We start from the raw sequence: 288,358 nt of genomic DNA on the forward strand, positions 1-288,358 counted from the left end.
CTTCCGCTCAAGACTGACTGACCAAAACTTGGAAAACCAGCTTCGAGTAGCATCATCATCACTGCCAGCTGACATCAGATGCCTAGCCAAAGAGAAACAGTTCCAACCATCACATTAGGTGAGTCTGACGTGCGTAGAAATGCAGCAATCATGACGCTTAGTAACACAGTAGTTATAGACTTTTTTCCCGTCTTTATTTTGCATCCCTATGTATGTGTTCATAATAGTATGGCCCTCGGAGGATTTTATAAAAATTTAAATGGCCCTTGATATGAAAAAAGTTCCCCACTCGTGCTCTAAACCCTGCACATGCACAGCCACATCTGTGGAACCAGCTGCCAGTTTGGGAGGCAGAGCCTTCAGTTATCGGGCCCCTCTCTGTGGAACCAGCAGCCAGTTTGGGAGGCAGAGCCTTCAGTTATCAGGCCCCTCTCTGTGGAACCAGCAGCCAGTTTGGGAGGCAGAGCCTTCAGTTATCGGGCCCCTCTCTGTGGAACCAGCAGCCAGTTTGGGAGGCAGAGCCTTCAGTTATCAGGCCCCTCTCTGTGGAATTAGCTGCCAGTTTGGGAGGCAGAGCCTTCGGTTATCAGGCCCCTCTCTGTGGAATTAGCTGCCAGTTTGGGAGGCACAGCCTTCGGTTATCAGGCCCCTCTCTGTGGAACCAGCTGCCAGTTTGGGAGGCAGAGCCTTCGGTTATCAGACCCCTCTCTGTGGAACCAGCTGCCAGTTTGGGATGCAGAGCCTTCAGTTGTCAGGCCCCTCTCTGTGGAACCAGCTGCCAGTTTGGGAGGCAGAGCCTTCAGTTATCAGGCCCCTCTCTGTGGAACCAGCTGCCAGTTTGGGATGCAGAGCCTTCAGTTGTCAGGCCCCTCTCTGTGGAACCAGCTGCCAGTTTGGGAGGCAGAGCCTTCAGTGATCAGGCCCCTCTCTGTGGAACCAGCTGCCAGTTTGGGAGGCAGAGCCTTCAGTTATCAGGCCCCTCTCTGTGGAAGCAGCTGCCAGTTTGGGAGGGAGAGCCTTCAGTTATCAGGCCCCTCTCTGTGGAAGCAGCTGCCAGTTTGGGAGGCAGAGCCTTCAGTTATCAGGCCCCTCTCTGTGGAACTAGCTGCCAGTTTGGGAGGCAGAGCCTTCAGTTATCAGGCCCCTCTCTGTGGAACCAGCTGCCAGTTTGGGAGGCAGAGCCTTCAGTTATCAGGCCCCTCTCTGTGGAATTAGCTGGCAGTTTGGGAGGCAGAGCCTTCAGTTATCAGGCCCCTCTCTGTGGAACCAGCTGCCAGTTTGGGAGGCAGAGCCTTCAGTTATCAGGAGGGTTGCCAATCGTCCCTTGAAAAACAAAATCGTCCCGTATTTAGAAACAAAAGCACCTGTCCCTTATTACTGTGAGAATCTAAAAATAGGCAGTATCATGCCAATGGAAATTAATAACAGGGGGCTTTATATGAAAATGTACGGTAAACTTTTTCCCAGGCCCTGTCCTGCTCGGTGACTGAACAGTGCCCTGACAGCATATTCACACACGAGAATACGCTCATCCCATTGGTCGAGGAGTTACTGAGAAGATAGCGGAAGACAACAAAGCACTATGCATGGCAGTTACGCAGACGCCGACACTACTTTAAGCAGTGGGAGACAAAGTACTCAACTCCAATACTTGAGTCAAAGTATTGATACTCATGGTCAAATCTACTCAACTACAAGTAAAAGTCACTCAAAATCTTAGTTTTAAAAGTACAAACTACATTTTCTAATATCAATACATTGCTGTATTGTTTTCTGAATTATTTTACAGAACCATGTAACTCTGAAACCACTTAATGATGAACAGACATGTAGACTTTTTGCACCACTCTGCTACAAAAAAACAATAGCACGGCAACTATGAGCTTTTACTCAAACTGGGGGAAAAACATTTTTTCATTCATTCGTCTTAAAGTATTGGTGAAATAAAGACACAGGTCCAGGTTAAAAAAAACAACAAACTTCTCCTTTAAGAGAGATGCTTATTTCATTCAGTTAATTTTGTTATTTACTATTAAAGTGAATTCCTGAAAAATAATTTGTTTTCCATGTGTTCATGTCACTCAAAAAATATGCATCTAATTCAATTCAGGTTCGAGTGAAATAGTTAAAAAATTGTTTCACTCACAAAAAAAAGGGGCTAAAAAATTCACCAGGCCAGGAATGGGGAAGGCAATCGGTTTCGGCCGGCCCTTCTAATGAGGTGTCTCTTATTTATTTTTTCAGCGAGTTGGCAACTCTAGTTATCAGGCCCCTCTCTGTGGAACCAGGATGGACAATTGTTTTTTTTGGAGAAGTTTCAGTGCAATCTTTTGGTTTCCTTACCTTAGAAACCTTTTTGGCTCTGTATGAACTGGACTTATTTGGAATTTAATTCATTAGATTTGATTGGATTACAATTAATCATAAGTGGTTTGAGATTAACTGTTTCTTCAAAGTGCCTTGAGATGACATTTGTTGTGATGTGGCACTACATAAATCAAAGTGGATTTAATTCAATTGAAATATATAATGGTTTCCTTGCCAGAGCAAAGTCACTCTCTGCCTCAGGGTCAGTTTATAACTGAGCTCCTCTGTTCATTGTGTTGGCAGCCAGTCCAGTTGAATGTCCACTTGTCCGTCCACTTGTCCACTGTGAGGCCCAGAGAGTAAGAACTGCCATATTCAACTCGGCTGATTTTCTCTTACACTTCCCAGACAAACAGGCAAGTGGAAACATGCATGAGCTGCTTTAAGTCTCCTTTGTTTTGGACTGAGGTTCTGCTTATCAACTAACGGCCTCCTAAGTTTTTATATTGCATCTTTAAAATGACCGGAACAACCACGGATGAAATTTTGGGTGAGGTAGAACAATCTTTTTTTTGCTTAGAAATGTGGAAGCCATGACAAGAGCTGGTTGAGTCCTCTAAAGCAGCGGTCCCCAAACGTTTATGTCAGACAATATTTACACGGACCGGCCTTTAAGGTGTGCCGCATAAATACAACAAAGTAAAATGATACGACCAACACAAAAACTGTGGTATTTTGTAAATGTAGTAATAAACGTGAATCCACTGTGTACTTCTATGTAACTTTATTAGCAGCGTTCTCCTGACATGCGCCAACAACATAATATAACAACAAATTTTAAGTAGGTCTCCTGGTGTTGTCTGTTAAATGCAGCTTTCTTTTTCTTAGTGGTCATAGGCTCTTCTTCTGTCTCCTCACTGGGCCTTTTCCCCTTTGCAAAGACGTCTGCTTTTTTACTCATTTTGCGAGCTTGTGGGTTTAATATTAGCGTTAATGTATCACGTGACCGAGACAAGCATCTTGACACGTGTCAAGAGTGAGTCATAGGCGGATGTAACGGAGAGAATTTGGTTATTTTTCAAAATAAAACACTTGTTCAGACTCGGATAATAAATAAAACGGAAATAATGTAAGTTATTTATTCTTTCTGTGCGGCCAGACGACCGGTCCGTGGCCCGGAGGTTGGGGACCGCTGCTCTAAAGGAGAGGAGCTTCAATGCTTCCTTTATTATTTCCTTCTGGAAACACTGGACTATCCTTTTATGAAAGGAGATGAGGTCACACCATCCTTTGAGTCCTTGTGGCCATAACTTTCCAAGTGTGAGAAGCCATTAACAACAGATTTCCCTGGGGTAACTGTTTCTTTTCGCCTTTAAATTGCTAACCTTGATCAGCTGAAACACTCAGTGTGTTTAAGTCCAGGTTGAAGACACACCTATTTTCAGCTGCATTTAAATAAATCTCCAAATCTGAAGCTTGAGTTTCAAAACTTAATCACATTTTAACTTCTGATTTTATCTATTGTTCTTATTTCTTTCATTTTTGTTTAAAATGTAAATCATGCTTTTTATTTCTACTGTTTTAATGTATCTGTAAAGCACTTTGAATCACCTTGTTGTTGGATTGTGCTGTACAAATAAACCTGCCTTGCCTTGATAATGAATTAATAACTTCTATCTTAATATATGAATAAGATGTGTGTGTATATATCCCTGACTTCATGTGTTTTTAAATCAAGGTTAAGCAAAGAGTTTCAGAAAAGACATATAGAGCTAATTATTTTGACTATTCGTGTGATATCTGCGTTGCTATACGTGTAGCTGCTCATGGGTTTCAGGGGAAAAAACATCCGTTTTTAAACGATATCTGAACTGCCAATGCACATATTTTCCACTAAAACCTTCTGCAGCCTAAGCTCAGTCACCAATCAGGTTGGAGCATACGTGGGCGGAGGATAAAACGTGAAGCTTAAACATGGAAATCTCAAACCAACACTTCTATGTTATTTATTTGTTTTCTATGCAAAAACATGCAAATTTAATGTTAATGCTGTTCTCTATGTAAGCACGTGTGTCCTTGTTTCTGTATGGGAAGCCTGGTGGCCTTAATGTAATTTTCCTCCAGATGTGCGTGTCACTGATCGGCGAAGACAACACTCACGTCGGGCGTCGTGTTTTATTCCAGCAACACGACAGAACATAGGTTTAGTATATGAGCAGTGAAGCGGTCGCCTTTAGATGTACACCATGAAATTTTTATTATTTACAACCCACAATGAGACTATATTAATGAATCACCACTTGGTGAGTTATGCACAGACGTTTTCTTATAAATCAGTCCAATTTCTAATAATAATCAACAGTTTCAAGGGGAAAAAAAGGGCTCGTGAATGTCAGATAGCAAAGAATTTCCAAACTGATTTATTAGAGGTGGCGTTCCTCTTTGGAACGAGCCGCTTTAATGGCTTTTTTTTCCTCTCACAGCAGTCTGAAATGAGGTTTCAGACTGAATAGACTGTGGCTGACTGTGGCTCCACCCACATTATACTCCAACTCTGTGCAGTGTTTCAGATTTTTCAGGTCAGTTTTATTTCTGACGCCACACAGTGTGTCATCAGTTATCTGAAACAGAAAGAGGCTGGAAAAAATCTAAATCTTACCAAGTATATTTTTCTCATTGAGTATCTCATTACACTTGATATAAGACACAATTGCCTAACTAGTACCATTTCAGCCAGATATAGGGACTTGTTTTAATACAATACATCTTGAATATCTTGTTAAGTGAAAAAGTCTTGAAAACATCTTGTTTTGAGTCATATTTAGCATGAAACAAGATTTTTTTTCTTTTGAAGAGGTTTTTAAGTTTATTTCAAGATCACTTTTAACTCAAAAGTCCTAAATATCACATTTTATTTCAAGAAAGCAGATTTTCACTAGTTCCATTGGCAGATTATTTTGCTTATTTCAAGCAAAAACGTCTCGTATTTGTTGGTTTTTTTTTACTTATTTTTGGAGGGGCATTTTTTCCAGTGTAATTGCTGGAGAGGAGGAGCAGTTTTCCCCCTTTTCCTCCCCATCTCCAGCTCGCCCCACTTCAAATAACTCAACCAGATCGGCCGTCTTAACACGGGGCAACTTTCATGAGCCTCGGTGGCTTTATTCAAATGGCATTCATTTACAGTCTCGTAACGGGAAAAATTAAACCAATAACTCACACGCAGACGCTCATGTGGAAATCAACAAATGCAAATGGATAGCCGAGATGCAGCACAGCACTGCATATACATCACATGTCAAACGAAATTCAGCCTTCAAAGTTTTTATTCGGAGCGGTTTCCTCCCAGAGAGAGGGAGAGCTTTGCAGCTGGGACCTGGAAGGATCCTAAAGCTCCTTTTGGATCACTAATCTGAAAAGCCTTTTACCGCCCTGGTGCCCACGAGCAGCATCAGCCTCTCTGGGAAATAAGTGAGAAGTGAAGCAAAAAGGTTGGCATTTTTTAATTTACCACCTCTGTCTCAGATGTTTTGGAATGTAATTCAAGGGCCGCCTCCCTGACCTTTTTGATTTTTACTGTTAAAGTCCTACAGACTCCGGCAGGCACTCCCAGTTATCCCAGTTATCCCCAGTGACGGACGGGCAGTGTTTCATCCAAGAGATTAAACTAACTCTGGAGTCGTGTGAAATCCACCGACAAGCTTCTTGTCCCTGTAGCTCTGATTAAATTAAATAAAATCCCCCAAACTGGACTGTTATTAGCTATATATTGCATTGCTGCTCTTCTTTTAATTAAACTAATCACATTGGGCCTCATGCAAGAACATTTTTGTATTTTTATTCTAAATTTCTCTTACTTTTTTCGTACGAAGGTCTCGTACGAACACGCCACGTCAGATTCAACAAACGCTCTTAACTTGAGAAAAAGTGTGTAAACGACCTGCGTAAATGATGAATGCCACCCGTGCATATTTAAGTGCACGAGGATAGTAAATTTGCATACTCCACGCCCAAAATTGTACCATAAGGCTGTGCTTCCTCGCTCCTGTGCCAGGAAGTGTTGAGTGTTGAGTCATGAAAACGGCATCAAGGCGCAAAAAGAACAACTTTACGGGCTCTGAGATTGAAGTTCTGCTTTCAGAGATCCAAAAAAGGAAAATCTGTCATTTCTAGCAGTGTCAGCAGTGGAATTACATGACCTGCTAAAGCGAAGAAATGGGAAGCAATTACGAGTGCTGTTAATTTTGTGTCACCTGTTCGTAATATCACCAAAATAAAAAAGATGACCAAGGGGAGCGCACGACTCACGGAGGACTGGGACACCCCCGATCTGTCTCCAATCTCGCTCTGAAAGGTTCCAGTGGCCAAAAATCCAAGGGTGGTGAGGACCTGACATGTGGTGGAATTGGGTTTGATCGGCGTGTTTTTCTCTGGAGTTGTGGTTCTAGCAATCTGCATATTTGCAGCAGCACAGTCCTTGGCAATCTAAATCGCGATGTCAGCCATTTGTCTGTCTACACGGTCTCGGAACACATGCTCTCTTCCAAGAGCCTGACGCGCATCCAAAAGTAACAAGTCAGCCGCTGTTTACACTTCCCATTGACCTTGTTATATACAGAGTCAAATTAACCTTCAATTTGTGCATAATTTAAGTCAAACAGAATAATGTCAGCATCATTATGGGGTATAATGTATATATTTATTTATGTTTGCTTCAAAGTAATTAAATATACAATCCATTAGTCAAGCAAACTTGATTCGAATAACATCGGACTACTTTATGAAACTCCTACGACAGGTCTGAATCACTCGTAAATTCTGTTCGTACCTGAAAGAAAACGTAAAATACGAAAAGATTAGTGAATGCGCAAATTCTCTTAAATCACTGGTACGGACGACTTAAGAACAAATCCGTGCGTACAAACGGTTGTGGCATGAGGCCCAATGTCTTTGTAGAAGCTTTTGAAACTAATATCAGTATCATGATGAATGTGACTGGAACACACATATTTTATATTTTTGCATAAGTAAACGAATAAAAAGCATTATTAGTTTTATATTTTCCCTTGAAAGGGAATGGGAATTTCTCAGTAAAATCTGTATTGATTGTTTGTAAAGCCTCTCTCAGCCTTTCGCACCAACTAAAAAGCCTTCACGTGGGTGTTTTTTGTTGTTGAAGAGGAGGAGAAAAAGGTTTGGCAGCGCTGCAGACGCTTTAAAGACTCCAACAACACGCTTCTGCTCGCTGTGTTGGGAGGCTGTGGGGAACATCACCACCCCTGACACCAATCCCCTCCGGATTATGCAGCAGGAGGTCTTTTATGTTGCAAAACTTCCCGCTTTGAGAGAATCTTCAGCATGGGGTCTACATCACATGTGTTTCCAGATGTTTACACTAACCACTTCTGCATAAGTATAACAACCTTTAACTCGCTGGCACCAAAAACCTTCATGATTCAGCGCAAACTTACAAGATCACTGCTTTTAATGAGGTTATTTCTACATTTTCTACACATTTATGTAGGAGTGAGCGGTCTGTGAATGCTCTCAGTAATCCAGGCACACAAAACTTTGACTAACAGAGATGGGACCAAGTCACACATTTGCAAGTCTCAAGTAAGTCTCAAGTCTTAGCTTTCAAGTCTCAAGTAAGTCTCAAGTCTTAGCTTTCAAGTCTCAAGTAAGTCTCAAGTCTTAGCTTTCAAGTCTCAAGTAAGTCTCAAGTCTTTGCTTTCAAGTCTCAAGTCTTAGCTTTCAAGTCTCAAGTAAGTCTCAAGTCTTAGCTTTCAAGTCTTAGCTTTCAAGTCTCAAGTAAGTCTCAAGTCTTAGCTTTCAAGTCTCAAGTAAGTCCCAAGTCTTAGCTTTCAAGTCTCAAGTAAGTCCCAAGTCTTAGCTTTCAAGTCTCAAGTAAGTCTCAAGTCTTAGCTTTCAAGTCTCAAGTAAGTCTCAAGTCTTAGCTTTCAAGTCTCAAGTCTTTGCTTTCAAGTCTCAAGTCTTAGCTTTCAAGTCTTAGCTTTCAAGTCTCAAGTAAGTCTCAAGTCTTAGCTTTCAAGTCTTAGCTTTCAAGTCTCAAGTAAGTCTCAAGTCTTAGCTTTCAAGTCTCAAGTAAGTCCCAAGTCTTAGCTTTCAAGTCTCAAGTAAGTCTCAAGTCTTAGCTTTCAAATCTCAAGTAAGTCTCAAGTCTTAGCTTTCAAGTCTCAAGTAAGTCTCAAGTCTTAGCTTTCAAGTCTCAAGTAAGTCCCAAGTCTTAGCTTTTAAGTCTCAAGTAAGTCCCAAGTCTTAGCTTTTAAGTCTCAAGTCTTAGCTTTCAAGTCTCAAGTAAGTCTCAAGTCTTAGCTTTCAAATCTCAAGTAAGTCTCAAGTCTTAGCTTTCAAGTCTCAAGTAAGTCCCAAGTCTTAGCTTTTAAGTCTCAAGTAAGTCCCAAGTCTTAGCTTTTAAGTCTCAAGTCTTAGCTTTCAAGTCTCAAGTAAGTCTCAAGTCTTAGCTTTCAAGTTTCAAGTAAGTCTCAAGTCTTAGCTTTCAAGTCTCAAGTAAGTCCCAAGTAATTTTTTTTTGGGCAAGTCAAGTCAAGTCGAAGTCAAGTCACCTTATTATTGCAATTTTACCCGCAGAATCTGATCTTAATAAAGTGAAAAGACAAGATATAAGTAACTGTCAGTAAACATCATTGGCCAATGTGTCCAAACTGTCCACTCCGTATCATATCAAGCTAACGTTATCTAGCTACCAACTAGGCTAACAGAATAATATTTGCTAATTTGACGAGCACTTACTGGTCAGAATGGATCTTCAAATGACGAACAAAGTTCGAAGTTGTCGTCTGGCTGGCTGAGATGTTGATGCCGCATGTCTTGCACTGTGCTGTTCGTCTTTTACCGTCAAAATGGTAATTACAAAAGCCGAAGACAATGACTCTCAGCGCCCCTCGCGCTGCCATGTTGATCCTGCGCTCCTACCGGTTAATCGATATTATTTTTTAAATTTATTTATTAATTTTACATTCAAACTGAAAACATGAACTGAATAACACTCAAGTCATTCAAGTCATCGTGTCTCAAGTCAAGTCAAGTTTCGAGTCTTTAACTTCCAAGTCCGAGTCGAGTCTCTCTCAAGTCTTTTATTTTTTGTCAAGTCAAGTCACAAGTCATCAAAACAGCGAGTCGACTCGAGTCCAAGTCACAGTTACTCGAGTCCCGATCTCTGCTAACTGAAACTGCTTAGTCAAAGTTAGGAAAAGATCTTTGACATGATTAAATATCACAAAAACAAAGCGTAGCAACAGTCCAGATGTTTTCTGCATCCCTGTGCAAAATCGCTTCAAATCAAATAACTGATTCTCTCTTTCACCACTCAATTATTTCATTTTTCCAGGTTGGCAACAACGGTATTTCCTCTTATTATCTATTTGATAATTTTCTCTCATTTCAGTCAGTGTTTCATCCACGTCCTGTTTACTTTTAAATCCTCTCGCTCCTTTCTGTTGCGTTTTGCTTCCTGTGTTTTCTGCCCACCTGTTCTGCGGTCAGTTGATTACCTCATCAGGTTTTTCCTGCCACCAACAGCAGATTGTGATCAGTTATTACTCACTCTGTGTATTTACTCGCCAGCTTCTGTTTCTTTGCCAGACTGTCTAAGCTTTCCAACCTTTTATACCCATGCAAATACCTAAATAAATGTCTGGAGGGAAGGTCATATTGTTCGATTAGCTGTTTAAAGGATTTGACCGTCTTCTATAGTACAAATACCCTTTTCAGACCATAAAAGAAATGAATTGTCTTCAAGGCCAGGAGGAAACTCTGGGTTTAAAATGAATGGGGCTGGAAGAGACCAAAACTGTTGAGGAGAAATGAGTTCATACTGTGGAGTCTTATAGATAATCTGGAGTTCATTTCTACTGTGGATCTTTGAAGCAATGCAATGATGAGAGGTGAAAGAATTTGCTTGACATTTAGGTGATATTGCACAGGAGTGATCTCATTCTTGTTGTATAATGTGGTACTTGACACCACTTCCTGCATAAGAATGATTGTAGAATTTCATTTGTAGATGGATGATGTGGGAAAGGAAGGAAATTAAGGGCCAAGCTGCTGCTCATACTGACCTTAAAGATCGGGTTGAGTTCAAACAGGCATGCTGTCGGTAAACCAGGACATACATCAGTGGTCATTAGGATAGTAATAGCCAATTAGGTGGTAACCATTGATAATAACTAGGGCTGGGCGAGTTAACTCATTATTATCGCCTTAACGTGTCAGTAATTTAACGCCGATAAATATTTTATTGCGCATCAACTCATTTTTTTCTTTCTCTCTTTTTTTATATATTATTTTTTGGGACTTTTGTGCCTTTAATGAAAGTTCAGAGAGACAGGAAGCAGGGGAAAGAGAGAGGGGGAACAACACGCAGCACAGGGCTGTCCGATGCGGGACTCGAACCGTGGCCAGCTGCAGCGAGGACTATAGCCTCTGTACTTGGGGCGCCTGCTCAGCCCACTACGTCACGGACCACCCCTGTTTTATTATTTATTTTATTATTGTAAAAGTCTGTTGCTCACAGGCTTTTATTTTGTAAAAGTCTGTTACAAAAATAACAGACTTTTACGAAATAAAAAGTCTGTTATTTTGCGGAACCGGAAAAGAAAGTAATCGTTGCCCAGCCCTAATAATAACAGAGGCCTGTAGGAAGTAAAGAAACAACAGGCAGGCAGCACAGAGCCGAACACGTTGAGTGGGAGGTAAAAAGGAATCAAACAGAAAACATGCATTTTTTTTGCACTGGATAAGAAGCTTGTGGCTCACAGAACTGCCAGCGAACAAGCTGCAGAAAGAGTTAGCAGTGAGATAAACTCTGATGGCCGCTGGTGAAGTGTGTAAGAAGACAGGTGGTAAACAAGAGCTCGCCAAGGCAGCAGGGAAACAGGTGTTCAGAGAGCGGCATCGTCTTTATTCACATTTGCATCTTATAAATATTGATAAATTGATAGTTTCCTCCATCTGGTGTGTGTTCGGGGCTGTTGCATCAGTCCATGGATGTTAGCTTCATTCCTGAAGGTGTTGAACAATCTGCATGCTGGTTTGGCTGCCTAACGCGGTGACTAAGTGACGGCGAGAAGTCGCTGCACTGACTCGCTCAATGCATTTAGACAGCGGGCGGAACTTCACTGAAAAATGCTCTTTTTCTGAGAGGTTTCTCTTTGTCGCTCCGAAGCAGAAGAAAAGGAGGAGTGAGAACGCCAGTCAAGTATTTTCACAGGGACAATTCCGTCACCAAAATAGTTTAATTAGTGCACGAGGTTAGATGAGACGTGGAGAAGAAAGCAGCCTCTTTATGCAACCTCCAGCTATGCCTCTGATGTGTGATCTGCACAGCTGGAGTCGTCACGCCTTCCTTCAACTGTCCTGTTCATCGCTCGTCTTTTCTCCTTCTTCTTTGATGTTTTTTATTTTTTTATTTTTTTGGGGGGGGGGATTGAAAAGCCTTTTTTTCAGCTGACAACATCAGCCTGGTTGTATCTTTACAGGCTCAGAGTTGAATATCTGTAACATTTTCTTACCCCCTGCTGCGTCCTGTGTAGAGCCTGGCTCGGGCCGGATTTTTCTGTCCGAGCCCGGCCCTCAACCGACAGAAAAGTTCTCAAATCCGACCCGAGCCCGAGATTAATTAAAATATTTGTGTCCGAGCCCGCCGGAAACCCGAGACCAGTGACCAACGCAAAACGGCGCACCCTAATCAGTAAATACACATTGGTGACAGCGCACCATTATCCACCATAATCCATTATACACACTTAAAACTGCAGGGTTATTTTTGGGTATTTGTAATAACCACACATGCTGGGTTAAGTGCATCATTTTGTATGTGACTCATAAATGGGTTGCAATAGGGTAAAATGGCAACCCTTTTTTGTTGGGTTGGTGATGAAGCAAAAAAATCTGATTTAAATTTCAAGACAAGCCGATCCGCCATCTTTTTGGACAACCGTCAATGTGGAGGTAAGTTGAAAATGTGCTTCACTTTGAAATCTAAAGTTATTTGATAGTTATTACTAGTTATTTCCTTATTTTAGCGCATCAATCTGCTCAGGTACAACTAGCTAGACTCTCTGGCCCTCATTTATCAAACTTGCGTAAGACGAAAAACGTGCGTAGGTCGTGTGTACGTTCTTTTCTGCGCAACGGTTGGCATTTATCAAATCCATCGTGAGCGCAAGAAAGATGAAATCGCCACGACAGGTCTGAGGCCGTGTACGCACTTTTCCATTTTGACTTGCGGTGACTGCAATACAGCAGCGTCACTAGTGCGTGCTCAGGAGTCGCAACAAATCCCTTGGTTAAAATGACAGACTTATCACTTTAAAGAAGGCCCATGTTTTATTTGACTTCAACATAAATATAAACATAAACGCAAATTAAATAAATTAAACAAGTACAACTCCGTAATTGGAAGAGTGATGGCTCATTATTCAACCGTGCACCCTCACACCGAACAAGAGAGGCGCTTTAACACTGCGCATACGCGCACGCGTGCCACTGTGGAGAGGTTAGGGCTCCTAAAGCTGGATCTGTCTCTCGGCTACGGGGGGAACCCTATCCGCCCGAAAAGGTATGCAATATTATTATTGCATGCGGGGATCTCCATAACATTGCCCAAAAAAATGGAGTGCCATTTCCAGATGTACATCCAGAGGACCACGTACCCAGAGATCCCTACCACCAGCCTGCACAGCCAAGAGCGCTCAGGAGGAGAGAGGAACTTATTCAGCGATTCTGACTTTTGGTAAGCATTCTGTTATTCAAGGAAAAAAGAAAGGAGAACAACGATTTCTTTCAGCATTTATTCTGTGACTTCAGTGTTTCATTTATGTCTTTCAATGTACTGTCGATAGATTGCATGGTGTGTGTTAAAGCCATCATCCACTTCACGATCTCTGTTTGTCTTTCTAGGAAGGAAGAGGCAGAGGCTTCGGATGTTGACAGGCCGCGTATTCGTTGCGCGGGTCAGGTTGCCCGGATGCCACTTCGGATTCATCTGTGAATGAAAAATATTAGTTTGATTAGGAACCTCATTTGTGTTGAAAATTAAAGCAACTGTTTTATTTAAACGTCTTGGGTGTGCAGTCATTCTTACCATTCTCGAGCTCTGACATGGGCGCATCAGTGTCAAGTTTCCCTGGCACGCCTGATGAGGACGTAACTCCGATCACGCCAGCCACCCTCTCCTCCAAGGCACTCAAATCCAAACCTGGATTCCCCCCCCCCCCCCCCCCTGTTTGTGACATGCTGCGTCGGAGAGCTGCGACCTTCTTTTTTGGCCAATTTCATATCGGACCACTTCTTCCTGATCTTACTGGAGAAAAAGTAAAACATCGCTCAATTTTAGATTTAATTTAATCTGGAGTTTATCACATTTTATTGACCATCACAGTAGGGGAAAATACATACCTCGTCCGGTCTGCGATTTACATCGCCAACGCTGTTGACAGCCGTCCCAGCTGTCAACGCTGTTGGCAGCGTTTCTTTGCCGCCTTTCGTCTATCCATGTCGCAAATTCTAGAGGTGCGGCCTCTCAGCCCCCTTTTGTAGAAGGCGTGGTTAGGATCATTACGATGGATTTCAGCCACCGGATTTATCAACAGCCGCTCGGTCTTACGATGGGATTGGTGTGGTACGCATGTTCTGTAAATCTCACTTGAGCCTCTGCGTACGACGAGTTCTCCGCTCATATCAACGATGCTTTCTACGACGGCTTGATAAATGAGGGCCACTGTCATTTTAGATTATTTTACCAACTATTTATATGGTTCGTGACATTCAGATAATCATTCATGGACACTTACATTAGCTGGCTCTGCGCACCGATTTCTTGGCTAACCAACTGGTACAGACAGCTAATGTAAAATATATTATGTCAATAAATGTTGTGATTTAATTGTATGATGAATTACCAATGTGAAAAAGTCAGCCAATGCATTTCTATGAATGCTCACGGTCACAGAAGCAGGTAGCTAGGACAGCGGGAAAATTATTAGCCTACCATACTGTCTGCACCGTTTCCCCATAGCACTAGAACTATGCGAACGTTAGCTTGAGATGAGCATCAATACGCCAGTCAGTGTCTATTTCCAAGCAATATACCTACATATGTGGCGGTTAAAATAAGACCCATGGCATTAAAAACGAGAAATTTGGGAGCTTTGGAAGTCTATAAATCGCTGAATAAATACAGGTGTAAATGACTGGCCCAGGCGAGCTAGCGGCTAACAACTAGCCAACCTGAGGTAAAATACACAGGGCTAGAAGTAGCTATCTAGCTAACATAGAACAACATGCAATGTTGACAACTAACAAATGACACAACTATTTAACAAGCCTAAATTGCTCAAAATTTCGCTGGTAGACCAAGGAGGGTCTTGGAGTTGAAAACGAGACAATTTTGAACTTTGTAAGTGAAACCATAATGTATTAGCGAACTCGTTTTGATTAAATGCCAGTTAGCCCGCTCTTTTTTTTTTTTTCAATAAACTTTATTGAAAAAGATGGTACATACAAACAATTATACATTGAACAGCAGACATGTGCTTCAATATTTATGTATCTATGTATCAACAAAAATAAATAAATGATAAATAATTTTTTTTTAGTTAACTTTTATATTTTGCAAGCTAAGTTTTTTATTCATAAACAAAAATGGCAGAAAAATCATTCTTTCTTTAATGTTTTTATGTTAGAAATGTCCGCTCTTTTCAAGTCTCTTAAGTTTGTAAATAATAAGAAAAATGAAAGACTTTTGAATGTTCTTTAATGTATTCCTCTAGTTTTGTGTTTTGTTTATTGTTTGTTTTTTCTTTTAGTTGATTTAATTTAGCCTAACCTAATCTAAATTGTCCTTTACATTGTTTAAAAAAAAAAAAGAATTGTTAGCCCGCTCATGGCATAACGGGTTTAATGAATAGAACACTCCAGAAAGCGTTTCCACACAGTGGATTTCCCCCTCTCATTTTCCACGACTTTCAGTTCTCCAGAAGCTATTTTTCTTTTAATGTCCTCCATAGCGCTTCCAGCCAACTGAGCTCGGCTGCACTGATCGCACGTGTTTAATGTAAAGTTGTTCGAATGTTCGATATGCGTGCGTGCGCACCGAGCATGCACAGACCACAGATGCACACAGATGCATGCTGCACGGCATGAGGCACGAATAGCCTACCAACATTTTCATTTATGCATATTCAATTATTTGTTTATCACAAAAACTGACGTTTGCAATGAACTGAAACCTGTCCTCTGGCTGTTTATAATTTTCACGATGTCTGCTTGCTTTCGAGCCCGACCCGAGTCCGACAAGACATTCTAATTTTTTGTCCGAGTCCGGCCCGGCCCGTCGGGCTTCGGTCGGGTTGCCATACTCTAGTCCTGTGAGCCGAGTTCCAGCCTCGTTTTGGCGTTGATGAAGGTAGTCCGGCTCGTTGGCTGGGGTTTAAAAAATAAAGCGTTTTGCTTCTCAAAACAATATGCGTTCAAAAGAGTAATACATTTGTCTGACTTTTTCTGGATGAACGATTTTGTGATGCAAATGTATTACTCTTTTGAACGCATATTGTTTTGAGAAGCAAAACGCTTTATTTTTTAAACCCCAGCCAACTAGCCGGACTACCTTCGTCAAGTTTCTAAAAGTAGAATGGGAGGCAGAGCCTTCAGTTATCAGGCCCCTCTCTTATGGAATAAGCTGCCAATAAATGTCCGGGAAGCAGACACCCTTTCCACTTTTAAGACCAGGCTTAAAACTTGGCCCTATTTTCTCTCCCTTCGTATCACTGCCTGCTGCCGCCTGCCGACAGCCGCACCTGTTACGGTGTTTGCTGCTCGGTCTGCACTTCGGTCTGCACAGCAGGCAGTGATACGAAGGGAGAGAAAATAGCGCCAAGCGATTGTGAGGTCTGACTTTTTCTGGATGAACAATTTTGTGATGCAAATGTATTACTCTTTTGAACGCATATTGTTTTGAGAAGCAAATTGCTTTATTTTCTAAACCCCAGCCAACTAGCCGGACTACCTTCATAAACGCCAAAACGAGGCTGGAACTCGGCTCACAGGACGCAGCAGGGGGTAAGAAAATGTTCATAAATGATATTGCTAATATGGGATGTCATACAGCTTCATGTCAAAAGAGGCGAACTATCCCTTTAAGCCCTCACTTCCAAAAGGCTTTCGCACATTAATCTTTTCAAAATCTCTAACACGAACTCTGCTGCTGCGCCTCTAAAATGATCCGCAACTTGCTGCAGCTTCATTGTGTTTAAGAAAATAAATCAGCCTCGTGATAAAAGCAAAAGAGGTAATTAAACGAGCTAATAGACCTTATTAGTCATTCATCAGCTGCAACTGCATTCAAACTTTCCCCCGGAGGCAACGGTGATCCTCTCGAACAGGAAAAGTCTTTGAAACAGGTAGCGGCGGCGGCCTCTTGAATACTAAACAGCCCCGACTGCGTGGTTGTTTTGCTGCTCATCCGCGTGAATCATTTGACAACAGAGTCGGCACTTTTCATGGCTGGCTAATTCATCACAATGCCTTCAAGGGAGGCAGACGAGGGGGTGCTGCGGGGAGAATGTCACGGGTATTTGAGAAAGGTTAGACGGAGAGCGGAGCGTGTTGCCATCATACACGCCATTCATCATCGCTTTTATACCACACGGTCACACAGAGGCTCTGCAGAGGTGCGTTCAGCTCTGTGTCGATGTGTGTAGCCGAGGTGTCGGGGTGGCTTGGCCTGCTGGGTGCACGTGCAACAGCTGTATGTGAACCTTTGTGCGTAGGCTCGGTGTTTGTGTGGAAAACAGCAGCTTTGCTTTGTCTGTTTTCATGACAAGCGAGATCTCGTTTGTTGCACATTGGGCTCAGTCTTCCGGAATTTCAAACAATTCCTTATGAATTGCTGAGGACTTCCAGTGTGACGATGTAGGAGAAAGTCGCACGGAAGAGGTCTCCTGGCTGAACTGTTAATATATCCCACTACTATTTCTCCGGATCCCCTCTTGGCCCTATTTGGTTCCCCCCTGCAGCCTCTTGCATCTAAAGTCATGCAAATTGTTCTTGCATTTGCCACTTTGCTGGCCAGGCGACTCATACTTCTCAATTGGAAACACCCTCAACCTCCGTCTCACAGCAGGTGGGTGAAAGAGGTGCTACTGTCCATTAAAGCTCAGATTTTCCCTCAATGGTTCCTCAGGTCCTTTTGAAGACTTGGAGACCTCTCTTAAACTATATTGAATCTTTGACATCTCTGCCTGACTGCGACGACTGAGCCCCCCCAATATATTTATTTATTTATATTTGATTTATTTTCTTTTTTCATTGTTTTTTTAATTATTATTATGATTTTTAACATTTTTATTTAAATTTACTATCTTACTTTGTCATTTTCCATGTTCATGTGATTGTTGTATGTGTATTGTACTGTTTATATGTTGATATTGAATTCTTAGAACTGTTCTCCGTTGCTTGGGGTGGGATTGTGGGAGGGATTAAAAAAAAACTGGGGGCAAATGATAGAATGGAAGGCTTCTCTGTTGCGCTGTACTGCTACATTTCTACCTGTGAAATTGCTTCCAATAAAGAAAGTCTATAAAAAAAAAAAATGCCAACATGTCCTCTGGGGAAAAGGGGTCGGAGTTAGTGCACGAAACAAGCGCATCTCATCACAGAAGAAGTCCACGAAATTAATCCTTTCTTCTTCCAGTAGATGCTCCGTTGGTGAAGCTTTAATAAACAGCAAATGTGTCCAAGATGACGAGGAAATAAAGTAGATTTACTTGTTTTTTTTTTTTTTTTAAATCTTTACTCTGGCTTCCATTCAGTCACAGAATAGATTTTAAAAGCCTGCTGATGGTTTACATCTGTGATCTGTTCAGAGAATATAAACCCAGCAGAGCTCTTAGATCCAAGGACTCAGGTCAGCTGGTCCAGTCCAGAGTCCAGACTAAACATGGAGAAGCAGCATTTAGCTGTTATGCTGCAAACAAGTGGAACAAACTGCCAGTGGAGATTAAACTTTCACCAAATGGAGACATTTTTAAATCCAGGTTAAAGACATTTCTGTTCTCATGTGTCTATGCATGAAATCTGCACGATATCTTTGAACTTATCTGGACTGTTGCTTGTTTTTAAATTCATTTAAATGATTTTGTTTCTCTTTATATGTATTTTTAATGCTTCTTCCACTCCCTGCTGCAATGCTTTTATTTTATGTGAAGCACTTTGAATTGTTTTGTACATGAAATGTGCTACAAATAAATCTGATTTGATTTGATTTGGTTGGTTCATTTCTTTCTCCCTTGATCACCTAAAGTGGGATGGAGCAGAAACGGGATCAGCACAATCAAGCTGGGCAGTTTCATACCGAATCAAATTAATTCCAAAATAACCAAAGTTTACTCCCGACTCTCGTGTTGGAGGACTGCAATTAGACAAACAGATGGAGAATTTGCATATCTCCGGGTTGGTGAGTGCCCTTCTGTTTAATATAATGAGACTAATTCTTTTCAAGTCAGGTGTGAGGAAGTATAATCTCATCCTTAACACCTGCGAGAATAACGAGCTGGTGAGTGCGAGCCTGTACACGTGTAGCGATCACGGAGCAGGTGAGACTCAGGAGCTTTTATGGGGAGCCCTCTCAGATAGAATCAGCATGCTGACTGTTTGTGGGGTAAAATGGCTCCAGGACTTCCTTCGAAGGCTCGTTTGGAGTGAGCTCAAAGATCATGACTAATGAGAAACTGCTGACAACAGCCGTGAAAGAGATGGAAAACAATGATTAAAGTCGCTCCGATCGTTATGTGAGAGAACATCTTTAATTCAGGCTCAGAAACCTTTGAAGGACCCTTTTTGTTTATTCTGTGTTACACAGCCATTAAATGCAAAAAGCAATCATTTTAATAGTCATCCAACAACAAAAAAACAACAAATAACTTGTTCTTTTAAACTGGTCCAACTATCTTTGCTTCTCCTTTTTAATGGTCTGGAGTCATTTTGATGTTGAGTAATAGCAATAAGCTGTTTTTACTTGTTTCATCTATTTTCTTTAAAGTCGTTCTGCATTTGTTTTTAGGGACCTGAAGTGTTCTGTAAGGAGGTTCACACAAAGGTCAGTCCATGTAAGTGGGTTCACCTCTACGTCTGTTTGGGTACAACACTTTGAGTGTCCTTTGGGATTCACCGAACTCCTCTTATCAAGATGAATGTGAATGATTTTGCTTTGTGTGGGACCGTTGTTTCGCCACAATTTCCCATTGGGGACAATGCAGTCCGTCTTCTCTTATTTGTACATTTAAATAACACAAGATATTTATCCACAACATATCATGATCACATTCTGTCAGTTTTATGCACAACATCAGAATATGTCAGAAAAGTTCTGATCATATGTCGGGCTGCAGCGATACACGAATCTCACGATCCGATATTCAGCCAACGATACGATTCGATAAACTTGCATCATTTTCTGGGAAAAAAAGGGACGGTGTGATTTGACATGAATCGTCGCTGATTGGATCGGTGGTCCGACCTTTGAACCTGAAGGACAACACCGCCAGACAAACAGAAACAAACGTGAGAGCTGTGCACTTTAGACAACATTTTTATGAACTAATTTATCACTGTTTTGTATAATGTGACGCCCTGGCATCGTATTGTATTACCTTAATGTTCTGTGTTTCACTGTGTGTCACTAATTGTAACATATGACTTTTCAATAAAGTTTGCTTTTTAAAAATAAAAAAAAAAATCGATACTTTATTGGAAAACAAAATATCAATATTATATCGCAGTATCAATAAAATTGCTCAGACCTAATCACATCTTTTATTTTATTTTTGGGGGGCTTTTATACCTTTAATAGCAAGCATGAAAATGGGTCAGGGATTAAAAAGGTGAGAAGAGCGCGCGCGTGGCCCAGGGGGCGGGGTATGACGAGCTTTGTTCACCAACACTGTTTCACTGATCTGCAGGTGCCAAACACACACACACACACACACACACACACACACACACACACACACACACACACACACACACACACACACACACACACCACGTGCATCTTGTGCTGTCCATATTTTATTTAAAAGCTGGTGGTGTACTGTGTCTTTTCTGCCTGTGCTATCTAACAGACCTACACCTACCTCTGCAAAGTCATTCACAATGGGATTACTCAGTGTAGAAAAGGGATAAGCTGTACAACATAGTGGGCTATTTACAAAAAGGTATATCATTGCTGCCTGTGCTATGGACCTACCCCACCTACCTCTGCATTTGCAATGCGGTTTACAACCGGCACTGCCACCTTCCCTTGCAACTGCTGCCTGATTAGATCTGGGCCCTGAGTTGCCTGGCTCGGCCCTGCTTGTTCTGGGATCAAACTATGCAAACTATGTGTTGAAGCAATAGTTTCCAGCTTCTTTTTGTGGATGTCGGTCTGCACATGAGCCATCAAGGCACGGCTGTCCTTATTGGCATAGTTGATCTCCTTCTGGCAGAGGACACACCTGGCCAGTCCCGGTTTGTTTATTTTCTGGAAAACATCCCCTATGTTGAAGGACACCTCCTGGCCCTTCACGCAAACCTTTCCCTCAAGTTTGACCCAAGCCCATCTCCAGCTGCACTTGATCCCTGAGTCTATCTGCTTCACAGCTGCAGCATCCTCCTCTGTTAATACACTCATCCTGCAAGAATGTTTTGTGTTAGTTCAAATGGAACATCAGTATTAACTGTAAACAGGGTTCGAAATTAACTTTTTTCCCCACCACCCAAAATGACAAGAAAATATTAATGTTACTTGCCAAACACAAAATGGCTAGTACGTTTTCTTTTCTACCAGCCACACTAAGCTTAAATTTACCACCATTGGGCCAGTGTTAAAAGAAGAGCTGGTTTCTGTAACATGGTTACCCAGATGTCAGAACAGTAATTGGTCGTAAGTAAATGTCACTCTTAGGCTATGTTCACACGTAGCCGGGTATTTTTAAAACCGAATGTTCCCCCCCCTCCATTTATAAAATAATCTGTATCCACATTACCTTGTTTTCGAAAACAACACCTTCCACACATAACCGAACATCTGCGTTTTCACCTGTCTTGACAACCCAAATGCTGTTTTGCGCCCTCGTCAGCTAAATAATAAAGTGTGCACGCAACTTTTTTGAGCACACTGACAGGTGATCGCATGACAGTGGACTGCCCCTCGATATGAGGACGTAATAATTCCGACAGCGACAGGAGTGAGGACCGGGACATGCGAAATTGTCACGCCATTCCTCTGGGAGTACGACTTGGGCGTGTAAAATCAAGGCAGTAAACAGCGCCTGCACAATAATAACCACCACAGTTCTCAAGGCATCCATGCTTCTTCAGTTAGCAAAGGTCGCACTTTAGACTTTAAAGCAGATTTGTTGTTGTTTTGGCACATATTGTGACGTTCGAAAACGCAAAACTCCGGTTATCTCTGTCTGCACGCAGCTGCATAAACGGAGTTTTCAAAAATCTTCACTTTGCCCGGAGTTTTTAAAAACATTCGTTTACGATGCGTTTTTTATGCGTTTTCATGTGGATGACAGGTCCAAACGTAGAAAAATATAATCGTTTTAGCAGACACCCGGCTACGTGTGGATGGGGTCTAAATTTAGATTAGTTGTGTGGTGTCATAACACTAGCACTTTTGAGAGCAAATAGAATGGCCAATCACTGTTTCTCACATTTGGGTAGAACTAACCACTGGACTACCAGATATCATTTCACCCTGGTGTTTAATTTAGAGCGAGACGGGCGGTGTTCGCTATTTTTAGGCGGCTTGAAACCATTACATTTCAATGAATCAATAAATAACATTACTGGCGACCAGTGTTTCTGTTACGTAGCGTTAAAAACAAGCTTGACACCAACTGTATTAACAATATCGAGCAAACAGGAGCTAATCGTTTCTACCGGAGCTTTAGCTAGCTCTCACGGTGTTCAAGACAAGTTGTAGCGAACAGTGACTAGTTCTTAACCCATGTCAAGAGAGCGCCTCAGTTGAAAAAAAAACAATAAAACAATCTCTGCTATTTTTTAAAACCATCCAGCGTGAACAAGGAATTTCTCCATTCAACACCACTGAGCTTAGTTTCCATATCACTCGTCTCGCAAAAGCAGGCTAGCAGGTAACAACTAGTATTTATCATCTGCAGCCGTCATGAGCCAGATAACGTGTTATGCCCTAAACTTGATTTTCAGCACGCATGTTAGAATAACATTTATGTACACATGTTTGCCACAGTAAGCGACTTACCTCAACACGTAACAGCAACACAACCGTGCGACTTTTCCATTTAGCAGCTTTCACCCTAAAACGCGTTGTTCAGATCCAGAGCCATCAGTGTTGCGGATTATTCCATCAGTCAGTTTAGATCCAGCGGGAAATGAGGTTGCCATGTCAATCAATAAAAATGTGACTTTGCTGTCTGAATCAGTGAATTATTCGTAAGCGAGGACTGGCAACCAGGAGTGGGTTGTACCAGCTGATCAGAACACCAATAGAAAAGAAGCGCTAGTTATTAATAGCTATTAATCTCGATTGGCTGTAACCATTTGTGGATGTACCCCCCCCCCCCCAAAAAAAAACTCTTCGGATCAACACGATTCACACAAGTCACCTATTTTGGGACCAAAACGGCGAATTTCACCGAAAGGTGAGGGATTTTCATGCCTGTAATAGACAGGACAGTTCAAGAGAGACAGGAAGCAGGGGGCAGAGAGAGGGGGAAAGACACGCAGCACAGGCCGCCCAATGTGGGACTCGAACCGGGGCCAGCTGCAGCGAGGACTATAGCCTCTTGTACATGGGGCGCCTGCTCAACCCACTACGCCACAGATGGATGCCCCGTCTACAGAGGCTGAAGCCCCGGATTCCAGTCCCAGCTCCTGGACCTTCTGCTGCATGTCAGCCCCCCCCCCCCCTTTGGGAACTGAGGACACTGATTGTTGAAGTTTTTCTGGGTCCATTCTTACTGAATCCAGGATTTCAGCTGCTCAACAGTCCCTGGTTGTTGCTGTCTGGTTCTCCTCTTCATGATGCTCCGTACATGTTCAGCAGGGGACAGATGTGGACAGATGTGGACTGCAGGCAGGCCGGTGGAGCTCACACACTCTGTGTGAAGCTGCTGGAAGTCCTGCAGAATGAGGTCTGGCGTTGTCCTGCTGAAATAACCACGGGCCTCCCGGGAAAAGACGTCACCTGGATGGCAGCATCTGTCTCTCCAGAACTCCAACATCCAGCTCTGCATCAGTGGCACCTTCACACAGATGAAGTTGAGTCAGTTTTTCCCAGAAGCAGCTGAAACGTGGACTCATCTGCCCACAGAACACGTGTCCACTGTCTTTCTGTCCATCTGAGATGAGCTGGTGTCCAGAGAACTGGGCCGTGTTCCTGCACAGAGCTGATATATGGCTTCCTCCTCTTGTGGTGCAGCTTCAGCTCACATTTCTGGATGCAGAGGTGGACCGTGTTGAGTTGAAATGGTTCTCCCAGCTCCTTTACTTCCTGTATGGATCATGGTGGCGTGATGACGGTTTCTCCTGCAATGCTGCCTGAGGGTCATCCAGCAGGGCTTTCTGTCCTTGGCCTTTAAACACTGAGATTTCCCTGAATCTCTTCAGAATTTCCTGCTCTGTAGATGTTAAAAGAAGTTTTTTGCGGTCTATTATTGAAAAATATATATTTTTTTGACACAGTTTGGCACAAAGTGGTGAGATATGACCAAAACTATGCCTGTGTTGGATGTTTACTTTTATACCCAATCCTGTCAGTTTGTTTACATTATCTAAACACATTCAAACTGATCAGTCAAAGATCAATCCCTTTGAAATGACACCCTCTTCACAGTTGAAGCTTCATTTAAATGAGCATCGTGCTCATTTACCCGATGCCAGACACAGCGTCACGGTCCACGGTTTTTGTGTATCGATCTCGTGTCCTTTGAGTTCTTTTGAGTCTCTTCTCTGGTTTAATTATCTCTCAGTGCCTCGGTTTTCACTCCATTGTTGTGTTCTTTGTTGGCGTTTTCTTTAGGCTCTTCCCCTTGAATTCTCTTTTAGTTTTCAGTCCTCAGGGATTAGATTCTTGCTTCTTCTTGTCACTACCTGAATATGTGCTCGGTTGCTTTGGTTCTGTTCACCTGGTCTCTCTCACACTTGTCTCCATCTCTAGTAGTTTCTCATTAGCTCCACACAGTATATTCGCTCCTTTCTTAAGCCTCCCCAGATCGTCACCGTGACTTTCACCATTGATCTTCTCCGTAGATCCGTTCCTCTTCCATTTGGTTGTTCTATTATTTTAGTCTTAGTTTTCCAAGTTTGGGATCATAACCTCCATAGGCATCCTACCGGTTATAGTGGTCCCCAACAGGGGCCCTAACAGACACAGCTTTTGCATTTTAAACATTTGCGCACACCGTTGTGAGACTTTTTTTTTAGACGACTCAACTTGTAAAGTTGTGCTAAGAAGGCTAACGTTGGGCATTGTTGTCGTGTTCGGAGGTGGAAATCTGAAGATTGGGCATCGCAGAGCACGCCGCTCCAACCAACATTCTGTTACTTGATATGAGTTAGCACAAAATGATTCGAGGCTAAGCTCCCTCTATCCGACTTTGGGTAAATTATCAAAAAGGGAACAGTGGCAGTTTATTCAGGAAGTATTTTTCCATCAATAAATCGCAATATATGAAAAAGGGCCAAGATCTCTTCTTAATTCATCCATATTTCTCACAGAGAAATCTCTAAATTCTATAAAAACCTTCTGCGTTTAACTCGACTGATAAACACAATATGCCACTTTTATTTATTTTGAATATCTACATGGTCTAACGCAGCGGTCCCCAACACCCCGGGCCGCACAGAAAGAATAAATAACTTACATTATTTCCGTTTTATTTATTATCCGAGTCTGAACAAATGTTTTATTTTGAAAAATGACCGAATTCTCTCCGTAACATCCGCCTATGACTCACTCTTGACAAGTGTCAAGATGCTTGTCTCGGTCACGTGATAAATTAACGCTAATATTAAACCCACAAGCTAGCAAAATGAGTAAAAAACAGACGTCTTTGCAAAGGGGAAAAGGCCCAGTGAGGAGACAGAAGAAGAGCCTATGACCACTATGAAAAAGAAAGCTGCATTTAACAGACAACATCAGGAGACCTACTTACAATATGTTGTTATATTATGTTGTTGGCGCATGTCAGGAGGACGCTGCTAATAAAGTTACATAGAAGTACACAGTGGATTCACGTTTATTACTATATTTACAAAATACCACAGTTTTTGTGTTGGTTGTATCATTTTACTTTGTTGTATTTATCTGGCCCACCTTAAAGGCCGGTCCGTGTAAATATTGTCTGACAAAAATGTTTGGGGACCGCTGGGTTATATCTCAAGGTTTTCATACACGGTTCAGGGTTACTTACGGAAGCCCAGAGTGGACGTGGAACGTATAAACTTTTTTCTGCTGGTTTTCTCGAGATAACGATTTAATTTACCGATGGTTTTCGAGGCCACTTTTTCTCCCCAGTCCGCCCCTGTTTATATGTGTTTATATGTATTTCTGCCAAAGCTGTACCCATTTTTACCCCCCTTTCATTGAAAACTGAATAAAGTAGCCTATGAATCAAACATGGAATGTGGAGCGTTTGTGAAAATGCACAAAGCAAATCCCGCTGGCGTGACAAGCATTTCGTTTTCTCGAGATAACGAGTTATTTATCTCGTTATCTCGAGAAAACGATAACGGCACCTCTCGTGCATCATTCGGTAACCATGGAGACGGCCTGGTCCCCTCATCTGGTCACAGATGAAGTCGACTCCATCAGCAGGATCACTGAGGTGTAAACGCCTGTCGAGCTGCAGTCGAGCCGGCCGTCTCCTTAAAGGACGCGGGCTGATATGAAAGTTATCTCTACAAGACAAACAAACAAAACACATAAAACACATATAAACAGGGGCGGACTGGGGAGAAAAAGTGGCCTAGAAAACCATCCGTAAATTATCTCGTTATCTCGAGAAAACCAAAAAAAGTTTATACGCACCACGTCCGCTCTGGGCCTCCGTAGTTACTCGCCGACTTCCTTCTGTTTCACTTCTTTTCCCTCAGTGGCGTCCTGTTTAAAACGATCACTAATTACCATATTTTGGTCTTGTGCCCGTCACCTCTTTGGACTTTTTTTTTTAATTATTATTATTTTTGGGGGCTTTTCTGCCTTTTAATGGACAAGACAGTTCAAGAGAGACAGGAAGCGGGGGGCGGAGAGAGGGGGAAAGACATGCAGCAAAGGGCCGTCCGATGCGGGCCTCGAACCGGGGCCAGCTGCAGCGGGCCGTCTGCTTAACCCACTACACCACCGACCACCCCATCTCTTTGGACTTTTGTCTGTTTAAAGCTATGGTAGGTAATCCTAGAGAGCTAGCAAGAGAGCTAACAAGATTCGAAAGTGTCCCCTCCTCTAAGCTCCACCCCCCCCTCCCCATTCCGTCAGTGCTTCATCCAAAGCCGGTAGAACCGCATGCGCACACGGAGCAGGGAGCCGACAGAGGGGGGCGTAGGCAGAAAGCAGAGGCATCTGATTGGTTTGTCGTAGGCGCAACAGTCTGACCAATCCGAGATCAGCGGGACGCTGATCTCGGATTGGTCAGCTTTTTCTCAGTCCTGCAGCTGCCACAGAGGTCTGATTATTTTCGTCCCTTTTTCTAAATACATCTTGTATAGATTTCTCTCAGGACAGACGGACCATTTCACCCAGTATTACAAAATGTGTTTCTGAACAGGATTACCAACCATGCCTTTAACTGAAACAACCTTTCATTTATTCTCTCGTGTTGCATCTCGTTGCTTCAGAGGGTTGGCTAAATGCTCCTGAGAGACTTTAATTGCCAACAGCAAAATGTAGTTCCTGTCCATGTGTCCCTACTTAAGGATTACAGATGTTGCTTTGTTTACAGTGAGAAAGCAACGCCATGTGTGGAATGATAGTGAATATTGTGCACTCTTTGATGTTTTTATATCACATCTTGAAGTGTTTTGCTTCATGCTTCAGAGTTATTAAAAGCATAACCTGTTAGTTTTTAGAATTTTGCCGTATGACGCGTTTCCTTCCCAACTTTAGCAAAGTCATGTAGCAAATAAAAAGCTCCCACAACTCTCTTTGTTGTTCAAACTGCCACAACGTGCTCAGGTTTAAGCTTTAATGACTTAACCGTCGTTAGAATATTATAAACTGAGAATTTTGGATGGGGTAAAAACGTCAATTTATTAGATAAAAGGCGACGGAGGGAAGCCTGGAAAGAATCGAGGCCTGTTGATCGGCAGATAACGGCTCTCGAAGTCCATCTCGAGAACTAATCTTTGTTCCTCAAATCAAACATAAAAGGCAATTCCCCGTGTTAATGAGCTCAATCGCTCTTCCTAAAAGCCTCAATAATTCATTTGCTCCGAGTTCGTCAGACATCCATAATGAATAACATCCACAGTGAATTATTTACACAGTCCTCCTCCGTGGGACAACGCACCGACCGACAGCGACTTACTCAGTGCGTTTGATTGGCTGCTGTGTGTGTGAGTGAGTATATGCATGTGAGTGGGTGTACATATGTGGATCTCATGCCAGCATTTGGCTTCATAATGGGCTCGCAGCTAAGAAGCACTGGTGACATCCTGTCTGAAGAACAGAACCAGGCCTAATTACAGCAGACAGCGTGTGCTGCCAGCTCCCCCATCAGCACAAAGTGGGGACGTGCACGCTGAAAAATGGCTTGTGGAAATGTTGGAAATTCCACACGAGTTGCAAGAATCTGCTAAAGTCTGCACTGGAAAAAATCAAAGTCTTACCAAGAATGTTTGTCTCATTTCTAGTCAAAATATCTCATTACACTTAATATCAGACACGACTGCCTAACAAGTACCATTTCAGCCAGATATAGGGACTTGTTTGAAGACAATACATCTAGAATGTCTTGTTAAATGAAAAAGTCTTGAAAACAAATAGTTTTGAGTCGGATTTCATATGAAACAAGCTTTTTTTTGACATTTGAAGAGGTTTTTAAGCTAATTTCAAGGTCACTTTTATCTCAAAAGTCCCAAATATCACATCTTATTTCAACAAATCTTGACAAGCCGATTTTCACTGGTTCCAATGGCAGATTTTTTTTTTTGCTTATTTCAAGCAAAAACGTCTTTCTTACTTATTTTTGGAGGCGCATTTTTTTCTAGTGTGCGTTGCATTATGGGCTAAAGGTGGAAGTTTGTGAAATGCTGGCAGTGCAGTGACTCCTCTCCTGGCTGAAGAACAGAGTATTTGCCAATTCTGTAAACTCTGCCCCCCCACAGACTGAGTCAATAAATCTGCCTGTCGCAGTTTGCTGCGTTCAGTTCTGGGGCACAAGCATCAAAATTCAGTGGCCATGGAATTACAGGCGACGCTCACTTTCCTCTGTTCACTAACAGGTGATTTTCTTAGTTGTGTTTGAACTGAAGAAGACCTCAGATTCAGGTGGTGTATGAACACTGCACGCGGCTACAGGAATGAGTGTGATCGCTTGTGTTTGTTTGCAGTTTTTTCCTCCTCTGGAGCTCATGAAACTGAACCTCTCAGCTGTGACTCGAACACTCAACTCTTTGAGCGTCTCTCGGCTGATCTGAAGGTAAACTGTGAATGTTTTTCCTGTCAGAGGAGTGTGGATAACGCAGCTCTGCTGAAAAACAGCATTTGTCACGTCTGGTTGCCACTCTGTTAGGCAGGAATAAACAAAGTGTTGTACCTGATTTACCCCATAAGGTGGCAGGAGAGTGTGGAGAACTGCCCCCTCTGCCGTGGAGCACTCAGCAGACGGCTGCACTGCTGATGCACACGAGGAATCTGGCCAAGCTGCTGCACCAACACCAGCTGAGAGGTAGGAGGATGGGCCAGAGACACCATAGTGGCTGATTCCAGTCAGTCTGGGTCAGGTTTACTAAGATGTCCTTTTTAAAAAAACAAAACAAAACACATATTTATCTGTTTTTCATGTTAATATAACAACATCCAACAATTTAAACATCCAAAACATATGGCAGTAAAGAAAATAATAATTAAATTATTAAAAAAGATGCAATAAAACTGCAGTAATTAGACAGCAGATTACTGTGCAATAAATATGAAATAATGAAAATAATAAAAAATAAATAAGTTAATAAACACATATTAATAATAATAATAATAATAATAAATAAAAGTATTCAAAGGGACGTTTTTTTGGTTGTTTTTTTTAAACATATATTTATCGGTTTTTCATGTTAATGTAACAACATCCAAAACATATGGCAGTAAAGAAAATAATAATTAAATGATTAAAAAAGATACAATAAACCGCAGTAATTAGACAGCAAATGACTGTGCAATAAATATGAAATAATGAAAATAATAAAACTGAATAAGTAAATAAACACATATGTAAATAAAAATAATAATAAATAAATAAAAAGTATTCAAAATGTAGGTTACAGCTTGCACTCCTTACAACAAATTAAATAATTTTCTCCCTCCCTCAACAGTTCCAGAAATATCCTCCAAATATCATAAAATTCAGAAGCCCTCTTTCTAACAATATAGGTCAGTTTCTCAAGAGCTTAACAAACTCCCTGTTAACTTATTTAACCAGTGGGGTAAAAGAGGGGCAACCAGCATTCTTCCAGTATAATACAATACAGCGTTTGGCCTGCAATAAACAAAGGTCGACCATTTTTCTTTCCTTACAAGATAAAGAACAGTCATCTGGATGAATGCCTAAAATACATACCTTAGGGCATAAAGGTGTAATGTGAGAGATATACTTTAACACTGAGCAAGATGTCCTTTGTTAATCGCTCCCCTGATGAACAGTTGCTTAATGACCTGCCGAGAAAGTCGACACAGACACAATATGGTGTGTTTTCCTGCCGGAAAGTCACTCCTGACATCCACAAAGCCGGCCTGATCGCTAATAGAAGAAGCTTTTTTTTTTTTTTTTTTAAACATCACTGATGGATTCTTGGAGCATCCCAACAGTCTCTGGTGCAGGAGTGTTGGAAAGTATCTCTCGATTCTGAGAGATTCTGCATTCTGCTTTCACAGCTGGGAGCAACATTTCAGCCCAGCTGACCTCCAGTAGCTGCTGCTCCGATCGTGTTTACCTCCACAGGTGTGCAGATAATCTGAACTAGAAAGAGGTGTTCCTGCGAAACAGCCGTGAGAATGCTGAAAAGCTGAACGTGGATAGCTGACCACGCTAAAAAAGCTGAAAATAGGGAAAATTTAGCAGAACAAACGGTTGCTGAAGTCTTGGTTGAAGGAGTTTGAAGTTGAAATGACAATCGTGGAATGATTTAAACCTATTGGAAAAAACTGCAGAAGTCTTAGTTGAAGAAGCTGAAGAGTTAAAAATAAGATGTATATTTGTATATGTTATATATATATGAAGGGTTGAAGGGAATTTGAAGGTTAAAAGACAAGAGTGGAATGATTTCAAGCTATTGGAAGAACTTAAGAATTGATTAAAAAGTTGAAAAAAATGCAGAAGTCTCAGAAGTAAAAGGTGAAGGCTTAAAAACTACAGAAGGAGAACGAAAATAAGTGAAACATTTGAGTAATTTTGAAAGACTTAAATAGAATGGACATGCCGGCTTAATTGGAACCTTAAATTGAAGTGAAGTGCAGAAGTGACAGCTGAAGAGCATTTCAACAGAGATGAACAGTTCTCATGAGAAAAGCCAGAACACTGATATTAAATAGAAAACGGAGAAAGACACAGAGAAGGAAGAAAGAAATGGTTTAATTCAAAGCAGCTAATTTGAACAATGGGCTGGAATGAAATGGGCTCACAATTTACTTTAAGGTTGAACTAATGAAGACACCTGAAGATGCCAAAGTAGCAAAATAAATGTTTAATTTTAATATAAAACACTGTTGCTGAATGAAGGAAATGAAGGGTTAGGGTTTGATGAGGCAGAAAACTACACTAAGTCATTTGCTGAAGTTCCAAAAGGCCTGAAAGGTATTCTTTAAAGGAGCTGGAGCTGAATGAAGGCACAAAAAATACAGAAAAGCAACATGCAAAAAGCATTGGCGGTTGGAAGGTACTGCCGTTATTCAGAGGCTTCTAATGCAAAAGGTAAAGTTCTGAAGGCTATGAAAGTCACATTGGCTGAAAGAGGATAAATCTGCCTACGTTTTAATGCTAAAATTATTTCTGTGGCTTAAAGATTCAGGTGACAGGTTAAAAACTTTCTGTATTCTTCCACTCTGTCAGTAGGAGCCTCCACTGTGCACACGCACATTCCGTGTCATTGGAATGCATCGTAAACTTTTACTAACTTTTTAAACTGTGATAGTTCAAAATTGGCTGAATATTTTAAAAAGCTGCTTCATTCATGTTCAACAGCATTCTCACAATAACTATCAATTTCACCATCTCAGACTAATGTGCAAACGTAACAAAAAGAGAAAATGGGTCTTACGGCTTTCATAAATCGGAAAGAATGATGTAAACTGGAGGTCTCGATTCCTCCGAGCATGACATGCCATCATCTCCTCGAGTCTTTGGAGATGTGCCTAAACGATGACGTCATGTTTAAAGTCATCAGATAATTCCTGTCATTCCTCCTCATGGACTTTTTTACTTGCTCTGAGATCCAATCTTTATTAATGAAAATGAATTAATTACATATAGGCAGAGGAAGGCAGAGGCCTTCCACTTCGATTAAAAAGGAGCAGCTCCCTCCGTTCCCCCGCCGCCAAACGCCAGAAGGCTGTGGATAAAAGTCCGGGGCAAAGCCTGCTGGGAGAGAGTTGTTCTGACCGAGTTTACTGATCGGGAAAGGAAGATAATTTTCCAAACGATCTGACGGTCATTCGTGAATTATTCATGGCGTGGCCCCAGAGGAGGTGACGGCAAAAAAACTCCAGTTCCACTTATGATGCAAATCGCTGCCGTGAACCAGTGAAGAATACCAAGTGGTGAAAAATTCAATTCAACATCTACAAAATAAAATGTGCGTGTTTTGTCCAATTACAACACGGATTTGATGCCGTGCACGTGCTGCCGCTTCAACCCCACGTGCTCCCAGAGAAAACACTTTGAGTGTACGTATTTACAGTCTGATTAGCATTATTAATGAACCGGTTCGAATGAGCTTGCTGTGATTATTAAAGTAAACACTGCTGATGATTGCCAAAAGAGGCTGTAACAGCAATAACCAGAGGTGGGTAGAGTAGCCAAAAAGTGTACTCAAGTAAAAGTACTGTTACTTCAGAATAATATGACTCAAGTAAAAGTAAAAAGTAGTCATCCAAATAATTACTTGAGTAAGAGTAAAGAAGTGCTTTGTGAAAAAACTACTCAAGTACTGAGTAACTGTTGAGTAACGTCTGATTTATTTGTTAATACAAGCATTCAATCAGACAGACAAAAATACTAAATAATCATCTTTAGGCAAATTAGAGTTCATCCAATTGATAAAATAAATTAAAATTAATTACAAAATAGCTTAAATTAAAATAATCCAGATAAATTCAAGTACTTCAATAAAAAATGAGAGCGACTTAGGAAATGTTTAAAACATATGTAACCTAAAAAACAAACATTCATCTATCCATGGGGGAAAAAAACGAATTTAGGAAACTTAGCGCTACATGTTTCCTCAAGTTAGATGTTGAGTTTCTGCTGAAATGTGCGTTTGTTTTGGTTGACACAGAAGACACATAATGTAGCTGCTGTTTCTCACTCTTTGTAAGGTAAACATGCTTTCAGTATGAGGCCTCGTCTGCGTCTTCATTTCCCACCGTTGATTCTGACATTTTTCATCTGTTTCTTTGTTTGTTTGCTACGACTGTAAACTGTAAAGCTAACCCGTCCCGCCGCTGAGATTGAGTATGGTCACGTGACCAGACTGCACGGCTACGTTTGATTGGTGGAACACAGTCAGGTGGTAGAGCCTTTGGCGGAAGTCTCTCTCTCTGTCAGAATAAAACATTAAAATGAGGCGTACGCGGGGGGATAAAAATAATGAGGCGTAGAATACCAAAGAGGTAAGAAGAAAAGTAACCAGCTCATTGTAGCCTAATGTAGCGGAGTAAGAGGACAGTTTCTGCTGCACAAATCTACTCAAGTAAAAGTAAAAAGTATAGTGATTTAAAACTACTCCTAGAAGTATAATTTTTTTCAAAAATTTACTCAAGTAAATGTAACTCGTTACTACCCACCTCTGGTCCTCTCGGACAGAAGTAAACTGCTGCCACGACAACCATCATTTCAGCACAATCTGAGTTCAAAGAGAGCGTTTCAACACATTTAGTGGATTTAAACTGAAGCGTCAGGGCTGACAGAGACACCAGGAACACGTTGCTAAGTTTGAATGCTTTACTGCTTTAATGCTTTACGGCTATTTACCGGCGTTCATCAAATATTCATTGACTTGTAGAATGCCAGAATGCTGAGCCAAAGCAATGCCTTGAGGCTGACGTGCCCAGTAATGGGGGGCTGGCATGTGTCACGGTCGACAACAAGCGCTACTGCAAACCTCTGTGCAATTCTGTGAGTGTTTCATCTACGACTCTGCAAACATTTCTCTTTTTTAAGCGTGATTATGTGCCAGAGGAGGAGTGAGGTAAGTCGTGTGATTCGATTTTTCTTTTTACAGGGTTTCGATTTTGGTTTCCTGAGGAGGAGTCGCTTGTTTGATGAATGCAGCGAGCAAACGGGATTCAGATGGAACAGCCAGTACGTAGGAGGAAACAAACTGGCCGTGTGCAACGGTGAGAGCGGAGGTCAAACCCATTCAACCATCCTCGATGCAGTTGTGTTTTATTAAGTGAAACACTGGAGCTCGCTGTGAAATGTTAAAGGGATAGTTCGCCTCTTTTAACATGAAGCTGTATGACTTCCCATATTAGCAATATCATTTATGAACATTGACTTACCCCCTGCTGCGTCCTGTGAGCCGAGTTCCAGGCTGTGTTCAAAACCACATACTACATACTACATACTTCCATACTGCATACTCATCGATCAGACAGTATGCAGAGCGTTTACCCACAATGCATTTCACTCCTGCCCGAGCCGAAATCAGCCGGCCTGAAGCTGATTTCGCTTAAGCTCTAAACTCTGTAAACTTTAGCAACATTTGAAACATTTTCAGGTGAGAAAGTAGTCGTTTAGACCCCCAAGGTGTTGAAAATCTGACAAAATACCGGCTATTTACAATTTTGTTCCGAAGAATTTGGCGCTGCTAAAGCTAGCCGCAGTGAGCAACGCACTTCCGGTTATTTTCACAAAATAAAATACCCGTTGCCTTTTATCATAGGGAAAGCCATTACGATACAATTGGTGCTTTTGTTTTGAAAACAGGAAGTGAACCTACCCTTGTTGTAGCTGAATTGAAACTGCCGTTTTGACAGGAAATGACGATCGGAGACGTCACCTTACGTTGCATCTTGGGTAGTTTGAGTATGAGTAGTAACCTCATGATGCATACCCAACATTTCGGAGAATCTAGTATGCATCCGGGAACTTCTCGCTTACTCAAACTCGCATACTAACTCAGAAAGTTAGTAGGAGTAGTAGGAGAAGTATGCGGTTTCGAACACAGTCTGGAACTAGACTCACAGGACGCAGCAGGGGGTAAGAAAATGTTCATAAATAATATTGCTAGTATGGGATGTCATACAGCTTCGTGTCAAAAGAAGCGAACTATCCCTTTAAGGAGTTAAATTTCCCCATCTCCTTTTTTCAGAAGCAACTATTCAAGTTTCAGGAGCAAGTTCTGCATATTTTCCAAAAGATCAGGACTGTCTTACAACCAAGAGCAACAGCCAGCTGATGAACGCCACCATGGAAGCTTTCAGCACTGAGCTGAGGACTCAGGGGGTTGTTGGAGACAGACGGCAGTACTGTCTCGTGTGTGGATGACCGCGGCGTGGACGGTGAAGTGTAAAAAGAAGCTTTAACCAAAGACAAAGCTTCTCCTCTGGCAACAAAGATTAAAAAACATGTTCCTGGACCTTGACTGTGCTATCTTTTTGAGTTTTTTAACCCGTCAGGTAAGATGTGCTCTTTTAGAAGTGACGCCTACCTTCTCGTACCCCCACCGTGTCAGTGGTCGCAGGTCTCTGGGATCTCTGGATCTTTGCCACCTTAGTGCAAAGAATAAAAATCAAATCAGTGCCCGGGGACGGAGCCAGAGAGCACTTTCTGGATACAGCCTGAATTAACTAGAGGTGCTCTTTGGACGGGACAGTCAAAGGCTTCAATATATATCATAAAAAAACAATCTAAAGCACTCTCATGCTGAATGTGAGTCCTTAATTCTATGAATTCAACCAGGAAAAGGTGTAACAAACCATCCATCAAGATTTCTGATCAAAGTAATCGGCAAGTATTAAAAGTTAGGCAGAGTAATGAAATAAACTGCTCAAATAAACCGTTTCTTTTTGGACATTTTCAGACGATTATAAAGCAAGAAAACTGTCAAAGATGTTGGATGTCGGAGAAAAAAGGCAGTTCAGACATTTATCTGTTGATCTCAGATGGTTTCCAGGGAACATTTTAAAATGTAACGTGTGTAAAATGGTGAGAAGATGGTCCTCAGATCTCCATCAGCTAGGCAAAGCATCCAGAAATACTGGTTCAGCTTCTCTTGTACTCTTGGGGAGTGTTTGCTCCTGTGGATTCTGTCTTTATTTATTTAGTTATAATCAGTCTCTCAGGATTAGTTTTTTTCCAACTCTTCAGTTGCCTTTTCTACTTTCACCATGTCGCCACCTGACGCCACATTACTCATCTGCTTTCACTCATCCAATCATCCCTCCAGTACAGATGCTCCTTGGTTTGGAGCAGGGGTCTCAAACTGATTCGTGAAAGGGCCGGTGTGTCTGCAGGTTTAGGTTCCAACCTTTGTTTTTGTTTCATTCAATCAACCGAACTGGTGAAGACCTTGGCTTTGTTCGAAACTGCATACTGCATACTACATACTTGCATACTGCATACTTCCATACTGCATACTCATTGATCAGACAGTATGCAGAGCGTTTACCCACAATGCATTTCGCTCCTGCCCGAGCCGAAATCAGCTGGCCTGAAGCTGATTTGCTTAGGCTCTAAACTCTGTAAACTTTAGCAACATTTGAAACATTTTCAGGTGAGAAAGTAGTCGTTTAGATCCCCAACGTGTTGAAAACCTGACAAAATACCGGCTATTTACAATTTTGTTCCCACGAATTCGGTGCTACTAAAGCTAGCCGTAGTGAGCAACGCACTTCCGGTTATTTTCACAAAATAAAATACCTGTTACCTTTTATCATAGGGAAAGCCATTATGATACAATTGGTGCTTTTGTTTTGAAAACAGGAAGTGAACCTACCCTCGTTGTAGCTAGCTTGAAACTGCCGTTTTGACAGGAAATGACGATCGGCGACGTCACGTTCCGTTGCATCTTCGGTAGTTTGAGTATGAGTAGTAACCTCATGATGCACACCCAACATTTCGGCTCCACCTTCACCACAGAAACTGATAAGAGGCTGCATCCCTGTATGTGCATCGGCCAAAGGAAGAGACTAACTGCTGTCCATCCGACTTCATGTCCACTGTTTTAGGAGCAGCCACCCTAACCCTCTGCTGCTTCGCTTTCACAAACGCACCCAGGTGAGGCGAAGCTCCCCGAGGTCAGAGTTGGAAAGTCAATTAGGTAGCCGCTGACATTTTGCATCATTCTGTCACGAGTCCCTCTAATCAGTGAGAAAACGACTGAAGGAATGACCCTCTGATGTCCGCTGACAGACCGTCTACTCATCAGTTAAAGGAATGACCATCTGCGGACAGAGATTAAGGCTTATTAATCGTGCTGTAACAGATCCCCCATTAGACGGCAAAAGATTAAACATTCCCTCTTTTCAGTATCCCCTCAAACGTCCTTGTATTGTCTGAACCCAACAATGGGGAAAATAAATCCTGGACAATAGTGATTTTAATTAGTTGTGACAGTTCCTGCCCTGAACCTTTGTCCTAAACTGACGTTATTCCTTAACACCAAGGCCTGGAACGGCCATAATCCAAAATAGATACAAAAACGATGATGAATGCGACTAAAATTAAACATAAAAGTTCAAATTTAAAATTAAAACTAAAGTTTTAGTGAAAATAATCAAATAAAATTAGGAAAATCCATTCTTCTGCTTTAAGTTTAAATTGAATTAATCTAAGCTTGTGTTTATGTAGCTATTTATTCAGTTTAATTTGTTGTTTTAATTAGAATTGATCAGAAATAATTAGCAATACATCATTTGGAAGGAATAAATGGATCAATACGATGTAAAGGAGGGTAGTACAGATGTAAATAAAAAAACAACTTTAACACAAACTTAAATGAATGTAGATTAAAGTTAAAGCAGAAACAAATATTTTTCACATTTTATTTGGTTATTTTTGCATAATTTAACTTCTTTTAGTCGCATTGATCATCATTTACATATATTTTCTTATTTATTAAATCTCCCCAGAACAGCACAAAGTGCAACGCAGCATATTTGTGGCCATGACTTTAAAATCATACCAATAAAAAACTCTTATCTGTGCTGATTTCTATGGTCATGAAAGGTATTTAAACTGTCTTTTTATTCGGGCTCAACAGGTCAGTGCTTCATGTGAAATAAAAATGAATTATTTTACGTGCAGTCGTGTTTCAACATGCAGCTCTCTGCTCTGACTCAGCACAGGCTGCAGTAATAGTGCTCTTTGTACACTAGGGGGCAGTATAAAATCACTTTTCTGTGCTTCGAGTGCAGTATTTGCCATGTCTTGCATCTATTTGAGTTAGTTTTGTTCAGATAAATCTCATTTTAGAATCAATAATGCTCATTTAAAAAGCCAGTTGGAGACTGAAGATTTCAATAACAGTCGACAAGTTTTAGAACTGAAATCTCTGTCAAAATGGAAATTTAATGCAATTGTTGAAAGTAAAAATCAAAGTTGAAACTAATCCTGTCTGATGAAAGCTACATTTTACCTTTGATTACAAGACATTTTTAGTGTGGGATCCTGTCTGCTCCCTCCTGTGTTTTAACAGCACGTCTGTTTCCAATGAGACAAACAATGAACCAAAGTAACCTTCGTGAATCATCATCCTAATGCTGCTCGTTTTCCTGGCTGCCGTTCAGTCTCTGCAAATGAATAAAGGAAAAAAATTTAATAAAAAGACTACAAAGGGTCCTCTCCAAAGTGATTTAACGGTCTGTTCTGTCACTGAAAGTTAGTATTTCCCGTTTTCCTGACATGTTACGTCTCCTTCTGATGGGATATGACATTCTGTGTCCTAAAACAAGAGACTTGGTTATGATGCAGAAACTCACCGACTGAAGCAACCGTATTTCTGAGCAGAGTGTGTCTCTCAGATGCTCGAGTTCTCCTTCTTTATGCATCTCCAGCTCCTTCCTCAGCCTGGTGAGACGATTGAAACAGGTGGAAGAACACTCATCATCACTGTATGTGGTTCTGAAGCTAATGAATAACTGAATTAAACTATTTGTAGTAGCATTCGGTGGCAGATTTCCCCAAAAGTTTGATCTTTTTGGTGAAAACTGGTGCAACTTATACCCCGTCCTGACGTACAGCAACGCGAGCGATTAAAAAGTGATTAGAATGCGTACTTTTCAATCAGCCTGTCCTGACATGTCTCTCCGTCCAGCGATGTCGCCAACCCTTTAAAAAAAAAAAAAAATAAATAAATAAATCGCTCGCACTGTCTCTATTTGGACGACATTTTGCGGCGGCGTCCCGCCCCTAAACACTTCGTATTGGTTGAAATGAACACACTGCTTCCTGTTGACAAGCTAGTTAGCAACAGGTCAGCATCACTCAGGGAATAATGGACGAGGAGAAGCTGATCTTTACCGCGGAACAGCACCCGATGGTTTATGACCCCAAACACCCGTACCACAAAGATCTGAACCGAAGGGAGGCCGCATGGCCGGTAGAACTCAGTGTTTCAAGTAAGTACTGTAGACTTTTATAACTAACTATAATAAAGACTTTTATATTTGCTAGGCTAGCTATAATTTTCCCCATGGTCCCCTGTCCCGTATCTAAAGCCTCGTTTCCACTGTCAGTACGGTTCAGGTCACTTCGTATCGGTACGGTACGGGTCGGTTAAGAACGGTACGGTACGGGCCGGGTCTCTTTGGGGTCAGCTTGCGTTCCCACTGTACAAAGGGGACCCTCAGGGGTGGGCGGAGTGCGTGCCGAAGCGCAAATAGCAAATAACAGCAATAACATCCATAATTTGGAACCACCTCCAGTGTTTTCGGTCCACGCCGCTCCTTTTGTTGTGGTCCTTGATCCGCCGGTAATCGCTCCGAAGTAATCGTCGGTTCAGAGCGGTTCGCTTGTTTCCACTACCACCAAAGCGTACCGGTCCCATGGAACCCGTTACCATGTCTGTAACCCTTCTGCTTGGGGTACCGAGCACACCGGACCGGTTCCAGGCTCTGCTCTCCGTTGTTGGTGAGGAGGCTGTGCAGCGGGAGCTCGATGGCGCTGTGCCAAACCAAAAAGTTTTCCAGCTGATTGCCCAACAGGTCTCAGAGTGGTTTTTAAATCTACATTTAAAGGGATAGTTCGCCTCTTTTGACATGAAGCTGTATGACATCCCAAATTAGCAACATCATTTATGAACATTTTCTTACCCCCTGCTGCATTCTGTGAGCCGAGTTCCAGCCTCGTTTTGGCGTTGACGAAGGTAGTCCGGCTCGTTGGCTGGAGCTTAAAAAATAAAGCGTTTGGCTTCTCAAAACAATATGCGTTCAAAAGAGTGATACATGTGCATCACAAAATCGTTCTCCAGGAAAAAGTCAGACCTCACAATCGCTCGGCCCTATTTTCTCTCCCTTCTTTTCACTACGGGCTGTGTAAACTGTGCAGACCGAGCAGTCTCTGAGGTCTGACTTTTTCTGGATGAACGATTTTGTGATGCAAATGTATTACTCTTTTGAACGCATATTGTTTTGAGAAGCAATTATTAGCACTATTATTTTCGGGACCCTTGCAAACTAGCCGGACTACCTTCGTCAACGTCAAAACTCTTCTGGAACTCGGCTCACAGGACGCAGCAGGGGGTAAGAAAATGTTCATAAATGATGTTGCTAATATGGGATGTCATACAGCTTCATGTCAAAAGAGGCGAACTATCCCTTTAACAGAGCAGTCCAACCTTTTCTGGAACATCTCAGAGCGCAGAATCAATGGACAGCGATGAACCAAGTGAACATGCACAATAAAATCACATCTTAAGTCGCTTGTTGCTGGTATGAGACGGACGCAGCAACAACCAAAACAACAGTTCAGTTAAAGAGACGGCTTCAATTACGCTAAATGCACACGTTACTCCGGTTATTACTGAATCAGTGCGGAGCGAACGCATGGACTGATTAGAGGTTCAGACTGGTATTTGGCTCATCTTTAATCCAACTCCAGTTTGTAATAGGACCACCTGGCGTCTGATGCTCTGAAATGACGGGGTTCGCTGTATGTTTTGGCTTCTGAGAAAAGCCCAGCTGCTGCTCACCACGGCTTTTAACACCACACACACACACACACCTCTGACCCTTAAAGCCTTTATGTTTGTGTTTCAGCAACAGCCTCTTACTGTTCTGCAGTAATGGCGTCATATTCCAGCACATATCAGTCCCACTTCCTCCCTTTTCTTAAAGCAGTCTGCTCCTGAGGCGGCACACCGTAATTTCATTAACATACAATGAAATCGTGTTACTCGGTCCAGTTTGTCTCTGCAGAAATTGGACTTGGGTCCACAGCTCCTGATGTCTGGTCTGTGATTGAACCGTTACGGCAGCTGTGTGAAGGATCCATACCGAGAGCCGGGCCAAGTGAAGAAAAGACGCCTCTTTCTTCTTTTTATTGGAAGATAATGAAACAATAAAGCAGCCAAACTTAAATCACATTTTCACAGGTTGCGTTTTAAACTTTAAACAGTTTTGTTTTTCTTCTTTTAAGGTGGGCTGCACTCAGTTTCAAACTCTGTTATAATGTCTTAAATGGCGTTTTTTTTTTTTTTTTAAATATTAAGAAGGTTTTTTATTAGATTTTCCGAAGAGCGGAGACGTTTCTAAATGAGCCCTCACATATACTTTAACAGTAATATGTCACACATGGAAAAAAACTACATAAAGCTGTCAAATCATCAATCCCGCCCAAACACGAGGAATCCCTCCGCCGTGCGGCTGGTGAACGCTCCACGGCGGCGGCCACCCCGTTTTGCACACTGAACACTTTTTAAACGACTGTAGCACTCATTCAAATTGACATGCATTCAATTTCCAACAATCAATAAGGCCGAGAGTTAAATATGCGTTTTAAAGAGATGCTGTAGTGGCCGGGGGACAGGATTGATGGTCTCTCCTCAGAATGGATGATCATAAGAGCGACTGTGAGGGGGGGGCTCTCTCTTCCAAAGCCACATCCTCAGCATTTCCTGAGGCTAATAAGCCCAGAGGTAATGAAGGCCGAGTATGCTTAATGAGGCTGATGGATGAACAGGACATGCTTACCCACTGGCAGGATTTATGGTGACGCTAAGACGGCGTCTTACGGAGAAGTGAGAAGTGAGAGTTTGGAAAACACGTAATAATCATCTAATATGAACTATTAACCAGAAAGAGCTGTTCCTGCGAAACAGCAGTGAGAATGCTTATAAGCTGAATGGCGATAGCTGACCATGCTAAAAAAGCTGAAAATAGTTAAATTTTAGCAGTAAAAACTGTTGCTAAGGTATTGGTTGAAGGGATTTTGTGATTTTTTTTTTTTTTTTTGGTGTACTACCAAACTTAACATTGGAGTTAGTCAGAGAATTTGAGAGGTTGATCTCGGTTTGAGGCTCATAGCTGAAATTCTGTAAATGTGAGCTCTTTAGTAGTTACTTTGGCTGAAAGAGGCCAATTTTTCCTACATTTTAAAGTATAATTTGTTTCTGTAAGTTAAACTTTATGAAAGTTAGAGGAATTTGTTTGAAAAAACTGAAAAATTTGAAACTTATCAGCACGCTCATTCATAAAAATCAAGACGGAGCAAAATGTTCATGTTTTTGAAACTGTCATATTTCAAAATTGGCTGAAGATTTGAAAAAGCTGAAACAATTGGTAATAGCTGAATGTCTTGTGACCCGTTTAAAGTTTGAATGGTGTCTCTAGCTGAAAGCATGCAGAAATAATTGGAAAGAGGAAGATGATTTGGAAGAGCTGAAAGCAGTTTCCATTCATTTGAATGACGGGAAAATTTGAATTAAAGTTGAATATCTTAAAAAGTATAAAAGTTAAAAACACCAAAAAATATAGCAGGAAAGAGCTGAATGTTTTGATACCAAAACTGTAGAAATAGCTGAAAGTATGCAGGAGCAGTTAGGTGCCGAAAACTGGCGGAATAATAATAAAGAGAAACAGGAACTTAATTGTGAGAATGCTTTAAAGGGATAGTTTGCCTCTTTTGACATGAAGCTGTATGACATTCGATACTAGCAATATCATTTATGAACATTTTCTTACCCCCTGCTGCGTCCTGTGAGCCGAGTTCCAGCCGAGTTTTGGTGTTGATGAAGGTAGCACTTTGTGATTTTTATCTGTGAAGGGTGCTATTTAAATAAAAGTTCTTCTTCTTCTTCTAGTCCGGCTAGTTGGCTGGGGTTTAAAAAAATAAAGCGTTTTGCTTCTCAGAACAATGAGTTCAAAAGAGTAATACATTTGCATCACAAAAATCGTTGTCCAGGAAAAAGTCAGACCTCACAATCGCTTGGCGCTATTTTTGCCTCCCTTCACATCAATGCGTACAGCCACCTAGCGATAGCCGCACCTGTTACGGTGTTTGCTGCTCGGAAGCAGGGGACTGCTCGGTCTGCACTTCGGTCTGCAGTTTACATTGGATGCATTGATATCAAGGGAGGCAAAAATAGCGCCAAGCGATTGTGAGGTCTAACTTTTTCCTGGACAATGATTTTGTGATGCAAATGTATTACTCTTTTGAACACATATTGTTTTGAGAAGCAAAACGCTTTATTTTTGTGGCCCCAGCCAACTAGCCGGACTACCTTCGTCAACGCCAAAACGAGGCTGGAACTCGGCTCACAGGACGCAGCAGGGGGTAAGAAAATGTTCATAAATGACATTGCTAGTATCGAATGTCATACAGCTTCATGTCAAAAGAGGCGAACTATCCCTTTAAGGCAAAGCACTCTCACAATGAGAGGAAAACGGTCCTGAAGTCTTACTTAAACCACCAAAAGGGCTTAAAAATCTACCCTACAAGTGTGTAGGTTTGGTCATTCCTTCATATCCAAAGCAGCTCGGAGAAGAAATAATCCCCAGCAGTGACATCGGCAGCAACAATGACCCCGCTTTCCTGGATCACTATTGATTTCCAGCCTTTTCATTCAATAATGGAAGTCTCTTTGTGTGGAAACCAGCTCACTTAGAAACCTGCTTTGATTAGAAGACATCATCAAATCTTTCTGACATCCACAATTTACCGTGACGAGCCGACAGCGGAGCCGCCTGTCGTTTCCAGTTTGTGTCCTTCGTTTTGTTTGGATTAAGAAATTTTAAAGAGGATTAAAGAAAACGTGTTGAATCGGGAATGTTTTCCGTGTGTTTGGCAGCGGCACGTTCATCCTACTGCTCCAGATAAATAATCCATCTCTGCAGTTATTACAGGTCCAGTTCTGCCTCCATGCAAAAAACAAATAGACCCCTCTCACGCTCCCAGGTACATTTGATTACTCTTACCTTCTCAGTCGACATAGCTTGCACCTTCTGACTCCTCGCCGGTTCGTCAACAAACGTGAAACGTGAAAGCGAAAGGGTGTTGTATTTACGACAGTGTAACCGTACATTACCTCCAAGCCTGTAGGGGGAGCTCCATAATGGGCTTTTTGAGAAGTTACATTGTATTGCTTTAAGGTGTCTACATGAACTTAATAACTCAGTCTTCCTTTCAGTGCCATGTAACCCCACTGACTGCTGTTTGTGCAGTTTGAACCTGAAAGTCAACTGTAGGAGATTTAAAACTTGTCAGGGTTACATCACAGATGCAGACACCATCCTTCTCTTGTTTTAACCCGTTTTTTTCATGCTTGGACTTGGAATGCTTGATTTTTTTTTAACTATAACCACATAAAAACCCATACATCCTTCAAGCTTTTCCAAGCTATAAGAAGGTGATTGTCGTCACAGTTATTCGCGAATACTTCATCATTCAAGACTCATTAAATTGTGATGGTCTGTGGGTTAGTCTGGTGTTTGCTTCACTTTTTACTTCCTCAGTTTGTTCAGTGCTCTTAGTTAGCCACCTTGACTCAGTCAGCACTTGCTTCATATTACTCGTTACCTCCCTGAGGATATATCCTCCTGGTTTTCCTTTGCTCCTGAGCTTCAGTCAGTCAGTCTTCCTTTGTTTGTCTTACTTCTGTTGGTTTGTTTTGCTTATCCTGCCGCTGCAGCGCCCTTTAATAAAGCCAATGCAGGCCTCCTCCCTCTGCCGGTCCTGCGTTTTTTGGTCCTAACCTCAGTGAAACCTGCACCCAGATGCAGGTTTCCCATTTATCTGGATAATTCGGATTAATCTAAATCACTTGTAACTTGGGTTCTGCTCACTTTGCAGTGGATAAATATGCTGTTTTTAAGACACACAACATGAGTAATCCACTGAATTATTAGCCCTCTTTTTTTTAAGGTATTTCCCCAAGTCCTCCAAATAATCAGTTTATGCACAAAAGTTGTTTTTTTTCCAATTAAAACATTATCTATGATTCAAATAAAGTCAAAACAGTGTGTTTTGTGTCTTGATTGGTGTAACTGCTTAGCTCTACGCACCTCATTCAACTTCCCTATATCAATCACATCAGCCTGGGATTGGTTTGTTTTTTTTCTACTTGTTGACTAAATGGATTACACTGCAGATGCATTTCAAAGCTTCAATTAAGCCAATTGGTCCTAATGATCTGTTATATACACCTCCAGAGTCGGACTCCGGCCAAGAGGATAAAGAGGTGGAGCCCGATGAGGAGAGCTGGGATGACGGGTCCATTCAGCACTTCTCACAGTATGATTCACATCAAGCCCTCGTAAATAACACCTTTTATGCAACAGGCCTGGGAACAGTTGGGCTTCACTGTTTGTTTCTACAGTGCTTTTTTTAAAAAGAGTTAAACATCGGCAGAGTGACTGCAGCTATTATTGCTACAACTGAAACAGGGTTTTTTAGATATAAATATACAAAAGAAAACCACAGAGAGCTGGGGGAGGAGGGCAGTGCTTTTGTTTGACAAGTTCAGAAGAGTTAAAGAACTGCTGAATCACCTCCAGCTGTTTACCCCCCCCCCCCCGCTACATTTCCAGTACTCGCAGTGGTCTCATAAGAATCATCCTCTGACATGATGTAACTGATAGTAATTATTTGGTACTTTCTGCTGCTTGTTTTTATTAAAACTAGGGCTGGGCAACGATTAAAAGATTAATCTAATTAATCACATGATTTCTCTGATTAATCACGATTAATCGCATTTGTACGCAAAATCCAAAAATGAATTCAAAAGTAGTGTATAGCCTTTAGCATTTAGTTTTATCTTAAATGTGCTGCCATATGAATGAAAGTGCCATAACATTTGTTGTGCAAACACACTTTTAACATCAGCATCTTTCTGTAGTTTTTATGTAGAAGCCTCGCTCCACTGTCTGTTTCCTTGAATGACTTGCTGCTATCAGTTGTGTTTTTTGCCTTTAAGTGATATTTTAGACTGGAACTACTACGCTGAGAAGACAATTCAACTTGGCAGAGTTTACAGATGACTTTGGTTCTGTCGACTCCGCCGTCTGGAAGAACTTTAAAATGAAAATGGCCGAGTAAAAGTTCCGTACCTTTCTCCATGTTTGGTGGATCCGCCGATTACTTTCTTTTCCGGTTCCACAGCAGACAGCAACAGACTTTTACAAAATAAAGTAAAATAAAATAAATTAAAAAAATAATAAAAAAGGGGTGGTTTGTGGCGTAGTGGGTTGAGCAGGCGCCCCATGTACAAAAGGCTATAGTCCTCCCTGCAGCTGGCCCCGGTTCGAGTCCCGCATCGGACGGCCCTGTGCTGCGTGTCGTTCCCCCTCTCTCTGCCCCCTGCTTCCTGTCTCTCTGAACTTTCCTACCCATTAAAGGCACAAAAGCCCCCAAAAATAAAAATAAATAAAATAAAAAACCTGCGTTAATGCACAATAAAATATTTATCGGCGTTAAGTAATTAACCAGTTAACGCGATAATAACGAGTTAACTCGTCCAGCCCTAGTTAAAATACACAAACCTTCCTCTGCTACCAAGCAGTCACAGCAACCCAAACTCACCTCAGACAGGTGCCGTCAGTGAGGTGCTTCTGGCTGACAAACTGGCTCTCCGATCTCAGAGATTCTGTCAATGCTTGAGCCTCCCTCATCTGCTCCTCCAAGTCTGCAGTTAAGAGAAGTAAATCGGACATGAAATGACTTCCTTCGAGCAAGATGTGCAGCAGTGTAGGTGCACTGTTGCTGAGTTAGCTGAGACTTCATAACCTTGGCATGATCTCACTGTAAGGCCCTTATTTTCCCCACTTCATACTGCCTGTGTGAAGCTTATTCACACATCTGTTGTGCCTTAAAACTCATGTAATTATCACTAAAGGTGAACACCCAAGATGGTATTGAACTTTCCAACAACTGTCTGAGACATCAGATCCACAAAAATGTAGTTTTCTGTGCTTAAATTTGCATTTTTACTGAGACTACGTACAGTAGTAGTATTCTGTATGTGTGGGCCAAGAAAAAAAAACTCATGGCATGTCGCACGTCTCAATGAATCGATATGCAATCTTTTATTGGATTGTATTGAGCTTGTATTCTTTATTAATAAGATTATTTTATTCAATATTAGTATTACTAAGGGCCTGAGCATTTATTCTGTTTTTGAGCAATTGTTTCCAATACAAATGTATTGAATTCCCCTATTTAAATCTTTAAATGCCGTTTTCTCAAAATGAGTTCTTCTTTTTTTTTTCCAGTATCAATATCTCAGCCTATGGAGCACCTACTGACACCAAACTTTCCAGTTATACACTTAGCAGTATTCTGAAGATATTTACAGAAGGATTTGTTGACGAATCATTCCTGGCCTGATTTATGTGACATTATAATAAAAAAAAAAATATGGCGAAAATCCATGTTTTTTAGGCTATGGACAGTATATTTTGATTTCCTAGGAAATGAAAGCAGATATCCTGAAATCCCTCTGTAATTTTCTTTTCATTTTGTGTGTAAACAAAATGAAAAAAGAATTTTGCACCTGGCTTTATCATATGTTCAGATCTAGCTTCCGGAAATATATGATAATTTGCATAATTAAACATCCAAATTTATAAAACTTGTAATACATTTTTTTTTTCATACTTGTATAAATAATCAACTGAGGAAGTTTCATGGTGATATCTATTATTTTAAAATATTACCCTATTCACCTGTAGTGTCTCGCCTGAAATCTGCATTTTTACTGAGACTGCGTACAGTATTCTGTATGTGTGAGCCAAGAAAAAGAAACTCGTGGCATCAGTCAGCTTCTTTCCAATCATGAAGTCAGAGAATCAACATCTGGACTCAAGATTTAAGCATCTTGGCAGCTCATTTAAATTTGCTGCAGTAATATGAAGCCGTGGGAACAAATGGGGTTAGAAAGCCATCCCGATGTGGAGGTGCGTGAGATTAAGACCTTTCTGTGTGTTCCCCAGGCCCTGAAGCTCGAGCAGGAGGTTCCTCTTCTCCTCCTCCACCGAGCTCACGTGGCTGCTCCTCCTGCTCATCGACTCCATGTCTGATGGTGCGGGAGAAAAACAGACAAATGATCTCAGCTTTATACCGAATTCATCATTAAACCGCTCAACAAAAGAGACGTTTGTCTCCGAAAGGTGACGAGAAAACAGTTTTTAAATTGGTGTTTAGAGCTTTATTCTCAATCTAATTAAACTCCTTTAAATCAAATCATACATGGACTGCGTGTAGGATAAACTTTGATCAATACGTCTGTAAATTCTGAATTAGATTAAATAAATCAGGAATATGTCTTATTTTACAGTCCTCAGAAACAAGTTTCTCTTGATAACTCTGCAGGATTGTATACAAAGTGTGGAACTAAACAAGTTTAAGTTGTATCTGCAGGTTATTCCTTCATCCCTTCAGGTTTAACCTTTAAATCAGCATCACCCTAACTCCACCTTATAAGACTTGAGAGGCTTTCGTTGACTGTATCTGGCAGCTAAAGACAGAGTTTGACCCACTGAGGATGCTTCTCCAACACCTTCCAGCTCCTGTTGTTTCACCTCATATCCGAGTCAACTATATAATCCACAACTGTTTCATTTCAGTCCAATTTTCCACCCATTTTCAAGACTGGCGGTTCCCAACATGGGGTCCCTGCAAATATCCCAGCTGATGTGTAAACTTTTCACTGCACAGATTGTTGTCATTAATACATTTTTAAATGAAAAATGTATGTTTTTAAAAATAAATAATAATAATAATAATAAAAAAACCTTGAGAAAATGACAGTTTTCAGTGGACAAATGACTGATTTCCCCACACGTTACTTTTCTGATGGTGGATTTATTCAATTCACGGTTTCTTCATAACCCTCCCGGACCTGCTTAGTTTTCATTCATATTAGACCTGTAAGGCCTGTTTTTAAGACTCTACGGCACCTGTGAGCTTCAGTGTCTGTCTCCCTCTTTCCAACTCTATGTTCTCACATATGGGCTCGCTGTATATTAATACAGCCGAATCCCCAATGAAGCTCCTCCCATTCACATAATTTCCCGTTTCTGTCGTCAAACGTCTGCAAAGTGGCTCATTCAGACTAAGTGCCAGCCTTCTGTCATACCTGGATCAGTTTTTCTTAAAAAAATGAGACTTATCGTTCTGAAAAGACAAAAGTTTTGGAGACTAAAAAAAGTTTTGGAGACTATTCTGAGTGAGCGCGACCGCTTTCCAGCAGGGAATTGGGTTAGGGTCATTGAAATGGGTGTAAAAATGGGGCCGAATGACTCTGGGCTTTGTGGGAAACAGGCCGTAAACATGCACGAGTATCATGCACCAAACACTAACTGCTTCGAGTACATCACACAGCAAGAAATAATTATGTCGGGATGAGTAGTCAGGGCCACATGCACATTATACGACCTCTGTCTGGTCTGACAACAGGACAAAACGTGTTTTATGACCTTTGTGTAATGAGTCCACCTCCCTCTCCAAGGCCAGGAGCTCCGTGTGCGTTTGGCTCTCGAACAGTGTCGCTCTGTTCCCCCGAAGACTGAAGTCACTGTTGAACCTTGAGATGTCTTGAAGGAAGTTTTCCTCTTCTTCTTTCGACTCCCTCCTTAACTTGGCCTGGAATGAAAAGAAGACTCGTGAGAAACGCTCCAAACAATAACTGCGACACACCTGCTTGTGATGTTTCACTTTCAAGGATCATTTTCATGTCTTTTCCTTTGATACGCCTGATCTTTTCCATGCAGATATGCTTCAAAATGTACACAATTGTCTTTGGCAGCACTTTAAATAGATGCAGGAGCTATTAAGTCAGTAAACTGGCTGACAAAACCGAATATTACATGCGTTTTCTTTGTGATCACCTCCAGTTTGACCGCGATTAAACAACAGAAATAACACGTATATCTTTAAATTAAATCAACTGGTTGTTGCAGCTCTGCTGCTTAGAGTTTAAATCATTTTAAAAGCTCTAAACATTGCGGGAAACAGACAGTTATTCTGACCATAAACTGTGGAACGACCTCCCATTTCACATCAGACAAGCCCCTTCACTGCCCATTTTTAAAAGCAGTCTTAAAACCCATTTTTATTCCCTGGCTTTTAACCCAGCATGAGACTCTGTTTCTGTTATTGTTTTAATTCTTTTAATATTGTTATTGTTTATTATTGTTTTAATATTGTTATTTTTTGTTTTTTTTACATTGTTCTTATGTTTTATGCCTTATATTTCGTGTTGTTACTCATGTACAGCACTTTGTTACAGCCACGGCTGTTTTAAAGGGCTTTATAAATAAAGTTGAGTTGAGAGTTGAGTTGACACACAGCTGGACCGGTCGGGCAGCTTATTCAGAACATTTTCACACATGATCACCGGAGAATATCTGGAGATATCTGGTCCCAATTTTCTCTGCATGAGAGTCAACAGGCCATTAATCCCCACAACAATACCAGATTATTAGGATTTTGTGTTAATATCACATCTATTTTGTGTTGCGGTCAAGTGTTTTTTTTTGTCTCGTCTCCATGCCATGTCTCGTCATTTCCGGTTTTATTTTGAAATATTAAATCTCTCACTCGTTTCAGGTCACTTGCCCTTCCTCTCGTGCTCCAGTCTGATTATCGTAAGAATCATTCCACCTGTTCCCTGTTATCCCTGTGTGCATAAGAGTCTGAGGCTATGTTCGAAACCGCATACTTCTCCTACTACTCATACTAACTTTTTGAGTTAGTATGCGAGTTTGAGTAAGCGAGAAGTTCCCGGATGCATACTAGATTGGCCGAAATGTTGGGTATGCATCATGAGGTTACTACTCATACTCAAACAACCCAAGATGCAGCGTAACGTGACGTCGCCGATCGTCATGTACTGTCAAAACGGCAGTTTCAAGCTAGCTACAACGAGGGTAGGTTCACTTCCTGTTTTCAAAACAAAAGCACCAATTGTATCGTAATGGCTTTCCCTATGATAAAAGGCAACGGGTATTTTATTTTGTGAAAATAACCGGAAGTGCGTTGCTCACTACGGCTAGCTTTAGTAGCGCCAAATTCGTGGGAACAAAATTGTAAATAGCCGGTATTTTGTCAGATTTTCAACACGTTGGGGATCTAAACGACTACTTTCTCGCCTGAAAATGTTTCAAATGTTGCTAAAGTTTACAGAGTTTAGAGCTTAAAGGGATATCAGCTTCAGGCCGGCTGATTTCGGCTCGGGCAGGAGCGAAATGCATTGTGGGTAAACGGTCTGCATACTGTCTGATCAATGAGTATGTAGTATGCAGTATGTAGTATGCAGTATGTAGTATGCAGTATGTAGTATGCAGTATGTAGTATGTAGTATGTAGTATGCAGTATGCAGTATGTAGTATGTAGTATGTAGTATGCAGTATGTAGTATGTAGTATGCAGTATGTAGTATGCAGTATGCAGTATGTAGTATGCAGTATGTAGTATGTAGTATGTAGTATGCAGTATCGAACACAGCCCAAGTCTCCCCTTGTCTTGTGCCAGTGTGTCGTATCTGTCCGTCTCATGTGCATCACTCTCGCCTTTTTCCAAGCCTGACCGCAGCCACGTTCCAAGTTTCCATCCATCCATCATCTTCCGCTGGTCCGGGGATCAGGTCACGGGGGCAGCAGCTTGAGCAAAGAGACCCAGACGTCCCTGTCCCCGGCCACTTCCTCCAGCTCTTCTGGGGGGACCCCGAGGCGTTCCCAGGCCAGCCGAGAAACATAGTCTCTCCAACGTGTCCTGGGTCTTCCCCGGGGCCTCCTCCCAGTGGGACGGGCCCAGAACACCTCACCAGGGAGGCGTCCAGGAGGCATTCTCACCAGATGCCCGAGCCACCTCCTCTGACTCCTCTCGATGCGGAGGAGCAGCGGTTCTACTCCGAGCCCCTCCCGGATGACCGAGCTTCTCACCCTATCTCTAAGGGAGAGCCCAGACACCCTGCGGAGGAAACTCATTTCGGACGCTTGTGTTCGCAATCTCATTCTTTCGGGTCACTACCCACAGCTCGTGACCATAGGTGAGGGTAGGAACATAGACTGACCGGTAAATCGAGAGCTTCGCCTTCTGGCTCAGCTCCTTCTTCACCACGACGGGCCGGTGCAGAGCCCGCATCACTGCAGACGCCGCACCAATCCGTCTGTCAATCTCCCGCTCCATTCGTCCCTCACTCGTGAACAAGACCCCGAGATACTTGAACTCCTCCACTTGGGGAAGGATCTCATTCCCGACCCGGAGAGAGCATTCCACCCTTTTCCGTTCCAAGTTTGCCTTTCGTTATTTCCTCGTCAAGAGATTTTTTTTTGTTCTTGTTAAAGTTTGATAAAGTAGTCCTGTTAAAGTTACAGCGTAAGTCTTTTCATAGCATTCTTGTTTTTTCCTGCCAGTTGGAGTGAGTTTTGTTTTATAAATTTTCATAGAGTAGTGCCTCCGTTTTTTAGGAGAGGCTATTTGTTTTTCCTCCGTAGCAGGAGTGACATTTAGTTAAAGTTTGATAGACCTTTTGTTTGTTCCTCCGCACAGTGGAGTGATTTTGATTTTCCTGATAAGTTTTCATAGATATACTTCTCTCATTTTGGGAGAAATGTGTGTGTATATATATATATATATATATATTATCAATATTTCTGTGGGAGCTATTTGTAAAGTTAGTTTTTGTTTTTTGGTTCTAGTTGTAAATTTAATTTGCTAATTATGAGTAACTTTATTTGATTAATTTCAATGCTTTATTTAGATTAGATTTTTTGCTAATATTCCTTGTTAGTTATTTGTTCAGAATATTTTTCACCTGGAATACCAGCATGCACCTGGGTTGGCCAATGGTTTTTACTTGATTGTATTGGCCATTTGTCCATTTAAAAACAAATGAACCTTAAACCACATCCCCATGGTGCATCAGTGGCCTTTTGATTTTGTTTGGTTTAAGTTTAATTTGTTTTTAATGGACAAATGGTCACTACAATTTCTATAGCCTGTTTTGTTTCTCTCTCTGGAGAGACTTGAGAACTTCTGCTCCTAAAATAAAAGCTTTTGGATACAACATCCTCCATTCCCTGAGTGTGACAATTTTGGCATATTTGCAATACTGTATGATCAAATGAGTGGAGGGAAGCACGAAGGCCTTCAGCAAGCAAAATTCTCAAAGAGTTTAACTTCTGAATTCACACCCTGATTTTCCCTGAGTTATTACAAGCGAAGCCGCTGGCTAAAAACTGCATCCCGGGTGTATATTTCAGACATTTACATTCTCACACGGAGGCCCCCATGTTGGATATAACCAGGATGATCAAACTTCAAACCCACCAGTTGTTCCCCGAGGAGACTCTTCTGACGGAGGAGCTCCCCAGTTTGCTTCAACATCTGGTCCTCGCGCCTCTCAGCCAGATCGCGCTGCAGCATCAGCGCGGACAAGAGCTGAGCCTGGAGCACAAACACACGATCAGGGAATCGGGGCGCGTAATCTGACAGGACATGTTCAGCGACATTAATGAGGTTTAAACATGTGAAGGAGGCGGTGGGCAGCCTGCACCATCACTCACGGCGTATATCTCACAATCCTGGCATGCCACAGATTAGCCCGTCTATGTGGGAACTCAGCTGCAGCTTCTCGTAAAAAACGAAGCAGTACTTCTCGTTGTCTTTTCTGGTTTTTACTGATACAAAAAAAGACTATGGCTGTGTTCGAAACCGCATACTTCTCATACTACTCCTACTACTCATACTGACTTTTTTCCGAATGCATACTAGATTCGCTGAAATGTTGGGTATGCATCATGAGGTTACTACTCATACTCAAACTACCCAAGATGCAACGTAACGTGATGTCGCCGATCGTCATTTCCTGTCAAAACGGCAGTTTCAAGCTAGCTACAACGAGGGTAGGTTCACTTCCTGTTTTCAAAACAAAAGCACCAATTGTATGGTAATGGCTTTCCCTATGATAAAAGGCAACGGGTATTTTATTTTGTGAAAATAACCGGAAGTGCGTTGCTCACTACGGCTAGCTTAAGTAGCGCCGAATTCGTGGGAACAAGAATTGTAAATAGCCGGTATTTTGTCAGGTTCAACACGTTGGGGATCTAAACGACTACTTTCGCACCTGAAAATGTTTCAAATGTTGCTAAAGTTTACAGAGTTTAGAGCTTAAGTGAAATCAGCTTCAGGCCGGTTGATTTCGGCTCGGGCAGGAGCGAGATGCATTGTGGGTAAACACCCTGCATACTGTCTGATCAATCAGTATGCAGTATGCAAGTATGTAGTATGTGGTTTTGAACACAGCCGATCACAGGACAATAAAACAACGACAAAATTTCAACTCGAGATAGAAACTTTTTTTTTTCTAACTGAACTTTTTCTTCTTCTTCTACTATTCGAACCTTGACCTATTCTCAACTGACATATAAACAAAGAAACGCCCCCTTGTGGTCTAAACATGTAACACCACATACAAGAATAAATTAAATCAGGTTTAGAAATAACTGTTCTTTTAATATTATCTATAGAATATTTAAACTAAATCTGAATGTAAATAATAATGATTAAATATACAACAGTCTATACTTTTTTTATATTTGTACATATACATATATGTACTTATATGTACATACTGTATATGTACATATATGTACTTTGTACATGTATTTTTACATTTTATTTTATTATTATTATTATATTTTTTGTTTTTATGGCACCAAACAGACCAGGCCAAATTCCTTGTGATGTAAAAATTAATTGGCAATAAAACCTTTTCTGATTCTGATATCTATTCTCATAATATTTATTGACTTTGAAAAAGTCCTTATTTAGTTCTCACCTACGCTTTTTACTTTGTGTAATTATACAGCAGCGCCCCTCAAGAAAGAAAAGTGGCAAATAATATAGGAGGGTAATGCCTCGCCTCAAGCTCAACTTCCTGTAGAGTTTTCAGGTTTCCTACTCAAGCTTTTTAAGGAAGAAACGAGTTTATTGGTTCCCGTGCGGCAGTGGAGAAGTGCAGTGAGTTTTCTGGGAGCACAATCAGCATCCAAGTTTTCTAAACACTGTAATTACGTTAAAGACAGCTCTCATAAACTGTGAGAGGCTGAGCTGTAAACACCCTGCGCAGTAAACACATCATGCATAATATCTGAGATGTAAACAGTTTCCATATTCCATCCTCAGGAGCTGGAACGGAAATCTTTGTTGGGTGGAGATAACACACAAATGTTTAGGCACATTCAGCATATTTTTTAATTAGAATAAGTCATTTTTGCTGTTTTTAACCGGATGTTCACTTTTAACAGGGCCAGGATGGAAGTTAGCAGAACGTCTGAAGGGGTCAAAGAGCCGGGGTCGGACAGCGTCTCTCACACATGCTGAGAGGTTTCACTAATGTTATCCGGTGGAAATTAGCCATTGATTTTACCGTGGCACACCCGATCGATTGGCTGATGAAATTAATCGTGGAGATTGAGTGCTTTAAATCATAAAGAAAATCAGCTCATCAATATGCCAATACGCTCCTATTTATCTCCTGCGAAATGCCACTAATGCTCCATGCTGCCTCGCCGTCTTATTCTATTTATATATCACAGTTTTTTGTAAAAGTAATCCATCGGGTGATGGGGCAAAATCATCCATTTCCCCTCCTGACACCACAGACAAAAACGCTAAAATAAAAAAAGCAGTTTTTTGATCACACAGTTTCTTATGTAAAATGTTCAGGAACACACTTATCTACATTTATACTGAACATTGCAAAAAACACCTGCATAGTTACTTCCATCTTCTCTGAAATGTAATGAAATTGGTTAAAGCCGTCTTGAAACATCTCGAATCAATTTAAATCATCAAAGTATATCACAAAAGTGTTTCTAGAGAGGGGATCTGCCTAATTAATGTAAGGATTAAAGCTAATCTAGCCTGTTACATTATGTCTTTTTTTTATTTAATTAGTGGTAAGGAATTAAATAAAGTATAAACTTTAAGCCTCACCTTTTTATCAAGTTCCTCTCTTGTCTCATCATACTTTTCAGTGGCACTCTTGATCCTCTCATTGCATCTGATGATGGCGACTTTGACTGAAATGAAGGGAACTGATCAATAACCTGCAAAGTACTACAGAAAAGCTGGTCAACCTGCCAAAAAAAATAGGCTCAAGGCATACATTTCCCTCTGGCTTTGAGGAATAAGAGAGTTTGTGTTATGCTCATACAGAAAAATCTGTGTTATCTCAACATCTAGTTGAAGACAAGGAGCTGTTAGCTTATGCAATTAGTAAGTTTCAGGGAGAACATCATACCATCTTTGAGTTTCTGTGTCTGTCCGGTTAGCTGCTGTTCAGTTAGAAGGACTTGTTGAAAAAGAGAGTCTAAACTCATCTTCACCCAATAACTTATTTTATAAATAACGTACTATGAACGGGGATTTATTAAACTGAGTACAACTAGTAGCTAGTTAGTGGGCTGAAAACTAGCTATCTGTGTGACGCTGCATCGTCCAAAAATGTCCCGCCCTCTGCCGGTTTGTCCGTTTATATGGAAAATTATATTGCTGATAAGTTTAAACTGTTTATTTCAGCTTTAATTACAAAAAAACAGAAAGTAAAAACATTAACAGTTGAAGTTTGTCAAACAAAAAAATTCAAATTAAAAGATATTTGATCGAATGCAGCGAACTAGCTGTTTATATCCCGGATGTGAGGTTACAGAATTTCAAAATAGAACAAGCTAAGGGTTAGAAGTTAGCAACCCGCTAACTGTTTTGAAGCAATTGTTTATAAAGGTACAAACCATCGTGTAAATTATGACAAAGTGTAGGCGGAATATTTAAAATGGCGTTTACTCGGTTCAAGCCACCGCTTTATTATGCAGGTGCGAGTTAGCTGCCTGCGGTCACCATCGATATACACACGGTGCCGCACTGGAGCGATACGTCAACGCCGCCGCCATATTGGTAAGGGAGAAGCCTCGCTTTTTAATCCGTAATGTCGATAAAAGCAAGTGTATATAATCAGTTTGAAACATGATAACCTTCGTAATTTTAAAGAGATTTACAATTTGTTTAGTTTGCTACAAAAGCCAGACATGCTTTTATTATAGAGGACACCAGAATAGGAGTAGTCATTCTTAAATACTTTACCTTTATATTTGGCTATTTCACAGGAATAGTTTATAATATTTACACTTAGGTAAGTAACACGTTTCAAAGTTTATTTTCTTTTACGATTTGTGTTTTTTTTTAATTTATATTTTGTAACTAAATCAAAATTTTGAAAATACATAAATGTTTTATTATATACAAAATTGTCCTTTTATTTGCAGGGCTGGCTAGAGTTGCTGCGTGATGGACCTAATTTAGATTATGATAAACACGAGTACTAAATGTGTACAGACATATTTAGCTTAAGTATGAACACAAACTAAAGCGACAGATATGATTTCTTCACTCGCAAGATCCAGTGAAAGGTTCAAATATTAATTTTCACATTAGAGGACTGGAGCACCAGTCATGGGGATTGGCAAAACAGTTTCTCATTGAAATGATGTCAAAAAACATTTTAGTAGTCTGAGTGCAAGCAGTAAACTTCATATCTTAAACTCAGTGGGTTGAACCCACTTTCGGTAGTCCTAAGCAATATGTCAGGCCCGGGTTACTCAGTGGATCAGAGATGGCATGTATGGTGTCAAAAAGTCTTGAGGCTCCCCTTATTTCTTTTTTTTTTTTTTTACTGCCAAGCAGCCAAGCTTTCATGTAATCTTTTAAAGTGGTCTTCAGTAAAAGTTCCCCACTCTTTCTGAAGGTCTTTCAAAGTTTTTCTTTGGGCATTTGCTACTTTTTCACTCATTTTCAGTCCAGTCCTTGAACCTGACTATATCCAGCCACTCAACACTGACCTATGAATCATTCAAGCATAAAAAAAGAGCTGTTAGCTGAAAACTTGGCATATCTCAGCATGGTGTGCAGTGTGTCCTTAAAACATTTGAGGAAACTGGACGAGTGGAGGACAAAAGAAGAAGTGTCAGGCCTAAAGAACTATCTACAGCAGATGAACAGGATCTGAAAGTGATGTCCTTAAGAAAGAGGAAAACATCCAGCAAAGACCTGACACAGGAGCTGAGAGATGCATCTGGACCTTCAGCTGATCCATCTGCTGTTGGCCCGAGCCTCATCAGAAATGGGCTCCATGGAAGGGTGGCTGTCAAGAAGCCGTTCTTAAGGAAGGGAAACAGGGAGAAAAGGCTGAGCTGTGCCAAAGGACACAAGAAGTGGACTGAAAATCAGTGGCAGCAGGTCTGATGGAGGGATGAATCCTCCCCAGAGCCCGGAGCTCAACATTACTGAAGCAGTGTGGGATCATGTTGGCAGAGAACGGAACAAAAGGCAGCCCACATCCAAAGAAGAGCTTTGGGATGTCCTTCAAGAAGCCTGGAGAACTATTCCTGAAGACTCCTTAAAGAAAGGACAGAAAGCTGGTCTGAGAGGGTTCAGGCTGTGTTGGAGGAGAAAGGAGCTCAGAGCAGATATTCACCTTAAAGCTGCTCATGACTGAACAAACTCTGTTTTTTCCTTTAATATTGCAGTTCCATTTATATTTTATGCACGTTTCTCCTCTAGACTTTTGCAGATGACCTCATGTGTAACACTAGGTATCAATATTTATATTTATTGGTAGCACAAACCACATCGGATTGCAAAACAAAGCATGATAAAGAATGTATGCAACGTCAGTACAACAGATCACCCAAGTCGAGTGTTGAGTGTTATGAAGTGCTGTAATAGCACAGTCAGCTTTCTCCAAACTAATCCCACTGCGTACATTCGTCACGCCGCTCCAGACTCTGAGCAGTTTTCTTTAACCACCGCCGGGACGGAGCAGCTTCTGATCCGGTGCCACAAAGCACATTACAGTGTGAAATGTCAAATGACCATAAGACTACATCATTCTGACATTCATTTGCAAAAATTAATATCACATATTGATTGAGGCTTTTCATAAATCACCAGACCGAGCCTTTCCCGCTGACTGGCAAGGCTCCCTTTGGAGACTTTAGAACAGCCGAGTCATCAGATTGAAAGCAGACAATTATCCCAAATCGTAGCCTGCGCCTGTTCCCATTTTCCGTCTCTCTTCCCGTCATGTTCTCTGTGAAAATGGCCGCCTGTGGCCTACCTGTTTAACAAAAAACTGAAAGTACCCCAGCATGACTGACACATCTGTTTCTAGCACGTTCCTTATCAATGAGGGCTTCTTCTTCTTCCCGTCCCTGAGCGCACCATCCTCTGCCTCTCCCTGCATGTCTGAGGGTTGATTTACTGGCCACCAGCATCCTGGATTGATTCGGCCCAGTCTTTAATGCAGAGAGGCTCATTGACACGGCCCCGGGTCCCATGAATCTAAGCAAGTGGATTAGCTTCTGAATGGACCATATTGGCAATCGATGGGTTGAAGGGCGGAGTCGCAGGCTGCATCATCCCTGTTGTTATAATTATGATGTGACTATGTGGCGATAAACTGATCACACAGGGTTTACCTCCAGCATGTTGTGCGGAGCAGGAAAACATGCAGCGTTCTACATGGTTTCACATCACCGCTCTTAAAGGGATAGTTCGCCTCTTTTGACATGAAGCTGTATGACATCCCATACTAGCAACATCATTTATGAACATTTTCTTACCCCCTGCTGCGTCCTGTGAGCCGAGTTCCAGCCGAGTTTTGGTGTTGACGAAGGTAGTCCGGCTAGTTGGGGCACCTGGGAGGGCTAATGTTTTTTTTACCAGGGCAAGAGAGGCGGCAAAGGCCATTGTTCTTTGTTCGTTTGCTTGTTTGGAGCAAGAAACCTAAAGAAACCTAATTTTTTGCCTGGACAATGGACTCATTTTTCCTGCGTAAATTAACTCCCTAGGCGTCTCAGTGGCTGTTTGATTTAATTTAGTTTATTATGGTTTTGACAGTTTTTAGTTTTAATCATTGACACAAGGGGACGAACAGCCATTACACTTCTCAGAACAATACGCGTTCAAAAGAGTTATACATTTGCATCACAAAATCGTTCTCCAGGAAAAAGTCAGACCTCACAATCGCTTGGCCCTATTTTCTCTCCCTTCATATCACTGCCTGCTGTGTAGACCGTGCAGACCGAAGTGCAGACCGAGCAGTCCCCTGCTTCCGAGCAGCAAACACCGTAAGAGCTCGGCAGGCGGCAGCACGCAGTGATACAAGGGAGAGAAAATAGGGCCAAGCGATTGTGAGGTCTGACTTTTCCTGGAGAACGATTTTGTGATGCAAATGTATTTCTCTTTTGAACGCATATTGTTTTGAGAAGCAAAACGCTTTATTTTTTAAACCGCAGCCAACTAGCCAGACTACCTTCATCAACACCAAAACGAGGCTGGAACTCGGCTCACAGGACGCAGCAGGGGGGAAGAAAATGTTCATAAATGATATTGCTAATATGGAATGTCATACAGCGCCATGTCAAAAGAGGCGAACTATCCCTTTAACAGTGACCTTTATTTTACGATCGCCAACAGATGGCGGCAGTCTCACAGTGTCCACTCTCTGTTGACTTGAGGGCAGGCTTCAGTATCAAACATGCTTTCAGCAGATATTGTGTTTTATACCTTTAATATGTGCAGTCTGGCCTCTTTAAAGCTGTCTGCTCGTGTTATTTAGACCCACTAAAAGGGATTAACAAGACAGGAAACTGGGAAGAGCCACACACACGCTCGGAAATGTGATGGAAAGGCTCCGTGGAGTGTTGGGTTTGCATGCAGCTGAAACACGAGTGACTCTACCCCACGTGTTGCTGTATCCATCATGTCATAAACAGGCTCTGGGGGTCGCGCACTTTGCCCCTGCAGCCCACACACACCAAGAGCTGCGGGATTTCAACATTTCTTTAATCCCTTTCATTCACGCAGCATCGCTCATTTGCATATTAATCGTCCAAAACAAGAGTTTTCTTTTCATTTTTAACTCGTGAGTAATTTTCATGTTAAGATTATAACCCTAAGCTCTGTGGTCATGCTATCCCTCATTGAAATCCTATTCATTCATTTGTGTTTTAATTTTATGTGTATCTATTTATAGTTACCTGTTACTAAAACCTTATTATTCTTCTTATTATTATTATTTTTGGTCCAGTTGGGGTGGGGGGTGTTCTGTGTGTTTAAAAAAAAAGAAAAAGATCAATCTTATGTAACCTTACCGATAAGTCATTGTCACTACTTTTGTTTCTTTTTCTCAATAAAAAGATTAATAAATTAATAAATAAAAAGATTATAACCCTGAAAAAAAAAAGAAAAGATGATTCACTTTCTGTGAATTTGAAATCAATTAATAGCGATTGTGTTTGCTGTGATGGGAAGCTCTGTGGTCGCACATTTAGCTCTGTGATAAGATACTGTATTTTAAAGCGGGGTGGGAGGGGGGTGGTTGGGGGGAGGCTGGCGCTCTCCCCCCTGCTGAATGCGCCAGACAGCAGTGGGACTCCAGTTGGCTGTGCGCGCTCAGACGCACAGACGCAGCGAGCATCCCACTGGCTGGACTTGGAGGACACTCTCCCGTTTCTCGCTTCCACCGCTGCTCTTGATTCCTTGTCTTTTTTTTTTTTATGTGTCCTGGAGGTGTGAGGACCACCCGGAAGAAGCGCTTCATTTGTGCACAACCCCCCCCCCCCCACTCACCCGTTGCCAGAAGTCGGGACTGGCCACTTTTCTTTTTCTTTTGCGGAGGGGGATATTATTTTTCGCATGAGGCGAACTGGATTTGCTCTCTTCAGCGGAGCGCGCGCTGCATCTTTTCAATGGATTTCTATACAGTGGAAGTACCCCGGGAAGTAAACTACTGTTAAGTCGCCCCCTTCACTCCGCGAATTCCGTTCCAACAAGGGTGGTTTTTTTTGTGTTGCGCACGTAGAGGAAAAAAAAACGATGATCTTCGCGGTGTTTTATGTTCTTCTGTCTCTTTTGGGTGAGTTTAACTTGAAATGGCAACAACAAAAAAAAAGCAGATCGGGTCGCTTGATGCTGAATTATTCCTCCTTGGATGAAGGATTCTGATAGAAAGGGTGCGTCTATCCCAGAGTCTGGGGAAACTGCTCCAAACGGATACAAAGTAGCCTCGTGAAATAAACTTACTGAATGGATCAAGTAAATGAGAAGTAACCGACACATGCTTTCAATGATGTTACATGAAAGATAACCTATTGACGTGTTGTGGCGCTGGTTACTCTATAAAAGCTCTATTTTAATCCCCGAAAGCAGCTTATTTACAGCCTATAAGTGGTCAAACCACAGATAAAATGAAAAGGAGATCTATTTTTTTTCTTTAACTTTACTGTAAATTCTGTCTCCAGATGTGTTGTCTTACGCGGAGGAGAACCTGCGCGTCGGGACCAGCCGGCTGGACTGCGTGAGGGCCAGCGAGCAGTGTCTGAGGGAGCAGGCGTGCAGCACCAAGTACCGCACGATGAGGCAGTGCGTGGCCGGCGGCAAGGAGAGCAACTTCAGCATGGTGGCCGGCCTGGAGGCCAAGGACGAATGCCGCAGCGCCATGGAGGCGCTCAAACAGAGCCCGCTGTACAACTGCCGGTGCAAAAGGGGCATGAAGAAGGAGAAGAACTGCCTGCGCATCTACTGGGGCAACTACCAGACGCTACAAGGTCGGGGGTGGCACACTTTTACTCTCTTTAGTTTACTAGTTGTAGTAGTTTAGTAGGTACACAGTAAAGAATTTTACAGTGCAACTACTGTTAATATATGGCAGTAGGAGAGCTACAAATACTGTTTTATGCTGTTAAATTATTGTTAAATGACTGATTTAACTGTTAACTTACTTGTGAGGGATGAATATTCAACAGTATTTTACAATTATTACAAAACACAGTCGGATACTGTTGTAAATCCACCGTAAATAAACAGCAACTCGTTACAGTGTGCTGATTTAAAATGTCACTCTGTTTGCTGCTCTTTGAAAACACCCCCGCATCTGTATCCAGTGTGGAATGGACGATCTATAATCTATATTTGAGAGATGATTAGTGGCTCCAGCTCCTCCCTTCAGCTGAATGAAGAGGGGGGGGGGGGGCGCACCACCCCTCCTCATGCATCCATCCATCTCTGTGACCCTCCATTTAAACCATAGACATACCAAAGTAGCACGCAGCCAACACAACGCCGAGGTACTTCTTGACCCCTGGAATCGCTTCCCTCGGAGCTAATGGGGCGTGAAGCCCCTCAGCGTTGGCCGGGCCCCGTCTCAAAGTGTCCTTCGGTCCTTAAACTCGTTTCCAGCGAGTCCCTTTCCAGTTGTGCAACACAGCTGACCAGGCCTGCCTAACCAAGCGTGTGGCTGTGTGCCAGCACGGATATCGACTGACCCAAATAACCCAAATAACCCCGTGGCACAAGCAGGCCAAAGTGAGGCATGAAAAAGATGATAAACAAAGCTCAGAAATAGGGGTACAGTATGAGTCCTTTTTTGTCCCCTGAGGTACAATCTATACTAATGTACCCCCTAGGGTTAATTATTTGAGCTAAAGGTACCTATATGTACCTTTTTGAGGGTCCAAAAGGTACATATATGTACTCAAGTGGTAAAAGGTACACATATGTACCTTTTTTTATACATCCTGGGGTACAATGGACAGTCTGTGTTAGGCTACTTCAGTATAAGGGTACAAAATTGCCACCGGAGGTACAAGATTGGTCTCTGTAAGGTACAAAACTATACCTTCTGAGGGTACTGCCCCAGTGACAAGCCATCGTACCCCTAAAGGTACAAATGTATTTTCTGAGAGTGCAAAGCGCTTTCTGTAACTTATTCATCTGACGCGCTTGTCTTTTGTCACAGGTAACGACTTCCTGGAGGATTCTCCGTATGAGCCGGAGAACAGCCGTCTGTCGGACATTTTCCGCCTGGCTCCCATCATAGGTAAGAGTGAGAAAAAGCCTTTCTCTCCATCCCCTTCGGTGTCTCACTTGCTCACCTGTCTCCAGATTAGATGAACACCAAGGTGTGCATGCTCTCACTGGAAGCTCATCTTTTTATTTTATCCTCCTCGTTCCGTCTCTTTCCCAACGTTCTCACCCAGCATGCAGGTTGGAACAGACCTCGCATGGGGAGCTATAGTTCTGAGTCTCACAGAAGCAGTGGATGAAAAGCTTCAGATGCTGATGTTTTCTGGGGGGTGGGGGGGGGGGGGTCCCTTGTTATCTGTAGCTTCCTGTTGTGGCTGTTTCGCTCCACTTGTTGAAGGGAGTGTGAGTGGTTCTGAGAGCATGACAAGCATTTTTTCTGCTGAGCTTTGAGTGTGGGAGAGATGCTGCGTCAGGCCTCTAGATGGCGATGTTATTCCCTTGTTCGCAGCCACTCAGACGTGTGACTGTGGTCAGTTTGTGACTGTTGTGTGTATTCGAGACGATGAGGTGCACTGATTGTGGAGCAGTGTTGTAGCTGCTTATGTTTTCAGTAATAAAACGGAGATTTTCAGAGAGAAAGGGCTGATATTTTTAAAAGAAAACAACCATTTATCGCTTCTTCCTGTGTCTTTTTTGCCTCAAAATGGAGTGAAATGCCCGAAATCAGTGTCCCTACTTCAGAGGGGTGAGATCAAAATGTGGAAACACAAAGTCTTGGACTTTTGTGATTAAAAAAAAGCAGCTTTACGCTACGTTTTGCAGAGGTTTGTGGCTGTTAATGTGCCCGTCATGTCCCAGCGAGGACGATACACTCGCTGACGATCTGAGCTGAACCATCTGCGGCACAAGTTCTTAGTTCACCTCAAGGTCAGGTGGCATCGCTCTGCAGTGGAAGCTGCGAGTTCTCAGAGTGGAAACAGACGGATTTATAGGATTGTCCCTGGCAGACTCTGCATATTTGATGTCCAAATCCCTTTTTTTTTTTTTACACTGATTTAAGAGATTGGTTGTTCATATTTTTCTGCAAGAAACAGCAATAAGTTAAAAATGAGCCATTCTTTGGCCCTAGATTTATTCTAGGGCCCCCGACGTGTTTTTTTCAGTGCTGGTCCATGCAGTACATTCATTTAAAGCCAGAACAATGTCGATATGCAAGGATTGTGCAAAGAAAAGAGAGTTTCTGATCATTAGAGGAGAATCCACAGAGCAGAGGAAGGGGACGGAGGGCTGAGAGGTGGAGGCCGCAGGGGTGAAGGTTAATCAGTGAAGAGCAGGGGGAGTCTTAGAGGAGAGGGGAGGGGGGAGGCAGGGACACACAAAGCCTCGTTTACTGTTTCTGTGGAAATGAAAGGGCAAGGTGACGGGAGAATGATGGAGGCAGAGATGATTAGAGCCTGTTTTTGATCCCTCATACGGCTTTTTTTCCTCGCTGAATTGATAAGATGACAGGAAATTTGGCACAAAAAGAGCCGTAAAAATCACGCGTTGTTTTAAAGTGGACAGTGTTCTGTCAGTGTTCTGCATTTTTAAATCTCCTGCTGTTGGATTTCATTTCTCAGGGACTTTTATATCAGCTGGCGTTTCTAAGATAAACACGTTTTCTGTCTCTTACTGTCAGTTTCAGGCTGATTTATCTTTCTGAGACACTCTGTGATCTGTGGTGAGCTCCTGTTTCAGGACGCTCTCTTTGCATGTTTATCTCAGTGAGGCACTTTGATTTAGTCATCCCAGACTATAGGAACAATAGATGATCCTGTAATCCCATAATCGACCCCTCATCTCTGACTGATGCCACTAATCTGCGGCGACACTCGAACACAGCCCCCTGAACACCTGCTCACATACACATATGGAGCCATCTTAGCCCTGAAATGCACTTATTTGCAAGTGAAACTGCGCTGACATTTGCCGTTTACAGAATAATTATAATAAGTAAGTTATTTATGGAATTTAAGATTCAAACCAAAGGTCACTTTAACCTTTTAATGTGTCGCTCTACTGCTTGGTAAAGCACATTTTTCGGTGATTATACTGTGTCATAGTCAACATTTGTGGAAGTAAACCCCCGTAAACCAACTCTGCTACTTGGTTTGAGTATGTTATGTCTTTGGTTTTTCATATTTGGATTATTTTACCATGAAGTGCTTGTTAAAAACCATTTATTCTCATTATTAGTTTGAAAAAAAAAATGCAAAGAATTGTTTTCCTGTGTTTTTCTTTTCAGTTCAGATGTTAAAGTGTTAACAAAGTGTGGTTCAGAGAGCTCATGTGGGCTGTTTAGAGAATGATTGCAAAACTTTATCCCATCCCGTCTCTACATTGTCGTTTAGTTCTCACAAATCAGTGGAAGTGGCCGCGAATAACACATATTTAATCCAACATGTATAAAACATCGACATGGTGTTCGGTTTAGATTCGAAGACATCTCTTGTGCCAGATTATGTAATCTGACATTTTAGTGAATAGATGTGCACACAGCAGCACCGCTGGGTTTACTTAGCTAATTATTTTCAGATCTTTACCTGAGGCAGAGTGCATTTAGCTCTGGGGAGTCCTGTGAGTCACAGTCATGTGTGAGCAACTCGCTTCTCTCCGCTGAAAAATGAGCAATTACTCTGAGCGTGGCCGGTGACTCCTCAGTTTCTGAGAGCATGAAAAACCGTAAACATTTCGGCAGAAAAGAATCGTGTCGACTCACCTCTGGGAACAATGTCAGCAGTGTGGCCCCTCGAAAGGTTCGAGGTGTTCGTCAGATGTCAGAAAGCAATAAAGATTAAATGTTTTTCTTGTTTGATTTTGCAGTCTTTCACAAAGTTTGTCCTGAGCAGCTTCTTTTTTTAGGCTGGTAGAAATGTTGCAGGGACCGGTTTCTGTCATTTAGTAAGTCACATGTGATGCCTGTAAGCAATACTCACTGGGTGGAAGGATTTAATTGATCATAATTAATCATATACGCCTGTGTTTTGTCATGATGTGCTCGAAATATTTAGATTGCATTTCTGAGTTTGCTCCCCCATTAAAACATGCCTTTTTTCAGGGTTTTGGATGCTTTAGGGGTTCACTGAAACTAAAAACTAAAAAAGTGGATTTGTTAACTTTCTACTGAGCGCACATAACATACATGACCTGTAGTGACATAATACATTTATAAATGTATTGTGAGCTGGTAAGAACTTTTCTTCGAGCGTCCACTTGAATATGAGGAAACTTTGAGTGGTCACCATGGAGACGCTAGGGGGCGCTGTAGCTACTTGTGGTCTACTTTCTGAAATCTTGATTTGTGAATTCTATAATCACTCATCTTAAAAATGAGGGCATGGATTAAATAAAACAAAGAAACTATCATGTGATCTGACCAATCAATGCAGCACATTTTGAACTTTTGACCTTTACCTTCACTTCCTGGGAACAAAATTTTAGCAAAGTTATCGAATCGCAATTTAAAAAGATGGCGTTTCCCCTGTGGTGACTCAAATAAAACCTGGATAGGAGAGTCTATGGCTGTGTTCGAAACGGCATACTACATACTACATACTACATACTCATCGATCAGATAGTATGCAGAGCGTTTACCCACAATGCATTTCGCTCCTGCCCGAGCCGAAATCAGCCGGCCTGATGCTGATTTCGCTTAAGCTCTAAACTCTGTAAACTTTAGCAACATTTGAAACATTTTCAGGCGAGAAAGTAGTCGTTTAGATCCCCAACGAGTTGAAAATCTGACAAAATACCGGCTATTTACAATTTTGTTCCCACGAATTCGGCGCTACTAAAGCTAGCCGCAGTGAGCAACGCACTTCCGGTTATTTTCACAAAATAAAATACCTACCCTCGTTGTAGCTAGCGTGAAACTGCCGTTTTGACAGGAAATGACGATCGGCGACGTCACGTTACGTTGCATCTTGGGTAGTTTGAGTACAAGTAGTAACCTCATGATGCATACCCAACATTTCGGCGAATCGAGTACGCATTCGGGAACTTCTCGCATACTCAAACTGGCATACTAACTCAAAAAGTTAGTAAGAGAAGTAGGAGAAGTATGCGGTTTCGAACACAAGCCATTGTGAGCATTATAGGGCCTCAACTTCTGAAAAAGGTGTTAATCTCATCGCTAGAAGTCGCTGACTACGACTAAGAAAAGGCCGAGAGTGGAGATGAGGTGGTGGACCCGACCGAGCGTCCTGCTGAGTCATGCTAATGTCATGGAAAGAAGAACAAAGACGTTTCAGAATTGTGTCAAATCATCTTTATTCTTTAAGATTAGTTTTCACATGTCTGTCTGGTGTGTCTCACATTAATGGGGAGACCTTAGATTTCAGAGCATCATCATTTACAAGTCGTGTATTCTCAAGAAAATTGTCTGATGCCACCGCTGTCAGCAACCCATTTGGATTAAAAACTCCAAGTCTGCCAGTGCCTCTGACGATACGATATATTAATGGCTGTGTTAGACTGTTGAAAGCAGTTTGCCTTGAAAAGTTTCCTCAAGTCTCACCTCAATCAATCCCTGATAACCTCTCAGTAGAACAAGCTAATCTTATGTTTGCTACATTGCTACAGATATTGTGGAAATAGGCGAGTATAGCCTAAGACGCAAACCAAAAAAATTCAAAGAATATTTTGGTTCTTACAAAATAACGATGTAACAAATATAATACAAATAAAGGCTGTTTGTCGTCTGTGTAGAAAGCAGCCGTCTCAAGCTGCAACAACCACAAATCCACAGAAATCACATGTTAGCTTGCCTGTTAGCCAAGTTAATGTTGGGTGACTCACCAACATATATGCAGCCCATCAATGTTATCCAAGGAAAAGGTTTCAGGAACATATGATGGACCCGAAGCCATGATGTAAAATTTCAAGTCGCACACGTTCAAATGCATCCAGAGAATTAGATTTTTTTGGAAAAGGTGACGACCGCAGTGTGAACTGTACTCTGAACCAAACAGTGGAGGTGTGGGTCAGCTCTTACAATGCAGTAAGTAGAGCTTAATTTTGACATTCATGGCTTTGGACTAACCGTGACAATGTTTGAGATGTTAAGGGACCATATTTTACTAATTTTCCAGCTTCCAGATTGTACTCTGGGGATCTCCTGGAATACGTTTTCGTGCTTTAAATCTAAGAACCCATTCTTAGTCTAATACCAATTAATTATGCGCCACTTTATTGCGGCTCCTGTTGCTTTAAGGCGCCGTTCGTGAGGAGCCCAGCCTGCTCTGATTGATCAGCCAATTGGTCAGAAATGGCAGCATGTGAAGCACACTTTGTTAGGGGTTTGGTAAACAAGCCCCCAGGCCGGCATTACAGAAATATAGTTGATGGTGATGTCATCAAGTTAAAAGAGAAATAAGCCTGAACTACAAACAAGGTGTCTTTGGGGGCAGATTTATCAAAAAAATACCTTTTATTTGTACAGAGAGAACACAATACAACCTCTAACAATCTGAATCTGGACAGATTTTTCTGACTGTATGTGCTAGATTTTCAGCAGATGCACAAACATTGATCCTTTTATTTTATTGTCCATCAGTAAACAAGACGGTAGACGTCTCACGGAGCAGGAAAACATGGTTTTCTGACGCACGGCATGGTTTTATGTAAGCTCGGAGAGAGGAGGGAGCTGAGTTTAGACGAAATGGTGACGCTTCTATCACCAGTTGGCCATGTTCATGAGTCAGTGATCCATGAGGACGAGAGCAACACAGAGACAGAGAATATTATTCTGAGATTCAAATGGACTGCCAATTACCTCCACACCATTTGGCTCAGGGTGCTGGAAAATCACAGAGGCCGAGCCTGCGTAGTTTACTTTCACTGAATTCCTGGACAATAGCTGCTCCAGGTACAGGTCCACATCTTTTTAAAAATCATTTCTACTCTTTATTTCTTTATTTGTTCACTTCTTCTTCTTTACTGTCTTCTTTCGACATGTATAAATACTGTGTCTAAAATTGTCAGGGCACCGAACGCAGTGACTTACAGATGATTTATTCATCCATTTATTCATTTATAGCTCACAGGCATTAAGTTTTAAAAACATTTTAATTTGATGCCAGCAACACATCTTTTAAAACTCGGGAAAGGGGCGTGTTTACAGCATCGCTCCATCAGCTCCGTTTGGAGTCTGCTGTAGTTTTTATATGGAAAATGCTTTATTATAGAGGATTTAATGTGCTCAATTAGCAGTTTTTAGCCTCATTTGTTGTCATTTTAATCTTTTAATGCACCGAATGCTTTGAGTGGGTAACAGGTTTGGACTGCAAATGAACTCCTTTGTTGCAGTCATCCTGCAGAATGTGGTTTGTTTTGCTGAAATAAGCAATGACTTCCCTTGAATGGCTGCATTTATTGCTCCAAAACCTTAACATTGGAACCAGCATCAATGATGCACTTACAGATGTGCGCTAATGCACACCTAAACCGTCACACGTGCTGGATTTTGAACTGTTTTTGGAAAACAAACCGGGTGGTCTCTTTCCTCTTTCACCATTAAAGGGATAGTTCGCCTCTTTTGACATGAAGCTGTATGACATCCCATAGCAGCAATATCATTTATGAACATTTTCTTACCCCCTGCTGCGTCCTGTGAGCCGAGTTCCAGCCTTGTTTTGGTGTTGACGAAGGTAGTCCGGCTAGTTGGCTGGGGTATTACAGAGTAATACATTTGCGTCACAAAATCGTTCTCCAGGAAAAAGTCAGACCTCACAATTGCTTGGCGCTATTTTCTCTCCCTTCGTATCACTGCCTGCTGCCGCCTGCCGACAGCCGCGCCTGTTACGGTGTTTGCTGCTCGGAAGCAGGCGACTGCTCGGTCTGCACTTCGGTCTGCACGGTCTACACAGCAGGCAGTGATACGAAGTGAGAGAAAATAGGGCCAAGCGATTGTGAGGTCTGACTTTTTCCTGGAGAACGATTTTGTGATGCAAATGTATTACTCTTTTGAACGCATATTGTTTTGAGAAGCAAAATGCTTTATTTTTTTAAACCCCAGCCAACTAGCCTGACTACCTTCATAAACGCCAAAACGAGGCTGGAACTCGGCTCACAGGACGCAGCAGGGGGGAAGAAAATGTTCATAAATAATATTGCTAATATGGGATGTCATACAGCTTCATGTCAAAAGATGCAAACTATCCCTTTAAGGATGCAGCGTCCATTGTGTAAAGAAAGAATTTAACATTTTCATAAGTCAGAGCACGTTATCCTCCATCCATCTTAAAGAAACTTTTGATTGGAGAAGACAACCACGTCTCTGGATCTTGTTTTGGATGCAGAGATGAACTGCGCACCCTTTACAGTGATTTAAACACCCCATCTTTACCTCTGAGAGCCTCTCTGGGACACCTTTGTTTCTCTTTTTGTACACCATACATTACCTAAATTACCAGTTAACTTTCTGAAAGGTGAGATGTCCCACTTGGTGTGTGTCATCACATTCAAAACAAACCAAAAACAGTAAGATTTCTCAGTTCAAATGATCTGAAAAGCAGCATTCTGGTTTATTTCTGTTTTGTGCATTTTTTGGTGGAAATACAGTTGCATTGGAGCCGATGAGTTTGACAGCCTCGCATATAGACACGATGATTAAAGCCTGTTTTATTACTGCAAGACCACTGTGGTTTTTACACAAATGTGATGAGTGGTGAGAGGAATGTTGCACGGAGCAAAAAGCGGCATGGACTCTAATCGGCCGTTGGGCAGGCAGCCAAAAGCGACTTAAAGTAAATGCAGCTGCTGCGCGTTAAATGATGGGATGGCAGTGGCTGAATAGATCGGGACATCAGATTCCAAGCGGCGCAACTTATGAATAAAGATGAGTTTATACAACTATCACTTTCACTCTGGCCCACGGACTGACCTTTTTTGCAGTTCTTTGCCAGTTTTGAAGTGTTAATAAAACATTATTAAACCACAGCTAAAGTAAAGTCAGGTGGAACCTTTTCCTCCTGTGTTTTTCCTGCTTTAATGTCAAAGGCATCAGGAAGTGTTCCCTGAATTCAACTGAAGGTTTGGGGGTCTATTCATTTCCAATCTGTTCACGTTCCACAGGCAGCGCTATATTAATCTGAAACTGTCCTCGGCTTGTAACGATCCACTCCCTTTTGTTTTGTACTGATGTCTGGCTTAAACTCTCCCCTTAAGCTCCGTCCCCCCCCCCCCTTTTCTGGCTGGTACAACAGCTCTCTGTAAAGCACCCACTCACCACTCGTAAGCCCCAATCCACCACAGCTCAGCACTGTATCTCTTCAGCGTGTCAACACGTCAGACACATCTCGTCATCCTCCCTCCTACTAAACTGCTGAAGTCAACCTTGAAGCAGAGTTGCAGTGATGTCTGCATATGTGTTTGTGTGTTTTGCGAGTGTGAAAACATCTGTAAAGTGTGTGGCCGGGGCTGTCAAGCCAAGGCGGCGCTTCGAATCCCCCCGCGCTGACGTGCAGGGCTGAGAGGCTGTCAGCGCTACTCCACCACCGGCTAGAGGAAGTCACTCTCATTATGGGCTGCCCATGGTTAGAGATAAGAGTGTCCAGCACTATCCGTCTCCCAGCTTGTGTTTGTGTGTCGGCCAGTGATCTTACAGGAGGTAGAAACATCATTTATCGTTCTGCATCCTTTGGAGACTCCGAGTATCCTGCATGTTCTCCAAACTCAACTTTTTATTTGCTGGTTGACTGAGCACATATATCCCCCCCCCCCCTCTGCTTTTCCTGCGTGATGCTTAAATGGTGAAATCTGTTTGTACGTGGGAGTTTGTTTGGTCGTAAACAGCGTTACGCAGTTTGGCACCGAGCAGATTTCAGTGTTTTTAAGCTGTTGAAGGAGCAATAGACTGAATAGTATTATGTAATCCTCCAAAGACACCCTAACTCACATGAGTCTTAACAGTGAGAGACGAGGAGAGAACAAATCATCAGTTACAGCAAACTGGGCTGGCTTTTTCAGCCATGTGTTGGGATTTAGAAGTGAAACCGTAAGATCTATCATGTTTAAAACTGACTGACAAATAAAGTGATAGATTAATTGACCGTGCGACACTATGGTTCATCTCAAACCTAAAAGCCTTACACACCATTGAGTATTGTAAGCTCGGGTTTGATGTCTGCTTTGTCCTCCTGCCTTCTCAAACTTTGGAATATGCTCATTTATAAATCCATTCTTGGCCCGCTCCCAACTGTCTGCAGACGCTTTATCCTTCGCAAAAATACAAGCAAGTTATTGCTTTTATCTATCTCCGCTGTCCGCCCTGAATTAGAGGATTAATTCCTCCGTCTTCTTGGAATCAGCTGCAGCATCACCTGAAGGAGCATATCGGAGGCAGATTTTTCTGGCTGTCAACGTTATTATTGTTTTTATAGCTCTTCTGTAGGATATCTTATATGATATCTATTCTTTTGTGTTATTTCAGCTGACCTAAGCTGCTGCTTTTCTGCACAAGGACGCTCTTAGAAAGGAGATTTGAAGTCTCCAGAGTTTCTATTTCCTGGTTAGATAAAGATTAATGGGTTATATCTCTTTTACTTCAGGTTGTGTGCAGTACTTATGAGTATTTGGTGTCTTGCTTTTAGTAGACAGCTTTCAGAGTTGCCCTTTGGGTTTTTGAACGCTCAAACGACCTGAGGAGCCGGTGGTGACGATGTTCTCGTATCACCTGCGTCTGAACAAACAAAATCAAACAGCACGTGAACACGCCACAAAGACAACTTCCATCTGCCTGCCGAGATGTACAACCTGTGCCTGGTGTACATTAAAGAATAAGAGAAAGTGGAAGAGGGCAACCGACCAAACAAACAAAAATGCAAACATAGCAGAGTGTGCGTTGTGTTTGAGATGGTTTCTTTAGAGTCGTGATCATCAGTTGGTCTTCAGTTTCTTCACTCCACATGGTCACGTTGGTGTGTTGTCCGGGACATCTTCAGTTAGCTGTTAGCTTTCTGCTGTCATGTGGCACAGTCAGTGGGGTTACATGGCACTGAAAGGATCGGATTATTGGCTAAATTACAATAAGATTAAGTTATTAAGTTCATGTAGACACCTTAATCTGACTAAAAATTGGATCGGATCGAGTTACTCGCAATCGGATTAAGACCCCGAGATAACTCGGTTGAAAGTCAAATTAAACCTGCTTGTAGACGGTGAAGCACGTGGTGAATTGGACTTAGCGTTCTGCGCATGCTCGAGATGTTTTCCCGAAGACGGAAGAGACGATATTACTGTTGTTGTCGCCGTCAGAAAGAAACAAACAACGTGATGGAGAATGCTCCGTTGGGCATCGAGTTTGTGCAACAAGCAGCTCATCACAGAAATGTAGAGGGACGTAGCTTCATCTTGCTCTGTGTTCTCCATCTTTCTCCAATGCCTGAGTTTGTTGTTGTTGTTGGTGGTGAAGAGGTCAACAGGAAGTGGCTCTATTAGCAATGGTTGGAATGGGTACAGCGCCACCTATCATACCGGGGTATGACACGCTTTGTGCCTCTGATCCCATTCATTCACCGCCATATATCCAAGGAGAATTACCCTTGCTCAAATAAGGAGCATAAACCAACTATAATCGAATTAATCTCATCATGTAGACCCACTGAGTGTTGCAACCCAGCTGGTTTTGGATTGTATTAAACATCCACAAACCCACTCGGGTTTCTATGACTTTCTATGAAACTTTTTAGATGGAGCAAACTTTGCACTTATGGCGGCCTCGTTCTGAGAGGCTTTTAGCTTTAGCTTGTCTGTCACTTTGACTGCTTTCTATAGTACTAAGTATAAGACACTGACAACTTCACACAAGCCCACATAAAAAAAAAGAAATGTCCCTTTTAAGAAAAAAAGCCGTCCTCGAGCTGAAAATAAGACTTTGTGTTTTTCAAGTAACGCGCAGTGCAGCTAATTATGTGAAGAGCCTCATAGTCACGCACTACTGAACTCATTGCCATGTTTATAAAACCCTTTGCATCATTTCCCAACAAAAAAAACTCCTTCACTTTGTAGGCCAGATGACTCAGTTCCCTGGAGCTGGTCTCATTTAAGCTGCTAAAAGAGGTTCATGTCAAAGAGGTTCTACTCCTTTACAAATAAACAACATTTCCATGAACTTTGTTGATTATTTTATTCATTTTTATGTTTTTTTTAAGTCTGAACGGAATCACATTTGGGTCAACGGGTTCAGCAGATGAGAGTTTCGCTATCTTACCCAAGAACACTTCAACATGGAGGTAAAATGGAGAATTTGCAGATAAAAGCAGCGACCTTGCGATTGAAGGACCACCGCTCCACCTCCTGAGCTACATCTGCCCCCCCCGTGTATCAACACCCTGTAGATGTTTTTCATTCAAATTTCAAAAGGACTTAATTCACTTTTGTAAAAGATTAGATTTTTTTTAAAAACACCCTTAACAGCAACATTAATCTGGCACATTGGATACTGATGCTGAAATACACAATTTCCCTGCTTTTAGCCACCATAATAAAAAAGAACTCTCTCTGCATTCATGTGTGATACCAAAGACTCCTCAAAATAACCTCATAATAACCCCAAGCCTCAAGCAGCACCAAATAACCAGAGGTGGGTACAGTAGCCAAAAATTGTACTCAAGTAAAAGTGCTGTTAATTTAGAATAATATGAAAAAACTACTCAAGTACTGAGTAACTGTTGAGTAACGTCTGATTTATTTGTTAACACAAGCATTCAATCAGACAGACAAAAATACTAAATAATCATCCATCCATTTTCTATACCGCTGAATCCGTCGGTCGGGTCACGGGGGGGGGGCTGGAGCCTATCCCAGCGGTCAATGGGCGAGAGGCAGGGTACATCCTGGACAGGTACTAAATAATCATCTTTAGGCAAATTAGAGTTCATCCAATTAATAAAATAAATTAAAATTAATTACAAAATAGCTTAAATTAAAATAATCCAGGTAAATTCAAGAACTTCAATAAAAAATAAAAGAGACTTAGGAAATGTTTAAAACATATGTAACCCATATGTAACCTAAAAAACAAACATTCACCTATCCATGGCGGGAAAAAAACTAATTTAGGAAACTTAGCGCTACATGTTTCCTCAAGTTAGATGTTGAGTTTCTGCTGAAATGTGCGTTTGTTTTGGTTGACACAGAAGACACATAATGTAGCTGCTGTTTCTCACTCTTTGTAAGGTAAACATGCTTTCAGTATGAGGCCTCGTCTGCGTCTTCATTTCCCACCGTTGATTCTGACATTTTTCATCCGTTTCTTTGTTTGTTTGCTACGACTGTAAACTGTAAAGCTAACCCGTCCCGCCGCTGAGATTGAGTATGGTCACGTGATGAAACTGCACGGCTACGTCTGATTGGTGAAACAGAGTCAGGTGGTAGAGCCTTTGGTGGAAGTCTCTCTCTCTGTCAGAATAAAACATTAAAATGAGGCGGACGCGGGGGGATAAAAATAATGAGGCGTAGAATACCAAAGAGGTAAGAAGAAAAGTAACCAGCTCATTGTAGCCTAATGTAGCGGAGTAAGAGGACAGTTTCTGCTGCACAAATCTACTCAAGTAAAAGTAAAAAGTATAGAGATTTAAAACTACTCCGAGAAGTACAATTTTTTTCAAAAACATACTCAAGTAAATGTGACTCGTTACTACCCACCTCTGCAAATAACTGTTAGGATTTCAACAAGAATCCAACATTCAGAACAAAAGGAAAGCTTAATCAAGGCAAACTATGAACCAAAAGGCAAAAACTCACCTCCCGAACGAACATTAAGAAGAGAAATAAGAAGTAGCAGCCACCTGTACAAACTGGACAAGTCACATCACAGTCATCACGAGTGTTGAATGTGTGTGTTTGGTTGGCGAAGAGGGAGATGAACGATTCCTACCGGGTTGCAAAAGCTTCATCTTAAGTCTTTAGCATCGCTGCGCTGTCCAAGAAGCCATCCACATCGAGCTATTAGCTGCCACACCAACTGTAGCTCAGTACCTGCACGCTACGACGAACAGGCAGTACTCAGAAAACCCAGCAACGTGTGACGCCATCGCAGCGTGAAAGTGCCGAACATTCAGACTTACAGCCTCTTTAAACACCCAGACGCCAGATAAAACGTGCCTGGGTGACAAATAAATACAAAGTGGACTTGAGACCCGTTAAGTCATGTGAGCAGTCTGAAGATAAAATGGTCCATCAAGTGTTTCTACAGTTAAACCAGCTGTGCACGCTGTAAAAGATCTGAACGTTCCATGGTGCATTTCAGCACATTGAATTATAGTTGTTATGGAGGACATAAACTAAAGGTCAGATGAAGTTGTGTCTGGTAGAGAAGGAGCTGAATAGTTCAGGCTTTTGTTCCACCTCTGGGACGGCCTGTAAAGGTTTCTGTAGGTTTCTGTTCTGTCTGTGGTTTACTTACATCATGTTTCTCTGGTTTCACCGCCCCGTGCTGTCGTCATTCCTCATTTCTCTGGTTCCTTTATGCTCACAGATTTCATCCTCCCATCTCCGCACGAGCAGTTTGTTTTGTTAAAGACTCCCAAATCCAGTGCTGACATTATCGTCCCTGAGCCTTGAAGCCTGATCAATACAGCGCCGTGTTAGATTGGAAACTTGAGGCCGTGTCTACAAGAATCTATCGATTGCTCTCTTTTTTTCCTTTCCCTTCTGCTCAAGCTCTTCCGTTCAGACCCGGATCAAAGGCTTTATCCTTAAGGTGTACGGTTCCAGGGCGAGCTCCGCTCTCGTGTTCTGGATGGACAGCCTGCTGGGGATTTGTGTTTTCACTGACCTTGTCTCATCTCTGCACAGTTGAAAAGTATACAGTCATGTGTATGAGTTTGAAGCTTAGTCAAATGTAAAGTTTGGGTTGAAAGCCAAGACTTAAGGTAAATCTCTACATTGTGGAATAAAAAGATTATTCTGAATCTGAGGGAGCTGTCGGATTTCGCAGCAGAATTATACACCACGGGTGAAACGAGGCAAGGTCAGAGGAACACCTTTATATTCCAAGTCTCACTGACTGAAAAGCTTTCAACCTGTCCTTTTAAAATTTTCCCTCCCCATGCAGTCACATGTCAGGTGGCCACTTATTTTTCCACGCTGTTTCAAAAATGATAGAGCCAGCTGAGAGCTGTTGGCAGAATCATTCAAACAGCAGCCATGTCATCAGGTTGCCAGTCCAAGTGCAGGCAGCCTCACCATGGGCCAAGAAATTCATTTAGTTAAAGGTGACCAGATTTGAGTCCCTCCAAGAGGCTTTAGATTGGATGTGAAGTGGAGGGGTGATTCATCATAGTTAATAAACGCAGCTGACAGCTCGAATCAGCAGGAGGGAGCGTGTGCCAGGTCTGCCTCCTGCCACTGCTTTATACTGCATGCAAATATGGACAATTAACTTTTCATATACAGACACCCACGCAGATAGTTATATACGAATTTATGTGCTCATGCAGCCAAGCAGGGCTCACAGGTATAAAAAAAAATGTTACAAAAATATACAGCGAAAGGCCACGAAAGGTACGAAAAAACCCAGTTGCAGCTTTTGTCACATTCACTGGCTTCTGTTTTGTCATGAAGCGACCAGACTGTCCTCTTTCCAAAAAGCCCCCATGGGGTGTTGGCTCATGCAGGCCAAAACAACCTATGACATTCAGGGAATATTTAATCTCTTGTGGCTGAGGAAGCAACTGCGTGTTAGAGGTGAGCAGGGCATCCTTTAGGGTGAGGGGCGCCTTGTAAAAAGAATGTATTTTAGTCCAAATCGTGGTGGTTCTCGACTCCTAACAAACTGATGTTATTGTGTAAACCCAACCAGAAACTTTAAAAGTAAAGTGCTGACATGTTCCTTACTGAAAGTAACTCAAATGTGGTTTCAGTCATGTGTGCCACAGCTGAAAGTGAACAGCAACATTTAGCTATACCTCCAAATAGATTTATTCTATTTATTATTAACAACAAGACAAGTTAATCACAGCATATTTGTTACCACATAGCACAGGAAAAAGTGCAATTTAATAGGTTTTGTTTGACGTTATTCTTCACTTTACTTTAGTTGTTCTGTTTTTCAGTGAAATAGCATAGCTTCCATCTTTTACGAACTCTCTAAAGCGCTCTAAAGTGCTCTAAAGTGGTCATCGGGGGTGTTTGGGAGGAGGTGAGATGTGCGATACATGACAAGGGAAGTGAGATTTAAAAATGAAGTGGAAAAGGGACTGATTGGCTTGGAGAAAGCAAAACCATTGGACTAAAGCGGTGACATTATAATTAATGAGGAGGGTTTGGACAGCGTGGGAAAAAGGGGAAAGGCGAGAGATAAAGAGCGAATGAACCGTATCAGATCTTCATCTGTATCAGCTTTCATAATTCACAGTGATGTTTCAGCAGATTATTCACCAATTCTTTGCAGTCTTTTCAGTGTTCTCTCCTTCTTATAAAGTCAAAATGATTTCCCGACTTTGGATTTGATGGTGGATGGTTTGTCCATCTTATTCGAGCCAGGGTTCCACATGAAGATCTCATGTTCAAGGCTAAAACCTGGTTCTGATTTCGATCCTTTAATCTTTAACCCTAATCCCTGATAGGGGACATTTTTGTCTACTTTCTTCTCCAATTTCACACTGGAAATAGTGATACTCATCATATTTGGTCCAGTTGTGCATTTTTGACTACTTTTTCGAATTTCAAACACACATCATATACAATGCAATTTATCATTGCGTAGAAGAAAAAAATTAAGGAGTTTTTTGTTTTTAAATCAGGCATAACAAAAAAATTAAAAATCCCTAAAAATCAATGTTGTTGCTGATCATTGACATATCCCAGACCATAATTATCCCTACTCAATAATTCCACTTTGCATTCCATATTTTGAAAATATAGCAGTTTTTGTGGGGTTTTTTTATACAGAAATTGGAGTTTACGTCATATAAACCAGTATTTAAAGGGTTAAATTTTTGAAAATAATTGAAAACTTGGTAGTTATGATCAGAACTGAAGTGGAATAAAAGATCTACGAAAAAAAAAGCGGAAACAATATTTGATGTTTTTAGGTCGTTTTAAAAGGGGACAAAAATGTCCCCTTTCAGAAATGAAGTTGTGTTTTAAATCAGGTATGAGGGTTAAACTCCTAACTTAATAGAATTTCGTTGTATCAGGTTTGGATTCCAGACGCTTTCAGGATCCTTAGGTTACCCAGTCCCAGATATGCAACAGAAAATGGATGGGATAGTTTTTTTTTAGCGATTTATTTTAGACCAAACCATGATCCTCTCCTAACCCTAACAAAACAGAGAAAAACACTGTTATAAGCTGACACATCACCTGATCGACGCTCCCAGGCTGCTCTGCACGGAGGTTTGAATCCTCTTCTTTCTAAATGAAAGCATGTGGTTAAACTTAATGTTTAAGCTAACAATGAAGAGAAGAGTATTTAAGCAGTGCAGTTAATAACAGTGTAACAAGTGTTATAATCAGCCGGCTGAAGCTTGACTGACCACTAGCAGCTGCGCTAAAGCCGCAGCCTTGTGTTAAGCTGCCGCTTTAAGCCCTCAGCTGCACACAGTCAACTCGCAGGATTAACTTTCTTCTGCTCCAGCTGTCAGGGCTTTCACTTGTTCACTCGTCTTAATAGAATTTCATACTTTGCCGAAGCCAACCAGACTGCATCAGCGATGCTGTTTCATTCCTTTATGGAAGCTGGATTTGTAAAGTCATATTTAAGACGTCTCTTTCTCTTATTTCCCCCCCAAATCTTTACCAATAATTTAGTTTAAATGTGAAAGAGGCCGCTCTGATCCTCTGACACCAAAGGTCTGAGGTGAGATTTGCTGTAATAATAAAGCAAGAATTGTCTTTAACCTGATATAATATTAGGGCTGCAACTAACGACTATTTTAATAGTGGACTAGTCACCGATTATTGAAACGATTAGTCGACTAATCGGATAATTATTTGTTTTTTTCTTAAATTTAGCATGAAATTGCTTTAATTATGTGGCAAATGATAATAAACACAAGAAAGATGGGTACTTCAATGAAAAATGCATCTTTTATTCAACTTTGCTGCTGATTCATACAAAAAGTAAATAAAAATGTCCTAAATCTAAAACCAATTAGGCGCAGTGCTCGGTCAGAATAGACATAAATCCATAAATAAATAAACCTCTGTCCATTTTTTAAGGACTGGCAAATGTGTTTTCTATGGAATGGAATTCATTGTCGACTATTTCTATTATCGATTTTTGTCGACAATGTCGACGAATCGTTGATATACATACAAATACATCGGGTTTTAAGCTAAAATGTTGTGTAATTTTTAATTGCAGGACCATAAATGGAAATTCTGTGATTTGTCAAATTGTATTAAATCACAATCTGACCCATATTGAGCCAAAACACTAAGATAGGGAACAGCTAAATGGTGGATTTTGACATATATAGGCAGACCTGAAGTAAAAGTGCTTGTATTTTCAATTTAGCCGAAAGGATGCCTACAAAGATGGACCTCATGGGTTCATGTTGAGTCTGTCCTTTGCTTGATGTAAGATTTCTTCTCCTGCTTGACTGCCAGAAGCCATCTTGTTCCCAGTTTTCTGTATTTTGGACAAAGATAAACCACTCTTTGTTCTTACAACTAAGTCCAACCAGGTCCCTAAATATAAGTGTTTTTGATTTGATGAAAAAGCAAGTCAGGATTGCCTCATCACATCACATCGCTGCTGTTTATCAGCTCCCAGCTGCAGGATTCTCTCTTTCTATGCATCTAAAGCCAAAATAGAGGGCCAAAAAAATAGCTTTAATTTGCAGAGCAATAAAAATGATTAAGGCTGGGCGAGTTAACTCGTTATAATCACGTTTACGCATTGATTATTTAACGCCAATAAATATTTTATCGCGCATTAACGCAGGTTTTTTTTTTTAAAACAATTTTATTTTTTCGAACATTTAAAAAATCAAAATTTTTGGAGGGCTCTTGTGCCTTTAATGGATAGGAAAGTTCAGAGAGACAGGAAAAGAAAGTAATCGGCGGATCCACCAAACATGGAGAAGGGTACGGAACTTTTACTCGGCCATTTTCATTTTAAAGTTCTTCCAGACGGCGGAGTCGACAGAACCAAAGTCATCTGTAAACACTGCCAAGTTGAATTGTCTTCTCAATGTAGTAGTTCCAGTCTAAAATATTACTTAAAAGCAAAACACACAACTGATAGCAGCAAGTCATTCAAGGAAACAGACAGTGGAGCGAGGCTTCTACATAAAAACTACAGAAAGATGCTGATGTTAAAGCTGCGGTCGGCAACTTTTTTTTAGTCATATTAGCTTGAACTGTCATGGGATTCTGGAAGTAGAATATTAAATAGGCTGTTTAGGAAAAATAACGAAATCTGTAGCTCCCTCTGAAGCCTGTAATCGTCACTGGCGGATCTAGAGGCGGGGCCAGAGGGGCCGAGGCCCCGCCTCTAATTTGATTGGCCCCTGAAGTGCCCCTGTCCTGTCAATCACCTGGCGAGAAAAACAAGTGGGGAATTAAATGATCACTGCTGCAGTTCCACCCCCAAACTGTGGGTGGCAGTGCGCTGGTTGTGTCAATACAACTGAATAGAAGAAGAAAAGTACTAAATCTCAAATGGTGCACTTTACTTCAGTGTTCATATTATAGTGTGCATGGCGTATTAATTACTTGAATTCGAGCTGGAAGCTTAAGAAGGTGACTTTGTTATTTTGTGGGTCAAATCTTCTTGTTTGTTGTTAAGTTTAGGTTTATATTAAACTAAACTGTGACTACATAAAACGGTTGGCTTCTAAACTTGTTATCCACTGCACTTGTGTCATAAGTAGCTATTTTGTTGGTAGGATAGCAATAGCTTTGACCTGCTTGTTCAACGCTTAACATTAAGATATGTGATTTTGTGTTTTGTGTAATATCAAGATTTTGGCAGAGATAGCAGCAGACAGCATGAAAAGAAAGTCAAAGGGAATTGAGCAGTTGTATACATGGTTTTTGCTACCTTGTTAGGACTAGCGACTATAAACAAACCTAAGAAGGAAAAGCTGCTATAAATATGTTTTGTTGTTGATGAAAGTACTAAAAGTGCAAAAACATTTGTTTACTGACAGGTTAGGGTTAGGGATTGTTTTGGTCAGGGCACAGTTCAGCATTCACTAATTTTAAATGCTAGTAAAATGCATTGGAGTCAATGGAAGGTGCTCACAAATATAGTAAGGTGTGTGTGTGTGTGTGTGTGTGTGTGTGTGTGTGTGTGTGTGGGAGGGAGGGAGGGAGAGTGAGATTGAATATGTTGTTGTATATACAGTTAAAAGCTGTTATGTTTTATGTTTTGTGTGTTTTATGTACCCTTAATGCACACTGAATTAAATCAATACTATGTAACATTTCTACCTTAAAATAACAGCTTGAAAAAAATTGTGCGGCTAGAATGAGTTTTAGTATTACGATTGTCCTGTCTCCTATGCCCTTCGGGGGTCTGAGTTAGAAAAACTGCGCTATGTAACTTTGCTGGACCGGCCCAGGAGCTGAGCGGAAGTACTTCGACTTGCTTTCTGGCACACCTACCGCAAAAACAAATAGACCCCTCTCACGCTTCCAGGTACATTTGATTACTCTTACCTTCTCGGTCGACATAGCTTGCACCTTCTGACTCCTCGCCGGTTCGTCAACAAACATGAAACGTGAAGCGAAAGGGTGTTGTATTTACGACAGTGTAACCGTACATTACCTCCAAGCCTGTAGGGGGAGCTCCATAGTGGGCTTTTTGAGAAGTTACATTGTATCGCTTTAAAAAAAAGAATTATTAGAAACGTTACTGATTCATGATTTTTTTTATTTCAGTTTCAAAAGGGATACTGAATTATTCCTTTTTGTTTTTGGAAAGTAGAATAGAAGTAGATGTTCTTTACTGTCAGTATACTGTAGAAGAGTAAGTTTAAAAAAAATTGCAATATGTAGGTATGATGTATTACAGTATGCAATACACTAAACAAAATATCCAAATCAGGTTGGTAGCCTATTTACCATGAGGCTATGATTGGTAAATTAATTGAGTAAGACTATGATCTTTTCTCACCACCCACTGGATAATGTGTGTATTGCCTTGTCGCCAATTGATGTTTATTTAAGCAGCGTCATCACTGGATATCAGATGGTGGTGACACTGTTGGCCCCTGAAGGTTACATTTGGCCCCATTGTGGCCCCTGTTTCAGAAAAATCCTAGAACCGCCACTGGTAATCGTGCTTGCAAAAACTGAGCGCTCCCGGCTGTTTTTAACCAATCACGTTAGGGTGGAGGAATCCTACCTGTCAATCACAGCTTGTGCACACGCTGCTGAGCGTGAGTCTGCCCCAGGCTTGTGTGCGCTCACACTGGTGTGAACTCACGTGCACAACCTCGTCCACAGAGGGGGAGGGGTTTGGGGGGCGATTCGGAGCTTGTTAGAGGTTGGGGGAGGGACCTGAAAGTTGTATCAGTTCGAATTTTCCGACTTTAGACTCAGAATTTTGAAAACCTGCCGACTGCAGCTTTAAAAGTGTGTTTGCACAAAACAAATGTTATGGCACTTTCATTCATATGGCAGCACATTTAAAATAAAACTAAATGCTAAAAGATATACACTACTTTGAATTCATTTTTGGATTTTGCGTACAAATACGATTAATCGTGATTAATCAGGGAAATCATGTGATTAATTAGATTAAACATTTTAATCGTTGCCCAGCCCTAAAAATGATTTTAGCCGCGTTTTTAGTTACCATCGTGGCTTTACCCTCTGCAGTGATCATGCACGGCTAAATTTAGTTGGAAAACTCACACTGTTGGGATTTCTCCTCCAGGGAATCTAACTTTCTCATTGTAATTTCTCTAAAGAATGATTTTTTTTCTCTTCCTGCGCTCCACTTTTCCAGGCTGGTTGATTGGAATTCACACTTTGTCCCCCCGTGATCGTGTTTGTCAACAGCCACAGTGTGTCTGATTAAAGCAGTGTCTCTAACTAACAAACGGCTTTCTTAGGAGAATTATCGCTTCACCCTGTTTTCTCTCCCTTCTCTCCCTTTGTGCCTCTCCTTTTGATCACGGAGCAGTTGCATCCCTGAAAAGCAAACAAAGCCTTAAACAGATACACACAACCAAGAAAAAACCCGCTGGCACCCACAAATACACAAACAGCAACCAGCCGAGCTCTCCTTCTGTGCCAGTCTTTAGTCTCAGAGATGTTAAATGAGGGCATTGATACATAAATTTGCATTTGTTTCATCCACAGCCGTCCTTCTAACTAAAAATCTATAACCGCGTGCCCCTAATTTACCAGGATACTTCTATTCTCGGCTTGTTTCGTGAGCGGATAGCGTGACTGTTTGATCGATTGGCTTGTTTGGACTCTCTCCTAACACATAAGTGGGCTAAACAGGGATCTATCTCCTCTATTTGCCAGCTGGTAATTTAGGTAAACAACAAGCAAACTGCTCCCAGTTGCGGCCGGGCAAAGGTTTTAAATATTTTTAATTTAAATTTTTATTTATTTATTTTGTTTTATTTTTTAATTTTAATTTTAATTTATAATTCTTAGATTGTTTTTAAAGTGTTTATAATTGTATAAACATTTGTATTGCTTTATTATGTCTTGCTACTGGATGCTTGAATTTCCTTCGGGATCAATAAAGTATCTATCTACCTATCTGTTTCACCTGTGCTGGGCAGGTACGGGGGATCTTCTGTGATTAAACAGCTTTGAGCTTCTCCTCGTTATATCTGCTGCAGATTCGAACTATACTCCCTCAGTGATGACCCAGGCAACACTTCCTCTTTCTTTACTCTCCCCTGTGACACGCTGAACTGTCTCACATCTTTTCTTTCTGTGAAGCCTTGGATCATAAGACAACCTTGCTCCTATGTGCTCCTTCTGCCTCTGCCACCTTTGCCTCCCTAGAAAGCCCCCCAGAATGTGACTTTTGCCCACCACCACCACCATGATCTGAATGCTTTCTTTCCCCCCTTTTGCCGTGAGCCTTGACTTCCCTGTGATCTTTTGTGAACCCCGATGAGCCCCGGTGGATGTTGGTTGGTGGTCCTGAATGAAGCGAATCTCTTGCAGAGGGTGGGGAACCGTGGAGCAGCTCTGCCACTTTGGCCCCAGGCAGGGCTGGCGTCGAGGGCAGGCTATCCCAGGGCCGAGGGAGCCCCTCCTCCACGGAGCTTCAGGATCCCAGTAGAAACAGGAGAGCTCATCCCAATTGGGCCATACTGGGTAAAGAAACTGAGCTGTGTTTTTTACTGTGATGACTGCATGATTGATAGCTCCAGTTAAGGTAGAAGAAATGTATTGCTCTAGTTCTCTATGATCAAAGATCTGGCTGATGAGTTATTTGTCATCAAATGAGATTTTAAATTTCAGAACAAAAAGCTAATTTTAGGTCTAACTAGTTTGCTCCTCATGTAGAAATTAGGGCTGGGCGAGTTAACTCGTTATTATCGCGTTAACTCACTAATTATTTAACGCAGATAAATATTTTATCGCGCATTAACGCAGGTTTTATTATTTATTTTATGATTGTAAAAGTCTGTTGCTCCCAGGCTTTTATTTTGTAAAAGTCTGTTGCTGTCTGCTGCAGAACCGGAAAAGAAAGTAATTGGCGGATCCACCAAACATGGAGACGGGTACGGAACTTTTACTCGGCCATTTTCATTTTAAAGTTCTTCCAGACGGCGGAGTCGACAGAACCAAAGTCATCTGTAAACACAGCCAAGTTGAATTGTCTTCTCAGCGTAGTAGTTCCAGTCTAAAATATCACTTAAAGGCAAAACACACAACTGATAGCAGCAAGTCATTCAAGGAAACAGACAGTGGAGCGAGGCTTCTACATAAAAACTACAGAAAGATGCTGATGTTAAAAGTGTGTTTGCACAACAAATGTTATGGCACTTTCATTCATATGGCAGCACATTTAAAATAAAACTAAATGCTAAAAGCTATACACTACTTTTGGATTCATTTTTGGATTTTGCGTACAAATGCGATTAATCGTGATTAATTAGATTAAAAATTTTAATCTTTGCCCAGCCCTAGTAGAAATAGTTGAAATTAAGCCTGAGTGTACACCAACGTGTGCTCTGATTCATTAAATAACGAAGTTATCAAGTATAATCTGTCTGTTTAAGCACACGCAACCACATGTTTGAGCTGTTTGCTGCAGCTGGTTCATGTAACATGGTGACACGTGAACCAAAGCAACAAACCACACTGTTCAGGCTGTTATTTTCACATTAAATTTAAAGGTGCAATATAATTTATTGCATCTGACTCTAAGAATTAGCTTCGCACTGGACAAAATCCCACTCACACCTGTTAACATCTGGCAGTTGTCTGCGATGGGAAGGAGCTCAGTTGGTTTTTAGCCCGGCGTCTTCTTGAAACTGTTGAGTCCACATCAACGGTGGGCAGGCTCATCTTTACCTTTGGCACAGTATTCGAGGCTGCAAAGAGCTGGCAAAATAGATTGAATTTATGTATTTAGTTTACCCACCACAGTGTCTCACGTTCGAGGCTCTGAAACAGACGACACCAACCTGTAGATGAAAAGAGACTCAATGGATCAATTTTAATGTTCCGAACACCGGCTGACGGCCCACTCTGAGTCCAGCTGTGTGATTTCATTTCCTCAGAAGTGGTGTTTATCCCAAACTGTGGTCCACCGCAGCCTGTGGGGTGCATATTAACTCTCAAATGTTTCCTCTGACGAGCCACAAAGTCATCTGAACTGCTTTCAACCGCAGGACTGGAGTTCGACACCCACACACGACAACTGTTTCTTTCTCTTCTTTCACTACTAGTTTCACTAAAAGACTTGTCACTTCCTGGTTGGGTTCAGGCAATAAGATCACCTGCTTAGGGTTAAAGAATGGACATCATTTTCAGGGATGTTTGTGGAGAAAAGGTGATGGTTGTGGAGGTGTAGTGATGTTGCCCTTCTACAGATTTGCTCAGCTCTTAAAGGCCTCAGTATGCTTCTCCGTCTCTATCCGTCAATCCGTCTCCGCAGTCACGGAGAGGCTCTCCGTCCTTTCGAAGTTCTCCGTCGGGATGTCGGATATGCAAGGCAGTTCCCCTCCCGATCAGTAGGCGTCGCTACGCCAGACGACCCAATCTCGCGACATCTATTGTGAATGTCGTTGATTGATTGTTCACCTTCCGTCTCCGTTCCACTCCTCACAGTGAATGATGGCGACCGAGAGAGAAAGACTGTTGTTGGAGTTGGAGCTCGTTGATGTTGAAATGCAAATAATTTTGACCAAATGTTGACCGGCACACAGTAAACTCTTTCAAAAATGGCGGTGTTGTTGTTGTGAGAGGAAGGAGCTAAATGTCACAACGGTGGGTGGGTTGGTAGGACACGGATGCGGACTCAGAGGTGTAAGTTAAAAAGACTGGGTTTTATTCACAAAAAAAAAACAAAGTTAAACAAAAAACGCGGCTGAGCCGGATAACGAGATTAAACTGTGGAATAAATACATGAATATTATTGAGAAACAAAACAAAACAAAAGACTTGACATGAAAGACACTTAACTTTAAGGCCGTAGCTTTTCGTGGCAAAGGAGAGGTGATATCGGGGAAAAGATCTCACCAAAAGACCGGGGAGCCTGGAAACTAAATAGGGAACTGGGAGTGATTGGTGACTGAGTGCAGCTGGGGCCAATGAACAGGTGATGTGAGTGAACTAATGAGCAAACAGAAACAGTGGGGAAGACAATGGCAAACGAAATACAAGACATGGGCTGTGTTCGAAACCGCATACTTCTCCTACTACTCCTACTAACTTTTTGAGTTAGTATGCGAGTTTGAGTAAGCGAGAAGTTCCCGGATGCATACCAGATTCTCCGAAATGTTGGGTATGCATCATGAGGTTACTACTCATACTCAAACTACCCAAGATGCAACGTAACGTGAGGTCGCCGATCGTCATTTCCTGTCAAAACGGCAGTTTCAAGCTAGCTACAACGAGGATAGGTTCCCTTCCTGTTTTCAAAACAAAAGCACCAATTGTATCGTAATGGCTTTCCCTATGATAAAAGGCAACGGGTATTTTATTTTGTGAAAATAACCGGAAGTGCATTGCTCGCTACGGCTAGCTTCAGTAGCGCCGAATTCGTGGGAACAAAATTGTAAATTTTGGCAGGTTTCCAACACGTTGGGGATCTAAACGACTACTTTCTCGACTGAAAAGGTTTCAAATGTTGCTGAAGTTTACAGAGTTTAGAGCTTAAGCGAAATCAGCTTTCAGGCCGGCTGATTTTAGGTTTGGGCAGGAGCGAAATGCATTGTGGGTAAATGTTCTGCATACTGTCTGATCGATGAGTATGCAGTATGGAAGTATGTAGTTTGTAATTATGTAGTATGCGGTTTCGAACACAGCCATGAACTCAAAAACCAAAACATGACAACCAAAAACATAAAACATAAAACTAAAAAGAGATGGAGAGCGTCTCCAGGAGGGTCTCCGTAGGCGAACCTAAATCAGCCTAACGCTGACTTTACCCTCCTAGTAGCTGAGAAAGTCTGTCAAAGTTCTCGATGATGTTTTCTGTCCGACCGCTGTGTCAGCAGCAGAGGATTTAACTCGTCCTTCAGAAGAAGAATTTCCGCAGCAGATGTGCTTCTCTGTTGAAAAACCCAGGAGGAGAGCTGGATGGATGGAATGTGGAGGAGGCACGGGATAAGTGTGGAGCCGAAGGAAGCAGAGGATATGTCATATTTTGATATTCCCACTGTGCCGTTTTGCCTTATGAATTTCCATTTTAGAGGGCAGTCACTGTCTGTGACTGCTACATTAGTTTTATAGCCAAAAACAGCTTATTGCAGGCTGCCGTGATGGGAGGGAAATATTTCATTTCACATCACGGCCTGCTGAAAAGTCAACCTGCTACGTCTTTGTGAATGAATGATCATTATTTTGCAATTCGATGCATTTTGAGGTTAATATACACTCATAGGCACAGGCATGTGGAGTACTGATAAACTGTCAGGTTGGACCGCCAAGGCGTGAACATGTCTCACGTGTATCTGTTTGCACGTACGACCAGCCAGAACCAGACGTGCACGCTCACTGGCGAGCACGTTTTTCTGCTGCAAGTCTTGCTGAAAGGGGGATTAGATGAGTGGCTCCGTGAGGCTGAAACATGAACGCTGTGTTCTGACTCGAACATGCATCTTCTCTCCCCTTTTTTCTCGCTTGGATTGATTCTTTCAGTCCACCTGTTTTTAGGCTTTGTTTTTCCATGAAGAGAACACATTTGTGAGGATATTTGACTGAACAGGGTGACTCTTCCATGATACAAAGGGCATGACGTAGAAAGCCTCTAACAGATAGGCTGGTGTTCATGCCCGTAAATATGAACAACACTGATGAGGAGGAGCTTTGAATGTTGGGATGAATCAGAGTCTAACCTTGAAATCACGCTAACATTCTAATATTAGATGCAAACAAGCACCGATGTCTTTGTTTCGGAGCTCTTTGCTCAAACCTGCCAAATGCATTTGGCTGTTAACAGCTTACATTATCGCACACCCAGATACGAAAACCCTGTTAAAAGGGAGTGTGGAAGAATCTGCCGTCTCTTTCTAAGAAGAAAACTAAAGGTTTAATAGGTGTAATTAATTATCTCGGACACGTGTGTCATGTGTATTAGACTGTGTCGTTATTTATTTAACAAGAACTTAGCCAAACTGCACCAGCAGGGTGTGAGAAAGGAAGAACTGCTGTCATAAGAATTAAGAGGGAAGGTCATGAGGTCAGAAACTGCAAAATTCTGACCTTTTAATGGCCGAACACTTTTGCTCAGATTGTGTCAAGTTTCACAAAGAAAACTCTATAATTTAACAGTTTTGTCCCACAAACATGCAGTCATATAAAACACAAAGTACACTTTCTTTAATTTGACATTTTACACATAATTTATTTAACAAAAGCTAAGTCCGTCCTTACGGCTTTCATGGAAATTGTGGAAATGAGAAGCAGCCAGGGGCTGCTAGTCAAATACAACTGATTAATTTATCATCAGTAAGTGTGAGCACCTCTATTGAAGAAGGAAATGCCAAAGAGCTACATCTCAGACTCTGCAGGCCTCAATTAGCATGTTAAAGGTTAAAGGTCATGACAGCAGAGTTAGAAAAAGACTGAACAAGACGAATTCCCAATTTAGCTGCTTGTTCACACATTTTCTTTTTCTTTTGTCAGAGGGCTAAACGAGTTAGAAACTATGACTGAAAATCATTTCCAGACAGTCGCTCAGCTCTAATAAAATCTGGATTTTTATAACCAAAGCCTCATTGGAAAAAGTCACCACTCAAGTAACTGAAAGACAACATCTGTGTGGTGAATCCAGCTGTGCTTACATGTACCACAGAGAGAGTTAGAAGCAGCAGAATGTCTCAAAGGTTGTCAAGTGATTCCCACCCTGTTTACTTTTACTAGGACAAGGACTGTGGTCCAATCAAATGGCCAGAATTCCACCCGAATTCCATTCTCAAGTGGAAAACATTCAGGACAGCTGTCAATCTTCCCAGGAAGTGGATGTTCCAGCAAGGTCACTCCAAGGTCAGAAACCCAAGAGCTACATCTCAGACTCCGCAGGCCTCAGTTAGCAGGTTAAAGGTTAAAGGTCACCCCAAGGTCAGAAACCCAAGAGCTACATCTCAGACTCTGCAGGCCTCAGTTAGAATGTTAAAGGTTAAAGGTCACCCCAAGGTCAGAAACCCAAGAGCTACATCTCAGACTCTACAGGCCTCAGTTAGCATGTTAAAGGTTAAAGTTCATGGCAGCACAGTAAGAAACAGACAGAACAGGTATGGCTTGTTTGGAAGGGTTGCAGGAGAAAGCCTCTTATCTGTAAAAAGAACATGGCAGCACAGCTTAGGTTTGCAAAGCTGCATCTGAACAAACCACAAGACTTCTGGAACAACGTCCTTTGGACAGACCAGACCAAAGTGGAGATGTTTGCTCATAATGCACAGCAGCACGTTTGGAGGAAACCAAACACAGCACATCAGCACGAACACCTCACACCAGCTGTCAAGCACGGTGGTGGAGGGCTGATGATCTGGGCTTGTTCTGCAGCCACAGGACCTGGGCACCTTGCAGTCATTGAGTCCACCATGAACTCCTCTGGATGTCAAAGTTTTCTAGAGTCAGATATGAGGCCGTCTGTCCGACAGCTGAAGCTGGGCTGAAACTGGCTCATCAACAGGACAATGATCCCAAACACAGCAGCAGATCTACAGCAGAATGTGTGAAGAAGAAGACTAAAGAAGACGATTACTTCAACTTATTGCTGCTAAAGGAGGTTCTAAAAGCTGCTGAATTATAATTATAATCTAATTATTAACACGCTCCTTATGTATTTTTCTTTACTTTTGGCTAAATTGATCATAATAATGTAATACGTCATGTTTTTGTCCACCTGAGGTTGTATTTACCTTATTTCACCACCTGATCGGGACCAGATAAACCCCCTTTTTAACCGAACAAGAGCGTACTTTATTTTTCACATTAATGTTTGTATAGATAAGCAAAGCTGAATGTGTTGTGAGCCTGAATATACAGCAGTTACACAGTCCTCTGGACCTATTACTCGCTCTGTAATTCTGCCCTAAGACTCAAAAGGAATCTGCCGTTCCACATGTGTGCAAAATCTCTTCTGTGGTTTCAGGATAATCTCTTGAGAAGTTAAGTGCAAATCATGTTGAGGGTGACGTTATTGTGCGGTTCTTTCAGTGTGTAACTCTAAGTTCCACATCTTTTAGATGTCGTGTCTTCCACTCCTAAATGCTCCCACTGGATTTTGTGGGTTTGTGCACGAGTGGGAGGGTGTGTGTTTATACGTTTGCACCCTGAGGGATGCTCACGTTCAGATTAATTAAAAACTTCAGTCCTTCTGTGCTGTGATAGGAAAACGGATGCCTCTGAGGGCTCAACTGTAAACATTGTTTCTCCTAAATAGTCTTTTAAAGAGATTCATCTCAGGTGATAATTGCACATTTACGATGCCATCATGAGGACCTGAGACAGAGCTGGATTTTATACAGGGCTGGGCGAGTTAACTCGTTATTATCGCGTAAACTCGTCAATTATTTAACGTCGATAAATATTTTATCGCGCATTAACGCAGTTTAAAAAAAAACAGACAGGAAGCAGGGGGCAGAGAGAGGGGGAACAACACGCAGCACAGGGCTGTCCGATGCGGGACTCGAACCGGGTTTTTATTTTGGCTTTTATTTTGTAAAAGTCTGTTCCTCACAGGCTTTTATTTTGTAAAAGTCTGTTGCTCACAGGCTTTTATTTTGTAAAAGTCTGCTGCTGTCTGCTGCGGAACCGGAAAAGAAAGTAATCGGCGGATCCACCAAACATGGAGAAGGGTACGGAACTTTTACTCGGCCATTTTCATTTTAAAGTTCTTCCAGACGGCGGAGTCGACAGAACCAAAGTCATCTGTAAACACTGCCAAGTTGAATTGTCTTCTCAGCGTAGTAGTTCCAGTCTAAAATATCACTTAAAGGCAAAACACACAACTGATAGCAGCAAGTCATTCAAGGAAACAGACAGTGGAGCGAGGCTTCTACATAAAAACTACAGAAAGATGCTGATGTTAAAAGTGTGTTTGCACAACTAATGTTATGGCACTTTCATTCATATGGCAGCACATTTAAAATAAAACTAAATGCTAAAAGCTATACACTACTTTTGAATTCATTTTTGGATTTTGTGTACAAATGCGATTAATCGCGATTAATCAGGGAAATCATGTGATTAATTAGATTAAACATTTTAATCGTTGCCCAGCCCTAATTTTATACAAATTCATGAGGTGCGGTTGCTTCGAGACGACAGCGAAACAAGGACAAAATGGGCACCAAACATCAGAATTCACCATGTTTCTACTTTAACAGAGAGACCCTAAACCAAGGGCACATCATCGACTTTCTAACTTTTTCTGTGGAGGTTTTATCCTTTCATCATTCGACTCAGAAAAGTAGAGATTGATGGATGAAAAATAGATTTACAAACAGTAAAAAAAGAAAGAAAAAAAATAGGCATCAGCGTTGTTCATTTTCATAAAAAATACATTAAACATAAATATTGCTCCGGGAAGCCCAGCTGGGCACGTTTCCCTAGAGAGAGACCAGCCGCTCTGCTATCAAACATCAAAGATGATCACAGATGAGGATGTCTTTAATGTCACGATGACGCCTGTCATTTAACTGGATGCGAGCTCACTGAAGACTCTGACAAACAAACCAGATGGCGGTTAGAATCAATGCGATCAGAGAAAAGTCTTTTTTTTCCCCCTTTTAAACCTGCTCCATCAAAACAAAATCTGTCATGTGGACAATAGCTCCGTGTCAGCTGGAAAGCAGCATCATCCTGGGCTCTTTTTTTTTTTTTTGTCCTTTTTCAGGAGCAACAAAGTGGGTTTTTTTTTAAGCCAAGTTCAACTTTTCAGTGAAAGGATAAGAAGTGGTTTCCTTCATGAAAAGAGTTGGGCTGAGTTCTGCAGTTCCTTGGCAACTAACAGTTTGACCAAACGGCAAGAGTGAAAGTGGGAAAAAAAGGTAAAATGTGGGGTGTCAAAGAGTCATTGTCGACTTTGAGTCTCACAGTTTCAGCTCTTTAAATCAAATGTGACAAGTAACTTTGGAGGAAGTGGCTGCTAAAAGTGCATCACCAGGTAAATGCATCGATTTCTTCATACGTTTTCTGGAAAACGGGAAATAGTTGCAGCGATTTTTTTGAAACACTTGCAAATATAAAAAAATTTAAAAAGAGTTTTAAAGTGAATATGTGCTCTGAGCTCCTTTCTCCTCCAACACAGCCTGAACCCTCTCAGACGAGCTTCCTGTCCTTTCTTTAAGGAGTCTTCAGGAATAGTTCTCCAGGCTTCTTGAAGGACATCCCAAAGCTCTTCTTTGGATGTGGGCTGCCTTTTGTTCCGTTCTCTGCCAACATGATCCCACACTGCTTCAGTAATGTTGAGCTACGGGCTCTGGGGAGGATTCATCCCTCCATCAGACCTGCTGCCACTGATTTTCAGCCCACTTCTTGTGTCCTTTGGCACAGCTCAGCCTTTTCTCCCTGTTTCCCTTCCTTAAGAACGGCTTCCTGACAGCCACCCTTCCATGGAGCCCATTTCTGATGAGGCTTGGGCCAACAGCAGATGGATCAGCTGAAGGTCCAGATGCATCTCTCAGCTCCTGTGTCAGGTCTTTGCTGGATTTTTTCCTCTTTCTTAAGGACATCACTTTCAGATCCTGTTCATCTGCTGTAGATAGTTCTTTAAGCCTGGTTTATAGTCGGTAACGCAAGACGCAAAGCAATACGCAAGAAGAAACGCAAGCCCTTGCGCGGTTGCAAGCCCCCCCTTGCGTGCTTGCGTGTGTCACCTCAATTTTCTAAACTTCACGCAAGACGCAAGCCTACTACTTGAAAACAGCATACTCATCGATCAGACAGTATGCAGAGCGTTTACACACAGTGCACTTCACTCCTGCCCGAGCCGAAATCAGCCAGCCTGAAAAGCTGATTTCCCTTAAGCTATAAACTCTGTAAATATATAACTTTAGCAACATTTGAAACATTTTCAGGCGAGAAAGTAGTCGTTTAGATCCCCAACGTGTTGAAAATCTGACAAAATACCGGCTATTTACAAGAAGAAGAAGCATGAATCCACTCGAAGAGGTCCTGGCGGTGAATTTGCTTTCATCATAGTAGGCTTGTCATTGAAAAAACCCGCTACTCCACCTACTGTCCTGGCGGTGAATCGCCACGCAGCACACGCAAGCGCCGGCAAAGCTAAATGAAGCATAAACGTCTCGAGCCATTAACATACGCGCAAGACGCAAGCGCAAGGGCAGTTAAAAGAAGTATAACTCAGCCTTTAGGCCTGACACTTCTTCTTTTGTCCTCCACTTGTCCAGTTTCCTCAAATGTTTTAAGGACACACTGCACACCATGCTGAGATATGCCAAGTTTTCAGCTAACAGCTCTTTGGGAATCACCTTGTTGCTGCAGAAATCCTGTTTTCTGTCTTTCAGACTGTGTTATCTTTGCTGTTTTTCACAGATGCAGCTAAAGAAATGGGAACAAATGATGTGTCTCTGTAACAGTCTGCTGGCAACAAAGTGCCTAAAGATCCAGTTTAAAATGGCTTCTTTGCTAAGTTGTCTGTTCTGTGTGGACACAACACTGGTTCATCCCTTGAGTTAGGAGCCTTTTATCTGCCTGAATGGTTCATAGGTCAGAATCAAAGTGGCTTAACAAAGAAAAAACACATTCCTGGACTCAAAATGGGTGAAAAAAGCAGCAAATGTCCAAAGAAAAACTCTAAAAGACCTTCAGAAAGCTGGAGAACTATTGATCAGCACCACTTTAAAAGATTACAAGCAAAATATAAAGAAATTAGGTGTAGTTCAAGACTTTAGCACAATAATGTTACTATATTTGTCAGTTCCTTTTGACTTTTACCTGTATTTGAGTCATTTATTGCTGAAATAGACAGAAAAAGGGCAGAGAATAGCGTGAGCACATCTTAGGTAAAAAAAAAGTCATTGCAAGAGAAACTTTTCTCTGTCACCGTCATCTCTTAGCTTTGTCAGCTCAGGAGAGTCCATCAGTGGAAAGCTGTTTTTTAGATGAGAAATTATCTTTAAACGAGAAAGCCTCAAATCTCCTCCGAAACCGAATGAGTCACGACTGTCTGACAGAGAGAGCTTTTTTAAAAATCACCATTCTTAGTCAGAGGAGCTTATCCTGTCCGGGACTGTTGGCAACTCTCACAGCCCGTAATATAAATGCAGCTGATTAATTAGAAACAAATCTCTGAGGTTCACGTATTGTTTTAGAGCATTTTTTTTAGAGGAACCTCCTTTATTGCATCTCCTAAGTAAAATAAAACTAATGCAAACACATCAAGCATCACTCAGAGAGCGACAGTGAAATATTAAATTTCATGGTGTGAGGTCTGCAGCATTAGTCATGAGCCGTGAGTCACCATGCACGCAAACCATGTGGTTGATATCTAATTCACGACATTGGCAGATCTGTTTTCTCTAAGGAGATGAACGAGCCTGAATCCAAATTTCTGAACATAATTTAAATGAGGCCGTATCCTGCTTTTTTTTGGGATCTTTCCCTTCCCTTAAATGTGTTTTATAGCAGTTATAAAATGTAAAAATATGTAAAAAAAAGGCCACAGCGCAGGGAGTTATTTTCTCCCTCAGAGGACGTTGTTCCTAAATGCCTCATTTGTAGTCCAGGCCTTTCCTCCTTTACTTAATTATCAGGAAACATATTCAGCTTGAAGCAAAGGAAATATTATGATGTTTTCTCCAAAGTTTTATAATGTGTGTGAACATGTTAGTTTGGACAAAATCGTATGAAATCGAAGCTCTCAAACCCAAACGAACACACCAGATGATGGTCAGGGATTGAAATACTCCTTAAAGCGCTTAAAGCGTGTCGCTCTGCTCTAATAAAATCCATATTAGACAAAAATCACCATTCAGATACCTCAAAGACGAGGTCTGTGCAGTGAATTCAGCTGAACTGACAGAATGTCTTTAAAGTCTATACTAGGACAAGGACAGTGGTCCAATTAAATGGCACACTGGTGTGTTCATGTTCAGCTCGTGGGCCTGACACTCCCCACCAGTTAGTCAGAAGCCTTCAGATGAGAGGCGAAAAAAATATCTTTCTATTCCAACGCTTTATTACCATGAAGAGGATGGCTGCAAATCTACACCAATACGCATCAGTTTTTAATCAAAATTACTCACATGACTGCATTTTTATGTCCAAAACACAAGTTGCCTGTTGCGAGTAAAACCTAAAAACCAGGGCTGGGCGAGTTAACTCGTTATTATCGCGTTAACTCGTCAATTATTTAACGTCGATAAATATTTTATTGTGCATTAATGCGGTTTATTTATTTATTTTTTGGGGGTGCTTTTGTGCCTTTAATGGATAGGAAAGTTCAGAGAGACAGGAAGCAGGGGGCAGAGAGAGGGGGAACAACATGCAGCACAGGGACGTCTGATGCAGGACTCGAACCAGCGGGCCAGCTGCAGCGAGGACTATAGCCTCTGTACATGGGGCGCCTACTCAACCCACTACGCCACGGACCACCCCTGTTTTATTATTTATTTTATTATTGTAAAAGTCTGTTGCTCACAGGCTTTTATTTTGTAAAAGTCTATTGCTGTCTGCTGCTGAACCGGAAAAGAAAGTAATCGGCGGATCCACCAAACACGGAGAAGGGTACGGAACTTTTACTCAGCCATTTTCATTTGAAAGTTCTTCCAGACGGCGGAGTCGACAGAACCAAAGTCATCTGTAAACACTGCCAAGTTGAATTGTCTTCTCACCGTAGTAGTTCCAGTCTAAAATATCACTTAAAGGCAAAACACACAACTGATAGCAGCAAGTCATTCAAGGAAACAGACAGTGGAGCGAGGCTTCTACATAAAAACTACAGAAAGATGCTGATGTTAAAAGTGTGTTTGCACAACAAATGTTATGGCACTTTCATTCATATGGCAGCACATTTAAAATAAAACTAAATGCTAAAAGCTATACACTACTTTTGATTCATTTTTGGATTCTGCGTACAAATGCGATTAATCGTGATTAATCAGGGAAATCATGTGATTAATTAGATTAAAGATTTTAATCGTTGCCCAGCCCTAGTAAAAACCCACTTAAATAATGAGCAATTCATCAGGCGGGATCCAGAGCAGGAAGATAAATACGACTGATGGACTGTGAGAATGATACATATTTAAAGTTCATTATGCAAAAGAACAAAGCAGAGCGGGGTCAGTTTCTGTATTCCTGTCGCTCACCTCCTCCTTCGCTATTTGTTCCAGCGCCGCAGCACAGGTCACTGAGCGTGTCGCGAGCCTCGAGGTAAACCAGACAGGACCGAGATGCCCACAGCTACTCTGGCGCGTTACTGGCACTGACCGCAAACAAAACACCTCACCAAATGTCACGCTGTCCATTTTCCCCTCTCCATCCACGCTCTGATTCAAAGATGCACACATGTACACTTTGTGCTCAGGCGTGCTTAAAAAAAAAAAAAGGGGGAAAACAACGTGATACCAGCTTAAAATATCACATAAAATAAACATTATGAGAATTAGAGCTGGCGTGATCGTACCACCCGAAGGGGAAGGAGAGTGATGTGTGCGCGCATGTATCGGTGCCTCGATTATTCATACAGTGAGACAGACACGGTGTGAATGCTTTTAAGGTCAGAGAACACAACAGAAAAACATCTTAGCTTAGTCGAATTAGCTTTCCCGGAAGTCTAAAACGCATCATTTTAAACTAAAAGGTCAAAGTAGAGGTCACACCAGGTCAGAATACAAACCCTGGGGTGACCGAGCCTTTTCCGTCGCTGCCCCCAGGCTCTGGAATAAGCTCCCCGTCCAGCTGCGTCTTATTTCTGACCTGGGCCTCTTCAAATCTAGGCTAAAAACCTACTTATTTAGGATTGCGTTTAATAGTAGTATGATGACACTTTTATCTTATTTTATTTCTTTTTTTCTTTTTTTCTTTTTTAATTTTTTAATTTTTTTATGTTTTTTTGTTTTTATGTTTTTATTTTTATATTATTTTATCTCTTATATTTTATTTAAAAAAAAGATTATTATTATTTTTTTTTGTTATTATTATTTTTTTATTATTTTTTTTATTATTATTATTTTTTTTATCTTATTTTATCTTAATTCGATTTTGTTTTATTTTATTGCTTTCACTGTTCTTTTATTGTTTTTATTTGTTTTTACTTATTCTTCTCTTTATTTATTACCTGCTGTAAAGCACTTTGGTACACAGTAAGGATTGTCTGAAAAGGGCTGTAGAAATAAAATACATTTACATTTACATTTAAAAGGAGGCTGGATGGTCCTGCTGCTTTGGTGGATTTAAAGAAAGCGTCAAACCGAGGCGAAGATGAGAGAAAAATCAGCTGTGATGAAGGCAAACAGACAACCTGCAGTCCCTGCCCATGTCCCTCTTTGTGTCTGTGTCCATAACGTGAGCGTTCTGCTGTGGTCGCTCACAACTTGTACTTCATCCATTATTCACAGCTTCGCATTGACTGCGAGCGGGGCACTTATCACTGTCCAGCCAGAGGGAGGGAGAGGTGAAAGGGACGTGATGTGCAGTTGGGCCGAGACTGCCAACTCGTCTGCAGTTGTTGTGTGAGCGCGAAGTAGAGCTCGTCCTGAGCCAGGTGTCCTGATGGGTGATTCACAATGCTCTGCTGTCACGCCTGTGGAGCATATCGGCTTAAATCACCGGTGATGACACACTCGTTCCCACCGGAGTGCTGCCTCTGCTCCATTTTGTGGAGTGAAAAACGAGCAGGGGCACCTCCTTCCCACTGACTCCGGTACATAGTGTCAGTGGAAAGCCTGTGGCGGCTCAGAGCCCGGCGGGCTCTTTGACGTGGCACCGCGGAGCCGTGCACACGCCACACGTGCATGCTCCTCAGGACGAACCCGAGGACTTTGGATTCAGCAAACGTGGGATTTTTGGCAGGAAGTTAGGCAGGTGTTTGTGTTCATGCCACTTCAACTTAAAGGGATAGTTTGCCTATTTTGACATGAAGCTGTCAGACATCCCATATTAGTTTAAGCAATATCATTTATGAACATTTTCTTACCCCCTGCTGCGTCCTGTGAGCCGAGTTCCAGCCTCGTTTTGGCGTTGACGAAGGTAGTCCGGCTAGTTGGCTGGGGTTTCAAAAATAAAGCGTCTTGCTTCTCAAAACAATATGCGTTCAAAAGAGTAATACATTTGCATCACAAAATCGTTCTCCAGGAATAAGTCACACCTCACAATCGCTTGGCCCTATTTTCTCTCCCTTCGTATCACTGCCTGCTGTGTAAACCGTGCAGACCGAAGTGCAGACTGAGCAGTCCCCTGCTTCCGAGCAGCAAACACCGTAACAGGCGCGGCTGTCGGCAGGCGGCAGCACGCAGTGATACGAAGGGAGAGAAAATAGTGAAAATTTATTAAGTGAAAATAAACTTACAAAATAATTAAATAATCATGAAAATTCAAGTTTTTATTCAAATTTGCATATTGATGATGCATTCACTTAATAAATTATGATACATTGCTCTCCCCTACACAAAAGTATATGGTAGTAGTAAAAAGTATCGGTATTGGTAGGAGCTAAACCGGAAAAGTGATTCCGGAAATAATGTTGTTAGCCGAGGAATCACAACCCTTGCGGTCTTCGCGAGTCTCCTTTGCCTCGACGGATAGATAGGAATGTTGGCCGACGCACGCAAGCGACGGAGAGCGTCTCTGGGAGGGGTCTCCGTCGCTCTCCTCCACTTGTCCAAAAACATTAGTTAAATTATGAATATGTAAAAATGATGTCACTAAAATATGTGGCATGTGCCCTTTAAATCACGAGAAGGTGAACAAAGCCTTTGTTTCTTGAATATAACATAAGGTTCTGAAGCTTACTTTTATTGTTCTTAAATTCAAGAAGGTGAACAAAAACCAAATAAATCGGAAATTTCTATTAAACATCTTAACCTACAGTTTGTCATGGAACTGCAGAACACTTGGAACATGGAACACTTCAGCATGTGGCGGTAGTTTTGATTTCAGGATACAGAAGTCGGTCTCCAACAGGTACGTAGTGCTAAATGGAAGAAAAACCTGAAACCAGGTGTTTTACCAGTCTTGATTGTCCAAAACGTCATCGGCGCATCATCCAGAGGTGGGAACAAGTCACAAGTAAGTATCTCAAGTCTTTCCAATTGATCCTCGAGTCACGTCCCGAGTAAAGACATATGAGTCCCAAGTCCAGGACAAATAATCCAGGACCACAAAAAAAGCCCCCATTATTAAGCTAGCAAGCTAGAAAACGTACTTACCCATTATGCTAACGTTAACTACCGACTAATCCCGGTGACAGCCTTGACTAGCTGTTCTTTATATAGCTTCAGAGCTCAGAAGCTGTTGCCTCCCCGTCTCTAATTTTCAGCCCTCACGTCTTCCATTCTGCAGTTCGCTTCTTGGTAATTTGTGTAAGCAAACAAAGCTTCGGTATCATTTCTCCCATCTGGGACCCATTTAAGTGATGTCACGGTAAATCTTCGTGTATCTCTTCTGTGGCTGTGTTCAAAACCGCATACTACATACTTCCATACTGCATACTCATCAATCAGACAGTATGTAGAGCGTTTACTCACAATGCATTTCGCTCCTGCCCGTGCCGAAGTCAGCCGGCCTGAGCTTTCCTTAGGATCCTTAGAATGAGCTGTTTAGTGGGGGTGTGGCCTTACTTACGCCCATGGTGCCATGCGCAATTGTTTTGGGAATCACTATGGCACTGCAGCACTATGCTGTAAAACTAGCGAAACCTGTTGAAATGAGCTTACTTTGATAATATGACGAACTAGTTAGTGAACAACTCTCCTAACACAGTCAAACATCAAGCAAGACACAGCAAAAAAGGCGTGCGTGAAATAGGGGTGGGCGATATGTATCGTTTGCGAAATTATCGTGAATGTGGTTTTGACGATGAGTAATTTTGCAATATCGAGATCGAGAGCTTTTTAACTGCAGCAACTTTAAGATACACTATTGGAGCTGGAATTACCGCGGCTGCTGGCACCAGACTTGCCCTTCAATTGATCCCCGTTAAAGAATTGAAAGAGTCCTGTATTGTTATTTTTTGTCACTACCGGCTCCCCGAGTCGGGAGTGGGTAATTTGCGCGCCTGCTGCCTTCCTTGGATGTGGTAGCCGTTTCTCAGGCTCCCTTTCCGGAGGGAGAAGTAACCTGAGAAACGGCTCGCGGTTATCTAGAGTCACCAAAGCGGCCGTGGCACCCCGAGAGGCACCCCGCATGGGTTTTGGGTCTGATAAATGCACGCATCCCCGAAGGTCAGCGCTCGTTTTGCATGTATTAGCTCTAGAATTGCCACAGTTATCCAAGTAACGGTAGAGCGATCAAAGGAACCATAACTGATTTAATGAGCCATTCGCAGTTTCACTGTACCAGCCGTGTGTGCTTAGACTTGCATGCTTGTGTTCATTTTATTGTGATCTTAATGCAAGTTTAAATTTTTTTTTTAAAATATCGTCAAAATATCTTTATCGTGAAAATCCTAAAAAATATTGAGATATTATTTTTTGCCCATATCGCCCACCCCTAGCGTGAAAGGGAAAGCAGGAGTGAGGATTTTGACATTCTCATCTGATTGCTCTGGTTTGCAAAGATGCACGTAGCGCTAGCGCTGGAACCATGAATGAATCATTATCCTGATGAAATGCACTGAATTTGCGGATTCATTGTTCTTCAGGAAGCTTGAAGTAGGGGGTTTTGGTCTAAAATGAGTAAGCTAACCATCTCATGGGCATGCAAACACCTCCAACAGCCCAGTTGGCAGAGATAAGTGCTTGCAGATGCTATTAGCTGCATAGCTAACGATACAAACCCTTTCCTGTGGTAACAAGCTATATAACTATACTGTACATACAGGAAAGCAACGCAATTATAGAGCGTTAAATTACTTACTCTCGGGAATGAGATCCTTCCCCAAGTGAGGGACGAATGGAGCAGGAGATTGACAGGCGGATCGGTGCGGCGTCTGCAGTGATGTGGGCTCTGCACCGGCCCGTCTTGGTGAAAAAGGAGCTGAGCCGGTCAATCTATGTTCCTACCCTCACCTATGGTCACGAGCTGTGGGTAGTGACCGAAAGAACGAGATCGCGAATACAAACGTCCGAAATGAGTTTCCTCCGCAGGGTGTCTGGGCTCTCCCTTGGGCTCGGTATTAGCCCAAGTTCTGGAAACATTCGTCGGTGAAATGTTTGGCGCACACATACACAAATCTCTTCGGTTCTGTCGTCACTTTCCCAGAAAAAACTAAATCTGTCCACTGGCTCTTTAGAGGTTCTGATGCAGGAGCTCTAAACGGATTTTTAACATCCATGTACAACGCAATGAGCTGGCCAAAGAGCTGTGGGTGGGGAAAGGCAGTTTTGGCATAGCCATGTATGGGCTCTGGGAGGAAACAACCTCCACGTCATAAGAGGCGAACTCATATTAATGTTAAACAACCTTAAAAAGTGAAAATTTCATGCCATGGCTCCTTTAAGTCAAAAGGCTCGAGTCTAAGTGAAGTCGCAAGTCACTAATGTTAAAGTCCGAATTTAGTTCAAAGTCCTTCATGACTCTGTCAAGTCAGAAGTCGTTCGAATTAGACTCGAGTCCACACCTCAGGCCTCATCACAGCCGAGGTATTCAACGTCTCTGAGGCTCAAAATGCACAGGACCAAAACTCAGGATTCCTTTCATAACCACACATCTGGTGCCCAGAGATGCCGACACAGTACAAACAGACTGTTTTATCTCCAGTTGACATTGTTTTTGCTCTCGGTGTGAAATTGTTCCAGCTCTGTGCTCCAGCGTGCCCGTTTCTGGCCTCTTTGCGCTGCACTTTGTTCCCTCTGTAGACGTACTCATCAGTAATTCTTTTACATCCTTCATTTCCAGCACACACACAGCTAACATGTTCAGACCTAATTCTTACAACCTGTGTGGAGTGAAGGTCTCGTGCATCCCCCCTTTTTGGAGGGTTGGGTAACCCAGTGGGAACAACTGCTTTTTTATGATGTAGGAACTGTGAGATTATATCAATACTATTAATTTTGCGATGTGTGTGTGGCAGTGTGAATACAAGCTTAGACGGATGTTGCTACCATATAAGGCCCGTTTCTTGTTATGCTGACTTTTATGCCACAAGACCTTGAATAACTGATAACGCAAATACTGAAAAAAATATAATCAGAAGGCAGGAGAAGATCGCCAGATCCCACTTAGCAGCAGGTGTGATCTTCAGAAGCTTCTGCAATAAACCAACTAGGGATGCAGCGATACCACTTTTTTTTAAACCGATACGATACCGATACTTGGATCTGAGTACTTGCCGATACTTCTACCACAAAAAAAATGTTAGGTTTCGGTCTCACTAGCCTAACCACACTGTTCCTGATTTGCTCGGCATCTCCCCGAGCCGCCAATCTAAAAAAAATATAACAAAAATGACAAGCCACCCTTTAATCGCAGTCTTCATGCAATAAATTGGTATCAGTTCATGGTATCGGTTAACTTTAGCAAGTACGAGTATATTAGAATAGCATCGTCCCGATACCAGTATCGGTATTGGTACATCCCTTAAAACAATTAAACCTTGGACTGACCTTTACGCTCACACTTCGATCAACGAACTCGGGGAAGCCAGCTGTAATCGGGGCTTCAACAGAACAAACGACCTGTGTAGTCATTTAATAAACTGTTCCTGTAACTCAATTCTACGTCTGTGTCCATATGTCATCTAAAACTAAGTCTTTACCAGATCCACCAGGAAGTTTGATGTTTATTTTGACTAAAAGCATCAGCCGGCTACATTCTGATGTAGATGACGGGTGAATACTGATTCGTGTGCGTAGGTGTCTGCAGGTTTACTTTGCCAGTATCTGTGCTACATGCAAGCTGTGCTCGCTCAGATGTGTGTGCACTCTGCCAGCGACTTGTTTTGGAATTACCCCACGGTGTACGTTACGGGAAATCAAGTTATTGAGTTTTAGAGAGTTGAAGCGAGAGTTGGATTTTCTGTGCAGCTTTGTGGATGTGTGTGTGTGGCTCTGAGTTACAGAAAGACAGACAGAGCCAGCCAGCCAGCGTAGGCTGTGTGCTTAAACTCTAGAGATTTTACATGCAAAAAGCGCTGCTGCTGCATCTTAACTTGGGGAAGTGAAGGTTGAAATGTACTCAGTGCAAATGCGCTTACAACTGGAAAGGAAACCAATTTAATTTACAACTCAAAAGTAATGTATTCTTAGACTCAACCACACTCCATCTTCAGATGTTTGACTTGTTTTCATGACCACAGATTTGCATGTGGGACTAACCAGACCACAGTATGATAATTTAATCCATCTGCATCTATTTAGCTGACTCACAGAATTAGTTTCTCATGTGCACACCTAAACATGCAATAAACAGTAGAGCCGCTCTGTGATCCCTGAGCTCATAAAAGCAGCATTTCTATGATGGTAAACCATTCCAGTTGGGCTCTATCCTTCTGGTTTTCAGTAATGGAAACGAGGGGAGGGAGAGATTTAAACTGCTCGGGCCGTGAGTAAATGAATGTGAAAGTATACATTAGTGCAGCAGTTCATTTGCTGGACATGAGCAGATTTGTTCCCGATGGAGCCTGAAGTCGTTTTCTAACTTTCAAAGCCTTTAAACTTTCGGATTAAGGTGAAATGTGCATGAAAGTAGTAAATTTCAACGTCGTTCATCCTCTTCAGTCAGCTGTTTACATTATGTGCTTCGTTAAGTAGTTAAATGACTCAGGTTAAGACAAATTTGTGTTGCCTCACGAGACCTTGGATTCAGAAATGTTCACTCCCAGCTCACCATACTCTGATGCTTGGCTGATTCGGCCCCACTGGAGTCCCCACTAACAAAGAATTAAGTTTTCATTTTGAAGTTATTGATCAGTGTCTTCATCTGGCTGAGTGAGGAGTTTTTAACCTTCAATGTCCTGCACTACCATTTTATTGAGCAGTTTATTCAGTGACCAGTCTGTATTTTATCAAAAATGTGAAAGTAAACCTCCGTAATGCTCTCCTGCCTCCAATGACAGATGATTATGGTAAAAAAAAAAGAAAATGGGACCTCTAGTTTTTGTTTTCGTGTCAAAATGGCTCCCACTAATGTGACGGAGTCAGTGTCGTTCTCCACCCCTATTTAAGTCGTTTTTATTTCTAATCCTAACTAATTGAAGCCAGACAGGAAACGATAAACATGTCTCAGTGAAGTATTGTCTAATTAATCGAATGTAACTCAGGCTGGGCGAGTTAACTCGTTAATTATTTAACGCCAATAAATATTTTATCGTGCATTAACGCATGCTTTTTTTGTTTTAAATGGGGGGCTTTTGTGCCTTTAATGGATAGGAAAGTTCAAAGAGACAGGAAGCAGGGAGCAGAGAAAGGGGGAACGACACACAGCACAGGGCCGTCCGATGTGGGACTTGCCAGCTGCAGCGAGGACTATAGCCTCTTGTGCATGGGGCACCTGCTCAACCCACTACGCCACGGACCACCCCTGTTTTATTATTTATTTTACTATTGTAAAAGTCTGTTGCTCACAAAAGAAAGTAATCGGCGGATCCACCAAACATGGAGAAGGGTACGGAACTTTTACTCGGCCATTTTCATTTTAAAGTTCTTCCAGACGGCGGAGTCGACAGAACCAAAGTCATCTGTAAACACTGCCAAGTTGAATTGTCTTCTCAGCGTAGTAGTTCCAGTCTAAAATATCACTTAAAGGCAAAACACACAACTGATAGCAGCAAGTCATTCAAGGAAACAGACAGTGGAGCGAGGCTTCTACAGAAAAACTACAGAAAGATGCTGATGTTAAAAGTGTGTTTGCACGACAAATGTTATGGCACTTTCATTCATATGGCAGCACATTTAAAATAAAACTAAATGCTAAAAGCTATACACTACTTTTGGATTCATTTTTGGATTTTGCGTACAAATGCGATTAATCGTGATTAATTAGATTAAACTTTTAATCGTTGCCCAGCCCTAAATGTAACCCATCTAGATGTTGAATTCCCATTGGTTGAAATTCTTAAGGAAACACTGACAGGATCGTATTTAAGGTATGAACAAACTACCGATTAGGTTGTTTTATTTGGAGGGCGCGTTCCAAATTTAAGAGGTGGAGAACTACAACCTTAGGATCCGTTATCAGCTTTGCTTCGATTCGAATCCTGCGTTAGATCCTTGTTACACTTTAGTTTAACATGTTTTTGTCACGATTGATAGTTAAATGAGGCGCCAAAAGAGAAGAAAAAACTTTTATTCAACATAGACAGAAACTGAAGGATGGAAACCCGTGAACAGATGATGCAAACATGCAGTCAGAAAACAGACGGTTCATACAAGTATCTGGGAAAGGATAAAGAAGGTATACATTTATAATTACTGAGAGAAGAGGTCACAGATGAGGTGAGGCTAAACATTTATTTCTTTACTCCATTTTGTTTCATCAAAGAACCCTAAAAACAGAAATACGCGATCACTAAGAGTCGGTGGTTTGGATTAAAATGATTAAAATACATTCTTCTTTCCAACAACATGGGTCATGGCACACGCCTACTTTCTCCAACAAAGCTTTCCAACATTCGTGGGGGTAACCGAGTTTCTACATTGGCTGAATATTAGCTCAGATTTCTGTTGCAGATGTTCAGGCCCGTCAGCTGAAGGCTTGACACCCTGCATGACAGTAATGGACTGCCTGCGTATGACAGAGTGACGCTAATGAGTTTCGATTAAACGATTCTGTCACAGTCTCATTTACGTTTCTGCTCAGGTATTTTCTATCTCCTGCAGTTGTTCGGAGGCAAGTCTTACTTTAAAAGGGATTATTATGAATACTGAAGAGTAGATTTAGAAAAAAAAACATCACACTTAATCTTGTTTCCCCTCTACTCTAAAAACATAAGACTCGTACTGTTGCCTGTGAGCTTTCCTGTTTCACTCTTTTTCCCTTTTCCAGTCGCCTCCAGATTATTCGCCCAATCTTCTCCTTCTGTCCTCGCCTCACCTTTGCTGTCTTTCCTTCCTTTTCATTCTTTTTTTACTCCCTTTCCTCTCCCCTTAATCCTCCCCTCTCCTCCTCGCTGCTTTGTGCCATGTCGTGGTTGGGATTATGCGCTCGAGCTGCCAGTTACGCTGGGCTCGCCCGCGCTCCGCTCCCTGGCCTACAGTGTGTTTACAAAAGAGTTTGATGAAGGTCTGAAAGTATTTCTCATTACCGTTAGGCTCTGGAAGCATAATGAAGAAAGGGATTTAGTTGCTAAGTATGTGTTAGTGGGACCTCTGTTAATGTGCCGACCGGGTAAAGAGACGTATGTTGTCCTACAAATCACAGATTGGAAGCTTTATTTTTAGTCCAGAGTTCGATGTTTTTCATGCTGCGTTACACTAAAAGTCTGAGTCATCTGAAACAAGATAGCTGTTGATAAAGTTGAAGAGAAGCTGTAACTCCCCTGCGTGTCTTTAGGGGCTTTGTTTGGAAAGCCTCAATTTGTAAACCATAAATCAAGATGAGGAGAACAGATGCGATTCGGCCTGCCTGGCTGTGGCTGCAGCTAATCTCATTGTCTACCGAGAAGATCACAGCAGCATCGTACAACACCTATATACGATACGGGTGAAGTTAATCACAGTTAGCCAGCGTGAAAAGTCTCAGAGGAGCAATTAAAGTTTGAGTCCCGACATCATTTTGTTTGTCTGATACGTACGAATAACATCCGTTTAACGAGGACTCGTACAGTTGAAGGCGTCGAGTCGCACCATCCTCCGACCTGATAAAGAGCCCAGGGCCTCCGTCACAGACATGTTAGGGAAATAAAGCAGCAGGTGGAAGTTAAAGGGAATGAGTTTAATCATTTAATGATAATTTAGGGCAGTATTTCACGGAAAGTAACCACACCTCTGTGGAGGCACTATCAGCTTAACTCAAAGCTAAACTTGGGCTTTGTTCGAAACCGCATACAACATACTACATACTACATACAACATACTACATACTACCGTAAATCCTCTAATATTGGCCTGTATTCCATTACTGGCCGGGATTCTAATATTGGCCGGTCTCGCTGTCGGAGGAGGTAAATACTGGCCGGACTCTTATACAGGCCGGGTCTATAATTAGAACCAACGATTTCTCTGGGCAGCCTCAACATTATACCGGTACTTGTGATCGTAACATACAAGACTTGCAGCTCAATGCGCTTTACAGTCAGATTACCGGTAACTGGTAGTCCGTTTTGCTCAAATAGATATAGAGGCCTGTCTCTAATTCTGGCCTCCTTCCAATAATGGCCGGGACCAAGATGCACGTGAGTGAATAAAGGCCCCGGCCTATATTAGAGGATTTACGGTACATACTTGCAAACTACATACTTTCATACTGCATACTCATCGATCAGACAGTATGCAGAGCGTTTACCCACAATGCATTTCGCTCCTGCCCGAGCCGAAATCAGCCGGCCTGAAGCTGATTTTGCTTAAAGTGATGGTTCGGAGTAGATTCACCCTAGGGTCATTTGAACCGTGACATCCAGTCAAGTAGCCCACCCGAAGTTTTTTCGATCTTGGCTGAACATTAGCTGAGTTACTGAGTTATCCCAAATAGCTTAGTACAAGCGCTAATGGAACCTGGCAGTATCTCCAAAATTACCACACTAAAATCACATGCCATGACACCAAACTTCTACAGTAGTACAAATATGGTCTGTACTCACAAAACGATGCATTTGGAAGTTTGTACATAGTCCAGGAGTTTATTATTATCAACACAAGCCTGATAGCTTCTCTGCTGCTAAAGCTGCGTCGACGTCACTTCCTTGATCTGGGAGCTTCAAAGTAAGATGAGGGTTGATCTACTACTGTAGACAACAAAGTCTATGCTATAGTCTACATGAATTTTTATGAATTTTTATGTTGTAGAGTTGTGAATTTATTTTATCAATGGAGAAATTGAGCAGCCTTGCTTTGTTGTCTACAGTAGTGGTGTCATGGCATGTGATTTTAGTGTGGTAATTTTGGAGATACTGCCGGGGTCCATTAGCGCTTGTACTAAGCTATTCGGGATAACTCAGTAACTCAGCTGATGTTCAGCCAAGATCGAAAAAACTTTGGGTGGGCTACTTGGCTGGATTCAAATGACCCTCGGGTGAATCTACTCCGAACTATCACTTTAAGCTCTAAACTCTGTAAACTTTACCAACGTTTTGAAAATCTGACAAAATACCGGCTATTTACAATTTTGTTCCAACGAATTCGGCGCTACTAAAGCTAGCCGCAGTGAGCAACGCACTTCCGGTTATTTTCACAAAATAAAATACGATACAATTGGTGCTTTTGTTTTGAAAACAGGAAGTGAACCTACCCTCGTTATAGCTAGCTTGAAAATGCCGTTTTGACAGGAAATGACGATCGGCGACGTCATGTTACGTTGCATCTTGGGTAGTTTGAGTATGAGTAGTAACCTCATGATGCATACCCAACATTTCGGCCAATCTAGTATGCATCCGGGAACTTCTCGCTTACTCAAACTCGCATACTAAATTAAAAAGTTAGTATGAGTAGTATGAGTTGTAGGAGAAGTATGCGGTTTCAAACACAGCCAAGGTCTATATGCAACGCTGCTTTAGTTAAGATGAAGTAAATGCTTAAATGTGTAAATATCAGAGCTGTGAACTGACTTAAGTATAAAGAAACGTGATTAATCACATGATTTTAACATAGTAAATGGTTGATCCCATATTATTTTTTCTACTCTGATTAACAGCTTTATGGAAATGCTTCTTAGATTTATTCTTGCAACAATTCAAACGTTCCTTTATAGTAAATATATATGTGAAATTAATTTATATAACTACAGAATACATCCTGATTAGAAGGTTTTATTTAGATATAAAATTAGAAATAAGTTCATATTTCTGACATCAACCTTTTCGAATTTTAGGAAACGTCTCTAATTTGGGAAACTATTAATTTTCTTATAATATATTTAATTCAGGAAATTTTGTCTTGTGATGAAAAAATTCTTGTTTTTTAACACCATAGTTATCTTTATTGAACAACTTTCTTTATTCTAAAATCATATTTGTCCATTTTACAGAACTTTAATCTTTCGATACCAAATGTATACATTTTTGGGAACTTTCTAGCATCTTATTTATTGATCAGGGTGATCAGTATTTAGTCGTTATTCATTCAGTTATAGCTGTATTTGTGTTTTGTTTGATAATAAAGTGGCATTTTAAAGTCCTTTTTTATTTTTCAACTTTACTTAATCATGTTTAGTCTGATCCACAGACAGGAAACAAAGTCTCTCTAATGCAGCTGGATATATTCATTGGTACAGACGCCATGTTTTCCTCACTCAATCTGAACTTGGATCACAGATTTGTCAGAAGAATAGAAAACAAGGCGGATATTAAGGGAAACATGGAGCGATTCTGCAGAGGTCACAGTTTTTTTTCTCATCTTACACCTCTACGGAAGACTTTTACGATAATGCTGCAATGATGAAAATATGCAAACGGAGACACAAATAATACCGTGAGGTCCTCACACCTCAGCAAAACGAGCGCCGGGCTGAGCCTGGGAACATTACTGTGGATCCAGCGCAGCAGAAAACGAGGGGGGGGGACTTGGCAGACGGCTCATGGACGCTTCTCCTGATGTGGAAGCAGCCAAATGAAGGTTGTAATTGCGTAATGAGAAGCAGAAAAAGACGGAAAAGCAGTGGAAGAGCAAGTTAGACAACAATCTGCAGGGTGAGACGGCGTCCTGCGTGACCTCCCGTCAACCCCCCGCCGCTCCAATTATCGGCCGTTTTGATTGGTCTCGCAGAGAGGGAAGCCAATTAGAGGAGCATCTCTGCACGGAGGCTTTGACACCATAAACTGAGTGCTTTGTGCACACTTTTTAAACATATACTAAATAAATGTTAAGGAAAACAGACTCGTCTGTGCTGCTGAAGGTATTCCCAGAGGTATTGATTAAGGAAGGAAGGATTTCTGAGTAGATCAAAGGTTTGAAGGCTCATAAATCTGATAAAATCTGATCTGAGAGTGTAGCAACATTTCCGTGGGTTGTGTCACGATGACAGGTTGCTTTAAACCATATGGTGCTGTACATGAGGACAGGAGGGACACACACAGAGAGATGAAGCTAACTCAACATACTGTACATACAAAATGTCACACTGAATGGTGGTGAGTACTTCTTGGAAACTCTGGGACTCCTTCCCTGACACTGAAATCTGCTGCTCAGGGTCTTTTTACTGCTTTAAAGGACCTTTTTATTGACTACCGTCTGTGTTCTTGTTGTTTTCTCTCTGCCAGCTGATTGATTTGATTTACCTCAGGGATTTTCTGAGGATGTGTAAGAATTCACAGTGCGTCATGGTTAGGGCTGGGTATCGTGGCCAATTTCCTGAATCGATTAATCACGATTCAAATCGATTAGATTCAATTCAATCTGCTCTTAAATAATACTGTTTTACAAAATACAAATGTATTTTATTTTATCTATTATTTTCACCATAAACAACAGGTTTTAAGTGCAAACTTGTGAATTGGACAGTTTAAACTACAGCTGTAAACACAACTGTCTCAAAAGTGCCATTTAAAATTCTAAAGGAATTGCAAGTGAAAGTGTGCTTGAACTACAACATCCCATCACTGCAAATTGCATTAAGGCATTGTTTCTTAACACATTGAATACCGGCGGTGTTTACGGAATTATGTCGTAGAATCCCAGCGTTCTAAACCATTTTTTGACGTTTTTTGTACAGTCACAGCATATTATGTGATAGGGCCACTGAAACATGTTATGGCTCGTTTGAAAGCTGAGACTTTAAACTCTTTGTGGGTCAAAACTGCGTGTCTCTAGGTGCCGCCATTAGCGAGCTATCCTTAGCTAAACCAAGGCGGGTATCCACCAAAATCAACAACAAACTGAGATATCGGGGCTTTTGTGAAACGTGCGCTCTTTCAGCCTGTCGCACTTTAGATACTTACATATCCGGGTCAGAGGATTTGCGTCGTGTCGCATGTTGCAAAGCTAACCTGTTCATAAGACCGCCTCCTTAGACTTGTCGCGTGTCTTCTTCTCCTTCTTGTTGTTTGTTTATGTTACTTTACCGTCACCCTCTGGAAACCGACACGTGCGATTGGACAAAATGCGGAAATGCACAACAATCAATGCAGCGTTATCAAAATTGTTCTTGAGTTGACGCAAAGCCATTGGCGTAATGATCAAAATGTCCAGATGATGACACCAGTTTTTGACTGCCATCTATGTCAGTTCTGTTCATCACATAATTACAAAAATCACACAGAATGTGCATTAGAATGTATAGATTCAGAATCCATAAAAAAAAACGTAAAAACGTATTTTTACCATTTGGGAGCCAACGCATGGGCAGTAAAAACGTAGTTTTACGTGACTTGGGAGTCAATGTGTTAATGTGCAAAAATGATAATAATAATAATAATAATAAAAATAATGGTAACAAAACTAAAAGTAAACTTAAACTATCTAAAGTCAAGTCCTGTTATTGTGACTTTTTTCTCACTTGGTAATTGTGAGATTCTTGTGCAGGAAAAGGAGCTCATTGACATGATCTGGGGTCATGCAACTCCTTTTTGCAGTGACAATATCACCCACAGTTGAAAACACCCTCTCTCACTCAATACTGGTCCCTGGGACACAAAGGTATCGCTGCGCCAGGCGAGCCAACAGTGGATACGTACTCATCAGTCAGATGTTTACAGTGCGGAGAATCGGCTGGTAATGTTAGTGATTCCCTTGGTTTCTTTTGTTTTGCCCCGGATGGCTTGTTGGCGGAAGCTAATGTTAGCGTAGTGTGATACTTTGTCAAGTGGTTTGAGGTTTGGAGTATTTCGACAATAACTGACCTCCGCTTGGCAGATCTTGCAAACCACTCTGGTTTTATCCAACTCTTTGTCCTTTGTTGTTTTAAAGTAATACTATGTAACATTTCTACCTTAAAATAACAGCTTGAAAAAAATTGTGCGGCGAGAAATAGTTTTAATATTACGATTGGCCTGTCTCCTATGCTCTTCGGGGGTCTGAGTTGGAAAAACTGCGCTATGTAACTTTGCTGGAGCGGCCCGGGAGCTGAGCGGAAGTACTTCGACTTGCTTTCTGGCACACCTACCGCAAAAACAAATAGACCCCTCTCACGCTCCCAGGTACATTTGATTACTCTTACCTTCTCGGTCGACATAGCTTGCACCTTCTGACTCCTCGCCGGTTCGTCAACAAACGTGAAAGCGAAAGTGTGTTGTATTTACGACAGTGTAACCGTACATTACCTCCAAGCCTGTAGGGGGAGCTCCATAATGGGCTTTTTGAGAAGTTACATTTTATTGCTTTAAATCTGAAATGGTTCCAGACCTCAGGCTTAAATTGGAGCGGCTTGCTGAGCGGAGTTTTACCTGCGTCGGCCATCTTGCAAGCTTGCGCGCTTAAATGACAAGCGGACGTAAACGCGCCACTGTTGCATCACGCACGAGACTCCTGTGGTTAAAGCCGCCGTCGGCAACTTTTTTTTAGTCATATTAGCTTGAACTGTCATGGGATTCTGGAAGTAGAATATTAAATAGGCTGTTTAGGAAAAATCCCGAATTCTGTAGCTCCCTCTGAAGCCTGTAATCGTGCTTGCAAAAATCGAGCGCTCCCGGCTGTTTTTAACCAATCATGTTAGGTTTATTATTTATCTATTATCTGAGCAGAACAGTCACCAACCATGTCTTCCATGCTGAGCGTGAGTCTTCCCCCAGCTTGTGTGCACGCACACTGGTGTGTACTCACGTGCACAACCTCGTCCACAGAGGACAGAGGGGGAGGGACCTGAAAGTTGTATCAGTTCGAATTTTCCGACTTTAGACTCGGAATTTTGAAAACCTGCCGACGGCAGCTTTAACTTCTTGGGGAAGAAAAAAAATTCAAAAAATTTCGCCCTACAAATCGCTTTTGCAAAATTTAAAATGAAATCGATCCAAAATCGATTGAATCGATTTTTATACCCAGCCCTAGTCATGGTTATGATTTCTCTGAATGTATCGTGATGGGTGAACCGTCTGCTCAACGATTGATCCCATAACAGCTCCTGTTGCTTTTTTTTTTTTCTTTTCTGCTTAATTGTGACACCGGTGCAGATATTGGGGAGTGAGAGGAGTCTATTTTTGAAAGGAAGTTAAAAGCAAGAAATTGAGGTAGGGAGTGTGTTATTGCTTTCTTGCCTGCCTCTTGCTGGTATAATCTGTTTAGGCGCTGAAACTTCGATCTAATCAGCCAGCTGATTGACGGACGGAGAGGAGCTCGTTTACGTCTGGCCAGAAAAAGAAAAGTGAATCCAGAGAGAACATCTTAAAGACGGATACAAACACATTAAACAAGCTAATGTGTATTCACAGACACATTAATGTGCACACAAGCAGTCAATGTAACTCACTCGCGCAGCCTGACTTAAATATCAATTTCAGGTGGGATTGCAGTGGATTTCCCACAGTCACCGTGGAGGGAATCATCATCTGCAACCTGCAGGAAAAGAGATGGTCTGTTTAGCACTATTTGTCTTAAATGTGCTCTCCATTAAGTTAAGCAAAGAGGCACTTCAAGGCTTATTTGTTTATTTTTTTCTATAAAAATGTGTTTATTTCACTTACTCTGGGTAATAGTTTGAATATAAATGTCTACAATCTTAATTAATTTTTCCCAGATTGAACTTTAGTCTTTTGAAAATATGAAAAAATAAGTTTTTGTCAGTATTTTCCAGGTACGATGTTGTTTTCTAAAAGATAAAAACCTGTATTTCTAAAATTTATCTGACCAAACAAGCTGGGTGCCTTTCACAGATGACATAGAAATCTCAGTCATGGCCACCATGATACCACCTCTTGGTTTATCTGTATTTCAAGGCATCATATTTTGTGTTTTTAACCTTTAACGTCTTGATTTTTGAACCACGTGTTCAAATGTTTAAATGTGTTATATATGTAACAACAGAAGTTTAAAGCTTCAAGAAAACCCTGTTTTATTGTATGTTTTTGTAAGGATTCGAGTTTAATTAAGGTCAAGAGGAGGCGAGGACGGCTTTATTAAAACAGCTAAAAGTGCTGCTGAGGCATAATAATCAAAAAATAAAGCAAAAAGGAAACAAAAGAGGGAACAACGCCAAAACTGACTGGCTGAATAAGTAATAATAAGGAAATAACTGAGAACCAGAGGAAATCAAAAACAACAATCTGGCAAACGAACAGAGGAAAACCGGGAGAATATAAACTGAAGGGGTGATGAAGGGATTAACAGCGGCTGTTAGAAAACTAAAGTAAAGCTAACTAATAAAGTAATAAAGCCATTAAAGAAGTGGGTACCAGTGTAAGTGAGAAAGGGAGGTATTCTTCTTATACAGATGACTACCTACCTTCTTTTTACAACCTGGCTGTTAAAGAGATGGCAGGTTTGGCTTCACTTTTCAGATCTGGAGTCCATAAAAACCTTGATTATACAAAACTGAATCGATGCGGTGAAAATGGCAATGTTTGGTTCTTAAGAACTGATGTTTGATTTTTTATTATAAAAGAAACAAAAAATACAAAGGAGCCTAAATATAATGTTGCTTATTCTTGATGTTTAGGGGGGGATAACGGCACAGGATAGTTTACGTCTTCTTTGGGCAGAAAAGTTGTTGTGAATCTAAGTTTCTCACCATTTTGGCTTTGAAGAGTTTGATAATACCCGATATTTATGAGCTACATAAGTTTTTGACAGCAAACACAGTTAGAATGCAACATAGATGTTATATGATGCACAAAATGAAAGAGAAATCTGGTAATCTGAGGCTGTGTTCGAAACCGCATACTACTCCCACTACTCATACTAACTTTTTGAGTTAGTATGCGAGTTTGAGTAAGTGAGAAGTTCCCGGATGCATACTAGATTCGCCGAAATGTTGGGTATGCATCATGAGGTTACTCATACTCAAACTACCCAAGATGCAATGTAACGTGACGTCACCGATCGTCATTTCTTGTCAAAACGGCAGTTTCAAGCTAGCTACAACGAGGGTAGGTTCACTTCCTGTTTTCAAAACAAAAGCACCAATTGTATCATAATGGCTTTTCCTATGATAAAAGGCAACGGGTATTTTATTTTGTGAAAATAACCGGAAGTGCGTTGCTCACTACGGCTAGCTTTAGTAGCGCCGAATTCGTGGGAACAAAATTGTAAATAGCCGGTATTTTGTCAGGTTTTTAACACGTTGGGGATCTAAACGACTACTTTCTCGCCTGAAAATGTTTCAAATGTTGCTAAAGTTTACAGAGTTTAGAGCTTAAGCGAAATCAGCTTCAGGCCGGCTGATTTCGGCTCGGGTAGGAGCGAAATGCGAAATGTGGGTAAACGCTCTGCATACTGTCTGATTGATGAGTATGCAGTATGGAAGTATGCAGTATGGAAGTATGCAGTATGGAAGTATGCAGTATGCGGTTTCAAGGGAACCGAGGAATGTGGAGGAACCCTGCTCATGATGCAGCCCTTTCAAAGTCCTTTTTAGTTCCTTTTCCTGGATCATTTACGCACTTCCTGTCATGTGCAACACGTGTAAAAACTCAGCTTTTTGCATTTATTAAGTGTTTATCATTAAGTCATGTCAGGAAATCCTCTTTTTTTCATCTGATAGTGAATCCTGAGTCATTCATCACTCTGTGATAATGTTTTAATTCCTGTGGGGAGGAACATTTGTCCCTCCTGCACATCATCGGCTCATCTAACGGTAAAAGTAGCCAACAAAGAGATGTTTGGGAAACATCTCAGAAAATGTTTGGATTTCTCATATCATCTGCAGCATGATTCCCCGGTGGCGGAACAACCCACCCAGTTTGACGTGGACAGACGAGCCCCTCCTCCCCTCACGCTCTTATCTGAACTGTTGTTTTCTGAAGAAATACTTCACATCACACACTTTCCCCCTGAATTACAACCACATGTAGCATATCTCGCCCTTTAACCGGCTGCATTTGACTCCTCTTATCGTTTAGCAGAAATAAAACCTTTCATTTTATCGCCCCTCAGCTCTTATTTGCTCTTCTTTCACTCGTCTGTCACACAGATCGTTGCAGGGTCAGAGCAGTAGTCATTTTCAAAGTATCCCTGCTGCTTTTTCCCACTATTTTAGTTACTTTCTGAAGGCTTATCCAAGTAAAAGTGCTTTCTAACTTAGCCACGAGCATTATTCCAGGATTCCCAGGAGAAGTCCAGCAGAAGAACTATATTTTGGTGAATTAGACGGCAGGTTCATGAGCCTCCATTGAGCGTGATGCAGCTTATTGTGCATGTTTTTCAGTATTAGGGGCTCACCTTCTTAAAGGGTTCATCTTAAGCTAAACTAGAACTCTCCCAAACCTTTTTCTGGTGCTTAAACTCGGCACAGAGGCGTCACAGGGGACTTAAACTTCAGTTTGGTGTGAGAGTTGAACCTTATTTCATCTAAAAACATGTTGTTTTCAGAGCTGCACGCTGGACCACGCAGTCATCAATTTCTTTTGTTTTCCCTCAAGTTATGAACATTATTAAGAAGAGGCTTTTGGGAAGGAGGGGGAAGTGGATGATACACTGCTCACTGCTTTGACTCAGGCTGTGTTCGACACCGCATACTACATACTGCATACTCATCGATCAGACAGTATGCAGAGCGTTTACCCACAATGCATTACGCTCCTGCCCGAGCCGAAATCAGCCGGCCTGAAGCTGATTTCACTTAAGCTCTAAACTCTGTAAACTTTAGCAACATTTGAAACATTTTCAGGCGAGAAAGTAGTCGTTTAGATCCCCAACGTGTTGAAAATCTGACAAAATACCGGCTATTTACAATTTTGTTCCCACGAATTACTACTAAAGCTAGCCGTAGTGAGCAACGCACTTCCGGTTATTTTCACAAAATAAAATACCCGTTGCCTTTTATCATAGGGAAAGCCATTACGATACAATTGGTGCTTTTGTTTTGAAAACAGGAAGTGAACCTACCCTTGTTGTAGCTAGCTTGAAACTGCCGTTTTGACAGGAAATGACGATCGGTGACGTCACGTTACGTTGCATCTTGGGTAGTTTGAGTATGAGTAGTAACCTCATGATGCATACCCAACATTTCGGCCAATCTAGTATGCATCCGGGAACTTCTCGCTTACTCAAACTCGCATAGTAAGTTTTATGGTTTATGTTTTTGGTTGTCATGTTTTGGTTTTTGAGTTCATGGCTGTGTTCGAAACCGCATACTACATAATTACAAACTACATACTTGCATACTGCATACTCATCGATCAGACAGTATGCAGAACATTTACCCACCATGCATTTCGCTCCTGTCCGAGGCGAAATCAGCCGGCCTGAAGCTGATTTCGCTTAAGCTCTAAACTCTGTAAACTTTAGCAACATTTGAAACATTTTCAGGCCAGAAAGTAGTCGTTTAGATCCCCAACGAGTTGAAAATCTGACTAAATACCGGCTATTTACAATTTTGTTCCCACGAATTTAGCGCTACTAAAGCTAGCCGCAGTGAGCAACGCACTTCCGGTTATTTTCACAAAATAAAATACCCGTTGCCTTTTATCATAGGGAAAGCCATTACGATACAATTGGTGCTTTTGTTTTGAAAACAGGAAGTGAACCGACCCTCGTTGTAGCTAGCTTGAAACTGCCGTTTTGACAGGAAATGACGATCGGCGACGTCACGTTACGTTGCATCTTGGGTAGTTTGAGTATGAGTAGTAACCTCATGATGCATACCCAACATTTCTGGGAATCTAGTATGCATCCGGGAAAAAAGTCAGTATGAGTAGTAGGAGAAGTATGCGGTTTCGAACACAGCCTCTGGGTGCATTATCTTTGCCCAGGATGCAGCTATCATGGCAATCTTTGGGTTCAGTGTATGAAATGTAAGGAAAAGATGGCAGAAATGTAGTTGCTGATTAATAGGCTGTAGATTGTCATGCAGGCCTGTGCATTTGCGTACCAAATGTCACCCTGATTATGGTTGTATGAGAGGGAAACACCTCTGCATTTTCCCCTGGAAGCACGGTCCAGACTGATGGATTTCACTGCACATCTGCTAGCGTTGAGCTCCCGGCTGCAGCGAGCATCCATATCCATTCACCAGAGCCAAATGAGTGGAATTAAACTTTGTTTCACTCGAGATGGAGAGCTCTGGTGGCAGGAATGGTGCCAGTTAATTCTGATGTACTGTGTGTGATGTGAGTGGAGGAATGTTGATGGAGGCCACAGCTAAGCTCTGCAGTCATTCATCCTTCCAGCCTGCCTGCCTGCCTGCTAAGCCCCTGTATTCATCTGAAGCTGTTTACATCCAGCAAAGTCAGGTCTTTTCTGCTCAGCATCACCATCGACAGTCTGTCCTCTGGCTCACCGACAGGCCAGATAAGCTTCTGAGACCCAGACATACATGCACAGGCCCACACAGAGATGCTGCCTGACAAATGCTCGACCGTAGCAGTGCATAACTCATGACTAAAGAGCATAAAATTCTGTACGAGCTGCCAGTGCTGACCTGCATATTAACAACTGAGGTACAAGAGGCACGAAAATACAGCGAGATTAGTTTAGATCAGTTAAAATAAGCAAAACACATGATGCGAATGGCTACGTTCGGTGCTAAATTAGAGCATTTTTACACCTTTTTACATGTTGAAGTGTTAAAAACTAACAAAACATCTCTGCCTGCCAGTGAAAGGACGCGGGGGGGGGTTTCCCATCAGAAATAAAGTTAGAAATGTCGCCAACGTTTACTCCAACAATGACTCAATAGCTCGATTCTGCTGAAGTACAAAGATATGAGCAAAAATCTGGCAATTGAGGAAGTAAATGTACCCCGTGTGTTGGAAAATAAAGGCACAAGAAGAAAGACACCAGAAAAATGAGCAAAACGTTTACAAATGACAACCTAAAACCGTGACAGAATCAAATTATTTACACCATTTACATCATCCAGCATGTTGCACCACAACGCTTCTCCTAAATCCTTCATAATACTCCTAAAACAACACTCAGCTGTGTGTTGATGAGGCTGTGTAACAATAATCTGAGTCGTTCATTGGTGTCAAAGTCTATAATAGGAGCAAAAATATATATATTTCATTATTTAATTAATTGATCATCAGTTACTTATTTACATAGTATACATAGTGTATATATTTAGCCTGTATATATTCTGTGTATATTATGTACATATGATTTATTCTGTATATATAACAGCTCACCTTTGCACTTCTGGTTGGATGCTAGCTGCATTTCATTGGCTTGTACCTGTACTTGCTCTTTGACAATAAAGTTGAATCTAATCTAATCTAATCTAATCTAATCTAAAAATCTGAGTCTTACTAGAAAGAGCAAAGAAGATCTTTAAGTGTGATTTATGCTGTTGCTCCATCTTTTAAAGAACAAAGAGTAGCAGGATGAGCTTAAAAGTAGTTTAAAAACTCTTTCCTACACCCTCAGCAGCAAAAGTGAGTCTGTTTTCCTTCTCTTCCACTTAGCCCGAGCATTCAGTCTCAGCTGAAACTTTAGCCTGTTCTTGTGTTTTTTTCTAAGTGCTAATGCAGCCATATTTATAGCCTAATGCTCAGGGGATGCAGACGAGGCCTCTGGCAGTGGTAAAACAGCAGTTGTACATTTTCATAGGTTATTAGGCATCGATTTTCCCCCGGATTAAGAGGCGTCGTGATGCTAAGCAGTAGAAATTGGAAATGTGTCCCAATATGCTGTTATCAGCTGGCTAGAGGAAACTAAACAGAGTCGAAGCAATGCCCCAGATATATTAAAGAGCAGACACTCTGTGCATATATACGTGCAAAAAAAGGAAATGTAGGAAATTTATCTGCTGTTTTAAAGGCACACGCTTCCAAAAACATCAAAAACGGCGAGCTTAAAGCCAAAAGTGAGACAGAACGGGGTATATATCCAAGAATCAGACAAATTAGGAGGCTGAGGCTTCTTAAAAAAAAAAAGAAAATTGCATCTAATCAGCATATGGGCAGCCTCTCCAATTAGCTCTCCTTATTATTCCAATCTGTCAGATGGAAGAGAGCACAGCAGAGAGAAATCAAACATCCCCAGGCCAAGCACATTTAACATATCCTCTCAGGATGGCAGGCAGGCAGGCAGGCGAGCAGCCTGGGAAATTAAACGGAGAGATTTCCAGCGAGAAACACGTCCCCCCACCTGCAGCCATCACACGGCAACCGTGGAAATTTGGACGGAAACCGTTTGGCGTGTGCTTGTTTTATCTGCCCCTGCTAAACGCTGAAACATATCCACACCCTGGAAGACGGCCAAGAAAATAATGGAGTCTGAGAGGCGATTTTTATCCTTTTTTTCTCTTCTACTTTTACAACAGTCCACTTGGAAAGCACTTGGGTGGGATGACTTGCATTTGTCTGCAGGAAACTATCAAAAATGATAAGGATTGCACTTTAGTTATAGTCGGTGCTATAATTCTGCTTGGAGTGTCCCTTAAACCTCTGAGAAAAACTTAAGATTTTAGTCTTTTCAGCCTTTTTTTTCAGGTCTCCCTAAAAAGTCAGTTAGAGTCAAGTATATAATCCACAACTGTTTCATTTCAGTCCAATTTTCCACCCATTTTCGAGACTGGCGGTTCCCAACGTGGGGTCCCTGCCCCCCTACCAGAGGCACCAAATATCCCAGCTGATGTGTAAACTTTTCACTGCACAGTTTGTTGTCATTAATTATGAAAAATGAAATGCACACATACTCTGAATGATGGAATATATACGTATGCTGCTGAAATCAACTAAAAAAACTTGAGAAAATGACAGTTTTCAGTGGACAAATGACTGATTTCCCCACACGTTACTTTTCTGATGGTGTATTTACTCATTTCACGACACTTTTGTGTCATAACCCTCCCGGACCTGCTTAGTTTTCATTCATATTAGACCTGTAAGAGAAACGATTACAGGTCACCACAGAACTTCAATCCATACACCTAAAAACTACCAACTTGGCCAGAAATCTGGGTGTAGTGATGGACTCAGACCTAAACTTGGAAAAACACATTAAGGCAATAACAAAGTCAGCCTACTATCACCTTAAGAATATATCAAAGTTAAAAGATCTGATGTGTCAGCAGGACCTGGAAAAACTAGTCCATGCATTCATCTTCAGTCGGCTTGATTACTGTAACAGCATCTTTACAGGTCTACCTAAAAAGTCAGTCAGACACCTGCAGCTCATTCAGAACTCTGCTGCTCGAGTCCTCACTGAGACCAAAGAAGTGGAGCACATCAGTCCAGCTCTGAGGTCTTTACACCGGCTGCCTGTCCATCAGAGGATAGACATTAAAGTTCTGATGCTGCTCTATAAAGCTCTGAATGGTCCAGGACCAGAATGCATCAGTGAGCTCCTGACCCAGTATGAACCTTCCAGACCCCTCAGCTCATCTGGATCCGGTCTTCTATCAGTTCCCAGAGTCAGAACCAGACATGGAGGAGCTGCATTCAGCTTCTATGCTCCACATGTCTGGAACTAACTCCCAGAAAGCCTCAGATCAGCTGAAACACTCAGTCTGTTTAAGTCCAGGCTGAAGACACACCTATTTTCAGCTGCATTTGAATAAAGCTCCAAATCTGAAGCTCGAGTTTCAAAACTTAATCACATTTTAACTCCTGATTTTATCTGTTGTTCTTGTTTCTTTGTTTAAAATTTAAATCATGCTTTTTATTTCTGTTTTAATGTCTCTGTAAAGCACTTTGACTCACCTTGCTGTTGGATTGTGCTGTACAGATTAAAGAAATAGCACTAAAATACTGTTTGAGTTCCACACCTCTTTTGTGAGTTGTGGTAAAAATGGCCGACGAACCAAGAAGTACACGTTACCAAAACCATTTTAACTACTGATTTTATTTTTGTGTTTAAAATTTAAATAATGTACCTGTAAAGCACTTTAAATGCAGTATACAAATAAACCTGCCTTGCCTTTAAAAGGTGCAAAAGGAGCAGGAGATGCTCTGCAGCCTGGATGAGCAGCATTTTCTGCTGTATTCAGTATAATATAATTAGCATACAACACAAAGTTATTTCTCTACCACTGGTTTTATTTAAATATGACTGACCGTAAAGAAGTGTTTTATAGTGTACACAAAGCACACAGTCCGAGGTTCACCCCCCCCCCCCATACAAAGATAGTGGTAGCTCATGTTTGTTCAGCCCAGTCTCACCAGAAAAAACACATAACAGAAAATGACCATGACCAGAAAATAGTTTCAAAAGTTTTATTTTCCATTTCCCACAATTTGTTTAACAGGCACCATGAAGCCAAACTGAAAGAAAAAAAAGAAAGAAAAAAAACGTTGAATCATACAAAAATAAAGTACAAAACTGTTCCCGGTTTAAATTCACTCTGGGTAAACGACGTTGCATTTTCCATCACTTTCAACAAGATTAGTCCATTTTTATAGCACGTTTAAAATGCAGGATGTTGAGCAGAGCACAGAAGACATCTTGGACAGACTGTAGCATGCTGCAGTTGTGTGGGTCACCAGCCTGAAAGGAATTCACTCTTTTTGGGAAATTGAACACAAAGGAGCTTCGGCTAAACTAAGGTTTTCTTTTAATAGCTAAAGTTTCTTTAGCATTAAATCCCCCAAAGTTTAATTGTATAGCTCTTTCCTCGCTCTTAACGTGGCAGGAGGTAGGGTAAAAGATAAAACAAAAAAAAGCCCCAGATACTTCAGTATATAAAAAGCTATAGAATTCAATGAGGAAACAAAGTGCTGGACAAAATGGTCTACAGCGATGAAAAGCCATGTGAAGAAGATCTGTTTGATCCCAGAAGGGGAGTTAAAGTGGTCACAATACACAGAAATCTTAAATAAAGATGCCCAATTATGCAATGTAAGATTCTTTAGCTGTATTTTAACATGGTAACGTGGTTTGTTAAGGACCAAAACTTATGGCTACATCGTTTTGAAGATGCTAACATACAACAGAACTACGGTTAGCAAAGAAACACGTGGCCATTTTTCTTGAGGGAGCAGCCAGCCATGTGATGGTCGTGAATCAGGGAGACGTTTAGTGGTCATATCCGTCACGATATGATCCAGAACGGTCACCATATCCGCCCTGTCCCCGGTTGTCTCTGTAGCCTCCGCCTGAAGAATATCCTCCGCTCCTGTCGCCGCCACCACCGTAGCTTCTGTCGCTGCCGTAGCTCCTGTCGCCATAGCCTCCGTCGCTGTAGCCGCCATCACCTCGGGAGAAGCCTCGCCCGCCTCTGCCTCGACCTCCACTGAATCGGCTGCCGCCTCGTTGTCCTGAAAATCCTCCGCCGGGGCGACCGCCTTTTCCAGCCTCATCCACTCTGATAGCCCGGCCATCGAGGGTCTTTCCATTCATGGCGTCCAACGCGTCTTTTGCGTCTTCCGCGTTGTCGTATTTCACGAAGCCAAATCCACGAGATCTGCCAGTTTCTTTGTCTCGGATAACGTCAACTTTTTCGATGGCTCCGTACTCACCGAAGGCGGCAGCCAAAGAGTCTTCGTTGGTGTCGAAGCTCAAACCTCCAATGAACAATTTGCCCTCGTCCGACATTTTAAATGTTGCTTTTTTTTCTGATGTTGGAGAGAGTTCAGGAGAGTGTTGCACCGTGTCGCAACGCAGGTCGAATGAAATAAAGAATCACACTTTATGGAAAGCCTTGTCACTTCCTGGTTTGGGTTTAGACAACATCGATTGGTTGTTTTCACTCAACGTCACATTCCTGCGTCGCGAGAGCGGGAAAAATAGTTGGAGGACCGGAAGAGCTGAGGATCTGCTGTCTGAAAAAATGCCTGTTTTTTTGTGTGGTTTACGGTTAATCTAATCGTTCTAACCGAGAAAAAACAAAGGGTTTTAACCGAGTACCGAAGATAGTCGTTCACAAAGGTGAGAAATGTAAAAAGCTCACAGAACAACGCCGTAAAAAAAAAGTGGATTTTACACCTACGTTTGTGGTCAGGAGGAGTAGAGACTGCTAATGCCTGCAACGGCCACTTCATCAGACCTTTTTTTTTTTTTTTTTTTTTTTTAAATATGTCCGAACAGAAACAAGGAAACGTTTCCTGTTTTTTTAAATTCACATATTCACACCTGCTCATATAGTACAAATTGAAAGAAAATAAATTATTGTAGTGTGGGCTTTCTCTTATCGAAACATAAACATTGAAAGATCTTAGATGCACTTATCTTGTATCTTAGAAGATTTAAAAAAAAAGGATAATAAATAATAAAAAGCAAGGAGAAAAGAAAAGGTAAGGCCATTCTAAACAGTTACAAGGGGTTAGGACAGGTTAAGATTTGCTCTAAGTGTGTATAATTTATCTCCATGGGGATTATTTATATGTTTCAGACATTTTTGTAACGAGGATATATCATTTTTTAATGCAAGCCATGGAGGTGGGGATTTGGCATATCGACACTTGTGAATATAATATTTAGTAATGATGATGAGGTTATTTACCAAGAACTCTGTTTTTTTGGTTTTTTTTATCTTTGAGGATTACACCTACTTGGATGTTTTGAAAAGACCAGAAATCAGTGTTTATGGAACTGGACGATGATAAGTCATGGAGAGATTTCCACAGATTTTGGACAGTCTCACATTCATTAAATAGATGTTCTGTTGTTTCCAGATTTGTTTTGCAATTATAACAGTTTTCTACAACAAATTTTAAATCTTTTTAAAAATTCATTTGAGAGATAGATGATGTTTATATTTTTTAAATGAACTTCTTTACATTTTGGGGGAACTGGGAATTTGAAGTATTTGGTCCGAATAGTTGATTTTTCATATTTGTTATAATCTCTAAGAATGAATGAGTTTTTTTTACTATACCTGGGTATAAGGTGTTTACTGAATACTGTCTTAAAAATTTATTGTTACATTTTTCACTTACTAGGTCCAAATCATCTGACTTTATTTTATGTAAATTTGGAGTTGGAGTGTTTAAGATATTGTTCTTTATTGATTGGATAAGGACTTGTGGGATATTCTGTATGACTTTCCTGTAAGTCTCACTGGAGCAACTCATGCTATATTTATTAGCATTAAAATCATTCAATTCAAGTACGTTTCCATTATCATCCATTATGTGTCTTCTAATATGGACCTCATTGGGACTTTTTAGGCTCCTTGTGCTTTGGGTGACGTTGAAGTTTGACGTCAACGGCCTCGATTGTCGGCAAATCTTTAGGTTCTGTCGAAAAGTCACTCATCTTCATGAGATACGGTCCCGGTCAGGTCCAACATATTTGTTGATTAATTGTTTGTAACTTTGTCTAGAAACTGGCTCTAAATCCGTACAACACGGACTCTCTGCAACGGTTTCCTCCATAGACGTATTCTCCTTTTTTACTTCCTGTCCTCCATCTGAACTCATCATAATCAGGTATTTCTGCTCCTGTTGGTTTAGGCACAAAGGTGAGAGAAAATCGGGATTTTCCATCTTCTTTACGTAGTTTTGGTGGGACTCTGAGGCCCTCTGATCGGAGTTTGCTCCTCGATTCGGGCCTCAGACTTAAAGGAGACTGAGCTCGTTGCTCCTAAACTTTGGACTGAGCAATATGGATGTTTTTTAAAAACTTCTTAAAACACCATCTGTTTAAATTAGCTTTCATTTAACTGAATTGTGACATATGTTCTTGAAAAGTTTCTATATAAGATAAGTTTCACTTACTTACAAAGTAAAAACTCAAAAAACTCAAGCTGAACCTGTGTTACAGCTTCAGAGGAATGTAACACATAAGATCGGGTGGTTTTAAGCATATCAAATGAGCCCATTTCAACTTCCTTTTTCCCACAGTTTCAGTAAAAAGAAATGTGCAGCCAGACAGAATGTGTTGCGTTTAATGACACCATGGAATAGTTGTCGTTTTGCGTTATGTGGTTACTTCAAGGCTCGGCAACAAACGCCTCATGGTTCATTGTTTGGGGACCGCTTTATAACGTGGGAATGCAGTTACTTTGGAAGAATGAGCACATACAAAGAGGCATAAACATGTGAAAATACAAATAATTCAATAAAATACACATTTAACGAGACACCAAACAAGAGCAATCCAAACATTTTGATTGATTTTCACATTTATGAAATTAGATTAAATCTCTATAGTACAATATATTCTTTATGGGGTTTCTTTTCAATTAAATTAAACTTATTTTCTTCTCTTTATTAGCAGTATTCCCATTGGCTTATTGATGCCTGCATGGCAGCAATTTCCTGCTTTAAACTCAGAAATCCTCTCTCTGCAAAGACTCCAGTGGGTGATGCTGCTCGGACGAACATGTGGAAGGAAACATCTGTGTACGCTGAAGGTTGATGCTCAGCCTGGCCTAACTTTGTGGTTCGGGGTGAAAAAATATACATTAAAAAATGTCATAAATATTTAAAAAAAAATAGAAAAATAGGTGCTTAAAAGCAGTACGCATGTTCCAGATTTAGGCTACGGCTACACGGAAACGAAACAAGGTTTTTTTTGAAAACGGGTACGAAAATTCTTGCGACCACACGGCAACGCGCTGCTGTAAAGACTCAGGTCCAGACGAAAACGGATGAAAACGATGAAACGATGCAGTACACACGCCACTGTGTCACGCCACGCTGTGAGACAATAGAGAAGTGTTAAAATTGGCTCACAGCGTCAACGTGTGACTGACGCAAAAACGTTTTAGCTGTAACAATGGAAACGAAACGAGGCCGTTTTCAAACTTTCCCACTCTGGAACCCGTTTTCAAAAACTATCGTTTTGGGGTAGTGGGAACGCCGGCTCCGTGTGGCCGCGACAGCGAAACGATAAGAAAAAGTATCGTTTACAGTGAAAAACTTTTCGTGTAGCCGCAGCCTTAATCTCTCTGTTATATATGTAAACATTCAAAACTCCTCCTTAATTTTCTTATTATTTTACAGTTTTATTAGTTTCATATTTGACCCATCTTAACTGCTGTCGGACTCACAAAGCCCTCATTTATCCTCCGTGTCCCAATGATTTTTTTCCATAGTTACGGCGTATTTTCTCCATGGAAACCGGGGACGAGGCGTGAGAAAAAGTCTCATTGGAGCAGCTTTGTTTTTGTTAGATCAGATCAAAGTGATGCTAATTTATATCAATTCTGTGTAGCTTCCTGCTGTACGCGATACTGTAGGCAGACGAGGATGCGTGTGCACGAGCGTGTAATGTATTAAATCAGGTTAGATTAGCTTATGATGCTGAAGATGTAGTGAAATGGAAGAGCTTGAATGAATTCAAATCTATCTACAGAGTGTGTGTGTGTGTGTGTGTGTGTGTGTGTGTGTGTGTGTGTGTGTGTGTGTGTGCTGTATTTGTATGTTTGACCCAGATCTGCATGTGTATGTCAAGGTCGAACCACGTCCACCAAAATTAGACGGTCAATAAGGAGTGAAACGGTCAGTTTTAGCCTGGAGGCTGCACATCACATCATTATCAGAGATGTTTACTGGCACAAAAACAACGCGTCTGATCCACACTCGGTTTGTGAAACCTTTGTCTGTTTCCTCCGCTGCATCTTTAGTCGTTTAACCTGCGATTTTATTTCACGTTCGGCTCAAATAAATATTGTTTCCAAGTGTCGGCACCTCAATATCAACCTTATTGAATAATAAATTGCTCCCTCTGTGAAACGCTTTGGAGTTAATAGACTTTGAATGAATAAATAAAGCGAAAACTTGACGCTGAGTTTGGGAACTGGCAGCTTTTTAGTGATTATTATAGGCCAAGTGAATGAGTTCTTTTGTATGCTGAAATTGCTGTTGAGCGAACTGGTTGCTTTGCGTTTTAATTAATGCACTTGGGTCTTTAATATGGATGTTGGTTGACGCATATTGTGCTGGCAGCAGTTTAGAGAGAATTTGTTCTCCCCTCCAACATTGTCTCCTTTAATTGAATAAATAAAGCTGTTTCTTTCTCAAATACAGTCGTTATCGGGGGCAACCTTGGTTAAAAAAAGTTACTTTTTGATTATTATTCTTGTCTTATAGTAGTTTGAAAAGAAGGGGATGTGATAGAGCTCTTTCAAAGGGATGTTTCGACAGTACTTTTGTTCGTTTACGTGTCTTTTTTCCTTTGTCCTTCACAGCGGCTGACTTGCAGATCACCGTTTTTTTTTTGTAATTGCCGGCTCCCGTCAACCCTCCTTCTGCACTAAAGTTCACCGCAGAGCGCTTCTTCTTTTGTTCCCCCCGTAGCCGCCGTGTTCACCTGGCCGCTGAAACACATCAAAAACCCAGCGGGTGATCGTGCAGCTGTCAGCCACCGCCTCCATTTCCTTTGCTCCCCCCCCCATCTGCCTCTGAGCCACGAAATAGACACAAACGGGAGAGCGGATCCAGCTCGAAACCTTCAGATGGATTGAAATCTTATTTCACCGCTGGAAACAGCTGTCTGAGCAACAAGAGCACATCTCGCTTTAGTAGTTTTGGGGGGGAACATGGTTTAAGTGTGACCCAGAAGTGCAGCCATAAGTCAGATGTTTCAGCTGCTTGTCACATTTCATTTAGACCAGTGGTTCCCAAACTTTTTACAGCCACGTTCCCCTTCAGACATCTGACCTCCAGCCATGTTCCCCCTACTCCTGCACACAGAAAAAACCTGTCTGTAAGCCCCCCACCATCACCACACACACAGCATACAACACACCAGAAATCACTTAAAGTATTTCCATATTATTTTATTCTTCACCAAATAGATCCATTTCTACCAGCATTTTCAGTGAGCAACACCGGTTCACTTTTGAAAAAATGAATCTACCAAACATTTCTACATTTCTAGAACATATTCAGATATTCAGCTATAAATCACTTGAAACTGAAGAACAAACTCACCACAGCTTTAATGAGAAGGGTGAGCCTGACAGGACGCGCATAAGTCTGCAATATTGGGCTGAATTTCAGAAAGTCTATGGCTGTGTTCGAAGCCGCCTACTACATACTACATACTGCATACTGCATACTATATACTGCATACTGCATACTATATACTACATACTGCATACTACATACTGCATACTGCATACTATATACTGCATACTGCATACTATATACTACATACTGCATACTACATACTTGCATACGGCATACTCATCGATCAGACAGTATGCAGAGCGTTTACCCACAATGCATTTCGCTCCTGGTCGCGTCGAAATCAGCCGGCCTGAAGCTGATTTCGCTTAAAGCTGCCGTCGGCAACTTTTTTTTAGTCATATTAGCTTGAACTGTCATGGGATTCTGGAAGTAGAATATTAAATAGGCTGTTTAGGAAAAATCCTGAATTCTGTAGCTCCCTCTGAAGCCTGTAATCGTGCTTACAAAAATCGAGCGCTCCCGGCTGTTTTTAACCAATCAGGTTAGGTTTATTATTTATCTATTATCTGAGCAGAACAGTCACCAACCACGTCTTCCATGCTGAGCGAGTCTGCCCCCAGCTTGTGTGCGCGCACACTGGTGTGAACTCACGTGCACAACCTCGTCCACAGAGGGGGAGGGACCTGAAAGTTCGAATTTTCTGACTTTAGACTCGGAATTTTGAAAACCTGCCGACGGCAGCTTTAAGCTCTAAACTCTGTAAACTTTAGCAACATTTGAAACATTTTCAGTCGAGAAAGTAGTCGTTTAGATCCCCAACGTGTTGAAAATCTGACTAAATACCGGCTATTTACAATTTTGTTCCCACGAATTCGGCACTACTAAAGCTAGCCGTAGTGAGCAACGCACTTCCGGTTATTTTCACAAAATAAAATACCCGTTGCCTTTTATCATAGGGAAAGCCATTACGATACAATTGGTGCTTTTGTTTTGAAAACAGGAAGTGAACCTACCCTCGTTGTAGCTAGCTTGAAACTGCCGTTTTGACAGGAAATGACGATCTGCGACGTCAAGTTACGTTGCATCTTGGGTAGTTTGAGTATGAGTAGTAACCTCATGATGCATACCCAACATTTCGGAAAATCTAGTATGCATCCGAGAACTTAAAAAAAGTTAAAGTTAGTTGGAGTAGTGGGAGTAGTATGAGAAGTAGGCGGTTTCGAACACATCGCTCTTAAATCATCGCTCTCCATTTTGTTTTCATAATAATTTAGGGCTGAGAATCCACTCTCACACAAGAACGTGGTGGCACATTTTCGCCTTTTTGACGAGGTTGTTTCTCTGTCCGTCGCTGCGTGCTTTTCCGCATCAGGAGACTCTGCATCCAACTCCTCGCCGCTGTCCGTGGCTATGCTGTCAGCTTGGCCAGCCACGGGTGCAACGCAAGCATCCCGGTCAAAGGTTGGAGGTGAAGAATAACGTGGGTTGTTGTAGCTGGAAAGTGCACCTTTGACTGTGGGCTGACTTGTGGTAGCAGGAGATATCAGTAGTGCAATTAATTCACAATAGTTAGTATATTTATGGTTAAGTTATAGTTAACGTAACCCACTAGAGCAGTGTTTCCCAAACGGGGGTACGTGTACCCCTAGTGGTACGCAGAGGTACTGTAGGGGGTACACGGCACACAGGGAGTTTTTTTTTTTTAACAAAGGAAGATTATTTTGATTAAGTATTTATACTATTTTGGTTGATTATTTATATTTCAAGAAAATGTTTTTATTCTTATGTTGAATTAATCTGAGGTTAAAAATAAAAGAGAGAGAAAGCCTGAGAATTTTATGTTCAAGTTAAGGATATTAAATAAAATGATTTTCATGTAATAACCACTGTGTTGCTCTACTTTTGGAGAATCATCGCACGCGTTGTATGTGTGAGGGGGTACTCGTGGTGTGACAAGAAGGCTCAGGGGCTACTCAGGCCAAAAAAGGTTGGGAAACACTGCACAAGAGGATAGCCTATCTATGCATGGCAGTATCTTGTGTTTTTGGCACTGTGAACAGATACTCCAGTATGTCTATTTATACACCATTTTAAAAATGTAATCAGGCCCTTTCCAAACCATGTTTTTATGCATTTGTTTCGCGTACCCCCTACATCACGTTGCGTACCCCTGGGGGTACGCGTACCACAGTTTGGGAACCACTGATTTAGACTATCAGCTCCAATTAAACTTTCTTCCTCACGCTTCAAACGGCGTCATTTCTTTGTCTTTTCTTCCCCGGACCATGCAGCTCGTTAACATGCACGCCCGGCCACCATTTCAGCGCCCTCTCCTGTAAACTTTTACGGCACGCTGCAGTAAATCTCCCTGCGGTTTGCTTCCTGCGCAGGGCGGGGGTTACACGCGTGGCTGCAACAGGTCATCGCCAGGAACTCTTTGTGGTCACGCATAAGTAGTTTTAGTGTGTTTTCTCAGGTTGAAGACGACTTCTTTTGCTCTGATCTTTGTGGTCTCTGCGCTCGCCGCCTTGCTGAGTCAGAATAAAACATTAACTTGAAGCTACAATCGTTTGGTTCTTCCATTTCTGTTTGGTTGGATTCACTCGGAGAGAAATAAATCCGGCTCCCCCGAGGAAACCGTCAGACAGCCCATTTCCTTTTGCTCCGCAGGTCTGCCGGGCCATATCTCAAAAGGATCGAGGAATGGATTACCCAACAACTTGAACACCTGATGAATGGCCGCTCGAGCGAAACAACCGAGGGGGGGGAGCGTGCCTTCTCCCACCGGCTCTCTGCTTCCCCCTGCGTTGTTTATCTTCTCCATCATCTTTACAACCTGGGAACATCCACACTCGTTCACTGACATCTGGTGTGCGTCCAGAAGATGGAGGGTTTTGGGGTCCTAATGCTGACAGAGGGAATGGGTTGCTCTGCTGATAATTCGGATTACAAGTGAAGGTAAACATCTTTGGGAGCAGCGGTTTGTCTGAGAGGGAGTTAGGAGGTTGCCTCCAAGCAGAGGTGGGTAGAGTAGCCAAAAATTGTACTTAAGTAAAAGTACTGTTACTTCAGGATGATATGACTCAAGTAAAAGTAAAAAGTAGTCATCCAAATAATTAATTGAGTAAGAGTAAAAAAGTGCTTGGTGAAAAAACTACTCAGGTACTGAGTAACTGTTGAGTAACGTCTGTTTTATTTGTTAACACAAGCATTCAATCAGACAGACAAAAATACTAAATAATCATCTTTAGGCAAATTAGAGTTCATCCAATTGATAAAATAAATTAAAATTAATTAATTCATTACAAAATAGCTTAAATTAAAATAATCCAGGTAAAAAATAAGAGATTTAGGGAATGTTTAAAACATATGTAACCCATATGTAACCTAAAAAACAAACATTCATCTATCCATGGGGGAAAAAAACGAATTTAGGAAACTTACCGCTATATGTTTCCTCAAGTTAGATGTTGAGTTTCTGCTGAAATGTGCGTTTGTTTTGGTTGACACAGAAGACACATAATGTAGCTGCTGTTTCTCACTCTTTGTAAGGTAAACATGCTTTCAGTATGAGGCCTCGTCTGCGTCTTCATTTCCCACCGTTGATTCTGACATTTTTCATCTGTTTCTTTGTTTGTTTGCTACGACTGTAAACTGTAAAGCTAACCCGTCCCGCCGCTGAGATTGAGTATGGTCACGTGACCAGACTGCACGGCTACGTTTGATTGGTGAAACACAGTCAGGTGGTAGAGCCTTTGGCGGAAGTCTCTCTCTCTGTCAGAATAAAACATTAAAATGAGGCGTACGCGGGGGGATAAAAATAATGAGGCGTAGAATACCAAAGAGGTAAGAAGAAAAGTAACCAGCTCATTGTAGCCTAATGTAGCGGAGTAAGAGGACAGTTTCTGCTGCACACATCTACTCAAGTAAAAGTAAAAAGTATAGAGATTTAAAACTACTCCGAGAAGTATCATTTTTTTCAAAAACATACTCAAGTAAATGTAACTCCTTACTACCCACCTCTGGTAACCACTTTATATTTTGTAATCTTAAAAACAGAGGTGGGACCAAGTCATTGTTTTGCAAGTCACATATTGGTCTCAAGTCTTTTCCCTCAAGTCCCAAGTCCTACCGTTTCAGTTTCAAGTCCTTTCGAGTCCTTTTAACAGCAGAGAAATAATATTTACACAGATCATGTATGCTTTTAAGATCTGTATTTATTTATCAAATCTTTTTTTCTGCAAGAACATTGTTCAAAGAGGACAGTTTCTTCTTCACAAATCTACTCAAGTAAAAGTAAAAAGTATAGAGATTTAAAACTACTCCTAGAAGTATAATTTTTTCAAAAACATACTCAAATAAATGTAACTCCTTACTACCCACCTCTGGCTGTAAGGCACGGTGTGGGTCATTTGTTTTACTCCTCACCGAGTAAAAAAAGAGGAGATTAAAAAACCGACAGCTTCTCTTCTGCTCATGAAGGATTTAGTCGAAAGCAAGGATAAAAGCGGCCCAACGGAAAAAGATTCAACTAAAAGCTTGTGAACAGAAAGAAGAGCGGAGGTTTCGATGCCCACAGAAAGCAGCGCGCCACAGAGACGCTTTGTTATCTGGAGTGTTTCTGGCAGGTCGGAGGTCACAGAGCGATCGCTCAGGAGTTGTTATTCAAACACTGTCAGAGGACGAGGATCTGCTCCCGCCGCTGATGGATGAGATAACAAGATGTACGACCGTGTGTGGTAACGCTGCCTCGTCTTCTTTCAAACAGATAAGGATCTACAGTGATGCTGCCCGTGTGTTTGTCGAAGCTCAGATCTGTGGAGCGTCACTTGCTGCCCCGCGGCCCCGGCTGCATTTTCACTAACAAGAAACCAATTACAGGAGTTTTGAGTTCATACAAAGGAGGGGAATTTCCTCAGTTATCCTTCGCTCAAGCGTTTCTTTTTCCTCCTTTCCGTCCCTTGAACTGCAGCTGTCTTTGTAAGCTCTATTCAAAGCTTTATTCTGCTTTATTTCAACCTGAGCTTCACCTGTTTCACTCGGAACATTTCTGCCACGATGCAGCACAAGTGGAGCAGAGTTTTGTCTAATGATGAAAAGAAATATGCAGTAAGACGATCAGCACTGGACTGCGTAATCTAGATTTAACTTTGAGCGGGTTAAGGTTAGATCCGTCCCAGCTGAGCTCCTCCTCCCCACATCCACAGACCACATGCTGTATTTGTCAGGCTTCATATCTGTTTTGTAGATCTACACGGGTCCAACCACATCCGTATCCCTGACTCTTTCTATCAGGCTCATATCCTCAGTATTAATTAATAAACTGTAAAAATGTCCATTTTTTTCTTTTCTCAGAGACGGTCAAATCAAATCACATTTATTTGTAGAACATTTCATGTACAGAACAATTCAAAGTGCTTCACATAAAATAAAAACATTGCAGAAGGGAGTGGAAGAAGCATTAAAAATACATAAAAGAATATAAAGAGAAACACATAAAATCATTTAAATGAATTTAAAAACAAGCAACAGTCCAGATAAGTTCAAAGATATCGTGCAGATTTCATGCATAGACGCACGAGAAAAGAAATGTTTTTAACCTGGATTTAAAAATGTCTCCATTTGGTGAAAGTTTAATCTCCACTGGCAGTTTGTTCCATTTGTTTGCAGCATAACAGCTAAATGCTGCTTCTCCATGTTTAGTCTGGACTCTGGACTGGACCAGCTGACCTGAGTCCTTGGATCTAAGAGCTCTGCTGGCTTTATATTCTCTGAACAGATCACAGATGTAAACCATCAGCAGGCTTTTAAAATGTATTCTGTGACTGACTGGAAGCCAGAGTAAAGATTTTAAAGCTGCTGTGATGTGTTCAGATCTCTTAGTCCGGGTTAAAACTCCAGCAGCAGCGTTCTGGATGAGCTGCAGATGTTTAATGCTCTTTTTGGGAAGTCCAGTTAAAAGAGCGTTACAGTGATGGAGTCTACTGGAGATGAATGCATGGATGAGTTTCTCCTGGTCTGTTTGGGAGAGGAAACCTTTAATTCTGTTGATGTTTCTGAGGTGGTAAAAAGCTGCCTTGGTGACAGCTTTGATGTGGATAAAGAGGCTCCCTCCGATTCTCTGATCCATGAAGCCTGAGGTTGTTCGGGTCGGTCAAACTCTTGTAGAGCTGTTGCTGACTGAGGTTAACAATGTTTTTCAGGAGGTAATTTCTAAAAAAACGGCCTCTGGCTTGAGGGATTAAAGACTAATATCCTTAATTAGTTTTCCAGATTGAGTTGGCTGTAGTTGTGTGCCTGCATTTTTCTGGGAAATGAAGGTTTATTTTTATTATTACTCATTTTAGTTTAGCTTTTTTTGGAGGGGGGGTTGTTTTTAAATAAACGACATTATTCACATGGCTGAACTGTTTCCTTGCATCAAATCAGTTGTTCGTGGCTTATTTTCTTTAAAATTCTTCTAGTTTTTTTGCATGATTCATAATCTAACTGATGGACAAAGACTCAGTGGGGTTACATGGCACTGAAAGGGTCGGATTATTGGCTAAATTACAATAAGAATGAGTTGCTTCACCGTCTACAAGCAGGTTTATTTTGACTTTCAACCGAGTTATCTCGGTGTCTTAATCCGATCGCGAGTAACTCGATTCGATCCAATTTCTTGTCAGATTAAGGTGTCTACATGCACTTAATAACTCAATCTTATTGTAATTTAGCCAATTATCTGATCCTTTCAGTGCCATGTAACCCCACTGAGTGAAAGGATCGGATTATTGGCTAAATTACAATAAGAATGAGTTATTAACTTCATATAGACACCTTAATCTGACTAAGCATTGGATCGGATCAGATTAAGACCCTGAGATAACTGGGTTGAAAGTCACTCTAAACCTGTTTGTAGACGCTGAAGCACGTGGTGAATTAGACTTTGCGTTCTGAGCATGCTCCAGATGTTTTCCCGGGGTCGTGACCCGGAAGTCAAAGGAGACGATATTACTGTTGTTGTCGCCGTCAGAAAGAAACAAACAACGCGATGGAGAATGCTCCGTTGGGCATCGAGTTTGTGCAACAAGCAGCTCATCACAGACCAAATGTAGAGGGACGTAGCTCCATCTTGCTCTGCGTTCTCCATCTTTCTCCAATGCCTGAGTTTGTTGTTGTTGTTGGTGGTGAAGAGGTCAACAGGAAGTGGCTCTATTAGCAATAGTTGGAATGGGTACAGCGCCACCTATCATACCGGGGTATGGCACGCTTTGTGCCTCTGATCCCATTCATTCACCGCCATATATCCAAGGAGAATTACCCTTGCTCAACTCAGTCTTATTGTAATTTAGCCAATTATCTGATCCTTTCAGGGCCATGTGACCCCACTGAGTGATAACTCAATAGATCAGAGGTCTTCAACAGGGGGTCCACGACCCCCAGGGGGTCCACGGAGGTACTGCAGGGGGGTCGCGAAATCTTTGGTTGATTAGACGATTTTTTTTAAATTAAAAAAAAATTGATTTATTTTTTTTTTTTTTCAAACAGTTTATCTCACAAATTGTGTGCAAACGTGTGCCATCCACAGATGGTTTGAGGATTCATTCTCCCATCTACATGCATGTTTAAAGTTAAAATCTGTGGATTATTTGAATAGCTCAGTGTTGTATGCAAGATGTTTGTTTAGAAATGGCAGTGGCACGGCCACCCTGTACCTTGCACATGTTTAAAATAAAAACATGAATATATTAACCTGTGTATTATTTGAATAGCTTAGTATTGAATGTACAATAACAGAGTAGCTATGTTCATACACGGCACTAGGCCCCGTTAAATATAAAACACAATTGTATGCCATATAAATAGTAGGGGGGTCCCTGCTCCAACTCTCCATCAGTTTGGGGGTCCCTGGCCTGAAAAACGTTGAAGACCCCTGCAATAGATTATGGATTGTGACCTGGGTGCACTGTCACCTACATCAGCTCAGTCCTCGGCTATCATAACTGTTTACTCTGTTTGTGTCCTCTTCATGGCTCGGTGGTGTTATCCATCTCAGAGAAGTGGCAGGTTGAAGGACGGTGGTTTGGCTTGGTGTGTGCAGATGAGTAACATCTGTTTGAATAAGAAGAAGAGTCCAATCCTAACGGTGTTTGTGCAGCTCTCCACCGTCTGAACAGGATTGTGATGGAGAATATTTCACACTATCACCCCCAGACATAGGCTACCTTTGGAAACCGCATACTGCATACTACATACTTGCAAACTGCATACTTCCATACTGCATACTACATACGGCATACTTCCATACTGCATACTACATACTTGCAAACTGCATACTTCCATACTGCATACTGATCGATCAGACAGTATGCAGTGTTTACCCACAATGCATTTCGCTCCTGCCCGAGCCGAAATCAGCCGGCCTGAAGCTGATTTCGCTTAAGCTCTAAACTCTGTAAACTTTAGCAACATTTGAAACATTTTCAGGCGAGAAAGTAGTCGTTTAGATCCCCAACGTGTTGAAAACCTGACAAAATACCGGCTATTTACAATTTTGTTCCCACGAATTCAGCGCTACTAAAGCTAGCCGCAGTGAGCAACGCACTTCAGGTTATTTTCACAAAATAAAATACCCGTTGCCTTTTATCATAGGGAAAGCCATTACGATATAATTGGTGCTTTTGTTTTGAAAACAGGAAGTGAACCTACCCTCGTTGTAGCTAGCTTGAAACTGACGTTTTGACAGGAAATGACGATCGGCGACGTCACGTTACGTTGCATCTTGGGTTGTTTGAGTATGAGTAGTAATCTCATGATGCATACCCAACATTTCGGAGAATTTGGTATGCATCCGGGAACTTCTCGCTTACTCAAACTTGCATACTAACTCAAAAAGTTAGTATGAGTAGTAGGAGAAGTATGCAGTTTCGAACACAGACGTAGCTTTTAGTTCTTCAACACTCGTCACTTAAGTTTCCCTCCCTGTTTGAAACTCTGTTATCTGCTCATAAACATTTCATTACAGCCAAGAACCGAAGCATCAGAGAAGTTTCCAACATTTGTAAAGACTGAGCTGCTCCCCCTGTCTTTATTTATTTATTCACTGGACATAAAATCCGTCACATGAAAGGTCATAGGTCATTTCAAGCCTGCAAGAACCATAGAAATTCTATATTTGAGTGTGTTTTCAGGTTGAATTAGCCCAAACCTTTGATTTAGTCACCATCCCTCCCTGTTTTTAAGCTCCATACTTTTGCTTTCTATGCTTCCCAGCTCTTCTCTCAGCTGTTGCCTGTTCCTGTAGTCTTTTTGCAGTTATTTTTTCCTCCCTGAGTTGGTGATGAGTGTTCGTTTGAAGAGCTCTGGCTGCCGTCGGCCCACACCCGGCTCCTCCACCCTGTTTCAGCCATCATTTAAGCAGTGTTGGGAATCAAAGACGATTCAAGAAACTTGGACTTAATTCTGTATTTGATATGCAACCAGTTCAAAGATGCTGGGATCATGCTAGCATCATTGTTCCATCAGCTGCAGATGAGACAGGAAACAGGAAGTGGTGGGTACCGCTGAAATATGACATAAATCCAACAGTAACTTTATTCGTGCTAACTTACATCTGTTTAATTGCTTTAAACCAAATTTAAATCCATATCAGATGGGTATTATGATGGAATATAAATGGTTTTAGATTGATGATGAGCTACATTTATTCTGGAGTTTAAGGGAGCAAGAAAAAACAACCAACTGAGAGAGTTAAAAACCATCCAGCGCTTCGCATCTGGGGGGAACAAGACGTTGTGCATGGCAAATAAAACAGGCCCCAAAATAAGACCTTGAGGTACTCTACGAGGAGGAGACATAAATAACTTAAAGGGATAGTTCGCCTCTTTTGACATGAAGCTGTATGACATCCCATACGACATATGTGCCAAATGTATTACTGTACTCTTTTGAACGCATATTGTTTTGAGAAGCAAAACGCTTTATTGTTTAAACCCCAGCCAACTAGCTGGACTACCTTCGTCAACACCAAAACGAGGCTGGAACTCTGCTCACAGGACGCAGCAGGAGGTAAGAAAATGTTCATAAATGATGTTGCTAATATGGGATGTCATACAGCTTCATGTCAAAAGAGGGGAACTATCCCTTTAAAGGTCGACCTAGTCCATTAGTTTACTTGAAGTAAAATTCAATAATCGTGCAGTTGAATCTCAGATTTGAAGCCATAAAGTCCAGAAACGGTACATCTCAAACAGTGTTTGACTCAAACTTTCTGTTTTCATCTCCCGCACCGATTAGAGGCAACTCGAATGATCTCACTTGGCTTGACTCAGCAAACCTTCTCCAGAGCCTAAACAAAGGTTTAGGACTCTTTTTAACAGACTTGCTCTGGAATTGGACTCTGACATGTAGAAACTAGCAGTGGGGTCCCTTTAACTTGTGACTCTTGATCTATTTTGACTAAAATAAACGGACATAAAACAAAAGGAAACGATCTGAGGTGAAGGGCTGTGGTGCGACGCTGACGAAGTTTGATTTACGCAGTTCATCTGGAGGCGAACCGGCTTGTGGGTGTGTGTGAATCTAAGTAACTTGATCAATTATTAACTTTTTTCAGTGGAGCGGCTCCATGTGTCCCTGATTAATACAGACGCAGCACTCGCTGCACTTTCTCTCATCAACATAAGAAAGGAGAAGCAAGACCGGCAGCAGGAAATCAGCTCAGATATCATAGAGAAGCAGCAGGAAAGTTCATAAGGATCGAGGCTGGCGAGAGCAAACCGCCGAGGAGCAGTTAGCAAGAGAGAGAGACAGGAAGACAAACAGAAAGAGAGACGGCGTGTAAGAGGGAGAATTAACAGCCGGCAGAGGTGACGGCTCCATCGGTGCCTCTCAGGCGGAAACTGAGTGGACTCTGCTGCGTTGAGTCCTGCTTAATAGTCTCCAGCGCTGTTCTGAAGGTCCTGATTAGTGCGAATCACGGAGACCGACTCGGGGTGAAATGTGCGTTGATGAATACAAATCTGCAAAGTGGCCTCGGCCCTGAGCGGGATCTGTTGAGCGAGTGAATCCGGCAGGCAGGTAATCAGGCTGCTGCGGGTTTATCAGGGATGCTCGGCGTTTCTTTCCAGGGGAAATGTGGTCAGTCGGTGCTGGTGCACGAGCCTTCTGCAGCACAGGGCTGCTCGTTAAAGTGATGGTTCGGAGTAAATTCACCCTAGGGTCATTTGAACCGTGACAGCCAGCCAAGTAGCCCACCCAAAATTTTTTTGATCTTGGCTGAACATCAGCTGAGTTACTGAGTTATCCCGAATAGCTTAGTACAAGCGCTAATGGACCCCGGCAGTATCTCCAAAATTACCACACTAAAATCACATGCCATGACACCAAACTTCTACAGTAGTACAAATATGGTCTGTACTCACAAAACGATGCATTTGGAAGTTTGTACATAGTCCAGGAGTTTATTATTATCAACACAAGCCTGATAGCTTTTCTGCTGCTAAAGCTGCGTCGACGTCACTTCTGGGAGCTTCAAAGTAAGATGAGGGTTGATCTACTACTGTAGACAACAAAGTATATGCTATATTCTACATAAATTTTTATGTTGTAGAGTTGTGAAATTATTTTATCAATGGAGAAATTGAGCAGCCTTGCTACTTGGTTTCTTTTGGACATTTGCTGCTTTTTCACTCTTTTCCCGGTCCGTGCACCTGAGCATTTTCAGAGGAATGTGTTCTTTCTTTGTTTAAGCCACAACTCTGACCTATGAACCATTCAGGCAGGAAAAAGGCTCCTAACTCAAGGGATGAACCAGTGTTGTGTCCACACATAACAAGAGAGATAAGGAGATTTGAGGCTTTCTCGTTTAAAGATAATTTCTCATCTAAAAACAGCTTTCCACTGATGGACTCTCCTGATCTGACAAAGCTAAAAGATGACGGTGACAGAGAAAAGTTTCTCTTGCTATGACTTTTTTTTTACCTAAGATTTGCTCACGCTATTCTCTGCCCTTTTTCTGTCTATTTCAGCAATAAATGACTCAAATACAGGTAAAAGTCAAAAGGAACTGACAAATATAGTAACATTATTGTGCTAAAGTCTTGAACTACACTTAATTTCTTTATATTTTGCTTGTAAGGAGAAAGATTTGCTTGTAATCTTTTCAAGTAGTCCTGATCAATAGTTCTCCAGCTTTCTGAAGGTCTTTTCTTTGGACATTTGCTGCTTTTCCCACTCATTTTCAGTCCAGGAATGTGTTTTTTCTTTGTTAAGCCACTTAACTCTGACTTATAAACCATTCAGGCAGGAAAAAGGCTCCTAACTCAAGGGATGAACCAGTGTTGTGTCCACACAGAACAGACAACTTAGCAAAGAAGCCATTTTAAACTGGACCTTTAGGCACTTTGTTCCCAGCAGCCTGTCACAGAGACACATCATTTGTTCCCATTTCTTTAGCTGCATCTGTGAAAAACAGCAAAGATAACACAGTCTGACAGACAGAAAACAGGATTTCTGCAGCAACAAGGTGATTCCCAAAGAGCTGTTAGCTGAAAACTTGGCATATCTCAACATGGTGTGCAGTGTGTCCTTAAAACATTTTAGGAAACGGGACAAGTGGAGGACAAAAGAAGAAGTGTCAGGCCTAAAGAACTATCTACAGCAGATGAACAGGATCTGAAAGTGATGTCCTTAAGAAAGAGGAAAAAATCCAGCAAAGACCTGACACAGGAGCAGAGAACGGAACAAAAGGCAGCCCACATCCAAAGAAGAGCTTTGGGATGTCCTTCAAGAAGCCTGGAGAACTGTTCCTGAAGACTCCTTAAAGAAAGGACAGAAAGCTCGTCTGAGAGGGTTCAGGCTGTGTTGGAGGAGAAAGGAGCTCAGACCAGATATTCACTTTAAAACTCTGTTTTTACCTTATAAACTCTATTTACTTTCATGTTTGCACATATTTCCCCATTTCCAACGTTTAAACATCTGGTCTATTTCTCCTCTTTTAAATAACATTCTTAGATGTTCCAAAATCCAAAGGTCATTTCAAGCTAATTTATAGCTTGATATAGCTACGATCGTTGACATTTTTCTTTCTTAACATCAGGAATTGAAACGAAGGAAACCTGAAACTTTGCCACAAGGTTTGAATCATCTCTGACATGAATTACAGAAACATCAGAGGTGTTCTGGAGCTAAATAACACAAAGTTGGTGATTATTCAGATTCTTTGGTGATGCCGATAATCCATGGTGGGAGTTTAACTGCACTTCCTTCCTTTTGCCGTCCTCTTCTAATCTTCTCTTTAAACTCGAGCACTTTGCATCGCTCAAAGAAAAAACGAAGTGACCAGCGATGGACGCTCGGGGCGTAATGAGTGAATGTGCACAAGTCTATTAGAGCGGATTAGTTCATGCTGCCCCAGAGGCTCGTTCAGCCTGAAGCTAATGTCCTGTGTTTATCTCCTGAACATGACCCCGAGAGCACGGGGAGCTCTCCTACACTCTCTCTGTTCCACAAACGCATCCTCTGCACACTTTGCAGCCTCCTTTTGTAACGAGCTTCTCGGAACAAAACTCATAATAATAGCGATAAAGATAAACCCGAAGCTCAGCGAGAGTGAGAAGCTGCAAATTATTCTTTATTTGTAAGACCTACTTTTCACAAAGCCGTGTCTTGTGTTGCCATAATTAACGAGCTCTGCTTGTTTGCGCTTGAACTAATATCCATTTTAGTTTAGTTTTTTCCAGCTGGACACTCGCTGCTCATATTTTTTACATAATTTATTCCCTGACACAGTTGAGAGAATGATTTGCTTCAGCTGCATCTTTCTCTGCTTAAAGCATCTGAACAAGTCTGCTTATTTCCTCACTGAAGAGGCTCCCCCGATCCAAACCAGAAAATGACATCTAATCGATACTCCAGATTCATAACCGATGGCCATCAAAGCTCAAAATACGTGGCTTTTTTTAATGGAGCGAGTTTAAATAAAAGCTTCCGTTGTTTGGGACGACCGTGCCTCAGGCGGGGCATCAGCCAACGGTTACCGTCACACCGCGGCGCCCGCTGTGTCGATCGATTTTATGGATCATGTGAGGAATATGGGATTGATCCAAGAGAAATGGCTGTTGGGTGTAATGAAAGTTCGCCTCCTGATAAGTCTAGTTGCAGCTGACCAGAGATAGGGACTTGAGTCACTGTGACTTGGACTTGAGTCGCTGTTTTGATGACTTGTGACTTGAAAGCTAAGACTTTAGACTTACTTGAGACTTGAAAGCTAAGACTTGAGACTTACTTGAGACTTGAAAGCTAAAACTTGAGACTTAGTTGAGACTTGAAAGCTAAGACTTGGGACTTACTTGAGACTTGAAAGCTAAGACTTGGGACTTACTTGAGACTTTAAAGCTAAGACTTGGGACTTACTTGAGACTTGAAAGCTAAGACTTGAGACTTACTTGAGACTTGAAAGCTAAGACTTGGGACTTACTTGAGACTTGAAAGCTAAGACTTGAGACTTACTTGAGACTTGAAAGCTAAGACTTGGGACTTACTTGAGACTTGAAAGCTAAGACTTGAGTCTTACTTGAGATTTGGAAGCTAAGACTTGAGAATTACTTGAGACTTGAAAGCTAAGACTTGAGACTTACTTGAGACTTGAAAGCTAAGACTTGAGACTTACTTGAGACTTGAAAGCTAAAACTTGAGACTTAGTTGAGACTTGAAAGCTAAGACTTGGGACTTACTTGAGACTTGAAAGCTAAGACTTGGGACTTACTTGAGACTTTAAAGCTAAGACTTGGGACTTACTTGAGACTTGAAAGCTAAGACTTGAGACTTACTTGAGACTTGAAAGCTAAGACTTGGGACTTACTTGAGACTTGAAAGCTAAGACTTGAGACTTACTTGAGACTTGAAAGCTAAGACTTGGGACTTACTTGAGACTTGAAAGCTAAGACTTGAGTCTTACTTGAGATTTGGAAGCTAAGACTTGAGAATTACTTGAGACTTGAAAGCTAAGACTTGAGACTTACTTGAGACTTGAACGCTAAGACTTGAGACTTACTTGAGACTTGAAAGCTAAGACTTGGGACTTACTTGAGACTTGAAAGCTAAGACTTGAGACTTACTTGAGATTTGGAAGCTAAGACTTGAGACTTACTTGAGACTTGAAAGCTAAGACTTGAGACTTAGTTGAGACTTGAAAGCTAAGACTTGAGACTTACTTGAGACTTGAAAGCTAAGACTTTAGACTTACTTGAGACTTGAAAGCTAAGACTTGAGACTTACTTGAGACTTGAAAGCTAAGACTTGAGACTTACTTGAGACTTGAAAGCTAAAACTTGAGACTTAGTTGAGACTTGAAAGCTAAGACTTGGGACTTACTTGAGACTTGAAAGCTAAGACTTGGGACTTACTTGAGACTTTAAAGCTAAGACTTGGGACTTACTTGAGACTTGAAAGCTAAGACTTGAGACTTACTTGAGACTTGAAAGCTAAGACTTGGGACTTACTTGAGACTTGAAAGCTAAGACTTGAGACTTACTTGAGACTTGAAAGCTAAAACTTTAGACTTACTTGAGACTTGAAAGCTAAGACTTGGGACTTACTTGAGACTTTAAAGCTAAGACTTGAGACTTACTTGAGACTTTAAAGCTAAGACTTGAGACTTACTTGAGAATGGAGACTTGCACATGTGTCACTTGGTCCCATCTCTGCATCTGACACGCTTCTGTTTTAATAAAGCTCAATTACAAGTGATTTTTATTAACGGATGGCGAGCTCGCAAGGTGCTGATTTGCTGCGGCGACTTCCAGTGATTCAATCGAGCGGGAAGAGGCTGATGGGAACGTGTTGGGGTGATTTGTTTCTCATCATCTCGGCGAGTCCCAGACGCTCGGGTCAATCCACGGCGCAGGATGATCGACGCTTTCATCCTTGAGTTATGGACATGCGTCTGCATACGTGTGTGTGTGTTTCATGCATTAGCAGATCCTGCCGTCCCGTGAAAGCTCCGCTGGTAATGGTTCTGTAATGAATATCCATAAACCACCGGCAGGCATCTAGACAGAGTTGAGCACTCACGTATTTACACTTTCACACAGTTGGTTTTCACTTATTAAGAAGACAAACACTGCATTTAGATAACAAACGGCACTAATAAAGAGGACAGGCGAACCTTTTCTACGTGAACTGCAGCAGAAACTCTGAGGCAGTCTTTCAATCAGGGACGATTACAAGTAAACTCTCTGACTATTTGTGATATTTGAATTATGATAAAAACCTAAACCCGCGAGGGGAAATGCTGCGCTGACTCCTACATCCTGTTTTTCACCAGATTTCTTCCCGCCAATCTGAGTCTTTCCAGTATTTTAACTGTGATTAACACACAGGAGCATCGCTGCAATCATAATGGTTACAGACACATGTACATGTAGGGCTGAGCAATTTTATCGATACTGAGATATATATCGATATTTCATTTCCCGATAAAGTATCGTTTTTTTAATTATTAATATTATTATTTAATTTTTTTCAAAGCAAACTTTATTCAAAAGTCAGACTTAACAATTATTGAAAACACAGAACATTAATATAATACAATACAATCCCAGGGGGTCACATTATACAAAACAGTCATAAATTAGTTTAGAAAAATGTTGTATAAAGTGCACAGCTGTCACGTTTGTGACATGTTTGTTTGTTTCCGTTTGTCTGGCGGTGTTGTCCTTCCGGTTCAAAGGTCGGACCACCAGTCCAATCAGCGAAGATTCATGTCAAATCACACTGTCCCTTTTTTTCCCCCAGAAAATGATGTGTAAAGTGAAGTGTATTGAATCGCATCGAATTGTATCGAATCGCATCGAATCGTATCGAATCGTATCGAATCGCATCGTATCGTATCGCATCACATCGCATCGCATCGCATCGCATCGAATCGCATTGTATCGAATCGTATCGAATCGTATCGCATCGAATCGTATCGCATCGAATCGTACCGTATCGAATCGTATCATATCATATCAAATCGCATGGAATCGAATCGAATCGTATCGTATTGAATTGTATCGAACCATATCGAATCGTATCGAATCGTATCGTATCGTATTGCATCGTATTGTATCGAATTGTATCGTATCGAATCGTATCGAATCGTATCAAATCGTATCGAATCGTATCATATCGAATCGTATCGAATCGCATCATATTGAATCGAATCGCATCGTATAGAATCGTATCGTATCGTATCAAATCGTATCGCATTGTATTGTAGCATATCGAATCGTATTGTATCGTATCGTATCGAATCGTATCGTATCAAATCGTATTGTATCGAAGCACACAGTATCGAATCGTATCGTATCGTATCGCATCGTATCGTGAGATTAGTGTATCGCTACAGCCTTATGTATATGAGTAAATAAGCTTTTTTTATCAGAGCTTTAGACCCAACCTGGGTCGTTATAACAAATGTAAAAGACTGTAAAAACAGACAGATTTTAGCAAGTTGATTTAGTTTATTAGTTACCAGGTGAATCATTACAGGAAAACATTGCAGTTTAATCTCAGTAGAAAACAGAGCTGTTGATCTGTGTCCTGGACGCTCTTTTTATCTTTTTATCCGTTCACGTAGACACGAATATAATCATCAGGCCAACAGATGTTTAAAGGAATCACTCTAATGTTTCGTTGGACCCCCTTTAGCTTTGATCACGGCACACATCCAACTCTGTCTTCCGGTCTGGACTCCACGAACAACTCTTTCACCATCTGAGCCTGATTTATTCGACTTTGTGATCTTGGAGTTTGCCTCTGCAGCCAGAAACAAAGAACATCTATCGGTATAAAAACCTGTTTGATCAGCTGTAACAAACTGAAGCCATCTCAGATCATAACACCGGCCTTACAGGCTCGTATGGTGGGCACTTTATCCGCCACTGACCTTTTTCCATCGCTCAAGAGTCTGATCGCCATGCTCTTTTAGACGTTTATCCTCACTAATAAGTGGTTTTCTTAAGGCTACAAAGCTATTTAATCCCAATTCTTTCAGTTCTCATTGCATTGCATGCGTTGAAAACACTCCTACTTTCACTTATATTAAACATTGCTGTGAGTTCTGCTGTTAACTTTCAGCACATTTCTTCCTCGAAGGTGATGAAGGGTGTGACCTTTCTGAAACAGAGCAACGTCTCTTTCCAAGCACAGGATGTCTTCAGACGTGGTTGTTATAGGAAGCTTCTCCCTGCATCGGCTGAGAGTTAAACCACCTGTTTCCAGCTCAGACATGCTAATCTCTGCAGTACTTTTCTCACATAATTACCTTTTTTTTTTTTGGCCAGTCAGTGTATCTTTAGCTGTAGCTTTCATTTGTTTTTCTGCAGGTTTAAATGCGTCATTTGTCTTGATAATTTGATCGTGTACTCCTGTTGAGGTGAAACATAAAAACTAGGGCTGGGCGAGTTAACTTGTTATTATCGCGTTAATGCGTTAATTATTTAACGCCGATAAATATTTTATTGTGCATTAACGCATGTTTTTTTTTTTTTTTAAAGAAAATTTGGGGGCTTTTGTGCCTTTAATGGATAGGAAAGTTCAGAGAGACAGGAAGCAGGGGGCAGAGAGAGGGGGAACAACACGCAGCACAGGGCCGTCTGATGCGGGACTTAAACCAGGGCCAGCTGCAGCGAGGACTATAGCCTCTTGTACATGGGGCGCTTGCTCAACCCACTACGCCACGGACCACGCCTGTTTTATTATTTATTTTATTTTTGTAAAAGTTTGTTGCTCACAGGCTTTTATTTTGTAACTGTCTGTTGCTATCTGCTGCGGAACCGGAAAAGAAAGTAATCGGCGGATCCACCAAACATGGAGAAGGGTACGGAACTTTTACTCGGCCATTTTCATTTTAAAGTTCTTCCAGACGGCGGAGTCGACAGAACCAAAGTCATCTGTAAACACTGCCAAGTTGAATTGTCTTCTCAGCGTAGTAGTTCCAGTCTAAAATATCACTTAAAGGCAAAACACACAACTGATAGCAGCAAGTCATTCAAGGAAACAGACAGTGGAGCGAGGCTTCTACATAAAAACTACAGAAAGATGCTGATGTTAAAAGTGTGTTTGGACAACAAATGTTATGGCACTTTCATTCATATGGCAGCACATTTAAAATAAAACTAAATGCTAAAGGCTATACATTACTTTTGGATTCATTTTTGGATTTTGCGTACAAATGCAATTAATCATGATTAATCAGGGAAATCATGTGATTAATTAGATTAAAAAATGTAATCGTTGCCCAGCCCTAATAATTACCTTTTTTTTCTGTAACCGTAGCTTTCATTTGTTTTTCTGCAGGTTTAAATACGTCATTTGTCTTGATAATTCAACAGTTAAACCCCTTTGATCGTGTACTCCTGCTGAGGTGAAACATAAAAAACGCCTTTTAGTGCCTATTCAGCTCAATCGGAGCTCTCCATTTCCACCAATTTTCAGAGATACTTAAGTGAACAATCAATAAATAAAAACTCCTGTCTGATGGATGTCAGGGTAGATGCTCAGAAAACACACTCGAGAGCCAATAAACTAACTTTGAAGACAAAAAAAACAAGTTTAAAAAAAACAGTAAAAGTCACCACTTTGGACGTCTAGACATCTCTCAGCAATTTAGAAAAAAAAAGAGCAAATAAGTGTTTCAGCATGGGCTGAGAGGAGAACGATGCACACTCCTTACATCTCTGCAGAGGCTTTCTTCTTCTTCACTATCTGTCAATTTCACCCTCACCTTGTTGTGATGGGCAGAAAAAAAGCAGATCCAGACTCACTCAGCAGGATGACTTATAAAATAACCGGAGGCACCACGTGTTCGCTGCCTCAGCGAGGCCGAATGGAAGGGCAGGCGCTGGAGGCCACTGTTTATTTCCTCTGAGTGCTTTCTATTTGGTCTTATTTTATTGAAATGTACAGGATGGAGTTATGAGCAGAGCGTGGACAGTGAGCGATGTGGAGACTAAAAGCAAAACATAATAGGTGGCCAACTGAGAGAAATGAAGGAAAACAAAGGCAGAGCAGGAACAGTTGAGTTTAATATGACCGACACTGAAGGTATCTTTCTTTTTTGGGGGTTGTTGGGGGGGGGGTTAACTCTTGGTTTGAGATAAGACAGCGTCCACGGCCGGTGTAATTACACCGCATCCAAGCACACTGAGCCTTTGTTCTCATGTTGCCAGATAATGAACATGCAGAGGAAGCAAACCAAGCCCGGGGTCGCCTGTCGAGTCATTAGATGATCATTAAGTAATCTTATTTAATCATGACCTCATCACCTACCCCCTCCTTTTATTCCCCTAAAACCCCCGACGCACCCTCCAGATTAAGTGCAGAGAGCTGGCTCTGCTAAAGACGGACTGAATGCTAGGAATCAGATATCAGCGCTGGAATGTCAGGATGAGTTTATTGAGCTTATGTTGGGACGCAGATGACATGTGCAGCACATGATACGATTCTGTTTGATTGTAGTTTGTGTCTTGGCTCCGTGTTGATGAAAACTGAGTCAATAAGACGTGCTGACAGCAGCATTATCAGTAAACAGCTTCCAGGCCACGGTTAGACAGTGTCGTCAGGGAGATATCGATCAACCTTTTTTGCTTGATTGATTGCTTATATGGTTAAAACTAAGATTGCTTGCGGTTTGGGCGAACCAGGAACCCTGCTTTCGTTGCCTTTTTTTTGGGTTGTGATGTTCTATTTGGCATCAGAGGGCAGATATTCAGAAAGGCTGATTCCAAAGTCTTCAAACACTTGGGAAAGACTTTGGAAAATGGTGAGATAATCGTGATGTAGGTCTCACATTACATTCCAGAATGGCGCCGCCCTAGAGGCAGGCAGCCTGCTTCAACTTGAGATGTTAAAGGGATAGTTCGCCTCTTTTGAGGCTGTATGACATCCCCTATTAGCAACATCATTAATGAACATTTTCTTACGCCCTGCAGCGTCCTGTGAGACGAGTTCCAGCCTCGTTTTAGTGTTGATGAAGGTAGTCCGGCTAGTTGGCTGGGGTTTAAAAAATAAACCGTTTTGCTTCTGAAAAGAATATGCATTCAAAAGAGTAATACATTTGCATCACAAAATTGTATTTTCCGAAAAAGTTACACCTCACAATCGCTTGGCACTAGGTTGCAGTATCATTGCGCGCTGCCGCCTGCCGCGCCTGTTTCACGGTGTTTACTGCTTGGAAAGTTAACGTAATCATGTCTGACTACGACACCGATGATGAAGACATCCCTTTTACCACAGAGCTAAAGGGATATCTTTATGAACCAGAATATACAGATGCCGAACTTCACCAGATGGAGTTAGAACGGGCAGAGAGAGAGAGGAGGGACAGAGAAGTGGTCTCAGCTGAAGTTGGAGCCACAGCTGCAGCTGTGAGACACAGGGTGACCGACAAATGGTGGTGCACTTGTTCGAAGCGCCCAGTAATGCCAACGGAGGTGGAGAGCTGGCCTGGGTCGCTTCTTCCAGTTAATTTTGGGAACGTGGACAAAGGTCCAGCATTCAGGATTGCGGGGAAGTCTTTATGATTTGTGATGCAGACCGAAGCTGGGACACTGGCCTCTTCATCAATTGAAAGGTCTTGCATCTGTGGCATGATAAGTTCCCATTCGTGGCAGCAGTAGCTTTCCGAGCAGTAAACACCGTGAAACAGGCGCGGCTGTCGGCAGGCGGCAGCGCGCCATGATACTGCAACCTAGTGCCAAGCGATTGTGAGGTGTAACTTACGTCACCACCTAAAAGAGGCTGTAAGTCAGCTCACAGGACGCAGCGGGGGGTAGGAAAATGTTCATAAATAATATTACTAGTATGGGATGTCGTACAGCTTCATGTCAAAAGAGGCGAACTATCCCTTTAAAAACAAGTAACAGTCCAGATAAATTCAAAGATATCGTGCAGATTTCATGCATTGACACATGAGAACAGAAATGTCTTTAACCTGGATTTAAAAATGTCTCCATTTGGTGAAAGTTTAATCTCCACTGGCAGTTTGTTCCACTTGTTTGCAGCATAACAGCTAAATGCTGCTTCTCCATGTTTAATACTGCAGTGATGTAATTTCCCACAGAGAAAAGTGTTACTGAACTGAATTGACTTACAGGTTGTAGGTTAGATAAAAACATCTCTTCATTAATTTGTTGCCAACTTAAAAGTGCAGATGTCTGAAACACTTAAAAAAAAATTTAAATGAATTTGACACTCGCTCTGGCCTCATTTGTCAGAACTAAAACTCACTAAAGGTGCTCTTCCTCTCCCTTTTCTAGCTTTGTTTGCACTTTTTGCCATCGTGTTGTTCTCCCACCGTGCTTTTCTTCCCCAAACACCACTTCTGCTTTGGTCTCTGTTTCAGTTCTTCGCCTCTCTCCCTCCTGACCATCCTTTCCTCCCATTTCCTCTCATCTCGTCCGCCTTTGTGAGCAGTCTGGATGCTGTCTGCAGCACTCACTTCTCTTTCTTTTCCCTTATAAGGCTGCTTTCATACACTCCAGCCTCTCCCCCACCGCTACGCCTCGACCTCCCCACTTGTGTTTTGCGCTTTCAACCTGCCAGCAGAGGTTGAGGAGTTCTCATCCATCTTCGAGCCAGACTTTGACACGCCTGGATGTTAAATTAAAAACATATAGACCTAAAAGAAGTGGGATGTATGCACCTTAAGTGTCCAAGACCTAGCTTAGAAAATGAACATCATCCATCATAAACTTACTGGATCTCTGCAAATGACTGCAGAGCGTAGACATCCGCCATCCTCACAGGCAATTATGAAAGAGGCGGAAATTACTCGGGAAGACAATGGCTTTTGCAATGCAATACGGAATAACCACAACAGGAAAAAAGAGAACAACACAGAAAGACATCTGACTGGTTTGTCATGAGGTAGTCTTATTATCTGAATGACGGGTCTGTAAGAAGCAATGCTTCTCCCGTTTATTAATCCGTAAATCAAAACACATGTGATGGATAAACCCCAGGTCTGTGTTGGCCGTAAATCTTAGGAGTTCTCCTTCGTTTAAAAACTATCTCAGTGATGTAATAGGAATGGATTTGGGCTTTTTCTAGTGACCATTCGAAATGCAACAGTTCTTGTCTCCAGAGTTGGGGAAACATGAGGTTTTCTCCGGTCGTTTTTTTTTTTTACCTTCAACTTGTTTTGCCTTCTATCCATCTAACCATCTATTATTTATTTTATTTATTTATCTAAAACAGGGACAATGCACAAAAGCATTCATCTTGAGAGAAGAGATACCTTGTGCCAGGTTGTAGCAACATTTGCTCATTTCCACCTGTAGTCCCTGGGCACATAATGTAAGAACGAGGGCTGGACGAGTTAACTCGTTATTATCGCGTTAACACGTTAATTATTTAACGTCGCTAAATGTTTTATCGCGCATTAACGCATGTTTTTTTTTTTCTATTTAAATTTTTTTTTTTAAATTGTGCCTTTAATGGAAAGGGAGACAGGAAGCAGGAGGCAGAGAGAGGGGGAACAACATGCAGCACAGGGGCCAGCTGCAGCGAGGACTGTAGCCTCTGTACATGGGACACCTGCTCAACCCACTATGCCACGGACCACCCCTGTTTTATTATTTATTTTATTTTGTAAAAGTCTGTTGCTCACAGGCTTTTATTTTGTAAAAGTCTGTTGCTGTCTGCTGCGGAACCGGAAAAGAAAGTAATGGGTGGATCCACCAAACCTGGAGAAGGGTACGGAACTTTTACTCGGCCATTTTCATTTTAAAGTTCTTCCAGACGGCGGAGTCGACAGAACCAAAGTCATCTGTAAACACTGCCAAGTTGAATTGTCTTCTCAGCGTAGTAGTTCCAGTCTAAAATATCACTTAAAGGCAAAACACACAACTGATAGCAGCAAGTCATTCAAGGAAACAGACAGTGGAGCGAGGCTTCTACATAAAAACTACAGAAAGATGCTGATGTTAAAAGTGTGTTTGCACAACAAATGTTATGGCACTTTCATTCATATGGCAGCACATTTAAAATAAAGCTAAATGCTAAAGGCTATACACTACTTTTGGATTCATTTTGGGATTTTGCGTACAAATGCGATTAATCGTGATTAATCAGGGAAATCATGTGATTAATTAGATTAAACATTTTAATCGTTGCCCAGCCCTAGTAAGAACAGATTAAGATTGTAAAATATGACGGATAAAAGTAATATGCAGACCATAATATTTTAAAAATAGACAAAATACACTGGCAAATAAAGGAAAAAAAGAGAAAGAAAAACAGGAAACAAGGGCGCAAAAATCAAGTCTATTCTCGGGTGGCAACGTAAGAAGGGTATCCTTATCCAGCTCCTCCAGCTTCTTTGGTTCTTCCACGTGTCTTTGGCTTGTCCAGGGTCTCCTCACATGGAAACATGCAGGAGGCGTTCCTTGAGTCATTTTAACTGATTTATCACATGCTGAAATTGACTGGAAGTGTCAGTTTAACTGCACAGAGTTCCCTTAAAGCAGGGTTACCTGAGCTGGTTAGGTTGACAAAGCTTTCTGCAAAGAGATGAATTTCATTGTACATTTATATTTTAATTTTTTCCTGACCTTAACTGAGTATTTTTTGAAGGGTAACAAAGAAGAGTGAAAGTCCTGTCTGACCTCCTTCAACCATCTGTGTTATTTGTTGATGAGTCGGGACTCTAGAAGGACGTTTTCATGTCTCTCGTGCAGCCGGTATGTTGCTTACCACCAAGAATAACTGGAAATCGGTTAGATAGAAAAAGGGTACCTGGTGCTTTGGAATCGGACACAAAGGGCTGCTGACCAAGTGTTGATGCGTGATGAGTTGGAGTGATTAGTGTTAATGCTAAAGGGAGGATTTTAGAAATAAGAAATAAGGCGTTTCCTGTCTGTGTTGACCTCCGTCGGTGCTGTTCTTTGTCACAGTTAAATTGTAATCCTGAGTCGCTTCTTAGGCAAAAACGGGTTTTAACAATAAAACAAGAAGGAATAAAATACTGAAAAATATAGATATGCTTTAAATATATTCTAAAATATAAACAAAACAATGGTGGTGACCAATGATAGCAGCAGCAAGTGAAGTTAGAAAGTGAGGTTAGAAAGTGACGGGATGGAGATGCATGGGCTGGTTGAGGAGCCTTATACTCTGAGGGTAAAAGCTCCTCCTGAAACTCTCAGCTCTTGTTGTCAGGCTGTCGAAGCGTTTGCCTGAGTTCAGCAGCCAGAACAGACAGTTACTGGGGTGGGAAGCGTCTCTGGTGATTTTTGTGGCTCTGCTCTGGTGTGGGCGTCCTGCAGGGAGGGCAGATCTGATCTGATGCTGGGCCGGGCTGCTCTGATGGCTCTGCGTTGGTCCTCAGCTGCCTCTGGTACTGAAGCATCTGCTTTTTGACCTGAGCGTGAGTGGACCAGGCGAGATGGTCTGTGAGCTGAAGTCCACCTGCTGACGTTCTGTTCGTAGCTGTTCATAGCTTCTATGGACGGGAACTTCCAGAAAAGTGCCCAGTTTGGTGGCTCAGCATCAGATTTTTACTTTCTGATGATTTAGTAGTGTTGGTTCTGTTGACTTCAAGCTTGGACTGGAGCAGTTTCCAGCCAAGTATGAAGTAGCTGGGATAACAGTCTGTCCATTTTAGTCTGAGGCCACACTTCTCCTCCTATCTCCTTTTTCCTGTTGCCTATTTCCTATCTCCTATCGCCTATCTCCTTTTTCCTATCTCCTCTCTCTTCTATCTCCTACCTCCTATCTCCTATCTTTTCTATCTTCTATTTCCTATCTCTCCTATCTCCTATCTCCTACCTCCTATCTCCTATCTCTTCTATCTTCTATTTCCTATCTCTCCTATCTCCTATCTCCTACCTCCTATGTCCTTTTTCCTACCTCCTACCTCCTATCGCCTATCTCTTCTATCTCCTTTTTCCTATCTCTTCTATCTTCTATCTCCTATCTCCTACCTCCTATGTCCTTTTTCCTACCTCCTACCTCCTACCTCCTACCTCCTATCGCCTATCTCCTATCTCTCCTATCTCCTACCTCCTATTTCCTATCTCCTACCTCCTACCTGCTATCTCCTATCTCCTACCTCCCATCTGCCACCTATTCATTGTGGTCCTTTCCTAGTGTTAGAATACTGCTGTGATATCCTGAAGTTGAACTGCAGACAGAATAGATCCATGTTTTCTGAACCAGCTTTAATCTGAAACCTTTGGTCGACTGAATTTAGGCCTTTTAAGTTGAAGTCAAAAAGCAGGGATCAAAGGAGATGTAATTGGATATTTTGGTGCACTTGATTCACGTTTTGCCTTCATTTAGTGTTGTTGGGCGATGTTCTTAGCCCTTCTTTAAGCAGATGGGAATAAAATTGTTCTCAAAGTTGCCCACATATCTTCCTCTATATACTAGTCCCACGGTCTTACATACATACTGTTTTCCACAGTTCTTCACTTCCATACCCTTGTGCATCCATTTCCTTTTCACTGAATTAGCTCATTAAACTTCCTGATTCTTGCTCTAAATGACTAGATGTCACATCAATGCACCCTAAAAGCTGGGAAGAAAGGAACTGTACTCATTAGTATGAAACCACTTCCTATCACGTTTTTTTTTAAAAAATAGTTGTTTTTGTTTTGACACCTCTTTTAATCCCTTCAGGCTTAATCTCGTTCTGTCCTCATGAAAAGTGACAGAAGCTGGGAGAGGTGATCGACAGCTGACAGATTGGAAATGCAGCTTGTTAAAGTAATCCTGACAACAGATAGCATCCTCTGGGCAGCATGCTTATAATAAAATAAAATAAAATAAAATATAATATAAAAAAATACAATATAATACAATAAAATAAAATAAAATAAAATACAATACAATACAATACAATACAATACAATGGAATAGAATAGAATAGAATACAATAAAATAAAATAAAATAAAATACTTTGGTTTATTTAGGAGGGATCAGTGTGATGAATTTTTGCTTTGTCAAGCAAAATCCTTGATACACCCATGATTGATGATTAATTATATATTAGAGCACACATCTTGCTTCGGGACACACAAGACAGATTAGTATTTAAAGGAATAGTCCTGTGTTTGTCTACATAAGCACCCAGTTATTTTTAGCACATTTCCCTTATAGCATGCCATCCGTTTCAGTGGCAAATATCTCCCTTGATGGACAGACCCAACAATACATTATCGCCTCGTTCTCATTCAGGTTAAGATTGCTCTGTCAGACTGGAAGATTAAAAAGTGTGGGTGGTTAGCGGTATGATCTGACTGCTGGTAATCCCAGTGATGCATCCATCCAGTCGGTCTCTGCCGGCTGAGTGCTGCTGCTGCTGCTGCTGCTGCTGCTGCCGACTCGGTATCGATCTGAGAGTCCCGGGCCGTCTGATTGCTTTCAGCAGCCGTCACCTTCTCCTGTCATAAAGGAAAAGTGGCACAGACTTCACTCCGTCTTTCTGCTCAGAAAGTAAGGAAAAAGATGGCCGGGGAAAGTTTTTAATCTTCCCCTTCTCTCCTTCTTTCTCTATCTTTTCAACTTTCCACATATATTCACCTGAGACGGCACCAGTAGGACTAATTATGGACAACAGTGACCCCCCCCCCCCCAAAAAGCTCCACTCCACTCCCAGCTGCATAACACAGTCAGCTGCACAGAGGTGCCACTATTGTAAATCAGTCTGACGGAGCATGAGGTGAGGTACTGAATACATTCATGCATCATGTGCTTGTGCCGCAGCTTGTACTCACACGGTAGTAAACGGGCTCTCCAGTTGTTAGATGTCCACATCCATCTCCGGGGCTGACTGCTTGATGTTCAGAGAGGGACCGCATGTTGGGGACGGTAACAGCAGCGGGGCTGGGAGATATTGGAGGCTGGGGAGCCGGGGCGGGAGATTTGAGCTGTAGACCAGTGAGAGGAGATGATGGAGACACAACAGTTGGGCATATTAAACAGAAATGAATGGGTACTCGGGGCATTGTCCAGATATGAGGACAGCAGCTGGGAAAAGGTGTCTTGATGGTACATTTTCTTTTGTAAAATGTTTGGAAATGAAAAAAAGAGCATCGGGCTCTGCTGTGAGAACCAACAGCCACTCATTAGGCGCGTTCCCACTGTAGGAACCTTTGGCAGTTCCTGTAACCTTTTCAGGAATGGGGCCGTTTTTTCCTGCATTTGGACATATTAGGCACCATGGTCCTCAGTTCCTGGAACCATTTTAGCTCCTTCTCCGAGGCTGGGTCTTTTCTGGGTTCCATATACGGCTGTAGCGATACACAAACCTCACGATGATACAATATACGATATTCAGCCAACGATTCGATACGATTCGATTCACGATATTCAGCCAACGATTCAATACGATTCGATATGATGCGATTCGATTTGATACGATTAAATACGATTCGATATGATTCGATACGATTCGATACGATACACAATATTCAGCCAACGATCCGATACAGTACGATACGATACGATTCGATACGATTCCAACATTTTCTGGAATAAAAAGGACAGCGTGATTTGACATGAATCGTGGCTGATTGGACTGGTGGTTCGTCCTTTGAAGCGGAAGGACAACACCGCCAGACAAACAGAAACAAACATGAGAGCTGTGCACTTTATACAACATTTTGATTCACTAATTTATCACTGTTTTGTAGAATGTGACCCCCTGGCATTGTATTGTATTACCCTAATGTTCTGTGTTTTCACTATTGTAACGTCTGACTAACTATCACACACTTCCATTTCAGTCTAAGATTGACAACTATCGCTGGACTAGTGTGCAACCAGGCGTTAACAACCCAAAACAGTTGCTGCTGGTTCTTTTTATTCAACTGGACCAGATAGTGGAAACGTTTGCTTATTGGCTAAAGAATGTGTTTCCTCTCGTTTTTAATGGCTGGTTGATTATTATAAAAAGCTTTAAGGATCACGTAGATCTCACAGTTTAGTTCATAAGACCTGCTGACAGGTGAAGCATCAGGTTTTGAGTCGTTAAAGATCATCCATGTGCCTCCATTACCTCTAAATATGAGATCGCTTTGGAATCAGATGTATTTTTGGATTAGTTTTTCTAATCCCCTGCTCGTTCCTGGGTCGCAGACTTGGAGGCAGAGGATGTAGGAGTGCAGATAGCGTGCGAGTTCCAGGCCCCGGTCGGCCTGGGAGCAGTGTGGGGGTGGTTTGCAGTACAACTCTGTACTGAATGTGTTTGTGGAGATTATTAAAGAGCCATATATTTCTGCTGCAGCCCCACGGGGCCTTGCTCTTACCGGCTGATCTCCACACTGGCAGACGGGTTATGAAACAGGCCTCGCCGGAGATTCATGACTGTGAAGGGCCGAGGCGATTCTCTCCTTCTCTTACTCCCACTCTCCCCTCCTTTTCCTTTCTTAAGTTTTATTCTTTCTCTTTGGTCTGTTAAATGTGCTGCAGTACATCTGGTTCAAACGCAGCGTACACGTCTCCGTCCTAACAACATGTTTGTCTTATTGGCTCTGCGCTCTCCTTTCAAAACAGGACTTTGACAGTCGTTTGACATCGTATCGTTTCCTCAGAGGCCACAAAGACTTGGCTAACGTAAGCCAACGAATGAGGAAGCGAGGTCGAGTCTTTGCTTTGAGTTGTTTTGCACTGATAGGTAGAATTTGACCCACACAAAGATGGCATTTTAACTCGTTTATAGTTGTATTCAAATGTCATATATATGGAAATAGAAAGACTGCCTACAGCAACAGTGAATGTGAAGGTACGTCGTGCTGTGTTGCATGCTGGGCACCAACTCTGCTCTCCTATTAAATCTGTCTGCTTATGTTGTTGCCTGGCTGTTAGTTTTTTGTTTTGTTTGGCTAAAATCAGTCAAATCGGGTGGAGAATAGAAGAAGAAATAAAAAAATCTGCTCATTTGTAATATGATATTGAGCTGAAATCTGACCCCCCCACAAAACTTTAAAAAGGAAATTCTTTATAATACCTGCAAATACATTCACAGCAGGATTGCAGTGGGATTTATGAGACACAGTTTATAATATAGATCAGAAATATGTTTATTTTTACTTTTGGTGAATTTTTTATTAGCATTCACGTATAAGGAACATATTTTAGAGGCTGATCCTACAGCACAGAAGTTGAATTCAGGGTCTCTCTACACAAAATACACCCTCAGAGTAAGTAGGAATCCAGTATAGAGGCATTTTTTTGTATTAATCTAATCTAATGTTCATCTTTAGCTGGACTGTTTTCACTTGGACCTCTCTAAAGGCAGAACGTTCCCTTTACAATGTTGACATTTGACCTGAATGACCTGTAGGTAAGCTAAGCTAGCTGTTTCTTTCGGCAGGTTATGAAGGGTCATGGGGAAAGCAAGATTCTGGTTTTGAATCCAGGTTGTGTAAATACTGCAACATATAATCAGTGTCTTCAAACACCCTAAAAAACATTTACTTTTCCATTGATTCTGAACATCTTACCATCTGCAAAACACTTCTTCTTGCTAGCTAGCTAGCCAACTGAAATTCTAGTTAGTTACAAAAACATATCTCTTTGTCAGCTCACTTATTTTCAGTTTATCTTACTAGTGATTTTTAGCTTTTAGTTGCTTCCACAGGAGCTCCATTATTGCTCACTAACTTGTTTCTGCAAAAAACAAACAACAACAAAAAAGCAATTAGCGACTAGCTTTCACTTGTTAGCATTCGATTTGAAAGCCGGGACAGAGACAGAGAAGCTGGTGTTGGAGCTATGCTGTGGTACATTTAGCTCCAGAGGTGTTGAAGGAAAGCGCTCTACGATGAAGGCCATACTTCTAATATCTTGCTGATTTTACAAAAAAAGACCAGAGGGAGTTCAAAGGGGAATAAGTTTGACCGGCAGAAACTTTTAGCCAGCACACAGCATTTGCCCTCAAATTGTATGTCTACTCCTCTCTCAGTTCCAGGACTTGTAATCCCAGGTTTAAGGACGAGCAATTTGTTGCAATAGTGAAATTGCAAGTTAAAAAAAACAAGTTTATCGTATGAAATTGGACGAGCTGATGAGGTGCAGGAAGCATGTTATATATTCTGCGAACTGCCGTATTTTTCGGCCCTGTTTTCAGACCTGGTTTGTAACGTTAGTGAAGCAGGATGGATGAAATGAGGGGCAGGGATTTGTTGGCGGGGAGAAGAGCTGCAATGGGATGTGATTTTCAGGAAACTGAAAGCAGCAATGGGAGACAGAAATAATTGTCTTTGGCAGATTTTTATTGGACCGTGTGCCAATAAAGCTCAATAAATTTGATGGAATTTGAGGGGAAAAAGTTGCTCGGGGTGAAGAGAGGTCAAAGAGAAGGAGGAGATAAAGATGGAAGGGTGGGAAGGAAAGGGGAAAAAGAGAAAGAGACTTCAGCACTACTGGGATCAATTACTAGGAACTGTGAGTTATGGCATTTGCCATGTGGCTTTATTGGTCTGGGACAGTGTTTGGAGGAAGAAGCAGATTATTAACTACACAGAAAGAGACCAGAAGTGAAGTTGAAAATGGCCGACAGAGAATCCGAAAAGGCTTTGAAAGACCGTATGTGGTACATAGTTTAAAAAGACAAAAAAATAGGCGAAGGCAAAGAAAGACGAGTAAACCTTTAGGCTCTTTCTTTACCACTACTCTCCATTTCTGCCTGTGTTGCACTTTCCGGCGTGGAGCCCATTAAAGCAGATGGGGGTGTAACTCACGGCTGATAATCAACAGACAGGCAGAAAGAGCAGATTTGCAGAGAGGAAACCTTAGGTCATGTTTATATGTTGGATTTTTCGATTGATTCCGACTCTGCTGTAATTTCTCCAAGTGGCAATGAGGTAGAAGACAAATAATTTAGACGGTGAATAATTGAGATGTGTGTACAAGTACATCGTGTTTTCAAACGCAGTCAGCGTTGTTTGTACGGAAGTATTTATTCAGTATTTATTCCTCTTTAGTAAGTGCATGAATAGAGTTTTACGCATATCAATAAGAAAACTTAGATGGACTAATGTTCAGCGTTTCCAGGGACACAAATAAGTGCAGACAGAAATGAAACCAGGACAGAAATGTAAGTCTTTGTGCATGATTTGAACATCTTGAGAGATAAATCTATTGTTTTGGGAGGTTACTGACTCAATAAAACGAGCTGGCAGTGGCCACGGTTAAAGCAAACCTTTTCTTTACCTCTTGATGTTTTCTTTGAGGTCAGGTGGTGTTCTCATGGCTACTCTTTCATAGAGCATTTGCAGTCAAGATTTCTGCACACCAGGGTTAGTTATGTTTACTTTTCTTCTTTTTAGATACATATTTCAAAGGAGTTTTGAAGGTTTAACAGTTAAAATCTCTAAATATTTGTATTTTTTTGTGATTTTAACTTTAAAACGAACTCTCAATTGAAATAATTCTAAAGTATTTCAACATTACATTCCAAAGAGTAGGTAATTGCCTCACTAATACTTCATACATCTTCTGTGCAAATGCAGTTTTAGAGCTAAGTACAGCACAAGTAAATGCTTAAAGGGATAGTTCGCCTCTTTTGACATGAAGCAGTATGACATCCCATATTAGCAAATATCATTTATGAACATTTTCTTACCCCCTGCTGCGTCCTGTGAGCCGAGTTCCAGCCTCGTTTTGACGTTGACGAATGTAGTATCAAACATCAAACGCAAGTTATGACATCTACTTTGTTCAAAACTTGAAATATCAAACAAAGCCAGCTTTTTCTGCCGCATTGTTATCGGTAGTGTCTTTCGCGAACACATTCTGCTGCGATCGCAGTTTGCCTTTTAATTCTTGGGCAGTTTGTTGTTTTTCTTGATGCCTGATGTCGGCACACTGAGCTCCGTGTTTGGTCTCAGAATGCGGACGTAGATCATACTCTTTGACAACCGCCTCATGACACAAAAGACAAACCGTTTTTTCTCCTTGAAGCACAAACACGTATTCCCTTTCCAATCTTTCTTGAAACAGACAAATTGATGCAGATGGAAGCTGCATAAATTTTTCTCTTCCTGGACATTTTGGGATTGTTGATTTGGAAACATTGCAGTCCACACTGGAAAAAAATGCCCCTCCAAAAATAAGTACAAAAAAACAACAAGACGTTTTTTGCTTGAAATAAGCAAAAAAATCTGCCAATGGAACTAGTGCAAATCGGCTTGTCAAGATTTCTTGAAATAAAATGTGATATTTAGGACTTTTGAGTTAAAAGTGATCTTTAAATTAGCTTAAAAACCTCTTTAAATGTAAAAAAAAAGCTTGTTTCATGTGAAATATGACTCAAAACAAGATGTTTTCAAGACTTTTTCCCTTAACGAGATATTCAAGATGTATTGTATTAAAACAAGTCCCTATATCTGGCTGAAATGGTACTTGTTAGGCAATTGTGTCTGATATCAAGTGTAATGAGATACTCAATGAGAAAAATGTACTTGGTAAGATTTAGATTTTTTTCCAGTGCAGATGCCGTCACTTTGAGCTTAACATGATCGGCATGCATTGTGGGAAATGTAGTTTTTGGTCATTGCACATATTTGACTTATTTATATTTAGACAATGGCTGTGTTCGAAACCGCATACTTCTCCTACTAATCATCCTAACTTTTTGACTTAGTATGTGAGTTTGAGTAAGCGAGAAGTTCCCGGATGCATACTAGATTCGCCGAAATGTTGGGTATGCATCATCAGGTTACTACTCATACTCAAACTACCCAAGATGCAACGTAACGTGACGTCGCCGATCGTCATTTCCTGTCAAAACGGCAGTTTCACGCTAGCTACAACGAGGGTAGGTTCACTTCCTGTTTTCAAAACAAAAGCACCAATTGTATCGTAATGGCTTTCCCTATGATAAAAGGCAACGGGTATTTTATTTTGTTAAAATAACCAGAAGTGCGTTGCTCACTGCGGCTAGCTTTAGTAGCGCAGAATTCGTGGGAACAAAATTGTAAATAGCCGGTATTTTGTCAGGTTTTCAACACGTTGGGGATCTAAACGACTACTTTCTCGCCTGAAAATGTTTCAAATGTTGCTAAAGTTTACAGAGTTTAGAGCTTAAGCGAAATCAGCTTCAGGCCGGCTGATTTCGGCTCGGGCAGGAGCGAAATGCATTGTGGGTAAACGCTCTGCATACTGTCTGATCGATGAGTATGCAGTATGGAAGTATGCCATATGTAGTATGTAGTATGTGGTTTCGAACACAGCCAATCAGACTCTCACGGAGTCTCACGGCTCTCACGGGCCACATGAAATGACGTGGCGGGCCACATTTGGCCTTGAGTTTGACACATATGTCGTATGGGATGTCATACAGCTTCATGTCAAAAGAGGCGAACTATCCCTTTAACGTTCATTTGTAGCCATTTAATATGCATTTTGTTTTCCTCCGCTGCGTGACATTGCACCACATGAAGTCTGGTAGCTCCTGAGTAACAGCATGTTTGCTCTGTAATCCCCTGCACCCACAGCACCGGGACAAATCCCTCCACTTACCGTACTTAACAAACAAAGAGCTTGTGAATTGTAAGCGGTCGCCCGGTGGCACAGCACGCAGCCTCCGACTGTTTCCAGTAAGCAGTGGAAACAAACACCTGTCAACTGCTCCCAGTTTCCACCAACTGACCCCCCACTGGCTGGACGAAGCGCAGTAATGTGTCCTGTCGAAGCGGAGTAACGATAGCAATGACAAACACTGCTCGAGAAAACGGTTTGACATGAAATTTAGAATAGTATTACAAGATCCCCCATGTGCTGAACAACAGGGAGGCCCCCTGGAAGGACAATGGCGTGTTAGCGGTGAGGAAATGAGAAATCTGGGCACTTTGAAGAATAGTAAAGCACAAACTAAGGACCTGCACTGGAACAAATCTAAATCTTACCAAGTATATTTGTCACAATTGCCTAACAAGTACCATTTCAGCCAGATATAGGGACTTGTTTTAATACAATACATCTTGAATATCTTGTTAAATGAAAAAGTCTTGAAAAAAATTGTTTTGAGTCATATTTCACATGAAACAAACTTTTTTTTTCACATTTGAAGAGGTTTTTAAGCTAATTTCAAGATCACTTTTAACTCAAAAGTCCTAAATATCACATCTTATTTCAAGAAATCTTGACAAGCCGATTTACACTAGTTCCATTGGCAGATTTTTTTTGCTTATTTCAAGCAAAGACGTCTCGTATTTGTTGTTTTTCTTACTTATTTTTGGAGGGGCATTTTTTCCAGGGAATTGACAATAAAGGACAGATGGGGGAGAAACTCTAGAAAAACAAGAGCAACAGGAGCCACAGGAGCAAAGTTTAGGAGATGGATGATGATGGAGAAGGAGGAAGGGAGGTAACGACTGGACTACGTCCAGAAGCTGCTGGGATTAAGTCGTGACGGAGGAGCAGAGCGAGCGAAACGGAAAGGGGGGAAAACCTCGTGAGGAGGAGGGTGGGGGTTCCAGGAGAGAGAAAAGGGTGGTGCAGGGGGGGTTACAGAGGTGGGTGGAGGTCAGGATCCGACCCTGTGGTGTCCCATGGCAATTGAAATTAGGCAGCAGGACTGGAGGAAACAGGCAACATCATAATCAATTTGAGTCTGAATCGGAAACATGAGCCACCGCGAGGGGGGGTGCCTCGTTTCCCCTCCCAGGCCTCCAGATGGCCCCGGCCCCAACCCTGTGTGGGCCCTGCCTCCGCATGCAGTGTTGATGTGTGTTAATGTGTGTTAATGTGTGTGTGCTTTGGTGTTTGAGAGACAGTGCCATCTGCCAGGAGTGCAAAGGGAGTTCAGCAGATATATATCGCTGACACTGGGGGCACGGTGGCGCTCGGGCAGAATACTGCCTGTTTGTCAGGGGCCAACACATAAGAATATGTCCAGCTTTAAGCAGGAGGGATGTTCATTAGACCAACCGAGGAGGTCACGTGGCTGCTTGGATTGGTTCGGTCTGTGATTGCTGATATTTATCTGGTTGTCCGAATGTCTGGGGCAGAAACCAACGAGCCGGGCGGCGAGAAACTCTGAGAGTTGGAGCATCAAAAAAGTGAAAATACACATCTTTTGCAAAGATTTCAATTTTCAAAAAGTTGTAGGTGGATTGAAAATTACCCAACTTACTGGAACCAGGAATTGTTTCCTCAGCTTTGGCGATATTTAGCTGTCAAATTCTGGACTCTGACTGGACCGTTGCAACACCTTGATTCTTCTCTTTTTCACACATTCTGCTGTAGATCTGCTGCTGTTTTTTGGGATCATTGTCCTGTTGGAAGAGGACTTGAATTTGGTCAATTATCCCGGTCAAGCATTTCGTTGTAACCACCACAGATTGATTTTTGCTCAGGCTCAACATGGACCGATTTTTACAGCCTCGTTTACAGCTCAGAGTCACGAAAATGGTCACATCTGACTCTAGAACACTTTGGTATCCAGAGGAGTTCATGGTGGACTCAATGACTGCAAGGTGCCCAGGTCCTGTGGCTGCAGAACAAGCCCAGATCATCAGCCCTCCACCACCGTGCTTGACAGCTGGTGTGAGGTGTTTGTGCTGATATACTGTGTTTGGTTTCCTCCAAACGTGCTGCTGTGCATTATGAGCAAACATCTCCACTTTGGTCTGGTCTGTCCAAAGGACATTGTTCCAGAAGTCTTGTGGTTTGTTCAGATGCAGCTTTGCAAACCTGAGCTGTGCTGCCATGTTCTTTTTAGAGAGAAGAGGCTTTCTCCTGCAGCCCTTCCAAACAAGCCATACCTGTTCTGTCTGTTTCTTACTGTGCTGTCATGAACTTTAACCTTTAACATGCTAACTGAGGCCTGCAGAGTCTGAGATGTTGACCTTGGGGTGACCTTTAACCTTTAACATGCTAACTGAGGCCTGCAGAGTCTGAGATGTAGCTCTTGGGTTTCTGACCTTGGGGTGACCTTGCTGGGACGTCCACTCCTGGGAAGATTGACAGCTGTCCTGAATGTTTTCCACTTGAGAATGGAATTCGGGTGGAATTCTGGCCATTTGATTGGACCACAGTCCTTGTCCTAGTAAAAGTAAACAGGGGGGGAATCACTTGACAACCTTTGAGACATTCTGCTGCTTCTAACTCTCTCTGTGGTACATGTAAGCACAGCTGGATTCACCACACAGATGTTGTCTTTCAGTTACTTGAGTGGTGATTTTTTTTCCAATGAGGCTTTGTGTATAAAATCTGGATTTTATTAGAGGTGAGCGACAGTCTGGAAATGATTTTCAGTCATAGTTTCTGACTCGTTTAGCCGTCTGACAAAAGAAAAAGAAGAAAATGTGTGAACAAGCAGCCTGATTGTGAATTCGTCTGTAATAATTTACACTTCCACTTCCACTGTTCTGTTATAAAAAGATGAAACTTTGCAGCATGTACAGAGCATTTAGCTCCATTTCAGTCTGGTTGAGTGTAAGCATGCTGGAGTGATTTGATCCCTGACCACATTAGTGTGTTAAAGTGTGTGAGTTCTGATTTAAGAGCTTTGCTTGATTTTGGTTAGAGGAACATAATTACATCCACTTTTAAAGTCTGGTTTTGGTCAGACTAAGACAATAATTAGCTTTATCCTCGTCTCATGTCAACGTGATGACTGTAGAATGATAGAATGAGCGGCTTCAGGATTACAACACAAGCAGTTCGGATGGACTTTTGTATATTTCAACTCACCGATTCTGCTTTTCTTCTGAGTTTTTTATGAATAATTAATGACACGGTGTTATATTTCATGTCAAGTTGCTTATCTGAGGTTGTATTTACCTACATTTAAGACCTGGTAAGGCCCAGATGATTTTATTATGACATCCTGATACATAAAGCCTTAGAAGTGAACCGGGATTCACTTCCTTTGACCCGTCACTGTAGTTCTTTGTAGCTCTGGTTGCAAAGCCAGAATCCATCAGGTGGAGTTCACCAACCCTTGAAACTGCCAAACTCTGTCAACATATAATTAAACACGGTTTTATTGAGGTAACACAGAGCCTGACCGTGAAAGTCTACAACTTATTTCTCATGTCAGATGCCTTCAAATGCTTATTGGAGGGGGATTGTTTGAGATGCTGTCAGAACAGGTGTCATTTTTTTTACTGATTGAAAACCAGCAGCCTGACGGCTGAACAGATGTTGGCTCAGATGAGAGAGTGCGTTATCTAAGCAAAACCGATAACTGATAGATACACTGAAGGCAGATTAAAAAAAAGCTGTCAGTCGGCTCCACATCTATGAATCCAGGAAGCTTTTGGTAAAGTTTGCTTCTTGGTTCGTCGGCCATTTTTACCACAACTCGCAAAAGAGGTGTGGAACTCAAGAAAAAAAAGAGTATTTTAGTGCTATTTCTTTAGTTTATTTGTACAGCACAATCCAACAACAAGGTGATTCAAAGTGCTTTACAGAGACATTAAAACAGTAGAAATAAAAAGCATGATTTCAATTTTAAACAAAAAAGAAAGAAATAAGATCAAATCAGATCAAATCTGGAGTTAAAATGTGATTAAGTTTTGAAACTCGAGCTTCAGATCTGGAGCTTTATTCAAATGCAGCTGAAAATAGGTGCGTCTTCAGCCTGGACTTAAACACACTGAGTGTTTCAGCTGATCTGAGGCTTTCTGGGAGTTTGTTCCAGACATGTGGAGCATAGAAGCTGAATGCAGCTTCTCCATGTCTGGTTCTGACTCTGGGAACTGATAGAAGACCGGATCCAGATGAGCTGAGGGGTCTGGAACGTTCATACTGGGTCAGGAGGTCACTGATGCATTCTGGTCCTGGACCATTCAGAGCTTTATAGACCAGCATCAGAACTTTAAAGTCTATCCTCTGATGGACAGGCAGCCGGTGTAAAGTTCTCAGAGCTGGACCGATGTGGTCCACTTCTTTGGTCTCAGTGAGGACTCGAGCAGCAGAGTTCTGAATAAGCTGCAGTTGTCCCACTGACCTGTAAAGATGCATCTTTCCACAAAGATGTTCAGTTTCTGAAGGTTCATGTGTGGCAGTCGGTTTAGAAAGAGCCTAAAGTCTTCCCTAAAAAAAGAATGGATGCTTTCCGATGAGGGGGACATGTGAACATGAATCTCACTCTGCAGACAACAGAAGAGACTCAAATCATTTGATCCAAGCAGCAGAAAGTTAAGCTTATAAAGTTCATGTCTGACTGCTCTGCCTGCTGAGGAGGAAACAGAGATGCAGCAGGAGTCGAGGTATCAAAGAGGTTAGACTTCAGCAAACTTCTGATGGCAAGTTTATATCAGAGGTTTTCAGATAGAATAAAGTATCACTTCTTACCTGCAGACAGAACAGAAGGCACAGCTGTGGCTCGTCATCCAGAAATCCAAAAAGCAACGATAAGGAACTGGCACAAGGTAAAGGAAACCTGCTTGGTTTAACACTGATGGTGGTGATGACTGGAAATCTGAATTGAATCCAGCTGTGAAACAAAGGCAGAACATAGGGTGTGTTCGAAACCGCAAAGTACTCCTACTACTCCTACTAACTTTTTGAGTTAGTATGCGAGTTTGAGTAAGCGAGAAGTTCCCGGATGCATACTAGATTCGCTGAAATGTTGGGTATGCATCATGAGGTTACTACTCATACTCAAACTACCCAAGATGCAACGTAACGTGACGTCGCCGATCGTCACTTCCTGTCAAAACGGCAGTTTCAAGCTAGCTACAACGAGGGTAGGTTCACTTCCTGTTTTCAAAACAAAAGCACCAATTTTATCGTAATGGCGTTCCCTATGATAAAAGGCAACGGGTATTTTATTTTGTGAAAATAACCGGAAGTGCGTTGCTCACTGCGGCTAGCTTTAGTAGCGCCGAATTCGTGGTAACAAAATTGTAAATAGCCGGTATTTTGTCAGGTTTTCAACACGTTGGGGATCTAAACGACTACTGTCTCGCCTGAAAATGTTTCAAATGTTGCTAAAGTTTACAGAGTTTAGAGCTTAAGCGAAAACAACTTCAGGCCGGCTGATTTCGGCTCGGGCAGGAGCGAGATGCAATGTCGGTAAACGCTCTGCATACTGTCTGATTGATGAGTATGTAGTATGGAGTATGCGGTTTCGAACACAACCATACTCTACAAAATCCTACAGGAAGTAAAGCTAAACACCGACCGAACACGATGATAAAAAAAACAAGAATTTACAAAAACTAAAACTATGAAACCATGACAGTCGCAGTGGGACATTCGGCTCTTAGTTGGTTATTAGGTGGATTATGCATAAAAACTGTCTGCCAGAGCTTTTCCTGCAGCATTTTCTCCTTCTCTTTTCTTCCAAAGATAAGTTTATCTTGGTTACTGTTGGTTTAGTTTGTCCAGTTTCATGGATTTAATGGGATTTATTTAGTTTTTTCTTTCTTTCTTTGTTTCTGTTTATTTTACAGCGAGTCGTTCTGTTTTTCCTCAGCCCAACAAAACCCCGTTTTCATGCATAAATTTAAAACTCACCAATGGTTTATGCATCCAAACCCAACTAAACAGCACATACAAACAAAAGTGAAGTTTCAAATGAAACTATTTCAAACTTTCTGAGGCAATCTGAAGCTAAACTCTGGTTTCCTGGATGATCACAGTCATCAGATGGTGTGAAACTCCACCACCTAATCCCTCCACCTTCCTTTTGTCAGAGTTTAATGAAATGCTGTAAGACTGTGCTCCAAAGTGTAATTATTTCTGTGTCAACGTGCACCAAGTGAGAGATGGTCATGTTCCATGTGTGATGCTGATGAAGACTGTTTAGGCCAAGCTGCTGTTTGAGATAAAGCAGCGATCAGTAAGCCAGGACATACACATCATAAATTATTAAAGTAAGTCCAGAGATACACGGTAACATTTTATTCCAAGACAAACGGGGGTTTTGTTCTGCATAATATATAAACCAAACCAGAGAGGCCATCGCAAAACCTGATTAATGCTACAACACGACTGCCTCCACTGACTTATATCTACAATAAGTGTGAGGCAAATGGAGGACAAGCTGGCAGTCTTTAATCTAAACTAAACTTTTAAAGCACTTTTGGTCAGATGTGTAAAGAACGGTGGTTGGAAGACGAAAAGCTGAAAATCAAAAGTTCAAATGATTCAGTTTGGTTCGCATAATAATTTTTTTTTTTGCTAATAAATTGGGAGATTAATTTAAACACGTGCAAACGTAAATGGAAAGGCAGTATTTAAAGATGAAATAGAGTTTGTTCAGTTCCCGGCAGCTTTAAAGTGAATATCTGGTTAAAGAAAACTGCTCAGAGTCTGGAGCGGTGTGACGAATGTACGCAGTGGGATTAGTTTGGAGAAAGCTGACTGTGCTATTACAGCACTTCATAACACTCAACATTCGACTTGGATGATCTGTTGTACTGACATTCTTTATCATGCTTTGTTTTTTTAATCCAATTTGTGCTACCAAACGATATGGACATAAATATTGATACCTTAAGTCTGTAAAAATTGTTGAAGGGGGACGTAGTGTTATACATGAGGTCATCTGCAAAAGTATTGAGGAAAAATGTGCATTCATTGATTGAAACGTGCACACATATAAATGGAACTGCAATAATAAAGGGATAGTTCGCCTCTTGACATGAAGCTGTATGACATCCCATACTAGCAATATCATTTATGAACATTTTCTTACCCCCTGCTGCGTCCTGTGAGCCGAGTTCCAGCCTCGTTTTGGCGTTGACGAAAGTAGTCCGGCTAGTTGGCTGGGGTTTAAAAAATAAAGCGTTTTGCTTCTCAAAACAATATGCGTTCAAAAGAGTAATACATTTGCATCACAAAATTGTCCACACAGAAAAAGTCAGACCTCACATCGCTCGGCGCTATTTTCTCTCCCTTCGTAGCACTGCCTGCTGTGTAGACCGAAGTGCAGACCGAAGAGCAGACCGAGCAGTCCCCTGCTTCCCAGCAGCAAACACCGTAACAGGCGCGGCTATCGCTAGGTGGCTGTACGCATTGATATCAAGGGAGGCAAAAATAGCGCCAATATTGCTAATATGGGATGTCATACAGCTTCATGTCAAAAGAGGCGAACTATCTCTTAAAGGAAAACTCCGGGGCATTTGAAGCGCAATCCCATTGCTAGAGGTTGTCAAATACTGATAGTAGGACACAAACAGGTGCAAATCGGCGCTCCCTGTGTGGAGATAGCGCTGTTTGCGCAGCCTGTCATGCAAGGCTAATACGTTGTATGTTATGTATGATATGCCAAGTTTTCAGCTAACAGCTCTTTGGGAATCACCTTGTTGCTGCAGAAATTCTGTTTTCTGTCTGTCAGACTGTGTTATCTTTGCTGTTTTTCACAGATGCAGCTAAAGAAACAGGAACAAATTATGTGTCTCTGTGACAGGCTGCTGGGAACAAAGTGCCTGAAGATACAATCAAAGACAAGTTCTTTGTCTGTTATGTGTAGAGCAACACTGGTCGTTCAACCCCCTGAGTTCGGTTCCTTTTAATGCTTGAATGATTCATAGGTCAGTGTTGAGTGGCTGAAAATAGTCAGGTACAAGGACTGGACTCAAAATGAGTGAAAAGGTAGCAAATGGCCAAAGAAAAACTATGAAAGACTTTCAGAAAGCCTGGAGAACTATTGTTCAACACAACTTTAGAATATTGATAGAAAGTCCGGCTGCCTGGAAGCAAAACATAAAGAAATGAAGGCTGGATCATCACTTTTACTGTCGGGTGCTTTCAAGAACATACAAATGAAACACAAAAATGACACATCAGACATTCAGAAAGTTTAAAACAAGGTGTTTGTTAATGGGTACAGTCATTATTTTTACTTAATTTATTTCGTTATGCACTTATTTGTGTATTTAAGTAACACGTAGAAGCTTAGTGACGGATCTTAACAGAACAGGAGGGAACCTAAACAGGTGTTTTTGGCATCTGAGTTTGTAGATTGACAAAAGGTGAGAGGATCGAAGTAGGTGGAAGCAGACGGGTAGATAAAGGGAAGTTAAAGGTGTAATTCAATGCTAATTCAAGATTTTTGAGTGTTCGTCTTCAACATCTTTTCTTCTTTTGTAAAGCAAACATCATCCGTCCTGTCACCAATTAAATATCACGGCACCTTCAACTCAACCAACCCCCTCTGTCCCTTTTAAACCTTTCCCTATCCTTGATGTGTTGAATCTTATTAACAGTCGACTCGCTGTAACGCCGGCTCATCTGAAACCCTCTGCTGTCTGTTTGTCATGCGGGGCTTCACCCATTTCAGCTGATGCTTGTTAGAGAGAGGGGGAGAAAAAAGTGGGCTTTGCTCCACTTACACTGAAGAAATCAGGAGGGGTGAAATCTGAGAAAATGTTAATTAATGGCGAATTGAGGAGAACACTGGCAATTAGTGCAGGCTGACAGATGAGGAAGGCTGAACTGGAGACTTTGATGCTTGCGGGGCTCTTCGCTGTCACACACTGAGCTCCACGCCTGGTTTGCCAGCAGGGCCATGTAGATGAGAGCCGCTGTTTGGTGCATGCTGAGCAGGGAGATGCTTATTTCTCACACAGATGTGGAATGAACAAACAAACACATCAGCTGACACACAGATGCATGCAGAAAATGTGATGTTTGTGTATATATTTCAGTTTTAGGGGACGTTGTTACGCTGCTGTGTGGTTCTGTGACTCCTTATTTCTGTACGCTGTTGTGGAAAAGCGGCAGCCTTGGGAGTTGCGTTGCGTTGCTATTGTTAAGATTGGATCAGTTGTCTGGTGTTTTCTTTGTCTGCTCTGTGGAGCCCCTCTGATTGGGATTTTTAGAGACTGTTGAAGTCAGTTTGGTTTACATGTTTCTTCAAGAAATCTTGGCCCCAGGGCCACATTCAGCTAATCAGAAGTCCAGACTTTTGAGGGCTTCAAATATATATTTTTGCCTTTATTAGGATTCCCACGATTACTTACTGAAGTATCAGTGGTAAAAAGTCTCATCCTTAAACATCAGATCGTCCAATAATCCACATTCAAAGTTAAATTAGAATTGTTTATTGAATCATATGCATCATGAGGTGGAAAGCTTGGCTCTTACTTGACAACTTTGCACATTTCTTCTTGCACGATGTTCATTTCTTTTACCTTGTGACTGGTTCACTGCATTTGTTCATTAACTGGAAGGTATGATCCAAAACCAACGGCTGTGTGTCATGGTTATGTAATGGCTGTGGAAGATCTTGATAATAAGGCTTTAAAAAGATCAAGTATTTTGAGATTGTTCCGATTTTCTGACGAAAATCAAGATTGGCTCGTATGCTGCTTTAGGCTTCAAAAGGTCATTTAAGAAAACGGCCAACAAGTTTCTCCACTAATTATCTTCACATGAGGACTTGCTCAACCATTTCTTGAGTAGTTTTTGTTCTGGTGCTGATTCAAGGACCGAGAACACCAAATAAATCAGATTTCTTTACTTCACTGCATTTGTTCATCAACTGGAAGGTATAATCCAAAACCAACGGCTGTTTGTCATGGCTGTGGAAGATCTTGATAATAGGGCTTTGAAAAGATGAAGTTTTTTTAGATTGTTCCAATTGTCTGACTCAAGATTGGCTCGTATGCTGCTTTAGGCTTCAAAAGGTCGTTTAAGAAAACAGCCAACAAGTCTCTCCACTAATTGTCTTCACGTTAGGCTGTTTGTACATCTGTCAATGATAAAACAGGACTTGCTCAACCATTTCTTTACTTCACTGCTTTGTTCTTTCGTTGTTATATGTTTAGTTGCAGTGAAAACGGTGTTTTCGGGATGTGTCCGCATGCTGTTATTGTTTAAAGTTGGGGTGAAAATCAGACCCCTACACGTGCGTTCAGTTTCACAATGACTGAGATTTATAAAGGTGCACCATACATAAGCAAGGCTTTATAAATCTGCCAAAAAAAAGTGCAGATTTGCATTTCTGCCTCTGCGTACACAGCTTTAGTCATGAAACTACACAGCTTAACCTGCCTGACCTGACCTGACACCTATTGAAAACAACTGGTGCAACATTTTCACTCCTTAGTCCAAACTTTATGAAACCTTGTGGTGTTTACAGAAAGCAAAAAAACCTGTCTCTGTATTGATTTAACTCAAATAAGGGTATTCGAGTCGTTTTCTCTTGCTTTTGTTTCACTTACATTTTACTTCAAATCTAAACTTTCTGTCTGTAATATTTTGTTCGTTTTTAGGTGTTTATTCTTTTTGTTTGAAACCCATAAAGAGTCCATAAAGTTGAATCAATTGGTAAACCATGTGGTGTAATATTTATTCCATGTCTTGGAACACAAAAATTCAACAAACCCAGTTTAGGGTTCTGCACAGAATACACAACACCTCTTACAAAAATGGGTTTAACCGACACCCGATACTTGTTCGCTCTCCGATAACCACCCCATGTACTCTGGCTTTGTTGGCCCAGTTGAGCAGTCCTCGGTGTCAGCATCCCACAATTCCCCTCTGCCGTACCACGAGGTGATTTATCCTCATTGACCATAACCAAACACCTCCAAACTGTTATATTAATACTTTTAACCATCGCAGGAAGTAATCTACTCAACTGGAAAGATTTTACTTGACTGATCATGTGAATTTAGATAAACTAACTTCAACTCTCAAGAACAAAACCTGGTTCCCATTCCCATCATTGTATTATATCTATAATCTAATCTAATCCACTTCTGTCTTTCATTGTATTTTTGGATGAAACACCAATTAGGACCATCATTAACACCACAGCTTGGCTCTTGTTTTTGTTGTACCCTCAACCTTCGTCTCTTTATGTCTGTAGGCGAACCTGCGGTGGCCAGAGAGAATAACTGCTTGAACGCCGCCAAAGCCTGCAACCTGAACGACACGTGTAAGAAGTACCGCTCTGCCTACATCAGCCCCTGCACCACCCGAGTCTCCACCGCAGAAATATGCAACAAGAGGAAGTGCCACAAGGCCCTGCGGCAGTTCTTTGACAAGGCAAGGCACATCTGTCACAAAAAGCAAACTGGCTGGAGGTTCTCCGAAACAAATGAGAAAAAAAACTGATTTGAAAGCCGAATGGTCATCACCACAAGGAAGAAAAATGTTTCAATTGATAAGTTAAAGAGGCTGTCAGAGACTTGTCTGTTCAGAGTTTGTTTTTCCAGAAATAAACATTGATTCAGCCATCAAATACAAAAGAAAAATAAAAATTCATGAGGAGCTTTGTAATCTCTGTGCCCCTTTGGAATAACTTTAACTGGCTCTGCTTCAGCTAAGAATAAATGGAAAGTTGCAAAGAATGCGTGACATTGTTAGTCTTAGAGTGATGTGTGATGTTGTTGAACAGCTTTAAGCTTCAAGTTGTCTTTATGTTGCTGATTAAACCACGATTTGTTGCAGCTTTGTTACCATTTACGCTGTCGTTCAACCTTAACGCTTTAGAATATATCGATGTTTTGTGTTAACAGGCACAACAGACTTTTTTACATTAGCTTGATAAATTATAATATTTTCACGATTGTTTTATAAAAATTGTTCACTTTTATGGTTAATATCTGTTCATTATCTGATGGTTGTACCTGCTGTCCAAGCGGAATCAACAGATTTAACTTTGATTTGGAGTTCTTTTTCTTTATGTGCAATACAGAAGATTTAGCTAGCTGTTAGCAGTTAGCAGTTAGCATGAGCAGCAGTAGCCTCCACGGATGTCTGGGAAAACACAGAACGTGGAAAATGTGGCACAGAAGTATCACAAAAAAAGACTGAAAATGAAAGATGACTTCACTTCTAAAGTTAATGTTCTGATTTATTGTGTTTTACAGGTTCCTCCAAAGCACAGCTATGGCATGCTCTTCTGCTCATGCCCTCTCAGCGACCAGACCGCATGCTCTGAACGCAGGCGTCAAACTATTGTCCCCGTCTGCTCGTACGAGGAAAAACAGAAACCCAACTGTCTTGAGCTGCAGGCCTCCTGCAAGACCAACTACATCTGCAGGTTGGAAACAAAAGTGCACCTATTTATTCTTCATGATTTAAGCATTTTTATGCTTTATTAGACACCCAGTAAGAATGGGATGATGGTAATGGGGCAAAAGAGATCAGTAGCTCGATGTGATCCTCCAACCGGACTGATTTGTTTGGCATTGTTATGAGATGTTTTATGACAAGCTATACTGAAACCACATGTAATTGCTCAACCAGGTCATGGAAATTATATGTGTTTAAAGAGAAGGCAGCTGGGCTTCCTGTGAGCTGTTTAATATCCTATCTGCTCATCGTGTGGTCAACTTAATTATCAGTCAACTCAAAATGGGAGCTGCCAGTTTTGTTTTGTGGCTTCTTCTCAATCTATAATGGAGGTGATTTGATCTTAATGGGCATTGTCTGAAAGTGTCGAGGCATGAGAAATGTCCATGCCCCATTGCCTCTTGATCGGGAATGCCCCAAGGCTTGGTACTGGGTTCCCTTCTCTTTAAAAATGCACCAATTCCTTTGGCCTGGTCATTTGCCTGCATGGTTTCTGATTTCACTGCTATGCAGATGATATGCAGCTTTATCTGTACTTCCTACCAGGTGACCTCACTGAATCTGCGTAAATCTCAGCTTGTTTCTCTAACATATCCACATGGATGGACGACCGCCTCCCTCAACTAAACCTTTCTAAGACTGAGCTTTTGGTCAACCCAGTCAATCATTCCATCCAGCACAATATCAACATAAAAAATGCCTCTTCAGCTATCTCTCGAACAAAGCTTGCAAGAATCCTGGGAGTTATGTCAGAAAACCTCTTTTATCGATCATCTGTCTCTCAATCTTATCGCTTTGCACTCTACAACATTAAAAATTCAGGCCATATCTGACTCAGTAAGCCAGGAACATCTTCTGGTGTTGCCACCCCTACAGACAAGGCAGTCACGGTTCAAGCTGTTCCCATTTCCGGTTCCATGATAGTCAGATGAGCTACCAAGTGATATCAGAGCAGGGATATCCCTCTATGCCTTCAAGAATCTCTTGAAGAGCAATTAGACTTGACCTTCCTCACCTAACACTGCACTTCTTTAGTTGTTCTACAGAAACTTTGTCATTTAGATAGATTTCAAACTGATTTAGCTCTGGGACTCGATATTACAAAATCTTGTAAAACATCAGTGAAAAGTTGCCCATTTGAACAAAATCCATCACAGATAAATTCTGAAAACCTAAACAAAACACAGAGTAATAGAATTACAGTGAAACTTCAGATTTATCGAGCCAACATGATTTTGACCTGTTTAACTAATCTCCAACTGGCCCATAACTCAGTCCCCAAAACCTTCAAAAAGAAACCCTGGAACTTTTACTCCCAATGCAACTAATGACTAATCGGAAGCCTAAAATCGTCAAAAAAGAAGTACAACCGCCGTCCAGTCACCTTCTCTTTGAGTATTTCAGATTTGTTTGGAGTGCTTTGCACTGTATTTATATATCAAATATGAGACTTCAAGTAATAAATTGACCTTCCAAGCTATAATTACCTCTAATGTTGATATGACCTCAGTTTACAGGTTTATAAGCACGCTCTACATTAAAGAAAACTTTTTAATGTTAGCAGTTAGTGTTAAAATTGCAGGCTGATTATCAAGGTGAGTGTAATTGAGGACCCAAATGCAGACTCACACAGAGATGTAACAAAAAATGAGCTTTAATAACTTACTGAAAGTGACGAAAGAAAAAAAACTCGAGGCACTACAGGAGCAGTCCATCGAAAACAGAATCCAGTGGTACAAAACAACAGCAAAAATCAAGTTTCAAGGCTCTTTGTATGTCGTAGAAACTGATTCTCTGTGTTTTTGCCCGAAAATAAAGCCTGATCTCAGAAGGTGAAACAGACAGTCGGTGTGCTGGGATGAGCCTTTGATGATTTGGAACGCTCTGCTCCTGCTGTAGATGTCTTGCAGAGAGCTGATCAGCATCCCTCAGCAGCATGGATCACTCTCTGGAGGGCTTCGCGGTCCAGCGCACCGCAGTGGCTGAAAAAGAAAGTCTATGATCGCTTGGTAGACCACAAACTTCCTCAGCTTTCTCAGATGGCACAAGTTTGAGCTTGGATATGCTCGGTCCATGTCAAATCCGTAGAGATTTGAGCAGTCAACCCTTTGAAGCTGCTCACCATCTGTACCGGAGATCCCTAATGTTTGAGGTGATGTGGGGCCACTGCTTTCTCCTGCTGAGCTCCACCACCAACTCCTCAACCTTTCCAACCTCCGTATGGAGCAGACAACCAAAGCGCCGCGCTGCTCGTCTTCTTTGTCTGTAATATTCCTTTTATCTTTTATCTGCACAAGTTCAGCCACAGAGGGACCTCGTGGCCCCCCATATATGTTACAAAAGGGGGACGTGAATACTGTGAATTGCCTTTAACGACAACACAGGTGTGGCAGTAACCGGGTGTGAAACTAGGACAGAAAGCTACAGAGAGCTAAACTAAGTCACCAAGTAGAGCTAACTAAGGTGAAGAAGGAGACCCAAAAGTAGGTTAAAAACTCTTCACAAATAACATAAAAAGTAGTTAAAATAAGTGGAAATCTGCAGCTCTGATCAATCAGAATCATTCTAACCCATACTCACAGAATACTTGGCTATTAGGCAAGGCAAGGCAAGGCATCTTTATTTATATAGCGCATTTCATACCACAGGCAACTCAATGTGCTTTACATAAAGACAAGGCATTTAAAAGAACAGCATAAAGCAGCAATTTAAAGAGAGAAAAAAAATAGAATAAAAATTAAAAACACAGTTAAAAGCAATCAAAGAAGAGGGGAAAAAGAAAGATATCAACTCAACCATACGCACACCGAAAGAGAAGACCGTGTGTAGACCGTGCAGACCGAAGTGCAGACCGAGCAGTCCCCTGCTTCCGAGCAGCAAACACCGTAACAGGTGCGGCTGTCGGCAGGCGGCAGCAGGCAGTGATACGAAAGGAGAGAAAATTGGGCCAAGCGATTGTGAGGTCTGACTTTTTCCTGGAGAACGATTTTCTGATGCAAATGTATTACTCTTTTGAACGCATATTGTTTTGAGAAGCAAAATTATTTTTTAAATCCCAGCCAACTAGCCGGACTACTTTCGTCAACACCAAAACAATGCTGGAACTCGGCTCACAGGACGCAGCAGGGGGTAAGAAAATGTTCATAAATGATGTTGCTAGTATGGGATGTCATACAGCTTCATTTCAAAAGAGGCGAACGATACCTTTAACTTCGGTCACATGCACTCAGACCCTCATCTTAACCGTAATATCTCAGTACCTACGATGTCACTGTGTCCTCACTGTGAGACAATCGCTCTCATTCACAGACGCCTCTTTACAGCAGTCACCAACACCAGCAGAAATTAATCGCCTGCCTTCCTCCCCAAATTAAGTGTGTGTGTGTCAATGTAGTCTCCAGGGCCCACAGTCAACAGTATTACGGGGCTCTGGGATTAAATGGAAGCAATACGTATCTTAAATGAGCTCCACTTGTAGTGTGGCCCCAGGTCTCCTGCCTCCTCTGTCTCTTGTGAACTTGTGAATTCATACCACAAGTTTCCACCACTCCTCTCAATCTTTGTCTTTCTTTGTCTCTCCATGGCGCCCTCTATCTATCAAACGTACGCTCAGGGCTGAACAACAGGTCTCTCTGCAGAGCCGCTTCCTCTCGGCCCATTTGACAGTTAGCACAGATAGATTAAAGCCATGCATTTTCACGAGCTCCCCTAACATATGTCAGGTGTGGTGTTTGGGCTGCTGTTGACGACTCTCGCTGCTCTGAACCAGACTGGTGTGATTAGATGGATCCCGCTGGCAGTGCATAGACTGAGGGCTGTGTTTAAAACCGCATACTACATACTTCCATACTTCCATACTGCATACTCATCGATCAGACAGTATGCAGAGTGTTTACCCACAATGCATTTCGCTCCTGCCCGAGCCGAAATCTGCCGGCCTGAAGCTGATTTCTGTTAAGCTCTAAACTCTGTAAACTTTAGCAACATTTGAAACATTTTCAGGCGAGACAGTAGTCGTTTAGATCCCCAACGTGTTGAAAACCTGACAAAATACCGGCTATTTACAATTTTGTTCCCACGAATTCGGCGCTACTAAAGCTAGCCGTAGTGAGCAACGCACTTCCAGTTATTTTCACAAAATGAAATACCCGTTGCCTTTTATCATAGGGAAAGCCATTACGATACAATTGGTGCTTTTGTTTTGAAAACAGGAAGTGAACCTACCCTCGTTGTAGCTAGCTTGAAACTGCCGTTTTGACAGGAAATGACGATCGGCGACGCCACGTTACGTTGCATCTTGGGTAGTTTGAGTATGAGTAGTAACCTCATGATGCATACCCAACATTTCGGAGAATCTAGTATGCATTCGGGAACTTCTCGCTTACTCAAACTAGCATGCTAACTCAAAAAGTTAGTAGGAGTAGTAGGAGAAGTATGCGGTTTCGAACACAGCCTAAGTTTGTATGAGCAGCACATACAGCTGCTTCCTGTTATATGGTTGTACGTATTTAAATAAACAACCAATCTGTGTTGCTGGAGTTTTATTCTTCCTGGTGACAGTTTCACACCACTTCTTCTTGTAGATGGGCGTCGTGTTCAGAAGAAAAACGAGGATAAAATGTGACTTTTTTTCTTCCCCAATGAAGGAAATGCATTTAACACTTTGGTGTGATATTGATCAACTGCAGGAGTGAGCCTCGGCACCAGATAAATATGCTTTGATTTGATAGAAAAAGACGGCACAGTGCTCCAATGATGCATACCGCTTTGCACTAAATCATCGGTCATTTACCTTGAACGGCACCGAAGAAATCAGTGCAACGTGTCGTATCCTGTTAGGAGAAAACAAGCTTTGGTTTGAACTTATTTAATCATAACGCTACTAAATCAACCTACAAAACAAGCTCAATATTATCCCAAATAATGAGAAATATGTAATATGGCTTCTGTAGTCATTGGATAACCCATCTTATTGTTGGAAACTTATTTAAAAGGTTCCAAACTCATTTGCATTTCCTGAATATCTGCTTTAATTCAGACTGGCTGTGACATATTATTATGAGAACACGTTTCACAGTAGAATATTTAACGCTGAATATGACACCTAAAAACATTTCCTCATGTTTTCATTCACATAAAGTGTTGCAAAAGCCCGTTTTATCATGAGTTTGGAAGTTTTCTGTATTCTGTAAATAAAGTTTGAACTTTATTTCGCTGTCTTTGCTGACCGAGGTTTCAGCTGCTCGACAGTCCCTGGTTGTTGTTGTGGTCCGATTCTCCTCTTCACGATGCGCCGTCCATTTTCAACAGGAGACAGATGTGGTTGTAGATGCAGATGTGACCTATAGATGCAGGCCAGTCAGGCCCACACACTCTGTGTGCATGAAGCCACGCTGTGGGAAGTGTAGGATGAGTTCTGGCACCTTGATGGTAGCATATATCTCTTGGAAATTCAAGTATCCCCCTCTGCATCTTTTGCTTCTCTGTCTTTGTCAAAAGCTGCCGAAACAGGTCGTCTTTAACTTTGATTGTTGAGGGTTTTGTCTATTTTTTTTTTTGGATGATTAGTTAAAACGAAGAGAGAGTCTGTCCCCAGTAAACTCAACTCAACTTTATTTATAAAGCCCTTTAAAAACAGCCGTGGCTGAAACAAAGTGCTATACATGAATAACAACACGAAGTACAAGGCATAAAACATAAGAGCAATGTAAAAACAATAACAAACAATAACAATATTAAAACAATAAAAACAATAACAGAAACAGAGTCTCAAGCTGGGTTAAAAGCCAGGTAAACTAACCGACCATAAGGTGTACAACCAGCCATCTAAACTAAACTTTCTCATGTGTATCATTAACTTAAAATCAGTATCAGACATTTTTCAGCATCTTTTATCCTTCTGTTTTGTTCATCGGCTTTACATTTGAACTTAAAGTAACCTAAGCTTACCGGGCCTGTAACATTCAGACGATGTGGGGGGTTAGGGTTAGGCCTGGATACATCTGGAGTGTGGAAGCTGCCCGGTCCATTTTTAGATCTGTGATATGCTCCCTGTTTCCCAACCCCACAAACCCCATTAAACCAGTTCTCCTCTAATTCAATTATCTGCAATTCGATTAGAATCTGGTCACAGTTTAAAAGACATTTCAACCTTTCAACGGTGTCAATACACTCCCAACCTCCACCTTAGATTCAGGCCTTCGCCTCGCTTCTGTTTGCACAACTTTCTGAGAAGTCTGACCTTCCAAAATCAGATTGCTTTAGATATCTCCGCAAAGAAGAACATTGCCTCCTTTCCAGATCTGCCATTAGATGACACGACTGACAATAGAGAGGTTTGATTTCAGTTCTCTATAACGAGATCCACAACATCCCCCCCCCGAGTCACTGCAGGGAATTAGACCGCAGGGTGGTGATGAGAGAGGATCAATGGGAGGCTGAACTAAGCCTAGTACACACCACCTCCCCTTGTGCTGGACTCAACCTCCTATGAGTCTGCTGGACAAGAGCTAAACCGCATTTAGTTGATGGATTAGATGCTCACTGAGACAGATTTGTGCAATAAAAACTTGAAAACAAACTTTTTTTTTTTGCAAAATCTTCCAAAGAAAGTGTAGTTTTTGAAGCCTTTTTTTTACCCTTTTTTGTACCATTTTAACTGTGGATTTAGGAAATAAAACACATAAAACCCCTCAGTTTTGGTTTCACTGACAGATACATGATGGTGTGTTCAGTCTGTGCTTCTTTCCCTTTGGAAACATGACTGAAAACTTCCTAAATAAGATCCAGATTGTAAAAAAGGGGAATGTTTGTGTCCAAAAGTTGCATTAAAAGGTTTAACTCTGTGTCAAAGAGCCTGTTTATCCCATTTAATCTCACTCCAGAACAGCCTTTCACCTCGTTCATTCCAGGATATAAACCAGCTGCCGCATACGTAAGAGGCTCATCTTACTCCACTGAAGGCAGCCATTAGGAAGGCTAATTGAATTGAGAGAAATGACTTCCAGAGTACACTAATTAGGACCGAGCTCGTTTACAATCACAATGGCCATCTGAATTTCTGGATTTCTGGTATGATGTGTGGTGGGAGATATAATTTTGTGGATCTGTGTGTGTTTTAGGTCACGACTGGCTGACTTCTTTGTTAACTGCCAGTCGGAGCCTCGATCGCTGTCAGGATGTCTGAAGGAGAACTACGCCGACTGCCTCCTCGCTTACTCGGGTCTGATTGGTGAGTTTACGCCTAAATTTGACAATTTTTTTTGGTCCGTTTTTGTCTTAGTATTCATTCTCATGGAAGTGGTTCTGTTTTGTTTTTCCGACTTTCATAAATGTCAACGAACCTCCAAGTAACGTCAAACTTTGACACGAAGAACTGATTCCTTCTAAACAAACCATCCTTTCCCTTTTTCTTCGTCCTTGCAAGTAACCAAAGCAGACCGCACACACACACACTGTCCACACAGCACCAATTCATTCTGCCTACTGCAAAATAAAAAGGCCTATTCTGGAGTGCAGCCAGCTCGAGGGAACAATCCATTGGGGGAGTGAGAAATCACTGACTGAAGCTATTTGCTTTCCCTCGCAAAGAGAAAGCCCATTCTTCACCCCAGCTCCTCTGCATTCCGCTCTCTGCAGAGAAACTGCTCCTCTTACGTGGAAAGAAAATAAATAAAACCATGCACAAATGTGTTATTATTAGGGCTGGGCAACAATTAAAGTTTTTAATCTAATTAATCACATGATTTCCCTGATTAATCACGATTAATCGCATTTGTACGCAAAATCCAAAAATTAATCCAAAAGTAGTGTATAGCTTTTAGCATTTAGTTTTATTTTAAATGTGCTGCCATATGAATGAAAGTGCCATAACATTTGTTGTGCAAACACACTTTTAACATCAGCATCTTTATGTAGTTTTTATGTAGAAGCCTCGCTCCACTGTCTGTTTCCTTGAATGACTTGCTGCTATCAGTTTTGTGTTTTGCCTTTAAAGGAATAATCCGGAGTAAAATGCACTTTAGATCAATTTACGGGATGTTGGGAGTACATACGTTGAGTTGACATCAAAATCATGTCATTCGGATGTGTTTTGAGAATTTCGATTTGACCGTTTTTAGCCAAAAGTCGTTAGCCTGGAAGTCAGAGGGGCATATCATGTCACCGCTACAAAACGCTATTTTTATACCTCTTCTACAGCTCCGGAAATGTTGCTGCTGCAGCTGCCGCTACAGACCGTGGTGAAGTTGGTTTGATATTGGATATTCGACAGATATTCACAATAAGGAAATAAGGTAGCCTGGCGACGCCATCCTACGTACTTCCGCCCAAAGATTTTGGCTCCGCACATAGTCTGGCCAAATCCTCCTACCTCGGTTCGCTCAGTGTTTTGCCAATCAGCAAACAGTTGCGAGTGGTGACGCAGAACATACGCGCGGAGTCCATTGTAGTCCATATAATTGTAGTTCAACCGCAGCGGAAATAAACATGGCGACGGAAAAACGCTAGAAGCTATCCATGAAGTTGTCCCAACTCTGGAGAGCATTACACAATTAAAACAAGAGCAAGAGGAATGCCTCGTCAATTTTGTTAGTGGCAAGGATGTCGTAGCTCTCCTTCCAACTGGCTTTGGGAAAAGTTTGATTTATCAAATGGTACCGGTATAATGAAAGCGGATGTGGGAAGCGTGATTCGCTAGCTAGAGCCTCGCGAGAGTAAGCATGAACCTCGGCGCATAACCTACGTCCTTTCTAAACATTACTGATTGGTTAAGGGAACTCCGTTACTCCAATGAATTTAAGTTGTTGGGTAAGGTCCCGCCCTCCATGGAAACGGATTCCTCTTGGGTTTTCCCAGACTGTTTGACAGAGTCAACAGTCGGCTTTCGCCCAGGCTAGAAATAAGGTGTCTTTTTTTCAAACCAATATCAAACCAACTTCACCACGGTCTTCAGCGACAGCTGCAGCAGCAACTTTTCCGGAAAGGTACTGGCTTGATTAAATTCATTCTGGACTCTATATCCGACCACATGAAGACCTCGGGACACTTCGGTTTGGATTTAGGGACCCTCTACTCACATTCTTAAAACACATCCGAATGACGTATGTACTCCCAACATCCCGTAAATTGATCTAAAGTGCATTTTACTCCGGAGTATCCCTTTAAGTGATATTTTAGACTGGAACTACTACGTTGAGAAGACAATTCAACTTGGCCATGAAAATGGCCGAGTAAAAGTTCCGTACCCTGCTCCAGGTTTGGTGGATCCACCGATTACTTTCTTTTCCGGTTCCGCAGCAGACAGCAACAGACTTTTACAAAATAAAATAAATAATAAAACAGGGGTGGTCCGTGACGTAGTGGGTTGAGCAGGCACCCCATGTACAAGAGGCTACAGTCCTCGCTGCAGCTGGCCCCGGTTTGAGTCCCACATCGGACGACCCTTTGCTGCCTGTTGTTCCCCCTCTCTCTGCCTCCTGCTTCCTGTCTCTCTAAACTTTCCTATCCATTAAAGGCACAAAAGCCCCGCAAAAAATTAATTAATTAAATGAAAATAGATAAATAAATAAAACCTGCGTTAATGCGCAATAAAATATTTATCGGCGTTAAATAAGTAACGAGTTAACGCGATAATGACGAGTTAACTCGCCCAGCCCTAGTTATCATGCATTTATCATTCAGCGCAGGAGGAGGATTGTTCAATTCAGTTCATTTTTATTTATATAGCGCCAAATACAACAAATGTCATCTCAAGGCACTTAAATAATAAAGTCCAATTCAAGCCAATTGGAATTCAGTTCATTGTAATCATAATTATTTACAAAATAATCCAATTCATTCATATAGAGCCAATTCAAAAACAATTTCCTAGCTAAGGAAACCAACAGATTGCACCGAAACTTGTCTTCAGTCCAATCTCCCGGCCTGAGCGTGCCTGAGGCGACTGTGGAGAGAAACGACTCCCTTTTAACAGGAAGAAACCTCTGGCAGAACCAGAACCAGGAAGGGGGGGCCATCCGCCTCCACCAGCTGGGGTTTGAGAAGACAGAAAAGAGGGGAAAAAAACCCACTGTAACACCATTCAAAGGATACCTGTTGGAACAGGGAAACACGAGTTAATGACCACAATAATGTCACATGTACATAATATCATTTGAGAAATTAAACGGGGGAAAAAGAGAGTAAAGTGAGGAAAGGTGTGACAGATGAGGCCCCCCAGCAGTCTGGGCCTATAGTAGCTTAACTATGGGATGTTTCAGGATCACCTGAGCCATCCCTAACTCCTTGCAGGAGGAGGATTGTTCCTCTCTGACAGTCATTGGAAGGCTGTGGTTCCTCTAACTCTCTCTCTCTATCCACCTGCTGCAGGTACTGTGATGACTCCCAACTACCTGCGCTTGCCCAGAATCAGCGTGTCGCCCTACTGCGACTGCAGCAACAGCGGCAACAACAAGGACGAGTGCGACAAGTTCACCGAGTTTTTCACAGAGAACACCTGCCTCCGTGAGTTTTCCCGCCGTGCAGCTGCTCTTTGATCCCTGATTGTGTTTTCTTCGAACGTATCTGTTCCTCTTTCTATTTTCATCCCCTCTTTTTCCAGCTTTGCTTCCCACATCCCCTCTTTTATTTTCCCATCTCTGCTTCGCTCGGTCTCTCCTCCACACCAAATATATCCAATTGCCTTTGCTTGTATTGTTATCCCGCCGCTTCACAGAGAAACCCGTCGTATTGCACCACAGCACCTGAATGTGTGCATATCTCTTTATATCACTGTGTGTTTGTGTTTGAGCCTAAAAGCCTAAAAGCAGAACTCCTGCTCCAGATCTCTGACAGAAAGCCGCTTTTGCATCCAGCCCTCTTACACAAAGACTTCAATTAACAAACCGTCTCACACAGACGCACTTTTCCTCTCCCACTTCTGCTTTTGTGAAAAATAAGAACGCATGAAAACTCTTAACTTTTGCAGCATATTTTAACAGCAAACCACTGATGCCACTTGAGACTGTTCCTATAAATAGAGGTGACGCATCCAAGCAAAATGACATGAAATTAACATTTTGCAGTCATTTTCTTAGATAGGTAAGCACACCCCTACATTTATCAAACCACAGGTGAGCCCTGGGTTTTTTTAAGCCTCTGAGATCTACAGCAGGCCTCATTGTTTTCTTATCTTCTCATCATCTAAACTGACTGCCCGAGTAAATTCAACACAAAAGCAAAGTATTTGAAACTGAAGAAGTCTCTTAATAGTTATGATCTTTCCACCGTGATAATGCTCAGTAGAGTCACTTTATTTTAGCAATAAAGTCTTTCCAGTTCACAAAAACTGGATGGTATCTCTTGTCAGATAATCTCGAGTGTCAGAATAAAACATCTGAAATGAGAATTTTAATTATTTTAGGCTTGCTGGAAGCTGATTTGATTTGAAAGGAGGATAACACTAGAATTTAATTAACTTGTTTGGGTACACACACCATCTTTTTAGCAATTTAGTGACATCTAGTGGGGAAGTTGTGAATAGCATCCAACTGTCATTCTTACCATCATCTTTGAATATGACCATTGGTCCACCCCATAGTGTGGGAAATCAAGAAGGAATGTGGCTTAATCTTGTGGACTGGAAGCTAAAATACATAAAGCAAGTTCATCTTCAAAACTATGTCACATGGTTCTCTAGATAAGACCGAAGTTATCTGCTGTTACTGTCGTTATGTTGAGTCTTAAATATTATTTTCTACCAAAAAATGCGGCTTGTTGTTTTGGATTGTTGCATAAATAAATATCATCTATATTTGCATAAAGCAAGGATATTTATCTGCTCCTGTGTTGATAAGAGTATTATCAAATATCCCATTTAGGTGCATTTAGTACATATAGAAAAAGGGAAAATATTATGCAATTAATCTTTAGATTAGATAGCGTTAACTATGGGTAATAATGCGATTAATCGTGATTAGATATTTTAACAGCGGACTAAGGTTGACAATCCTATGTTGATAAGAGTATTAACAAATATCCCATTAAGGTGCATTTAGTACATATGTAAAAAGTGCAAATATTATGTAATTAATCTTTAGATTAGATTAGATTAGATTAGATTAGATTAGATTAGTTAGAGTTAACTATGGACAACTATGCGATTAATCGTGATTAGATATTTTAACAGCGGACCAAGGGTGACAATCCTATGTTGATAAGAGTATTAACAAATATCTCTTTAAGGTGCATTTAGTACATATAGAAAAAGTGAAAATATTATGAAATTAGTCTTTAGATTATATTATATTAGATAGAGATAACTATGGATAATAATGCAATTAATCGTGATTAGATATCTTAACAGCAGACCAAGGGTGACATATATATATATATATATATATATATATATATATATATATATATATATATATATATAGATATATGGATATATGTCACCCTTGGAGTTCCATGATAGATTGTATTTAAGGCATGTAAACATGCATGTATGTAAACAATGTCACCACAAACTAGCACAGCTTAGCTTTCTAAATCAGACAAATTGTGTTAAATGCAAGTCTTATCTGAGTAAGAGCCTGATCTAGCCACATATCTTGATATCGTCGACACAAAAGTGAAAATTATCATGAAAAACATTTTGATCGAAGGTTTTGATGAAAATAATGAATCGGAGTGGTCCCAGGGCGGACCCCTGTGGGACGCCCTCGGTCACACCACGCAGCTTGATAAGTAGTTTTCAAACCAGTGGACTGTATAAGAGTCCCATACCGAGAAGGTTTTACTTCACTTAAACACAATCCACAGCACCAGATGTTTTATGTAGGCCAATAAAAGCAGCAGCATATTGTAGCTCGTTGTCCAGATTTTCAATAAAATCATAATACTGTTTATGATACCTCGTTAAGCTTTGTTCAGGAGAAAATTGGCTGTATTTTCAGCTGTCTTAAGTGTGCAGTTGCCTTTTTAATGTAATCAGGTAAAGAAGCAATCAGCCACAAGACAACTGTGTCAGGCAGTCAGTGGGTCACTTCATCCTTAAGCCACTGTGTGCTCCAGAAAATGGTGCGAATAATGAGCTGCAGTCACAACAAGTGAAATGAGCTGCAGCTTGTGTGGGCGGCTTGATTTTCCTCTGTCAGAAGGACGGCGAACAGATGAGAAAACATCAACAAGATGCAGCCTCATTTTCACCAACTCTCTTCTGTTTCACCCTCTCATTCGTCTTCTCCTCTCCTTCTTCTTCTTCTTGGTTTCTCTGCTCTTTTAGCTTTTTACTGTTCGGGGTTAACAAGGTCGGTCTGCAGTAGATAAAAGAGGCCTCTGCAGTCGGCGTGTCTCTTTGTTTCTCACATGTATTGATAAATGCTGGCTTCAAGTGTCAGTGTGAGATTTGTTAGATCAAATAGGGTTAATGTGGGTTAATGCGAGCTCTATAAATCTGTTTGCTCTTATTCACTGTAGGTAGTTGTTTGATGAGCAATTTGGAGGGATACGCCTCCTCCTCAACATATTTTTCCCATTGCAACCCCTTCCTCTTTTGCTTCTTCTCGTCCCGCTCGGGCTTCCTTGTCTGGTCTCAATCTCCCTCCTTTGGTGCCCTGCCTCTTTCTGCTCTCATTAAGCTTGCTCAGCAGTAACTGGAACTGACAACTCTGAAGATCCCCAACACACACAGCAGCTTACAGGGTCATGACTAATAAGAAGCCGGATCATGGACAGAAAAGATGGCTTTTTTGTTCTCCTGCTGTAGTTTAGAAATTGCAGATATTTCTCAACTGAGATGTATCAGAATTCCTCAGGCTTAAAACGGCGATTTGCAACCTATTTAGCTTTTGACCTTATTAAAAAGAAGCCCATAATCTTTGGTTATATTGTCCCATATGTCATGTGATTTACCTTTTATATTTGGTAGAAGCTGTAAGAATATCTAGTCCGGAGATAGCACGTGGAATTCCTATCCTGTAATTTGTCTTACAGCTTATCCGAGTCATAATGTGACTCCCCGGCTGAGATTTATATCCTCTGCTTTAATATTCCGAAGCGACACCGGAGCCTTAATGTATTCAAAGCTTTTCCAGTGCCCATTCCCTGAATATGCAAAGGTCACACCTCCCCAAATAATTCTAGTCTTACAACAAACCTTGTGCATGTAAAGTGAGATATAAAGTGGTAATGCAGACGTCTGTGTGAGTCAAAGTCACACTGCGAACGCCGGGATCTGCTGCAGTGGGAAGATGATATCTTGTTTGTTGAAGTGCACCATGCTGTTTAGGCTGATGGAGGTCACATCAGTGTCGCTCTTCTTTCAGGGGGAAATGGGGGGAAAATTGTTTTTTTTAGTCGGTTTATGTTGCGGTTTGACCCTGAAATCAAAAAGTCTGAGCTTCAAACGATCGGAGATCTTCAAGTTTCTGTTAGCGCTCGTTTACAGTCCTTGTTTTTCCATGTGTGGGTTAATGTTTTATCTGAAATACATCTTTTCACCGGATTTATAACTTCATGGATTAGTTATTGTGAAGCTTGCTATGATTTCTTTATTATAATAACAATAACTTGGACTTATATAGCAAGTTATTATTATAATAATTATAATTATAATAAGGTCGCTTAAAGGGATAGTTCGCCTCTTTTCACATGAAGCTGTATGACATCCCATATTAGCAACATCGTTTATGAACATTTTCTTACCCCCTGCTGCGTCCTGTGAGCCGAGTTCCAGCCTCGTTTTGGCATTGACGAAAGCAGTCCGGCTAGTTTGCTAGGGTCCCGAAAATAAAGCGTTTTGCTTCTCTAAACAATATGCGTTCAAAAGAGTAATACATTTGCATCACAAAATCGTTCTCCAGGAAAAAGTCAGACCTCACAATTGCTCGGCCCTATTTTCTCTCCCTTCGTATCACTGCCTGCTGTGCAGACCAAAGTGTAGACCGAGCAGTCCCCTGCTTCCGAGCAGCAAACACCGTAACAGGCGCGGCTGTCGGCAGGCGGCAGCAGAGAAAATAGGGCCGAGCGATTGTGAGGTCTGACTTTTTCCTGGAGAACGATTTTGTGATGCAAATGTATTACTCTTTTGAATGCATATTGTTTTGAGAAGCAAAACGCTTTATTTTTTAAACCCCAGCCAACTAGCCGGACTACCTTCATCAACGCCAAAACGAGGCTGGAACTCGGCTCACAGGACGCAGCAGGGGGTAAGAAAATGTTCATAAATGATGTTGCTAATATGGGATGTCATACAGCTTCATGTCAAAAGAGGCGAACTATCTCTTTAACAAGAGAAAAGAAGGGGGGAAGGGTAGGGCCGAGGGGGGGTGGGTTTAAGAAGAGTAGGACATGGAGAAGAGATGTGTTTTTAGATTCTTTTTGAACTGTAGTAGAGGGGGGGGCAGAACAGATGTGAAGTGGCAGATTGTTCCATAGGGTAGGGGCAGTTGAACAGAAGGCCCTATCTCCATATGTTTTTAGTCTGGTGCGAGGAACGGAAAGTAGGTCCTGTGACTTGGAGTAGGGGTGGAGGAGATCAGAGATGTACTTAGGTGCGAGTGAGTGGAGAGATTTGTAGGTCAAGAGAAGGATTTTATAGGTGACGTGTGCTCTGACTGGGAGCCAGTGAAGTTGCCTTACTGAGTGGCCCAGACAGGACACCATTGCAGTAGTCCAAACGGGAGGAGAAAAATGAGTGGATGAGGGTCTCTGTTACTGAGTCTTGAAATGTTTCCCAGGTGAAAAAAGGCATACTCTTGATGTGGGACCAAAATGAAAGGGTGGGGTCCAGGATGACACCCAGGTTCCGTACCTCTGCTGTTAAGTTTGAGGAGGTTAGAGGTCAACCAAGCTTTGATTTGCTGCAGGCAGTTGTTGAGTTGCATGGGTGGGAGCTGAGAGGAGGGGTTTGTGCTGATGTACATGTGTCATCAGCATAGCAGTGAAAACTGAGTCCATGGTTACGGATAATTTGTCCTAGGCAAGGCAAGGCAAGGCATCTTTATTTATATAGCGCATTTCATACCACAGGCAACTCAATGTGCTTTACATAAAGACAAGGCATTTAAAAGAACAGCATAAAGCAGCATAAAAACAAGCAATTTAAAGAGAAAAAAAATATAATAAAAATATAAACACAGTTAAAAGCCATCAAAGAAGAGGGGAAAAAGAAAAATATAAACTCAACCATAAGCACACGGAAAGAGAAATGTTTTTAACCTGGATTTAAAGTGCTTACAGTTGGGGCTGATTTCAGTTCTGCTGGTAGTTTGTTCCAGTTGTGTGCAGCATAACAGCTAAAAGCTGCTTCACCGGGTCCAGTTTGAACTCTGGGCTCCACTATCTGACCTGAGTCAGCAGATCTCAGAGCTCTACTGGGTTTATACTCTACCAGCATGTCGTTCATGTATTCTGGACCTAAACCATTCCGTGATTTGTAGACGAGCAGCAGAACTTTAAAGTCTATTCTGTATCTGACCGGGAGCCGATGTAAAGACTTGAGAACTGGGGTGATGTGATGTGATCTCTTTGTTCTGGTTAAAACTCGGGCTGCAGCGTTCTGAATGAGCTGCAGCTGTTTGAGACTCTTTTGGGGGAGTCCAGTCAGAAGACCGTTACAGTAGTCAAGTCTGTTGGAGATAAAAGCATGAATCAGCTTCTCCTGATCTGTTTGGGACATGAAACCCTTAATTCTGGAATATGTTCTTAAGTTGATAAAAGGCTGATTTGGTGACTGATTTGATATGATTGTTGAAGGTCAGGTCTGAGTCTATCAGCACGCCGAGGTTCCGGACTTGGTCTTTAGTTTCTAGAGACAGTGACTCAAGATGTTTACTGCCAGCAAACCTCTTCTCTTTGTTGCCAAACACAATGACCTCAGTTTTTTCTTGATTTAACTGAAGGAAATTTTGGTTCATCCACTTTTTGACTTGCTCTAAACAGTCGCACAATGACTCTATAGGACTGCAGTCATCTGGAGACAGTGCAAGACAGTGAAGAGAAGGGGACCCAGGACAGACCCTTGTTGGACGCCATGGTTAACTGCTGCAGCGATGGAGTTGGAACATTTCAGAGTGATGTATTGTTTCCTGCTTGAGAGGAAATGATACAGAAATGATAAAAAGAGCAAATCAGTCAGAGGCTCAGAGGAAGATCCTCTGAAATTCTGAGGTCAAATCTGTCTCAGCACAGTTTTTTTTCCCTTTCAATCCTTTCTGAGTTCAGTTTTAACCTCAGGTGGTCCTTTATTTTGAACAAATTCTAAGTAGGGATGCACAGCTACATCATTCATGCATCATTATCGGCTGATATTCAGCTTGTTGACTGCAGTTGGCTCATAGATAGCCGGTATTTTTCTTCTCTTTCTCGTTTAGTCATGTAAGCACTGAAAAGTAATTGAGTTGGAAATGGTTTAACTGGCTTTTGAAAATGTCACTTATTGTTATCGTTATTTCTCCAGAATGATTCAGTTGTCTTTTAAAATGCATCTTTCATTGTTTCGCTGGCATTAAAAGGAATTTTCATGACAAAAACAATCATTATTTCTTAGTTTTCCTGTCAAACATATGTTGAAATTCTGTCATTATTTATAGTTGCCCAATCATCTATCCGCGCAGTTTCTTTTTTCTTTAATCCTCTGGATGACTACCATCAAACCTTCAATATGGATTAGTCCATTTTTCCAGTCATCCATTGCTTGTGCTAGTTTTCCTGCAGATATCACAGAATATTTGGCCATTTTCCCTCCACATCCATGGGAACTCCTGCTCAGGCTGAACCCGGCAGTCCATCTCAGCTGCTGATGTTTTCCAGTAGTTGTAATGAGTCATAGCAGAACAATATATGAAGCTAAGCAACTACAAAATGAGTAGAAATAAATATGCAGTCAGAGGTGTCATTATGTCATTTTCAAAAGGAAAATTACCAGGCCTGGGCAAAGATTTAAATGTTTAATCTAATTAATCACATGATTTCCCTGATTAATCACGATTAATCGCATTTGTACGCAAAATCCGAAAATTAATTCAAAAGTAGTGTATAGCCTTTAGCATTTAGTTTTATTTTAAATGTGCTGCCAGAAGAATGAAAGTGCCATAACATTTGTTGTGCAAACACACTTTTAACATCAGCATCTTTCTGTAGTTTTTATGTAGAAGCCTCGCTCCACTGTCTGTTTCCTTGAATGACTTGCTGCTATCAGTTGTGTGTTTTGCCTTTAAGTGATATTTTAGACTGGAACTACTACGGTGAGAAGACAATTCAACTTGGCAGTGTTTACAGATGACTTTGGTTCTGTGGACTCCGCCGTCTGGAAGAACTTTAAAATGAAAATGGCCGAGTAAAAGTTCCGTACCCTTCTCCATGTTTGGTGGATCCGCCGATTACTTTCTTTTCCGGTTCCGCAGCAGACAGCAACAGACTTTTACAAAATAAAAGCCTGTGAACAACAGACTTTTACAATAATAAAACTTGCGTTAATGCGCGATAAAATATTTATCGGCGTTAAATAATTAACAAGTTAAGGCGATAATTACGAGTTAACTCGCCCAGCCCTAAAAATTACATTAAATATTCTACATCATTGGAAACAGTGAAGATAAAGTTAAAATTACACGGTAAAGTGGGTAAAGTTTGAGGTTAAAGTTGGTTTTGGTGGGCAAATTCACATGTAAATACATACATACACTGATTATATCTTGCATATCGCAGTGTTTGCTCAGTCAACAGTGGTTATACATCCTGAATGAACAGAGATAACATTTCCTCTGCTGAGGACAGCCAAAGTCTGGATCTTTGCTTCCATTAGTGCTGTATCCTAAATATAATGCAATAAAGTTTGGTCTGAATGGGGTGAGGTTGAACCAAAGGAAACTGTAAAGATACCTCTGACAGTTTGCTAAATGTTGAGGTTCGGCGTGAATAATCCGTCCGTGTTAGCTGGTGTGTTCAGGACATTGTCACTCAGAATGATGTTAAACTGCTGTGTTGCAGAGCTGATAATCACACAGCTCTGATGCTGAAAGTGCGGTGCCATTCACAAACTGATAATAAAACACTTATCGTTGTGTCTTATTGCAAGTATGCAGGTTTTATAGATTGGTTTGCAATTTGCTTTAAAATTTAGGATTGATTTTGATCTTTAAACACAAAGTCAAAGTAAGCCTTCACTGCTTTCTTGACAAGGACATTAAATATGCAAAGAAAAGAGTCAGACTGACAAAAAAATGATATAAATCCACAGCCGAAATCAGCTATCAGACATCCTTTTTACTCTCCCGCTGTCCACTGTAATTAGGACTTAGGTGAGGAGACAGATGAGACAGAAAAGAGCCCATAACCACTTACAATATGCTCATCAACCTTCTGCTGTCTCAACACAAAGCTACACAATCACATTCACGTAAGCAGAAATTACATACGCACACGCTCGCCAGAGCAAAGTCGCACACAATCAAAGCTGCAGGATATTGACAGAAATGACATATTTCCTGCTGAATATTGAATCTCAGAAGCTCATTTTTACAGCTTTTTATACTTTTATCTTGGCACCAAAGCGTTAAACACATGTTCTGAATGTAAAGATTACAGCCATTCATTTGTCCTCCTCACAGAGCTCCAGCTTGACTTAGTTCAAGACTGATAGTCGTGTTTATTAAATGTGTAAAGTGGAACTAACGTAAAAGGATCTTTGTAGGTCAGGAGGAGTTTAATCAGAAGTCCACACAAGGACGGAAAAGACAACAGGCTGCCGATCTACTGCCAAAGTATCCAGCTGTGTAAAATCCAGTGTCATGTAGCATTAACCGACTTCTTGAAGAAGTCTGAATTCTTATCATTCTAATGGATGCCTGTCAAAGCTGTTATCAGAGGTTAAGCTGCTGAGGTACCTCCCAACCAGCCTGTGAGGGCGCTTTTTCTTCTCGCCTAAAGAAATATGTAAAAGCTCAGCAGGACTTCTGGACCTCTGCCATGCTGCTTTCAGAGAAGACCAGAAAAGGATGGCTCACTTTCCAACACTGCACTGCTATCAATAATTCTTCGTAGTTTTCAGCATCTGGAGGTTGAATTTCGCCAGCTGGTCTGTAGATGCTCGTTTGACCACATTTGCAGAGGTTTTCTGACCTCAGGCTGTAAAAGTCCAGGTGCATGGAAGAGACTTGGAAAAAGTCCTCAAATATGGCCCAAATGTCAGGGTGTCCTCTGTGGATTGGTGCTTATTGTGCTTTAAATAGGGCTAAATTAAGACTCCTGATAACTGGCATATAGGTCATATCAGTCACCAACAAAAGATTATTATTATCATTACCAGATTATCTCCACAGGCCCGGTCCTCTCGTCTCCAATCTGCACATATTCCCCTTAAACCTGCAGTCTGCAAGATTTGTTGTTGTCATACGTAAAGTCCTACTTTTTGGCATTTTAAGATTTTACATGATCTATCAGAACGCTTGAAGTTGAAAACGGTGACCTCCGTAGTCGCAAAATGCAAGAAATGCTTATTTTTTAACCGAAAAATAAAAAGTTATTCAACTTCCTGTCCCGCCCCTTCAAAACACATGAGAACTCGTGCACGTAGACGTGCACGCCAGATGCGCCTACACGACTCCTCATTCATCAACTCACCTGCCATTTGCGATCATGGAAGACACAGTAAGTAGACTAGCCCGTAATAAAGTTCAATAGTCTAGATAAATAAGCGTGGGGACGAGCCTACCTTGTATCGCGCGTGCACAATCGGTGATTGACAGGCAGCAGAGCCCAGCTCGTAATCTGATTGGTTACCTTTTACCGGTCCGGTCTGCAATTTTGTAAACAAACCTGCTGGCTTTGGAGGGACCTAGCGGGACATATAGGGGACCTAGAGAACTAATTTTTTTTTTGTATTGGGGTATTTAATGTACTACTTTCAGAATCCCCGGACAGTTCCAGGCATTATGCTTGAAAAAGAGTTGCAGACTGCAGCTTTAAATCGGGAGCTTCATTTGCACATGGCATTTTTTCTGCTAAATAAGATGCCACAGTGGGGAAAAACCCCACTAATGCACTGATATATAGCTAGTTAGCTGAAGAAATGGACAACCTGATGTTGTATTTATAAATTTAGTGTGGTTACAGAAAACCCTGGAAGGAGGTAGAAGAAACAGCACCAATAAAATGCTGCTAGCTAGCTTACATTTAGCATATCTGGTTAGCATATCAGTTAGCTAGCTACTGCATGAACACATTTTGACTTAATAGTTTCTAGTTCAACTTTAACACCATAGATCAAATATATCTACTTCATGATATAATCAAAAGTTACTTGACTTGATGTCTTTTGGATCAAATGAGCAGCTTCAATAGTCTCATCATCTATCTCAGGAATAACATAAATACTCAACTACATTAGCATCAAATCAAAATTAGTCTACTAAATATTTTATGCCAATATATATATATTTTCCATTGTTAAATTTTCCAGTTTATTTGCTTAAATTCCCACTTAAAATTTCCAACTTTAAAATTTCCCAGAATTTTCCAACCCTACTCGTGCCGAAACTCCGGTTCGCTCTTGTTTTTATCACTTGAGAAAATATTGCAAAGTTAAGTCCAATCGTGTCACGCTCTGAGCTGGAGCTTCATTTGTCACCTATATGCCAACAACCTCCAACTTTGTGTGCCTGACCTCATCTGCCTAACAGACGAAAACCTGGCTGCATAAAAACTTTCTAAAACTGGGCTTTAATGAGTGTTTTCTGATCTAATATGTCAGAAAATCTCAGAGCCTCCAGATGCTCAAAGTAAATTGAGTCTGACTGGTGGCAACATCAAGGGGAGTCGGATCAAACGGCTCTAAGGGCTCTCTGAGGGCTATGAGGACTGGGGGAGCTCCCGAAAAGGCAAGATGCCTTCAAAAATATTCTCTGGTTGCATTCGCACCACAGACGGCAACGTCACTCCACCTGTGTTAGAGGCTAATGTTAAAAGAATCTTGCTTACATGGTCGACGTTTACCAAAGTTTATTTGTTTTGTCACGATAACTTCACATTGACAACACAGTGGTATTGGTAGACCAACCATAGGAGGTGCCCTACAACAGCCATCACAGCAGACGTGGACAGTTCTTGGCCTCCTGGCTGTGGCACCAATCTCAATCCCATATTCAGTGCAGGGTTTCCTGAGGCTGCCGCCTGGGTGTCTTATGATTTTCCCCATCTGCCACAGCAGGTTTTTGCTTGCGATTGGATGGGCTGTTACAGTTTCCATTGCAAAACAGGCTCCCAGTGGTCAGTTTACCCTTCAAGACCTTGCTGTTCCAAGTGCTTAGAGTATTAAAAGTTGGATGGTTGACAACTTTCTCCGACTTAATGAAGAGAAAACGGTGCCTCCAACAGATTTGTGTCTAAGATAATGGAAACTCTCAGTCTCCTTGCTTCTTTTGATAAATCTTCTATCAGGAACCTTGGCTGAGGCTGAGTCAAAGGTTGTCACCTTTGACTCAGCTTCTCCTTTGGATGCTCATGCCCAGGGTTGCATGTGTAAGTGATTCAAATTGGATCTGAAATGCTTCCACACATGGCATTTTTTCTGCTAAATAAGATGACTAAAAAACGTGGGGAAAAACCCCACTAATGCACTGATATATAGCTAGTTACCTGAAGAAATGGACAACCTGATGTCGTATAAAATTTAGTGTGGTTACAGAAAACCGTCTGGAAGGAGGCAGAAGAAACGGCACCAATAAAATGCTGCTAGCTAGCTTACATTTAGCATATCTGGTTTAACTGTTAGCTAGCTACTGCATGAACACATTTTGATTTAATAGTTGCTAGTTAAACTAAAGATCAAAGATATCTACTTCATGATATAATTAAAAGTTACTTGACTTGATGTCTTTTGGATCAAATGAGTAGCTTCAATAGTCCCATCATCTTTCTCAGGAATAACATAAATACTCAACTATATTAGCTTCAAATGAAGATTATTCTACTATATCTTTTAGACCAATATATATCTCTATATATATATAGAGATATATATCTTCCATTGTTACATTTTGCAGTTTATTTGCGTAAATTCCCACTTAAAGTTTCCAAATTTGAAATTTCCCAGAATTTTCCAACCCTACTCGTGCCAAATCTCCGGTTTGCTCTTGTTTTTAATCACTTGAGAAAATATTGCAAAGTTAAGTCCCATCGTGTCACGCTCTGACCTGGAAGTTATTTGTGCATTTTTTTAAAATCCCGTCTGTGATTCTTTGTAAATCTCTTGAAACGTCTGCAGTGCTCACAGCGTTGCTCATTCAGCTCCTCCGGCCACTTTTTAAGATCCTGGTTTGGGCTTTTAAAGCTCTGCACGGACACATCAGAGATGTTTTCCATCAATACATCCCCAGCAGGTCCCTGAGGTCATGTGATCGGGACCTGCTGGCTGAGAGCTAAAGGAGGATATTTATCTTTAAATGTGCCGTACGAATAAGATTTTACTTGCTTGCTATAAACCGGACAGCCTGGTAGTATATCTCAAGGACTCACCAGAGTCGATGTCAGGGGGAGTATTCCCCGTCCTGTAACTCCCAGTCCTTCCCCTCATTTTAAAGTTTTAGAAATGATCAGATTGTTTGTTTGTTTGTTTGTTTGTTTTATTCAGTCACACAGTAAACAACAAATGTGTTCAGTACAATCACAGCATTTTTTTAAGTGACTGAAAAGACCTACAGGCTGAAGCGTAATGCTTTTATTTAAGCCTGTCCTGTTGAACAAAATTAAGCTACCCATCAACATATATTTTTACAAATACTAAAGTAAGAAAAATAATAGTAAAAAGAAAAAAAGACCAAAAACAGAATTGCATCCAATAAAGTCAAAAATAGAAGAATAATGAAGCAAAATCATAAATAAACACAAAATCCTTCACAAATTATAAATACTTGTAGCCCTCAAAAATTGCTTTAGAAACCATCCTTTTAAAAACCAAAAATGTACAACAATTTCTTACATTTATATATAGATTCAGATGGTTTAAAGAGTTTCTTGAACCGACTACCATCAAAAAAGCCAAAAAAGAGTCTTTATAAGCAGTTCTGTAAGAGAACTGTGAAAAACGCCTCTTATAATCAAAAGCAGAACCACTCTACAACTTATAGAAACCATGTCTGATAAGTGAAGATCGTTGGTTTTCTCTTTTTAAAGAAAAGTGACAAATATTAGGAGGGTTTTTTTGCAGTGTGATTTATTTGGATCTGGCTCACGGACGGTTTTTCTATTCGACATCAAACATCTTGCAAAAACAAATAGCGAGAAGCAGCGACCTGATGCTGATCCTCATGAAGACACAACCAGGAGTCTTCACAAATGTACGCATGCATATTTCAGTGGGGTTAAAGGCCCGTTATGCAGATTAGCTCTGCCTTCCTTTACCACAGCATCAGGGTCACGATTCACAGTCGGAGGGAAGAATATCATTACGTTCAAAAAGCAGCTCTGTAAAGCTCAGCTTTCCTCTGATGTGTGCATGGAAGGCTATTAATAGGGCTGCTAATGGACTCCAATGGTAAATAGCCACATCAGCACTCAGGTTTTTGACGGTGAGGTGAATTTATAATGTGGGGAAGCGATAACAAAGCCTAAGTACCCTCTAACTCTCCTTTAATTGTGGTTTATATTGGTGCAATATAAAGTTTTATTCTAACACGGGGACTAACAAGCTTGCGATTCATGATAAGACTCGGGTGGGTGCTAAACCGACCGGCTTGAAATTCTGCTGCGACAGACTTATACTTCACCAGCTCAGCTCATCTCAAACAGACTCACCAGGAAGCAGATGATGACGAATAACTTTTCTCTCTCATCTTCCCTTTTATAGGCAACGCCATCCAAGCCTTTGGGAATGGGACAGATGTCGGGGTGTGGCAGCCGATGTCCCCGGCCCAGACCACCACCACAACCACCGCCCCCAACCAAAGAAACCGCGACCGCAGCTCCAACACCGTGGACGGCCACATGAACATCGACCCCGGCATGTACCCCTTCTGTGGCAACGTACAGGTGAGCTGTGCTCAGAGGACGGGCGTGTTCGAAGGCTCGAAAGTTAAAGCCAGGCCGGGTCACACATGGAAAGAAATCTTTGAAGTCGGGCTGGGCAACGATTAAAATCTTTAATCTAATTAATCACGATTAATCGCATTTGTACGCAAAATCCAAAAATGAATCCAAAAGTAGCGTATAGCTTTTAGCATTTAGTTTTATTTTAAATGTGCTGCCATATGAATGAAAGTGCCATAACATTTGTTGTGCAAACACACTTTTAACATCAGCATCTTTCTGTAGTTTTTCTGTAGAAGCCTCGCTCCACTGTCTGTTTCCTTGAATGACTTGCTGCTATCAGTTGTGTGTTTTGCCTTTAAGTGATATTTTAGACTGGAACTACTACGCTGAGAAGACAATTCAACTTGGCAGTGTTTACAGATGACTTTGGTTCTGTCGACTCCGCCGTCTGGAAGAACTTTAAAATGAAAATGGCCGAGTAAAAGTTCCGTACCCTTCTCCATGTTTGATGGATCCGCCGATTACTTTCTTTTCCGGTTCCGCAGCAGACAGCAACAGACTTTTACAGAATAAAAGCCTGTGAGCAACAGAGTTTTACAAAATAAAAGCCTGTGAGCAACAGACTTTTACAAAATAAAAGCCTGTGAGCAACAGACTTTTACAAAATAAAAGCCTGTGATCAACAAACTTTTACAAAATAAAAGCCAAAAAAAAAAACGGTTCGAGTCCCGCATCGGACGGCCCTGTGCTGTGTGTTGTTCCCCCTCTCTCTGCCCCCTGCTTCCTGTCTCTCTGAACTTTCCTATCCATTAAAGGCACAGAAGCCCCAAAACATAATTGAAAAAAAAACCCAAAAAAACATGTGTTATTGCGCGATAAAATATTTATCGGCGTTAAATAGTGAATAAGTTAACGGCATAAAAACGAGTAAACTCGCCCAGCCCTACTTTGAAGTATTTAAAGATGTCTCAAGTTTTGCTGCCTTCTCACCCTCATGTGTTTATCTATTTTTGCTGCACCGCCTTTTCATCCCGGGGCTCACTTTTTTATCTCCTGTAACTTTCACACGCCGCCTTGGAATACAACATTTGACAAATCAGGCTGATATTTTTTGCCATAATTCAGTCTTGAAATGATTCGAGTCTTCGCTCTGCTTCAAAACCAAAAGATCTTTGTGACCTTATCAGATTTCATCTGTTAAATCAAACCTGAGGGTTCGTGTAAATTTAAATTTTTAAATTTTGTGAGCCGGTCAGCACTTCGGTATCAGACAGAGGACCAGTCATCTGTCTTTGTCACGAGTAAAAACAATGCCATTTTGTGTTGGAAACAAATTACTAAACTTTTTATTTATGCACAGTATTGTACAAAAGTCCTGATTTCATTAAATTTTCCTTCCAGGCAGCAGACTTTCTGTAATCTTTTAAAGGGTCCTGATCAATAGTTCAGCTTTCTGAAGGTCTTTCAAAGTTTTTCTTTGGGCATTTTCTGCTTTTTTCACCCATTTTCAGTCCAGTCCTTGTACCTGATGTGTTTTTTCTTTCTTAACTCTGACCTATGAACCATTCAGGCAGGAAAAGGCTCCTAACTCAAGGGATGAACCAGTGTTGTGTCCACACAGAACAGTAGGGGTGGGCGATATGGAAAAAATGTTGTATCACGATTTTTTTGCATAAAATCACGATTTCGATTTTTTATCACGATCTTCCATCCAAAAAAAAAAAAAGACCAATTACAGTAGAGTTAAGTCGACATGCTGAACCACAGAAGAGCTAAGGAGTAAAAGAAAGAATTTGGCAGTCAACACATTGTAATTCAACTGTAACCCAATTCAAGATGAAAAATAATGATTTAATTAATGACATCTGACACAGTGAGAGTGAAGCAACCGGAAATAGAAAAACGAACCACTGATGACGACTTGACTCCACCTCATGATGCCATTTAGCAACAGATGAGCAACGCTGCATGTTCATTTACTGCAGCCACAGTCACGCACTGCCATCACCAGAGCGCCCTAAAGGAATACTTTTCAACTGTGTAATGTTTGTCACGGTCGCGGTGCATCCCTTTTCTCTTGCACCGTAGTTAGCTTGTGAGCTAGCCGCTAGCTTTTACAGCTAGCGGCTAGCGGTTTCCTCATCCGACCCGAGAGTGCTGCTGCAGGCCGTGAGTTTCTGCCGTGCGCCGCTATGGATGTGCTGTGGATGGTGCCGCTGCTGCTGTTCCCATTCCTGATGTGGACCAGCAGCAGTGATTTAGGGTAGAAGAAAACCCGAACCAATTCCAAATTACAGAGGTGGATTTCCTCTTCTTCACCAGCTCGTCGGCTTGGCTTTCAGCCATGGCTGTCCATGCGTTTTCTAAGTTTTTACAAACACAACATGGAGGCGTGTAAGAAAGTGTCACGACGCACAGTTCACTATGATTGGTCGGTTAGGTTAAGGACGGGAACCAGCATTAAAAAAAAACAAAAAAACATTGCGCTGATTGGCAAAGGCGATCTATACGGTTTCTCTAATTTGGTAGAGCGCCTGCAATTCTCCACTCTTCCTCGCCAGTCACGATTTTATATCGTCAGATCGCGCACCCCTACATAACAGACAACTTAGCAAAGAAGCCATTTTAAACTGGATCTTTAGGCACTTTGTTCCCAGCAGCCTGTCACAGAGACACATCATTTGTTCCCATTTCTTTAGCTGCATCTAGACTTAGACTTTGACTTTCTTTTATTGTCATTGCACAAAAAACACAGGTGAGTCTTGACAACGAAATGTCGTTACTTGGCTTCCGGTCAACAGCGCTAAGATTTTGAATGCTATACAGTACTTTACAATATTTATATGTTATGTATTATTATATTATATATAATATGTTATTATATGTTATATGTTATGTATATTTATATGTTAAATATCTGTGAAAAACAGCAAAGATAACACAGTCTGACAGACAGAAAACAGGATTTCTGCAGCAACAAGGTGATTCCCAAAGAGCTGTTAGCTGAAAACTTGGCATATCTCAGCATGGTGTGCAGTGTGTCCTTAAAACATTTGAGGAAACTGGACGAGTGGAGGACAAAAGAAGAAGTGTCAGGCCTAAAGAACTATCTACAGCAGATGAACAGGATCTGAAAGTGATGTCCTTAAGAAAGAGGAAAAAATCCAGCAAAGACCTGACACAGGAGCTGAGAGATGCATCTGGACCTTCAGCTGATCCATCTGCTGTTGGCCCAAGCCTCATCAGAAATGGGCTCCATGGAAGGGTGGCTGTCAAGAAGCCGTTCTTAAGGAAGGGAAACAGGAAGAAAAGGCTGAGCTGTGCCAAAGGACACAAGAAGTGGACTGAAAATCAGTGGCAGCAGGTCTGATGGAGGGAGGAATCCTCCCCAGAGCCCGGAGCTCAACATTACTGAAGCAGTGTGGGATCATGTTGGCAGAGAACGGAACAAAAGGCAGCCCACATCCAAAGAAGAGCTCTGGGATGTCCTTCAGGAAGCCTGGAGAACCAACTGTTTCCTTGTTATATTTACCTGTAAGGCCACTGAGTGTTTGATAAGGCTGAGACTGGATCTGTCAGTTGGAGCAGCTGCTCCTGCTCTGCAGGAACAAAAGATTTCTGGCTGATGAAACAGAGGGATGGCTCATAGTAATCCTGCACAGCGGTGATGGCTCCTCCTGGGAAGGAAGTGATGCTGATACTGTAATGTAATGACGCTGTAACCATGATGCAGCATCATAAAACCACTGGAGTTATTATTTACAGAGGCTCATAGTGAGTCTTTTCAGTGTTTTAAAGCAGAAATCCACTTAAATCGTATCATTTTTATGCTTTTTGATAGTGTTGGAACGGGGAGTTTTTAAAAATGCTCCAATCTACAAATTCAACTCATAAACAACATAGTTTTAAAGCTACCTGAATGGACTTTTTTCACCTTTAACCTCATTATGTTAGAATGAATTTCCTCATCCAGCAGACACACAGAGCAACTTCAGCAGGAATGACTCCAATAATCTGTCTGCTTTTTAGTTTTTTGTCTCTTTTGGGAGGAATTAATCCGCCTTTTTTGCTGGTCAAAGTAACACATGTTCACCAGTCACTTTGTATGAAGGACTTTCTGCAGTTTTGTGCAAGCTTTAGCACCACTGCTTTTATAAGAAAGAGTTAACGGCTTTGTAAAGCTGACTCTTTAAAGCTCTGCACCTGATGGCAATGCAGATTCCATCAGTCAGTTTTTCCAAAATAAAGATGAGTCAGTCCAGCTTTAAAGGCGGAATCCCAGTACAGTATAGTAAATTGATCACTGTAACAGGAAAATAACAAGCCAAGCTACATTTCTGCAAAGCTAATATAAATCTTAGGGCTGGGCGAGTTAACTCGTTAATTATTTAACGCCGATAAATATTTTATTGTGCATTAACGCAGGTTTTAGAATTATTATTATTATTTTTTTTAAATGTATTTTTTAATTAGTTTTTGGGGCTTTAATGGATAGGAAAGCTCAGAGAGACAGGAAGCAGGGGGCAGAGAGAGGGGGAACGACACGCAGCACAGGGCCGTCCGATGTGGGACTGAAACCGGGTTTTTATTTTGGCTTTTATTTAAAAGTCTGTTGCTGTCTGCTGCGGAACCGGAAAAGAAAGTAATCAGCGGATCCACCAAACATGGAGAAGGGTACGGAACTTTTACTCGGCCATTTTCATTTTAAAGTTCTTCCAGACGGCGGAGTCGACAGAACCAAAGTCATCTGTAAACACTGCCAAGTTGAATTGTCTTCTCAGCGTAGTAGTTCCAGTCTAAAATATCACTTAAAGGCAAAACACACAACTGATAGCAGCAAGTCATTCAAGGAAACAGACAGTGGAGCGAGGCTTCTACATAAAAACTACAGAAAGATGCTGATGTTAAAAGTGTGTTTGCACAACAAATGTTATGGCACTTTCATTCATATGGCAGCACATTTAAAATAAAACTAAATGCTAAAGGCTATACACTACTTTTGGATTCATTTTTGGATTTTGCGTACAAATGCGATTAATCAGGGAAATCATGTGATTAATTAGATTAAACATTTTAATCGTTGCCCAGCCCTAATAAATCTATATGAAAGATCTAAATATTTCTCCTTCATTCTGACGTCAGAAACCATTTTTTCCTCCTCTTCATTTGCTGTTTGGTTAGCTTCAGGAAAACCTACTTGACTCTGGTTTTAGCTGAAAAACAACCTTCTAAGGTTTCTGTTAATGTTCTTTATGTTCTTTAAAGCTTCACAGTTTAAAAACATTGAGATTTGTTTAGTTGAAACAAGAAATCTGTGATCTCTGACAACTGATTATGATCACAAATAAGATTTCCTCGTCTTGGTTTCCTCCGTTTTCCTTCTTTGGGTTCTTAGTGTTTTCTTTCTAGTCTCTTTTGTTACGGTTTTCCTCTGCTGTTATTCTTGCTTTTGTTTTATATTTGTCTGTCGTCTTAGTTGTGTCTGGTGTTTGTCTTTCGGTCCTGGTGTCAGTTTAGTTTATAGTTTCTTTAGTCTGTATTTCCCATATTCAGCAGTTCCTCAGCTCCCTGACCAATCCAAGACGGAGCGGAATCCACCGTAACACTTACGAGAAGAAGCATTTTACACCGTTGGGAAGTGATGCTAAGAAAAAAAGACATAAATAGCATGTTAGTCACTCCACTCAGTGGTTTCCTGCTCCAGGCGGTGGTCATTGCTGTCAGTCAGCGGGGGACAAAGAGATCATCAGAGCATAAAAGAATGTGCTGCAATCAGCAGCAAAAAAAGTAAATAACAGAGGTGAGATGATGCAGCACGGAGGTGCGTCCGCTGGGTCTGAGTGGAGAAGAAAGTGTAATTTACCTGAGATATGAGCTTTAATGGGGGGAAAAACAACATGGAAACAACTGGAAGTGAATCAACTTCACTTAGAAAATAAATCAGGACAGAAGATTACGTTAAAATGCTGATCAAAGAAAATGAGTCGGCCATCTGTTTTGTGTCTGTGGACAGTGAGTAAAAATGGAAGATGCATCGTTGTTTAGCTGAGTCAGAGGAAAAATCGGTTTGTGACGGCAGGATAACAAACAGCGGTTCTGAATTCTGACCTTTTAATGGCCGAACACTTTTGCTCAGATTGTGTCAAGTTTCACAAAGAAAACTCTATAATTTAACAGTTTTGTCCCACAAACATGCAGTCATATAAAACACAAAGTACACTTTCTTTAATTTGACATTTTACACATAATTTATTTAACGAAAGCTAAGTCCGTCCTTACGGCTTTCATGGAAATTGTGGAAATGAGAAGCAGCCAGGGGCTGCTAGTCAAGTACAACTGATTAATTTATCATCAGTAAGTGTGAACACCTCTAAGAAAGAAATGCCAAAGAGCTACATCTCAGACTCTCCAGGCCTCAGTTAGCATGTGTTTTTTTTGTTTTTTTAAAACACATCTTTATTGCTTTTTCAAATTATACACGAAAAGCTTTGTACAGAAACATGAAAGCGCCTTATATTACACAGAACGTGGTGAACAAGCAAACAAACAACCATACAACAGCAAAAAAAAAAAAAAACAGTGAAAGAAAGGAAAGAACAAAAAAAAATAAACCAGGAAAACCTGAAAAAATCTATTCAAAACAGATTAATATTAAGTACAGACAAGGACCAAAACAAAAAGAAACCATACAACGACATTAAAAGCTCAAATTTGTTCATCAGTTAAAGGGATAAGCAGATATCCAGGTATTACAGTGTTACTATGATGTTTAGTTGGTTTCATAACTCAGGTGTGGCTCCCACTAGGAATGTCAGAAAAGATAAGTCCATAGAGGCCCTTGTGTAGAGTCTGTGCACTCTCCATACCAATATAATCTAAAAATAGATTCCAAGTTTTATGAAATAACAGAGGTTTGTCCTTAAGCCAGTAGGTCATTGCTTCTAAGGGACTCAGTTAGCATGTTAAAGTTCATGACAGCACAGTTAGAAACAAACTGAACAGGTACGGCTTGTTTGGAAGGGCTGCAGGAGAAAGCCTCTTCTCTCTAAAAAGAACATGGCAGCACAGCTTAGGTTTGCAAAGCTGCATCTGAACAAACCACAAGACTTCTGGAACAACGTCCTTTGGACAGACCAGACCAAAGTGGAGATGTTTGCTCATAATGCACAGCAGCACGTTTGGAGGAAACCAAACACAGCATATCAGCACAAACACCTCACACCAGCTGTCAAGCACGGTGGTGGAGGGCTGATGATCTGGGCTGGTTCTGCAGCCACAGGACCTGGGCACCTTGCAGTCAATGGGCCTCATAAGAACATTTTCGTATTTTTATTCTAAATTTCTCTCACTTTTTTCGTACGAAGGTCTCGTACGAACGCACCACGTCAGATTCAACAAACGTTCTTAACTTGGGAAAAAGTGTTGTAAACGACCTGTTTAAATGATGAATCCCACCCAAGTCAGCCGCTGGTTACACTTCCCATTGACCTTGTTATATACAGAGTCAAATTAACCTTCAATTAGTGCATAATTTAAGTAAACAGAATAATGTCAGCATCATTATGGGGTATAATGTATATATTTATTTATGTTTGCTTCAAAGTAATTAAATATACAATCCATTAGTCAAGCAAACTCGATTGGGATAACAGCGGACTATTTTACGAAACTCCTACGACAGGTCTGATCACTCTTAAATTCTGTTCGTACCTGAAAGAAAACATAAAATACGAAAAGATTGGTGAATGCGCCAATTCTCTTAAATCACTCGTACGGACGACTTAAGAACAAATCTGTGCGTACGGACGGTTGTTGCATGAGGCCCATTGAGTCCACCATGAACTCCTCTGGATACCAAAGTGTTCTAGAGACTGATGTGAGGCCGTCTGTCCGACAGCTGAAGCTGGGCTGAAACTGGCTCATCAACAGGACAAAGATCCCAAACACAGCAGCAGATCTACAGCAGAATGTGAGAAGAAGAGAAGAATCAAGGTGTTGCAACGGTCCAGTCAGAGTCCAGACACAGAGAGCTGTGCAGAAACCAAAGCTGCAAACCTCAATGAGCTGAAGCAGCGCTGGAGAGGAGAGTGGGAACAAGATTCCTCCAGAACCAGGAGAGAGACTGAGAACGTCCCACAGGAAACCAGCTGCTGGATCAGGGGTTTACTTAGTTTCTCACTCACTGCTGCTACCAGCTGCTGGATCAGGGGTTCACTTAGTTTCTCATTCACTGCTGCTACCAGCTGCTGGATCAGGGGTTCACTTAGTTCTGTCACACCTTGCTTCTGCATTTTGTCAGTTTTTGTTGAATTAATAATAACATGATGTAATATGTCATGTGTTGCTGTTCACCTGAGGTTGCATTCAGCTCATTTTACAACCCGATAAGCTGCACTTCCTTTCTAACTGCTGTTTTTAGGTTCAGTGTGCGGCCGTCGATGGATTCAATTACACACACACACACACACACACATGCACGGTCTGTGCTGATAATGAGCTTTGGTGGTGTTGTGATGCACGTGCGCTGCTGGCACTGCACTGATGCACGTCGACCGCAAGCTAGAGACTCGAGAGAAAGTTGCTGTTTAACAACTCCTCTGGAGTTGGGTGTTTTAATGCAACCAGCAAAGCGCTCTGTGCTGTTATAATGACTCCGGGGAGGAGACGTCTGTAAACCCTCGCCAGTCTCCTCGTTGATCTTTCCCTCCTTCACACACAAACGCACAGTAATAACTAAACAGCGGTTCTGGACCTTTTCTGCTTCTAGCCAGCAAGAGTCCGACACTTGTTTTTACTTCCGCTTTAAGGAAGGATCAAAGAGCAGAGAAAACACGTGGAAGGAGGTCTTTTTTCTTGTTGATGCTCACAAATCGAGTTTTGTCTCTTTGTGAAATCGTCAAACAACAAGAAAAGTTTGATGTTAATCAAAAGCATGAAGCTGATTTAGAGGGTTTCTGTTTTTGCTTTCATTATAGAGTTTCCTCTCTGTTAATGTGCAGAGGTGGGTAGTAAGGAGTTACATTTACTTGAGTATGTTTTTGAAAAAATTGTACTTCTAGGAGTAGTTTTAAATCACTATACTTTTTACTTTTACTTGAGTAGATTTGTGCAGAAGAAACTGTCCTCTCACTCCGCTACATTAGGCTACAATGAGCTGGTTACTTTTCTTCTTACCTCTTTGGTATTCTACGCCTCATTATTTTTATCCCCCCGCGTACGCCTCATTTTAATGTTTTATTCTGACAGAGAGAGAGACTTCCGCCAAAGGCTCTACCACCTGACTGTGTTTCACCAATCAAACGTAGCCGTGCAGTCTGGTCACGTGACCATACTCAATCTCAGCGGCGGGACGGGTTAGCTTTACAGTTTACAGTCGTAGCAAACAAACAAAGAAACAGATGAAAAATGTCAGAATCAACGGTGGGAAATGAAGACGCAGACGAGGCCTCATACTGAAAGCATGTTTACCTTACAAAGAGTGAGAAACAGCAGCTACATTATGTGTCTTCTGTGTCAACCAAAACAAACGCACATTTCAGCAGAAACTCAACATCTAACTTGAGGAAACATGTAGCGCTAAGTTTCCTAAACTCGTTTTTTTTCCCCCCATGGATAGGTGAATGTTTGTTTTTTAGGTTACATATGTTTTAAACATTTCCTAAATCTCTTTTATTTTTTATTGAAGTACTTGAATTTACCTGGATTATTTTAATTTAAACTATTTTGTAATTAATTAATTCATTTTAATTCATTTTATCGATTGGATTAACTCTAATTTGCCTAAAGATGATTATTTAGTCTGATTGAATGCTTGTGTTAACAAAGTAGTTTTTTCACCAAGCACTTTTTTACTCTTACTCAAGTAATTATTTGGATGACTACTTTTTACTTTTACTTGAGTTGATATTATTCTAAAGTAACAGTACTTTTATGGAAATGTGAAGAAGAATAAGAAAGAATAAGAAACACCGGAGCTGCTGTGGCGTTCTTTCATCATTTCGAGGGGCTCTCTCTCTGGCTGCACACAGCAGAGTCACCGCAGATAAAACGTGTTCACACGTTGAAAAGTAGACACAGTTTTCAGACCTCGGGGCTCTTATGAATATAGCTGATTCCAAAGCATAAATATGTGTACCACACATGCTAATGTGACTTTCGGGAACAGCCAGGTATCAGGCGAAGCCAGAGCACGTGGGCAGGAAGATGTATGTTAATCTGCCGACTTCTGGATCTTTGTGAATTTCAACGAGCATTATGTTTTCATTTCGTAGGATTTACAGCGTATGCAGAGATGTTTGTATTGTTCATGTAAAAACCAGAGACACCCACCCCTGCATGCAGCTTCGTCTTTGCATTCATCCCCAGAGAGATTCCAGTTAGTTCAGTTTCATCCGTGGTGCTCACAGGAATTTAAATGAGCACAGAAAAACTCACCAGAATCAATGTTGCTGTTACTTTTGATAGATCCTCAGAGCAAACTGTTTCAGAGAAAGTCATTTCGACCAGAAAAAACCCAGTTAAAGTCAGAATGCAACGATTTTTAAAGCATTTAAGGTTCCGCAAGCCGTGTGAAGCCAGCAACAGGTTCGAACACCTTCCTGAACATCCCACAAACGAATGAGCTTAGCTGGCAACTGGTTAGTCACATGATATGAAGTGGCAGAAAAGCAAAGAGAAGAGGAATTCACCGCTCCGTGAAGCACTGACACTCATTTTGAGATGTTTCTGTGTCCATAAATGTAAGTTAAAACTAAACCTGCAGCACGCAAAGAAAAATGCAAGATGCAGGAATACTGCTGAAGGATTATAGCTTCTCTCTGGACATGATCAGTCAAATTATGCTACTTGAACGATATTTACAGGATGTGTTGTATTTGGGTTCAAATTTACGTTTATTCCGGCAAAGCAAGTTTATTTGTAGAGCACAATTCAAAGTGCTTTACAGGCAAATCAAATCATTCCATAAAGCAGAAAAATAATCATTAATTAACTAAAGTGCAGATAAAACACTTTCAGGTGTCATGTGCACAGCTAAATAGAACTGTTTTCAGCCTGGATTTAAACATTGTCAGAGCTGAGGCCTGTCTCACATCTTCTGGAAGACTGTTCCAGATATTAGGGGCATAAAACTGAAACGCAGCCTCACCTTGTTTAGTCCTGACTCTGGGCACCAGCAGGCAGAGATGGGGACTCGAGTCACGGTGACTTGGACTCGAGTCGACTCGAGTTGCTGTTTTGATGACTTGTGACTTCACTTGACAAAGAATAAAAGACTTGTGACTCGACTCGGACTTGGAAGTTGAAGACTCGCCACTTGACTTGACTTGAGACACGATGACTTGAATGACTTGAGTGTTAAGCATCTAGCATAACTTTGAACTTTGTTCGTCATTTGAAGATCCATTCTGACCAGTAAGTGCTTGTCAAATTAGCTAATGTAAGCCTAGCTTAGCTGCTGTTAGCCTAGTCGGTAGTTAGCTAACGTTAGCTTGATATGATACGGGGTGGACAGGTTGGACACATTGGCCAATGATGTTTACTGACAGTTACTTATATCTTGTCTTTTCACTTTATTAAGATCAGATTCTGCAGGTAAAATTGCAATAATAAGGTGACTTTGACTTCGACTTGACTTGACTTGCCCAAGAAAAAATGACTTGGGACTTGCACATGTGTAACTTGGTCCCATCTCTGCCAGCAGGAGATCCCTCGCTGAGGCTCTCAGAGTCCCAGTTGGTTCATATGGCTCTGACATGTCAGAGATGTACTTTGTTGGACTAATATGGTCGTATTTCCTGGTTCTGGTCAGGACTCGAGCAGCAGCATTCTGGATGTACTGCAGCTGTCTTATAGCCCGTTTAGAGAGCCCAGTGAGCAGGCCGTTACAGCAGTCTAACCTGCTGGAGACAAACGCATAGATTAGTCTTTCTAAGTCTGCTTTAGACACTATTCCTTTGATTTACAGTAACATTCTGTTTCATCTTTAAATGAAACAGAATTTTGTCAGTTTTTGTTGTAAAACAGATGTAGAACTCACAGGTGTGCTATATATATTAACAAGCCAACATTACGTGCATGTAAGTACAACAGAAGAGGGAAAAAAACAGCATCAGGAAATTGATTATCAACCAATGTTGACAGTATTTAGAGCATGAAAATACTTTGTTTTGTTCTTATCTCCAGACTTTGCATCAACAAAAATAATACAGTGGCACAAGGAACCTTTTAATCGCCATTCTACCGTTCAAATTAGCACGATTTGAGAGGTCAGTTTAAAGTCTGTGTCAGTGAGAATCTAATGACTCTATGCCCGAAAATACCAGCTTGGTTTTCTGTTTAAATCCACATACAAGTACAGCGTGATTTATAGGCATCATTCCACCTGAAGCAGGGGTGTAATAACAGAATACATTCACAATACCGTAAGCAGGAGCCATTTATTATTCTGTCACAGCTACTGCCTGCACACAAACACATTAAATACCCTGAACTTAAACTTTCAGGATTTTCGAATCAGACAAAAACCTCTGCAGAAAGTCCCAAAGTTAGATGCTTCATTCACCAAACGCAAAACAAAACTACACGACGCTGATTATGAAGCTTGTACTGCGAATTTGCAAATGAACAAGGTCTGCAATCAGAAAACATGGTGAAAATGTGAAAGGGAAACTAAATCTATTTTTTCCTTGTGCAACTTTAATGGGACGTCTGGTTTGTGTTGGATTTGTAGCCCAGAGGCTCAGACTCTGCGACGTTTTCCTGACTTTAACCAGCTTGTTTTTAGTGCTTAACCCCAGCCAAGTTGTGTCTGATGTGTAAAACAGCAACGTAACAGTGACTGAATGCAGAAAAGTTTCTTAAAAACACTCGTGGTCAGGACAGGACTCTTTGTGACCTAATTAACCCCTTCCACCGCTAAATACAGACTTTTTCACCTGTTAAATGTTGATTTGTGACTATTTGATGACTTTATGGAGTTATTTTCTGTTACAGTAGCACAAAAAACACCAAAAATCATCAATTAATAGCTTATGTTTTCATGACTGCGTCACATTTTGCTGTGAGATTAAACTATATCAGATTCCGAGCTAAAAGTTAATGCATTTAATAAAAGGTGATGTCAATAACTGTTTAATTCAAGTGTAAATGCAAAGTTTCACCCCCTTCTTAGACATCGCCATGGCAACCATACCCCAGTGATACCACATACCTTCCTATTGGGCCACCCAAAATAACCAGTGGGCAATTCCCCTCAAGATTACATCTATCAACTGTTTATTCACTCAAAAATATGTAGAATGAGCACATTTACACTAGAAAAAAAAGGATTTTTTTTTACATCAGTCTGATCAAAACCAAACTTTTAACCGAAAATGGCACAAAATCGAGTATTTCGCAACCAGACTAACACACTCAGATAATGCATAACTCCTGCATGCACACGCTCTACTCGCCTCCAAACAGCGAAAGTGCTCTAAACGTGCTTCAAATTTCCGTCTTTTTTGCATCTTTTTTTCTGTTTCTTTTGTCAGACGACCAAACACGTCAAAAACTGTGACTAAAAAAATCAGCCCATTAAGACCACGTGTCAGCTCACGGTCACTTAAAGGAGAAGTTCGTGCTTTGTATTTTTTAAACCTGGACTTTATTTCTGGCATTAAATACGTTCATCTAGTGAAAGTCGGCGTCCTTCGGACGATATTTAGATCCAATTTATCCGGGAGTGAACGGAGGCTGATGCCCCTATTTGTGGATAAACGCGGATCTAAATATCTCCCGAAGGATGCCGACTTTCACCAAACTGTTATCGGTGAGTAGATGAACGTATTTTATGCCAGAAATAAGGTCCAGGTTTAAAAAAAAAAACCAAAAACTTCTCCTTTAAAGCATTTCCAGACTGTCGCTCTGCTCTAATAAAATCCTTTTTGAACCAAAGTATAATCTTGACAACCGATAAGGTAGAGATAGCAAATAATTGATATTTTTCTTGTAATACACAAGAAATGCACATTTAATTCATATTTTAATACAGCATCACGCAATTTCTAAAGCTGCTTTGAAATTATTGAATATAATTTGTAAAAAGTGAACATTAGGACGCTTAAGGGTCTCTAGTTGGTTTCCTGTCAGGAAACGTTTACACCCACTGCTTATGGTAGCTTTCATACTATGTGGTTAGGTTTAGGAAAACATCATGGTTTCTTTCTTTGTCTTACCAGATGACAAGTCTTGTCTTCAAGATACAAAGGAGGTGCAGACATGACAGAAACTTCACCACTGAAGTACTGTCCAAGTCAGGAATTTGAACCGATTTATTAACTTATTTACGGAAAAAGTTAGTTATGGTGGGAATTATTCTAGCTGATAATCATCAGATATTCAGCTCTGAATTTTTACTTTCATGATGACAAACATGGTGATTCTTTTAGTACTTCTGCACCAAACACAACAGAAGTGAGGAAGCTGTCATAGATTCACCAGAAACAAAGGTCAGAATGGTTTCGGCACAGAAATAAAACACAATATTCACGCCCCATTCAGTCTGTGTTCGCCACAACCCAAAGAATTATGTCTCTGTTGGACGATCCTTCACCTCATGATTTGCTGCCAGACGGAGTACAGATGTAAGAAGCAGTGTGACCTTTATGTAATGAGGCAGAGGGACGAGTGGAAGTTGGCGAGCAGGAGCTGAGACACGAGGGAGAGTTTGGATTCCCTCTCAGACTGCAATTAAAGTCAACACCAAAGTTTTACAATGACTGCAGTTTCTCTGATTTAAGAGCCGATATTAGGCACAGTGAGAACGTTTTGTTTTACCAACGTGACCATTCCTCAGGGAGCGGGTCACCAGACGTTGGGCGGTCGTGGCGTTGGGATGGCGCCTTCGCTCTTCTGTTTGATCGCCAGAGACCCGGAGAAGGGCTGTTTAAATGAGATGCAGTAGTAAAGGCAGCGAGAATGACATTTCATTACGCCAGCAGAGAACATCTTCAAGGTACTTGAAGTCAGAACTGATTTAGTCTGACGGTTTTTCTTAAATCTTTTAGTTTCACCTGATTTAACTCGCACGGCTGTACAATCGCTGATTAAGAGCTATTCTCCGCATCCATCACAGGGAAAATCACAAAAGGACACTGATGGAAACCCTGTTTTGTTGGTTTGTTTTTAATGTCAGAGCATAAGCTGTCATCACAGAGCAGCCTCAAAGCCTCTTTTACACATGTGGAAAGTACATTTTATACGTGCTTTCGTGAAAGAAACCAACAAATGATGAGTCTCAAATGATAAGAGGTAAACTAGCTTTAATTTCTTTCTTTTTTTGTCATTTTGTATAAACATACAGACAAACAAACAATTGAACATGAAAAAATGAACATGAAGACCAATAGACGAGTGCAGACGTATCAGGGGGAGAAATAAAGATGTTCATAAAGAGACTGGTAAACACGTTAAACACGGTCATGAAAGTCAGCAATAAAAGTAAAAAAAAGGGCAACGAGGAAAGTAATCCAAAGGAAGTATTCATGATAGTCTAATCAAGGATTATCTGAAGTCTGACAGTAGAGACGTAAATAATCCATTTTTGCCAGTTTTCAATAAATACCTCCTTTTGTGTTCTTAAATTAAAAGTAATTCTTTCCATCACAAAGATGCTGTGGACAATATCAATCCATTCATCTACACTAGGTACCTCCTTCCTTAGGCATTTCTTCAAGGTCAAGGTCACGTTTATTTATATAGCACCTTATAACAACCTGGGTTGACCAAAGTGCTTTACATAAATAGATAACAATAAAATACAACAGATACATTTAACAAAGAAATTCAGCAAAAATTTTTAAAAGACATTTTAAAAAATTCAAGAGTTTCTTTTTTTTTTTTTACTTTGTTTATTAAACATTTTAAACATAATAAGACAGACATTGTTGGGTCAGAATAAAAATATAAAAACAATCAGTAGCCGCAAAAATTCTGTTAACCCCCAACCCACCCTGACCACCCATCCCACCCACAGGCCAACAATAAAAAAGAGAAAAAAGGAAAAAAAATGAATAAATAAATTAAAAAAATTAAAAAAATTAAAATAAATTAAAATAAATACAAAATAAATAAGGAGGAGATAAGTGATTAAGAATATTAGTTTAAATAAAAAAGTACAAATACATAGAAAATTTAAACTTACAGGTTTGTCAGATATTTAAATATCCTCAATGTCAGACAGAGCTAAGGAATCAAAATACCTTAAAAAGGGATCCCATGTAGCATGAAATAACTTGGTAGAACCTCTACAAGTAAACCTCAATTTCTCTTGTTTTGAGGTTGTAGAGCACTTCTCGCACCCAGCGGACATGTGATGGCGAGTGAGAGACTTTCCAATTCAGTAAGATCAGCCTCCGAGCGAGTAGAGTGGTGAAAGCCATGGCTTGTTTCATTGCTTTCGGCAAGTTAGAAACAGGGGGGATACCAAAAATTGCAGATACTGAATTAGGAGCAACCAGAAACCCATATGCTTCGGATAGGGAATTGAAAATTCCTGTCCAAAATGGTTTCAGCTTAGGACATGACTAGAACATGTGTGAATGATTAGCAGGGGAACGTTAACCACAGGCATCATTTACAGAGGAATACATTTTTGCTAGCCGTGAATTGGTATAGTGAGCTCTGTAAACAACTTTGCATTGAATTAGTCTATGCCGGGCACAGATGGAAGTTGAGTGCACCAGAGCCAGTGCAGAAGTCCATTGTTGTTCTGTAAACACAATGTTAAGATTCTCTTCCCAAGCTGTTTTGACTGCATTTGCAGATGTTGATGTTTCTGATAGCATAAGCTTGTATAGAACCGAAATACATCCCCTAAGACTGGGATCAATTGAAAGGAGAGAGTCTAATAGGGTTTCTGGAGGGCGATTCGGAAAGTAAGGAAACAGCTTCTTAACATTGTCACGGATTTGAAAAAAACGAAAAAAATTGTGTTTTGGAAGGTGGTATTTGACAGATAGCTGTTCAAAAGACGAGAACACATTTTCAGTATAAAGATCTACAATTGATTTAATTCCATTATCATGCCAAACTTTGAATGCTGAGTCCTGTGATGGTCCAAACATAAAGTTTTTAAACACCGATGTCAAGGCAGATGAGTGCAAAAGGCCGAGCTGTTTCCTAAGTTGGTTCCATATTTTTAAAGAAGTGGATACAACAGGGCAGTTAGTTAAGTGTGGGAGAGGAAGTTGTGAGCACAAGACTGAGCGAAGTGAGAACTGGGAGGACTTTTTCTCTAACTGAACCCAAGCCGGCATAGTGTCTTCTTCATCATTCATCCAAAATACCAGTTTCTGTACATTTGCGGCCCAGTAATAATACCTAAAAACTGGGAGGGCAAATCCTCCTTTCTCTTTGGGGGACTGTAAAACCGACCTACTAATTCTGGCAGGCTTCCCAGCCCATAAAAAGTTTGAAATCAATTTGTCTAATTTAACAAAAAACGATTTATTGAGAAGAATTGGAAGATGCTGAAACATGTAAAGAAACTTAGGAAGAATCACCATTTTCACCAAGCTTATTCGCCCAGCGAGTGAAATGGGCAAAATTGACCAGCGAGCAAAGTCAGCTTCTGTCTTATCTATCAAAGGGGTAAGGTTTACTCGGTACAGATCAGAAAGAGATAGTGCAATTTGAATGCCCAAGTAACGAAAACCATTATTAGACCAGCGAAACGGTACTATTGAGGACGGAAGGGTTTTGGCAGAGTCATTAATGGATAAAAGTTCACTTTTTTGGTAATTAAGTTTGTAGCCGGATATAGTGCTGAATATTTAGGATAATGGGAAAGGAGGAGATAGGGTCTGAAACATACAATAGAAGATCATCAGCGTATAAAGAAACGTATAAAGAAAAAATTCCAAGAGTTTCTGATGAACGAATATGCAGCGGTAACCATGGTAACCAATTCCAAAGTTTAGGGGCAACCACTGCAAAAGCTCAATCGCCTTTTGTTTTTAGCCTGCATTTAGGCACATCCAGGTAAAGTTTGTTTGCCGACCTCAGAGCTCTGATTGGTCTTTGAACATGTATGAGTTCAGTTAAATACTCAGGGGCCAGACCGTTTAAGATTTTAAAAACAAACATCAGGATCTTAAAATTTCTTGGTTAGAGGTTTTTTTTTACAAGCCACCAATAATATTCTCAGTAGATATTTATCTTTGTTCCTCCATTCCAGTTCCTCTTAGATCAACCACATATAGTGAATTGAAACATAGTTATTTTTGTTGAGCAGGGGAACTCCAGAATATATGGTAGTGATTTGCCCCTTTGCTTCCGCTGCATCTCCAACATCCTGTCTGGTTGGAATATGTTTTCTTTTGATATGGGGTGCAGAAATGGCAGGTGACATTTTTCCATGTAAATCCTCTCCAGAATGGAGAATTTGTTGTTTTTTCCATTTCCATTTTTCCAGTTCTCCTGTGTGATTATGATGTTGCTCCCAGATTCCCATCTTGATTTTATATTAGTTGTATTATCTTCTTATAAGGTTCATCTTGGTAAGCTTTTACAAATACCTAGCTTTAATTTATTTCTAATCTGACTTCATAATCAGATCAGCTTGTAAACATGAGATTTATTCAACATGTAGTCACAGTGTTTGAGCACTGAAGCTGTTTTATACATGACTGTTTTCATGGGAAATGTTCAGTCTAACCAACTGACGGCTGATTCCCTCTGTTGTGTTGTAACACATTTCATTGATATTCACCAATCTGCCACAACATTAGCACCACTGAGAGGTGAGGTTAAAAGCTTTAATTTGATCCGGTTACAGTGGCATCTTGTAGTGGTTCGAATATAATGGGGAATGTAGAAATGGGTCCAGTGAAGTCCAAGCTTTGATGGTGAGACAGCTGGGTCACAACATCTCCAATATTCCTGGTCTGCAGTGATCAGTCATGGGTGGTTGATTCATTTTTATTCCAATAGCAACAAATACAGTCCAGTTAAAGCCAATTACAATACAAAGCAAATACAAACACCATTTAAAAATAGTAGCCTTGCCAAGGAATCTTTGACTCCTGACCGTGCATGAGTTGTTGGTGGAAAGAAAAAAAACTCCCTTTTAAAAGGAAGAAACCTCCATCAGAACCAGAACCAGGAAGGTTCATATGTACATGGAGAGTAAAGAGAGCAGAAGGAGGAGAGGTGCATCATGGGAGCTCCCCCAGCAGGCTGGGCCTATAGCAGCGTAACTTAGGGATGTTTCAGGATCACCTGAGCCATCCCTAACTATAAGCTTTATCAGAAAGGAAATTTTTAAGCCTGGTCTTAAAAGTGGAGAGAGTGTCTGCTTCCTGAAGCCAAACTGGCAGCTGGTTCCACTGAGAGGGGCCTGATAACTGAAGGCTCTGCCTCCCAAACTGGCAGCTGGTTCCACAGAGAGGGGCCTGATAACTGAAGGCTCTGCCTCCCAAACTGGCAGCTGGTTCCACAGAGAGGGGCCTGATAACTGAAGGCTCTGCCTCCCAAAACTGGCTGCTGGTTCCACAGAGAGGGGCCTGATAACTGAAGGCTCTGCCTCCCAAACTGGCAGCTGGTTCCACAGAAAGGGGCCTGATAACTGAAGGCTCTGCCTCCCAAACTGGCAGCTGGTTCCACAGAGAGGGGCCTGATAACTGAAGGCTCTGCCTCCCAAACTGGCTGCTGGTTCCACAGAGAGGGGCCTGATAACTGAAGGCTCTGCCTCCCAAAACTGGCTGCTGGTTCCACAGAGAGGGGCCTGATAACTGAAGGCTCTGCCTCCCAAACTGGCAGCTGGTTCCACAGAGAGGGGCCTGATAACTGAAGGCTCTGCCTCCCAAACTGGCAGCTGGTTCCACAGAGAGGGGCCTGATAACTGAAGGCTCTGCCTCCCAAACTGGCAGCTGGTTCCACAGAGAGGGGCCTGATAACTGAAGGCTCTGCCTCCCATTCTGCTTTTAGAAACTCTGGGAACCTCAAGTAAACCTGCTGAGAGCAAAGTGCTCTGCTGGGAAAACATCCAAGAAGAAGAAGTCAGCGGTATTCCCTGATGGCAGCGGCCCCTCGCTGCTGAATGATGGTCCAACAATGGTATAAAGAACATTGTAATGACTTTGAGGCGCTGAGTTAGCCTCCAAATTCTCCAGATATCAGTCCAGTCAGGCTAATGTGGGAGGTCCCGAGGAGGTCATGAATTAGGGATATTTTGGACCCACTCCATAGTTGACCGCTGTTCATAAAGATGTGGCTGATTGACGTATAAACTGTTTATCATTACAGATGTTTCTTCTTTAAAATTAATTTAATTGTGATTTTTTTTTTTGTTTGTTTCTTTTCAGGCCCAAAAATTGAAGTCAAACTCGAGTGTCGATGGCGTGCTCTGCGTGGTAAGTTCACTGCTACTAACTATCACTGTAGATATGTTAGATATGAAATTAAGAACATGTGTTGGGAGGAAAACGTTGAGTGTCAAGAGCTCTAAGTCACCATTTTACTGTCATCACAGACCATTTCTATCGGTTAACTTGACTAAAAGTAGCAGATCGTCTGGAATTTGGCTAAATATACGTTGTCTGAGCGTGGCTTTTCAGTAACACTGACAAACTGCCCGTTTAAAGTTTCTTTCAGCTGATTTTTGTGTTGATTTTACAGCTCAAAAGTGGCGTGAAAGTTTTGTCTTGAATTCTAGAAAAAACTACCACAGGCTATAAAAGCTGTTTCGCCATTTTCTCTCTCAAAACAATTTTTTTTTATGTACGACCACAAGGCGGTGGCTCTGGTTATCAAATCATGGCACGCTCTAATCCGACCTCGCCGTTGGAAGTCTCTGACCTCCCTCTGACACTGATTGCCACTGCTATCCTTCCTGCCTTCTCTGTAAATTCCTGTTCTTTGTAGTTCCTTTGAGGCCGAAATGGGATCGTTGCTTATCTGCCGGCTTTTAAAGTTCACTGTAAATGTCATTGTGCAATAATAAGGCACTGTTATGCACTGGACTGACATTTAATAGAGGCAGGACCGGGTCTGGGGGAGATGACCCAGCCGTTAGCTTGGAGCTTTATATGAAAGCCAGAGAGCGGCGGTGAGATGTGATATACACCCACACAAATGTACTTTTAGCTTTACAATGTGGCATTTTAGTTGTAAAATACATCCTTTAATGTCTTTCTGTGTCATATGTGATGAAACCGTTGAGGAGGGTTCATTACTAAAAAAGAAGTGGTTCAGCATGGCGTTGAACGCTGAACTGGGGTCAAGTAAATATTGGCCCAAGCACCTGTGGTCAATGTCCTAATCATTTTGTACAATCTTAAGGTAAAAAGAAGGAAAGCACCACCATGCTAAAGTGTGGAAGCTGCAGGATTGAGCTGTCAAATAAATTTTCCCCAACTTTAATGAGCCTCTTGAGGTTGAGGTTTAAAACTTTATAAATATTCTGACTCATCAAACCAGACCCCAGACAACCAGCTGCCACGAGCTTGGCTAAGAAGCTCCCAACAACTCGGAAAATAAAATAAAGGGAAAAGCGGGAGAAGTCTATAAGGCTCTAACAATGTGTTTTTAGGTAGCTGTTCCCTCAGCTCACTATGTGATCAAGAGATGTCAAGTAAGAGGAAAAGTGGGGGTCAAGTAGAAGAAGTAGTAGCCTGGAGGAACAAAAAGGCTTTATGAGACCAAAGTTCAGCAACAGAACTATAAAATAATATCGCTTCATATATACATATATATATATATATATATATATATATTAGTCAGTTTTGATTATGTTGATCATCACTTATCAGGCAGTTTTTTTTAAAAAGATCCCAGGATCTGCTTTTGGAGGAGATCCAGAGGGACCTGCCACAGCTGATTCAAATCAGATTTTATGGTTAAATGTGTTTAAATTGTTGTTCCTGCATAACATCTGACATAAAAATAACCAAAAAAGTCATGTTGTAGTAATTCTAAGTGAAATGTTCGTTAAATTTGATAGAAAATGGTTGTAAGAATGTGGGGTTTTTTATGGTTAATTTGTGTTCCACTAATTGCTTTTTTTTTAATTTAAAATTTGAGCAGAGTGGTGGGCGGAGCCTGATAAGTCCACTTGATCTGACCAATCAGAGCAGACTGGGCTGTTTGGGAGACGATTGGGCTTCTTAGCTTCTTATTTTAAGGAATGACCACTCTTTTCCTATTATTATCACTATTATTATTTATTGCATAATAAGGAGCTCAGTTCAAGGCAAATTAGCGCCAGAAAGTTTACTCATGGATTAGTGTCTTCTAATTTAAACGTGGGCACCAACTAAAGACAGATGTTACATCAAGTCTTCTTCTGTGCACAGAAAACAAATCTCAAAATTACTGATGAAGAGGTTGCCATGTTTAAAGTGTGTAAATGTCTGTTTTATTTGGATCCTCAGCAGTTTGGTGTTCCCCCCAGTGTTGACTGTGAACTTTAACTTTTGGGTTTATCTGCTCTTTTTTCTCTCCCGTCCCTCTCAGTCCGACCCCCAGAACCCTCAGATAGACGATCCGAGCACGTCCAACGCCATCCTGAGCAACTCGGCTGCTTCCAGATGGCCTGTGGGCCCGACCCCTCTGCTGCCCCCGCTGCTCTGGCTGTGGTACTGCAGCTTGACCTCGCTCTCCTCACCGGGCTTCTTGTAGCCTTGCTGCTTTCAAAGCAACAAACCACTTTGGACTGTCAAACACACATTTGTACAAAAGAAAAGCAAAACAAGAAGTTATATCCTTTTTTTTCTGTGATACTTGTCGTACTTTTTTTCCTGGATCTTTCTTTTGGTTCCTACTTGATTTTTTTTTTTTTAGGAATTATTTTGTAAGGTTTATTGTTTTTTGCATTGCGGCTTTGTGCTTTAATGGTGATCTATTATACATGTTAGGTCAGTTTTGGCTGTGTGTTCACATTTGGTTAGTTTAAAGAAAGGGATTTAAAGCCTCTACGTATGCTGCTCAGATTTGAGAAAATACCTTGAGGACATTCCAGTTACTAACCCTTTGAACGCAGTGTAAATTAGCATCGATTTCCAGAGTTGTCCGATCGGTTTTCACCCACGTCTGTTTGTGTGTGTTGAGGCTATTGGTGGGATCTTTCGCTTAAAAGCCACAGTCAGTTCAGTAACAGCTACATCTTATCACTCGGGCAGCCTTTAGGTGTTAATTCAGTCTCCTCTGTGATTTGTGTATGTTTTGATGATGATGTAATCTGGTGTTTGACATTTTTTACGAGCCAAATGAAAGGTCCACGTGCACGTTACCTTTTTCCCGGGACGAACTCTGAAAACATCGGGGAAGTTCAAACGTCTACGCCCAAACAGTCTTTACTGTAGCTCATACTGAACCACGCGTTGCCGCTGGCAAAAGCACACATAGCAAAGTCCCACAAACACACACTGCACATTTTCACACACTCAGACAAAACCACACTTAGACACACACACAGCGCCGGGGATTCTACTCGCAGTCTTTACACCTCTAATAGTCGATGAAGTGATCCCTGGATAGCGGGCTGCTGCCGATGCTTGTTATCGTTCAAGCCAAGTTTCTTCATGGAAGGTGACCTAAATGCCGCTGAATGATCATCTTCTTTGTAGATTTGTTGTACCTCACTGCTTTGAGCCCACAAAAACAAGAGCTGGTAGATAAATAGGCTTCTCGCTGTAATGTGCGTCCAACTCATGCTTCCATCGCTCCAAAGCTTGTGGCTTCCTCGAAACTGCCGGAGCGCGTTTGAGGAGGTCGTCATAACTTTTAGTTGACCATTTGCTAAACCCTGCCAACCACAAAACTGTAAAAAATTTGAACTCCTGCAAAATATGGAAGTGGCTCCTTATGATGCCAAAGAGTAGAGACTCTCCTCTGAGTCCCACCTTGAAAGCCGAGGTCCTCATCAGGGTACGATGGTAAGACCAGCCACCTTTTGGAATTTGGCTCATTTCAGCTACTTGTTTCAAAGCCAACATCCTTCCCTTAAGCCTAACCCTTTGCCTGCTTGCCATAGCGGCCGCCTCCAAAACAACCAAAAAGGTTGTTTCTTTATACCCCTAGATGCGATTCATGAAAGCCTTTGACGCTCGACACCCTGATTTGACGATTGTTTTTTCACTTTTGGTTTACATTCAACTAATAATTAATCAAATGCTTTTGGCACTTCCATGTTGGGTTTAGGCATTATTATGATAAGGTTAGCCTTAAAATAAGTTATATTTACAATGTCACCATAATTTTCGTGGACACCATTTTGACAGTTCCCATGCAGTTCATCTAATAACCACCAGATGTCGTGTTTTCTTCAAACTTAACGCCTTGTCAGCGATGCTGGTCTTTGACTTTCAAAATATGGGATGGGGAGGTCCCTGTACAAAACCAAAGGAAGTTCGTTAGCCAAAGGAATGTTTTTTAATTTTTTTTTTTTAAGGAATATTGAATAATAACACTAGAAACGTACCTTTTCGTAAAGAAGTATGCATCGTAAAACTGTCCAAACAGACATCACGCTGGCAGGAAGACTCCAAAGTTTGGCAGGAGTTTAGCAGATGGTTAGCTCCCCCTTTTTTAAACAGATGACTTATTGACCGCGCACTAGAGCTGATCCTGCACACGAGAAATGTAAGCGTTTGATTTTTGACAAAACTTCCCTCCAGCTTGCGATCAGGACGTTTGACTATGTCGCTGTGGCACGTTCAGCTGGTCGCTTCAGGCGTTCGGACACTGACGGGAACATTTAAGACTCACTGCTTTGGTTGATGTAGCTTCTCAAAACACAGTTAATGCAAAGTAGAACTTAAATGTTATTTACCAAGCATAAACATGGTATATGCACTGTATGTACTTGGCTGAAACTATGAGTCGGACGAGTAAATGTCCGATGATATTTTATTTCAGAGCATTGTGAGCTATTTTGACATTCAGATACAACATAGAGTACGTTGAATAAGCCAGAATATTGTTTTTTATAACAACTGAAATGTATATTTCTCCCTGTATGTACATGATTATGGGATATTATTGCATCTGAGAAAGAGGATATCAGTGTAGCTCTCCTATTGTAGTTAAAGCATATTGTTTTGTACCATAGACCCATTTAACGTTGCTTAAATATGCTGTTGATTTTTTTTTGGCTAAGTTTTACACTTATTTTTCTATCTCTGACTCATTTGTTTCCGTTTTTGGTGAGTTAAGTGAATGAGATGGACCTCCCATTTTCTATGACTGCTTGGTGCGGTTATCGTAATTGTTTTAGTTTCACATCTAAAATAATTATGATGACAATTACTAGAAGTTGAGGAAGAAGTAAAACACCTAAATAAAGGGAATAAATCAACATTTAAAGGGACATGTATTCCATAACATGCCAGTTTTTGATGGTATATTTGACCTGGGAGGTGTTCAGTTTGGATGTTACAAGTTGCTTCACAACAAAGACCTTAACAGGATTGATGCCTCTTACTGTAGTTTTGATCATTTTATATTTGAATCCCAGTGTCTTCACATATCCTGTGATATGTGAGTAAAATTAGAGAAAGTAAATGGATCCACGAAGCTCAGAAGGTCTCAGAACTGTGGGTCAGTTTTGGACGTGATTTAACGTAAAGATTGTAAACATGTTTGCTGTCCATTGCCATCCCATCTGTTGGTTGAAATGGCTTATTTGGAGATGCAGACTCCCTCAACTATCTGGCATCATTAACTTTCTAGCTTGTGAAAATGTAAAATCTATTGTACAAAAGTTATAATTAAAAACCGTTACTTCACTCAGTCTGTTTGTATTTGATCTCATTTCACTGGAGAAAGATGAAAAGAAGGTGGCGGGCAGATGAAAGAAAGTCTGAGGTCATCTGAAGTGATCCTGAGGGGCCGATAAGACCTCGTAGGTTAATGCTGCTGACCCAAGCAGAGGAAGAATAATGAAAAAGTCAGGGTTATTTGAGGTTTCACACATTTCTTCAGCCCTGGCCAGATGGTATCAGGCTGACTGATTGTTCTGATATTCTCCCAAATATCCCGAACCAGAGGGGACAAATGTTGACAGTGTCGTGTTCTGACAGGTGTACGTCCGAGGGGCGCAACTATGACGCAAATTCAACACCGACGGGCTTTCTTTGTGTCAGCTCCTCGATAAAAATGCTAAACTTGTATCAGAGATGACAGAAACTGTGATGGTGATTCTGGCTTTATAATTCATGGTCACAAAAAATGGTCATTTGATCCTGCATCTGCATTTATAAGAAGAGCAGGTTGTATAAATAAAGAAAACGTTCAAATCCTGACATGTTGCCATATTTGTGTTTAGTTCAGGTCACCAACTATTGAGCAAACTATGAAAAGGTACTGTTGCACTATGGTTAAATCTGGTAATTAAAACGCCAACGCTTGATCGGTCTCACATTACAGAGCGGCTTTTAGGACAACTTTAGGTCGAATATTCTTTTTTTTTTGTGCTTAGGAAGGTTCCTAATTGAGAGAAATGACCCGGTGATATCTGAGTAGCAACCATGATAAGAGCAGTTCGATTATCTAAATACTAGAGAGTGGAGCTCCAATATTTCCCTTGTTTTTTCCTTGTAGTGGCTGAAACATTGGACCATCCTTTACAATAGAAAGGAAATGATTCCATCCCAAAATAATTATTATTATTACATTTTATGTGATAACTTAGTGTTCCAATAGGACACATACACATGCTAACGCTTCCTTAATTATTTCCTTTAGCATAGGATACACAAGGTCATCCTTTATTAAAGAAAGGAGATGATTCCATCGTCACAACTTTCATAGCATTGTTGGATTATTTTCATCCACTTTTACTAACTGGAATACCTTTGTATGTGATAGATGAAGTATCTAAAGCAGTTTTTATTGAATATTTAGTAAAACTGTTTAGTTATAGTGCTACAGACCCTCTTACAGTCCTCTTACATCTCAGCATGGTCTTCTTTTCCTGAGTCTTTAAGAAGTTTTCCATCAAGGTTAAGGAAAAGAGCTAAGGAAAAGGCGATGGAAGGTCTTATTTTTTTGGATTATTCCACCAAACCCATGGTCTATTGGGCAGGATTGGAGCTTTGGATGTCAGTAAAGCCAGTAGATGGCAGTAAGGTGGCTTAATGGATGCTCCTGATGTACAACCCCAAGAAGACGACGATGAAGAAGAAGGCCTCAACTGGCGCCTTAAAGGGATAGTTCGCCTGTTTTGACATGAAGCTGTATGACATCCCATATTAGCAACATCATTTATGAACATTTTCTTACCCCCTGCTGCGTCCTATGAGCCGAGTTCCAGCTGAGTTTTGGCATCCACGAAGGTAGTCCGGATAATTGGCTGAGGCTAGAAAAATAAAGCGTCTTGCTTCTCAAAACAATATGCGTTCAAAAGAGTAATACATTTGCATCATAAAATCGTTCTCCAGGAATAAGTCAGACCTCACATCGCTTTGCGCTATTTTTGCCTCCCTTCATATCAATGCGTCCAGCCACCTAGCGATAGCCGCACCTGTTACGGTGTTTGCTGCTCGGAAGCAGGGGACTGCTCGGTCTGCTCTTCGGTCTGCACAGTTTACATTGGACGCATTGATATCAAGGGAGGCAAAAATAGCGCCAAGCGATTGTGAGGTCTGACTATTTTTCTAGCCCCAGCCAACTAGCCGGACTACCTTCGTGGACGCCAAAACTCGGCTGGAACTCGGCTCACAGGACGCAGCAGGGGATAAGTCAATGTTTATGTAAAGCACATTGAGTTGCCTGTGGTATGAAATGCGCTATATAAATAAAGATTGATTGATTGATTGATTGATTGATTGATTGATTGATATGGGATGTCATACAGCTTCATGTCAAAAGAGGCGAACTATCCCTTTAATGAGATAATACATAATTTGCATAATTAAAACGTACACATTTCTAAAACCTGCGATACATTTTTTTTTCATACTTGTATAAGTAATCAACTGAGGAAGTTTCATTGTGATATCTATTATTTTAACATTTGACCCTATTCACCTGTAGCGTCTCGCCTTAACTCTTAACTCGGCCTCTAAATGATGTTTTCTGCTTTTCCGTCTTCGTGTTTCGATCATGTAGGAAGTCCCTTTGTCTCTCTGTATTCTTTCCTTCTCACTGCCTCACCCCCTCTAACTCACCCCCTCCTCCCGCCTTCCTCTGGTTGAGGACTCAGGGTCAGCTGAGCAGCGTCCCGCTGACTGATGCCCCATTACGGGCAGATTTCTGTGGGTTCATTTGAGCCACAGTCTGAGGACCGATGACCGAGTCATCCAGTGGGGGGGGTGGAGGGTTACAAAGCACTCTGCTGTCCTCCACCCTCCTTCAGAATATGTATACGATCAAGTCAGCAGGCTTCAGTGGCGCTTTGAAGAATGACGCCCCTGGCAGCATTGTCCTTTACTCAATCCCAGCATGCACTGCTCCATCAGAAGTGGCCTTCTGCGCTGACAAAGAGCTCCATTTTTTTTTCTTTCAACATAGAAAAAGTGGAAGATGTGAAGGATGAAGGAAAGGAGTAAAAGCAATGATGCACCACCCTGCATCAGCATGACAAGTTACCGCAGAGACATCATGCTGGAGGGTGGAGGGAAGTGGGTGGGGGCAGCTGACGGGTGGAACTTTTCTGCTTTCTGCGGCACTTTGTCTGCGCTTAAATTTCGACGATCAATACTTAAATACATAAAATTATATAATTTGTTGTCTCTCATCAGCTCCTCTTCGTGGTTTTTAAGCTTTATTCATGATCAATATTGACCCTTAGGGGGTCCCTTAATATCCTAACGCGACTTTAAATGACTCAGTCTTATAAAACTACTTCAGCCTGAAATATAAATGTCAAATATTATTTATATTTTGGGGATTTTAAACCTTTAAAAAGCTAATTAATATACATAGGTCCACAAAAACTACAATAGTATTTGATTATTATTGAGATGATTGGCAGCAAAACTGATTTTCATGCATTTTTCCTCGCAAAAAAACGGTAAAAAGTGAAATTTTGCAGCATGCTTTGAATGGTAAAAAAGCAGCGCCATCCGGTGGACAAATAAAAAAAATTCAAAACTTAAAGCTCTAAATTAATGCATGAGTTGATGTTAAGATAAATGTGGGGTCAAAATGGCATTTTCAATGAGAAATTTTTGGTCACAAATGTGTCGGTTTTTACGAAGTTTGGTCATTCGAGGCTAATTTAAGAAACTGAGACGACAAATCTAAACATTTTTTAAATCCTCTAGAAAAGTTCAGCTATATCCTTTCAGCACAGCCAAAATGGCTCCCAATGGTTAATATTTATTACTATTAGGGTGCCATTTATCACATGAGCTACGATCTCTGTAGTAACAGAAATGTGTAAAATAGGTCCAAACTTATCGATTTAAACACTGCGAGACTTCTGTATTAATGAAGAGAGAGAAAGAAATGGCCCCTTCGCTGCTTTTTCCCTGTGTCGCCTCCATGTTTGAACTAAAATCCATTTATAGGTCTAACGCCAACACAACACAGACATCTGAAACGGTTTCACTCACTCCTTGAGGTTCAGACTCGAGCCCTTTTAGTGTTGGAACAGCCTCAATAAAATCTTAATTTCTCAGGCTCTCATTAAGATGAAAAGATAAATAAAGGGTGCTCGAATCAAATCAGTCGATCAGCGGTCACAAAAAGGCCGGATCAGAAGGGTCAATCGTTTTACTTTGGTGTGTTTTGGTTATTTTTCAGCCTCTAAAACAACTATGGAGCAGCTGGTTTCTACAGCTGCACCATCTCCCAAACCAGAACAAATCAAACAAGACAGAAAAATCTAAAAAGACAGAACGATCTTCTATGAAGTCCGGGATATTGACTTATTAGGGAAATTCTACTCGAATAAACTAATCTACTTACTATCCTACGTCCCATTACGGTCTATCAGTCACAGTCTAACAGCTGCGTTGTAAAGCTTAAGTCAGAGTTGCAAACGACTGGTCTTATTTGACTTAGATAATAAGGAACCAAACATGATTACGACAAACACATCTATTGATATTCATAACCTATTCGTCATTGTGACATGAATTGGCTGCACAGGAGTTTACGGCGATTCCCTCGTGATACATTAATAGATGTTAATTCATGCTGGTGTCAGGAGAACCAATGTGTTTATGCGAGGTTTTACAACCTCTTCTTATAAAATGTACATTAATGAATAGAGCTGCAGTATTGATGAACTATAAAAAAAATATATATCAGGAGGCTTGTTATGACTTCGAGCAGATGAGTCTGCAGGTAGAGTCCAGGTTTTATTCAGGTTGTGATTCAGATGCATCACCCGTCTTAAAAGTTCTGCACGAGTTCACAAGTCTTTAAATGTTCCACCACAGGAAGAAACACAGATGTTAACAATCAGACAACATTTGTATTCTGAGAGTGGTTATCACTGAAGTATAGAAAAAAATAATTGGTGTTGTTGAACATTTGGAGCTGTTCCGAAGATATTCGAGAGGCGTCTGGCTGCTCTCTTGAGATATTCGGCCATGAAACGGTTTCCTATGGGCAAGCTTATACAGGCACAAACTATGCTGTTTATAATTTATTAATTACTCTACACTAGCACTGATAACGTGGAGGTGCGTCGCTTTCTTAAAAAAATCCGGGTTACTGTAATTTTGATTTTTTTGTCGTAAAGTGGGTGTTACTGACGTCCTCATCGTGCTACTGCCACAGACAGCCCACAGACCTGCTGCCTATTTATTCATTCGGCTAAAATTCAAAATTAGTAACCCGGATTTTTTTAAGTAAGCGACGCACCTTCACGTTATCAGTGCTAGTGTACAGTAATTAATAAATTATAAACAGCATAGTTTGTGCCTGTATAAGCTTGCCCATAGGAAACCGTTTCATGGCCGAATATCTCAAGAGAGCAGCCAGACGCCTCGCGAATATCTTCGGAACAGCTCCAAATGACCAACAACAAGCAGGGGTGAGTAGAACATCATGTTATAATGTGAAATCAAGGGCCCAATGTCAAGAAAATGGTCTTATCCTTAAAGCTTTAATTGGCGGCTCACACTCGCATAGTAGCTTATAACAATATGGTAACAATAACAATACAGTTTTTCAAATAACATACAGCGAATACTGCATAGTATTAAGTATTTTTATTAAGTATTAATTAAGGCTTAATGGTGTTTCCTAAAGGGGGCACTGTTAAACCTGGCAACCCAGCCCGCTTAAACCAACCGCTTTAGCCAGAACGAGATGCAGGCACAGTGGATCGGTTTTTAATTAAAAAAGGGCAAAAAACAGCTCAAAAACCAGCACAAAAACCATGCTCATCTTGAATGTCTCACTATGATTACAACAACAAACTACAAATACAACATGAAGAAAGTCAAGGACATGCACGCCAGCTTCCGCTCATCCCAGTATTAAGGTAAATGTGGTCTTAATTGAAAATGTATTGGCTGTGTTGTTTCTTTTTTTGTGTGATGTTTTATATGTAGAAATGCATGTTTGCAAAAGGGGACTTTAGTATGTTGTCGTAAAAGTGGCTCTTCCCTTGTGAAAAAAATAGTGAGTACCACTGCTGTAGCCCATTAAAGACAAACGTTCATTTACAATCTATCATCAAGCTGATTGTCATAAAAAAATAATCAGATATGGGTCAAAAGGGTTGATTGGGTTAAAGGTTCACACTCTGCATGTAGATATGGGTTTTAATTATCTGTAGGGAGATGAAAAAGAGACACTAAACTCAAAGTTTATACTGGTGGGGATTTCAGATGGTGAGCCGTTGTGTTGATGCTGAAGCCTTCTGTCATGGGTCAGCAATCAATAAGGAAACCGATGAAGAACCAGATCAATAAGCAGCATCTTTAATGGCATTGATATCAACTTACATCAATTCCCATCCCCACCCTCAGTCTGATCAATAGAGCGACTGAAGCACAGGAGATAAAAGAAAGCCGGGATGTGTTATTTTGTCAAATTAAACCATAAGATGGAACAATAAGATCTGATTCCACAATTAAAAGGGTGAAGCATGGTCCACAGTAGAGAAACCCTGGGACAAGCAGGATTTGGTCAACACTTATTGACAATGATATTTTATATCTGATGATTCTGATCAGGCGAGCCTGGATTATGAAAGGAAATTGGCAAAAGCAAAGCTGTAAGCTAAATCTGCCGAGCAGAGTTAAAATACTGTGGAAATACCACAAATCTCCCATTGGCACATAAACGGACATCATCCCGAAACGGTCAACAAATCAGCGTCCGAGCCCAAGCTAACATCGGAGGAGGCATTCGGATTGAGGCGAGGGTCTCAGACCGACTATGTTTTCAGGCTGTCGCTACCAAAGCTGGGAGCACAACACCTTATTTCAACACCTCAAACGAAATACTGCAGAAATGCACAAGACCCACATTAGAGGATTTGATGCAATCACTAAAGATACGGCACCCATTTAAACTTTACACCTCACTTATGTGTTTTCAACATGTTTTCAATAGGGCTGGGCGAGTTAACTCGTTGATCATTTAACTCCCATAAATATTTTATCGCGCATTAACGCAGGTTTTTTTAGTTTTTTTTAATTATTTTTTGGGGCTTTTGTGCCTTTAATGGATAGGAAAGTTCAGAGAGACAGGAAGCAGGGGGCAGAGAGAGGGGGAACAACACGCAGCACAGGGCCGTCCGATGTGGGACTCGAACTGGGGCCAGCTGCAGCGAGCACTATAGCCTCTTGTACATGGGGCGCCTGCTCAACCCGCTACACCACCGACCACCCCTGTTTTATTATTTATTTTATTATTGTAAAGTCTGGTGCTCACGGGCTTTTATTTTGTAAAAGTCTGTTGCTGTCTGCTGCGGAACCGGGAAAGAAAGTAATCGGCGGATCCACCAAACATGGAGAAGGGTACGGAACTTTTACTCGGCCATTTTCATTTTAAAGTTCTTCCAGACGGCGGAGTCGACAGAATCAAAGTCATCTGTAAACACTGCCAAGTTGAATTGTCTTCTCAGCGTAGTAGTTCCAGTCTAAAATATCACTTAAAGGCAAAACACACAACTGATAGCAGCAAGTCATTCAAGGAAACAGACAGTGGAGCGAGGCTTCTACATAAAAACTACAGAAAGATGCTGATGTTAAAAGTGTGTTTGCACAACAAATGTTATGGCACTTTCATTCATATGGCAGCACATTTAAAATAAAACTAAATGCTAAAAGCTATACACTACTTCTGAATTAATTTTTTGGATTTTGCGTACAAATGCGATTAATCGTGATTAATCAAGGAAATCATGTGATTAATTAGATTAAACATTTTAATCGTTGCCCAGCCCTAATATATATATATATATATATATAAATCAATTAAAGTTGAAAATGTAAATCTAGTTTGGTTAAAAAAAAAAAAAAGCGAAGATTTTACACATTATTCGGCCCTCTGTGAAGTTACCATCAAGTTCACCACATGCACAAAACATAACTGCACATTGATGTATTTATCATTATTATTACAAACAAAAAGCAGCTGCTTTACATCCACATACTGTAAAAAAAAAAAAAAAACTCCATGTTTTTCACAAATTGTTTAAACTTTACTTTTGTAAAGAAAGTGACAGCCCTAGTTGTCAAACATCGTTTGACAACATTTATATAAAATACTGTATATATTCCATCAGGAAATAGAGAGTCATCTTAGGACCTAAAAGCTCAAATTTGGGCTATTTTTCCTCAAGGTGAGGTTTACCCCTACAGGGGCAGCCCGAGACAAACAAAGACAATCAAACCAGTTAACCCACTGAGCGCTTTGAACCAAACACACCAGCAATCAAGTCAAGTGAACCTTAAAGAAAACGTATCAATGAAGGATGAGGCAATTTTCCTTTTTGTGGAAACATTGGGAAACAACATGTTGCTGGAAGGAAATTTGACTTTGAAGAGTTTATTACCGTTTAAAATGACACGACACTGACTTCTGACTGCTGTAATTTGCAGGTAGAAAGCCAAACACCTTCATATACTGAGGTCAGTGCATTGTTACAGCACAGAAGCAAAGTGATACCTGCCTGTACGCCTCAGTCTCCATCACACCTCAGAGCGCTCACATCCAAAAACTCCCCAGAAAGAAGAAAGGGTTTTAATGACCCTTAATGGGCTCCATTTCTGCGTCTGAATGCTGCCCGCTATGAAAAATCCAATTCCCCCACATTCGCCGAACATATTATTTAATAGATATCCTTACAGCTCTGTTTTAAAGCCCCGGGGGAGGGGGGGGTCATTTCAGGTATTTGTGCGACACCGTCAGCTTTATTTCACTCTGCGGCAGACAAATGCCTCCCCTGAGCAAATCTGTTCCAGCTCCTCACCTGAAAAATAGCTCCACTGGACACGGGATGTACATACATGTGCCTGTTTGGTATTTAAAGATCACTGAAGTATTCATTATTTTAACCATTTGTTAGCTTACGGTGAGCATGCCGCTCCACCGGGATTAAGTGGCAACATATTGCCACGTTTGCTGTATCTGTTTCCATTTGTGTTCATCGATGTGCCACAAAACCAATTTTTTAAATGGGATACTTATATGGAGATTTATCTGGGAAGGAAAACAACCAAGAGTACGTGACCCTGTGTTACATCTGCCTGTGAATAAAGGAGGAGTGGCAGCGTCTAATAAACTGGTGCAATGATGATATTGAAGCTTTTGCACACAAATATCCAATTCAAACGAGTATTAGAGGAAAGAGAGCCCCCATATGTGTGAAAAAAGATGAATCTAAACCCAACAACATTCTATGATACTCTGAGATAAAACAACTACAACTGGTAAAGGAGCTTGAGCTACTGAAATGGACAAAGAATGTCAATAAAACAGCAATTTGAAGGCATCTCCGTAGGTTCTCCTACCATAATATTCACTAAATTACGGAAAACAATAACTCTGAAGCCCTTTAGATAAAGTATGGTGAGGATAGTTAATGCAGTGTTGAAAAAAAACTGGTAAAAGATGCACATACAGATGTAGAAAACATGCACTTTTGGTGATTCATACAGACACAGCAGCCTCCTGACAAATATATTGTGGCAGCTATGTCCACTTCCCAACTAACTGCGCGCTTGATGAATGTGGTTACACTCCATTCACATTAAATGGTGCTCTGTATTAGCTCTCATGGTCCTGCAGTTCGGCTAATGGATGAGTCAGATGATGAACAATGACTACAAGAAAGAAACTCAAATGTCAGAGTAATTTTCTGACATTTGATAATGATGCACACGTCGGACAAGTTTCTGCTTCATTCTTAGCACTGAAAATGTGTCTGCAGACGATGTGACTATCAACACTACTTTATCAGACATACTGAGGCATAGATGGGGGTTTGATGCCCAACATTAGCCTGCTTAAAAAGAATAAATTACATTTCAAAACTCATACAGCTTTTCCAATGAATATAAAATCAGCACTGCCACTGAGTGCAAAGGGATTTTAAACTATTAAGTATCTCACACTGTTTATTTCAAACAGAAGGCAACATATGAGGTTCTTTTACTGTGTTTTTGCACCAGTAACAATGTTTTTTTGATAAGTTCGGGCCATTTATTTAGAGCACAGTAATCTCTTTGGGACAATGAATTTAAACTTAATAGTTTCCAGATTATTACCAATACCAAGTGATGATGACCAGGAAGGAAGGGGACATACTGGCCAGCAAAATACCAAATATATACCCGAAAACAATATTCTAGCGATTATCTCCTATCATACCTGAATATTTTAGTAATGTTAATAAATTGTCATGACAGACAGCGTAGTTTGGTGTACTACGCCACTCTCTGTTAAAGATTCTAAGACGCGATTATCTCCCATCATCATTTTTTATATTCTTGAATTCGTTTTGGGAGGCAATTAAAAGATATTAAAGGCATGCATTAAAAGAAACAGACAATAAGTACAGTATCACAGAAGTTAGTCCAACGTTGACATTTTTTTAACAAAATTGAATCTGTCTTTTCATGGGACAATCCTTAAGAAATTACACTTTGCTACAATGTAAAGTAGTGACTATGCAGCTTGTATAACAGTGTAACAGTGTAAATTTGCTGTCTCCTCAAAATAATTCAGCACACAGCCATTAATACCTAAGCCAGATAAGCGCGGCATAAGTGTGCGGCGCGTTCTCGTACTAGTTTCTATTGGGTCAGTCTCTCGCTTCCCGACTAGGCTTCCGTACTTCGGAAGTGGGCGTGGTTTTGTCTAAACTGGGTTGGAAAAGGGATACACGCATACCGGTGATGACAGACTTCAGTAAATAGACGAAGCTCGGCATGGCGCGTTGGAATGCTAACTTTTTGGTAAATTCGGGCGAAACGTACTGCAGCGAGTAAACAAAATGTAATAAAATAAACCTTTTAATACATGTTTTCAACGTTTTCTTTATAGCATTTTGAAAGAACACATATTGAAGGAGTAGACTGGCACAAAATCTCAAATTTGACCACTGCATGAAAATCCCTGTTTTTGCCTAAAGTGTCTCGCCTTAAAACCGAAATCCTGATCTGAGTTTGTGCAGAAAGTCGAAGCTCAAAGACCCGGAGAGCACTGCGGGAAAAAGGTTTTTACCCAAACCGCCCCACATCACTTAGGTTCTGTCGAACCGAATCAGATCGACTTCACTTTGATGACTTTTCACTCCGGTATCGAGCTTCTTCCATCGACTTTGCTCCTAAAGAGCCTCCTTTCATCCTCAGAACTGGTTCTAAAACATCTCGGATCAGGATGAAAGGAAAAGGGGGAAAGCTACACTTCTCTCTGCCTCTTACGTTCAGGTATTGAGCAGCACTGAGATGCCAGAAATCCACTTAATGCTAAATGCTTCAGTCTTTTATCTGGAGGAGAAAACGGGGTGAGCTGAGAGCGTAACAAGGAGCACTTAACTCCTCCTGGTCACTAATGGTGGTGACAGCAGCTGATCTGACCTGTTACGCTCTCAGCTATTCAAAGCTCCATAATAGACTGAAAAGGAGGAGTCGATGGTAAAAGTACCACAAAAGGGTGTGAATGGACTCTATTGATGGTTACATCTAACTAACTGTATGGATGGATTGGGTTGCGACAGACGTAAATATGATAAAGATAACCAAAAAAACCATTTGTTGTGACTTTAAGGGAGCAGAGAGCATATGTAAACAGGATTCTGACACCAAGCGCTGCTATTTCCTGGAAAAAAGGATGGATGCTGGTGTTTGTATCTGGTTATAGCCCCACATTTACATAAAATCTGCCTTATTATAGGATGTTACATGAACAGGGACATATTGGACGGTCCGTTTGGACAGTCCAGAGCAGTGATTTGTTATCGAAAGCAAAGGAAGATGATTTGGATTTATTGTATACCCATAAGCTGCTTCTGTTCTGTATGTGTCACCAGAGGAATCACTGTAGTTTCCTCACTGTTGGTGATCAGGTTTTACCAAGAACAGAGATTCATTAAAGAAATAAAACGGAAATACAGTAAATAAGGCATTAAGCACAGTTATTAGAGTTCTGAGCAGCTTTCTTTAAGGAGTCTTCAGGAATAGTTCTCCAGGCTTCTTGAAGGACATCCCAAAGCTCTTCTTTGGATGTGGGCTGCCTTTTGTTGCGTTCTCTGCCAACATGATCCCACACTGCTTCAGTAATGTTGAGCTCCGGGCTCTGGGGAGGATTCATCCCTCCATCAGACCTGCTGCCACTGATTTTCAGTCCACTTCTTGTGTCCTTTGGCACAGCTCAGCCTTTTCTCCCTGTTTCCCTTCCTTAAGAACGGCTTCTTGACAGCCACCCTTCCATGGAGCCCATTTCTGATGAGGCTTGGGCCAACAGCAGATGGATCAGCTGAAGGTCCAGATGCATCTCTCAGCTCCTGTGTCAGGTCTTTGCTGGAATTTTTCCTCTTTCTTAAAGGAGCCATGGCATGAAATTTTCACTTTTTAAGGTTGTTTAACATTAATATGAGTTCCCCTAGCCTGCCTGCGGTCCCCCAGTGGCTAAAAATGACAATAGACCTAAACCATGGAATGGAAATTATTCTCCGCCTTTGGTAATGTGACCATGCAGATGGCCTGATCGGGAAAGCTGCCGCTTATGACGTCGAGGTTGTTTCCTCCCAGAGCCCATACATGGCTATGCCAAAACTGCCTTTCCCCGCCCACAGCTCTTTGGTCAGCTCATTGCGCTGTACATGGATGTAAAAAATCTGTTTAGAGCTCCTGCATCAGAACCTCTAAAGAGCCAGTGGACAGATTTAGTTTTTTTCTGGGAAAGTGGCGACAGAACAGAAGAGATTTGTGTATGTGTGCGCCAAACATTTCACCGACGAATGTTTCCAGAACTTGGGCCAATACCGAGCCCAAGGGAGAGCCCAGACACCCTGCAGAGGAAACTCATTTCGGCCGCTTGTATTCGCGATCTCGTTCTTTCGGTCACTACCCACAGCTCGTGACCATAGGTGAGGGTAGGAACATAGATTGACCGGCTCAGCTCCTTTTTCACCACGACGGGCCGGTGCAGAGCCCGCATCACTGCAGACGCCGCACCGATCCGCCTGTCAATCTCCTGCTCCATTCGTCCCTCACTTGGGGAAGGATCTCATTCCCGAGAGTAAGTAATTTAACGCTCTATAATTGTGTTGCTTTCCTGTATGTACAGTATAGTTATATAGCTGGTTACCACAGGAAAGGGTTTGTATCGTTAGCAACTAAAGTTAGCTAACGGTTAGCTATGCAGCTAATAGCATCTGCAAGCACTTATCTCTGCCAACTGGGCTGTTGGAGGTGTTTGCATGCCCATGAGATGGTTAGCTCGCTCATTTTAGACCAAAACCCCCTACTTCAAGCTTCCTGAAGAACAATGAATCCGCAAATTCAGTGCATTTCATCAGGATAATGCTTCATTCATGGTTCCAGCGCTAGCGCTACGTGCATCTTTGCAAACCAGAGCAATCAGATGAGAATGTCAAAATCCTCACTCCTGCTTTCCCTTTCACGCACGCCTTTTTTGCTGTGTCTGGTGTAGCACTTGCTTGATGTTTGACTGTGTTAGGAGAGTTGTTCACTAACTAGTTTGTCATATTATCAAAGTAAGCTCATTTCAACAGGTTTTGATAGTTTTACAGTATAGTGCTGCAGTGCCATAGTGATTCCCAAAACAATTGCGCATGGCACCACAGGCGTAAGTAAGGCCACACCCCCACTAAACAGCTCATTCTGAGGATCCTAAGGAAAGCTCATTTTTGGGACTGGCTGTAATTCTGCACCAAGGCAGAATTTTGGGGAAAAAAAACTCAGATACAGTATTAGGGGACCACTAAAGCCTATAGAAATACATAAAAGCCTCCATTTATTTTCATGCCATGGAACCTTTAAGGACATCACTTTCAGATCCTGTTCATCTGCTGTAGGTAGTTCTTTAGGCCTGACACTTCTTCTTTTGTCCTCCACTTGTCCCGTTTCCTCAAATGTTTTAAGGACACACTGCACAGCATGCTGAGATATGCCAAGTTTTCAGCTAACAGCTCTTTGGGAATCACCTTGTTGCTGCAGAAATCCTGTTTTCTGTCTGTCAGACTGTGTTATCTTTGCTGTTTTTCACAGATGCAGCTAAAGAAACGGGAACAAATGATGTGTCTCTGTGACAGGCTGCTGGGAACAAAGTGCCTAAAGGTCCAGTTTAAAATGGCTTCTTTGCTAAGTTGTCTGTTCTGTGTGGACACAACACTGGTTCATCCCTTGAGTTAGGAGCCTTTTTCCTGCCTGAATGATTCACAGGTCAGAGTTAAGTGGCTTAACAAATATTTAGTATTCAGAACATGTCGGGTGCCATTTTATTATGAACATCTTCACCATCCAAAGCGCTTCAGTAGCAGCTCTTATAACTTTTAACTAAATAATCAGCACAGCTGATCATTCATTGTATGATTTCTGGAATATTTTCCAATCCGCTGATGTCAGACAAAACAAATGCAGTTAAATAACATTAAAATCAGACTTGTAGCTTCATTTTATTTTGAACATACAAAGTTGACGCCCATTCAAAACGGTAAAGATTCTTAAATAAAAAAACATTTACAGTCTCAGGTGTTTAAAGTCAGTTTTTGAGTCCCTCTTCAACCATCATGATGACCTCGTTCTTACCTCATGATAAATGGACTGAACCCCTGATTGTTTGCAGAGGATCACAGTGCAGACGGATGGTTTAGATGAAACAAAATGCGTCTTATTTTCCTCTTTTAATATCTGCAGCCTGGTTTATAAACTCTGGACTGGGCAATGTGGCAAAAAAAAAGTAGGGCTGGGCGAGGTAACTTGTTACTATCGCGTTAACTCGTTAATTATTTAACGCTGATAAATATTTTATCGCGCATTAACGCAGGTTTTATTATTGTAAAAGTCTGTTGAATGCATCACATTCACACAGTTACAGCAAACACCACGAAGCATGGAGGAATAAAATAAAGAAAAACTAGCAGGTAACATCACCGTTACAGGTGCTCCTCGGTCTCTGTGTGAAGCTCACAGAGCTAACCGGCGCTACTTCCTGTTTTACTTATTTCAACATAAAAGCAAGTATTTCAAAATAAATTTAAAAAAATTCCTGCATTTACAGCCAAGTTGAATTGTCTTCTCAGCGTAGTAGTTCCAGTCTAAAATATCACTTAAAGGCAAAACACACAACTGATAGCAGCAAGTCATTCAAGGAAACAGACAGTGGAGCGAGGCTTCTACAGAAAAACTACAGAAAGATGCTGATGTTAAAAGTGTGTTTGCACAACAAATGTTATGGCACTTTCATTCATATGGCAGCACATTTAAAATAAAACTAAATGCTAAAGGCTATACACTACTTTTGAATTCATTTTTGGATTTTGCGTACAAATGTGATTAATCAGGGGAATCATGTGATTAATTAGATTAAAAAATGTAATCGTTGCCCAGCCCTAAAAAAAAAGTATTATCACGGTATTATTTTCTGTATTGATCAGGTTATAGTTGTTTCCCTGTCGCTTAGCAACCGGCTTAGAGGTGAAGTATATCCAACTAACAGACTCCCAGCTGGTTTTAAACTCTGGCTCAGTTTCTTTCCGTTTTCCTTCCAACTCAGTGGTCACAATGGTGGAAAAGAAGTGGCTGCAATCATCAGTATTTTCTGGCAGTAAAAACTGAGCAGAACATGTTTGTAATGGAGTCTTTCCAGAAATGTTTCAGCCCTGATCTAAGATGAGATGAGTTGGAGAAGGCTTAGATGACCTTATGATGAACTGAAGTGTGTTTTCTTTGTCTCCTCAGGACCACGATGTAGGAGTCTTCATGTAAATCCTGCCGCGTTTCATCTTCCTGAGACCAACAACGGATGCAGGTAAGAATCACACACCACATCGGATCCAGTTAACATACAAAGAAGCATCAAAACGTTTTAATAGTATAGATTTTATGCTCAGATGGACAAAAACAGTGTTGTGAGCTGCCCTTTGATAATCCAAGTCGGCAACAAACCGGTGCAAAGTTACATGAAGACGTGCACTTAGTAACATTAAATGGAGCTTTAACAGTTGGTGAGAACAAACGTGTGATCGGCATCGAACATTTTTAGAAATAAAGACGCTGAAGGAACAAGCAAAACAGGAATACTGAAGAGAAATGAAACCTGCATCATTGATGTTCCATGTTGTGATTTGTTAGTGTAGCACAGCTTCACAGTGTGAGATGGATGCTCAGTAGTTGGATGATCATCTTCAGGTTCCGCCGCTGCCCAGGATGAACGTTAAGTTGCATATTATAATCCCGCAGAGGGTCCTAATGTAAAGCATTTCACTCGTAGTGCACACCTGAGCAGTTGTCAAACATCATATTCTTTAGAAAAAGAAACATTTCAACAGATACATCCAATGATCTTCATTAGCAAAACGCCACAACAGTAGATTTTTAAAAACGGACGACCTCCGTCACACATCGGTGGAGTTCCTTTGTTCTTTCCTGCTCCCGAGTCGGTTTGTAAAGCGGCTGCTCGGAGCCGCTTATTTGGGTTGGAGGTGAAAAACAAGGTTCGTTTGTCGGCTTGTCGGGTTACACTGACACAGAGGGGACAACGAGGGTGTTTATCGGACCGCCGGCGCCCTCAGGCGCGCTCGTCACCTCGCTCATACGCAGGTGCCCTGATGGTGCACCACGTGTTTGCGGTGTTTGAGGCCCAGGCCTCTTTCTTTGAAGTCCACCGCTCGCTGCTGTGACGTGTCCACCAGAGCGCTGGCTATGGCGATACCTGGAAGAGAGAAAAGAGCGTTAACGGGGAAACATTCGCCATGTTACAAAGTGAGCATCTCTGCCTGTAAACGAGCGTCCGTGCTGCTCAGCTTTGGCCGTTTTTTAATGGATACTGTAAATGGCAGCTACTTTTGTTTATGATGATGACAGAGTTTTATTTTTCGAAAATGTATAAAAAAGAAAATGTATGTAAGTATTTGTACATACAAAAGAAAGAAAAAGAGAAATAAAAAAAATTTAGTCACATGAAGTGCTCACACAAAACAAAACACCACACGTTGTTCGAAAAAAAGGAATGGGAGGAAGTACAATACTTTTTTTTTTAGTTTCCCACCCCTTTTTAACTACTCTTCATTTTGCAAATACCCTAACTACAATACACCTATATAAATATATGCCATATATACACTTCCTAAATATCTAAATGAATATATAATCACAAAAATAAATATATACTACACACACATCCTTGTAAATATAAATGTAAATATATATCTATATAACTATCCCCATATATAAATATATACAATATATACCATATACTAATTAAATTATAACAATTAACCCTTTTCTATTCATATATTTATTCCTCATCGTCCTCCGTTAATATACTTCCTCTTCCATGTACTTGTTTAAAAAAAATGGTAAATGATGCAGTTGTGCCACTCTACATTTTGTGCTTTTATTTTGAAGAGCACCGCTCTTCTTCTGCTACCTCCTGTTATTGCTGACGCTAGACTTTCTGCTCCCATCTCATCATTAGGACATGTGTACGTTGCTCTGTGAGTTGGTAAAAATACGAGAACAAATTATTTACTTTTCATATTCTGTGTTGAAACTTGTGAAAGGTATTTTATTGTGGTTCGCTCCGTGTTTTGTGTCATTTGTATGTCCCATGCAAAAACTGAGAGGTGTGTGGAAGATAGGCTGCTAGCAGAGCTCAAACTTAGCGCCCTTGGAAGCAGAAGGAGGTAGGAGGAGACTAATGGTGTATTCATCAAAACGAGTGCTTTATTTAATTTAAGACAAAGGGAAATTGTCATTATTATATTATTTTCAGTAAGAGCTGTAACTCAAAGGTTAATTTCATGTAAAATTCATTACTTAAGTTTACTAAGAATGATTAATTTAAGTTTAAAATGTAAACATGGTTCTATGCATTATCTGCTACTATGGCATTTTGTATTTTTTGTGTCCATTTTATAGCTTTCACGGTGTCAAAATGTCGGTGGTGAAACAGCTGCAGACAGATGTTGTATTTCTATCTTAGATATCTAATTCCTGCAGCAGCTGACTGGGGTTGGAGTTTCAGGCCCCTCTCACATCACGCCGGTCGTCCTCTCGGCTCATTTTTCAAAAAGAAACGAGACCTTAGAAGCGACGGTTCTGAATTAACGATGAGGGATCGGCGTGGAAAGAAAGGAATGTGACATTTTCAGGGTAACTAGTGCGCTGAAGAAGAAGACGCAGGAAGGACTTAGAATATCTGAGTCTGTCTGTGCATAAACACAAAAGTCTTTGGTTGAAGTTATTCTGGAAACACGGTATGGATTTATGTCTCTGTAACTTGGAGGAAGCCAGAAAAAGACGAATCATTAAACCTATTTCCGGTTTGTGTATTAATTGGCAGGTTGGCGGCCAGGTTGGCTGCATCAGATCTTGACGTCCTAAATGTCGTTAACATGCAGCATCCTGCCAGCAGTAACATTATATCAACATGTCTCCACACACGAGTCGGGGAGGTTAACACTTGGTTCATTCAAGCGAATCTGCCTCCATCCGCTCCTTTCCCTCCTCTCAGAACAACTCGTTTAATTGTCTGACTCACAGCGAGCCGGCGGGATGAACCAACAACCCCGGAGCGGCGTTACCTCGGCCGCTGTTGTGGCGACGCTGTGGCGATGTTTTCAGCATTTCACACTCAAGTGATTCTTTTTCTCCAGTGGGTGGAAAGGGGACGTGCACGCACCTGTGCACGGAGAAGGGGAATATGGCAGGAAGATCTAATGTGTTGTTCCTTAGCTGTTCGTCTAAGAGTTGTTTAATTTGCACTCGTGATGTTTATTGCTCCTTCGTTGGGATGAACCATTAACGGATCTAATTGGTTAACGGTTGCACGGTTTACTGAATATCTAGTTAAGAATAACATGTGGAAAGAAAAGTGTCCGACTGCCCTGTTTAAAGATGGGTTGTCCCTGATAATCAGCAGATACTTTGATAGGTTCTGATTCTGTTTTTTTTTTTTTTTTTTCAAACGAGGGATAGAATATGAAAATTGTCTTTAGTTTTTTTTTCATTGCCCACACGTTCGAACTGAAACCAACTGTGTGAAGCCCCGCCCACTTTCACACCGACAGGCAGTCGGAATTTAAAACAAAAACCCAGACTAGTGAAATTTACTCCTGTGAGACCCGATAAGCATCTTTTCAGAAAGCAACAGAGAGGACATTTAACTTGCTTCTAATGTTAATGAGAGGATAGGAGCACAAAGGTTGGGACCTTTCTATGACATCACACATGTGGCTTTGACTTAAAACTGAGCATTTAACCCAGAGTGCTTCCTCCTCTCTGTCTGCAGCCTGATGCTCATTTATTTATAATGTAGTGAATCTGTTTGGCTGCTCTGCATCTACCTGAACAGTTTAGACTCTGGCTGTGTTCGAAACCGCATACTTCTCCTACTACTCCTACTAACTTTTTGAGTTAGTATGCGAGTTTGAGTAAGCGAGAAGTTCCCGGATGCATACTAGATTGGCCGAAATGTTGGGTATGCATCATGAGGTTACTACTCATACTCAAACTACCCAAGATGCAACGTAACGTGACGTCGCCGATCGTCATTTCCTGTCAAAACGGCAGTTTCAAGCTAGCTACAACGAGGGTAGGTTCACTTCCTGTTTTCAAAACAAAAGCACCAATTGTATCTTAATGGCTTTCCCTATGATAAAAAGCAACGGGTATTTTATTTTGTGAAAATAACCAGAAGTGCGTTGCTCACTACGGCTAGCTTTAGTAGCGCCGACTTCGTGGGAACAAAATTGTAAATAGAAGGTATTTTGTCAGATTTTCAACCCGTTGGGGATCTAAACGACTACTTTCTCGCCTGAAAATGTTTCAAATGTTGCTAAAGTTTACAGAGTTTAGAGCTTAAGCGAAATCAGCTTCAGGCCGGCTGATTTCGGCTCGGGCAGGAGCGAATTGCATTGTGGGTAAACGCTCTGCATACTGTCTAGGGGTGGAACGGTACAAAAAACTCACGGTTCGGTACGTACCTCGGTACGGACCCTACGGTTCGGTACATTTTCGGTACAGTGCCGAAGGAGGCGTGTAGCGAGGTTCAAGCACATGTAATAGATATCTGAATCCTGCCTCTTCTACAGTGGAATATGGGCGCAGAGCAGATGCGATGTAAATTCCAATTGCTTCGGTAATTTTTTTTGCTCTGCATGTATTCGTATCCAGGGGTTGTTGTAATACATTTGGGAGATGTAATTGGTCGGGTCTTTTCATGGTTCTATAGAACGCATCTGACGGAGGTGTTTGGTGGTCGGTAGCTACGCCCCATGTCATGCTATCACAGCTGAAATGTTTCATCATACCACACAGACAGAACAGGCGGGTGTTTAATAAGTTAAACTTACACTGGTCTCCTTTGTCTGCGGCGCTCTGCTCTCCTTTCTTCCTTCATGAAATGAAAAAGTATCTCCTGACTCTCTGTGAGCTCTTCCAGCCTCCATGTTAGACGCCTGATGTGATCGTCCATGATTAATATCACCATCATGCAGACCATGAACACGGTGACCTCCCCGCTCTCCATATTAGCTTCTTTGTGGTGTTTTTTCTTCTCTCGGGTTTTGTTTTGTTCTGTTTTGTAGTTGACTGTGGCGCTAAACGGCTAACGGCTAACACGTCACTGACGCAGACGGCTGCGCGTGGCGCATCAGTCCCGACCTGGTCCCAACTCATGTGCGAATACAGACTGAAACAGCTCCGCTGGGGAAGGACAGTTATCAGAACGAAATTCGAGTAGGACAGTTCTGATAACTGCGTTCTTATAACTACTCTGTCCGAAAGCGTATATCTCTACGGACCAATCAGAGCTTGCATGTGGCAGTGTTTAAATGGGTCCTGAAGGAAACTCTTGCAAAATAACAGTTCCGCGTTCAGATCAATATTAAACTTCCGTACCGTGTGTATTCTGCGTGGCAATGCGTGTACCGAACCGTGACCTCCGTACCGTGACGGTTCGGCACGAATACATATACCGTGCCGGCCCTAATACTGTCTGATCAATGAGTATGCAGTATGGAAGTATGTAGTATGCGGTTTCGAACACAGCCTAAGTTTCACCTGCTTTAGGTTCCCATCAAACATTGTTTTATAGAAATAAACGGGTCATGTTATCACATCACCAAAGCTCGATAGATGACCTTAGAATTTACAGAGTTGTGGTTTTCAGTGTGTTCAATCCAACGATTCACTAGGTGAAGTTTCTGGTGGACACACAGCTCTCTCTTCGTCTTTGTGGCACACGCTGAGGACTCGAGGTTGGTTAACGTCCTGAAGCAGCGTCCCGATCCGCTCCTCAGAACCTCAAACTAAACGAAAAGTGGTCATTTTGCCCCGGTTGTCCATCGGTGCCTCCAGTTATCAAACGCTACGCCTTTATCTGGCAGAGACCAGAAGGAATTAAGAGCAACATTTACAACTCCATGATCAAAAGTTACCCCCCCATCAGTCTGATTTACGGTGCTCTGATGGGATCGGCTGTTTGTAATGTCACTGCAACCGGGATGTTATTTCACATCACTGGAAATTACTTCAAAGCTTTGAAATCTGAAAGGTGAAACGACAGGTCTCACACTGAACCCACAGACAGGAAAAATCCAACTAAATAAACATCATTTATAACCGAATATTTCTCCTTTGATTTAGCTTTCACCTTCGACAAATTGTCGTCATAATTGTGTTGATTTTTCTTTTCCAGGTGAGCACACGCGTCTCCATTTGCTAAATTAAATTGATCAAAAGTAATCAAATCATGCTGCAGGTGAGTGCGGGTGCTCGTTTGCTACCTTGGTGACAGAGTGCGTTAATGTGATTGTTTTGTCAGGTTAGTTGACACATCATTAACACCCCCACCGTCGCCATGTCCCGATAGACTAATGGGGTCATTAACGAGAGACGACATTCCTCGGGGACCTGTTCCCATCTGAATTGGGTCTGCAGCTGGAAGACATCTGCCGCGGGAGGAGCCGGCTCGCCAACACGGCGACACACGTCACGGCCCGACTTTTCTAGGTATGTAAACATCAAAGCTCAGCTTCAGAGCGTGTGCCTGACCCAAATGAAGGCACATGGGATGGGTAGTCGGAAAATCAAGGTCAGTCCTACAGCAACACATTGATGTTCAAATATTAAGACGTCACATGGCTGTTTTTAGCTTAAAAAGACCACGAAAGAAGGAGCGCGACAACGCTTTTTATTAGGGCTGGGCAACGATTAAAGTTTTTAATCTAATTAATCACATGATTTCCCTGATTAATCACGATTAATCGCATTTGTACGCAAAATCCCAAAATGAATCCAAAAGTAGTGTATAGCCTTTAGCATTTAGTTTTATTTTAAATGTGCTGCCATATGAATGAAAGTGCCATAACATTTGTTGTGCAAACACACTTTTAACATCAGCATCTTTCTGTAGTTTTTATGTAGAAGCCTCGCTCCACTGTCTGTTTCCTTGAATGACTTGCTGCTATCAGTTGTGTGTTTTGCCTTTAAGTGATATTTTAGACTGGAACTACTACGCTGAGAAGACAATTCAACTTGGCAGTGTTTACAGATGACTTTGGTTCTGTCGACTCCGCCGTCTGGAAGAACTTTTAAATGAAAATGGCCGAGTAAAAGTTCCGTACCCTTCTCCATGTTTGGTGGATCCGCCGATTACTTTCTTTTCCGGTTCCACAGCAGACAGCAACAGACTTTTACAAAATAAAAGCCTGTGAGCAACAGACTTTTACAATAATAGAATAAATAATAAAACAGGGGTGGTCTGTGGCATAGTGGGTTGAGCAGGCGCCCCATGTACAGAGGCTATAGTCCTGCATCGGACGGCCCTGTGCTGCATGTTGTTCCCCCTCTCTCTTACCCTTGCTTCCTTTCTCTCAAAACAATATGTGTTCAAAAGAGTAATACATTTGCATCACAAAATGGTTCTCCAGGAAAAAGTCAGACCTCACAATCTCTTGGCCCTATTTTCTCTCCCTTCGTATCACTGCATGCTGCAGCCTGCCGCGCCTGTTACGGTGTTTGCTGCTCGGAAGCAGGGGACTGCTCGGTCTGCACTTCGGTCTGCACGGTCTACACAGCAGGCAGTGATACGAAGGGAGAGAAAATAGGGCCAAGCGATTGTGAGGTCTGACTTTTTCCTATTGAACGATTTTGTGATGCAAATGTATTACTCTTTTGAACGCATATTGTTTTGAGAAGCAAAACGCTTTATTTTTTAAGCCCCAGCCAACTAGCCGGACTACCTTCATCAACGCCAAAACTCGGCTGGAACTCGGCTCACAGGACGCAGCAGGGGGTAAGAAAATGTTCATAAATTATATTACTCGTATGGAATGTCATACAGTTTCATGTCAAAAGAGGCGAACTATCCCTTTAATATTGGACGGAGCCTGTCCTTTTTGAACAGTCCAGGGTGAAAAATGTCTCAAATAACCTCAAATTCATGACACAAACTGATCCAGAATATGAGGTCGGTACACCCACGAGCTCTCCAACTGGATCCCTGTACCTGTAGGTCAGTCATTTTAAAATAAACCAATCCAGTCTTTGTGTTCACACATGGAAAACATGAGATTCCCGAGTATAAATACTGTAAAGGCTGAAGGAATGGCACTGACAGGAGTCCGTCCCAGTGGGGTGGATGGTTTCAGAGTATCGGAGATCCATTCCAGGTCAATGGAGCTGAGATTGTGAGCTTTGCACTCCGATTCCTGTCAAGCAGCTTTCCAGTGGGAGACGGAGGTCGACACGCAGAGAGGAAGAAAGGGATGATAGACCCAGAGAAATGCTCAGGGAGGGTGTCGGGTGGAGAACGCCATGTTTGGATTCGTGTTGTAGGCAGTTCATTAAACGGTCTTATTTAAGTACTGGGTTTGCTGCCCTCTGACCTCCATGTTTGTCCAAAGGAAGAGCCGTCGGTCCATCTCTGGTAAGGAAGGAGAGGCCAGATGTGCAGTTGGTTAAGAAAATGTTTCATTCCTTTACTGCCTGAACGGTGGCGCTAGTTCTATGCATGGGTTTCTGTGTCATTCTCAAAAGGGGAAAAAGGTTTAATTAGATATTGTAAGATGTTGGATGTTAATGGCCTTTCTGCCTCCCCCACGGTAAGAAAGCAGAGTTGTTATAGAGTACTTATCCTGTCAGTGAGATCACACTTGAACGGTGTTATGTTGTGACAGTGGATGGTTGAAATTATGTAGTTTTTTTTCTCACGTAAGGCTGTTGTTGTTAAAGACGGTTTGATTTCATGGTTTTTCTGCTCAGAGTTGGACTGTGTTGGACAATCTGTACACCCAGCACTATACAGATTATTTATTTATTTATTTATATATATAAATATATATGGTAACTGCCCCTAATTGACATCTCCTTTGTTCTATAAGTAAACTAGTCTGTAATTTACATTGAGGTTATGAGAATTGTGACGTGTCTGAGCAAACCAAAGAGCCCTTGAACACATCACTAAGAAGTATAATCTGTACCTACCCAAAGAGGGGTGGGATTACGTACGTTAGACCAGTGGTCCCCAAGCGGCCTTTAAGGTGTGCCGAATAAATACAACAAAGTAAAATGATACGACCAACACAAAAACGTGGCGAAGCAGTTTTGAAGGCTTCATTGCTTCATTGGAGAGCCGGTCGCCGCATATGACTCAGAGCGGGCTTGGTGCGTTGGAATCACCTGTCGCCATAAATCCATATTTTAAGTAGGTTTCCTGGTATTGTCTGTTAAATGCAGCTTTCTTTTTCATAGTGGTCATAGGCTCTTCTTCTGTCTCCTCACTGGGCCTTTTCCCCTTTGCAAAGACGTCTGTTTTTTACTCATTTTGCTAGCTTGTGGGTTTAATATTAGCGTTAGCGTATCATGTGATCGAGACAAGCATCTTGACACGTGTCAAGAGTGAGACGGATGTAACGGAGAGAATTCGGTTATTTTTCCATAATAAATTGTTCAGACTCGGATAATAAATAAAACATAAATAATGTAAGTTATTTATTCTTTCTGTGCGGCCCGGTACCAAACGACCGTTCTGTGGCCCGGGGGTTAGGGACCGCTGCGTTAGACCATGTAGATGTTTAAAATAAAGAAAAGTGGCATATTGTGTTTATCAGTCGGGTTAACCGTAGGTCTTTATAGAATTTAATTTATTTTATTTTTTTTGAGAAATATGGATGAATTAAGAAGAGATCTTGGCCCTTTTTCATAAATATAGCCGCTTTCGGACTGTAGGAACCTTTGGCAGTTCTAATAACCTTTTAATCCGCGGGGCCGTTTTCTCCCGTGTTCGGACACACAGGAACTCGGGGCTTTCTCCCTCAGTTCCTATAACCATTTAGCTCCTTCTCCGAGGTCGGGTCTTTTCATGGTTCTATAGAACGCATCTGACGGAGGTGTTTGGTGGTCGGTAGCTACGCCCCATGTCATGCTATCACGGCTGAAATGTTTCATCATACCACACAGACACAACCGGCGGGTGTTTAATAAGTTAAACTTACACGTTGTCTCCTTTGTCTGCAGCGCTCTGCTCTCCTTTCTTCCTTCATGAAATGAAAAAGTATCGTCTCCTGACTCTCTCTGTGAGCTTTTCCAGCTTAGATGTTAGACGCCTGATGCGATCGTCCATGATTAATATCACCATCATGCAGACCATGAACACAGTGGCCTCCTCGCTCTCCATGTTAGCTTCTTGGTGGTGTTTTTTCTTATCTAATTACTTTTACCAGGTTTTGTTTTGTTGTTGAATGTGGCGCTAAACGGCTAACGTAACATGTCACTGACGCAGACAGCTGCGCGCGGCGCATCAGTCCCTATCAGGTCCCGACTCATGTGCGAATGCAGACTGAAACAGAAGGACAGTTATCAGAACGAAATTCGAGTAGGACAGTTCTGATAACTGCGTTCTTAGAACGGCTCTGTCCGAAAGCGGCTTATGTTGCGATTTATTGATGAAAAAATACTTCATGAATAAACTGCCACTGTTCCCTATTTGATAATTTACCCAAAGTCGGATAGCGGGAGCTTAGCCTCGAATCATTGTGTGCTAACTCATATCAAGTAACAGAATGTTGGTTGGAGCGGCGTGCTCTGCGATGCCCAATCTTAAGATTTCCACCTCCGAACACGACAACAATGCCCAACGTTAGCCTTCTTAGCATAACTTTACAAGTTGAGTCGTCTAAAAAAAAAGTCTCACAACGGTGTGCGCAAATGTTGAAAATACAAAATCTGTCTGTTAGGGCCCCGGGGGGCTTTTTACATCTATACTGTTTGGTTCAGACTAAAATCACAGGTGTGAAACATAAGGGGTGGGCGAAAAAAATCGATTCATGTACATATCGCAATTTATTATTATTTTTTTTTTTATTGGGACGATTTTAAAAATCGATTTTTCTCCCCTAAATCAATTATATTACGTCATATCCGTGTCCAGAAAAATTTCATCAATTCATTACATTAAGTTATGTTAAAACTAGCCCACATTTGTGCTGTGTGGACATTTCAATTCATTTTGTAACTGTAAACTGTAAAAAATGCCTCTTTTTGTCTCAGTTGAAATAAATGTCAGCTGCTGGACTGACTGACACAGACTGATGTGCATTGTTTATGGGAACGACATTCATTCTAGAAGTGTATGGCTGTGTTCGAAACCGCATACTTCTCCTACTACTCCTACTAACTTTTTGAGTTAGTAAGCTAGTTTGAGTAAGCGAGTTCCCGGATGCATACTAGATTCTCCGAAATGTTGGGTATGCATCATGAGGTCACTACTCATACTCAAACTACCCAAGATGCAACGTAACGTGACGTCGCCGATCGTCATTTCCTGTCAAAACGTCAGTTTCAAGCTAGCTACAATGAGGGTAGGTTCACTTCCTGTTTTCAAAACAAAAGCACCAATTGTATCCTAATGGCTTTCCCTATGATAAAAGGCAACAGGTATTTTATTTTGTGAAAATAACCAGAAGTGCGTTGCTCACTACGGCTAGCTTTAGTAGCGCCGAATTCGTGGGAACAAAATTGTAAATAGCCGGTATTTTGTCAGATTTTCAACACGTTGGGGATCTAAACGACTACTTTCTCACCTGAAAATGTTTCAAATGTTGCTAAAGTTTACAGAGTTTAGAGCTTAAGAGAAATCAGCTTCAGGCCGGCTGATTTCGGCTCGGGCAGGAGCGTAATGCATTGTGGGTAAACGCTCTGCATACTGTCTGATCGATGAGTATGCGGTTTCGAACACAGCCCAATATTCAACTTTTTTGTTTGTTAAGGAGGAAGAAAATTGCAATTACCAATTATATCGAATAGCAATACTTGTAGAATCGCAATTATCAAGAATCGTGATACAATGGAATTGTGACCAAAGCATATCGTCCCACCCCTATGAAACATCCTCTGGATCTAATTGAACCTTGGTTTGAATGGCAGGTTTTAGCCTGAAACTTGAAAATCACTGCTGAATTTAAAAACCTCAAGCTCTAAACATATGATCTGTTTATAAGTCAGATGTGTGTCACTGTGGATGCTGCAGACTTAATTAATAAAGCTGTCACATGGTAACAAAAGTTTAAAAGGAAGTGTTAAAGCACCTCTCGGCATAAGGAGAATTCAGCCGACTCTTAACTGGTGAAGAAACAAAGCTGATCTAAAGCTATCCCCAATCAAACGAGCAGTTCATGAAACAGCTGGAGACTAAAATGTTTTCTCAGTTGCAGTAGAACAAAACCTAACCAGCTTTAATTAATGAAAACTGTTTCATTTAGGTTACTTCCTGTCCAAGGATAATAAAGCAGAGTTCCCCGGTTCCTTTAGGAATCGGGCCAGAAGAGAATGATGCTGCAAATGGCTGAAGATGCTTCGTCAGGAGGGAGAACAATGGAGACTCAGCACTATATGAAGGTGTAGTCATCTTTTCTTTTCTCAGAGCCTCTTCTTTCCTGTTAGATTAATTAAACCAACAGTAAAGTCATCGACTCTAGCCAGATCCTGTCAACAAATTCACACGAGCAGCGTCGGTTTCCATGTTGTATTTTGCTTAAATGTCCTCTGAAACCAGTGGAAATGTAACCACGCCGAGGGCTGAACAAATCGAGGAGAGGAATTTAATGTTGTGAAATAGAGAGCAGCCGAGGACCTGAAGAGATTATGTTTTCTTCCCCTCTGATGGTTTAGAGGAAACCTGCGGTGAATTTACCCACGACGACTTATCGCTGTTGGTTCTCTGCAGAGATTTGCAAATCTGGTTTAGAGGGTGAGGAGGCGTCGCCGCGGACTCTTACCACCCACTGCATTTATTTAACAACTCCTTCACTCAATTATCTCCTGCTCTCTGACCTAGTGAAGCTGCCGCCTTCTGTTTTCACTCTCAAGTGTAAAACTCGTCTCTTTTCAATGTTCACGGCCCTTTATTGCTTCCTTTTCTCTATTTTTCACTCACAAAGACTTTGACCGAGCCCCCCACTCTGAGATATTTCAGGGTATATCCCTGCTGCTGTAGAGGCAGATTAGTGCAGGAAGAGGCTGCTGTGAACACTGCCGTTCCTCCATCTCTTCTGACCCAGTATCTCAGCTGAGGAGAGGGAAACGTAGCCCACAGTCTCACTTAGTTTCTGCTGCACTCAGAGCACAAAGTGAGGTGAAGTGGGTTGTCTCGGATGAAGCTTTTCCCACCCACCCCGTCCATCATTTCAGGCCACTGTGACATTGACAGTCGCTCAGACAAGCTGTCCTTATCCTGTGAGACCTGCTTTTTGTGTCAGTGGTCCTCAGTAGTTTGGCTGACAGCAGCTGTTCGCCGTCTAACTGCAGCGAGTCGCCTCCATTTACTTTACTTTGAGGATTGCTGATAGAAGTATTGGACCAAAAGTCATTTTGTTGTCTAAGAATTCAGTTTAGCTTCAGACAAAAAATTTTAAAACTAGGGCTGGGCAACGATTAAAATGTTTAATCTAATTAATCACATAATTTCCCTGACTAATCACGATTAATCGCAGTTGTACGCATAATCCAAAAATGAATCCAAAGGTAGTGTATAGCTTTTAGCATTTAGTTTTATTTTAAATGTGCAGCCATATGATTGAAAGTGCCATAACATTTGTTGTGCAAACACACTTTTAACATCAGCATCTTTCTGTAGTTTTTATGTAGAAGCCTCGCTCCACTGTCTGTTTCCTTGAATGACTTGCTGCTATCAGTTGTGTGTTTTGCCTTTAAGTGATATTTTAGACTGGAACTACTACGGTGAGAAGACAATTCAACTTGGCAGTGTTTACAGATGACTTTGGTTCTGTCGACTCCGCCGTCTGGAAGAACTTTAAAATGAAAATGGCCGAGTAAAAGTTCCGTACCCTTCTCCAGGTTTGGTGGATCCGCCGATTACTTTCTTTTCTGGTTCCGCAGCAGACAGCAACAGACTTTTACAAAATAAAAGCCTGTGAGCAACAGAATTTTACAAAATAAAATAAATAATAAAACCTGCGTTAATGAGCGATAAAATATTTATCGGCGTTAAATAATTAACGAGTTAACGCGATAATAACGAGATAACTAGCCCAGCCCTAGTAATTTTGTTGTCTAATAATTCAGTTTAGCTTTAGACAAAGATCTTAAAAGCTCTATTTTTAATATACGTTGTTTCAGCCCAGCAGATCGAAGCCCTCATAAGAGCTGGTTTTAATCTGTTGAAACTCAGCTTAAACATAATGGTGGGAAAAGACCGAAGATTCATTATTTAGAATTGAGAAGCAACAGAAATAAGGATAAACTTCAGGACAAACAGAGCTGCTTTGGGTGTTTATTTAACATAAATTCATATTAATGACGATGAAGCTGCTACTTTCAGGCGACCCTGCGCTCGTCTCCTCTCTCCGTTCTCCTGCCTGACACCCAAATATTTTAAAGGACATCTTTAAGAAAATGATACAAAGATCCAAACAATTGTGTCGCATTTAATTTAGAATTGTTGTTCCAATCAAGAATATTTAATTTGGTTAAATGCCAGTGCTTTTGGGATTTTAACTTGAAAGTTATCCTAAGTTAGTGTTCACCTTGTAATATTTAATTAAATATCTCTATTTAAAGGTAGATACTTGAAGCCACATAATGAGAAATATTAAGAACTGTATCAGACCACTATGCATTGTTCCCTGTATTAAAATACTTATTAAATCATCTTATAAGGCGGAGAAACACACCACGACCAGTTAATTTGCATCATATTGTTCCACATCTGATCAGTTGGACTATAACTTGTGTGCTTACATTCTGTGCTCTGGAGTCATGGCCAACAGGGCAACATTTAGTGATTTGTGGTGGGAAGGGTACATGAATTATGTACTTTGAATTCATACATACATACATGACCTCATGCATAAAAATAAACTAACGTTATAGTGAGATCTGCAGCTCATGGGAGGAGCAAACAGGAAATCTGCTTTTAGCGGTTTGCATGTGGACATCAAAGTAAATTCACTTATTTTCATGTAACAGTTTTATTGTTTATAACTGTGCTGTTTATTCGTGTGAGTAGATCTGTGGTGTTGGGCCTGTGTCGCCGTGTGTTGCATGCACTGCATGATGCCACACTGGGAAACTCATCAGATAGCCAAACCACCTCCACTGTCTCCTTTCAGTAAGAAAAAAAAGTTCTGTTCGGATCTGCGGTCTCATTTAGTGTCGTAACCGAGACTCATCTCCCTCCCAGTTGGCTGAAGTAATGACCAATCTTGGGCTGGCAGAAGGTAAACGATAAGTTTTCTGTGGCTCAAAGTCGAGTCACATAATTTATTTTCTGGTCTGCGCCCTATGCAGGTTCAGAAGCAGGAGGATTTCAGTATTTTCATGGCTGTGAATCCTGTGTGTAACTCAGGGAGATATCTTGTTATGTTATGTTTATGCATTTGGCAGACGCTTTTATCCAAAGTGAGTTATAAATGAGGATATAACATTACAGCTGACGTCAAAGCTAACAATAAGCCGCATAGAAGAAAAACCTCTGCAGAGACCATCTGCCGAGGTTTCACAACACCGGCTGGGAGATGAGTTAGGAGAGTGTTAAAGTAGTCAAGGTGGGAGGGAACCATAGGCTGCACCAGGAGCCAGGTGGCGTGTTGGGTTAGGTACAGTCTGATCTTTCTAATGTTTAACAATGTAAAGCGGCACGATCGAGCGACAGAGGCAACATGATCTTTAAAGGTCAGCTGGTCACCGATCGTGACACCCAAGTTTCTATCTACCTTTGACGGAGCAAGAGATAGGGATTCAGTTTGGATGCAGGTGCTGTGGTGTACGGTTGGTTTGGCTGGGAAGACGAGCAGTTCGGTTTTAGAGAGGTTTAGTTGGAGGCGATTGTCTGTCATCTATGTCGATATGTCAGAGAGACTGAGAGACTGAGATTCATGCAGGTGGGAATAGCAGGTAGAGCTGGGTATCGTCAGCATAGCAGCATGTGGCAAATGATAATAAACACAAGAAAGATGGGTACTTCAATGAAAAATGCATCTTTTATTCAACTTTACAAAAAGTAAATAAAAATGTCCCACCTAAAACCATTTAGGCACAGTGCTCGGTCAGTATAGACATAAATAAATCAACAAACCTCTGTCTATTTTTTAAGGACAGGCAAATGTGTTTTATAAAAAATTAACTACAATCAAGTAAAATACGTTTGTCAGGCGACGGGCTCACCAACCGTGGGAGGGGCCAAGGGGGTCGGGTGCAGTGTGAGCTGGGTGGCAGCTGAAGGCGGAGACCTTGGGGGTCTGATCCTCGGCTACTGAAGCTGGCTCTTGGGACGTGGAACGTCACCTCTCTGTTTGGGAAGGAGCCTGAGCGGTTCCGGCTAGATATAGTCGGACTCACCGCGACGCATGGCTTGGGCTCCGGAACCAGCCTCCTCGAGAGGGATTGGACTCTCTTCCACTCTGGAGTTGCCCGTGGTGAGAGGCGCAGAGCAGGTGTGGGCATACTTATTGCCCCCCGGCTGTGCGTCTGTACTTTGGGGTTTACACCAGTGGACGAGAGGGTAGCCTCCCTCCGCCTTAGGGTGGGGGGGACGGGTCCTGACTGTTGTTTGTGCTTATGCACCAAACAGCAGTTCAGAGTGGGATGAGAATCAGCACCTCCAAATCCGAGACCATGGTCCTCGGCCGGAATAGGGTGGAACGCCCTCTCCGGGTCGGGAATGAGATCCTTCCCCAAGTGGAGGAGTTCAAGTATCTCGGGGTCTTGTTCACGAGTGAGGGACGAATGGAGCAGGAGATTGACAGGCGGATCGGTGCGGCGTCTGCAGTGATGCGGGCTCTGCACCGGCCCGTCGTGGTGAAAAAGAAGCTGATTTACCGGTTAATCTATGTTCCTACCCTCACCTATGGTCACGAGCTGTGGGCAGTGACCGAAAGAATGAGATCGTGAATACAAGCGGCCGAAATGAGTTTCCTCCGCAGGGTGTCTGGGCTCTCCCTTAGAGATAGGGTGAGAAGCTCCGGGAGGGGCTCAGAGTAGAACCGCTGCTCCTCCGCATCGAGAGGAGTCAGAGGAGGTGGCTCGGGCATCTGGTGAGAATGCCTCCCGGACGCCTCCCCGGTGAGGTGTTCCGGGCCCGTCCCACTGGGAGGAGGAAGACCCAGGACACGTTGGAGAGACTATGTCTCTCGGCTGGCCTGGGAACAGGGACAGGGACATCTGGGTTTCTCTGCTTAAGCTGCTGCCCCCGCGACCCGATCCCCGGACCAGCGGAAGATGATGGATGGGATGGACGTTTGTCAGGCATAATGTTAAAGCTCTCTTTTAAAGCGAAAAAAAAGCTTGTAAAATGTACATCAAAAACAAAACGTATTGGCTTTAATGTGGTAGGAAATGTACCTGTATATGAAATATATCACATGTGTGGCTGCTGCAGTTACCGTAGGAGCTGTGGATTGAAATCGATTAGTAGGGACAGGGTCCAGTGGGCATATAGTAGGACGGCTTCATGTGAGAAGTGTAGACGGACTGCTTTCAGGACTTTTGCATGCTGAGTTAGTGGCACACATGTCAAGGGGAGGTTCGGGTGTCAGCAGTTGGATCAACTGTTTGCTGATAGCTGCCACTTTGTCAGTGAAAAATGAGGCAGAGGTGTCTGCTGTCAGACATCATTTAGAAAGTCACCGAGTTGTCCTGGTGGGTGATATATGACAGGATGAACGTTTTGACTGGTGCAGTTGCTAAGATGGCATTCAAAGGTGTTGTATTTACATTTGTTGGAAAGTAGCAGGCCTGTTCCGCCACCTTTCCCTGATTTATGGGAGAAGGTGTGGTTGTTGCACAGTGCCGCTGGGTTAGCATGGTTTTCAGGCTTAATCCAGATCTCAGTGAGAGCTAGGAGGTTGGCATAAGACTTAATGAAGTCTGCTTTGTTCACTGCCGATTGGCAATTCCACAACCCCCACACACAAGGGAGTCTCACAGAGTGAAGTGTGTTTTAGAGAGTGGAGGTTATTAAGGTTGTGGTGTTGTGTAGATTCTACCTTCTATGCGAGCTGGAGACAACAGGAATGGGATTGAGGCACATTTTACAAGCAGGTGGTGAGGCCAGAGCGACAGGGTCCCGGGCTCCGGTCTCCCTGCTCGGTCGACATGCAGGTCTGAACACGAGGGCTGACGCTTACACTGATGCTCCAGTCCTACGCCCTTATTTATACTGCCCTCACAATTGCACACAGCAGTTAACGTGTTAGCTAATTGCACTTGGCTGAGACCGTCCAATGAGGGTTCAACAAGAGGTTGTTGGGAGTGACCAGCTGTTCACAGCCCCTGATTACTCTGATTGCCCAACCAAGGTTACGAGACAACAGGTTTTACCCAAGGATGGGTTTCCATCACTTGCACAACAGCAGATTGGATGTTAGCAAAGAAGCTTAGGAAAACTTACACTAGCATGCATTCCATGCAATTCTGTGGATCAGTAAGAGCTGAACTAAAGGGGATGCTGTTATTTCCTGCTAAGTCCATGTTCCTACCTTCACTATTGCTCATAAGCCGTAGTTAGTCGCCAAAACAATCAGATGTTTCATACAGTAGGCTGAAATGAATGTGTTTTCTGATGGGTGTCTGGTCTAACTCTTAAAGGCACAGTAACCTATGGTGTGTGCAAAGATTGACTTCACAAAAAGTGTTCTTCGTGTTGGTCCAACCGGTTGTGCACCTCTCAATTTCCATAAGATGCTACATGAATAACAGGAAGCATGTGGGCAGGTTCCTCTCTACAAGCATCTGTACGATCACTCAAAACCCACCAAGGTACAGCTGTTGTAAACGGTCAAAACACATAAAAAACAGTAGTTCTGTTTATTTATTGCCTTTTCTATTTCCTGTACGACTTCTTCTGACGTTATTCCTGTGGTATTGGGCCGATATCGTCTCGTCCGACTGATTTGGGACAGCAGCAGCGTACTTGATGATGTGGAAGCTCAGCAATGCTCTGTCTGGTTCCGTTTTCTTTTCAGACGCTTGTTGTGGCAGAATGAGAGCTTATAAAGAGACCATAGCTGTGAAAATGATATGGAAGGCAAGTTTATGATAACAAATGAACGTTCACCATGTTCGCCACTCCAAAAACGCCAAAGCCACATTTTAAATAGACTTTAATCATATTAATCTACCACCCAAACCCGTTCACGTACACATACATTAGAAACTGATATTTACTTGATGGACTCCTGAACGCTCCATTTATAGCAGCATTTTCAGGAGTCCATTAAGTACATATCAGTTTCTAATGTGATGATGCTGAGGAGCTCTGGGAACAAGCTGATTTGTGTCTGTACAAGGGACAAAGTTCAAATATACCAGACATCTTATCCAAGAATTAGGGGTCAAGCAAGATGAAGCTATGTCCCTCTACATTTGGTCTGTGATGAGCTGCTTGTGGCACAAACTCGATGCCCAACGGAGCATTCTCCATCGCGTTGTTTCTTTCTTTCTGACGGCGACAACAACAGTAATATCGTCTCCTTTGACTTCCGGGTCACGACCCCGGGAAAACATCTGGAGCATGTGCAGAACGCAAAGTCTAATTCACTACGTGCTTCAGCGTCTACAAGCAGGTTTAGAGTGACTTTCAACCCAGTTATACTCGGGGTCTTAATCCAATCCAATTCTTAGTCAGATTAAGGTGTATACATGAATTTAATAACTCAGTCTGACTGTAATTTAGCCAATAATCCGATCCTTTCAGTGCCATGTAACCACAGGTTGTGAGTGTTGTTTGGAGTCTGAATGGATGGACCAAAGGTGATGGCTGCAGCTGCTAATCTCAGTGTAAGAGATCAGGCATAAACAGATCCGAATGGTGCAAAACTCATTTAAAGAAGAAAGAAATACAAGTTATTAGCAGCTAGGAGACCGAGGCTGGGCTACAGAACTGTTTTAACTCCTCTGAAACATCGGTGCTTCGTACATTAAGGGTCAATCGATGGTAACAACTCAGGGGAGCCGAGCAGAGAGGACAAGAAGAAAACAAAGAGTCTCTGTGCGAGGGAAGGCGAGCTCATTGTGGATTCCTCTTGAAGTGTCTCCCGCTGAGAGTGGGCGGAGCTAGCCTGCAGTGACTTCACGCTCTCACATCAATAGACGACTGCGGTCTGATCCCGCGCGCCTCGTGAGGGAGCACACGGGTGGGAGGACGGAGCGCTTTCATGTGCTCCTCTGAGTTTCAGCAGATGTATGGTGTGTTTATGGGCCTGTATGCGTAACTACTACCCTGCTCTGAATCCATCAAGGATCTGATGAGGAGGAACGCCGACTGAAACATTTTAAACGTTCTTAAACTGAACACATGATGCTGGAAGCTTTAACAGGCCTTTCAAGTGTCAGCTTTGGTGGGCACACAGAATTATTTCACAACTTCTCCACAGATAAAGAAAGACAGATGAACTAATCTGTTATTTTGAAGCCAATTAAAAATGTAACACAGTTATCGGCTCCATCTTGATCCGTTTAAAATTGTGTCACAAAGGCTGAACTGAGTGATCTTTGGGAACAACGACAGCAGCCGTAGAGAAGCTTGTTGCTCCTTTCTGCTGATGGTGTGTCACAGGATTTAGGTGAAGACTCCCTCCATCATCCCTGAAGCTCAAAGTTTCACCTCTGAGGTTTCTGATATCCTAACTGACTGCAGAGAAGCCGCCGCTCCTCTTCAACAATCACCAGGAGCAACGTTAAAGGGATAGTTCGCCTCTTTTGACATGAAGCTGTAGGACATCCCATATTAGCAACATCATTTATGAACATCTTCTTACCCCCTGCTGCGTCCTGTGAGCCGAGTTCCAGCCTCGTTTTGGCGTTGACGAAGGTAGTCCGGCTAGTTGGCTGGGTTTAAAAAATAAAGCGTCTTGCGTCTCAAAACAATATGCGTTCAAAAGAGTAATACATTTGCATCACAAAATCGTTCTCCAGGAAAAAGTCAGACCTCACAATCGCTTGGCCCTATTTTCTCTCCCTTCGTATCACTGCGTGCTGTGTAGTCATACGCAGCAAGCACCGTAACAGGCGCGGCTGTCGGCAGGCGGCAGCACGTAGTGATACGAAGGGAGAGAAAATAGGGCCAAGCGATTGTGAGGTCTGACTTTTTCCTGGAAAATGATTTTGTGATGCAAATGTATTACTCTTTTGAACGCATATTGTTTTGAGAACCAAAACGCTTTACTTTTTAAACCCCAGCCAACTAGCCGGACTACCTTCGTCAACACCAAAACGAGGCTGGAACTCTGCTCACAGGACGCAGCAGGGGGTAAGAAAATGTTCATAAACGATATTGCTAATATGGGATGTCATACAGCTTCATGTCAAAAGAGGCGAACTATCCCTTTAAAGACGAGAGGAAGATGTCTGGAACTGATAATCTGACGAGTCTGCAGTCTGAACTCTCCTTTGTTAAACTGCTTCAGGATGGATTAGTGACTGTCAAACAGCAGTTAATTCAGTTCATGTAAACAGTTTGGGTCTTTTTATATTTATTTTGAGGAATAAATCTAAATTCACCAAAGGTGTCCAGGATACATTTAGTTTGTATGTTAATTCCACATCATTACAGCCTATTGTTGTTGTTCAACAACTGTGGACATTTCATTAAAATATTCATTTGCATTTATATTCTGAATTATGTGATAATATTTTGCTTTGTCCACTTCCTCACCAACACAAATACATGGTGGAAAATACATGAACGGACTGATTATTGTGTTATATTTCCCCATTATTTCTTGGACCCTTCAAACCCTTAACCCAGCCTCAGGTTATCATCACCCACCGGAACAAAAGCGTCACTTTCTGCACGCCACTGCCATGTTTTAAAGGCTCCAACCATGAGGAAAAAGCTTCATTGTCTGTCTGCTCCGCTCATTTCTCTCATAAAGCTTCCAACACCTACTCCAGTTACACACTGTTCGTTCAATTTCCACCAAAACTTCCAACAGACTCACGAAAAGGAGCGTAGAGGAGGTGAAAGGAACATGTGTGAGCGGTGAAAGACGAGTCCGTGCTGACGGTGCGTAAAGCTCAAGTCCTGGTTGAGGTTTGTGAGGAAGTGCTGCTGTTTTCAGTCGTTTCCGACGTTTGGTGGTCGGTTGGAGCGACGGGGGGATATCGCATGTCGTCCGCCTATAGTGCAACATGAGCTCAGGTGGTGGAAAGTCAGGATGTCTCATGGAAGGAACAATTGATCCAACAGTAAATGCTGGAGGGAAGCCCGGCAGGCCCAAACACTTCAGACCGACTTTAAGGTGCCATAAGTCAAGAGTTTCTCTGCGTTACGCAGCTGTGAAACTCGTTTAGATTTAAACTGCAGGAAAACATACATAACAGCCGCCTTCTTCCAGCCAGGCAGCATGAAGATGGCTCCCCAACATTTTACTGTGTTTACACAGCTTCTGTTTAAAGTGCCAGAGGCTGTTTGACATGAAACCTGACGGGAGAGCTGCTGTAAGGCGCATGAGAAGCACCGCTCGCTGCATCTGGTGCCTTTTAGATGTCGCTCAGCCGCCTGGAGCAGCTCGGCTTTTAAAGGCTTTTTTACAAGAGCAGGAGCGATCAGAGGAAAGTAGAGAAATAAACCGGGGTTGGTCTGCGTTATGACTCATCATAAAAAGTGACATTAGCTGAGTGTATGAACGCCGTCTGCGTGGTTATCAGCATGTATGTGGTGTGAGGAACGTACCGGACTGTCCTGGTGGAGGTATTCCAGATGGGACTCGGGGCAGGTAGAGTAGCACCGTGAGAACGCTGGCTCTGCTCCCCCAGCACGGCTCCATGGCTATGGGCTTCGGCACCGCCTGCAACGCCACCCAAAAGAAAATCAGAAAATTAGTTCATACTCTTGCATGAAATTAAAAGCTGACGGTCTACACCCAGATTCCTGTGATACCCGTCACATCCATCCACCCATCACATGACCCCACCATCACTCCTCAGCTGAGGTTCATGTCTAAACTTATACCCAATAAAACATTTACTTCAACATGTTTTGTGGTGTAAAATCCCGCTGGGACTCCATATTGTCTGAATAATGATATCGAATGTCTGGGATAGTGTTTCCTTTGATCTGAACACACAACCAGGAGAAAAGTCAAAGTTATTGATCTGGTTTGACCCTTCTGCCGCGCTGTACCACAGAGGTCACATGCTGAGCTCTGTGGGGAAGCGAGACGTGTCATCACACACATCATTTCCTGTCCTTTTCTTTCTTAACAAATCAACAGCTTTCACAAAGAAGTCTTTCAGATATGATGTTTTGGACCAACTGTTTCCTGTCCCAGCAAACTACTGTTCAGTATTAATGTGTATAAATAAAAGATCTCTCATCCGAAACCATTTATGGTTATCTGTGAGGTTCCACAGGGGTCAGTGCTGGGTTCACCTCAGTTGTGATCTATGCCATTAAAAGCTGCATTGTGGGGTAAATAGCATTAGCAAGACACGTGTCTCAGGTTACGCCTAATTTTAACCACAAGATTTTCTTTTTACTAAAATCTGAAAGTAAAGATAAGAGAATCCAATCCAGGCTTGGAAACATGGATTTCCAGTAAAAACTATGACGAACCATAACCGTGATGAACTATTCAGCAGCTCCCATCTGTTCTGGACGGTGAAACTGCATCAAAGTTTAAACATTTGATGGAATAAACATGTCTAACAGCGCTTCTTTTATATGTTCACTAATCGAGGCGACCTTAAATAGATTAAATTAAGCATTTTATTGGTTAAATCCTCCAAACCAACGAGGTAACAGGAGAAAACTCATTAGGGACCACAATCATTCTAAAACATTATACATTATAATTTCATCCCAACACAGTTTTCATTACAAAACGTTTGATTTGAAAGATAACGGCATGAACGTGTCTGTTTGGGACTTCTCCACCTCACCCAAACCTGATATCTGTGGCCCACAGATTCTACCCATTAATGGAAGATATTAACCTTTCAATCCAATGAGTTCCATCCACCTGGCATGAATAAAACAGCTGTAACTCTTCAACAACACTGAATCGGAGTAAAATGTTCGAGTGAATTACTTGAACAGTTCCCGTTTGACGTCATGTGCATATTTTAAGTTCCTGTAAAAAACTAAAGTAACTACATGGCCCCTGTTTTATAACTATCTTCTAAAGAAACAGCACGAATAAAGATTGTTTTCCTTACTGCACTGCAGAGCTTTACGTTTAAACTACATAAATTACATTTGTGATGCGTTTAAAGGTTTAAAACGTGTTTTACCATCGTTCCTTACGAACTTTAACCGTTCTGGAAAAAGCTTCTGATCACAGTGGAAAGACGGTTCAAAGGTTCAGTCCCACCAGTGAAAAGAAGCCGATACGATGTGATTAGGCAGATGCTGACTACATGGACGCATCCTGTTTGCTGTTAACTGCAGAAAATCCAAAGTAACACCAGAAAACAAGAACTCCACCAACAGTTTGTGGTTGAATGATGGACTTAGTCGTTCCTACATATGATGTTAGCGCGCCGTCCAACAGATGAAAACAGGACTATAGATACAATTATTAAAACATTAGCTAACCCTTAAACCAGAGATGCTCATTGCGCGGCTCGCGAGCCACATGCGGCTCCTCAAGCTTTAATTGGCGGCTCACACTCGCATAGTAGCTTATAACAATATGGTAACAATAACAATACATTTTTTCAAATATCATACAGCGAATACTGCACAGTATTAAGTATTTTTATTAAGTTTGCGTATTTGTATTATTAAGTATTTTCATTAAGTACTAATTAAGGCTTAATGGTGTTTCCTAAATGGGGGACTGTTAAACCTGGCAACGCAGCCCGCTTAAAACACCTCGCACTTGACTGCAGTGCACGCTAGCTCCTTTAGCGCGAGATCCAGGCACAATGGATCGGTTTTTAATTAAAAAAAGGCAAAAACCAAACGAAAATCTGCATGAAGACGCCAGAGAGCGGCCGAGCAGGCAAACGTCGGGTTTACCACGAGATGCAGGCACAATGGATCAGTTTTTAATTAAAAAAGGGCAAAACCCAGCACAAAAACCATGCTCATCCTGAATGTCTCTCTATGATTACAACAACAAACTACAAATACAACATGAAGAAAGTCAAGGACATGCACGCCAGCTTCCACTCATCCCAGTATTAAGGTAAATGTGGTCTTAACTGAAAATGTATTGGCTGTGTTGTTTCTTTTTTTGTGGGATTTTTTATATATAGAAATGCATATTTGCAAAAGGGGACTTTAGTATGTTGTCGTAAAAGTGGCTCTTCCCTTGATTTTTGCTCGATAGTGAGTATATCACTGCCTTAAACTGTAGAAAGGAACCAACAAAACAAACAGTTTCACTGTTGATCTGAAGTAGCAAAATGTTCATTATCTTTACTCGTGTATTAACGTGGAGATTCGCTGGAAATAAAAGAAGAGCATTTCAATTAGCCATGTGTGAGTATTCTCTGGGGGGGTAATAACCTCCCAACGTTGGTGCGGGTGGATTCATTTTAAGGTGTGAAAGACATTTTCCTCTGATGCTACAAAATGAACAAAAACAGCCCGTCAGATGTGATATTTGTCCTTCTGTCACAGACTCATTCGATTAAAGATGGCCGCATTTTTTTCCCATCTAACGCACAAACAGAGCATCAACATTCAGTTGATGGCTGAGGGTTGCAGCCATGTGGTAGCCTGAGAAACACCGAAGCAGTTTGCTAAAAGTCTTCATAACTAATTTATAAGGTCAGATCAGAAGATAAAGGTGGAGGACAATCCAACATCTAAAGCAAAGGGGATCGAACTGAAGTTTCCCTGGAAATGTGTGACCCAGTTCAGCATTTGTCATAGTTTTTGGAGGCTGGGTTTAGATCTTTGACGCTCTTGGTTGTAGTTTCAGGTGATCCGGTGCTTTTAAACAACAGTAACTTACTAACCGGTGGTCAGTGCTGTTAGCAAACACTAAAACCTAAAAGTCTTCTTTAGATTATTTGAGGAATTCTTCTGCATTTGCCCGTTTTTCCTGCCTTTCACCGACAGTTATTTCCTCCTTAAAACAATCAAGCAGAGACGTTTCCATGAAAAAAAAGAACATTAACAAATAAACACACAAACTGAGCTCAGACACTTATTTACTTAATAACTGTTTACAGAGACTGACCTCAATTATAAACTCTTAAACTGGGGAAAATGATAACATTTAAGAGAACATCCCTGTATGTTCAATGCTCAGCAGACAACAGAGGGTAATTAGAGCTTTGGCTCCCATCAGCGCAGTTATCAACACGGACCACCTTGGTACAAACACTCGCACAGCCCCTCCAGCGTTAATAGGTTTAAGTGCTGGAGCGTACCGCGTAATTAGAGGATCCTCTGTTTGTTCAGTGTTTTCAGAGTGTCAGGAAATGATGAATTCCTCACTAACTAAACACCCGCACAACTGGCTCTGTAACCAGAACTTCTATTAGCAAACACTCCTCCTGATGGAGATTATGCACAGACTAAAAAAAACAAGTGTTGGAAGAGGAGGTGGAAATGTTTCAACGTGAACAACAGGTGTTTGTCGACGGCTCACTTCAGTTTGAACAGTCGTGATGCAAATAAACCACAAAAAAGGACAAGAAACCGTCTTATTGGTGTGAAAGATGACTGAAAGAAGGTAGGAACGCTGAGAGTTAGTCATGTAATAACTGTCCTGGATGGTTTATGACCTGGTTGTTAGATTTAATGCGTTGTCTTTAAAGGGGAACTCCGGGGCATTTGAAGCGCAATCCCATTGCTAGAGGTTGTCAAATACTGATAGTAGGACACAGACAGGTGCAAATCGGCGCTCCCTGTGTGGAGATTGCGCTGTTTGCGCAGCCTGTCATGCGAGGCTAATACGTGGTGGCTAGGGGCAAGCGCTAACCCTTCCACGTAAAACAACAACTTGCACACTGCAGAAACGTCACACCACTTTATAAACCATCCGACAATAAAGTCACAAGCCTTACCATCAAAACCATATGCATGGTTCTCACATTACTGGCATGGGGACGTTACAAAACAACTTTATAAACAGCATGTCACTCACCGGTTAGTTGTACGCTCGCGCATGTGAAAGCCCAAAAGAGTCGATGGACGATAATCCCATATACAAAACAATTATCTTCTCTAGAAAAACTGCGTTCAAGTATTTAAAACATTACAACAATATTACTGGGCATGTATTGTTGTAATGTTTTAAATACTTAAATACTTCCCAACAGCGCACTTTGCTCTCTTAATGAATTTGTTTTGAGTCCGATTGTAATCTACGGAAGCGTATTGCATTCACTTAAAAAAAAAACTCAGTTTTTTCTTTCTAATTTATTTATTTAATTTTTTTTTTTCGGGGTAATTTTTTCGGAAATATCGAGGTACTTTGAAATCCCGCGAGATTATCCAGCCTGCAAGTGACTCCGGTGGACCTAAGGTGACTCCTGCCCCCGCCCATACATGCCCCGTCTTGAACACTTTGAAACATTGCTATGTCTAGGAGATCTGAACGGGCTTTCCTTCTGAACAACCGCAAATTCTTCAGGTGCCTGCGTAAAGTCGACAAACTCATAGTTATACCATCTACATGACTTAAAGACAGGACTATCTCCCAGTGTCTTAAACACAGGTCAAAGTAAAACTTGATTAAACTAAACAAACCAGTCATGTTTGCTTCCATTAAATCAAGCCCTCATAAAGGAATGAATGCGTTGATTGTTGCTTTCTAAACTAAAAAAAAAATTACGACAACAAACGGAACAAAAATTACCCCGAAAAACAAACCAAAAAATAAATTAGACAAAAAAACTTTTTTTTTTTAAGTGAATGCAATACGCTTCCGTAGTAATCAATTGTTGTATACAATAAACTGAACTGAACTGAACATTTAAAACAAAAATGCTGACAATAAATCAAGATTTCACACAGTCTTTAAATCGGTATCCCTGCCTGCTCCGACAGTAAAGACATGATGCATGTCTGCAGTTTTATTCGGATGGAGCAGAACAGTAACGTGGCATCTCTGAGAGCTTTCTCTGGCGCTTCTGCCAAACTAATCAAGGTAAGTGGGGTGAAGGCGGGCCGAGCGGTTAGGTTAGTCGGGTTAGTGGGCAGAGTCCAGGTAGTCTTTCAAGTTGATGGTGAAATCCTGCTGAGCTGTGTGTCCCCTGTAAAAGCTTTCTGTGCTGACAGATACTAAGTGGAGCCGAGGAGAGCAGAGGTCCTGACCCGACATGGAGGGGAGATCAGGGGCTCCTGCTCTGCTTTTATTTATATTTTTAATATTAACAACACTGAAGCCCAGACGGGAGTTTTTGCTGACTGTGTCCAATGTTGAAATTGGCTACTTGGCAGTACTGAGCAATTTCAGCCTGGCAGATCATTCCATAAAGAATTACTGGACCCGATCCAGAAGGATTGTTGTTTTGAACCTTTTACTGCAGCGCTCTGCTGCCATGAGTCTGTAAAGGTCTGCTTTTCTTTTTCGAGCTCCAGATAAACTCTACTTTTACACAACAACCAACTCAGCCTGTAAACTTGCACAACTACAACAAACTTTAGCTACGAGCTGATAACAGAACTGATTCCAATCTAAAATGTTACTGAACTGTGATGCTTCCAAGCTGAAATATCAGAAACAGAATACATAGAAATATTTAAGGCTGGGCGATAAAATGATAGCTGTCCAAACTTTTCCTTGATAGCGATATGAAACATGGCCGTAGGGCTGTCACGATATTCAATAAATCAATTTATCGCATGATAATTAAAATTAGCTCGATAATTTTTCTGGCCGCGATAAATGCCATTAGCAGGCTTGTTTGTTTTCCTCGTCTCTCTCTCTCCCCCTCTCGGGTCCTTAAGAGTAACGATGAGTGAACCCTCATGTCAGTCACACGGTGCGTGGGGAGGCGGGGCTACTGGCGTAGCCTACCAGCGACAGCTAAAGAGCCGCGTAAGAAGTATACTGGTAGGCACTGGACAGAGATAAAGCTTGTTGCGAGTTCGAGTAGGCTACGCCTAATAAAGACAAAAAAGATGGAACTGGTTTCTAAGCCAAACACGACAGCTGCAGTGTGGGAGCATTTCGGATTTAAAGCGAATGCCCGCGGTGAACCACTGAACGTGTGCGAGTCGGTGTATCGCATTTGTTGGAAAACAGTCGCAATTAAAAGCGGCAACACAGCAAACATGCATATGCATCTAAAACACAACAAGTGGGCCGTCTTCCTCTTCCCGACAGAGCACAGTCACTGGGGCGTTTAGTCGACAAACGGAGCACAAACAGGACAGTGCGAAATGGATTCCACTCACAGACGGTGTAGTTAGCTTCAATGCTAAAGAGATGCTGCCCTTTAGCATCATCCAAAAGCCGGCATTTCAACGAATGCTGTTTGTTCATTTACTGTGTTCTAGTGTTAAATATTCTTTAAAAATAAAAGTTTATTTCTCTTTGAAAAGGTGTACCTGCATTATTATACCATTATCATTGTATTAGATGAAAATTATCTCAGAACGACAATATTATCGCTTATCGCAATCATTTCTGAGACAATTTATCGTTATGCTATTCTTCCCCCGATAACAGCTCCTGAGCAGCAGCAGCAGGAGACCACAGAGTCTGCTTTATCCAGCGCCGTGTGACACAAAGTCTGAGAGACACCGTGATGTTACAGATGCAGATTATTTTGCTGCTAAAGACCTGCTGCCAATAAGCACAGTGGAAAATAAGGGGTTCAAGAGGATCCTACAAGTTATGGACCCGATATATATCCATTTCGACTGATTATCGATATAAAAAAATATTGTGATATGACTTTTTCCCATATCGCCCAGCTCTAGAAATACTAATGCAGTTAAGACAGTTTTTTGACTAATTAGGAAGCTAAAAGTTGGAGTTACTTTGCTTCTTCAAACTGGAAATGTTTCATTAAAGTCTAAATTATCCCAAAAATGGTAGAAACCAGAGTTTAAAGAACTGATATGACCCACATGGATGTTTGTTTTTATCGTTGAGCCTTTTCACTTTGTAGAAAATATGATTCTGTTGGTTCTTTTATACACCGTTTAGAGTTAAAACTCCACCCTACACAGTGTTATTTTTGTGAATTCTCTTCAGATATTCCAACGATACTTTCAGTGTGAACCTCTTTAAACATCTCTTCTTGACCTTGATTAAAGGTCCATCTTTTTGAATCTCTGATCAAAGTCTCCTGGAGATGCAGACGTGAACCTCTCGGTTTTATCATAGAAACTAAGATCTCATAACAAACCACCCGACCGGCTGAAAACATTCGAAGCAGGTGAGAAAAGTCTGACTCTACCTACTCGATCTTGTTCTTAAGAGAAAAATACAGGAAAAGGCTTGAAAACAGCTTCCCCCATAAAAGAAGGAAACATTGAGTCAAGGTCGCTTTACGCTGCACTTTCACTCAAGTCCATTTCGTCTTATTTCATTTATCAAATGAAACAGAAAAGTTCTAAGACGTATCAGGAGAAAGCGAAGGTCATTCAGCAGAGTGTCCTCCTCCATCTCCTGTTTTTCCTTTTAAACCCACATCTCTTCTCTTATAGTCTTGCTTTTTCCTCAAACAAACAGTTTTTGCAACAATAGTCTCATTTTTGTCCCTAGATGAACAAAGTGTTCACTTCAGCAGCCTGACGAATGCATCACAAGTCGTCTGAGGCCGAAAGCCTCGGAAATAATTTCCTCTAAAAGCTTTCGATTAATTTCTGGGATGTCACACATGTTCCAAATTCCTCATCCGGTCACTAAAAACGCACAACTTCCTTAAAAATCTGCTTATTTCAGATTAGTTGATATATAAAAGGGTTAATGTTTAGATCACTCAGAGAACTGAAATCATGGCACCTCTTTTTATTAAAAAGCTGGGGGAAAAAAAACATCTTTTATACTCGCTTTAGTTGGGTTTTTGGTTTCTTTCTTCCATGATCGCATGAATCACCACCGGCGAACGACGTAGTTCACTCGCTCCAAACCGGCTGAAACGAGCTTCCTTTTCTGTTTGAAACCTCGATGGAAGCACAGCCACCACAGGACATTATTTCAACTGCACCGTTTACGAGTTAGATGTAAAAAAAATACATGATTAGGGTTAAAAAACATAATCATAGACTACTAAGTGTAATACTCAATATAACCGTCATCTCATAATTTAGGCTGGTTGTAAAGCTGCTATGATGTGATTGATCGTCGTGTATCTGCAGTGCTGATTGGCTCACAAATCTAAACTTAGAATAACAGATTTGCCAATTGTTCCATTTTATGTCAGACGTCGTCCACCCCACATTCTTACAGCCCACTGAATTTATAATGGTAAGCAAACCAGCTCATTAAGGGACAACACCATTTCTATCTGGGAAAAAGCCAAATTCCCTTCGCTTTTTTCGTGGTTTCTCTTCCCTGATGACGTTAATCTATGTCCCGTTGCTTGTTTTTATCCTAAAGTGAATACTTTATTTGGATCTGAAGCTAGAATCCCTCCAAGCTGAGGAACAACACTGTTCAACAGTGTTTTGTTGTCATTATCGCAGCACAAAGATGTCAGATACAGACTTTTGCAACTCTTTAGGCATAAAATAAAAAAAGAGTCTAAACTAAATCAAGCATAATATTTAGTCTATTTTGTTAAATCAGTTTGTATGAGACCAAGAAACACAATCCAAAATGCAAAAACATTTAGATAACGTGCTTGTTTTCACCCTACCTAATGAACCTCTTTTACTCAAATGTGTACCCTCAAATACCTCAGAGCCCTAACTACTGTCCTTTCCTGCTGGTAATAAGACCAACTGCACAACTAGACACAAACGATTCATTCCAAGCTAACAATTAGACACCAAGTTAAACATAGTTTTTAAATAATTTTCTTCAACCAAGTCAGGTTGACCAGAGAATGAAATCAAAGAAAGTTTGAGCAATACTTTCACATGTTTAAATGACGTTTTAACGTTGAGACGGAGACAAACGCACTCAAAGGGCTTTTTATAAATGTACTGGCTAACACATCGAGCTCGGAGCCGAATGAACTCGACTTAAAGGCAGATTGTTGATCTGAGGAAAGAGACGTGGGGTCAAGAGGGTCTTTGACTGCTCGTTTGGGTTTTCCAGAACATTTAAGGTGTCGAAGAAGTTGCATCTAAACCGAAGGGCCACCTGTGATGTGAAGATACTGAAGAATGTTCCGAGTTTACAGAGAAGGAAATCTGAGAATCACAAGAACGAAATATTCAAAACTCGAACGTAAGAAAGCGGTTTGAAAAGAGGATAAACGGCCTGAAAGATGAAGAATAACTGGCTCCCTTAGTTTCCTTCACTCCATCTCCTCATTTAGGCTCTTGTAATCTTCATTGTCTGACATGCTCCTGACTTAAATTACGCTCAGTCACGCCGTCTGTTTCTCTTCCTCGTATTCACAGGTTTTAAAAGCAGATAAAGAGAACCGAATGAAAAACAAACCATTTCATGTTGCTTAGGAAACCACGAACAAGGACGGATGTATTGTAGATAATTATCTGGAGAGAAAACGGGGGGATAAAGAAACTGTTTCCAACTGGAAGCTGAATTAAATGTTGCAGATGTATGATGACCCCCCCATTTTAATCCAGGTTACTAAGGTCCATGTAGGATTTCTGCGTCAGAGCAAATGTCCTGAGGGATCGGAGTCTGTAAACAATGATGATTTAAACAACGGCCCACCTTCCTAATGGCCCATTTAGGGGTCTTTATCATGGCTTCCTCACGTCCTCAGAAAGTAACGCAAAGCATTTGCAAACTGCAGAATGTAGGGGACCGGGAGGGGCCAAACTTGACCAGATGTCGGCAGGGCCTCATTCGGGACTCTGCAGTTGAAATGGGTAGGAGTCTGGAGTGAGTCATCATTGCCATTTTCTCCAAAGCCCTACTTGTTCCAACTCTGGATTCGAGACATTTCAGTTGACCTCAGGATCATCGGGTGTTTTAGGCACCCTCACCCAAGGACGGCCTCCCGAGGATTAAAAAGCCTCTGAAAGCTGAAAGCTTCTCCAACTTTGGCTGATGTTACTCTTCATGAAACCACCAAAGATTTAATAGACAAGCCAGAAAGCTGCTGGATGAATATTTTGTGGACAGATCTAGATCTAGAAACTCTTAATCTTTTTTTCAAATAAAGAGAGAAAAGTTGGGATAAAAGAAAAATCTCCCTTCCAATGTAAAAATTTCCATCAGTTTGGGCTGAATCCGGACCAAAACCACTTAAAGGATAGTGTCATCAAACCGTCTTTGAAACCAGACGAAGAAGGTCACAACGATCCTGTCACACAAGTCGCCCTGACAAAGATTAAGTGAATACTTTATTTGGATCTGAAGTGAACAGTTCAGCAGGCTAGAATCCCTCCAAGCTGAGGAAAACCTCTATTCAACAGTGTTTTGCTGTCATTATCGCAGCACAAAGATGTCAGATACAGATTTTTGCAACTCTTTAGGCATAAAAAAATGAGTCTGAACTAAATCAAGCATAATATTTAGTCTATTTTGTTAAATCAGTTTGTATGAGACCAAGAAACACAATCCAAAATGCATAAAACATTTAGATAACGTGATAAACCACAATAAATAGCATTTGGCAGCATTTGAATGGAACTTGTATGTGAAGGGCATCTCTTAAAATGATTCTCGTCTTATCTTTGTTCACATCAACAAAGCCTGTAGCACAATCTGAACATGCAGCAGAAGCTCGGCTACGGCGATTATGTGGAATTTACACTTCTAACACCTCTTTGTTGAAACCAAAGGGTATGCATGTACAGAGGTACTGATATGTAGGTTGGTGTTTGACAGAATTTTATCAGATCTGAAACTGGCTTGAAGCTAAATAAAATTCCTTTATCTTGAATCCTCCATCTTATTGTCAAAGTGGGTTTAGCTTTCTGCATTTTCAGGTAACAAAAGTACCTAAAAATACTCACTCGAGATACATTTACCCCATCGATGTGTAGAGATCTGTCAATGCTTGCATGATTATTAGGTAATCTGTACTGATCTGAAATACTTTTAAAGTAAAAAATGTTAAACAGAGAGAACAAGTGTACAAACAGTCCATGCCAATACCCTTCATCTACCCTTATGGTGCCTGAACAGAGGAGCTGCCCATCGTGAGTCTATGGCTGTGTTCGAAACCGCATACTTCTCCTACTACTCTTTCTACTCGTACTGACTTTTTTCTCGGCTGCATTCTAGATTCGCCGAAATGTTGGGTATGCATCATGAGGTTACTACTCATACTCAAACTACCCAAGATGCAACGTAAAGTGATGTCGCTGATCGTCATTTCCTGTCAAAACGGCAGTTTCAAGCTAGCTACAACGAGGGTAGGTTCACTTCCTGTTTTCAAAACAAAAGCACCAATTGTATCCTAATGGCTTTCCCTATGATAAAAGGCAACAGGTATTTTATTTTGTAAAAATAACCGGAAGTGCGTTGCTCACTGCGGCTAGCTTTAGTAGCGCCGAATTTGTAGGAACAAAATTGTAAATAGCCGGTATTTTGTCAGATTTTCAACACGTTGGGGATCTAAACGACTACTTTCTGGCCTGAAAATGTTTCAAATGTTGCTAAAGTTTACAGAGTTTAGAGCTTAAGCGAAATCAGCTTCAGGCTGGCTGATTTCGGCTCGGACAGGAGCGAAATGCATTGTGGGTAAACGCTCTGCATACTGTCAGATCGATGAGTATGATGTATGCAAGTATGTAGTATGCGATTTTGGACACAGCCAAAATCTGGTCCCAATTAGATGCTTCAGCTTTTTACTAAATGAAAAAGAGGTTATTCCTTATTCCACGAGTGGACGTCCCAGCAAGGTCACCCCAAGGTCAAAAACCCAAGAGCTACATCTCAGACTCTGCAGGCCTCAGTTAGCATGTTAAAGGTTAAAGTTCATGTTAGCACATTTAGAAACAGGTATGGCTTGTGTGGAAGGGCTGCAGGAGAAAGTCTCTTCTCTCTAAAAAGAACATGGCAGCACAGCTTAGGTTTGCAAAGCTGCATCTGAACAAACCACAAGACTTCTGGAACAACGTCCTTTGGACAGACCAGAGCAAAGTGGAGATGTTTGCTCATAATGCACAGCAGCACGTTTGGAGGAAACCAAACACAGCACATCAGCACAAACACCTCACACCAGCTGTCAAGCACGGTGGTGGAGGGCTGATGATCTGGGCTTGTTCTGCAGCCACAGGACCTGGGCACCTTGCAGTCACTGAGTCCACCCTGAACTCCTCTGGATACCAAAGTGTTCCGGAGTCAGATGTGACTATTTTCGTGACTCTGAGCTGTAAACGAGGAAAATTGATCTGTGGTGGTTACAACGATCGGGAAAATTGACCAAATTCAAGTCCTCTTACAGCATTTTCGATAAAACAGGTATTTATGTGATCTGACATTGTCTTTTAAGTGGAACTATATTTGGGCAGATATACAAAGACCCACCGTCGAGGAAATTCATTTTAAGGAAATACAACAAAAACATCTGAAAGTCGATGTCATAAGTTCCTATTCCTTCCAGACTCAGCCTTTTAAGTGACTTTCCACGGACAGAAAAGACCTCCTGCTGAACTGAGCGGCTCTGAACATGCTGTAACCCCCTACTGCCCTCCCTGTCAAACACATCTCAGCCCAGCATGGTCGTGGGAACACTCAGATACACAAACCCTCACTCGGTGACCCCCGGAGTGTGAAGAGTGCCCTCCTTAGCCGATTAGGCCGGCCATGCATGGCCATCCCCGCAGGGAAGAAAATTGTCATGTCTAATCCTCGCTGCACCCAAACCTCCTTTTTCCATTTCCCCGTCTGTCTGTGTCTGTCGCTGTTCTCCACGGGGAGTCCGCTGGATTGAGAGGAAATGGTGCTGATCAGAAAGCCAGACAGATTGCCTGTGTTGGTCAGAAGAGCCCAAAGGATGCGCTCATAAATGTGATGCTCGACTTTAGGAGAGAAGGTGTTTTCATTGTGGAAAACTCTTCTCTTCTGGTCGACTGCTGAATTTTTTCAATCAACAGACGCCCAATAAGAGACGCATAGATAAAGTCACTCTGATTGGACGGCTTCTGTTATTTGGTTTAAAATGACTATATATGGTAGTATTCTATGAATGTTTAAAGGAGTTACTGTGTTACAAACACCAATGAAACTCCAGCCTCATGAAAAGTATTTTCAATTCAATTCAATTAAAAACACAGTGGGGTCACATGGCTCTGAAAGGATCGGATTATTGGCTAAATTACAATCAGAATGAGTTGAGCAAGGGTAATTCTCCTTGGATATATGGCGGTGAATGAATGGGATCAGAGGCACAAAGCGTGTCATACACCGGTATGATAGGTGGCGCTGTACCCATTCCAACTATTGCTAATAGAGTCACTTCCTGTTGACCTCTTCACCACCAACAACAACAACAAACTCAGGCATTGGAGAAAGATGGAGAACGCAGAGCAAGATGAAGCTACGTCCCTCTACATTTGGTCTGTGATGAGCTGCTTGTTGCACAAACTCGATGCACAACAGAGCATTCTCCATCGCGTTGTTTGTTTCTTTCTGACGGCGACAACAACAGTAATATCGTCTCCTTTGACTTCCAGGTCACGACCCCGGGAAAAAAATCTAGATTCTGCATTCATGTTTTAATCAAATAGCCTCAGAGTTTGTTTGTGGTGTCGGCCTGCCACAGGAAGTGACAGTGGGCGGCTCAAGATCCGGATCATTGTGTGAAAGAAATCTGGAGAATGAAATCTCTCCATCAAGGAGATCGATTTAATTACACTTTACACCAAGAGTAGAAATGATGTAACAGCGTGGTGTAAATGCAACCATCACTGCAGCACAGCTTCCCTTTGATGTTTCTCTTTTTTAAAGAATAAAACCGCTCAGACTCGACTCTTATTGACGAACCGACTGTAAGTGCTTAGAAAACTACGATCCAGAACCTACAGAAACCCTGGTCCTGGTCAATAAGTCCACTGGAGAGCAGAGAGGGTCGAATACTTTGGCCAAAACATAATCTGTGAAACTCCTGATGATGATTTAGCCTTTTATGACCTTTTAACCTTTATTTGTATTCAAACAAGCACAAAGAAAAGGGAGCGTTGGTCCAGATATCCATCATCTGTTTCAGGATGTTTTTCTGGGTGTAACCGGTTCTGAGTCTTCATCAGGAGTTGGTTCCTAGACTCGTTTCTCCTTCTACCTTCAGAACAGCTGTTTGTTATAGTTAATAATCAATCGACTCCGTTTCCATGGCTACCTATCACAGTACACTAAGGCTGTGTTCGAAACCGCCTACTTCTCCTACTATTCCTACTAGTCATACTTTTTTAAGTTCCCGGATGTACACTAGATGCATACTAGATTCGCCGAAATGTTGAGTATTCATCATGAGGTTAATTGTCACACTCAAACTACCCAAGATGCAACGTAACGTGACGTCGCCCATCGCCATTTGAACGGTCAAATTCCGTTAACGGGACGAGAGCAGTCAAAACGGCATAACCGGAAGTGCGTTGCTCACTGCGGCTAGCTTTACTAGCGGAGAATTCGTGGGAACAAAATTGTAAATAGCCGGTATTTTGTCAGATTTTCAACACCTTGGGGGTCTAAATGACTACTTTCTCGCCTGAAAATGTGTCAAATGTTGCTAAAGTTATATATTTACAGAGTTTATAGCTTAAGCGAAATCAGCTTTTCAGGCTGGCTGATTTCGGCTCGGGCAGGAGTGAAGTGCACTGTGTGTAAACGCTCTGCATACTGTCAGATAGATGAGTATGCCGTTTTCAAGTATGTAGTATGTAGTAGGCGGTTTCGAACACAGCCTAAGACATTTCTTTAGGTTTATGAGTGCAAAACCTGAATATCACGTTGGTTTGGTTTTTGAATTAAAACTAGTTCTTTGATCAGCATCAGCCCTGTTTAAGGGTCTTATTATTTACGTGTATCCACTGTTAAGTGTTGTTCCTCTCACACTTGGTGAGCTTTTCATATTAAATGTGAATTTTAGAAACAAAAAAAAAAATCTGATTTGCTGTCAAAGATCAGATAACCCTGACGACCGCTGACCTTCACGGCTGCACACCGTGCTGCTGTACTTATTCCTTTCTTGTCGGATTTGACAAGAAGCTGTGTTTCTTTTAATAAATACAACAAATACAAAAGGGTTAGGATTCACTTTGTAGGCTGAGGAGATGTTTCAGAAGTGTTTCGGGTATTTCTCAGAGAAATCCTTTTGAGCTTTGAGAGTGAGAGATTTACCAGCACAAAGTGGTATCTCTATCCCAGTAATCGCAGAGATTCAACAGGAGATATGTGGCTGCCACCTTTTTCCTCTTTTCTCTCCATGTTTTCTCTGACAGCTTCTTATCTTAATGATATCTCACTCTTAAAACCTTACCCTAGCGCTGTTCCCTAATCCTAACCACTCGCTCCAAACGCCTAACCAAGACAACCCGTTTCTAAACTCTAAACACTTTTTGTTCCTAAAACATTAGCTGAATTTGGCTCTTTCATCCTCACCACTCATTCTAAACGCTTAAAGGCGGGGTAGGGGTTCTTTTTCTGGAACATTTTTTTACATATTGCTTGAAATACTCTTCACACCCCCATTGCAACCAATTAATTAAAAGTTTTGACACAAAAATGAAAAGTTTTAGTGGCCTCTAGAACGAACAATCCAGGAAAAACAGTATCCAATCATACTGAACGTCCGTTAACGATGATTGGATTCTGATGCCGTCTATCAAACTGCAATCTGCTCCTCCCTCCCCCTCCTTCCCCCTGTGCGCGTACCTTTCTTCGTGAACGAATTACGCGTGTCCAGAAGCTTGGCAGGAAGCTAAACTAGAGCCAGCTTGGCTAGCACCTAGCATTATTAAAGCTGCCGTCGGCAGGTTTTCAAAATTCCGAGTCTAAAGTCGGAAAATTCGAACTGATACAACTTTCAGGTCCCTCCCCCTCTGTCCTCTGTGGACGAGGTTGTGCACGTGATTTCACACCAGTGTGCGTGCACACAAGCTGGGGGCAGACTCACGCTCAGCATGGAAGACGTGGTTGGTGACTGTTCTGCTCAGATAATAGATAAATAATAAACCTAACGTGATTGGTTAAAAACAGCCGGGAGCGCTCGATTTTTGCAAGCATGATTACAGGCTTCAGAGGGAGCTACAGAATTCGGGATTTTTCCTAAACAGCCTATTTAATATTCTACTTCCAGAATCCCATGACAGTTCAAGCTAATATGACTAAAAAAAAGTTGCCGACGGCAGCTTTAAACGTATAGTTAGCAAATACTAAATACGGCAACGATCGATGCTTGCTGTCAGAACAGCGCTCGTGCACCTTCGTGCTCGTGCGCGTTCATGTACTCTAGAGGCGTGGCTTCGGGGGGAAAGTGAAGAAAAGGGTTGGGACTTTTTACCTGTGTATTTTCAAAATGCAGCTTCGCTGGACTCAAAATCCAGGATCTCCTACCCTACCTTTAAGGCGAGACACTACAGGTGAATAGGGTAATATTTTAAAATAATAGGTATCACCATGAAACTTCCTCAGTTGATTACTTATACAAGTATGGAAAAAAAATGTGTATGTTTAATTATGCAAATTAGGCATTATCTCATTAAATATGCACACATTTGCATATATTTCCGGAAGCTAGATCTGAACATATGATAAAGCCAGGTGCAAAATTCTTTTTTCATTTTGTTTACACACAAAATGGAAAGAAAATTACAGAGGGATTTCAGCATATCTGCTGTTCCTAGGAAATCAAAATATACTGTCCATAGCCTAAAAAACATAGATTTTTAGGTTATAATGTCACATAAATCAGGCCAGGAATGATTCATCAACAAATCCTTCTGTAAATATCTTCAGAATACTGCTAAGTGTATAACTGGAAAGTTTGGTGTCAGTAGGTGCTCCATAGGCTGAGAAAAAAACTGATTTTGAGAAAACAGCATTTAAAGATTTAAATAGGGGAATTTAATACATTTGTATTAGAAACAATTGCTCAAAAACATAATAAATACTTAGGCCCTTAGTAATACTTTTATTGCATCTTGCAAAGCGCAATTGTTGCTTTCTTTTCTTTGAAAGTTGCAGTGTTCTGGGGCATTTTTGGAGATCACGTTAGCAGAAACGAGCAATAGCCAATGAGATTTTGTCATTAGCTAAATCCGCCTTTAGACATTCAGGATTGGTTACTGATAGAAAGGAAGTGCCGTTATTTGGGTGACATATCATTATGCAGGAGACTCAGAGCTTTCCAACGATACCGGTCATGGCAGAATTCAGTAAACAGACGAAGCTCGGCATGGCGCGTTGGAATGCTAACTTTTTGGTAAATTTGAGCGAAATGTACTGCCGCGAGTAAACAAAATGTAATAAAATAAACATATTAATTTATGTTTTCAACGTTTTCTTTATTGCAGGTTGAAAGAACACATATTGAAGGAGTACACTGGCCCAAAATCTAAAAATTGACCACTGCTTTGCCTGCCGTGTCTCGCCTTAACCTTAGATCTCTGCCTAATCTTAGCCACATTAGTTATAATACTTATCTTCAAAATACCGCTGCTGACTTGCATCTGTTTTGACAGCAATTCACTGACCTATAAAATCGTAGGACTTCTGAACTTAAAGAAAAGGATGCTGTGATCAAACCCCCAACTGGCTGTGGGACGCACCCCGAGGGCCTGATCAACATAGGGAGGGCCTCCCTGGGTTGAGGATGTCGAGTGAAAATGGCCGAAACACCCTATGATCCCGAGGTAACAGTACGTACCTCCCAATTAAAGCCAAAGAAAGTAAGACTCACCCCCATTTAAACTTTCAAATAGAAAGGAAAAAAATTGTCACAAAGGCCAAAACATCTGTTGAACATTTGTAAAATAACCTAAATCATACCCGACGTCCGTTTCCACTTCCTCAACTTCGACAACACAGGATGTGACGTGCACCAGCCCGTGCATCGCCTTTACCTCGCCTCTGAGATAAACTATCACCCTCCAACCATGATGATGGTGACGAGAAGGAAAGCAAGAAGGAGAGAAAGATGAAAACAACTAAGGGAGGGGAGGTGAGACAACTCTAGAAAATATAAACAAAAGGAAAAAAAAAGGGAGAGAAAGACCGACTGAGTCAGAGGGAAATGTAAAGAGATTAAAAGAAATCAACAAAAAGAGAGAGAGTGGAGAGCTGGAAGTGAAAAAGAAAAAAGAAGCTTAAAGGAGCAGAGATGAAAGAAAACAGGCGGATGGAAGGATGACGGGGCAGAAAACACGAGCAGGAATTAAATAAAAACTCTCTGGCAGGGAGTCGCTCTGCTTGGTGGAGTCTGAAAGCTGAGATTGAGCGTCATGTTGAATCAGCCTTTCTGCGATGGCTTCACCATTACTGTAAATCACACTTTCATCCACCCAAAGTGTTAATCTATAGATTCTTCGGCGTCTCCTCTCATTACTTTTATTTGCTGCTTCTCTACTCTCTTTGTTTTCAGACACACGGTCGCATTAACCAGCGTGATAAATGTGAAGGTCCCAGATATATTCCAGTTCTCATCAGCTCTCAATGCAGAGGAGGCTGCGCAACAGTTCATTCATTCATTGGTCTTAAAGTATTTGTGAAATAAAGACAGATAATGCCTTAAGCTGGAGTTACAGTTGACGCGTCGCTCACGGCGCAGCCGACCCGTGACGTCAAAATGGCGTTTCAGGCCTGGCGCTTGCCTTGAAAAGACGGCGCAGCGCGTTGTCGTGCATCAGTCGATTTTTGTAACTCGGCTGCGTCGAGAACGACAACCCGGATGGACCGATGTGAGAGCAGGCTCAGTCAGGAGGTGCGTTTGTACAGGCAGCTGTATGACACTGCAGTGAAACAGCACAGGGACCAACGTAAACTCCCAAAACTGGTGCACAGAGATTGGCAGAACTTTGGGGAAAGAGGGAGAGTTCTGTAAGAATGTGTGGAAGAAGCTACGGGACAGATACGTGAAGGCAAAGAAGAGAGCAGAGACTCCAAGTGGTGATGCCGGGGGCTTCAGACCTTCACCTCTATTGGCTGAATCGTCTTGGCTCACGAACTTCGTGAAACACAGAAACACACGAAGCATTTCATCTCCCAGATACTGCAGCAGCATCATTAATGACAGTGTTCCTGCTCTTCATTGTTTTCTTCTCCACTTTTGTGGTTGTAGAGTAGCGGTGACCTTCACGTAGCAGCGCCACCTGTGACAGAGAAGATTGCAACGACTGGCGGATCGACTCGCGCCACTATAAATAGCCGGCACGAAATCATGACGTCATCAACACCGCTCGCGCTAGCAGACGCGGCAACCATGCTAGAGGCTTTAAGTAGAGGCTGTATTGTCTCTGCCCTGTTCTCTCCCGTTATATGGATATACGCCAATCTCCAGTGATCTAAATATCTTCCGAAGGACGCCGACTTTCACCAAACTGCCAGAAATAAGGTTTAAAATTGAATTCTGCTTGTTGAAAACATTGCCTGATGCATCACAGTCTGACCCCACAACTAAAAGCTTTGTGAGAAGGACGTTTTTAGGGTGGCAGAAAAGGAGGAAGCATCGTCTGCTGCCAGCTTTGATTGTTCATCCTCCACTCTCTGACCTGCTGACTGCAAAGATCAGACACAGAAGGTGGACTTCCTGAGCACCAACTGCATGATTTAGAGCTGGTATATCTCTGGTCTTTTATCCCTCTCTGCTTGTTTATTTCTCGTCTGTTACCTCCTCAGTGTGAGACACCAGGTCACACCTTGGCTTTCACACAGCGGCATATTAAGCACATTGGATGGACTCGTGTGTTTGTGTGCGTTGCTCTGAATTTCCATTTTAATCAGCACGTCAGCGAGCGAACAATCCTCTTACTGCGAGGGAGGACGGCAGGGCCACTCCACAGCCTCACCCTCCTCCCTCCTCGGAGAAGACAAATTAATCATCTCTCTAATGCCTCGTGAAAGAAACTTCTTAATTCGGGAGGTGGAGTATATCTTTCATTCGCCACCTCCTCTTCCTCCTTCCTCTTTGCAAAGATTAATCTGTTTCTTGTCACCCAAAGAAGCGTCGTTGCATTACCACCGGTGGTTATTCTGGACTCGTGAAACCACAAAACAAGGCTCCGGTGGCCATCTTCCTTCCTGAAAATGTTACTTCTTTCCTCCAAATTCAGTATTGATGGCGTGTAGAGGGGGAGGGCTGGAGGTATCGATCACGAGGAAATAGAATGGAGAAAACACACTCATCATTCAGAGAGCTGGGGAGAAAAGGGCTGTTTACTGAGGTAATGGCTAAATGAGAAAGAATATGGTTGCAACACCTGAACCGAGTTCTGTCAGAGATTTATAGACATCTACTTTTGCTTTGCTGTTTATTCCATTTAGAGGATCCAACAGACTGTCTGGGATGCATTATGGGTAGTTTTTAAACTGGTGTCTCTTATTACTTTTAAAAATAAACAGTCAAGCCGTTTGTCACATTTGGTGAATATGTCCAAAGATGAAGCTTTAATTCCCATTAGTGCAACTCATCATGGTAAATTTACA

At 41.5% G+C, this 288,358-nt stretch overlaps 4 protein-coding genes and 1 pseudogene across 6 annotated transcripts in view; 2 read left to right on the forward strand and 3 right to left on the reverse strand.

Annotated features, from left to right (window-relative positions):
- Window positions 1-28,743: 28,743 nt before the first annotated feature.
- LOC142400461 (uncharacterized) lies at window positions 28,744-35,382 on the forward strand. The gene is made up of 6 exons (XM_075485357.1): window positions 28,744-28,821; window positions 28,930-29,018; window positions 29,153-29,267; window positions 33,811-33,923; window positions 34,030-34,144; window positions 35,122-35,382. Exons 1-6 carry the CDS (start codon window positions 28,779-28,781, stop codon window positions 35,295-35,297), a joined length of 651 nt encoding a protein of 216 aa, XP_075341472.1. The 5' UTR covers window positions 28,744-28,778; the 3' UTR covers window positions 35,298-35,382.
- A 3,124-nt stretch (window positions 35,383-38,506) lies between these two features.
- On the reverse strand, window positions 38,507-56,571 carry LOC142400469 (coiled-coil domain-containing protein 172-like). The gene is made up of 8 exons (XM_075485371.1): window positions 56,493-56,571; window positions 56,186-56,271; window positions 53,516-53,632; window positions 49,661-49,826; window positions 48,157-48,258; window positions 46,767-46,869; window positions 38,732-38,819; window positions 38,507-38,542 (listed from the first exon to the last, which is right to left on the reverse strand). Exons 1-8 carry the CDS (start codon window positions 56,569-56,571, stop codon window positions 38,507-38,509), a joined length of 777 nt encoding a protein of 258 aa, XP_075341486.1.
- Window positions 56,572-61,706: 5,135 nt separating this feature from the next.
- Window positions 61,707-229,427, forward strand: gfra1a (gdnf family receptor alpha 1a). Of its 2 annotated transcripts, XM_075480989.1 has the most exons (11): window positions 61,707-62,165; window positions 62,551-62,856; window positions 64,047-64,127; window positions 86,189-86,341; window positions 177,446-177,624; window positions 178,452-178,624; window positions 185,778-185,887; window positions 189,025-189,159; window positions 203,483-203,664; window positions 224,010-224,057; window positions 226,159-229,427. In XM_075480989.1, the coding sequence occupies exons 1-11, from the start codon at window positions 62,126-62,128 to the stop codon at window positions 226,321-226,323; spliced, it is 1,572 nt and encodes a 523-aa protein (XP_075337104.1). In that variant the 5' UTR covers window positions 61,707-62,125; the 3' UTR covers window positions 226,324-229,427. The 2 variants fall into 2 exon arrangements, with proteins under 2 accessions (XP_075337104.1, XP_075337115.1); XM_075481000.1 differs by lacking the exon at window positions 86,189-86,341.
- On the reverse strand, window positions 125,095-126,532 carry LOC142397558 (cold-inducible RNA-binding protein B pseudogene; annotated as a pseudogene).
- A 16,326-nt stretch (window positions 229,428-245,753) lies between the features above and the next one.
- atrnl1a (attractin-like 1a) overlaps window positions 245,754-288,358 on the reverse strand; it is a 425,977-nt gene continuing 383,372 nt past the window's right edge. For both annotated transcript variants that reach the window (XM_075481032.1, XM_075481024.1), the window contains 2 exons: window positions 267,442-267,556; window positions 245,754-245,958 (listed from right to left, as the gene is read on the reverse strand). In XM_075481032.1, the coding sequence (XP_075337147.1) occupies window positions 245,837-245,958; window positions 267,442-267,556 (237 nt within the window). In that variant the 3' untranslated portion in view covers window positions 245,754-245,836. The remainder of the gene's footprint in view (window positions 245,959-267,441; window positions 267,557-288,358) is intronic.

The sequence above is a fragment of the Odontesthes bonariensis genome, chromosome 2 (genome assembly GCF_027942865.1).
Source record: "Odontesthes bonariensis isolate fOdoBon6 chromosome 2, fOdoBon6.hap1, whole genome shotgun sequence".
Taxonomy (NCBI): Eukaryota; Metazoa; Chordata; class Actinopteri; order Atheriniformes; family Atherinopsidae; genus Odontesthes; species Odontesthes bonariensis.

Coding starts and splice junctions, on each gene's coding strand:
- LOC142400461 (XM_075485357.1), top strand. CDS start 28,779: ATGGAATTACAGGCGACGCTCACTTTCCTCTGTTCACTAACAG. Junction 33,924..34,029: donor GCAAACCTCTGTGCAATTCT/GTGAGTGTTTCA, acceptor TTCTTTTTACAG/GGTTTCGATTTTGGTTTCCT. Junction 34,145..35,121: donor CAAACTGGCCGTGTGCAACG/GTGAGAGCGGAG, acceptor TCCTTTTTTCAG/AAGCAACTATTCAAGTTTCA.
- LOC142400469 (XM_075485371.1), bottom strand. CDS start 56,571: ATGAGTTTAGACTCTCTTTTTCAACAAGTCCTTCTAACTGAACAGCAG. Junction 53,633..56,185: donor GAGAGGAACTTGATAAAAAG/GTGAGGCTTAAA, acceptor TTTGTGCTCCAG/GCTCAGCTCTTGTCCGCGCT. Junction 48,259..49,660: donor GGTGGACTCATTACACAAAG/GTCATAAAACAC, acceptor CCGCACCATCAG/ACATGGAGTCGATGAGCAGG.
- gfra1a (XM_075480989.1), top strand. CDS start 62,126: ATGATCTTCGCGGTGTTTTATGTTCTTCTGTCTCTTTTGG. Junction 189,160..203,482: donor CACAGAGAACACCTGCCTCC/GTGAGTTTTCCC, acceptor TCCCTTTTATAG/GCAACGCCATCCAAGCCTTT. Junction 224,058..226,158: donor TCGATGGCGTGCTCTGCGTG/GTAAGTTCACTG, acceptor CGTCCCTCTCAG/TCCGACCCCCAGAACCCTCA.